The 283,325-nt window shown below is 39.3% G+C and overlaps 8 protein-coding genes and 1 long non-coding RNA gene across 25 annotated transcripts; 5 read left to right on the forward strand and 4 right to left on the reverse strand.

The window, feature by feature from the left end:
- Window positions 1-2,122: 2,122 nt before the first annotated feature.
- LOC148849206 (B3 domain-containing protein Os11g0197600-like) lies at window positions 2,123-7,502 on the reverse strand. Of its 3 annotated transcripts, none has more exons than XM_088952003.1 (5): window positions 6,766-7,502; window positions 5,599-6,658; window positions 5,282-5,442; window positions 2,717-2,920; window positions 2,123-2,209 (listed from the first exon to the last, which is right to left on the reverse strand). In XM_088952003.1, exons 1-5 carry the CDS (start codon window positions 6,847-6,849, stop codon window positions 2,138-2,140), a joined length of 1,581 nt encoding a protein of 526 aa, XP_088808129.1. In that variant the 5' UTR covers window positions 6,850-7,502; the 3' UTR covers window positions 2,123-2,137. The 3 variants fall into 3 exon arrangements, 2 of the variants coding, with proteins under 2 accessions (XP_088808129.1, XP_088808128.1); XR_016101282.1 differs by lacking the exon at window positions 2,123-2,209 and adding an exon at window positions 3,319-3,478 and having other exon boundaries at window positions 2,467-2,920; XM_088952002.1 differs by lacking the exon at window positions 2,123-2,209 and having other exon boundaries at window positions 2,467-2,920; window positions 5,303-5,442; window positions 6,766-7,486.
- A 4,520-nt stretch (window positions 7,503-12,022) lies between these two features.
- LOC148849207 (uncharacterized) lies at window positions 12,023-28,789 on the forward strand. 8 transcript variants are annotated; one of them, XM_088952005.1, is made up of 4 exons: window positions 12,023-12,223; window positions 25,717-26,030; window positions 28,120-28,227; window positions 28,320-28,789. In XM_088952005.1, exons 1-4 carry the CDS (start codon window positions 12,097-12,099, stop codon window positions 28,629-28,631), a joined length of 861 nt encoding a protein of 286 aa, XP_088808131.1. In that variant the 5' UTR covers window positions 12,023-12,096; the 3' UTR covers window positions 28,632-28,789. The 8 variants fall into 8 exon arrangements, with proteins under 8 accessions (XP_088808131.1, XP_088808132.1, XP_088808133.1 ...); XM_088952006.1 differs by having other exon boundaries at window positions 12,152-12,223; window positions 25,723-26,030; XM_088952007.1 differs by lacking the exon at window positions 12,023-12,223 and adding an exon at window positions 24,638-24,777.
- Window positions 21,517-25,593, reverse strand: LOC148849208 (uncharacterized). Of its 3 annotated transcripts, XR_016101283.1 has the most exons (6): window positions 25,095-25,533; window positions 24,624-24,965; window positions 24,450-24,513; window positions 23,895-24,325; window positions 23,507-23,716; window positions 21,517-21,845 (listed from the first exon to the last, which is right to left on the reverse strand). It is a non-coding gene; the product is annotated as an uncharacterized LOC148849208 (long non-coding RNA). The 3 variants fall into 3 exon arrangements; XR_016101284.1 differs by lacking the exon at window positions 21,517-21,845 and having other exon boundaries at window positions 23,406-23,716; window positions 24,624-24,765; window positions 25,095-25,593; XR_016101286.1 differs by lacking the exon at window positions 21,517-21,845 and having other exon boundaries at window positions 23,406-23,716; window positions 24,624-24,749; window positions 25,095-25,227.
- Window positions 28,790-33,422: 4,633 nt separating the features above from the next.
- On the reverse strand, window positions 33,423-37,845 carry LOC148849209 (uncharacterized). The gene has a single exon (XM_088948232.1). The coding sequence runs from the start codon at window positions 36,634-36,636 to the stop codon at window positions 33,814-33,816; it is 2,823 nt and encodes a 940-aa protein (XP_088804358.1). The 5' UTR covers window positions 36,637-37,845; the 3' UTR covers window positions 33,423-33,813.
- A 34,374-nt stretch (window positions 37,846-72,219) lies between these two features.
- LOC148849210 (uncharacterized) lies at window positions 72,220-187,482 on the reverse strand. Of its 6 annotated transcripts, XM_088948374.1 has the most exons (19): window positions 187,325-187,403; window positions 187,019-187,156; window positions 186,773-186,919; window positions 186,142-186,254; window positions 184,382-184,790; window positions 184,096-184,273; window positions 183,848-183,987; window positions 173,633-174,548; window positions 172,875-172,975; window positions 158,352-158,496; window positions 158,199-158,267; window positions 158,036-158,081; window positions 155,891-156,372; window positions 111,496-111,612; window positions 97,884-97,963; window positions 96,044-96,179; window positions 74,109-74,286; window positions 72,860-72,942; window positions 72,220-72,741 (listed from the first exon to the last, which is right to left on the reverse strand). In XM_088948374.1, exons 3-19 carry the CDS (start codon window positions 186,850-186,852, stop codon window positions 72,619-72,621), a joined length of 3,396 nt encoding a protein of 1,131 aa, XP_088804500.1. In that variant the 5' UTR covers window positions 186,853-186,919; window positions 187,019-187,156; window positions 187,325-187,403; the 3' UTR covers window positions 72,220-72,618. The 6 variants fall into 6 exon arrangements, with proteins under 6 accessions (XP_088804500.1, XP_088804502.1, XP_088804501.1 ...); XM_088948376.1 differs by lacking the exon at window positions 111,496-111,612 and having other exon boundaries at window positions 96,044-96,176; XM_088948375.1 differs by lacking the exon at window positions 111,496-111,612.
- Window positions 187,483-214,431: 26,949 nt separating this feature from the next.
- LOC148849211 (CCG-binding protein 1-like) lies at window positions 214,432-215,841 on the forward strand. Its single transcript, XM_088948015.1, has 3 exons — window positions 214,432-215,064; window positions 215,182-215,255; window positions 215,348-215,841. Exons 1-3 carry the CDS (start codon window positions 214,845-214,847, stop codon window positions 215,660-215,662), a joined length of 609 nt encoding a protein of 202 aa, XP_088804141.1. The 5' UTR covers window positions 214,432-214,844; the 3' UTR covers window positions 215,663-215,841.
- A 14,196-nt stretch (window positions 215,842-230,037) lies between these two features.
- LOC148849212 (GDSL esterase/lipase At2g23540-like) lies at window positions 230,038-232,809 on the forward strand. The gene is made up of 5 exons (XM_088952083.1): window positions 230,038-230,552; window positions 230,624-230,754; window positions 230,891-231,139; window positions 231,242-231,497; window positions 232,470-232,809. The coding sequence occupies exons 1-5, from the start codon at window positions 230,294-230,296 to the stop codon at window positions 232,688-232,690; spliced, it is 1,116 nt and encodes a 371-aa protein (XP_088808209.1). The 5' UTR covers window positions 230,038-230,293; the 3' UTR covers window positions 232,691-232,809.
- Window positions 232,810-240,487: 7,678 nt separating this feature from the next.
- On the forward strand, window positions 240,488-264,670 carry LOC148849213 (BAT2 domain protein). Its single transcript, XM_088949558.1, has 9 exons — window positions 240,488-241,112; window positions 243,166-243,363; window positions 243,809-243,906; window positions 255,875-255,965; window positions 256,043-256,246; window positions 256,341-256,594; window positions 263,210-263,300; window positions 263,378-263,594; window positions 264,324-264,670. The coding sequence occupies exons 1-9, from the start codon at window positions 240,960-240,962 to the stop codon at window positions 264,530-264,532; spliced, it is 1,515 nt and encodes a 504-aa protein (XP_088805684.1). The 5' UTR covers window positions 240,488-240,959; the 3' UTR covers window positions 264,533-264,670.
- A 5,265-nt stretch (window positions 264,671-269,935) lies between these two features.
- Window positions 269,936-270,858, forward strand: LOC148849214 (dof zinc finger protein DOF3.4-like). Its single transcript, XM_088948507.1, has one exon. It carries the CDS (start codon window positions 270,080-270,082, stop codon window positions 270,731-270,733), a length of 654 nt encoding a protein of 217 aa, XP_088804633.1. The 5' UTR covers window positions 269,936-270,079; the 3' UTR covers window positions 270,734-270,858.
- The last annotated feature ends 12,467 nt before the right edge of the window (window positions 270,859-283,325 follow it).

Consider the following 283,325-nt stretch of genomic DNA (forward strand, 5'->3'; position numbering starts at 1 on the left):
CAAACCTAAGTTCTAAACCCCAAACCCTAACCCTAACCCAACCCAACCCTAACTAAATTCCTTCAATCCTAACCCAACACCCAACCCAAAGTCAACTTCAGGTTGGGCCCAACCCAACCTTCTTCCCATCCCTTAAAATCTTGTAGAACTTCTTAATCTTAGATATTAACTCAACTTTCATTATATATATTAATCATATGTTTTATTAGTATTTGTTTGTTGATGTTTTTATTAGTTCTTTAAGTACAAAATTCAGAAAAATAAATGTTTGAAACAACTATAGTTTATTATGATGACTTATAATAGATCTTTTATGGGTAGCAAGCTATGGGTGGCAAACAATAGAGAGGAGATAAAGAATAAAATACTTAGAAAACATAAAATATGTTATCAAGGTTTTAGTATTTCCAATTAGGACTAAGTGAAGTGATTATCTTAAATGAAATAAATGACAGTATGTGGTAGTGGCTATATAACTATCATGCATCTAAACAAATCAATCCATGATCATATATATAACATATTTATATATGATATGTATTATAAAGTTGGGTTTGGATTGGCTCGGGTTGCCCAAGGGGTCAACCCTAACCCACCCCGAAGTAAAGTAGGGTTCATAAATTTCAACCCTAACCCTAACCCTAACACGGGCATTAACCCGACCTGACCCGACCCAACCTTTTCGGGTTGGGTTCAGGCTAACCCGGTCCAAGTTGCAGCCTTAAGTAGAAATCAGCACAAAATTGTTGGTAAACAATCACAAAATTGTTTGTCAAAAGAATTTGAAACAAAGAGATTTAATGGTGTAGCTTGAGTGGGCCCAACTTAACCAAAGCTTTTGCACAATTTGGGCTTAAGTTTTCAAACTTCAAGCTGGGTAGCCCAAAAAATTCAGACCTAACTTAAACTCATGTTAGGCTTGGGTAGCCTAAACTTGACCTAACCCAATTTGAGTGTGCCCAACATTTTATGATATGTATATCTACATATTATCGATATATTCTACTTGAAAATTAGGCTATAAAACTCAACCCGCCTAATCCCAAAACCAGCCCAAGATGTTGGGTTAAACTCAGGTTGGGCCTGGGTTAGTAATTTGGGCTTAAGCTTGGGTTTGTAAACTTAGGCCTTGGTTAGTAAATTATTCATAATTATTGTCATTTTATTTTTGTTATTTATTTGCAAGCTATCAGTAATTATTGAAAAGTACTTGTAATTTTTCTCTTACCAACCTAGGCCCAACCTGAGTTTAATCCAGCAACTCAAACTGAGCTTGGGCTTTAGTGTTTAGCCTTATAGCCCAATTTCTAAGTAGAATAGATTAATAATATATCAATATGTATATCATAAAATGTTAGGCAGGCTCAAATTGAATTGGATCGGGTTGGTCAAATCGATACCTCAACCCAAGCCCAGCCTAGGTTTAGGTTAGGTTTGAGTTTTTGGCCCAAGCCCAGTTTAAAGTTCAAAATCTCAGACCCAACCTGTGAAAAAAGCTTCGATTGAGCTGAATCAGACTCAGATTGGGCCCACCCAAATTGCACCCGTAACTCCTGCTACTTAAATTTCTTTTAACAAAGTCCATGCATACGCATGAGTCCCCACTAATTATTTAAAATGTTAAATTATAAAACAATTATATACTCGTGTGTTTCCAAAACCTGTATATTGCACGAGTCACCGCTACTTAACTAGTTGGATGATACCGGTTCCCTCAAATCGAAATTCCCTCTTTCATGGAGCTTGTCCTGCCCCTTTCTTCACCTTAACCCTACACTCCCTTATTTTTCTCCATTAAAAAACAATCCCGCATAAAAGATAAAAAAAAAAAAAAGAAATAGTGGCAATGCTGCAGCACAGGCAGAGTCCATCAAATGAAACCTTTTCACATATTTTCCAACCATGCTGATCGATAAAAAACGAAGTAGCTCCTCAATTTGGAGTCGGGTGCATGAAAACAATGCTTGTAACAAAGAATTCATGAAACAAATTATCAACAGTCGAGGGGTACATTGGCTGACCCATCAAATGAAAAATGCTTGAAGAGCGCCGTCCTCAATTTCAAGATTTCAGGCCTTCCACTACATTACAAACTGTAGTTGGCTGACCTATTACTCTGCATCACCCAATGCTAGCCTCAGCTATCAACAGTCGGGAGTATATTGGATAAAAACCTACCCAAACCCATGTTCTCACGCTTCTTGTCACTCTGAAACCAACTCCAGAAGAAGAAACAATAAATCACTCAGTATCGGTTATGTGAACTCAACTCTCATAATCGAAAACATTCCATGTTCGACAATTTCTACATGAAATCCTTGAATGAAAACCAATTAAAAACTCCTACGAAAATGCATTTGAATCAATGGTAAGCAGGGGTCCTGCAGTCGTGACTAATCTGCATTCCTATTTCCTAAATGGTATTATATGGTAATGAGAGCTTGAAATCGATGGCACCATGATAAATTAGATCAGAATCAGGTAACATGACTTTTTTTAATCAGTAACACAACTCTTTGTTAGTTATAAAGACAAATTATCAAGGTGCTATGGAAAAGAAAACAAAATGAAACAAGGATAATAAAGAAATAGAGGAATGTATACGAATAACAAATGAATGCACCCAACACACTATAAATAATGTTTAGCACCCTTATTTCATTGTGCGGCACCTGATCAATGGTGTTATCTCTGGTACCACCCTGAATATATGTACCTGCATTTCGTTTGGTTTAATCAGCTCAAGAACACAGACATCATCTATTTCAAGATTGTTATGACGTACAAAGGTACCCCAGCCACCGCTTAGACCGCCTCGGTTAATGTACTTCACAGGCCATGGCTTCCCATTTGGATCCCACAAAATCATTTCCTGACTTTCTTGAGGAAGCCAGTCATTTACAAAATCGTTTGGAAGACCCTACATGCAACAGAGATTTTAGTTAGATTGTCAGTGTTGACAGCATAACAAGAGATAAACAAGTAATTGAATGTAAACTAACAGTACAAAATTCTAAGACAAAGGAAAATAGGACAACTGGATATATTAAGGGAAACCCCATGAGCTTCGAACTACAAGTTTCTTATTCACTGGTGTAGTGACAGAACAATCATATTCAAGTGGAAAAAAAAAAATGTAGTACTTTGCTCTCTTTTTCAATCCTGGATTTTTTTCAACAGTTCATAAGCATGGAAAGAAGACAAAAAAAAAAAAAAAGCCTGCAAATGACCTTAGATTCATAAGAGTCTGATCAGTTTCTTTTAAGGCCTCGGTGAAATTCATATTGCACAATGAGTAAGGGGCTGATGGGAAAAAACCTGCAGTTAAAGGAAGCATGCGTCCATATGTGGAAGGGGATAATGTTGATGAGGAAATCCCTTTACCGGTTGCTCTTCAGCTCCATCAGCATGTCATATAAAAGGTTGAGGTTGAAGGGCGCATCAAAAGCTCAGACAGACCTTCACAGGATTTCATTTTCTAACTTGGCAATAAGTATTATCAGTTGGTACATGGCTATTTTCTGTTTAGCTATTATACAACGACTTGACATTTTATTGTTATTACTGTATATTCGACATTTCATGGTTTATCAATCTATTTTTCAGAGAAATTCCATTGTCATACCTTGAAGAATCATAAGTGATCATATATTATTCAAAATTATTATCATCTATTTCTTTAAAAAAGTTTTCAAAATGTTATCTTCTTCCATAGTGGTTAATTTATTAAATCCTTTAAGGCTTGTGTCCTATCTCATCAGGCCAACAATCTCAACTATGCATTTAAGCTTTGAAATACCTTTCTCTTCAAATCCCATATATGTTTTAGTAGCCATAGTAAAATACAATATATCAGCTTTTGGCATCTGCAGCAGAGTTGAAATACCTTTTGTTCTTTTCCTTTCAATGTGCTTACTTATTTTTACATTTTTTTTTTCATCCAAATAAGCCAGTGGTTCCTGAATTAGTTTTTTGATCATCTTAACAAACCTGAATTATTTAACATACATTTTTACCCATGTACCATAGATGTCATCTTCCCCTTAATTCACAACTGTCAAATGATGTTTTATTACTTAGACTAGTTATATGTTAAGTCGATCCCATATATAGTTGGGATAAGGCTTCAGTGATGATGTGATGATGAGACAACTTATATATGTTTGGTAGAGTCTATGGGTCTTTGTTGTTGACTAATTATGAGGAATCAACCGCTCTTATGTCAATGGCATGGGACATTGACCTATGTTTTAGGAGATCTTTATGGAAACTATGTCACCTAACATTCTGGGACCTGCCTCCCACTAAATACTCTATCAACTAGAGATGTTTAGAATCTGATGAAAGTGCCCTGTAGTGGAGAGAGCTATGAGAATTGGGAAGAGAGAAATGACTTGTTTTGTAAGGATCTTTGTAGCTATAGCTCTTTTAGATAAAATAGTAAACGTGTAAGTGCATTTGCACGTGGCAGTATCTCTAAGACAAAACTATTTATAATTCATGGGCAGTTTCCGAACGGTTATAACTTATAAGTGGGTAGTTTCTGAACAGTTATGAGTGGGCAGTTTCTGAAGTGAGAGTATAGGACATATATGCCCTCTTTATGCCCGCTGTGTGCTTAGACAAGAGGGATAGAAGACATCCAATGAAAATTCCAGAAAAGGGGCAATTCACTCTTTTATAGGTAGTATAGATTTTTGGGCAGGTCATGAAAATACTTCCTTCCAATTAAACTTGTGAGAGGAGCTGATGATGTTCTCCATAATGTGAATAAAAAAGACAGTGAATTCTTGTTACTTACAGTTTGTATTGAGATGATTACATATGCAACCTAGATCTTAATTGAACAACTATCATGTTAAAAGGAAATTTTTGTCAGTATTGAAAAGGGATTGGAGAGTGATTTCTGACAGAGAGTCCATGGATTCATGGATTTGGTTTCTTTGAGACAGTTGGTGGTCAGCAATTTCCGACTGAGAATCCTCTCAGCAAAAGGATTCCCTTTTTTTGGGTACAATAGAAAGAATTCAATTTACCAACTGCATTTCCACTTCCACATGTTCATTTAAAGCACAGTCTTGATACACATTACAGTTTTTGTAATACTTGAACCAATTATTATTTGATAATGGTCCCATCTATTCAGAGAAGTTTTTATAGTTTCTTTCATTTTAACACTAAGAAACAAGCTACTTCTGTGAAATAAGAGAGTAAAGGCAATAAGCAAGAGATAACTCATGACAACACATTGAAATGAATCCCTTGGAAGATAGGAACTAACAAGGTAAAACCCGGTACAGACATGGTAAGCTCGCATAACCATTACAACAGCAGGATTTTTTGTCTTAAATGCATCAGCTGCTTCCAATGCCCTTTTTCTTTCTTCAATTGAGACATCTCGTCTTTGCGAAACTAAATATCCCGATGCATTGGTAGTTATTGCTGCAGGTAAGGCATTGACAAATTAAAGACCACATGACTCAAGAATAGTCTTGGTTAAAAATTGAAAAGGATCATGAGACAATATATATCTTCTTTAAAAGCATCTTCTTTCAGACAAAATAGAAATAAGAAAAATGAAAAGGATCAAGATCTCACATTCTCTACTCCGAATAGCTTTCTTGGTATATGAATAATTTAAATGAAGAAATTTTATTTGATCTCCTTTGCTCGAACCAGCATGTATCTTCTTTGAGGATGGCGATACAGTACGCTGATAGTATTTGCGTACATTATGAGAACCATTTTGAGAAACTGAATGATGCAGGCCAACTGGACAAGGTGTGTGCTTGTTGCCTCCATGGGGGCCATCCAAGCTTTCAAGTAATGAGTTCTTCACAGCATCATCCTCCTTCCTGTGGGCCTTCTTCTTCAGTGCACTTTTAGCAGATTCATCATGGGGTTCAGCTGCCCTGTTATTGATTGTACAAACTGAATCAACTTCATGAGAGGACCCCCTAATCCCCTTTCGGGGAACTGCACAAACCTCATCTGAACAAGCATCCAAGACAGTGCGTTGATGGTACTTGCTTACTTTATGAGAATCATTTAGAGAAGATGAATAATGCAGGCCAGCTCGACAAGGTGTCTGCTTCTTGCTTCCATGGGGACTAGCCAAAGTCTCAACCAATGAGTGTTTCACTGCATCCTCCCCGTCCTTCTTCTTGTGGGCCTTCTTCTTCAAAGCACTTTTAACGGATTCATTCAGGGGTTCAGCTGCCCTCTTATTCATCGTACAAACTGAATCAACTTCATGAGAGGACCCTTTAATCCTTTTTCGGGAAACCGCACAAACCTCATCTGAAGAGGCAGCTGGTGGTGCCTCTTCTTTTTGCCTTCTCTTTTTTCCATTGTTCTTCACGATATCTTTATTATCTTGGTCCTGATTGCATTTGGCCCTAAAAGCTGCTTCTTTGATGCATCCACTTTGATCAAATATTTGAACAGTAAAATGCAAATTACCGTCATATCTGAAAACAAAGAAATCACCAAATTGGGAGGAGTGGTCGCTTAGAAAAACCTCCCAACCATGTTCAAAATACAAGCCCTCACGCCTCCTAACCAAGTCGACCCGCCAAACGTTCTTACCTGGACCAATTAAGTAGGCAGTCCCAGAGGTTTGGCCTTTCAGGTGTTTCAAAAAACCTAATGGAATTTTCTGCAACAAAAAGATTAAGCACGGTCAATCGATAATTTAACTGAAATCCCATTAAAAAAAATGTGTCAAATAATAGCTAGAAGGGGGAGAAAAAAGAGAGAAATTACCAGCCGTTCGGAGTTAAGTTCTGGGAGGAAAACCTTGAAAAAATGAGGTCTTCGCTCTGGACAGCATCCCTTATTTCCCGCCATTAGTCCAAGTAAAACCGTAAAAGAAAGGGGAAGTGGAAAAAAATAAAAATAAAAATGAAAGCTTTGTCTTTTCTAATGGGGATCTCTAATCTCTTGAAACTCAGGACCCTAACTTGATCGAGACAATGCGTGACTGAAAGAATCTGTATCTGCTACTAACAACGGCTACTTGTATCACCTATCCTGAAGTCAATACTTGGGATAATGCGTGGTTGCGGTTGTGCGAGAGCAATGTTACTTCCCGTCAACAGCAAGCTTCCAACCCAATCCCACCCACTGGTAGCCGCACCACCGGTTTTTATCTTCCCTATTCTCCCATTGGCAAACACAATGCCCAGCGTCGGTCGTTGTTTTCTCACCGGTGAAAAACCATACCTGGTTTGTGAGGTATCCTGTTCTCCCCTACCACTCTGCAGCAGCAGCAGCAGCAGCAGCAGCAGCAGAGCAGGTCAGTTAGTCCGGATAATGGAAACATATTCCACCTCCAACCTTCTGTCAACCCTACCCGCTCCCTCCCGTTTCATCCTCTCCCGCCAACCTTCTCTATCTGCAACCCTACTTTTCTACCATTATCACCACTGTAGCTCTCGACTCTCGTCTCCACCGACGAGCATCGGCTCGAGCAGAAAAGTAAAAACAAACAACTCTCGAGAAGGAATCACAGAACAAAGTGCCAACTCATGGGAGGCTTCTCAAACAGGTGCAATGCCACACACGTGTCAGGAGGACAGTCCTTTGTCCGAGCTGGCTATAGATTCCATTTTTGTTTAACACTTTAATACCTTTTTTGCTCGGGATCGGGAGATGTTTGTGGGGATGTTCTGTGGGGCATTGTGGGTGAATATGGTGAAATCGGACAGACAAATTGATGATGCTTACGTGTGATGTGGGGCGCCCCCTCATGGATTGGCTCGAATCGAACTTGTCAGATTGGGTCCGAATTTGGGAAGCGTCACAAATACAAATATGTACAGTGCAAATGAATGTACATATTTGTACTGTACATTCGTTCCTACACATTTGTATTTGTACAAATGCATGTGCAAATGAATGTACATAATTGTATTTGAAATCATCCCAAACTGAGTCTTACAGTTTACAGTACCGTCCAAACTCCAAATGAATGTACTAAAAGCACGTCGTTGCAGAAATGGCTTAAAGCTAGTTTTTAGGTTGATTTAGAGGGGACCCATTCGATGGTTAATATTAGGCTCCGTTTGGTTCATGGGAATAGGGGTCTGAGAATTGGAATGAGTTATTCATTCCAATTTTAACTGTTTGGTTGGATGGTATTTCAATGGATTGGCATTCGCATTCCCCCATTTGAGGGAATGGTCATTCCCTCCCCTCCCTTCAAAATGAAATCACATTCCTACTAATTTCAATTTCCATTCCCAATCCTGTCTGAATAAAACAGACCATGAGAATAAACCATTCCAATTCCGATTCCAAAGAATTTCGATTCTGATTCTGACTGCAAAACAAACGGACCCTATTTTTCATGGGAAAGGAGGTAACTTGAAGGCTACCAGCATGAAATAATGATATAACGGCCTGGATTTGTTCAGACTGTTGAGTTCCAATTACTGGATTTGTTGGGACTGGTAGAGAATTTTTGTGGATAAACAACAAATAGAAAGTGAAAGTGAGAAGGCTTTCTGTAATTATTGAATGGACAAATAGATTGAACCCACCACCCCAATAATAGGTTCAGGTGTGCAACCAAGTACTCGATAAAACACCTACTGAAAAGGCACAATGCAACAACAAAACCCATTTTCAAACCAAAAGCAAGCCCTGACTCGATTGGTATTAGCTAGGCTTTTGTTCCAGTAGGGGAAACGCCCTTTATCCCACATTTTTGTTTTCAGCAACATACCCAAATTGACCAAACGCCCAACATTGTAAGTCCTTGCCCCAGGTATATCATCACATGTCTACTTGTCTAGCACCTACCAAGCAGGGTCATGCTTGGAAATGAATTTAAGTGTACATAATTCCATTTTTAACATAAAGAAATGCTAGGCATATACAAAGGAAATGGGCATTTCCCTTGGTATTTCCGAATCAATGGATTCTCTTAAACAATGATAACAACAGTTCACCCTTCACCTGCAGAAGCAGCTTTTTCTAGATCCATCATTTTAACTCCAATGGAATGTTTCTAGTGCTCCCAGTAGCAAAAATATTGTTCTTTTTTTTTTTTTTTCTTTTGTTCCAGGAACACCATGTAATAGCTCAGTCACTTTTTATATGGTGTCTGTTTTTTCCTTTGCTAATTCCTAAATGTTTCATGTTTACAATGTGCATAATAAGCATAAGGTGCCCCTATAAAACATGTGCATAACCACAGCTGATTGAAAGACTACAGCAATACCAGTAGGTGACAATGAGACCCAACTCAACCAAAAAACAGGAATGTGGCAAAGGACCAAAATACTACTTTTTAATGCAACTTTCCCAGAGCATTGATTTACCATGGAAGCCACTTTCTTGTAGCCTACCTCAACAATTGAACACTTCAGGTTCCATCATTAGGTACATTCTCAACCAACCGAAAAATATGGGCACGCATTTCAGTTTTATCCACAAGTTCTAAAATGCAGATATCTCCTTCTAGAATCTTGTTATCATGTACAAAATTAGGCCACCCTCCACAGAAAGAAAAATACTGTTCCCTATGGTGGATCAAATTCACCATCCCAAGTTTTTCTTTGACATGGAGGACAATCTGTGTATTCTTTCCAAATCCAAGAAAATGAGCTCTAGAAAAGAAATGTGGGAAATACTGCATGACCAATATACAGTGAATATATTATGGTAAAAAAAAGCAGCAGAGTCAATAAAAAGTCGGACAACTGAAGATTGTCAAAATTTTAAAGTAGCAACCAAAATCATATATTAGCAAAACAATACATAAATTGTACTAGAATGTCTTAAATTGAAACTGCATTTGCAATTTCCAGTAGAAATCAAAAGAAAAAAAAGAAAAGAAGGAAAATACCATTTTATTGTCAATAGACCATTGAAGAATAAGTTCTACCATAGTAACTCAAAATGAAACTACATTTACATGCTTTTGATGTTAGAGCTAAATGCAACTCATATAATAGACTTCACATGGACTGGAGAAATGAACAACTTGTTACTCCACCCTATTTGACAAATCTGGATTGTCTGTGTATCCCTCCAAGTGGTTAGAATATGATATGCAGACAAGAAATCTCAACAACTCATTTATGAAAATTTTTCCTAATATATGTAGTAGGAGTATGGGCTTTTTCTTCAGTTAAGGGATGTTTTTGTTCTTCACCACAGATATATTTGTTCAAAGGTTAGGTCCAAGACCCCAGACAGATGGGACAAACATTGGGGTAATGGCTTTTTTTAATGGTTTGCATCCACCTTTAAGAATGACATGGAAAACCAGCATAACGAGCTGCTATTGTGATACTTGCTTACATGTTCTGTAGAGCTGATGACACAAAAGGGAAGAGATCAGATGGATGATTTGGTGCCAATATCATCCCTTCAGTATTGCAGTCATCAAGATTTAGCATAAACAAGGAATTTGGAGTTCTTTCATCATTGAACTTGGAATGCCAAAACAAAGTCAACAGTTAGGAACTTGGGAAAAATACCTTGAATTCAAAGGCAAGTCACATGGTCTCTTTCAAAGTTTCCTCTTTATAAACTAATGTCACTTTCTTATTGGAGTTTTCTTCAGGTACAAGGAAAAGGGTCCTATTACATATACAAATACATACTATGATTATTAGTTGAGGATGGACTTTAGTGCTCTGTAGGAAGTTACCCACCAGCTGTTCTTTGGCTTGCATGTTTTGAGGTTCTACACAGTTTATGGCCCATGTTTGAGTTCTAGGACTTTGGTGTAGAGATCCTCCTTTTGACATGGAAAACCAACATAATGAGTTGCTATCATGATAGCTGCCTACATGTGCTGTAGCGTTGGTGACACAAAAGGGTAGAGATCAGATAGACCAAATCATCCCTTCAGTATTGTGGTCATCAAGCTTCAGCATAAACAAGGAATTTGGAGTTCTTTCATCATTGAGCTCGGAATGCCAAAACAAAGTCAACAGTTAGGAACTTGGAAAAAGTACCTTGAATTCAAAGGCAAGTCATATGGTATCTAAGTTTCCTCTTTGGAAATCAATACCACTCTCTTATTGGAGCTTTCTTCTGGTACAAGGAAAGGGTCCTATTACATATACAAATACATACTCTGGTTATTAATTGAGGAGAGACTTTAGTGTTTTGTAGGAGGTTCCCCACCAGCTGTTCTTTAGGTGCAGGTATTGAGGTTCTACACATTTTATAACCCATGTTTGAGTTCCGGGATTTCGGTGTAGAGATCCATCTTGTGAGATTGGTGTCAAAGAAATGTGTCTCTTTGGAATAATATTGCTTTGAGGAGGAAGTATTGTTTTGAGGAAGAGGTTACATTATTATCTTCCCAAATATTTATTGGATTTTTTTTCATCTTTTTCAGTAGATATTGGCAGTTTGAAGAGTCAGCCACGTAAAATCTTGCATTTTTGTGGTTGTGATTTTATATTAATTTTCACTATTTCTTATTTCCAACAAACCATAATCATGTTTCCGCACAAAACCAACACTCAAGACAACTAAGGTTGTGTTTGGTAACATTACCATTTTAGGATCAAACATTTAGAGAGGAAATTACATTTCATGTCAAGATGCCAACGCAGGCACTTTGACATGAAATTTGTTTGGTCGGTACTGATGGTAGAGTGGCCATAGGCCCTCGTTTGATCCTCAACATGTTGGAATATCCAATGGCCATGTGACAAGCCACATGTTGATGGAAGATGATTATTTCATGGTTATCTCTATGCAACACCTTCATACACAATCATTCACTTCTTTATTTTTTCTTAAATTATTATCTATTTATTTATTTTCTATAAAAAGAAATTTATTTGATTGTTTACTAAAAAATGTTTTATGCATAGAGATACCAATACTACTGGATTACTTTGGATCCTAGTTCCAGTTCTTACTGGGTCAATGGATATCCATTTGACTTGGTCTCCCCCAAACATTCAAGTTGGTTAAGTTCCCTCCTCAAAACAAGGAAGGGAACATTGGATTGAGACATATATATTGCTATCTCATAATGATAGTACATAAGAAAATAAGATATCTTGGAAGGTCAAGTAACCTCCAATTTTTGGCCCCATCCAGATCTAGCTGTTCTCTCTTATGTTTTGTTTGAGAGTTTGGTGTCTCGGATCCCATTTTGTGTGGCTGCTATTCTTTCTTCTTTTATGTGCAGGTTTAGAGCGCCCAAGTATCAGCCATCCATCTCTGCATCTTAATGTTTCAACAGGTACTTATGCTTACTAAGCATTGAACAAGTGTTTTGAGCATTGTTGTGTTTGGTGTTGGCATTGCTACCTAATAAACTAAAATGTTTAAATGAAATGTTTATATTCAGTGTGACACCACCCCCAACTATACTAACTCTCATCCAAATGGTCAAATTTAAAATAAATAAATAAATAATTGTTTTCTGATTATTGGCTCATTATTACACATAGATTAACATCTAGATGCTGCTCTGGTTAATGTTCAAAATTTTGACACAATATGGGTCTGTATCAGGCATATCATATTGTAATGTGGCTTCACTGAGACAACTTTTTTAAGGAATTTCCAAAAACTTATGTTTTTAAACATCAATAACGCCCAATATGCATGTTGGTGCATGTCGGGTATATCAATACTTTGAACCTCGGATCTGATGGATCTAGAAGCATAGACCCAAAAAAAAGTCTTTTCTTTTGGAGGTTTTATGGGTACTCAATAGTGTATACCCATTTTTTCATGTGATGCACCAAAATATATCTCTAAACTGCCATGTAGGATGCTAACTAAGATCCAGGTCATTGGACTATTTCTTCAAAAGGGCAGCCAGTGAAGGAAACATCAATTTGATTTTCCCCCAAACACACCCTGGTTTATGTTTCCATTAGAAATGTTTTATGACTCTTTTAACTCAATACAGTCTCATCCAAACAACAAACAAACGTATAAACTCAAAACACGTAGGTGTCACTGATGTGGCAGCTTTTCAAATAGAAACAGCCGTAATACCAAACATCACCTAAAATATATCAGATTCCTTACCTCAATATCCAATAGCATAGCTAAGATGATAATTCCCATGCAAGTGGATCTTCAAATCCTAACCTTTTGTCATGAATCAATAAGACAAGGGGGACAGGTAGAGAAAACATAAAGTATCCTATAATGTCTTAATGTAAACAATTCCATGATAAAGGGCAGCCCAGATAATGAGGCTCCCACCAAGAGGGACAGATGTATGCAGCCTTAAACAATTCCATGATGCAGAATACAAAACTATTTCATTGAATGGACAAATTGATGAAACCCATCACCCGACCAATAGGGCCAGGTCTTCTAGGTTCCCAGGAACCAAGTACCCAATAAAACATCTATTGAAAATGCACAGTGAAACAACAAAACCCATTTTCAAACCAAAAGCAAGCCGTGACTTGATTGGCATTTGTCAGGCTTTTGTTCCACTGGCGGACATGCCCTTTCTGCCAAAATTTTTGAGCAACATACCAGAGATTTGTTATCCAATCTTATTTGATATGGATACCCAAATGACCAAAATTCCAAACATTGCAAGTCCTTGCCCCAAATGTATGATTGCAAATGTATTTTGGTATATCCCATTCTTAACATAAAGAAATTCTAGACATGTTCAAAGGAAATGGGCATTGCCCTTGACATTTTGGAATCAATAAATAATGATAATAACAATTCACCCATCACCTACAGGAGAATCTTTTTCTAGTGCTATTGTTCTTTTTTTTTCCAAGAACACCATGGAACACCACCAAAGAGGTGCCCTAAATTGCTCCTAAGGGGTTGGAAAGCAACATTTCACATTTGCAAGAAACTATTTTGAGACAAAAACTAAAAAAGTGATTTTTCAAAAAGCTCATTTCAAAAAGTTGCTTTTTCAGAAGGTAAAATGTTGCTTGGTGCCAAGGTAAAATGTTGGGCTGACAACTGTGAGCTTTCATGGTAATTTTTCTTAAGATTCCATGCATAATATAAAACAAGTAAATATCATGTCTCTGTCACCATATGTTATACAAAACATGTGGCATCCACATACATGTATAGCTCAGTTTATCCACCATCAGCATAAACTGTCCTAATAGAACATGTATATAACAACAACAACTGATTGAAAGCCTAATATACAAGTAGGTGACAATGAGACCCAACTCAACCAAAAACCAGGAATGTGGCAGACGACCTCAATCAGTCAACCGAAAAATATGGGCACACATTTCAGTTTTATCCACAAGTTCTAAAATGCAGACATCACCTTCTAGAATCTTGTTACCATGTACAAAACTAGGCCACATTCCACAGAAAGAATAATACTGTTCCCCAGAGCAGACCAAGTTCACCATCCAACGACATGGAGGATAATCTGTGTATTCTTTCCAAATCCAAGAAAATATACTCTAGAAAAGCAAATTGGGAAATGCTGCATGACCAATATACAGTCACTAAAAAATAACAAACAATAACATTAGGCATGGTAAATGAAAAGGCATCAGGGTGTAAAAAGGAAGTACGAGAATTGAAGATTGTCAAAATTTAAAAGTAACAATGAAATCATATATTAGCAAAACAGTAAATAGGTTAGTTGAAAAACAGTCCTAGAAGTATGGGACTGTGCTAGAAAACCAGAAAAACTAACAAGAGAAGATTAGAGAATATTAGAGAAGAGAGAGAGAGAGAACTGCGGCAAGGAGAGTTAGAGGATGAGGAGTTCAAACTTAACCTCCCTCTAACACTCTAATACTCTTTTATTAAGTTAATCTTTGATAAATTACAGAGAGGCCCTTGAGTGGGCTGAAAAATACAAAAAACAGAACACTACAGAGTATGGGCCCAGAATAAGGCTCATAACAGAGAGAAACATAACATAACACGAAGTGACAGTCTATGGGCCATTCGGCCCATCTCCTCTACACTCCCCCTCAAGCTGAGCACAGATGTTAATCATGCCCAGCTTGCTAGTGTCATGATGAAGCCTTGCCTTGGAAATGCCCTTGGTAAGAAAGTCTGCCAATTGTCCTTCAGAAGTAATGAATGGAAGACACACTTCTCCGGAGGAGACTCTTTCTCGAATAAAGTGTCGATCAACTTCAATATGTTTGGTTCGATCATGTTGTACCGGGTTGTGAGCAATGTTGATGGCAGCCTGATTATCACAGTACAACATCATGGGCTTGTCATGATCAATCCCAAGTTCTTCCATTAAGGACCTTAGCCACAACAATTCCGAGACTCCATGTGCCATGGCTCTATACTCTGCTTCTGCGGAGGATTGGGTCACAACAGATTGTTTCTTACTCCTCCAAGAGACAACATTACCAGCCACCAGACTGCAATACCCTGAAGTAGATCTTCTATCATCAATATTTCCAGCCCAATCAGCATCAGTATAGGCTTCAAGTTTCAGATGACCATGCTTGGTAAATAGAATTCCTTTCCCTGGAGAGCCTTTCAGATAGCACAAAATCCGTTCTGCTGCTGCCATATGAGTATCTCTAGGAGCATGCATGAACTGGCTAATGCAACTGACAACATACGCAATATCTGGCCTAGTCATGCACAGGTACAGAAGCTTCCCAAGAAGTCTCTGAAAGACCCCTTTGTCTTCCAACAAAGTTCCATCTGAAGCTGAAAGTTTGTGACTCATATCAATGGGAGTTGCAGTTGGTCTTGCACCCAGTTTTCCAGTTTCAGACAACAAATCAAGAACACATTTCCTTTGGGAAATAAGAATCCCATCCTTGGATCTGGCAACTTCTATGCCAAGGAAGTATCTCAACTCCCCCAGATCCTTAACCTCAAATTCTATACGGAGGAAAGACTTAAGGGCCAGAATGCCTAAGGCATCATCACCAGTCACTATAATGTCATCAACATACACAATGAGATACACAGCTAGAGATCTACTTTTCTTCACAAATAGAGTATGATCCGACTGTGTCTAAACATAGCCGAATTTAACAAGTGCAGCTCTAAATCTCTCAAACCAGGCTCTAGGAGATTGTTTGAGACCATAAAGTGATTTCTTCAATTTACATACCTTTCCTTGCATATCTTTCCCATACATCCCTGAAGGAAAACACATTTAAACCTCCTCATGTAAGTCACCATTCAGAAATGCATTCTTTACATCTAACTGATAGAGATGCCAATCAAAGTGAACTGCCAGAGATAAAAGAACCCTCACAGATGTCATCTTGGCAACAGGGGCAAAAGTCTCCAGGTAGTCAATCCCATATATCTGTGTGTAGCCTTTTGCAACAAGTCTGGCCTTGTACCTCTCAATTGTTCCATCAGCCCTGTATTTAATGGTAAAAACCCACTTGCACCCAACTGGATCCTTCCCTTCAGGCAAATCCACCACCTCCCAAGTACCATTTGCATGTAGAGCATCCATTTCGATCTCCATGAAATCTCTCCATTCTGGAATCCCAAGGGCTTTTGAGACAGACCTAGGAATGGGGTTAGAAGCAATAGAAGAGAGATAGGCAAAGTATGAAGGAGAAAGCAGGTCATAAGAAGGGTGTTTGGAAATGTAGTGTGCAGTACACTTCCGCTTCCCTTTCCTAACAGCAATGGGGACATCAAGGTCTGGGAAGGATGATTCCAAAGGAGCTGAAGCAGTACCTGTTATCTCATCTGTGATTGGGAATGTATGAGCCTCATCTGTTGTAAGGGAAGCTACTTGCTCATTCCTGGATCTCTGCCTTTGATATACTTTGCGATTATGGATAGGATGAGGAGGTAAAGAAATAGGGGCACTAGGACAAGAGGTATGAAGTGATTGATCCTCCTTTGATTCATTTGGTGAGGATACAGGTTTGTCAAGAGACTCAACTGGGACAGGAAGAGGAAGGGCAAAAATTGTGACAGACTCTCCCCCTGTGGGGTGCCAGTCTTTGGATCCATAGAGACATGTCGGGTGCCAGTCTTTGGATCAAAACAATAATAACGTAGCAGTAAGTACAGCATCACCCCAAAATCTTGTGGGAACATGTGAGGCAAACAAAAGGCTCCTTACGACTTCAACAATATGTCTATTTTTTCTCTCAGCAACTCCATTTTGTTCAGGGGTTCTAACATAGGAGCTTTGATGAATAACCCCCATATCTGTAACCCCCCATAGAGGATAAGTGGTAAGGCCCCCACACATCAGAGTGCACAATATGAAAAGAAAAAGATGATCTTTTATTGCTCACAGGGTAATTTTTTCTACAATGCTTTGACAACTGACAGGACTCACAATTGAGAATGGACACACTGACTCCCTTAAACAGTTTTGGAAACAAATGGCTTAAAGTAGAAAAAGGTAAATGACCCAACCGACAATGACAACATAATTTGACTAACAGACTCTAAAAAAGTAGAACTGAAAGCAACATTCTTGGGATGATCAAAGCATTGGCCAGGGGTGTCGAGCAAGTATATTCCATTCATTTCATGGCCACTCCCAATCACCTTCTGAGACTTCAGGTCCTGAAACACACAGTGAGAAGGAAAAAAGGTTACACAACAATTCAATGACTTGGTCAGGCTACTTACAGATAATAAGTTGGTATTTAATTTAGGCACATGAAGAGTGGAAGATAAGAGTAAGGAGTCTGTAGCCTTGACAGTTCCCTTGCCAGAAATAGGGGCAAGAGAACCATCAACTAAGGTGATTTTGTCACGACCAGGAAGTAAATCATATGAAACAAACAAAGTGGAAATGTTGGTCATGTGATCAGAAGCACCTGAGTCTATGATCCAAGGGGTTTTGTGATTACCTGAGGTGGATGCATGGTTAGCGGAAGCCCTTATACCTGAGTGAGCAAATGCAATGGTGGCTGGACTTCCAGAAGGGATGGATGATGAAGTTACACCTTCAATCTGGCTGATCATCTTTCCAAACTTCTCATATTCAGCTTTCATGGCTGCCAACTGTGCACTGGTAGACTCAACCTCTGTATCTGTGCTTGTGGCTGCATGTGCACTTCTTGTCTTTCTACTATCATTCTTCTTTTGGAATCTGTTAGGTACAAGATTGGGATGCAATTCCCAGCACTTGTCCTTTGTGTGTTTCGGCTTCTTACAATATTCACACACCACATCCTTCCTTCCTGTGCCACTATGAGCTCCTGTAACCCCTTTGGGTTTAATTCCCATATTTGCAAAATGATCATTGATACCGACTCCTTGAACCTGCACTTGCCTCCTACTTTCTTCACTGCTGACCAAAGTATATGCTTGTGACAATGAAACATCTTCCTTGGACAAGATGTTTTGATTTGCAGAGGAGATGGGCCGAATGGCCCATAGATTGTCACTGCATGTTATGTTATGTTTCTCTCTGTTATGGGCCTTATTCCTTCCAACCAATTTCCTGTATGTTTCAGCATCCTTGGGGGTATCCCATGTCACAGCCTCTATCAAATCAATCTCTTGCCATAGAGATTTCAGGGTTGACAAGTATGTTGCAAGTGACTTCTCCCCCTGCCTTAGATTCTTCACATCACTTCTCAGTTTGTAGGCTCTGGCAACATTCAACTTCTGGGAGTAAGTTTCTGCAACACTATCTCATATTTCTTTAGCCGAGTTCATCCACAGGTAATGTTGGCTAATCTGTGGCTGCATTGAGTTCACAAGCCACCCAATCACTGTGTAATTCTCCTGCACCCATTTCTCATAAGAGGGATCCTCCTCTAGGGGAGCTTTTTTGCTCCCAGAGATAAACCCCTACTTTCCTCTACTGCAAATATGAATTTTTACGGATTGTGACCATGCCAAATAATTGGTTCCATCCAATTTAACTGTAGTTACAGCCAACAAGGAATCAATTGTAGTTCTCGAATTATGTCCATATTCACCAGTGCTCTTGTTCTCAATTTCTGAGTAGTCCATTATGTAACAACTTCAATTAGGGTTTCGGAAAGCCTTTAAAAGTGATCTAACTTCAAAGAACTCAGATTGAGTTGAAATAATAGCAAACACAGCAACACACAAACTCAGTTCAGAACTGACAGCCGTGAGAACCAAGTTCGGTGGCAGCACTTTCAAAGAGAAGAAACCCTGGTTTAGCCTTCAAGGAACAATCAGTAGGCTTCCAAACAATATGTATTCTTGGTTCCTAACAATAATTTCCCAAGGAGAACAAAGAAAACAGTCCACAGTACCTAAGATGACCTTTTACAAACACTATGTATGCAACAATCAACACTTCACTGTTAACAAGCAGAAATCACTTCAAGAGCACTTTGTCTAGGTCCAAGAAGCAGCTGAACTAAAGTAGAGGCTTGTACCACTTAATTTAAATCAGTTTTTTCAGCAGTTTGGAAGCCCAATAACAGCGAACAACACTTCCAGAATAACTCAGAAATCAGTCCAGCAACAGTGGGCCGAATGGAGGTGTGCTTTGAATGCTTTAACAATCCTCCCAAATAACAAAAAAATAACTCAGCAAAGAACTGAGAAAACAACTTATAGTATCTCTGGTTTGAACTTCAAACCAAGCCGAACTCTTTGTTCTCTGAGCTAGCTTCGAAATCCCTTTTCTCTGATTTCAAATCAGGCTAAAAAAACTTGCTCTCTGATTCTTCCTGGTCACCGAACCCTTCTCCAAGTATATAGAAACTTGGGCACCCTCCAATGACCTCCAAGAACCAGGCGAATGACTGTAAACATTCAGCCCTAGAACCTCTTCATGCAGTTGGTTGAACTAGAACCACATGAGGGACACGCCAAGTAAGACCCGCTCTGATACCAAGTTGAAAAACAATCCTAGAAGTATGGGACTGTGCTAGAAAACCAGAAAAACTAACAAGAGAAGATTAGAGAAGATTAGAGAAGAAGAGAGAGAGAGAATTGCGGCAAGGAGATTTAGAGGATGAGGAGTTCGAACTTAACCTCCCTCTAACACTCTAATACTCTTTTATTAAGTTAATCTTTGATAAATTACAGAGAGACCCTTGAGTGGGCAGAAAAATATAAAAAACAGAACACTACAGAGTATGGGCTCAGAATAAGGCCCATAACAGAGAGAAACATAACATAACATGAAGTGACAGTCTATGGGCCATTCGGCCCATCTCCTCTACAAGGTTGTACTAGAATATCTTAAATTGAAACTGCATTTGCATTGTCCAATAAAAATAAAAAGGAAAAAAAGAGAAGGAAAATACCATTTTATTGTCAAAGTCCTTAGAAACAGAAAAATTGGAAAAAAAGTACCAAGCATTAGCTCATTAAAGAACAAGTTCTAACATAGTATCTCAGTGGAAGTAAATTTACATTCTCTTAGATGTTCGGGCTAAATGTAACTCATATGGTAGACTTGACATGGACTGGAGAAGTGAGAGAGTTGTTATTCCACCCTATTTGATGAAGCTGGATTGTCTGTGCCATCCCTCCAAGTGGTTAAAATATGAGAGCACATGCAGACAAGTCCTCCATGTAGTAGGAGTGCAGGATTTTCTTTGGTTAGGGGAGGTTTTATTTTTTCTTTACCACAGAGGTATTTGTTCAAAGGTTAGGTCCATATCCAATCAACCATGCTAAGACCCCAAACAGATGGGAGCAACATTGCGTAGTGGCATTTTTAATGGTTTGCTTCCATCCTTAAGAATGATATGGAAAACCAACAGAATGAATTGCTTTTATGATTCTTGCTTACATGTGCTGTAGAGTTGGTGATACAAAGGGTGGAGATCAACAGATTTTTTTGGTGCCAATATCATCCCTTCAGTCTTGCAGTTATCAAGCTTTAGCATAAACAAGTAATTTGGAATGCTTTCATCATTTAGCTTGGAGTGTCAAAACAAAGCCAACAGTTGGGAACTTGGGAACAATGCCTTGAATTCAGAGGCAAGTCACATAGTCTCTTTCAAAGTTTCCTATTTAAAAACTAATCACTTTCCTATTGGACTCTTCTTCTGGTACAAGGAAAAGGGTATAGGTATTATGTTAAACAAAAAGAACCTCATTGCAAGGAGCGAAGAGAAACAGTATAAAAGTATTTCACTATGCAAAAAATATACAAGATTCTTTATGTTAGATACAAGAGCAGACCTCCAATCACAAAAATCCTTGTGGAATTCCTTTAAACACCCTATGCACTGCTATTTAAGAATGCAATCTACCTCAGAGATTTAATCATCAATTTCTCTATTAAGATGGAATCATTGAATATGTGATTATTCCTCTCTGTCCAAGTAGTCCAAATCACTATCAGAGGGATCACCCTCCAAACAACCTTACGTTTTCTGCTAAAGCCAGCCAAATGCTCGTCAGAGTCTGATCTGAGTCTGTAAACCCAAGAAAAAGGAGAGACAGCAGCAGATTTGTGGGTGTGTCCAATGGAGAGGTTGACACCTTAAGAAAGATATTTTTATTAAACTGTAAAAGGACCAAATTGTCCTTGGTGTACAAGAGAAGAAATAGTGTACAAGATAAAATAAAATACAGCAAGAGGTAAAAATACAAAGCCTCCTCGGCTAACTCTCTTTATCTCTGCTGATAACTTTTCCTTCGACAGAATTTTGATTGAATGGCTCAATGCCTTTTCATTCTGATTTCCTTGAATATATAACTGAATATACAATAATTAAAGATTGATTTGTCTCTACCTACAGCTATACTGATTTACAGAGATTTAAGGCTGATTTATCTCTACCTACAGCTATACAATCTTCTTATGGAAAGATAATATGAATACAAAATAAATAGGCTGTACAAAATAAATGTTTGCTCTATATGGCAGCATCTACAATGCCAGATTCATAATAGACCCTCCAGATTTTCAGTAAACATAACTTTACTTCAAAGAAATTGAACATTCTGCTCTGCACCATATTCTCCAAACCAACCTGCAGTGAAGAAATAAGTGATTTACAGATTCAGGGCACTCATTGCACATAGAACAAAGGGTATGGTTAACAGCCAAGCCTCTCTTCAAAAAATTATCAATCGTAAAAACCCTGTTAAGTACTGCTATCCACATAAAAATGCTACCCTTGGGGGAGCAATTGATTGTCATATCCTTGAAACAGGAGAAGTATCTCTCTCCTTAAATAAGTTAAATGTTGTATAAAGACTTGACTGTGAACTTTCCTGGTCTGTTCCACCTCCAAACGCTCCTGTCCATCATTTCTCTATCAGGCATGTAACAGTAAATCTTTTTAAGCAATTCTACTAACAGGTCCAACTTCCAATCATTAAAGCTTCTCCTGAAGGTGGGATTCCAACAAGTTGAGTCTCCATGGGATCTGAACACATTAACCATCCATGCTTCCTTGTTCAGGGCTAATTGATAAAACTGAGGTAAAGACTCTTTAACCGTTTCCCTTCATGAATTTAGTATAGGACTTCTGAATCCCTGTCAAAAGAGCACAACTGTATGGAGAAGTAATCTCCCCTGGATCCCAGGTTCCATCCCCTGACCCATACTTCAAATTAATGATCTGCCTTCATAAACTATCCTTTCCTCATTATAACCCTAAAACCACTTCCAATCACTGCAGTCTTAAATGAATTCAAGCTTCTAACCCCCAAACCTCCCCTAGATTTAGGGTGACAGTTTATTCCAGATGACCGAATTTTGAACTCCTCTTTCCAACCCTGCCACAAAAAGTCTCTCTATCTGTTTTCCAGCAGAGCTGGTACTTGAGTGGGGATAGGAAAGAGAAACATCATATAAGTAGGGAGCAAACCCAAGACATAATCTGTAGGAGGTTCTTCACCAGCTGTTCTTTGGCTGCAAGTTTTGAGGTTCTACATAGTTTGTAGCCCATGTTTGAGTTCCAAGGTTTTGGTGTAGAGATCCTTCTTTTGAGATTGGTATCAAAGAAGTGTATCTCTTTGGACGAGTATGGATTTGAGAAGGAAGTTATGTTTTGGGGAAGACAGTTACTTTTTGTCTCTTTTTGGTTGATATTCATTATTATCTCCCCAAATATTTAATGGATTTTTTCATCTTTTTCAGTAGATGTTGGCAGTTTGCAGAGCCAACCACATAAACTCCTGCATTCTTGTGGTTGTGATTTTATATTATTTATCTCTATTTCTTGTTGTCATCAAACCACAATCATGTTTCCTTACAACACCAAAGCTCAAAAGAACTAAAGTATATCAGATTCCTTACCTCAATATCCAATAGCATAGCTAAAATGCTAATTCCCATATAAGTGGATCTTCAAATCCTAACATTTTGTCATGAATCGATAAGACAAGGGGAAAAGGTAGAGAAAACATTAAGTATCCTATAATGTCGTAATCAAACAATTCCATGACGCAGAATACAAAGGCCATCTAAATTCAAGTTTGAAGATCCAAGGGCCAGGAAGTTGGAGTTTTAGGTGCCACACTAATTGTAGCTCCCTTATATAAACATATCTACTGCAAATAAAATGTCAACCGATTATAGAATCTTTTTTTTTTTTTTTGGTAATCAACCGCTTATTGAATCAATAATTAAAAACATTCACTATAAGAACAATAGGAGGAAGCAAAGAAATTAAACAAACTTTACCAGAACAGAGGGCACTCCCACATTATACTTCTTCATACAACTCACAACGTAAGGGAATTCGGAAGAAAAAGACAGCTGCTCTCTGAACTTCTTCTCTTGTCTCTTGAGATGTCAATTTCCTCCATGGAAAATAGCCTCCGGCATATGAACCCATCTCACAAGCAGGCAGCTCAACATCAGCTATATTGACTTTTTCTCGGTTGACTAGCCCTGCATAGTTTCACAAGCTCATCTTATTAGATATTAAAGGGAGCATATTCATGTTGACAGGTTACAATGACATTCTCAAAATTATAGATTACATCTGAATCAGATACTAGGCATGTACAAACACATAGTAATATACGTTTCGTTGTGAATCAACTCGGAGTTTTTACATCACTCGTACCTCGGTAATTGTCGCAAGCATTATCTGAAGGAGAGAATCGTTTCAAGCTAGCAAAAATCTTCCGTGGCCTTCCCCGTTTTCTTTCACTTAGGAAATCAGATTCTTGGTTTGTTTAAGTCGCAGCTGCTTCTTCTCTTCGGCATCCACTCTCATCAGAAACGATTACGTTACTAGTTGATTTTACTTTTCCCCTCCCCGAACTAAATTGAGTGACTTGAGGAGAGCTAACTCTCTTCCTCTTGATCACAACCTCAAAAGGCTTAAGTGATGATCCATACACGATCTCTGGTTCCTTGCCTCTCACTCTTTTCATCCCATTATACTGTACAAAATCGCTATTGACTTGGCTACATTTGGCGCGGAATGCAGCTTCTTTCTCACATGCAGTTTGATCGAATACTTGCACATCAAAACACAGATTCCCATCGTATCTGAAAACAAAGAAATCGCCAAATTCTATGAAATGATCCTTCAGAAAGATGTTCCAACCTTGTTTAAGAAACAACCCGTCAGTAGTCCCAATCAAATTGACAAGCCATACGTTCCCACTTGGACCTGTTAAGGAAACGGTTCCAGAGGTTTGGCCTTGCATGTGTTTCAAGAATGCTGGTGGGATTTTCTGCAAACAGTTAAGAAACGATTCAGAACGCCACCAGTACTGCAATTGGAGTTTCATTTAAAGGATCCCACAACAATGTAACACAAGGCAATAGTAAAGAAGGAAAGTACCAATCGTTCTGAGCTGACATTAGGAAGGAAAACCTTGAAGAAGGAAGATGGAATTCCTGAAGAAGCGCCCCCGAGGCTTTTAGTTGTAGCTATTTCTTAGATTCAAGCAAACTTGAATCTTCTCCTCTGGAAATGCTTCGAACTGTAAGCTTGGGTAAGTAATGTTTGTCTAGGAAAGTGAAGCCAACTGCTCCAGTAAGATCATTTATAACTACTCTGATTTGAAAAACCGTATGGCAAAAACCAAAATCCAACCAAACTATGAGAAATCCCATCAGCATGTCATTTCAGACACTGAATTGCTCAAAATTTCCTGCTTAATTATGGGGAGGATTTGTGGGTCTTAGGGATGAAAAAAAAAAAAAAACTGATTATGGTTAGTCTCTTTGAAGCGTGTTTGCCATGGACGATTTCAAAAGTTTGTTAAATGCCGGTTTGACGGTTGAAAGCCGGGCCAGATGGCTGCCTTACCTCGTTTCGTTCGTACTAAGCGGGGATTTCACCCTTCCTTGGGCTTCTTTGCTTGAGTTTGACAAAAGCTGAGGGGTGTCGAGGTATCGAGGTCCATCCCATCAAATATACCCGTAAATCCAGCATGAACGGAATGGTGCTCCACTGCTCCATTCCATCAAATTTCATCAGCCATCTCTCTTTGATTTTTTCTAACGCTTTCTCGTGTTCCTTCATTTGAAGCGGCAATAGCCGATCCAAAGGAAACCCTTCAACTGAAAATTTGAAACTCGGCTCCACGAATCATCATCACTTGTGTGTTTCGTCCTCTCGCAGTATTTCCAGAAACTATTTTCTGTTTTCTTTTATTAATATTTCCACCGGACCTTAGATTTTGTGTTGACGCCATATGCCACGCTGCTTAATTGCATAAAATTGTTTGAATAGGAAGCTCAGACACATGCTCTTCTAATTGTTGCCCAGTTCTTATTTCCTATGTTTCTGTCTACGTTGATTCTTTTTAAATTATCAATTAGATTCCTGGATCTTTTATTTGATGTGTATAGAATTTCAATTTCTAAAGATTGCTATAATGCTCTTCTGTATCTAACGAGTAGGATTCCTTTTTTTGTTTTTGATGAAGCTGCAGCAATAGCCATTATGAGGACTGTCCCGATAATGACACTGATTATGATCGTGGTGATAACAACTTCAGTGGATGCATGGGATACGAATGATATCTATGATCCCTGCTCAGATGCTAAAATTCTGAAATCCGATGGTTTTACCCTCGGGTTAGCATTCTCCTCCAAAGAATCGTTTTTCTTTGAGAAGATACAGCTTTCACCTTGTGATCGACGTCTATCGCTTTCAACCAAAATTGCTCAGCTTGCTGTATTTAGGCCAAAGGTAGATGAGATTTCTCTACTTACCATCAACGGCAGCAAATTCTCTCCGGTACGTACCTGAAAAAAAAAAAAAAACTGAAATGCCCTTTTCCCTTAACCCCTGACATCATTTGAGATTTCATTAGTGAAGGCCCAAATTTGGTGATTTTCCTGTTATCAAAAAAGAAAAAGGAATATTAGCCTGTGAGAGTGGCATTACCATTACCATTGGATGTTCTGTATATCTTAGTTCCATGAATTCAAAAAGAAAAAGAAAATGCATGGGCAGCCAAAAGTTGGGGAAATTAGTTCGGATGTCTAATTATTAAGCCCTCCTAGTCCATACAGAATACAAAACTATTGAAAACAGCGAAAAGTTGTAAGAAATAGATTTTCTAATTGTCCAATGGAGCTGAATTTTTAGACTCACAACTATGCGCTCTCTCATTGCACCATCTTCATGACTTGGTACCCTATATTTTATTCCAAGATAATACAAAGTTTTGTCTCACTAGGTTGATATGCATAGGAGAATAAATGGATAGTAAGGTGAATTGAAAGATTTGATTTATTTCCAAATAGTCCAAGTATGCTCATTATGCAATTGTGCTAAAAGCCAAAAATGTTTATACCTTCTCCTGAGTAGTGTTGCAGAACTAACAAATTCAAAGCGGTATCCAGAAATACAATTGACAAGTACAGAAAATAAAAAGAGCAAAAAAGAAAAAACAAAATACTCAAGCACACATAGAGATTTACGTGGTTAAGCTTTATAGCTTATGTCCATAGGGCATCAGAGGAGATGAAATCCACTATAAAACTACATTCATAGTGTTCACAACCTCTCTCACCAAACTTTGGCCCCAACGCACCCATTTCTCCTCACACTCGGCCTCTCACATATTCTCAAGATACAAAAAAGTTTACTCCACAAAATACAATGAGATATATAAGAGAACCAAGCCCTAATAAGGTTTATATTCGGGTTGGATCCTATATTGATGTGGGTCCATTCCATGAAAATTTCCACCATAGACCACTGGAAATTTTCCCTTTAGATTTTTCTCAATTCTGGTCAGAGTGGATCATGGATCATAACTAGAATTAGAGGCACCAACACAATGAATAGTTTGAAGTAAAGACTCCTTGAAAAAAGAAAACAATCAATCCAATTTGCCCTTAACTACCTCTTGATTTTTTTGGTGCATCTAATACCTTCATCTTCTGAGATATGGACCAGTTTTGGACACCTCATCTTCAATTAATAATCTTATAATCTTACATGAAATTCTACCTATTTTATGTCAAATGGATGTTTAGAGATGCTTCAAATATCATGAACTCTTTGTCATCCCTGACACTTGGTTTTCCATATGCAAACTTTACATTCATTGGTTTCATACATGTGAAATGGACCCATTATGCATAGTAGAGAATTGTTCTTTGTGTCTAACTTGTTCACATGTTTGCATACATCTTATTTCAACTACTTCATGTGAAGATACATTGCCTCAGGGTTGTAATTCTATATATAGCTTGATAAACTTTTGTATGATATAGCATTGTTATTATGAGGGATATATGCTAGACATGGGAGATTGGATTAGCTATTATAATTCTGTGCATTTTTGAGTGTTGTATTTTTTGTCTAGAATTCATTGTGTTGTCCTTAAACCCATGACCACATTAATTATACTACCATGCACGATGTACTCAAGTACATTGACCTATATGAATCTATGAAAACTATGAATTCAGATCTCATAGTTTCTCTAATTGTAAACATCCACAATAATCTTTGGGTTGATACTGGGATTGGTTACAGCATTCCAGGTTGTCATCTGATGGTTATTTTTCATCGAATTACTAGTTTATTTGACTTTCAACTAAATCATTACCACCTTTGTCCATGAATCTGTATGTTAGTTTTGTACTATATTACCAAGACAAGCATTCTTGGTGCAAATATGAGCCACTGGACCAAAATCAATTTTTGGTTTCCTAGATTTGAACATGAAGGAATTGGTTTACTAACCATTATGTTTGACAATCTACAAGAAGCTGGCTGGAGTTGATATTACAAGTTTATCATGTATTTACTGACAATTTCCTAGTACAAAATAATTAGTCTAGTACTGCAATTTTTATTCAATTTCCAGGATATGTATGGTGGATACATGGTAGCATTTGCTGGACGGAAATATGCAGCAAGATCACAACCCACTTTTGTTGCAAACAGTTCCTATATAATAACTAGCTTTACTTTGGTAAGAGCATTGAATGGAGATACAGGCATAACCAGTCATGTTTTCGTATGGACTCATTAATCATTATCAAAGTTGTTACTGTGTATGCGAAGGTACTTGAATTCCAAAAAGGAACCCTTCAAAACTTGCATTGGAAGAAGGATGGATGTGCAGCATGTGCTGGAAAATCATCTTTCATTTGCCTTAACCTCCAGGACTGTGCAACTAGAATCTCTAACTGCCAAAGCCATGGTGGGCCTTTTGATTGCAGCCTTGGCATACAGTTAGCTTTCTCAGGTACGGATAAGAGTGATGAGGTCCTTAATTCATGGTATGAGGTGAAGAATCTCCGGCAGTACTCTCTCTTTGGTCTGTATTCCAACTTAAAGAATAGTCTCACTAACCAATATAACAATCTTTTCTAGCTATTAGGTAACTCAAGGCTGTTCCTTGTTTATGAAACTTTCAATCTTATAACACCCTCAACTCTATCTATTTGAATGGATAACTGTGTTTTACCAAAAAAACAAAGTGGATAATTGTGATATTAATGCATCATGTACCCTAATTGTTATCATACAAATTTAGTTCACATTAGTATATGCTAATTATATTCACCTAAGAGAATTGACAATTAAAGCAGGAGAATAGGCTAATGAACAAATACTGCTTGAACCCAACAAAGCCAGTATTAAGCAGGTATTGTCTTGATGAGGAATATGCTTTATAGGTGAGGAATGAACAATTTGACCTTTAAATGGTTTACTTTGTAAAATCGGTCAAGGAACCAAAGGTTTTTCCTCTTTAATTTCTTTATGATCTTTTTGACAATTTTTGGGCAAATCATGAATCACTTTAATACTTTTGACATTGTTAAGCTTAATAAATAATACATTTGATGGCTAATAAACTCTTTAGGGTCTATTGCATGGAACTGGAATTGAATTTTAGAATTCCAAACAAGGTTTTAAAAGGCTAAAGGCATAGTTGAGGCGTAAACCTCAAAGCCTTGCAAGGCATAAGCCTCAAAGCTTAAGAAAAAATTTAATTAAAATTTGTACATTGATGAAAATAACATACAATATACTAAATTAAAATGATAGAAAGTACACATATCCATAAACTACAAGTTTATAAGTAATAAGTTTTGGCATTTAAGCATTAAATAAACTAATAATTAATCAACTAACAATTATGAACATTTTATATTTCTTGTAAAAAATAATTTGGAAGAAAGGAAACAACTAACAATTATTATTATTATTATTACTATTATGAGAAAAATAACAAACTTGGGACACTACATCTAGAATAATAAGAAAAACCTCACTTAATTTATCCAAATTCCAAAAGAAATTAATAACTTGATTAGTCCTTTTTGCATTGAACTCTCTTAGAACACTAAGAAAAACTAATAGAATTTGATTTTCCTTATTGTTTTTCATTTTTACTTTTTTTTTTATTTGGCCTATAATTGTGGAAGTGTTTTTTCTATATATTTTAAATTATAAAAATACACTTTTTGCATTAAATCATTAATCATTGATACTTGAGGCTTACGCCTCAAGCTATGCCTCATGCCTTGGGGCTTGAGCTTACACCTCATTCTGACAAAGGCTTAAGCTTCACCCATCAAATTTGTGAGGCTTAAGCCTTGAGACAAAATCTGTATGCCTCGCCTCAAGGCTTAAGCCTTTTAAAACAATGATCCCAAATCCTTAAATTGGTAGGAATTGGAATTCAAAGAAATAGAATTAGGCATTAGAATGCTACTATTTAGATGAGCTAAAAAGTTGATTTGGAATTAAAATAAAAGTAGCATTAATATATGCCCAATAGTTGAAGAGGATGAACTTATAGCCAATCATTGCACAAATCTAGAAAGAAATGCCTGCTAGGAAGATTAGTCGAGGTGAAGGCAATGATAGGATCCCAAGTCTCTGTTGCAACCAGTGAATGACCTTACCAACAAATTGGTTAACACCGTCAACCGCCAGCATCTTCACAATCACAAAGAGAGAAAAAAAAGGGCCTAAAATAAGAGAATAGGCACTACTTTAACCCCTTTAATCAAACTGTTGGAAACTTCATGCAGAACAATTCTGTTTGGATGATCATGATATACTCAGGCCATCCAAATGGTATGTCTGTATCCAATTCAACCCTCTTAAGACCCTAGATGGCTGGAACCAACCTTGGGTAATGGTTTTCTTTTTAATGTAAAGAAAGAATGCAACCTACAATGTCTAAAAGACTTTACTACCACATCTATTTTTGGTCCTGGTCATGTTCTAGTTCAGACTCCAGAGTGCTTTAGGAGAGAACCCACCTAAGCTTTTCTACAATATGATATACCCTTAAACCCAAAGCAGAAAATAGAATTTAATTTTCTCATGATAAAAGTAACTCAATGGGCGTGGCCAAGTAATAGTTGTTGAGAAAGGAGAATGAGGGAAAGCACCCTCCATATTAGGAATGTAGCATTATGGATCTCTCTTTTCTCCAGTCTCTATTGTAGTTTTTGTAAAAAATCAGTTTAAATTACCAAAAGAGGAAAATTGACAGCTACACGTTACTACACACCAGAGTAAAAAACATACATCATTTTGAAGAAATAAAATAAAATTTTCATTAAGACTGTGTTTGGTTTGTAAGGAAAAGGTAGGGAAAGAAAGGAAAAGGCAAAGAAACCTACACAAGATTTCCTTACCTTTCCCTTCCATTCGCTACTTTTTTTCCTTCAAACCAAACACAGCCTATTGTCAAGATAACACCCCACCACAGCCTTAACCAAAAAAAAAGCCAAAATACACGAGACAATTGAAGAGACAAAAAAGTAATCAAAATTACAAGTCTCTAACTCAAGAATATTCTAGAAGTTCTCTCCCAATTCTGCTCTGCTAGTGTGATGAAATTCTTGATGCACTAGAATCCAATCCGACACCAAATTCTCAATCATAGATATCAGCCTATCAATATTCTTATGTTTATTCTCAAATAGTCTCGTGTTTCTTTCATTCCAAATAACCCAGCAGACTGCAAAGGGATACAGCTCCCCACAATCATTGCTTTCTTGCAACCGTTAGTTCTTGGCCATGAGCAGAACAGCTCTAAACACACTCATTCCAAAAAGAAAGAAATAATACTTCCACATGAAATTGGCAGTCCTGCAAGGTAAGAACAAGTGGTAGACCATCTTTTCATCTGAACAGTAAAGATAACACAGGATGGAGGTCAAGATGCTCTTTGGCTGGTTGTGGTGGAGCTGGAAATAACACAGGATGACATAGTACAGTAATGCGCCCTCCCTGCTACCATACGAGCCTTCCCACATTAATCCACCTATATGGTATAGCTAATACCATTCTTTGGTAGGTAGTTGCTCGTATTTTTTTAAATATTTATGGTTTTTAAAAAAATAAGTGGTTTTTAAATATTTATGGGTATTTATTAAAAAAGAGAGTAAGAAGTATTTATTATTAAAAAAATATTTTTTTAAAAAAGTGACATGGATATGACTTTCTTTTCCTTGCTTATTCATTCAAATGGGACTAACCTGTCCCTGTTTTTTTTTTTTTTTTTTCTTTTAATGATAAAACTAACCCCATTCGAGTTTATCATCTTCTTCCATTCGAAACCCTACAACATGCAGTGGTGGAACTTGGTTGCTGATCCACCGGTAACATTCAACGGTGAACAAAAGCCAGCCAAGAGAGTTGGGTGTATAATACAGCCGTTCTTACAAGTCTAACACCGTTCTCGGTATAATACAGTTGTTCTTGCCGGCAGAATTGGGTGTATAATACAGCCGATGGGGAGAGAGAGAGAGATGGCTGAGTCATTGCCGCAACTTCTGAGTTGCTTCTTTCGACTTCATAGAAGAATAACCGACCACTGCTGTAGCCTTTTTCGTCTGCTGGGTTTCCAAATGTTTTCAAGTAAATCTCATTTTATATTTTATTTTTTGTTTTTTTTCCTGTTTTCCTTCTTCCTCAGAGCATCGGTGAGTTTCCAATTTTTTATTCAATTCCCTTTTCTTTTTATTTATGAAGAAAATAGGTTTGATTTTTTGTGCTGTTGTTGCTTTCAAGCTGGTATTTGTACAAGATTCTGCAGGAAATTTCGTGTTAGGGCTTATGTATTGATCTACGTGTTTCATGTGTTCAATGCCTGATGGTTATACAAATCACGGGATTTAGGTGGAGAATAAGAGTTAAGTTTCTATCATTTTCTTTTGCAGCTCCAACACTGTTTTTGCAAACTCCCATTTTTCTATTTTTTTAAAGTAAAGGGATTTTTTTTCGCTACACAGCTCTTCTTCCCATAGTCGAATTTCCATGCTCTTCGGTCTTTTTTATCACCGATTGTTGGTTTTGTGAGTGGAATTTAGTTATCTAATAAGTAATTTCAGTGGCCTCATGTCTCATAGAGCGGTGTTGATTGGCAGTGCAATTGTTGCTTCAATTGTTTGATCGTTGTTATCTATTGGTCAAGGGAAAGTTGGTTAGAAATTATTTGATTTGCATTTATCATTATTGGTTAGGACTGTTCGAGGATGGAATAGTGGAATGTGGAGAATAGTAAATTTCTGGGAAGAAAAGGAATAAGTATGAGATGAATAGTAAATATAAGCACTTATTGAAAAATATCTTACCAAACATTTTCACTCCAATAAATACTTAAAAACATAATAAGTGATTTGAAAAAGTGGGTTATCATACAGCCTAAAAATTGTTAAAACAAGTACTTCTAACAAGTACTTGTTCTTTTAACAAGTACTTAATCATCAAACATTCACAAGTACTTTTAACAAGTACTTAATCATCAATCAGGACTGCTTATATCAGTTTCCACTATCGCATCTGCGGAGTGAAAGAGTTTGGATGATTAATAGAAAATCACCCATTGCAGAAATAGAAATCATCCCCACACCACTACCAAAAATAAGGGGAAATTTTCTGAAAGTTCCAGCCCACTTTCTTTATGACCCCCCACCCCCGTTTGGTTTGAAGGAAAATGTACGGAAAGGAAGTGAAACCTATACGAACTTTGTATTAGTTTCCTCACTTTTCCCTTCATTTCCCTTTTGTTTTTGATAAATGTTCATTTCCCTATCTTTTCCTTCAAACCAAATACAGCCTACGTCATTGGTGGAGGCCTGGAGGGTAAAGAAAAAGCAAACACAATATATCCAGTTTTATGACTGAAAAAAGATGGGAATACTAAGTAGAACTGTAACTTAGAAGAAGAAGTAGTATTCGGCCAATTACAATTCTGCTTGGAGTTCTAAATGGCTCCTGAAATGATTCAAATTTTTAAAGCAAAATCTACATGAACCCAGAAGGGAGGGAAAATACATTCCAAGGAAATGGGAAAACAAAACAAGAATAAACAAATTCACCCGCTTTGATGGAAAACCTCTCAAGGAAGAATTAAAAGAAATAGACTCAGCTTATGTATCTCACACCCCAACTCCCGGAAAGTAGACTCCAAACAATAAGGATCATATATGTCCAAGTTCTGCAACTGCGAGGAGGGTGCTGCAAAAGGCAGCAAAGGAGTCCATCTTCCTTTGAACTTGCGACAAAGACATTCACATAGAAAATATTATGTTTCTGAACCCTCTGGAACAGTTGGTAGTCTCTCCTCTGCAAATGATGGATTAAGAAACTTAGCTATAAAAGCCCACATCTTATACACATCTTCAAAGTTGGTAAGAAATCCCAGAGATGCTGTAACAACTTCAACACGGATGGAGGCATTTTTGCTTTCAAGGTGGCCATTTGCTACTGCACTACACAAGGCAGTGTCTTCAAGATTCAATGTTCCACAATGATTTTTTGGGCTATCAGCAATCTTTATATGACTAAGGAAGCCAATGCCCAGAGATATACCATTTTTCTCTGCTAGCTTCTGAACAATTTCTGGGTTGATTAGCCCACCGTTACTGTCCCTCAAATTGAACGCTACAGCTGGACCTCTTTCGTATTTAATTTTTGGGCCATAAATGTGAACAAGAGGCAGTCCCGTGCTCCCATCTGAACTAGGTAATCTAAGTTGGAGTAGTGAGGTAACAAGCCAATTTATAAGATATCTGAGTCTGAGAGTAGTTATGTTGAGACCCAACATGTTCACATGGTCAAGATGCCTGCACACTATTTCGGGCTCTCTTCTGTCCCACTCTTGCGCATCCCCATCTCCATCGCTGGTGGACTCTTCATCACCAAGGCTAGTCACAGAAACCTCCCCAGGCTCCAGAGTATGGCTCAATCGTTCTCTGGGGTTGTCCTCCATGCTGAAGGACACACTCTGGCCCATGCTTGTAACTCTTTCCTTCTCTTCCAAACCAAAAAATCTACCTCCAGCAAACCTGTTACCTTCTCTTCGTCCAAGTAATCTAAACTCACCTTCTGTCTCCCTCCTTATAGCACTTTCTTTTGTCTGTGGGCATATTTCAGACATCGAGCCATTAAGGCTACCATGCTGAAGCCCAGATCCATTTGCTACAGAACTCAACTTCGAACCAGTCAAAGTTGATTCTTCTCTGATCTCATCTTCTTTCTGCATTACCCTAGCATGCTCGAAATCTGCAACCTTTCCACTGTTTTGTGACATGGAATCCGTTTCTGCAAACTGCTCTTCTTCAGGCACCTCCTTAACACGGTCCAGTTCCTGTGAGACTGATAATACAGCTGCATCAAAAGATAGCACATGATCTTCATGTGGTCTAAGGTTTACCTGCCTGCCATCATAGATTGGGCTTCTAGATATCTTTGGTGCTTGTTTGGGAGAGAACAGCATATGGTTTTTCCTGCCGGTAAACCATGAAGGAGGCAAGGGAGATCCAAATTTTGATTTTCTCAACTGACCTGAATTGTCAGATCCAAATGGGCTCTGACCCAAATCGATCCAGAATGAGTTGTCAAAAGATTCATCTTCACTGAAAACTGGGCTCTTCATGACCTCCCCAACTGAAATGCTCTCAGATTCTTCAAATATTGTGCTTGCACCATCCCTGTCAGAGCTGTTATCTTGATCCATTTCAGTCTCAAAAATATCCCTCACCTGGGAAGAAGTAAATGCACCAGAAAAAGCAGGCAACTGTGATCCCTGACGAATTTCAAGTGTCAAATCTTCATTCTCCTCAATCCTGTCATCCTCAATTCCAGTCAATCCATCAAGACCATCCATAGAATCACTAAGATATTGTGGGAAAACTGAAACTATCCTCACCATTCCAGACCCAGTGCAGCTACACTGGTTTTGCAGACTTCCCATTACAGATTTCTTGATGAGAAGGCATCCGAACCCAGTTGGGTCAGCCCCAAACACCCTGTAAAAGGACGTTATAATGAAATCTGGCCGAAAGAGTGATAAACCAAGTGAGTCCATGTCCTTGGGGCCTAATGAACCAGCATCAAGTAAGACATGCCAGTTATTCTGCTGGGCAAGTGCCATCCACTGGTAAGAATACTTAGCTCCGGTCACCCTAGACTGAACAGGAAACACAAAAAGGCCAACGGCAGAATCCTTCTTTCTCCTCCTCTTGTTAGAGATTCGCTTTCTCAGTTCCATGGAGCAGAGTTTCAGGGTTGGCCATTTAAACCATGCACTGTAAATCTTCGCACCTTTCTCTTTTGCACTCTGAGCCATCCAGCTAACAGACTGGCTCTCGTAATCAAACATAGTTAACAACTTCTTGTTCGTTTGAAAAGGGTATGATTCAGCTAGCAATTTAAATGCAGATCCTCTGCTGACAGTGAAAACAAGGCCGTATTCATTCTCGGGAATGTTCAAATAATCCATGATCCTTGATTTTATATCGTTTTCCGTTGTGCCTTTCTCGGCACCTCCATATAGAGCATGGTTGCTTAAGTTTGCAGTTATTTCAGACAAGCTAAAGGCACAAGAGTCCCAATACTGAAAAGTCTGAAGGTAAGAGAAGAGCCCAAAACCACAGTAATCGAGACATACCTTGGCAAACTGATCAGAGAGGTGTCCGTACTCATCCGTCCTTAGTTGGTCAATCTTCTCAGAGGATTGGAACTTTGGGTACATAGTGAGGAACTTGGAGAAGGATTCATGGAAGTCAGGAATGGACTCTTCGGTTTCGAAGGTCCGCTCAGCAGCAAGGAAGGTGGCACGGAGGAATTCCCTCTGGGCATGGAGCCTAGCAAGGGACCTTGACCTCCCAAAACTCCCATCTTGATTGGAGAATGACTCAGAATCCACGTTTTGGGATTTAAAAAGGGACCCATCTTCCGATGCTTCTTCGAGCGCTTCTCTGAGTTTGTTTTCCAGCACCTGCCGGAGAATTGAAGGCTTCCGTCTGTCTTCCTCAGTTGAACCCGAACCATCTCTCCGTCTGCTCTTCCTCTCCAGGATTCGGGCCGCACAGTTGGATATAGGATTCCATAGTTGAAGATGCATGAATGCTCCCTTCTGGTAAGCCAATCTGAGAGAAACCCAAAAATGAAAACCAGCCCAAGCTCAGCCGAGATACCCAGTCTTTAGCCCATTCAGCAAAACTCCCAACAAAGCAGAATCGGTTTCAAACTCTACCAGGTCCAACAGAAAGCAAAAGGTATCTTAGCTTTCCCAAAATCAAACCTCTGCTTTCAAAAATCAAAACCCTAACGCAAGGAGGGAAAATAGCAGAGATTCAGCGACAGTCCGACCTTTAATCGGGCCGAGGGACCTTCACTATTTTATCCGAAATATTCAAACACACGGAACCAGAGATTCTTCCATTAAGGCTTAGAACTATAACTAGAATGCGAAGACTCGGTTCAAAAGAAATGCAAAAGGAAAAAAGAGAGCGAAGAGAGATATCAGCCCAACCAACCTTTAACCCCCGAGCAGACAAAACCCTAATTTAAGCCCCTCCTTCCTCCAAGAACCCAAAATTCAGGATCGAATTCAAAGCGGACCACATCATCAACAAGACAGAAAATGAAAGGGGAAAAGAAAAGATACCCCTGGATTATAAAACACACAAAGTCCAAGTTTTTCAGACATCCCAACAATAGCCACCAGAAAACCAGAGATCGGTACGCACCCAAAAATCCACGAAAAAAGAAATCTAAAGCAAAACCCAAGATATCCACAGGATCCCGAAAACCCAACCCACACCAAAGACCGAAACACCAAATTCTGAGAAAGTCCCTAATTGAAAAAATACCAGGCCCTGAAACTCAAATCCAGAAAGCACCCCAGATCCAGAAAAGTTCAGAAATCCCCCAAACCCTTCAGACACTGCAGCAAAGTGAGATAGAGCATTGAACCCGAGCTCCTAGAATTCAATCAATGAAAGGAACCACATCAAAACTCTGGGGCTTGAAGAAAAGAAAAAAAGCGGCGGTAGAAACGGCTCCAACCATCCCTCTTCCCCTTCACCAACCTCTCTCCCTTCTTTCTCTACTTCCTCTGTAATCGAATTAAAAGTTAAAAAAGCGAACCCTTCTTGCCATCAACTTCCCATTACTCCAATGGGCAATCCAAACATGTCTGCATTGATTGTCACTGCTCTCTTCCCTCTTTCATTATTACTCCCATCTCAAGAAAAACACAATATACCTCCTCCCCACTCGCCACTTTTCTTTTCTTTTCATGCTTTCTTTAATTTTTCCTTCTCCTTTAATCTTCAATTAATTATTGATTTTATTAAACAATGAACAAAAAAACAGAAGGGAAGAAAAACGTCAACCATTGACTTCTTATTTTCACAACACTGACTGAACTAAAATGATTATGATATTTTCCATTTTTCCTTTTTTTTTTTGAATTTCCTTTTTTTATTAATTAATGTTATTAAGCACTATTTTCTGTGGGTAGTGGCAAGGTGGGCCCACCTCTGCTATGGGCTAAAAGTCAAATCAGCTCTAACTTGTAAAGCTATTTCCTGTCCTTAAGGCTTTACTTAAACCACCTTCGATTCGAGTTCGCCCAACCTATAAACGGATCGGATCGAATCGATCCGATTCGAATATTATTAATAAAAAGTAAAAACTGGTTAAAATATTATAAGTTACTGATAAAATATGTTAAAAGTAATAAAATCTATTTTCGATCCTTTCAAGTTTCAATTGGGCTTGAAATTACAGATGTCAATGCTTAGCTTATGTGGCATACAGGCAGGCTGGTTGTATGCCACGTAAGCATATCTGCATATGTTTAACAGTGTTCAGTCAACTCCAAAAGGAAGATTATGAAAGATTAATTAACTGTTTAATTCCAGGGGTTGCAGTCTAAAAATCCCTTAATTTTCTAATGGTGCAATTGCAGCCAGCCAACCAATTACCAAGTGTGAAGCCTGAAGATTCACTCACTGGTCAGTAGTCAGTCCTCCTGTCATTTTCCTGGAGCTTTGGTTGAGATGAATCAAAATTCAAAAAGCAAAAGTAACTTCACTTGATCATGGTCAACTTGTATGTTAGTTACTCTGCCACTATCTCATAAACAAATTCATTAATCTTTGTCTAGTGCCGTCCCATCTCTAATCTCTCTCTCTCTGCTAAACATATATTATTAAAATAATGTTGCTTTCTCCTGTTTAACTTTTTAATTAAGTTACAGTTTTCAATAAATATGATTTCCATCTACTTGCTTATTGCGTAATTTGCGGTGGATTTTTTTAATTGATTAGATAACCTAGTTTAAATTTCACCCAGAAAAAAAATCAGTTTCAACGAGAGTTAGTTACTTCTAATTAATACTCAGGTCTGTTTGGTTTGTGGGAATAGGGATCTGGAGTCTATTCCAACTCCCATAATAAATGTTTTGTTGGGCAGAATCAAAATCCCATTCTCATTATAGCATTCTCCCATTTGAGGGAATGGCCATTTCCTCCCATTCCATGGAAATGAAAATCCATTTCAACCAATTTTGATTATGATTTTGATTTCAATTTGAACAAAACATGTGAGAGAAATAAACCACTCCAATTCTAATACATTTTAATTCCAATTCCGACTCTAAAACAAATGGATCATCAATTTGTATTTTTTATCAAAATCATATACGTTTTGAAAAAATTGAAAAAACAGTGAACTGTACAAAAAGCTTATTATTTTTTACCAAATTGCCCCTTTTTTAAAACCCCACCTATTGGTGCTCGGATTGGCCGAGGACAACAAGGTAAATTTGTTCCGCTTCTTAGACGAGGACTTGTTAGGTCCGAAGTGCGTTATGGCCAAAGTCGAATGAAGTCAACTGAGGATCGACCGAGGTAGAGCTGAGGCTGAGGATCAATGATGTCTGAGTAGGGCTAAGGCCGAGGACCGGTGTTGTCCGAAGAAGGCCAAGGCCGAGGACCAGTGGGATCCGTGGAGTGCCGAGAACCTACGAAGGAAGGAACGTCAAAGGCCTTGGGTGAAGACCTGAGACGGAGACTCCAATGGTCAAGTTAGTAGGCATAGTAGGGAGGGCGAATGAGATCACATGAAAACTGGGGAGCTAGAGTGCAAGTTTTGGGTCTAGATCCTAAAAAGTCGTTCCAAAGAAAAAACCTCCCATACCTTGGGGGAGTGATGCCCTATTTATACTTGAGGTCACCTGATGGCGGACGTTGTGGACGGTTAGGATGTGATCCATCCTTGAGCGGGCGGCCATTGAGCTCGTAGCGTGTGGTCGTGCCATTGGTCCCGCGTCGGGCACTGACCCCTGCGTGTAGTCAGCCGAAGTTAATCTCTTGTCGTCCCATGGTTCAGCCTGCGGATGCAACCGAGGCCGTGGTGATGACGATGACTAACTACGGCAACAACCATTGAGATGGGGTGATGAGATCGGTGTCAACAACACCGAGCTGCTTCCTGTCATCGCGGTCATCGTCGCGACTGTCCCGTCATTGGTGATGGGCATGGTGAATATCGGCATCAATGTCGATGCCGGCCTCTTCACTTGGGCATTTTCCGGTTGAGGCTTCTTCGGTGGCGATATACTTCAGTGACTTCTCCATAAATTCTGCTTTGGTTTTGGGCAGCGTTTTGGCAACAGAGTTCTTAAGGGTCAATTCGGGGAGGAGGCCTTGGATCGCTGCGTGCACGAAGACCATGGGGTCGAGGTCGCGGATCTCCATTTTTTCTTTCTTGAAATGGTCGATGTAGGACCGTAGGCTCTCGCCACGTTGCTATTGGACAACCATGAGTGAGACGATGCTCTTCTGGTGTCGCCGGCTGCTGATGAAGTGGGTGAGGAAGAGATGGGCGAACTGGTCCCAGGAGCTGATGGAATAGGGTAGGAGCCCAAAAAATCATCGTCGAGCTGCTCCCCTGAAGGTCGCTTGGAAAGCTCGGCACTTCAATGCATCGGAGTACCCATACAGGAGCATGAGTGCTTGGAATCTCTCCAGGTGTTTATCTGGGTCCGAGGTGCCATCGTAAGTCTCCAACGTGGGAGCTTTGAAATGAGGTGAAAGAGGTTCCAAGGTGATGGCGGCGGTGAAGGCGACCATCCTGGTGGAAGGGTGCTGACTGGCCGAGGCATTAGCTTGGCTCTCCTTGACTCGCTGAATTTCGTCCTTCATTGCACCAATCTGTGCTCGTATGTTGGCGATCTGCTGGCCAACAAACACCCTGGCTTTGTCTTGGTCTTCACGGTAGTGGGATGGGCCGGCTGTGTCTCGGTTCCTTTTGGCCTGTCGGTCATTGAGGTAGTCTCGGAGGTCTGAGGTGCGAGGCAGTTGGAGGGTTCTCGGCGGCTGACTCACACTCTAGCCGCTAGCCGCGGTCCCTGGTGACCAAGTTTTGTGTAACTTTACTGCGCTTGAAGCTGAGCCATTGTGGGGAGGGTTTAGTAGTCAGTTCCCATAGACAACGCCAATTGTTGGTGCTCGGATTGGCTGAGGACAACAAGGTAAATTTGCTCCGCTTCTTAGACGAGCTGACTAGGAGGATCTGAGTTGTGCTAGGGACGAGGATTTGCTGGCCGAGGTAGAGCCGAAGCTGAGGACCGGTGTTGTCCGAAGGAGGCCGAGGCTGATGACCAATGGGATCCGTGGATTGCTGAGAACCTGCGAAGTAAGGAACATCAGAGGCCCCGTGTGAAGACTCGAGGTGGTGACTCCAGTGGTCAAGTTAGTAGGGCATAGTAGGGAGGGCGGACGAGGTCCGAAAGGTTCGGACGAGGTCGCCTGGAAACTGGGGAGCTAGAGTGCAAGTTCTGGGTCTGGATCATAAAAAGTCGTTCCAAAGAAAAAACCTCCCTTACTTTGGGGGAGTAATGCCCTATTTATACTTGAGGTCGCCTGATTGCGGACACTGTGAACGATCAGGATGTGATCCGTCCCTAAGCGTGCAGCCACCTGAGCTCGCCTGCCTTGTCTTGTCTGACACGGGTATTGACCCCTGCCTTGTTTGGCATGCTGATTCGCTCTGAGCCCGACCACGTGTCAACGTGCCAAAGGCCCGCCAAATGCGCCTACATCTCCACCTATCATGCATTATAACTTTACCTTCATTCTTTCATTGTCTCCGTCTTTCATGTTTATCTCTCTTTCTCTGTATCTCCATCTTCTCACTTTGTTAAGGCATCCATTTATTTCTCTATTTTCTTGTATGTTGAAATGATGTTGGAGGCTTCTATCTTTGCAAAAAAACATGGGTTGAGCTCTTTACAATGGGGAGATAGGACTTGTGTAATCGACAACAAATATTTGGAGTTGTGGTTGGCTTGAGTCTAAAGTTGGCTTATTTCAAAGAAGAAAAATGAGCTTGATTTTCACTAGATTTGTCAATTATTTAAGAGTAAAATCTCGTACAAAAATGCCATCTACACTTCTTAGGGAGTAAAAACTCTAGAAGTTCATCATTGTCTCACAACTCTACATGTTTTTATAGTCATAGAGGTTACTAAAATGGTGAAGAATGTTTCACCTCATGAGTTCGTGAAGGCATACGTTGCTCATCTCAAACGATTGATGAAGATAGAGCTTCCTCACTCACTGGACTAATATTGCGAAACAGCATCCGACCTATGTAATACCAAATGGTTTGTAAATCTAAAAACATCATCCGGTTTCCACGAAACCGGATGGTCTATACACTTGTGAGAATCATACAGACCTTTGTGGTTTATTGGGATCTAGGTGCTTTTGATAGTGTAACTACAACCAAATCATTTGAGGGGTAGATGTTTGCAACTATAAATGATGTTCCAAAATTATAAGCAATCATCCAGTCTTTTCAATGTCAAATGGGTTTTAAGCCTAGAAAACTATCCAGTCTTCTCCATACCAGTTGGTTTGTGTAGCTATGAGAATCATATAAAACCATGTGGTTTGTTTGGTTTTAAAGGAATTTAAGTGTGTTAGGTCACCTGTGTAATTAATTATTGTAGCTATAATTAATGATTCAAAATTGAGCAACCATTCGACCTATGTAAGTCTATAAAACACCTTCTAGTCTCCACTATACCGAATGACCTGTGTAGTTGTGAGACTCATATAAAACCATATAGTTTGTTGGGTTTTAGATGAATTTGAGAGTGCAAATAATATTGCCACCTGAGTGATAAATATTTACAATTGCAATTGATGATTCAAAACTATAAGGAACTATCCAATCTTTGAAATTTTGAATGGTTTCCAAGCTTGTAAAACACCATTCGATCTGTTTTATTTGTTGTCAGATGATGCCTAAATTTGTTTAACACCATTCAATCTATTATATATCGGATAGTCCAGACATTTACGAGAATCATATACAATTTTGTCCCTCTCATAATTTACTTCCATGGTGGAGGTTTCATCCTTTTTAGTACTATAACCCTATTGTTTCATCACTCATATGCTCACGTGGCCTCTAAGTTCAATGGCTTAGGTGGAATTGGTTGTTGGCTTAGTGAATAGTAGCAATTGCCATTGATGCTAGAGAAGAAGAAGAAGAAAAAGAGGAAAGAAGCTTTAAACAGGAATTTCAACCATAAGAATTAGAAGACAAAGAATAAAAAGGGGGAGAGATTAAGAGAGTAAAAGAATAATAGAAAAGAGAGATAAATACGATCTTATATTTAAATGAAAGACAATTTAGAACTAAAAATAAAAAAACATCTCCCACTCACTATTTTTGTCAATATTTTCAAAACATAACTAAATCTGCTAATTGACCAAACTTAATTATTATTTAATAATAATAATAATAATAATAATAATAATAATTCATTTTTATCTTTTATCAAAAAAGGAAAAATTGTACATAACTGTTGATAAGAGAATATTGGCAGAGATGGTGGCGTGGCGGATTGCAAATAGTACGGTAGGAGAGTAGAGTGGAGATTGACAGTTGCCATCACCCATTGATACCACCATCAACCGAGGGATCGTGGAATCCAAGGTCCCCCCCAATTACCCACAAAATGGTTGGAATCGGAACCCGGAGCTGGAGGAATTTAATGATCTTTAACCGACCGTTTGCTCTTTTATGGGATTGGGGGACATCTTTTGACTGATTAGGTAGGTGGAGCAACTTGGGCCACGTTAGCCCCAGTATTAGGTTGGGTAAGGTGAGGGTTGAAAATTATGAATTCGATTTAAATTTGGGTTGGATTAGGACCAACCCAAGTTCCAGCCCCATGGATCCATCCATGTAACTGTCTAATTAAGTTACGATTTCAGTTTGTACTTGCGATGGAAGTTAAAATCACAGAGAGAGGTGTTAGCCCTCTGTTCGAGCTCTCCTCGAGCCCAAGTACATAAAACGATTAGGAATGTGTTCCACAGAGTTTCTAACGTTTGTATTTGATTTATTTTCAAAACTGAAAAAAGTAATAATGCCAACTATTTATAAATTAATATCAGATTTTGTGAGTATTTAAGTGTATGAATATCAATATGGGTTAAATGCTGATTTGGCGATGACATAGTGACATTTTTATAAACGTCTATTACGAAATACACATCACTTTTCAAAATATTTGATTTATTAACTGATCTTTTTTAATACATATTACATATGCATTATAAGGGGATTAAAGGGGTGGATAGAGCAAGATGCATGTGAGGTTCTTATTGTAAAGGTCCTGTTCATTTTCACTTACCTAGGTAATTAGGTTAATCCAGAGAAGTAGTGTTTTTCAACATTCTTAAGCAACACATGTTATCTAGGTAAAGAGAGGCGGGAGGGGGATCACATTATTGGCATAGGAATAAGTTATTTACCCACCTTCTAGCAGAATATCGGTTATCCAAATAATTAATAATTATTCATCTTTTAAAAGAGTATCAATTACCCAGTTAACTGACTCTCCAATATCTTAGCTTACCATGAGACCAATATAATGGATAACTGATTTTCTCAAGTGCACCACTCTTTGTCCCCCCCCACCTTTTAATCCCCCTGTAATGCGCCTCCATATTGGGACCATTTCCAATTCCAAGTGATCATCTGAGCTATATATGGAGTCATGAGCAATTTTATTTAAGTACTTATGTCTAGTGAGACCCATCTACTTTTACATGATTTGGTGGCAATAATAACTTTATTTGTGGAATTGCTTTTCTGCAACAACACTCTTCAGTTCTCAAAATAAGAAAAAAAAGAGGAGATAAAAGTAAAAGGTAAAGGGTGATACAGAGGAGTCTGGATCTGGTACAGTGGTCCCTTCCCTCTTTTTTAGCCCCAAACTTTACTCCAGAGGTCCCTTCCCCTTGTCATGATACATGAAAAATTTTCTATCACCCAAGTCTCCAAAAATTCATTCTTCCATTCAGTCTTTCATCAAAACTGGAATGTTCAAATTATGCTCAACTCACTTCTGTAGAGGACCCAAGAGGTGTTCATTTGTCCCCATATAATTGAAATTTGAATAGCCCAATATGATTAAGTTATTGGAATCTGATTTTCCTTTTAGGTATGGACTTTTGTCTATTACTGCATTGTAGTATGCTATCAGAAGGAAATCCGAATCCTCCTTTGTCAATCAAATTCTTGTTGCTGAGCTTTTGCAATACACCAATGGAGAAAACAAAACTCTGTCACATCAGCAAAAACAACATAAATTTGTTAATACAACAGTTGTTTTTGTTTGTGAAGACTAAACAAATTTAATTTGCTTATCAATAATATAAATTGGCACTATTTTATGTTTTTTATTTGACCATGCTACCTGTGACACCATATATTAACATTGAAAATAATAATTAAAAAAAAAACCAACTCTCATTATTTATGCTATGGTGTCATGACCTGAAAAGTGATGTGTATGAATCAATATTTTGAACCTTAAATTAAACATAAAACAGTGATCAATACTCCTTTAGCAAATCAAATATCTATTTTTTTGATGTAACGTTAGGATTTGTTTAAAAGAAAAAACAAAACAAAATCATATGGACAAACATGCCAATTAGGAAGCTTCCTTCCATTATAAACCCTATTTTAACCGAGTTCAATCACTTAATTCATATAGCTTGTATTGCTATTTTGTCTAGTTTTAAAAAATTTAAAATTTTTAAAATATAAAAATTACCCCACCAAGCACCAAGCAAGAAGAACTCATTCCAACAAATGACAAAGAACAGAGGCTGAAATTTTTGTCCTATTAACAGAGGGTAGTGGAAGGAACATGTGGAGCCCTTCCAATCCATTTTACCCCAACGAAGTTTTTGTAGGGAGGTTCCTTATGTATCTGTTTTGTGGAATGATGATGTGGATGATTTAAACCATCCACTAGGCAGAGGATTCCATGGATTGGTCATGTGTTCAATCCTCCATCCCCATTATCTCTATGCCATCTTTTTATAATGAGATAGGTTTTCTCACTAATTCTAGGCTCTTAGCTGTTCATAGTCATAATTTTGTTAGTCAAGTGTGCAAGTAAAGGTAAATATAATAATTTTGTTATTATATTTACCTGTTCATAGTCACTAATTCTAGGCTTTTAGCTGTTCATAGTCATAGTTTTGTTAGTCAAGTGTGAAAGTGTGCAAGTAAAGGTAAATATAGTAGTTAACAATTACCTCTTCCTAGAACTCTCTTAATTGGGTCAATAACAAAGAGACATTTTAGGGAAAAGATAGAGACACAACTTGAACTATTTATGAGTATAACAGACTATGGGCCCATGGGTTGACATTACTTTTGTATGCTAAACTCAAATAATGGTAATGATTTTCAAAATTAATTAGTTACTTAATGTTAGTTTATGATTAACATAATAGAAAAATCAAAATAAATTACTGATTTTCAATTTTAATTTAATAATAATAATAATAATAATAATAATAATAATAATAATAAGTGTAAAATTAATTACAAGAATATTGCACTTAATTTATAATAGCATATTCTAACATTATAAAAAAAAAATTAAATAGTAGTAAACTTAGCATAATATCATAACTTAAATTACACATCAATAACAATGTACAAAATAAATTAAAATTGATTTAAATTAAATTTTAAAATAATGAAATATAAACACGACAAGTTGGGTTCAGTATGGGTTTGTCTTTACACTTAATTTGTAATAACAAATTCTAACATTATTAAAAATTTTAAACAATAGTAAACTTAGCATAATATTTATTATAACTTGAATTACACATAAAAAAATACTAAATAAATTAAAATTTAATAAAAGTAAAATTAATAATATAAAATTGATTTAATTTCAACTTCAAAATAATGAAAAATAAACACAACAATTTGGGTTTAGTATGGGTTTTCCTTCACCTTAACCTGACTCTCCAATGCATCTACTTGAACCTAACATAACCCAAACTTTGGTGACCAAGGTAGGGGGTATTTGTCTCAATGTTATAAAAACTGACCTAGACCAAAACTATTTTGGCCACCAGTTTTTGGGTCAATGATTCAATTGTATGGTCTAAAGGAACGACCCATTGCAATTTTGAAAATAAAAAATAAAAAATTATTAAAAATTAGCTAAAAACTATTATTCGGGTTAATGGTTTGACTTCCCAGGTCAACAATTTGATTGCCCCTACTCGGGCTCCAACTTGCCCCACCCTGATCAAGGCAATTGTTTTAACCATTGATCAGGTTTAGGGTGGGTTTCAAGGAAGCCCAAACTTTGGTGATCAAGGACAGTGTGGGGTGGTATATTTGTTCCAATGTTATAAAAACTAACCCAGAGCAAAACTATTTTGGCCATCAGTTTCTGGGTCAATGGTTCGATCGTATGGTTTGAATGAATGACCCATTGCAATTTCAAAAAATAGAAAATAAAAAATTATTAAAGTAGAAAACTAAAAACCATTGTTTGGATTAACGGTTTGATCACCCAGGTCAATGGGTTGCTAACCAAGTCAATGATTTTATTCAAAAGAAAGTTCTACAATCTTATTCATATTTTTAATAGTAGTGTAAATTGTTCAGGTAGAACAATTCGACCGACCAAGCAGCCTTTATTGCCTTGCGTTGAGAATATATTCATACTTATATGCTTTATTTCATGGGGAGATATTCCCAATGCAAGGTTGCAAAAGGCTATTAGAACGGTGTGGGCACAGGTTTTCCCTGATGGAAGTCAATCTCCCAATAGAGAATGTGTATGGTATATTATTTTATATTATATTATCTTTTATATTTTATATATAAATATTATAATATAATGCCTATAATATATATAATATATAATATTTTATATTATCTTTTATATTTTACTAGTAAGTGTGCACGTGCTTTGCATGTGGCAATTTTAAATGATGGTAATGATAGGAACAATGTATCCAAAATTTTCTATGAAATTTATTTATATTTATTTTTTATTTTTTATTTTTTTTTGTTTTTCACTATTAATCGGGTGTAGATTGCAAAATCTGAATCTAATTATGTAAGCAGCTCATATTGGGTTGCAAAGTTTCGTGTACCATTGACAGGCCTACTCACTTGGCTAGACTCTTCTTTTTGTAATGTTTTATCTTCTTAGTGTATATTTTTTGTTCATTTATAAAAAAAAATGTAAGATTTAAAGAGAGGGAATTGAATGGGGTAAAATTTGTAGTTCAAACTACATTTTAAACCTCACAATTAAATAGTGATTAAATTCAAAAAAAGGTATTTTAGTCAAAAGAAAGTTCTACAATCTTATTCATATTTTTAATAGTAGTGTAAATATGGAGTTATAGATGTATCCAAAATTTTCTATATATTTTTTATTTGTATGTCTGTAAAAATAATATTGTTATGTATGCTTATTTTTATTTAATATGATAAATATACGATATAATACATGTGCCCACATTTTTTTTGTAAAATTTATATTTTTTTTATTTATGTTTTTATATCTTATTAATTTTTATTATTTAATTATGACATTACAATTTGATAGATTTGACCCAACAATTGAACTATTGATCTCTACTAAATAGGAAAGTAATTTCATTTTCATCATCAATAAAAATATTTCTTTTTTATTACAGTTGTTTTTTAAAATTTGATTAATAAAAAATATCACAATGGTATCTATTTTTTTTTTACATTTTTCTAATTTTATATATTTATTTATATTTAAAAATTTTATTATATAACTATGATTTCATGGGTTGCCAATTTGATTCGGATAGTTTAATTGCTTAGTCATCACTTGGATAAAGAATGGTCTTGTTATTGAGTAAATTTTAAATATATGAGTTTATATTGTTACAAATAGTGGACACAGATCTAGTTAATAGCATATATTAGTGAAAAAATAACTTAAATATGGGATTTAATAAGGGATGTATGTATATAATATAAAATAAAAAGTAAATATACACAAAAATTTCCAACTTCATGTGGATTACACATGGAAATTTTAAATCACAGTAACAATTATTATTATTATTATTATTATTATTATTATTATTATTATTATTATTATTAAATTTTAACAATGAGTTTATTTGAAAAGTTGGATCACCATCTAGATAGAAAAATAACTTTCCTCTAAATCAATTTTAAATTATATATTTCATCTACATTATATAAATATTTTTTACTTATTACACTAAATTTTTGTTTGATATAATTAATATATAACAATAGAGATGTATACAATTTTTTTTTTATAATTTTTGAATTCTTTTGATTATTTGTACTTTTTTACTTTTAAAGTTTTATTATTTGGCTATAATATCATTTCAGTTTTAGGTTGATTTTAGATTACATTCTGTTTTCATCATTAATAAAATTACTTATATTTCATACTTATTTGTTTAGTATAATGAATATACAATGTTAGAGGTATGCTTAATTCTTTTTGTTTTCTATACTTTATGTTTTATTTATTTTAATTTTTTAGTATTAAATTATGACATTGTTGATTAACCATTTAACCCCAAATGGTTGAATTTCTTACCCACCACCGGAAAGGAAGGAAAATGGTTTTGTTTTCAAATAAATTATCAAAATATTTATTTTTATAGTAATAAAATTAATGTTGTAGATTTAATTAGTGAAATTTAATGATGAGAAAAATATATCTTCAATATAGGATTTAATGAGAGAAAATAATAAAATAGTTTTATTTCAAATTGGTTTTAAATTTTATATTCCATTTCCATCATTAATAAAAAATATTTCGTATTTATAATACTTATTATTATTTATCAAATATTTGATGTTAAAATTGGTCCATAAATTTCTTTAATTTTTATATTTTTTACATTTTATCTATTTTGAATTTTTATTATTTAATTGTGGCAACATCAATTGGCCCATTTGACCCAAAATGGTTTAATTTATTACCACCACCTAGATGAAAATACTATTTTTTTCATGTAGATTTTAAAAGTATAAGTTTGTATGTTATCGGAATTATTAATTTATTATGTATGGATTTAATTAGTGGAATTTAGAGATGAAAATAAATAAAGATATTTTAAATATATGATTTAATGAGGGTGAATGAGAGTTAATACCTTAAATGTGTGATTTAATGAGAGGGAATTGAATGCATTGAATAGTAGCATTCAAATTACATTTTCTACCCTCATAATAGAGGGATCATATTTCAGAAAAGGGGGTATTTCAGTAAAAAATCCAAAAATTTTAGAGGCTATTCGTACTTTTTATAGTAGTATAGATATAACATTTTATATAAGATAGATTTTATACAATATATAATATTGTATAATCCATGGTTTTTGAACCATCATCAACTTGGACAATCAGATTGTTCTGCCTGGAAATCATCCAAACAACCGGTTCCATTTCACCCCTAAACCGTTCCTTCGCCAAAAACCATTTACTTGGTTAACAACCCACTAACTTGAGTCGTCAAATCATCAACCCATTCGAATTGAACAACAGTTTTTGGCAATTTTTGTTTTAATTATTTATATTATATATATATATATATATATATATATATATATATATATTTTAAATTGCAATGGGCCATCCATTCAGATTAGATAGTTGAACCACTAACTTGGAAACCAATGGCAAAAAAAGGTTCCGGTTCTGAATCGATTTTAAGACATTGTATAACCAACCTCAATAAATATTATTAAAAATAAAAATTTAATGAAATTTAGTACGGTTTTATTAAACAATACATAGTAGAAAGATAATGCTTGCGATGGAATTAGTTTGTTAACCCAATAAGGAATGGTATAAGACTCCTAGTTTGTTAACCCAATTTGGATACCAAATTTCATCTAGATTGAATAGATACTCTTTATGCACCTATGTTTAAAAGGTATCTTATATAAGTTCCTAAACTTGATTATTCTTGTTTAGAATTTAAATTTAAGAACAAAAGTTTTACTATATTCCATTATTCCGTTAAAGTTGGATGTGATGTGTTGTGTGGTAATCTTTATAAGATTAATTTGCACCCTGATTTTGTTTATAGCCTATATAGTATGCATGAGAACTATATCGTTGGAATAAAAGAAATTGAGTGAATGAGAACTCATCCATTATGTGGCATAAAAAATTAGGCCACATTTCTAGAGAAAGAATGGAACGTCTCACTAAAGATGGAGTCCTCGATTTATTGGATTATTTTGACTTTGATATGCATGTGGTTTGTATAAAGGAAAAATCCACCAAAACCACTAAAGGGGGGGGGGGGCACAAGATGTATAGATTTACTTGAAACAATACACACAAATATTTGTGGCCCATTCCCTACTCCCGTTATGAGAGGACATAGATACTTCATTACCTTTATAGATGATTTCTCTAGAAACAGTTATGTATACCTGATTCATGAGAAATCAAAGACATTTGATCTGATAAAGGAGGTGAATATTTATAGAAGATGCATCGAAACAGGTCAAAATCTAAGTGCCTTTGCCTTGTTCCTATAAGAACATGGGATTGTTGCTAACTAAACCATGCTAGGTATACCTAAGTAGAATGGCATAGCAGAGTGACGAACCCGTACTCTCATAGACATGGTAAGAATTATATTGTGTAATTCAAGTTTACCTGAGAATTTGAGCGGTGAAGCCTTATACATATCCTGAATCAGGTCCCTACTAAAGCAGTCCCTATACTCCATATGAATTATGGATTGGTAGGAAACCCAAATTACGGTATTTGCATGTTTGGGGTTGTCTAATTGAGGTAAAAGTTCACAAACCACAGCCAGGTAGTGGTTATTTTATTGATCACCCTAAAAGATCCAAGGGTTACAATTTCTTTTGCCTTACCTTGAATACCAAAATTGTGAAATCTGGGAAAGTCAAAATTTTAGAATTTGGGAATTCTAGTGGGAGCTTTGGACCTAGGAAAATCACTTTATAGGAAAATCTGGTGGTCATACTTGTACCAGTGATACATGAAGGAGTTCTACCAATTGGCACTCTTGAGATTGATACACTATCTGTCTAGATTAACGAAATTACTAAAAATACAACACCAGCGGAATAAATCCCACTAAGAAGATCTTAAAGAATATGTAGATTGGCAATATCAAATGACTATGAAGTCTATTTGAATGAGTGTGAATAGGAGTTGAGTTTGGAAAATGATCATGTATCAATTACTAAATTTATCAATTCAAAGGAATCAACTCAATGGTTAAAAGCCATGAAAGATGAGTTAAAATCCATGAAGAGCAATGGTGTTTGGGATCTTACTATTCTACTTGAAAGAGTCAAGCCAATAGGCTGTAAATGGGTTTTTAAAACCAAACAAGACTCTATGGGGAACATTAAGCGATATAAAGCCTGAATCATTGCAAAATGATACACTCAAAATGAAGGAATAGATTATACATAGAGCTTCTCTCTAGTATCAAAGGACTTATTTAGGATAGCCATAGCCTTGGTTGCCTATTTTAATTTAGAACTGCATCAAATGGATGTTAAGACAACATTTCTAAACGAAGACTTGCATGAGGAAGTCTACATGCAACAACCAAAAGGTTTTGAAGTAGATTGCAAGGAAGGTATAGTTTATAAATTAAAGAAATCCATTTATGGTCTGAAGCAGACATCTCTCCAGTGCTACCTAAAATTCTATAATTTTTGTGTATTTATGGATTTAAGGAAAATATTATTGACCAGTGTATACACTTAAAGGTCACTGGGAGCATTTACATCATCTTGGTCCTATATGTTGCTGATACCTTACTTGCTAGTAACAATCTTGGAATGTTGCACGAGACCAAAAGATTTCTATCAAATAATTTTGATATGAAGGATCTTGGTGAAGCATCTTATGTTTTAGGCATTCAGATTTATTGATATTGGTCTCATGGTATTTTGTGTTTATCTCAGAAAGCATATACAGAAAAGGTGCTCAAAAGGTTCAACATGCAAAATTGTCCTAGCATTGTTGTCTCCGTGGTAAATGGAGATAAATTCAGTATGCTTCAATGCCCTAAGAACCAGTTAGAACAAGAGAACATGAACAACATTCCTTCTGCATTAGTTGTGGGAAGTCTTATGTATGCAAATGTGTGTACTCGTCCAAATATAGTGTATATTGTTGACATGCTTAGAAGATACCAAAAGAATCCTAGTATCGACGATTAGAAAGTAGCCAAGAAAGTCACGTGCTATTTGCAAGGGACTAAGGATTATATGCTCAGTTACAAATGCACAAAAAAACTAGAGGTAATAGGGTATATAGATTCTGACTTTGTTGGATGTTGGGATACACATGCATCTACTTTCAGTTATATTTTCATAATGGCAAGAGGGCTTATTTCATGGCGAAGTATGAAGCAAACTGTAAGGACTACTTCATCTACTATGGAAGAAAAATTCATAGCATGTTATGAAGCAACCAATTATACCATATGGTTATGTAACTTTACCTCAGGTATTCGGGTAGTTGCATCGATTCAAAGACCGACAATGATTTATTGTGACAATGTTGTTATGTATTTCTCAAAGAATAACAAGACGAGAATAGGGTTGAAGCACATTGATATCAAGTACCTTGTTGTAAGGAAAAGGGTTCGGGATCAAATTGCATTGATGGAACATATTGGTACTACACTCATGCTGGCTGATCCATTAATGAAAGGACTTCCCCCCAAGTTCTTTTTGGAGCATGTAGTGTGCATAGGATTGGTGGATAGTTTTGATAAGTTGGATTTAAATTGAGTGTAATTGTTCTTATTGACACCAAGATACATTATCATAATAAAGTTACTAATTTTGATAAACATGTCTTTATCTTTTCTCTCAAATTTATATGTGTACACATAATGCAAGATAAAGATATGTGGGCCATGCTTAGATTGTCTAAGTATTATATGCAGGTTGTTCATGTTGGTTGAAGTTGCTAACTCCATAACCATCGAATGGTCCTGAGTCAAATCAATAGAACGCAAGTGATCTTGATGATTTGGGATAACAATTTCAATTGAATGGAATAGATACCCTCAAGTTCATTACACTAGGTATTAAATGGCCATATAAAAGATTGATCTTAGGCAAGTAAGAGATTGTTAGGACTCATTTGATCACGAGTTCATTGTGTGACTTGAGATGAATCACCCCAAGCCCAGTGGTAACTAGGACCTCTAAGTAACATCTTGGCTAGAAAAATGGTTCTAGAAACCAACTTGAGACTCTTTTGAGAGAAGGAGAGCATTCAGGTAGTTGAGAGCCATTGTTTGTTATATATAGGCTCCTGGATTTAGAAAAATAGAGGTTGATGGAGCCTCTGGTTTCTATATCCTTAACCATGAAGGAAGACCCCTCTCTAGGCGGTTTGATCCCTATAAATAGAACCCCATACACACACCATCCATCCATCGGATGAGAGCAACCGTGACTAGAGAGAAGGTCATTTGTTTTTTGGTTTTGTAGTTCTGAGTGATTGAGGAGCTCCCCTATTCTAGTTTTGGGTAGTGAAGAAAAGAGGAGAGAAAGCCAAAGAGGTGATTTTGAGGCTCTCAAATGTCAAAACAGAGCCATGGAAGCTGCCTTTGCTTCAATAGCTCAATGTTGATTTTAGTTCATTTCTAGAGTTCAGAATGATCCTTTCTTGCTTCTAATATTGCTAGAAGTTATAAGTTCATATGGATGCTAATAGTTCTCTTTATTTTCTCAAATTTGTGAAGACTTGAAAACAATCACAATCACTTATGGTGGCTACACTGTTGACAACACAACAAAGTTGCAGCTATTGCCAACCAACAAACTCTATAGTAAGAATTAATAGTGAATCTAAAAATGGGTTGAGTATTGGATGGGGCATGAGAAAACATGTTCCTCTTATCATTACTCTTTCCATGAGGCCAATCATCATCTTTCTCATAGGGGAATAATCCAATGTCAACATATTGTTAATGGAATTTAGCTTATTTTTTATGGTTTAAAAGTACCTAATATATCTTTGTTTTGTTATTGTTGTTGTGAAATTAACGTGTTAGTATTGGGTTTTCTGAATTTGGTGGCCAATGGGATTTGTAAATTAACCTCTCATCGTAAGTGGAATCATGAAGGATGCTACTATAGAAGGAGTTACATAGTGAGAAGTAAATAACCATGGGGGACAACAGCATGTGAAAGGTATCAAGAGCTTGGAATGAGCCTCAAAGATGCCACCATTGTGAGTTAATTCAGCTTGTCCTTTGAATTACGAATTGCAACATTCTTTCAGTCTTGATTGGTTTTGATCAAGTTACTCTTAATTGATGATGGGAGTTGTTGCACTTGTAGTTGTAGAGGTATTAAAAGCTTGGGAGGAATATAGCCATTAGTTAAATCAGTTTTGGGATGTGAGTTAAATCCGTTTGTTTTTTACATTTTATTCACTACAAAGTGTAAAATTCCTTCAATCATCACTTTTTTTTTCATCAAATTACTCTGATTAAGGAACCAATACAATTAATTGTTTTATATTTCTTTGGAGGTTTTAATTATTGCAACTTGGAAGATGATAAACATTTTTTCTGATTAGGTTCCAGTAAAGCCCATTTGTACATTCCAATATGGAAGGCAAAGTAAATGGGTGCCTTTTACTTATTTTCAAATGACCTATTTTACGACAATAATATATGGTTTTGTCTTGTTTGTTGCTCTTTGTTGGGGCCATACTTGGGCTCCAAAATGACCAAACCCATTCAATGAGTTTGATCATGTCAACACCGAGTAAGTGATCAAGCCATCCCACAAAGACCCTAGATGGATAAGCTCTAGGACACTCGATGCCATAACACGTGAGACCTCTAAAGATCACGAACCTCAGCCTCTTCAGAGAAATGACACACGGGTCCTAGAGCTTTACCATCTCTAAGCTCCCTTACTCCCTTACTCTCATATATTCTCTTTGATTTAGACCAGCTTGGTCCGACTGATTTCACTATCCTTTGTTGAATTGAGCGTTGGAGTGCCTTCTTAGGGAACATCCTTGGGCCTCTGATATTATTTTTCTTGTAGATAGGTATGCTCGGCGCACAACCTCGTCCTTCCACTATGTGTCATTTACTGCCATGATCATCTACTACGTGTCCACCTCTACTACAACTCGGATTGGACAACATCAGATTGATACCATTTATGAGAACCAGTACAAAAAGCCTTTGGTTTCTTATTTCCTTCGTGCATTAGCGATATGTCCTCTCCAAAGAACACATCTGACCACTCTAGTGTTCAATCCCCATTGTAGGGATCTCACTCTAGGCGCACTTCCCCTCCTTGTGTAAGGCTCGATACCTAAAGAAAGTGACCCCGAAAGAATTCATGCCTTGTAAAGAATGGTCAATTGGCTCGTTTTAATGATGAAAGCATTAGGGTAGCTTGGGTGCCCCTCGATGGCTAGACCTCAAGCCGAGGACCTCAAAGGGCGCTCAAAAGACCCTACTTTCTTGAATATCTGACTCTCAAGCCCAGAGCCAAGTCCACAATTCTTACTTGCAATCCCAACACTCTAGCACCCATTTTTCGGTCAAGGAGCACCTTGGACCCTAAGTATAATAGTAGTAGCAATCGTAGGTCTCCCAAGAAAAATCGAGCTCCATCAGAGACCGCCACGCACCACCAAAGATAGCATAGCGCATTGACATTAACAGTGAAATAAAAAACATGCAAGGACACTTGGACGAGCTTGAGTGGAGCCATCTCGAGCACAGTGATCTTGTCATTGGAGCGTGTTCCAATAAGAAGCTAGCCTTTATGGTAGAAATCATGGACAAGTAGCCCCTTGTAGGGGGTGGCCACCGTAGTTTAAGAAGTACGATGACACCTCAGACCCCACAAATCATTTGGAAGGGTACAAGGCTCTAATGCTCCTCCATGGGACTTCTGAAGCCTTGATGTGCAAGGCCTTCACCCCACCCTCTAAGGAGTAGCTCAACAATGGTACTCCGCATTGTTGCCTTGATCAATCACCACATAGGTCCAGTTTGAAGAGAAGTTCCTAGCATAGTGCTAATGCACCCGACAACTAGGGCCCGCCTACAGTTGGAGTCATCGGTATCATCTTTTGCAGGGAAAACGCTTGGAGGGGAGAGCCCATTGGCTCAAAAAGCCTATGCTCGTCTTAACAACCAAACTCCTTGTAACTAAATTTTGAGCAATCAAAGTTATTTTTGATGAGATGTGTTTTCCATACTATGCACACCAAGCACCCTTCATAGTGACTTGATTGAACTCTAACGACCAAGAATGAACACTTGGATTTCCTAGCTTAGGCTAGGCAAGGCAGGAATGGCGCCCCTACTAGTCATGGCCTAAGGACAACCAATGAATATTGCCCCATGGTGTCATAATGGCCTTACGGAGCTGATGACCCATGACAAGTCCCTCATCTTGGTGTCAAGGGAAGAGTAAGTCGAACACCATACCCAATCTGTTAAGGAGCCACCGACTAGCTCCGAGATGACCAGGTACCATCGAGCTCCAAAAGGAACCTAAGAGCTTGGAAGTACCTCATCCAGCTCGGCTTGGGGGTCACTTGAGCCATGAAGTTCGAGACTTCAGACAATCGAAGACTAAGGCCACACTTCATATAAGCAAGTAAGGGGGAAAAGCAATGAAATCTTGACTATGCTAAGTTGATGACCTCGGTTGACTAAATACTGAGGCCACATTTTAGACAAATAGTTCAAAGCAAATCGAGGAAGGCCACCATGTTAAGGCGAAGGCCTCGACCATCGGAAGGCTGAGGCCACACAACAAACATAATGCAAGTTAATAGTAGAAGCCAAAAAGTTGTGGCAAAATAACTTTCATTCATCACAAAATGTTTTACAAGTATTTTAGCCTAGCCTACTGAGCTATACAAAAACAAGAAACTACAAAAAAAAGAGACATTTAGGTTCACTACACCGAGCCACACAAGATTGACAAAAGAAGAAGATCAAGAGTCACTGGTCTATAAGAGGGTCCGATCTAAGTTGCTACTCGGCCTCGGGGTCTCGCTTGATTTCTCCTCCCTTGGCTTGGTGCACTTGAAGGGCTCCTGATCCAGAGGTTGGAGGCTGAGGATGGCCTTGGCCACCTCAAGAAACATCTCCGCCACCTTATTTTGGCATTTCTCAAACCTAAAGAGATATGAGTCGATAGCGAAGTCATCTATCTCCATTCATACTGGGCTAACATAGAAAACCCCTCGACTGCCCATCATTTGGCCTCCTCGATAACCCAATCTTGGGACTACTTGGCCACAAGAGCTCTCTTCTTAGACAAGTCCGTTGCAGCCTTCGCTTCATCCCACTCCTTCTTTAAGGCTTGGATCTTCTTCCCTTCAGCCTTCACCTTTGCCTTCTCACCCAAGGCGATCATGGCCTTTGTCTTCCCCTCCAAAGTCTCAATGAATTGAGACATGGCGTACATTTGGTTGACAAGGCGGATAACCGAGCAAACACCCTAATAGAATAAGGTAAGTCAGACCAAGCCGAAGCCAAAAAATGGTTTGTTACCTAGATAGCGAACTTGATAGCCATTCTATTAGTTACCGGTTGACCCACTAGCCTATTCTTGTAGATCCTTTACCACTTCGGGAAGCAAGATACCCTGGAAAATTTCTTCACATGCACCCTCCTTCTTCAAGGGAGACGGTTGGCATAACCTCACAGTTCGGCCAGTAGTAAGGACCTTCCTCTTGTGTCTAAGGCCTTGATGGTGGTACTTGACGGAGGGGGATCGGTTGCCTCTAAACACTTATCTCGATCCCAACCACTCCCTCATGAGGACGCTTTAAAGGCCAAACAAGTGCATGTCCTAAACTCCTGGTCTCCTCAGCTATTGGAGGCACACTCTTTGGCCAAGACGTCATCTTCTTCTAGCTCTAAGCACTCTAGAGACGATGGAGTCTAGTCGTCTTCTCCTTTTTCCAGCTCCTCGGTCAACTTCTAACGATCCTCTACTAGCCATATATTGGAATCTACAAAGGAAGATAGCCGATTAGTATCTCACAACAAATGGCACAAGATCAGCCGAGCCTTGAACGTATACTCCATCATGTTGATATGAAGACTAGCCATTTTACCTAAGGCCTCCCTTTCCTCCTCAGTCAGACACTCTATGAGAGGCGCCTTCAGCTTGGTCGTAGGGGTCCTCAGCCTTAGGGGCAGGGGCCATCCACCCTCTTGGCTTACGAAGAAGTACCTATCCTTTAATCTTTGCAAAAATGAAGGGGCACTAGCTAAGACCTTCAAGTTTTGTCGGGCTAAAAAGTAGTAAAATCTTGGTTGGTCAAACTTCTTCAAGTATGGAAGGATGTGAAATGGTTGAAGGTCATCGGCATGCTCGGTTAATATCTGCACCAGCCCCTCATCTAATGAGAACCTAAGCCCGACCTCTAGATTATGGTTGTACATGCACAATTTGCCCTCCCTGGGCTGGTTTACGCACTCATCCCTCCTTGGGCACCTTAGCTTATACTCATCAAGGATCGAGTATTCACTCTGGATATAGTCCATGTCAGCCTCAGTCAGGCAACAAGGCACATCACCAAGTCTAGGGAGACCATGGATGGTGGCCCGTTGACCCCTCTCGGTCACGCCAGACTCCTCGTCTGCCTCGACCTCACCCTGACCCATATCCTCACTATGGACTTCGGCCTCTCCCTTCATGAAACTACTTGTCTAACAGACCTCCTCCACGAAGTCCACTCTAGTAACATCCATTCAAACTCAACCTTGTTGGCATCGATCTCAGGGGTCCTCATGTCAGCGGTCTCTCCTTGAGAAACCGCCCCCCTCTCTGCTTGCTACTTGTGTTTGACCCGTAGTCCTAGAATACCCCAAAGAACACTCAGAAGAAAGAGGCAAGGATGAAAACATACCTCACCCAGAGATGAAAATAAAGGGTATTGAGGACAAAAACCTTAGCCAAGTTCCCCAAATCGCTCTTACTTAAATGGCAAAGTGAAAATGGTTCACCCTCTATCACCTTATATAAGGGCAACCAATGGTTAGATCAAGGTGAATCGATGGTCTAGATCGAATCCCAAGGCTCATGCATACACGTGAGCTCGGGGAGATGAAGCAACACGATCGCACACCTAGGCCTAGACACCTGCGTAATGGTTTGACCGTAGACACGTGGCTTGACCGACACTTAGAATTTTGACAAGAGTTCCACAGCCAAGCACCAAAACATCTCAGCCTTCAGATTTTGTCCAAGCACCTCATCCTCAACTTTAGAACTGGGGGATTGGTGTTAGGGCCATATCCCAGTTGTCAGCACTCGCCATGTGGGCTCCAAAGTGACCAGATCCATCCAATGAGTTCGTCCACATCAGCAGCTCTGTGTCACTATCGAGTAGGTGATTAGATTGTCCTACAAAGACCTTGGACGAATAAGCTCCAAGACATCCCGCACAAGACCTTTGAGGATCATGAACCTCGACTTCTTCAGAGAAACGATGCATGGGACACAGAGCATAATCCAACAAGCTATGACACACATCTATTTAAGGGCATCTCCCCCAAAGGTTTACCATCTCTAAGCTCCCTTACTCCCTTGCTCTCATATCTCCTTTGCTCGGACCAACTCATTGTCAATAGGTCGGCCCAGTTGATCTCACTATCCTTTATAGACGTAAGCGTCGGAGTGCCTTCCCCGGGGACCACATCCTTGGGCCTCTAACATTGTTTTGCCTACAGATCTGCTCGATGCACAACCTCGTCCTTCCACCTTGGCTTCGTCCTATTTGGCAGGATCATTTGTTACATGTCCGCCTTTGCTACATCTCATATTGGACATCACTCATACTCCATATAGTACCAATTTGATAGCCCATTTTAAAGAGTTGTCAATGGGTAGGATCTTGCCCCAATTATTAATTGGATTTAATAATTTATTATTAAAATTATTATTGTTAATAAAGTTTAATATTATATAAAATTAAATTAAAAAATCCATTTAACAATAATTTATTATCAATCTAAAATGATTAATTTAATAAAAATAAAATTAACTAATAAAAATTTTACAAACTTTGAAATGATAATTGTAAAATTAATTACAATAACATTATAATTAATTAAGAAAATCACACTATCATAGTGATCCATTCTTGAATTGGCCTTGAATTGGTTCAGTTCAATTGGGAATATTATAAGGCTCTGCATTCTTCAATTTCACTTGACATAGCCCATGCATCACATGGGTACCAACTAGTATTTCAATTTCAATTGGGAATGTTATAAGCAGTTCACATTAGTATTTTCTCCTTTTCCAAACCCCGTTTCCTGCTTCCTCTCTAACTTTCTCTTCTGTTCCCTTCCAACCCTCCCATTCAGCCAACTCAACACCCTCTCTTTCCGCTCCTCTCCCTTCCCATTCGAGGTAGAGGCACATCCCTTGGCTTCTCCTATAAAAACTTTCTATTTGGCAATATTACATATTTGATTGAATCACAAACTTCATAATTTTTTCTTTTCTAATAAAAAACTCCCTATTTTTTCTTATCCTTCTCAACCATGAACACGGTAGTTCCCAATCATGAAGACAGTTGCAAAAAATGTTTGCTTTGTTCTCCATTCGTTCATATCAATCTCTATTTTTGTCTAACAATCTATTTGATATCATGTGTCCGTTTTCACATTGTTTTAGTTACCACTGAAGTTTCAGTTTGTCCAATAAATTAAGGTTGGGTTGGAGTTTTAGTTGCAAAGGAAGTCCCACCTTGTTTTTGTACAAATGAAGATTCTTTATTTTTTGTTCTTGAGAATTTAGACTAATATAAGATTTGAGTGTCTAGACAAAAAGACAAAATTAATAGTGTTTTGTTACTCTATTTCAAACCTTGCAGAAATCTTCTAAGGAGTCATCAACTTAACTAAAAACAGTCCATAGGGATCTAGAGTGAACAGGATTGCAACGAATAGGATTTCTAATAAATTTAGTTATGCTCCTTTAGACTGTATTTGGTTTGAAGGAAAAAATATGGAAAGGTAGGAACAATGATTAAAATATCGATACAATATGCCTGATTGTATCATATCTGTATCAGACTGCACCGATATGGGATACACTATGATGCAGGTGTATCTTGCCAATCGTGTGTATCGATCCAATATGCTCGAACCCATGTCAGGCAATGCACGCCTAATACTCAAATACACTTTAACCACAAAGTCATTTGTTATTTTATGATAATATATGTAATAAAATAACCTTTATTAATCTTAATGTTTACATGCAAACAAAAACCAACATACATTGATTTTCAAAAACTTCAACTATAAATTAAAAATATTCAAAATTAATAATTTATAAATAAATGAAATAAATAATTTATAAAATCCACACACACACACACACACACACACACACACACACAACATATATATATATATATATATATATATATATATATATATATATATATATCAAAAATGAATTTTAAATTTAAAAATTTATACAAATAAAATATTTGTAATAGAATAATTATTTTAATACTTAAATTTTATAAATTCGCATATGGTATATATCTTAATTTTTTTTTATAAATTATTAATTAATATTTTAATTTGCATTAAATAACAATATATTTATTATTCACAAAAATAAAAGTATTTTTTAAAAGTATTTGAAAATATAATATAAATGAAACCTATCAAATCCATTAGTGTACATTTTATACAAAAAATAATTTTTAACTTGAAAATTTTATAAAAAAAATATTAATAATAGAAAAATTATTTTAGTAATTAAAATTTATGAATTTTCATATGATATGCATTTTCAAAATTTTAATAGATTTGGTGTATTTTATGTTAAGATTATATATTTTTATAAATGATTAATTAATAATTTAATTTAATTTTTATAATAACATATTTATTGTTTACAATAAATATTATTTATCAAACATTTAAGAATGAATTTTTTAGTTGAATTTTTTATTAATGTTAAAAAATAAAAATAGGTAAATAGAACAAATGATATAATAATTCAAATATAACAGTTGCATATGCTTTATGCCTTAGACTTTAATAGATAATAAAATAATATTAGCTTTTTGTATATATTAATTTGTAAAAATCTGTATAATATTTTCCTTGGACTCTTGATTAATGCATTATTTATAGAATTGTATAATATCTATATGTCTTGCTATATTAATTATAATATATTTCTTCATATGTGTGTGTGTGTGTGTATATATATATATATATATATATATATATATATATCATCTAAATATACAATTTCTATGCATTTATATATTATTTATAGTTATTTTAACATTAAACTTAATGCTATTTATATATTTATGAAATTTGTGTGCATTTTCTTAGTGTATCCAAGCATTGTCATATTTTTTCATTCGTATCCATGCGTTTCCCAAGCGTGTCCATATCCATATCCATATCCAAGTTGTCCGGTACGATACCCAATACCGATACTTTAATCCTTGGGTAGGAAAACCTATACAAACCAATCATAGCCTTAAATACTAAGAATGCATTTGTGCCATTCGATTTATGTCGAAACACATTGTTATCCATACATTTCACCGGATAAATCATCTTATGGGGACAATGTTTAGGGACACGCTTGGGAAACGCATGCTAAGAGCAATTTTTAAGAGAGATGAAGTGTGAAAAGTCTGGTTAGGGATGCAAATGGATCAATCAGATTTGAATTAGGGTATATTTGAATGGGATCCAATACTATAACCATAGATCCAATCCAATCATATATCATAAACATTTATTAAAAGGAAAGGAAAATATAATAGTTTATATAAAAACAAAAAGTATATATATGAATATTTTTTCAACTATTTTCATCATATATATACATGTTTTTCATAAAAAATATAAAATATAAAAAATTTACAAAAATACAATATAAATATATTTATATGTAAATAAATAAAACACACATATATTCGGGTTGGATTGAATCCAATATAATAGGGTTGAATTTCGGATCAGATGGGATAGGCTTATCCATTTGCACCCCTAATTCTGGTCGGACAAGTGTTAGAAAGAAAAAGGTGAAGCACAAGACAATGGAATATTGGAAGAAGAATCAGAAGAGGCCACATATCTGGTGTTCCAGTCATTCACGTCATGAAAACCCATCTCGAAAAAGCTGGGTGAAGATGATAAAGGTAACGGGTCAAATACGACCCATTTACTATAACTCTATAAAAGAAACAAGAGGGTTTCAATGTTTTTGGACCAAATTTGACCTATTTTCGATACTTGAACCGCTCTTATCAATTAGTAATTTAGTCTAATGACTAAACATTCAAATGACAAGTTTTGCAAAGTATTGCATGCACAACTTAAATAATCTATGTGGGCCACACAATGCAATACTCCAATACATTTATGTGTTTAATTTGTTATTGAAACAATGAGTCAGAATGAAATAATGTAAGTTATTAATAACATTGCCAATTTCCATTAATAATTTATTTATTTAACTTAATTATTAAATACAATTCGTCTATAAAAGTTAACTCTATAGTTTTTATTTATCTTTATTAATAAAAATAATTTAACTTAACTATTAACAAATATAAATTATTTTTATTTCTATTTAATTATAATCATTAATAAAAAAAATGAGAATTCCATGTAATTACATTTTTTTTTGGCTTCATGGAATGGAACTACACAACAAGGTAGTCCATTCCCATGTCCTTAATTACAGGATTTGATCCCAAGTCTCTACTACAACGAGTTATAAATCCTATCAGGTAAGCCACCATCAATAACTTCATTAATTAAATTTAATTAACTTAATCAATTTAAAATGAATTAAGTTACCTTAATTATCTTAATGAATTTTATAAACATGAGATTTTATTCAATAAAAATGTATAAGTACTGTTAACAAAAAAATAATTTTATATAGTAAAAGAGTATATAAAGAACAAAAATATTAAGTTAATTTAACCTAATTGACTTTTTTTTACCTTAATTAATTTATAAATCTTTGTTTGCTTCCATATTGTTTGTCAAAGCCCAAATAAGAATTTATTCTAAACATGAATAATTAAAGGCTGTGGGAAAGAACATGTAGGTCCTTATGGACCTCAACTCACTTGTCGCTATTCACTGCTTCTGTTTCTACTACTAAGTATCAAATACAAATAAGCACTTATTTTTAACATAAACATTCTAAAAAAATGCCTAAGTTCATCTACCTCTTCTTTAGTTTTGCCTAGAGGTCTCTCATTTTTTTGTTTGTTTGATTCTTGGGGTTGTGCTACGCTCCGTCTTGTATAACAATCTTTGGTTTCACAAAAAAAAAAAAAAAAAAAAAAAGTCCATCTACCTCATTTTTACCATCCCATATGCCCATTTTTAAATTCATAAAAACATATGCTTATTATGGTGCAATAAAGAATAATAAGTCCCAAAATTCAAAATTAGTCTATAGCCATGCAAAAATTCAAAATTTCAACTAAAATAGTTCCATAAACCAGGGCTAAAGGGCTTAGTCTCATTATGTGTCAAGTTGTTTTGTATTGAAATCTGTCCAATGAATAGAAGAGATTAAATCAGCCCCCAACAAGATTGTGCCCCTCACAACATCTCACAGCATATTACCGCCATGTATTGGGAACATCTGCTGATGATAATACCAGAAACGATGATGTCATTATTGGGAGATGTTCCCAATACATGGCAGGGAGTGCTGTGAAACGTTGTGGGGGGCAGCAATCTTATATATGTTTGGTTCCATTTACGTTTATTGAGTAAGCCTTTATTGATGATGCCACATAGGTGCCCCATTAGCAAATACCTCATTAATTGCATTTGTGTGTATCGAAATTTACAAAAGCAAATTTCGGTTACACTTTTCCCGTTTTATGAAGCTTTATTTTGGAACTTCTTGAAACGGATAGGCATTTATTGGCATTTTGCTGATGTGGTGCCTAAGAACGCCTATATATCATAAACACCCTCGTTAAATGTGTTTCTCAGTTTTGCAGTCATATAAGTATAAAACGTTTACTGAATAAACGTAAACGAAATCGAACACCCTGCTTGTGGGGAGCTGATTTTAAGTCTGGATTGAGACCAATGAGTGAAACATGTGGGCCCCTTTTGCCACATGTAATTACCAAATCACTCTCCTTTTAAAAGGGGTCTACATAAATACCTCTGATATGGACATATGTATGATTGGAAAATGTACCATTACCACAACTCATCCAGCTCTAAGTTCAGAGTTTGAATGTAACAGTTTTTTCCTATTTAATTTAGAAAACCAGTAAGTGGTGGACATTGAGGGTGTTGCCATCCAATCACCCCACCAAAGTCCAAACCATTACCCTCTTTTAAAAAGGAAAAAAGGTACAAGTAGCAAGTTTTAAGGCCTCGTACGGGCTTATGGGACTGGTCCTTTAATGCTAATATTTATAACTTAACTAGGGTTTACAACAAAGTTATACATATTCTTTTCTATTATATTATAATTATAAAAATAATTCATGTATTTCACCTTAATCATTTATCAAGTACAAGCTTGGCATCTTAATCCTTACATCTTTATTATCACAATAATTTTTTTTTGTATTTATTTTTTAATGGGTGAGCTTGGATTGAACACGTCACCTCAACATTGCAACCATTTTGTGTATTTTTCTTAAAAAAAATACTTGACAACTCTGATGGGCAACCTTATACTTTCTACTTACATTTCATCTGGAGGGCAATTATGTAATTCTACATTTACTATTTATGTTGCTTGGACCTCTTAAAAGTCTAATTAAAAACTTGCCAACTAGGATAATTCCAACACATCACCTGATTTTATTGGGAGTATGTCGGAGGTAAAAAAAAAAAAAAAATCAACATTCACAAAACAAGGCTTTTACTTGCTGTTTTGTGTTTTTTATTGCCCACTTTGCTATTTATACATTATTAGTTAAGTTGGTTCTGACTTCTGAGTCATTTATTTATTTATTTTTTTCAGATTTACAACCAGAGACAATGGCGTACTTATTAGAAAGAGGAGGAAAAGGAAGTGATCTTCTAGGGTTTTGTACTGTATGTGGAATTTTTCAACGACCTACTTGATAAGCAAAAGGTAGCGTGTATACATGATCAGTCTTAAATCAGTTTCTTTAACACCATTTTACTTTAACAGAAATAACCTTTTTTTTATTGTCTAGATTTTATTTGAATAATAAATTGTTAATAATCCTGTACTTAGTACTGATCACTCAACAAATTACATATTAGTACTTTGCTTGGGATCCACCATGCATGTGGTAATTGGTCTACAAGCATTTAAGCAATTTTTTTATTTGATTAAGGAGATTAAATTAGGTTTTGATTTCTGATCAAGTGGCCTACTTTGCTTGGGACCCACTTTATTCTGTTTTTTCTTTCCTTTGTTTTAAGAAAATGTCATTTTATTTATTTTTTTAAGTGTAGGACAACTAATTTCTATGAAATAACCAGCATACCAGATCTTATAGAAAAATTAAATAAGCCTCTTCATTCTCAGGTCCTTTAATCTTAACCCTGCAAGTTGGAAGTAAATGGTTTTGAAATTCTTGAGTTTTTGAGTTATGACCTATGTATGTTTCATTCTGTTATATGGCTTGAATCAATAGGAGGTGCACCTTTTGAGTCGAAATCTGCTGCATCCATGGCAGGATATAATGGGCTATGTAATCAATTACGAGTGAACATGTTAGTGTTTTATACAAATGGGGTTACATGTTTTAAAATAACTGTATTTATCATGGTTTTTAAAATCGGATCACACGATTGGATTGGAAAAACTAGGAATCGGTCAGGTGATCAGTTCCGTTTTACTTCAAAACCATTATTTCTCCAAAAACCGTTGGTTTGATCAGCAAACTGCTGACCCGGGCGATCAAACCATTCAATGGTTTATTCGGTTTTCTTTTCTAATTTTTTTTATTTTTATTTTTTATCAAAACAGGCTGTTCATTCGGTTCAAATGGTCAGACTATTCGACCTGAAAACCGGACTCCTGATCGATTCGTTGTCCGATTCAATTTTAAAAACCTTGGTATTTACAGCAGATGCAGTATTGAGGGGGAAGTATTGGAATGAAATTGTGGTAAGAGGCAATAGCAGAAAGCTGACAAAGGCTTTAACTACATTTTGCTTGGAAGGACACAAGTCACAACACTTGTTATCAAATCAACTCAATGGAATTGACAAGCCCATGGGTTTGAGGCCCAAATTCCTACAAGTTGAAACAACTTTCACTATAAACCAACCGGATTGATCAAAAAGGTCTAATTCAGGTTGTATTTTGTCACTCTGGATCTGCTGCTACCTATAAAATATTCTCACATGGAACACCACCGAGGTGTGTTGGGAGCATTTCTTTACGAATGAAAAAGGAGATATTCCTAATACACAACTGTATGTCTTGTGGGTAGAGATATAAAAATAACTTGTGGATAGCAGATCCGAGCCCGTATTTTGTTAATCCAACTGAGGCCATTCTCACTCCCCATAAGGTAATTGCAATAAACACGAGCTTTCTCTGAGATGGGTCTAAGAGTATGTTTGGGTGCATTGAGTGTACAGTTCAGATCTCCTATCCACAAAAACCCTTCCCACATGACATCACAACTACACTTGGGGAACATTTCCTTTACTTGTATGTTATCATGTAAGGGAAGATATTCCCAATGCACGGCTGTAGTGTCAAGTGAGAAGGTGTGGATAGGGTTCTTGTGGGTAAGAGATCCTGAGTTTACCCCCTTGAAATAGTGGGTTTCTTCCTTGGCCTTTTAAGATGATGTCAATTCCATTATCGAATTTAATCAAAATTCATTGGTTAACAACTGCTGAAGGAATGGGGCAGCAAGAGAGATCCAGAGCTCTATATCGCTTTCTATTCTTAATTGAGTGACTTGGGCCAACAACCCAATTGGTTGTGAGTGATTGTTTCTAATCCAGCTTCCTTGGCAGTATTGCATTTGGCAATTTCCTAATCAATTATGCACACTCACATCTCAAACAAATGTATTGGTACTTGGTGAAAATGGCTTACTACCTTTTTCGATTAGAAAACTTCATGTGCATGGAAATGGTCTCCACACCCCATCTCTATCAGCCCGAGAGACCTGTCGTCAATGGTTTGTCTTAATCCCATCAGCTGCTATCCTTTGGAAGATGATCATAAAGTGATGCACAGCCTCGTATAATCTATAAAATATGACTGATTTGACTGACAGTGGCCCATTTACGATGACTCCGATGATCCAGATTGATTGGTAACCAAAAGCTGTGTAGTCATGTGATGCAGGAGATAGAAGTTGACTTCCTGTTGAATTGCTGTTGGTTGGAGTCCCATGAATCAAAGCAGGGAGAAGATTGAACACAAAGCAGAGGCTGTAGAGCTTTTAAACAAATTCTAGTCCTAATTAGTTTGGATCCAAAAAAGGACTTCTAATGTTCCTCTCCCCACTGAAACAAATTCTAGCCTAATACACCTTGATAATCTAAAAACAGCCTTTGTTATCAATTGGGCAACTTGAATATAAGGTTGGTGTAGAATTGGCCTTGATTTTGGGTTGGGTGTAAAAGATGGAAGAGCCAGATGGTCCCTTGTTTGGTAGTTAGCCTGAATTTACCATGTGGCAGAAACAGGGGAAGAAGTCTATATGATGAGTCAGCATTCTATTCTTCCATGTGGCAACAAAAAAAAAGGGAAATTTTGATACTCTTGAATGGCTTTTTGGGCAAAAGCAAAACACTGGTACAAGGTGGGGTAATGGCTGTCAGAACGCAGAGAGAACAACAGAAACCAAAATCAGTGGCACCTTATGTGATGGACAGTCCAGATGACATTATGATTCCTCCACATGGCAGAATTAGGTGGGATTGTCTAGGGAGAATTCCTATTTGACCAGGTAGGGAACCTTTTCCCATGTCCTGTATGGTAGATGGTCTGAATTGATTATATGAGAATTAGGTGGATCATTAAGACAGTCTTCTATCTGGGGCCGAAAGGTGTCCCTGCGTTCCTGTCCCCAACCTTTAATCATGGAAAAAACTAGGCATAAAAGGGATTGCATCAGAAAAGGAAGTGGGAATGCTAGTGAACTTGTATATATCAGAAAAAAGAAGTGGTCCTGCTAGTGAACTTGTATAGGTTTTTCTACCTTTCTCTTTTTTCTTCCTACCTTTTTCTTTCAAACCAAAAACAGTAAAAATTGAATAAATCTTACTTGTTTTTTTTTTTTTTTTTCAAGTTGCAAAGTAGTTTGGAACTCAAAAGATCTGTGTCTCTGTTAATCAAATTTTTTAATGAGCATTCTTAAATAACCAAGATATCCTATACATGGCAAATTAATTTTGGAGTTCAAAAGCAAGTCCTTATATTAATTGAAAGATTTTCAGCACAAAATACCTTGCCTCATTTGCAAAATAAGCCAAATTATATTGAAAAATCAGCGAGGGAATCTTTCACATGAAATGTTGTTTGAGGCCCAAAGTCACTTGACAAATTTGTCTTAGTTGTCTTATAACTTTTTTTTTTTTGGTATTTGATGATAGGCCTGAATCCCTATAGAGGCCATTTTTAGTAGTGCAGCACCGCATTTACAACCCTCCCCAGATTTGGTGGTAGGGGGATTCCAATCCCAGTCTCTGTTGGAATGAACCAGCTAATATACTGACTGAGTCACCCCTCGGTGCCTTTTCACTCTTTCGTGGAATGGCGCAACATAATTAATATAGACAAGCCCAATAAAATTAGAACAAGGATTAAATGATGATGACAACGACGACAGCGGGCTAATTGATGGGGAAGGTTCATTTTAAAAGCCCTAACTATGTCACTAAAACAATCCCCACCAACCCACAGTTGAACTGAAAAATCAACAAAAGATGCAAGCAACCACTACCTGTTTGAACAAACTAAGTTGCAGAAGTTTGCAACTATAAATGCTTTGTGATTGTTTTTTTTTTTTCCATGCAATTTTCAAGGGGGGGGGGGGGGGGGTTAGCCCATTCCACATTCCCTTATGATTGTAAAGGGGCTCCTAATCAGCCAAGTTGTGAAGTTGTGATCCAGAAACCACTCAACCGTAGAACATAATAACGGACAGATAGCTGTATTGACAAGGAATCAGACATCATTATCCTTCGGGAGGGAGATTTTGGAATTTAAATTTGGTCCTCCAGCCTTTTGCAGCCGTGAGGACGGTCTTGTGAGGACCAAATACGATTTTGAGTTTGTGAATCTTAGCAATTATTTTCTCGACATCATTATTTGCCTTCGATGATCATCACCCTCAAGATGAATATTTTCACGCTTATGGTTAAGACTTACGAGATTATATAGCTACATAAAAGATAATCGGGGTGAGATTAATCGAGTATAAAATTATGGCTCGAAGAATGGAGCTTCATCTTGAGAAAAGTTAAGGCCATCAACTTCCCCCAGTATGACAGTCCAAACTCCAAAGCAGTTTGCAAACTCATCACCTCCAAATCTCGGGAGTGGTGCAAAAGTGCAAACTCACCGTAGGAGTCCTTGTGGACAGTAGAGAAAGAAATGGAACGCCTAATGTTCATCATCCATTGGTTTTGACAATTGAAAAACAGTTACTTTTGGGGGGCGTTCTTTTGGATTTTGAGAGGGAAATATTGGTCAATGGGATTTTAGTTTTCATTGACCAAGAATCTGATGTTCATTTTTCAGATTAATATGGGGATCGGCGAAAGTTTATTTTTCTGAGTATCACTTACCTATCCATCTCGTAGGTGGATAAATAACTTTTCCACCTACGAGAAAAGTTGCTAACACTTGAATGAGATAAAAAAATTCCTTCTAATAATGGATTGTTATGACTAAAATGGTCATTACCTTATTTACCTAAGAAATAAAAGAATATGGGTAAATGTTTCCGAGGAAAAACTTACTTAAGTAATTACATTTACCCAGATAAGTAACTTACCAAAAAGTGAATGGGGCCTTGAAAGTAAACAAGTGATAACCACAAAGGGCACGGCCAGAGACTCAAATGTTTGTCTCACAATCACTCTTAACAATTTCACAAAAGGAATTGAAAATTGTATTTGGCATGCTTATTGCAATCCAACTTCTCTACTCCATAGAGTATGCGGATTTCATCTTGAAACTCTCAAGGGAAGAATGTGATACTTGGTAACTTTGGTGTTATTCTAACGACCGTAGTAGGTGTACAGAGGTCATACAACCAAAACAATAGTTCATGAAAAATCTAAAGATAAAGCATTATCTTATAAAGATTTAGAACTTAGACGCACTTCAGATGGAAAACTGAAAAGAACTATTGCTTCAATTTGAATCCAGCATATGATATCTAAGCTAAACAATGTTTCTTGTGTTGGTTGAAACGGTTACACACTACTGTACAGACTCCAAATACTATCTTTACAATTAGAATAAGATGGAAGGCACCCTACATTTGTGATAGGTTCCACCCTATTACAAATGTACAAATGGCCTAAAAGTGATAGCGCCTGGATAACCCAGAACAGGATTGCATCGGACTTGGAAGAGATTGTGGCTTTGAGCCTTCTTACCATTTGGAAAAGTGATAAGAGGCTATTCACGGAGCATAAAAGGCTTGGCACTGATCCTCAACTTTCCTATGCTGGTTGAACATGCATACTCTCATGCATATTCAGAATAAGAACGTGCAGCTCAGGGAAGATAGAAATGAGTAGCAGTTCCAACATTCCATATGCAAGTTGCTTCATACAGATATTAGACTGCAGTACACAACAAATACAGCATGCTCCATGAAAAATTGGAGAGCAGAACAAAATATGTATCAACAGGAACTTAGTACAAGACAGTTCACCATGCATAGGTTTATCAGAGGCTTGCCTGAAGGAAATAATAAATGTCTTTTGCACAGCATCTATACTGTTTGTGCCCAATCAAACTAACTAAGGCAGTTGGAGCTCCATCTAACATCAAGATGTTTCAGTTAGTCATGCTTATGTTAGTAAGATAGCTTCCTATCACAGAAACTAAGAGGCCAATGTGTGAAAGAAGGGGGGGGGGGTAATTCCCTCAAAATAAAAGAAACTTAACATAAAGATAGAAAGTTATAATGGAACTCCATGGAATGTTAAACAAAAAGAACAGATGAACATCTGAAACAAAAGAAATCATAATGAACAATTACACAATGAAGAAAATTATAGTGCTGGTAAGAAGGTTTAGTATAGTGCCCAGGTCAAGTCAGGTAAGCGGTTCAGTATGAGTCTGGGTCTATTATATTAGTTTAGTATTTGTGTCAAGTTATTCGTTTATGTTTCTGTTTCTACTTTAGGTTGGTTAAGCCTTCCCTATTTATTCCTTTATTAGGGGTGACCATTTATAGCCCAGCCCAGCCCAGAAATTTCTGGACTTGGGCCTAGGTTTTGTGTCCAATTTTAAACATATAATATAAAATATTATATACATTTATATTTTCTATATAAAATCATAGGCCCAACATAACCTGGGCCATGGTCACCCCTGACTTTACTCTGTCTGGGTGAGAGAGGGATACAACTGAGGGTTCTTATTCAATTTTCTAAAATAATGGCATTATGTAGGCTAACCAAGTTATAATTCTCTCTCTCTCTCATACATATTATATTTACTATTTAATGTTATATAGTATCTAATAATTTTTAAACATGTATTTTATGTCATATAATAAAAAATATTATATACATTTTATATTTTATATTTAAAATCATAGGTCCAGCATGGCCTGAGCCATGATCACCCCTGACTTCGCTGGCCATCTTCCATATGTCATTTGCTTTTGCAAAACGGCAGACACAAATTTATACAATTCTCAAACCCAAGATATAACATTAAACTTTCAATTTATATCACCAAAAGATACAACAGAACAAGAAGAGTAGTTTAAGAGGATTCCAAAAATAAAACTCGGTATGATTTTAGGTCCTTAGGTAAAGCAAGCAAAATTTTCAATTGGTATGGAAAACATGGTAAAGACATCCATTCTCCCATTAGAATGTTTATCAATAGAAGGCAGGAATTCATGCTTAATACTATTTAAGGGAAGAATTAAATTGCCACAAAGAATTAACGAGAGGAAGATATAAATACTCACCAAGGATCATTTTTTCTACATCACTTGCTCTACGAGTTGCCTCAAGTTGTAGTTCAAAAGACCCTGGTTCAGAGATCCTATTTCCAGCTAAATTGTTTGAGCTATATTCTGGTTTCTTATTAAATTGAGAGCCATCACCTTGATTATTAAGGAAAAATGTCCCATCGGGCCAAAGAACCTAATAAAAGAGACAGAGAAAGAAGTTAGAGAAAATAATATAGGAACTTTAGCTCTTTCTTCATAAAACAGTTTTATTATGGAATGAATATTCTAGAATTTCTTCTGTATCCAAATTTCAAATTATTGCTAAGGATGAGACTTTTAATTTATCCAACAGAAAATATAAAACTGAAAGTATTAAGGACACCTACAAGCTAGGATTATTTTTCAAAAGAAATCATCCAATGCCTTGACAGACAAGATATATTCAACAGAATGCTACAAATATCTCAATAATAAGGAAAAGATGAGTATGAGCACTCTAGCTACGAAGCCTCGTGTATAGAGAGAAGGGAAGCCTGAAAACTAATGCAAAGGAGAAACAACAGCAATGAGGCTCCTCTCCACTTTCACAATGATGATTTCTAATTTTGATATCCATATTTTTCCTCCCTAGTGCAGAAAACAGGAAAAAGGGTGAGGAAAAAGAACTTGACACCTGTATTTAATAAGCCTCTTTGAGTTCAATATTTAATTAAAGAGAAAAAAAATTGTGGACTAAATCCCCCCCCCTGTCTTTTAAACATGCCTTTGGAGGGACAGAACAAAAAATCACATATTTACTGCTCTAAAGGATTCATAGAATTAGCTTGGAATAGTATATTAAAACGGAGAGAAAAAAGAACTTGACACCTGTATTTGATAAGCCTCTTTGAGTCAATATTTAGATCAAAGAGCAAAAATTGTTTGCTAAATGTCCCCGTCTTTTAAACATAACATTGGAGGGCCAGAACCAAAAATAATATATTTACTGATCTAAAACATTCATAGAATTAGCTAGGAAGAGTATTTTAAAATGATTGGTTTTAAGAAACTCAGGTTGTAATCTGTCAAAGATAACCCATGAAGGAAGAAAAAATGAAGAGAAGTGGAGAAGTCAGAATGAGAAGAACGAATCTGTTGAGTCAGTGGGGCGCCCTCTGATCCTTTTATATTAATAAAATAAAAATTACAAAGAGGTCCCTGAGAATAGAATAATTACAGGATGACCCCTTGTGCCTAGAACATACAAAAAATACCCCTTACACCCCCTCAAGTTGGGTTATAGATATCATGCACAACCAACATACTACATAGCTCTTCATCACAGAAGAAGAGAGAAAGCTGAAGAGGAGTAAAGGTGATGGGTCCAAGAAGCTTATTGTGCCTAGTCCCTGAAGAAATCTGATTGCTGTGTTGACGAAAGAGAAAGAAGAGGAGAAAAAATAGGGTTTTCTATGACAGGTTATGCTCTGATACGATGTAATCTATCAAAGATAACCCCCATGAAGGAAGAAAGAAATGAAGAGAAGAGAAGAGAAGTCAGAATGAGAAGAATGAATCTCTTGAGTCAGTGGGGTGCCCTCTGACCCTTTTATATTAATAAAATAAAAATTACAAAGAGGTCCCTGAGAATAGAATAATTACAAGAAGACCCATTGTGCTTAGAACATACAAAAAATATCCCTTACAAAATAGGTAGGGGTAGCCACAAGCCGAGCCTTTCACAAGCTATTCAATATCGGCTTAGCTCGGTTTAACCTGAGCTTTAAGCCGAATTTGAGCCCGATATATAGGCTCGTTCGCTAATCGAGCCGAGCTCGAGCCCAGTGAAGCTCGGCTTGTGAGGCTCGTGAGCCTAGTATTAAATAACTAATTTTTATTATATATACATACATACATATATATAATAAATAATTTTATTATATATAATAATATTTTTATTTTTATGTATAATAGTAAATAATTTTTATAATTCTTAATTTTTTTGTCTAAAAAATAAAAAAATAAATTTATACATATAATTTTTATTTTTCAAAAAAAACTTGGCTTATAGTCGAACTCGAGCCGAACCGAGTTTGAACTTGCGAGCTATGAACCGAGCCGAGCTCGAGCTCAAGTCTCTAGCTTGAGTCGAGCTCAAGCTTGATACTATTCCTACGAGTTGAGCTCGAATTGTCAAGTATTCGGCTTGGATCGGCTCGGATCCACCCTAAACACAGGTGATCACAAGATCATCCAACAACCAAAAGCCTTGATGACTTGGTATGCTTGATTGATTGCCTAATCGTCACAAACCACCTAGGCCCTAATGCATTTTTTATCAGTAACAATAAAATTTTATCAAATAGTAAGAGGAAGCAAAAACAGATTGTGAGTAGCCTTAGCTACTCCACTAGGACTTCAACCTTGCCAAACTAGCAGCTTTTTAACTTTTCAACCTTATAACTGAGCCCGAAAACAATGTTCCTTGTTACCCTTATTTTGCTAACTGATTTTCTAAATTGTTTGCTGATCTTGGAAACAGAACCGCTTTGGCCACTGGTTTTCAGGTCAATGGTTTGACCGTCTGGGTCAACTGGTTCAAACATTTTAACAGTATATATCTCATCATACCCTTTGGATTGGAATATTAGGGTAGGATGGATATAAATGTTATGAGAAAGGGGGATAAGAATGAGAGTGAGAGAAGGATCTGTTGGCTTAGAGAAGGGAGAAAAAGAAGGTTGAGAGAAAGAAAGAGAATGGAAGAAGAAAGGGGAAGTAGAGCTGTGGGTGACCTATAGCGGCAATGGCGATGGCAACTTGCAGCAGCAACAGTGATGGATCTCTTTCTTGTAGATCTGTAATCTAAGATCTCTCTTACAGATGAACCTAAGATCTCTCAGATCTCTCTCTCATATATCCCTCGAATCTCTCTCTCTCAAATGGAGAATCTTGTTTCTCTCTATTTTTTGTCTGTTTTTTTGTCATTTTATTTTTATTTTGAAAAAAAAAAAGCATATTAGGTCGCAAGTCATTGCCTGGGTCAAACGGTTCAGCGGTCAAACTGTCTGAGTCAACGGTTTATTGACCAATTCAACGTTTTTTAGTAAAATAACTGTTCAACACTAAAGTAGAACCAATACCTTGACCGGTTTCTAGGCCGAACGATCCAAAGTTCCTAAATCACACCTGCAATAATTTGAATTAAAAGAAAAGAAGCAAGAGAAAAGAAGGAAATTGAAGAGAGAGAAGTGATGAAGGAAGAAGATGGAAGAAAATGTTGCGGAAAAACCCAAGAAAACATATTCAAAATGGCACTCAAAATGAAAGTAAAACAGAGATAAAGAGAAATAAGCACAGAGAACACACAGATTTACGTGGTTCAACTTATAGCCTACGCCCATGGGCAAAGGAGGAACAAAAATCCACAATGAAGTAGGTAATGGAGAAGAAATACATAGTTGTGCTCTCACAGAAAACCCTAAGCCCCAAATACACCCAAGCCCTACGCCTCCACCACAAACCACTATGAAAATTTGCCTTCGGGTTTTTCTCAAATTAGGATTAATGAAGTGGGTCGCCACAAAGAATTCAAGGCACAAACATAACAGAAAAGGAAGAAGAGAGAGTAGTTCAAAACCTCTCTTCAGCCCCCAATGATCTCTTTTACTCTTTTGTTGTAAAAAATAAGGACAATTACACGAGTGCCCTTAGTAGGGCGTCCATCACTAAAGACAATAATAAAAAACAATAAAAGAAGAGAAAACAAGCCCATAACTAAGGCCCACTACCTCCTAATACAAGTTATAAACATAACTTGAAGAAAAACGAAGAAAATAAGGCCAATTCGGCCCATTATCTGTACACTCCCCCTTATGCTGAGCATAGATATCAATCATGCCAAGCTTGCTTACACAATGTTGTAACTTTGCCTTTGGGACACCCTTGGTCAGAACATTTACTAATTGTTCCTCTGAGGCAATAAAAGGAAGGCACTCTTCTCTAGAAGCAACCCTTCCTCTTATAAAATGCCAGTCAACTCCATGTGCCATTGCCCTGTACTCTGCTTCAGCCGAAGGCCTAGCTACTACTGATTGTTTCTTACTCATCCAGGAGGCAATGTTCCCTGCAACCAAGGCACAACAATCCAATGTAGATCTCCTATTATCACTACTACTAGCCCAATCAGCATCTGCATAAGCCTTTAACTTCATGTGTCCATCCCTAGAGAAGATGGATTCCCTTTCCTGGAGTTCCCTTCAAGTAACACATAATTCATTCTGCAACAGCCATATGTGCATCTCTAGGGGCATGCATAAACTAACTGATCACACTAACAACATATGAGATATCTGTCGTGCCATGCAAAGGTATGGCAACTTCCCTAAAAGTATCTGGAACACTCCCTTGTCTTCCAAAACCAAACCATCATCAGGTGAGAGTTTATGGTTAGCATCAATAGGAGTAGAAACAAGTTTAGTACCAAGTTTCCCAATCTCCGTGAGAAGATTATTTTTGAAGGATAAAAAGGAAATTTTATTGAATTGAAAAAAAGGCAGTACATCTCACAATGATGGTTGTCAAGTTGACAAACCAAATACAGATCTAATCAAACTGTGAAGGAATCAAAATTGCAAGGATTCAAGTCCAAAGTACCCCAAAAGTTCTCTAACAAATCAGCTTTTTGAAAACCCGGGGTTCCATACAGTTACAACTCCTCCTGACAAACTCGAAGCTCTAAGCTCATCAATTAACCTCCTTCTTCACCCCAGATTTCATTCTTTATTTTCACCTCAAAGTTTTCCAGTATTGATTCTTGAATTAGGACTACCTCTGGTTTGATATTTCGGAGCAGAATCCTCACTGTCTCCCTCCTTCCTTCCCTCAAGCCCCTCACTTTCTAGCTGAATATCCTGATCTTCTCCCCCTCCTCCTAACTTTCCCCCACCCCCAAAGGTCACTCAATGTCATCAAGACCCTCCTCTTTTCCCCATTCCTCGTCCCACCCCTTGCTTTTTTTTGGAATTTCTTCCCTTTTCTTTTTCTCTTCTCTTTACTTTTTTTTGAACTTCTCAAATGCTATTTTCGCGAAGCCTTCCCCACCCCAAAAAACCAAGTTGAGAGATTTTCCTTGTAGAAGAACTACTAAAGGGTAGTTTTGTAATTCTACTGCACTGTACTTTATTTTTTCTTTCTTGTACTATAATAGGAGTGTACTTTAGTGTACATTTCCTTTTTATTCTCTTTGTAAGGACAATCTTGTCCATTCACATAAGCTTAATATAAACACATCTTTCCTGGGTTGGTTCGATCAGATTGATAAACCCTAACAGATCTGAACTTTTGTCTTTCTCTCTGCTCTCTCACTCTTGCTCGAGTTGACATGGTATCAGAGCAGGTTGCTCTCTGATCATTTTCTCCTCTTTTTGATCAGTGTGACATCTGTTGTTCTGCCAATTGAAAATGGATTGTTTTGATCTATCCAGAGATTAGTTTTCTCTGTTTTGCGCATCCAAGGAGAGAGATTTTATTAGATATCTCTCATATGACTTCAGTTTGCAGTGAGATTTGAAAGGAAGTATCGCCTAGGCCCTTTCATCATATTATGAAAATTTCATCGAGATCTGTGAATATTTGAGAGAGATCTATACATCTCTTCTGGGTGGCTGCACCTAGACTTTCCTTTTCTGGACTGTGTTTCAAGTTTTCTTCTTCTGCTGAATTTTGGATGATTTCTGGTGACTGTAAGAGGCTTCTATTATCAGTTTCTTTGATTCTCATAGCTTTATTACTTCTTTGCTGCTCGACTAGATCTGTCTTTACTTATTTCCTATTCATTATGGTTTTGGAAAAGAGTGAATTTATTTCCGTCAAGTTTGATGGGAGCAACTATGCTCTCTGGAAATTTCATTTTCAGTACTTTGTTGAAGGGAAAGGCATATGGAGTTACATTGGCGGTTCCACTCCCATGCCTGATGCAAGTGATGTCAAAGGGCTAAAACAGTAGAGAACCGAAAATGCTCATGTTACACCATGGATACTTGGGTCTATCTCAATGGATGTCAGTATCCCGATGAGAGGTTTCAAATCTACCCATGACATGTTCAAATACTTAGAAAAGGTATATCGGCAATCGAACATGTCTAGACAATATTAGATTGAAATCGATATCTTTTCCTATGTTCAAGGGGAGAAGTGGATTCAGGAATACTATGCAGGATTTATAAACCTTTGGACTGAGTATGAACTGGCTCACTTTGGGGATCTTTCTACAGATTGTTGTGTGAAGACCATGAAGAAGCATCTCACTAAGAAAAAGACCATGCATTTCTTGATACATCTTAGGCTTGACTATGAAACTCTACGCTCTAGCATTCTCAGTAGAGAACCAGTCCCTGAACTAGATGCAATTCTTGGAGAGTTGTTGCGGGAGGAAACACGTCTTCTTACTTTATCTGCACTTGATAAAAAAAAGGAACATGGGATTGATACTGTGTTCTTAGCTACCAAATAGAAGGGTAAGAAAGACTTCTCAAAGTTGCAGTGTTATGAATGCCAAGAATTTGGTCATGTGGCATCCCACTGCAAGAACTTTTGTACTTACTACAAACAACAAGGACATATCATTGTGGAATGTCCGACTAGGCCTCCTAAGAAAGGACAGCATAAGGCTTATCAGGCCTCAAACAAATCTGCTTCTACTGATGCTGCCACCTCATCATCAGCCCACAAATCAGATGCCTAGGGAAATCTGACTGAAGAAAGGACCCATGAGCTTATTGCGGAGATTCTATAAATTGATGTACCTTATTAGTATAGTCCCTGTTGTATATTACTATTACATCTTATTCTTCTTTTCTCTTTCAGCCCTGTATGGGCATTCTTGTGATTGTACATATCTTTTAATATATAAGAGACTCTTTGAGGTGGGGGTCATTCATTCTTGACACCTCTAAGATTATTCTTGTTCTTTTCTCTATTCAGCCAAGAGTGTTGACATGGTATCAGAGCAGGTTGCTCTCTGATCTATTTTCTCGCTCTCTTGAACCTTACTAGAAGCAGTAAACCAATCGTAGTAGGGATGTCTTGATCAACCCTTTTCTGTTCTTTCTTCTTTGCTCAACCAGCAGGAGAGTTTTCTTTATATCTCTCTTGGGAGACATTGGTTTGAGGCCAAACTTCAGATCTGGTGTTGCCTAGACCTGATCTATTCTCCCTACAAACAACATCTGATTTGGTGAAGTTTTCAAAGGAGTTCTGATCTTCTTCTTGGGGCGGCAACACTGTACAGTTTCCTTTTTTGGATTGCAACAACTTTGGACTTCAAATCTGGTGTCGCCTAGACCTGATCTATTCCACTCACAAACAACATCTGATTTGGTGAAGTTTTCGGAGGAATACTGATCTTCTTCTTGGGGCGGCAGTGAAGGGATGGGAGATCCATCATATGGATGGCCGAACCCTGTAGGAAGGTTGGGTGAAATTTCAAAAATTTCTTTACTCCCATCCGTAATCCTATTCCCAATTTAGAAAACTGCATTTTCAAGGTTCGTTCTTGTAACCAAACTGGACCAAATCTGAAACCAATATTAGGGAGGGATATACCTGATACGGAATCCACGCAAGAATGCTCCTCCCAACATAGGTGTTCACGCCCAAAGAGTGTACCAAATCCTCCCTCCATTGAAGATGACACAGCTTAGGATGAGGCAAGATCAGCAGGTAGTTCTTGCCAAGAACTTGTGATTCTTTAGCAAGAATCGAATGGGATAGTGAGCACAACTTCTAAATTGTTTCTTCTGGCAAGAAACAATATCAAGATCGAATCTTGATCAAATCCAAGAATTGGAGATCAAACAGGGTAGGGTGCCAAGCAGGAAGAAAAAGAACTGAAGGCAAGATTAGTCTAACTGAGTTGTCTTCTCTCTGTATTGAGTGGGTGTCTTTTTTAGGTCCGCCCTACTCTCTTATTTATAGCCTTAAAGAGACAACTTCCTAATCTCATCAGGAGTTTCCTGATCCAAATCTTTATTTGGATATGAACTTTTTAAGTGATAAAGATAATCCCTTATCTTATCTGCAGATAAAGATCAACCTTCCTAATCAAATTAGGAGTTCCTTGATCCAAATCTTTATTTGGATCTGGACTCTTTAAGTGGATAAGGATAATCCCTTATCTTATTTGCTGATCCAAATCCCAGATCCGCCCCTATTTAATTAATCTAATTAACCCAGTTCGAAATGGGCTTTTAGGCCCATTAAGCTTTTAGGCTCACATCCTATTTAATGTTGGCTAGCTTGGCTCTCTTTGTATGGCGTGGGACCCTATCATTGATCTACACATCAGCCACATGGGTTCAGCCTAGACTCTGTTACAAGGCCTAGTCGAATTCACTGCTGAATACAGTGAACCCCTGAGTCCATCACTATGGGCTCTTAATAGGCCCAACATTTACACTAAATGGTCATTGGGTCCAGCCATCTTATGAAGGCCCAAGGACTGTGGGAAGATGCAAGATTAGCCCATCAGGTATAACCCTTCAATGGTCTTACACTTAACCTCTCAGCCCATAATGATCAAACACTACTCGACAAGAGAGGACCTCTCCCTCGGCTGCAAGGTGCAATGTTGCACTCTCTACTCACATGGATCCCGGAAATTAAAACCTTTTGCAAACATTTTTAAACCATAATATATATATATATATATATATATATATATATATATATATATATATATATGTATATCTCTATATAAATATATTTTGCAAAAACAAATTTCAACGGTTGAAATTTATCTGACAAAGGGGCTAACAAAGGGGCTGATCCTGTCATTCACTTTGTCTGACAAAGGGGCTGATCCTGTCACTATGATCACCCACTTAGATGGATTCTCGGACTGTTCCAACATACCTAGGTTTTGACCCCCTCTAAGGATCTCACTGATTGACATATCAAAGACAGCCCAATCCGACACCTAGTGCAGTATCATAATCGAGTCTAGGTGTTAGGTGTAGCATTCCAATTTTGCCCATCTATCTCCAAGGTCTAGGGCAATATTGGAATTTTGGTCTGGTTCAGGGTTTCAATACAACAGTGCAATGGGAGATGTGCTGAATTCCAAAATCCAGAATGAACACATTCATTCATTAGGCAGCCTCACTTACGACAATGTGCTCGGCTTGGGTTGTAGACTATTTTTCTTACCACACAGGACCCAATCGTAAAGATGTAACCAAATGTAGACATTCTACCATTTGGATCTGACTGGCGGTCGGTATCAATATACCCGATGATCTGTAGTGAACTACCATCGAATACCAGATAAAACTCTTTTGTCCTTCGAAGGTATTTTAGTATGTTTTCCATAGCGGTCCAATGCTCTTGTCATGGGTTAGACTGGTATCTACTTACCACACTCACGGCCTGAGCAATGTCTGGCCGAGTGCACAGCATGGCATACATGATGCTCCCTACGGCAGAGGCATAGGGAACTTCTTTCATGCCCTCAATCTCTTCAGGTGTCTTGGGAGACATACCCTTGGAGAAAGTGACTCCATGTCTGCAACGAACATTTCCTTTTTGGAGTTCTCCATACTGTATCTCTTGACTATCTTGTCAATATAAGTAGATTGGGATAATCCTATTATCCTCTTCGATCTATCTCTATAGAGTCGAACTCCCAAGATATAAGAGGCTTCTCCAAGATCTTTCATGGAGAATTGCTGCGAAAGCCATACTTTCACCGTAGTCAACATTCCTACATCATTCCCAATGAGTAGAATGTCGCCTACATACAAAACCAATAACGTAACCTTATCCCCATTGGTCTTCCTGTAAACACAGAGCTCATCCGGATTCTGCTCAAAGTTAAACTGTTTGATAGTAGAGTCAAACCGGATGTTCCAGCTCCTAGAAAATTGCTTAAGTCCATATATGGATCGATTAAGTTTACATACCATGTGATCTTGACCTGTAGTTCTAAAACCTTGCAGTTGCTGCATAAAGATATCATCAGTAAGATCTCCATTCAGGAACGTGGTTTGGACATCCATTTGCCAAATCTCGTAGTCATGGTATGCTGCTACAACTAGCAGAATCCTAATGGATTTAAGCATGGACACAGGCAAAAAAGGTTTTCTCATAATTGATTCCTTCTTTCTAAGTGTATCCTTTCGCCACAAGACGAGCCTTGTAGGTCTCAACCTTACCACCGGGGCCTTTCTTCCTCTTATAGATCCATTTGCAACCAATTGCTTTTACCCCAGGGGGCGGATCTACCAGAGTGCAGACTTCATTGGTCTCCATTGAGTCCATCTCAGCTCTCATGGCATCTATCCACTTCAAGGAATCTATGTCCAACATAGCTTCCGTATAAGTCACGAGATCCTCTTCACAGGTCGTGGCTTCCACCAAGTAACTTTCTTGGTCATAGTCGTAACAAACTGGAGGCCTGGATGCCCGGGTAGATCTCCTAGGTTGGTTATTAACTGGAGCTTGTGGGACATCTCCCACTACTCTTGAGCTCTCCTCATCAAGAACAACTTCCTGACCATGATTGTTTAGGATATAATCTTCCTCCAAGAAATGGGCATTTCGACTACAGAACACTTTTTGCTCTCTTGGGTCATAGAATAAATACCCTACAGAGCCTTTTGGGTAACCTATAAATAGGCAACGACTGGTTTTAGATTCTAATTTGTCAACACTTGTTCTTTTAACATGTTCCGAACAACCCCAAATCTTCAAGTGTCTCACACTTGGTTTCTTACTGGTCCAAAGCTAATAGGGAGTCTTTGGAACGGATTTGGTTGGAACCCGGTTCAGCACGTATATCACATTCTCTAATGCGTAACCCCAAAAGGATGTGGGTAACTCTGAGTGTACGAGAAGTGATCGGATCATATCCAATAAAGTCTGGTGCCTCCTCTCTGACACACCGTTTAATTGCGGTGTAGCAAAAAGAGCTAGCTGTGATGCTATCCCATTTTCCTTTAAGTAGTCCCTGAATTCATCAGAGAGATATTCGCCTCCTCGATCTGATCGAAGGGCCTTAATGTGTCTCCCCAATTGTTTCTCGACCTCTTGCCTGAACTCTTTGAACTTTTCAAAGGATTCAGACTTGTGTCTCATTGGGTACATGTAACCATACCGAGAGTGATCATCGGTAAATGTTATGAAATAAACGTGCTAGTTATGTGTCCTAACATTCATGGGACCACATACATCAGTATGTATAAGGTCAAGCATGCCCATTGATCTTTTAGGCTTACCGTTAAATGGTCGTTTCGTCATCTTACCCTAAAGGCAAGGTTCACAGGTTGGGAAATCTTCTACAGTTAGAAAATCCAAAAGACCATCATTTACCAACCTTGTGATATGATCTATGTTAATGTGGCCAAGTTGGTAATGCCACAGTCACATGGGTTAATTGTATCACGGGTTATTCTCTTGGGTTTATTATTCGATGTAGTTTCGGTTATATTTGTTTCTAGAGAAGGATGGAGAAAGGGGCTGATCCTGTCACTATGATCACCCACTCATATGAATTCTCGGACTGTCCCAACATGCCAAAGTTTTCACCCCCTCTAAAGATCTCACTGATTGGCATATCAAAGACAACCCAATCCAACACCTAGTGCAGTATCAAGAAAAACCCACATTGCATGTACCTCAGGTCTCACCCTGGCAACTGAGACAAGCCACCCCAACCAACTTGGCGGTACATCAGTTTCAGCCTTGACAGGATAAATCTCCCTAGATCTATCCAACGGTTGTGAAGATTCTAAACTAACACGAGTCTCATATGTGTCCAGTTTAAGGGTATTAGACAAAAACACACCATAATAACATGAAACAAATATGTACTTTATTCATTTACAATAAATGTCAGAATGTACATCATGCTGATTAGAGCTAAGGGCATACACTGCCTAACACTGGATGCAGCTTCCAACAAGTGTATTTAGTGTGTTTAGGCTTCTTGCAATATTCATAAACATTTTCTTCCCAGTGTTGGCCTTGGATTCATCGCAACATTAGCATAATGATCCATTTGTGGCTATACAGACTGAACATGTCTCTTGCTCTCCTCACTATTCACCATAGCATAAGCTTGAGATAAGTTCACCTCATCCTTCGCCAAAATATTCTGTCTCATAATATCATACTCCGAGTTGAGTCCGATAAGAAACTCAAAAACTCGACTTCTTTCCACCAACTCCCTATGTATTTCAACATCCTTTGTACACCCCCAAACCACAGTTTCCATCAAATCAATCTCCTGCCAAAGAGATTTAGCATGGAGAAGTAAACGGTTAGGGGTTTCTTTCCTTGTCTCAGATTATTCATATCATTCTTCAATTTGTAAGCCCGGGCATCATTTAATTTTTGGGAATAGGTCTCTGTGACACTATCCCACACCTCCTTTGCAGTTTTCATCCACAACTAGAGCTGGCTAATATGTAGTTGCATAGAATTCACTAACCAACCCACTACTGTGTAATTCTCCGACATCCACCTCTCATAGGAGGGTCATCCTCCCTCGATTTCTTCTTGCTCCCATGTATCTTAATAGACTAAGACCAGGCTAAATAATTGGTCCCATCCAGCTTCATAGTGGTCACTGCCCCAAAAGGATTCTCCATTGACCCCATGTCCAAACTCAGAACCAAGAGGATATTTGAGTGAAACGAAGATCAAAATAAGTCTCAACTAAGCTAGAATTTCCATACCAAGCAAAAAACTACTCTTCAAACATCCAAATCTAGAGTTTTATAGGATCCGCTCAAATGGGACAAGAGGAAAAAGTTCAACTACTCCTACCAAAGGTTCCAAAACCCTTTCCAACTCAATTCACCCTTATTGAAAACCAAAGGGATACCCTTTGATCCCCAAGTGCCAGCTTCAAAGTGTCTCTAGGACCCGTAACTAGTTTTCTCCAGTTGTTTAGGGTTTTTGGGAAAGAACTCCAAGAACCTGTTTTTGGGAAAAAAACTCCAAGAACCTGCCTTGGGCTTCAACTGGGGATGAAAAACTCTTCACTAAACCTCTCCAAAAAACCCTCCCAACCGGGCTACCTAAGCTACTCCCTAATCATCTGATTAATTCTCCATACACATTGTGTATGGGCAAAGAAAGAAGAAAGAAAAGGTGAGAACCTGCTTTGATACCAAGTTGTAATTCACACCTGCAATAATTTGAATTAAAAGAAAAGAAACAAGAGAAAGGAAGGAGATTGAAGAGAGAGAAGTGATTGTTGTCAGTTGTTTATGTATTCAGGTTTAGTACCATAAGGGTACTGTTGTAATTTCTTCTTTGATTACATTGTTCGGCTGTACTAGTATAAATAATAATAGATCATTCTTTCGCCCCCTAAGTTCAATAGGGGCTTTCAGTCCTCTCAGCTCTCCTCTCCTCTCCCTCTCCCTCTCTTCTTGTCTCTCACTCACTCTTGCTCTTGCTCAACATGGTATCAGAGCAAGTCGTCCAGGCCTGAAGGGTGGTGTCAAGCAAACCTGTTGTTCAATGTCGAGCAGATAATCTTTTCATCTCCCAGGGTTGTATCCATCGAACTGCTAATCAGTTGTATTTAGTTCGACCCAAAAGTTATAGACTTTTCATCTTCCAGCCCAGAAGTGGTATTCATTGTCTATTCGACTGTAGAGAGGCTATCATCTGAGGTTCATAGAGGGAGTTCTGGTTTACAGAGAGGCTATCATCTGAAGTTAAAAGAGGTACTGTTCATTTACTGTTCGGCTGCCCTACGGATTGACTGTTTATTGATTGACTGTTCAGCCGATTGATGGACTATTGAGGGACTGTTTTTTTTTAACAAAGTAGTTGTATTCAACTTTGTTTTGTATTTCTTTACCCCTTCGATGGACTGTTGATGTCCTAAAACAGATTTTGTATTGATCTCAGTCATTGACTGTTCGGCTACCAGACCTGCCGATTAGGGGTGTGGTGAACTTCACCTGTTTTTTTCTATTTTGTTGGAGGGTCATATGACCTCTATACAACTGTAGGTCATACAGACCTGATTGTGTACTGCAACTGTAGTGTTCTTTTCTTGGATTCCTACAAGACTGTAGGTTATGCAGACCTGTTCCAGTACTGCAACAGTAGTGTTCAGTCTTTGTTCCCAGTGAAACCGTAGGTCATAAGGACCTGTTTCTATAATAGCCGTGTACGGAAGTACTCCTTTGGTTGCTGTTTTTTAAACCAGAAATCATGAGTAGTGAAGATTCAGCCTCATCTGGAGTTTCCTCAATGCCGAATGGAATGGGTGGGGGTGACCTATCCTTGCCTATGGCTGTTGTCCCTCTTGATGGTTTAAATTACCTAGAGTGGTCAAGAGGGATCAAGTTATACATCATTGCAAGAGGGAAGATAGGCTATATTAATGGGAGGATAAAAGAACCATCCTCCGGGAGTGCTGAATATGATAGATGGAATCAGGAGAACAGTATTGTTATGTCCTGGCTCTTGGTTTCCATGCAACCTCAAATCAGGAAGAATTTCATGTGGGCTAAAACTGCGAATGAAATCTGGGAACAAGCAAAGTCTACATATTCAGAATTGAGACACTATGCCAAAATTTATCAACTACAGGCAACATCTTCTACTTGTAGACAGGGGGAGAGGTGTTTATCGGTCTATTACTCTGACTTAACATCTGCCTGGAAGGAGTTGGATCACTACCAGAGTGTGGATTGGAAGTGTGATGAGGATGCTAAGAAGTACAAACAGATTGTCTCCCAGCAAAGGGTGTTTGCATTCTTACATGGTCTGAATCCTATGTATGAATCTATCAGAGTTCAGATTCTCAGCTCTAAGGATCTCCCTTCTGTTCAGGAAGTCTATGCTCTTGTACAATCTGAAGAAAGCAGGAGAAATTTGATGAACAGCCCTGGTGGGGATGCTGTTGTGTTAGTTGCAAAAGGGGGTGTATCTACTGGTGGGGGATCTTCTTCCCGGAAAGGAGATCTCCAGAAAAAAACAGAAGATAAGGAAAAATTGTGGTGCACTCATTGCCAGAAACCCCGACACACCAAAGATACCTGTTGGGATCTTCATGGGAAACCAAAATGGGCTCAAGATCTGACTAAGAAGCAAAGTTCAGAGGTGAATAAGAAGTACGAGCAGCAAAATACAAAGAAACATCACATGGCCAACATGGCTACTCAGGAGCATCAGCCTACCATTTCTACTGTGACTCAGACACATCTCACTTGACCTGACCCGAGGGAGGACATTATGAATTCCTTCTATGACCATTTAGAGCTCTATGGTAGAGCAATTCGTCAGATGGATACTCCTCCCTCAACCTCATTTGCATCTACGTCAGGTAACCCTGCCACTGCTTTCCATGTTGCTTCTCACACCCATGACACTCCATGGATCATTGATTCTGGAGCATCAAAACATATGACTGGTGCGTCCTCTTACTTTCAAACCTATCACCCTCTTTCTGGAAGAGACAAGGTGAGACTAGCCGATGGATCATACTCTTCCATAGCTGGTCAAGGAACTCTCTCTCTTCCTCTTGGCCTTACCCTCTCTGATGTTCTTCATGTTCCAAACTTTCCCATTAATTTGTTCTCTGTTAGTAGTGTTACTAATTCCTTGAATTGCTCAATGACTTTTTTCCCTTCTCATTGTGTGATTCAGGATCTGGCCTCGGGGAGGACGATTGGTAGGGGTCGTATGGCTGATGGGCTTTACATGCTGGAGAATAAGGCTGGTCTTCATGTTACAGAGTCTATGAGTCAGTCCTGTAAGAAAAAAGTCTATTTATGGCATTGTCGTCTTGGTCATTTGTCTTTTGAGTCTTTGAAAGTTGTATTCCCAGAACTGTTTAAGTCAATATTTGTCTCTGACTTTTCTTGTCAAACGTGTCAGTTGAGTAAACATTGTAGAACTCATTTTCTTCAAAGACATAGTAAATCTGAATCTCCATTTCACATTGTTCATTTTGATGTGTGGGGCCCTGTTACTTTACCATCTGAGAGTGGCTACAAGTATTTCATTACCCTCATTGATGATTATTCTAGATTTACATGGGTATACCCGATGCGAACCAGGGAAGAAGTACCAAAAATCATTCAAGATTTCCAGCGGATGGTCTTCACTCAATTTCAAACTGAAATCCAAATTTTCCAATCAGATAATGCAAAAGAATTTTTTCATAGTGACCTCACGGAATTTTTTGCTTCGCATGGTTCCCTTCACCGTAGCTCTTGTGCCCGCACACCACAACAAAATGGTGTGGCCGAATGGAAGAAACGACATCTCCTTGAAGTGGCTCGAGGTTTACTACTTCATATGAATGTTCCCAAACGGTTTTGGCTTGAAGCTGTTCTTTGTTCCACTTACCTTATAAACCGTATGCCCTCTCGTCGGTTAGAGTACAAAGCCCCACATCAACTTCTCTTTCCTAAGGCTCCCCTTCTTTCTATTCCTCCTCGTGTCTTTGGTTGTCGGTGTTTTGTCCAAAATCTATCTCCCACCCGTGGGAAATTGGACTCTCGTGCTATACCTTGCATATTTCTTGGTTACTCCTTCACTCAAAAGGGCTACTGTGTTTTTGATCCTGTTTCTCGTAAATTCTATGTCTCCATGGATGTTTCTTTCTTTGAAGATGAGCCTTTCTATCCTGTTTCTCCTCAGGGGGAGTGTAGACATGAGGAGAAACTAGTTCAGCTTCCCTCTCTCCTTGACCCTCCACCTTTTCGTGTTTTTTCTCGTCGTCTCAAAGGCCAGCCAAATCCAAGAGCTGTAGAGAATCCGGAAGCTGTACCTCCAGTGCCACCAGACTCCTCGAGGGAGGATCATACTCACTCAGGTGTTTTAGCTCCCAATGATGTCCTTGAATCTATTAAAAATGATTCCTCTACTGCTAATGATCTTGACCGTCCTTTTGCTCACAGGAAGGGTGTTAGATTGTGCACCACAAAACATCCCATTTCCAACTTTGTCTCCTATGAGAACATTTCACCCTCATTCCATGCCTTCCTTACCTCTATTGACAGTGTCCCTATCCCTAAGAATGTGGCAGAAGCTCTTTCAGTTCCTGAATGGACAAATGCCATGAGGGAAGAAGTTAATGCCCTTCACAAAAATGGCACATGGGAACTTGTTGATCTTCCTAAGGGAAAGGTTCCAGTTGGATGTAAATGGGTGTTCACAGTCAAGCATAAGGCTGATGGAACAGTGGAAAGGTATAAAGCTCACTTAGTGGCAAAGGGATTTACTCAAGTGTATGGAGTTGATTATGCTGAAACTTTTGCCCTCGTTGCCAAGATGAATTCCATTAGAGTCCTTTTCTCTCTTGCAACCAATCTGGATTGGGTTTTACACCAACTAGACATCAAGAATGCATTCTTGAATGGTGACCTTGAAGAGGAAGTGTACATGATTCAACCTCCTGAGTTTCTAGCCCAAGGCAATGAACAGAAAGTGTGCAAGTTGAAGAAATCCTTATACGGGCTGAAACAATCACCAAGAGCTTGGTTCAGTAGATTCCATGTGGCAGTTCAGCAGAAAGGATACAGGCAATGTCAATCAGATCACACACTGTTCGTGAAAAAAGGAGAAGGTAAAATTGCTGCTCTAATTGTTTATGTGGATGACATAATTGTTACTGGTGATTGGGAGGATGAAATTCAGAAATTGAAACTTTTCCTTGCAACTCAGTTTGAAGTGAAGGATCTAGGACCTGCCAGATACTTCATTGGAATTGAAGTTGCCCGATCAAAGAAGGGTATCTTCATTTCTCAAAGGAAATACGTCCTAGATTTACTTCAGGACACTGGAAAGATGGGGGTGAAGCCAGTTGACTCTCCCATCGACCCCAACCATAAATTAGGTGACAACTGTGGTGAATCACTCAAGGATGTGAAACAGTTTCAGAGGCTTGTAGGGAGATTGTTATACCTTTCTATGACTCGCCCAGACATTGCATATGCTGTTGGTGTCCTCAGTCAATTCATGCATGCTCCTAGGTCTTCTCATCTTGAAGCAGCAGAGAGAATCCTCCAATATTTGAAGAAGTATCCAGGTACTGGTTTGTTGTTTCAAAAGCACGGACATTTGAAAGTTGAAGTTTATACAGATGCAGATTGGGCTGGATCCCAAAGTGACAGAAAGTCTACTAGTGGCTACTGCACCTTTATAGGAGGGAACCTTGTTACATGGAGAAGTAAAAAGCAAAATGTGGTAGCTAGATCAAGTGCTGAAGCTGAATATCGTGCTGTGGCCCACGGGGTTGCTGGAGGCATGTGGATAAAGAATTTGTTGGGGGAGTTGGGTTTCCCAGTGACCAAACCTATAACTCTATTTTGTGATAACAAAGCAGCTATAAGCATTGCTGCCAATCCGGTGCTACATGATAGAACAAAACACATCGAAGTTGACAAGCATTTTATCAAAGAGAAAGTTATCACAGGCGAAGTGTGTACCCCCTATGTCACTTCTGAGAACCAGCTTGCAGACATCTTTACAAAGGGTTTAAACCTTTCCAGACATCATGATCTTTGTGACAAGTTGGGCATGATTGATATCTATGCTCCAACTTGAGGGGGAGTGTTGTCAGTTGTTTATGTATTCAGGTTTAGTACCATAAGGGTATTGTTGTAATTTCTTATTTGATTACATTGTTTGGCTGTACTAGTATAAATAATAATAGATCATTCTTTCGCCCCCCTAAGTTCAATAGGGGCTTTCAGTCCTCTCGGCTCTCCTCTCCTCTCTCCCTCTCCTCTCCTCTTGTCTCTCACTCACTCTTGCTCTTGCTCAACAGTGATGAAGGAAGAAGATGGAAGAAAAGGAAGAAGAGGAGAGAGTAATTCAAAACCTCTCTTCAGCCCCCAATAATTTCTTGTATTCTTTTGTTGTAAAAAATAAGGACAATTACATGAGTGCCCTTAGTAAGGCATCCATCACTAAAGATAGCAATAAAAAGCAATAAAAAAAGAGAAAACAGGCCCATAACCAAGGCCCATTACCTACTAACACAAGTTATAAACATAACTTAAAGAAAAACAATGAAACTAAGGCCCATTATCTCTACACGGGTCAGCTATGGTTTTAAAACCATGGAATTTTCAGCTGAATGTCCTCGAAGAGGCCTTTGAACTTCTTGATTTTATTTTTGAAGAACGAAGGAGTCCTTTCATTTTGTTTCGGCTAGCTTATAACTACCTAGGCCCTAATGCATTTGGTAAACATAATTGCTACATGAAAGTCTCAAGCACCTATTGTAAAACTTAAATTAAAATGGAATGGTGGAAACTTAGAGTGGTCCATTATCTGCTTCCCTTTAGTGTTGGAGGGGATAGTGTCCTCTCAACGAGCAAATCTCAAGAAGAGAAGACAGTGAGAGAGAATAGAGAAGAGATTAAGGGAGAAAATGATAGATATGGAGGTATAAGGGACAAAATGATAGATATAGAGGTATAAGGGACAAAATGAAAGAGGTGCTTGTTAGCTCGATTAAAGGAAGAATGTCACTTTGAACTCTGCGCAGGGGATTGCTTTTGTATTAGTCCCTTTTGTGCACTATTTTTGTAATTTATAGCTTTTGTATTAGCTTCATCTGGCCTGGTAATTGTACCATTCAAATGACCTTCTAGACCCTTTCCCTCAACAAAGAAATCAAAATGAAACTTCCACATACTGTAGTTAATTCCATTGAACTCCACAGGTATCACATCAACCTTATCAGCCATCTAGGTTAACAGTTTTCAGTCTAAAACGATAACAGAAATGAGTCCGAGGCTGAGGAGGAGAAACAAGAAGCAGTTCTTCAGGTAAAACTAATTAGAAAGTCTTCTAAACACCAGAACAAGTATCCAATAGCCAAATAAAATGTGGTTCTCGAAAATAATAATCCAAACAACTAGGTTTTAGGACTAATAATCCAACAAAATGGAAGGTTGCAGACCTGCTGCACTAAAGAAGGGATCAAAACCCTTCTAGAACACAGTAAATCTTCAAACCAATCAGTGGAACACCTAAAGTAGGTCAGGGCAACACAAACTTTAGAGTACAAGGCTGAACACAACAGCCAAATGGAAGAAATCACAAAAAAACACTCACCCGGTATGCGTTTTTTTTTTCAGAAAAAGTGACCCCTCTTGTTCAGACCAGAACTTCCTCATAAAAAATTTGATCTTCACAAGATTTTACAGGTATAACAAAGAGGTAAGGGCGACCCAAGATGCAAAATCCGAGCCCCAAGAGATAGCCAATCAAGAGAGAGTGAGAGAGAGAGAGAGAGAGGGCAAGAACACAGATTCCTAGGACGTTTTTCCCAAAAAATGCAGTTCACCTTGTACTGATCGAAACAGTCACAAAGACAAAAGCAGCTTCAACAGGTCAATTTGAACACTCTAGCCACAGTCTTAACAACCAAGAATGAAAGCTTGGCTCTGATACCATGTCAACTAGAGAGTTCAAACAAGAGGAAGACGAACAGTTTCAAGGTGTCAATAGAACAGTCCACCCCCACCCTAAAGAGCACCTATTAGATTAAGAAAATATGTACAAATACAAAAATTCCCATAAAGGGCTAAAAGGTAAAAAGAACAAATACAGAGGCTACAAACTACAAAAATAGTGTATAAAAGGGATTATGATGAAATTATACATCATTCTTAGATTCTCCACATGTGATACGGTCCAAAACTCTGACAATAGCATGGATGCTCCTATTTGCTGTGTTCGAAATAAGAGTGAATCCGTTGAGGACTTCGAAGCTGTGATTCTAAAGGAGATAGCTAGTATGTCGTCTATGGGATCTAATTCTTCTGTGAAAGAAGTTTCGAATGGCACTAATGAGATTCACAGAGAAGTTGAGACTGGGTTGAAGGAGAGGGAGAAGGACTCGAGAGGGTTCATTGCTGACGAATTAGGATGTGATCATGGTTCTGGTGATGGAGGAAGCGGAAATTTTGGCGAGAACCATTGTGCCCTGCCCCACACCAAGGGTGTTGTTGCTGATCATTGTTACTTCAAGGAGATGGTGATTGGAAGGATAGATGTGGATTTGGGTAGGAGGGGAGAGGATAGAAAGATTTAGATGTGGTTGAATCAGTGACCTCCAAACAATATCAATGAACTTTTGGAGTAAGATATTCTCATGATGTTCATGTCACCAAAGTCTTTTCTCGTTTGAAATGTGGTTTGGTCGGTACTGGTCTACAAAGAACTACCAAGAAAGTGTATAAGAGAAGGGGCAGTGAGACTACTAAGTTGAAAAACGAAGCTACTGATGATTAGGATTCTCTAGCTGCAATTGGGGACTCGTCAGCAGGAAGAAGCAATAGATAACGAATCTGTTTCTATTGCAAGTGACTGTGATAGAATCCTTGAGAGGAAGGTGGAGAAAACCAGAAGTATCTCTATTGAGGAAGTGGCTAAGAAAGACGTAGAGATTGTCAAAAGCCTGGGCTTGTTCTTCTGGGGTGGCGAGGAATTCACCAGGAAAGTCTTTGAAAAGTTTGAGAGGAGAAAGTGGGAAGAAATCTTGAAGAAAGGGGTAAATGGAGGTGGGGGTGGGATGATGATGATGATGGTTAGGAGGTTTTTGAAGAGAAGATTAGGGTCGTATTTACGCTAGGCTCATTTTGATCGCGTTGCAGTCGATCAATTGTAAAGTTGTCTGAGGATATGTTCCTAGAGGAGTTAGTTTCTTTATTTTAATAGTCTTCTAGTTGGTTGATGTTTTGTGAAAGATGTGTCTTAGTTAGCCATTTCTCTCTTGGGTGATATCTTATTACCTTCCCTCTGTATTCTCTTTTATTTTTAATGAAATTTTTATTGTACTTTTCAAAAAATAAAAAGGCTCCTAAAAGCATAAGGAATCATATGATGCATAAACGAAAACTACTGGCAATATACTTTGAACCAGCTGAAGCTTAAGTTGCTAGCTTGTGATATCTTGCTCAAAAAGAAATGGTAGTCCTTACATCTTGAACCAAATGGATCCCTTTAGCAATAATGTCATCTCTCTGAAGCCAATAGATTTGCCTAATGACCCAGTCATCAATAGCATCTTCCATCATCAACTGTAAAATCTGCTTTGAAAACCAGAAGACCTGTCTACTGAATAAAGTAGGATATAGATGTACAAGGTTAATCAGTTAAACTATGTAAAAAGAATATCAGAAAATTGTATGCCATTCAAGGCTTAGTGAAAGTAATATCAGTTAACATTTTCCAAAGGAGAAAAGAAAGGAGTAGCAACCTTTAAGAAAGAAAATTCCAAAATACTACAGAATTCCCAATGACAAAGTTGTATATCTAACCATTCACAGATAAAGTAATTAAGAAATGAAAGACATATATGTAAGGATGATCAGGGAAATTCTACAAATCCAATGCTGCTCAAGTGTTGATTTTTCAGTACATTAGAACCACGTTAACTTGAGAATTTACTAAGAAACTTTAACAGATAAACCAAAATGTTACAAGGATTCAAGGAGGTCAGTAAAGCTCCGGAAAATCAACTGGAATTCGAGCAACAATAAAGACGTGTAAGAAAAAAATGGCAAGGAAAAGAAAAGGATAACATCTTTTGTGTTGGAGAACCCACCCTAATCATGGTTCATGTGAATTATCACATTGAAAAAATAAAGAAAAAAGAATGAGTATCAAATGTTGAAAACTCTGGATATGTCCATCCAAAGCATCGTTACTTTAAACCATAATATTAAAGGGTCTCTCTCAATTAGCACGTGGTATTGTTACACCAACAATCTCTACTCTTCTTAGCAAACAAACAATTTCAGTGAAATCTTTCAATTTCTTATATTACTATGTTGAACTCTTTGTGTTCCTCTATCCATAAAGTACACTGAATACATAGAAATGGCTACAACAGAATTTCTGTTATTCATATTATTGTGATATTAACAGCTACTCTAGGAGGAATGCTTTTATGTGGTGCTAACAATTTATATGTTTGTAGCTTTAAAATGTTTTAATTTATAATCCTACATATTGTTTGGATATACCGAGAGAATGGTAATGAGGCTACTATAAAATATTTACTCATACGTAGGGCAAGTTCTTTTCTAGTTGATGGTTTCTCTTGGCTATATAGGGTTTTTCGAGGGAGATGGCTTGAACCTAGTTTACAGCTCAAGCAAGCATTGAAAGTCTAATATAAGCCCAAGGCAATCTTTAAATGAAATCAGATGACCTTCCATAGGTTTTCTTTTATTTCTTTCTAGTTTTCATCTCTGTTTGTTTTTTGGTTGGGGGGAACCTTTGAAATAACAATTCCTTTTAGACCTTGAGCCTTTTCTTTGCTAGTTGCTATCTTATCAGCATCACAACATCCCTGGGCATCATATATATAAAACTCTTTTTCTTCTTCTTGGTGGAGTATGTGGATTAATGATTTTTTTTTTTTTCAGTTTTTGGTTTCTGGTAGCTCTAACCCAACCTGCACTTGCCATAGAGCCTAGGATATGCAATAAAAAATATTTAGAAACATTCTAAACACGGGAGGAAATGATAAGTAATCAGAGTTGTCTAAACCTGAGAAAACATCACAGGTGCAAGTCAGGTACCCAACTTGAATTTAGACAGCATCAAGCCTGGGACCTTAGGATGGGCCCATTCAAATTTTAGCAAATTCCAAACCCAAGCCCGCTCAAGTTGCAGCCCTAGAAAATATACACAGAGCCACAAATTCCACTTTCTGACACAACCCCTTGGTATGATTTTCTGGGTACTGATTTTCAACAACAATTAAGGGAAAAAAATTAATTATTGAAATGAGGTAGGTCTATACCAGCTCACCTTATCCAACCTCTTGTCTCAAGCTGGAATATCTTAGCAACTAAATTCAATAATGGCAAACTAACATTAGGTGGTGCCCACTGCAAGAAGTCAGAGTACAAACGTGTCAAAAGAGGATCACATATAATCCTCAAACTAAGATGCTTTAAGGAAAATGAATAAATAAACCAAAAAAGCATATTTTTGAGCCACATGTACTGATAAAAATTAGGACTTCTATAAGCCAACAATTATATAAACCAGCTTTCTACCTAATTCTGCCTTCTTAAGACAATGGTAAAATCTTGGACTGACATGAGTGAGAACATTGGCTGGAGTCTGAGAGAAGCCTTAAAAGAAAAATAATATTGCCAGGGGTGTCAGTATCCAATCTACCCCTCCCAGTTTGTCAGGACCATTATTGTGTAAACGCCCTATGTAATTGAACAATAAGACAATAATAAACCTGTAGAAAATAAACCCCACATGTTCCACACATGCCCAAAGACCACTTAGTACTGTCATGTCTTATGCTCAAATTTTCCATTCAAATTCTATACCATGCTAGACATAATGTAAAGATCATATTAGAAACAAGCTACTAGAAAACAAAAAAATTAAAAAATTAAGAAAAAAACATTTGAATAGAAAATACTAGATGTTTGTGTTAGTAAACCCTAGCAGATTCTAGGTTGAAGTAGAGAAGAAGAAAGAAAAGAGAAAGAAGAAGAAGAAGAAGAAGAAGAAGAAGAAAGAAAGGTTCGGCCAGACTAGAAGAGAGTCAAAAATCACTCTTCCCTAGCTGACCCACTTGTATTTATTCAAAAACATAGAGTTACAGGAAAGACCATTTTGTCCCTCATAGAAGATGGGACACATAACTTAAACTCAGATACAATAGACCTTTCACTCTCAAGAAGATAATCCAGAATGACCAAAATACCCCTGACTCGAGCATTCTAACACTCCCCCTCAAGCTGGAGAGTATATATCATATAGTCCTAGCTTGTTACAAATGTAATCTATTCTTCCCTGAGACAATCCCTTTGTGAGAAGATCTGCCCACTGATTTCCTGAGCTCACATGAGATGTGGTTATCACCCCACTTATCACTTTGTCTCTTACAAAGTGACAATCAACCTCAATATGCTTAGTTCTCTCATGAAAGACGGGATTGGAAGAGATGTGAACAACTTGGTTATCACAGTATAGTTTCATGGGTTTGTCAATTGAGAATCCCATCTCTTGAAGCAAGTTCTTCAGCCATACTAGCTCACATGTGGTATGGGCCATAGCCCTGTACTCTGCTTCTGCACTACTTCTTGCCACCGAGGAAGGTACAATACCCTGTAGTTGATCTCCTATCTGATATAGAACCAGCCCAGTCAGCATCTGTGTACCCTACTATCTCAAGAGTTCCTCCACTTTGGTATAACAAACCATGACCTGGAGCACCTTTTAGGTACCTAACAATTCTCATAACAGCTTCCCAGCGAGGAACCCGAGGATGTTGCATAAACTGGCTCACCACATTCACAGCAAATGATATATCTGGTCGGGTAATGGTCAGGTAGTTCAATTTGCCCACCAACCTTCTGTATCTTCCAGGATCAACAAACTCTTCACCCGCATCAACACTCAGCTTGGCATTGAGTTCCATAGGAGTCTCTGCTGGTTTAGCACCTAACAACCCTGATTCTTCAAGTAGATCAAGAACATATTTTCTCTGACATAGGTTGATCCCATGTTTTGACCTCGCAACCTCTATTCCCAGGAAATATTTCAGCTTCCCCAGATCTTTTGTATTGAAGTGATCCTGTAAGAATTTCTTCAACCTGTTGATTCCATTGCTATCACTCCCAGTTATGACAATATCATCCACATACACGACTAGCAAGATTTTCCCATCCTTTGAGTTATAGCTGAACACAGAATGATCAACCTGACATTGTTTCATCCCAAAGGTTTTCATCACTTCACTGAACCTACCAAACCAAGCACGTGGAGATTGTTTCAGTTCATAAATTGCCTTTTTGAGCCTACACACTTTGCCAGACTCCCCCTGAGCAACAAACCCTGGTGGTTGCTCCATATACACCTCCTCAACAAGATCACCATGCAGGAAGGCATTTTTGATGTCAAGTTGTACAAGAGGCCAATCATACATAGCAGCTAATGAAATCAGCACCCAAACTGAACCAATCTTAGCCACAGGAGAAAATGTCTCCATATAGTCCACACCATACATCTGAGAATAACCCTTGGCCACCAACCTCGCTTTCAATTGCTCCACATTGCCATCAGGAAGAAACTTCACTGTGTAGACCCATTTACACCCAACTGTGTGCTTACCGGAAGGAAGAGCGGTGAGTTCCCATGTGTGATTATGTTGTAGAGCAGAGAGTTCTTCTTCCATGGCTTGCCGCCACCCTGGGGAGGCAAGAGCTTCCTGGACAGTCTTGGGAATGGGAACAGATGAGAGTAATGATATAAATTTGTAATGAGAAGCAGAAAGGTGAGCAGTGGAAACATAGTGTGAAATGGGGTGAGAAGTACAAGTACGTTTACCTCTTCGCAGAGCAATAGGAAGATCAGGATCTGAAGGAGAAGAAGCAGTAGCAGGATCTGTCGACAGGGGCTGAAGTGGAGGAGAGCCCGATGCACTTCTGCGGGTATACACTTGAGTGATTGGCGGCTTCTTAGTAGTAACAGGCATAGGATGTGCATCTACAGAAGAAACAGGAGCTACTGGAAGGATGTCCACAACAGGTACAGGAAGGGGAACCACAGAGGGAGAGGAAGAGACCCCAACATCTGAGAAGAACGAAACTGACTCAAAGAAGGTGACATCAGAGCACACAAATGATTTATAGGATTTTGGATTATAACACTTATACCCTTTCTGAGTCCTTGAGTAGCCAAGAAAGATACACTTAGTAGCTTGAGCATCTAGCTTGTCTAACCCAAGCCCCAAGTGTGGAACAAAACAAACACAACCAAAGATTCTAGGGTAAGAGGAAATGGAGATAAAGTGGGAAACAACACGGAGAAAGGGAATTGACTTCCAATGATTGACATGGGCATCTGATTGATCAGAAAACAGGATGTGAGAACAGCATCACTCCAAAAATGTTTTGGGACATTCATATTAATCATCAAGGATCGAGCAGTTTCAAGAAGATGTCGATTTTATCGTTCAGCTACACCGTTCTGTTGTGGGGTGTAGGCACAAGAACGGTCCATAGGCACAAGAAGTTTGATGAATGATCCCATGATGTTCTAGGTATTGCTGAAATGGTGAGGAGTTGTATTCTTTGGCATTACCGGAGCGAAGAATTTTAATATGAACACCAAATTGAGTGCGTATTTCAGCATAAAATTTTTGAAAAATAGGGAACAACTCACTACGATCTTTCATAAGATAAATCCATGTCATCCTTGAAAAGTCATCGACAAAGATTACAAAATACTTATACCCATTGTATGACACCACTTTAATTGGACCCCATACATCGGAATGAACTAAAGAGAAATGACTTGAGACACGACTATCAACTCTTGGACTAAATGAGACTCTATGATGTTTACCCAATTGACATGACTCACAATCTAATGATGAAAGATGACTCAAGGAAGGAACCAGTAACTTCAAGGCCTTGAGAGAAGGATAACCAAGTCTGCAGTGCCATTGAAGAGGAGTAAGAGATGACTGAAAAGCTACTGGAGGACCACCACCATCAAGGTAATATAATCCACCTGCTTCATGCCCTCCACCAATCTTCCTCCCCGTCTTGAGATCCTGAAACACACAAGAAGAAGGGTAGAAGGTTACAGAACAATTAAGAGACTTGGTTAATCTGCTGATAGACATAAGGTTAAAAGGAAACTTAGGAACATATAAAACAGAAGATAAAGGCAAGGAGGAGAGATTAACATCACCAACACCACAGATAGGAGATGTAGAACCATTAGCAAGTGTAACTGTTTGAGGTGTGGAGGAGTGGGAAAGGGAAGAAAATACATCATGAGTCCCAGACATATGGTCCGAGGCCCCGGAGTCAATGACCCAGTGTGAGTCTTTGGAAGCTAAGCAAGCCATACTTGAATGGGCAAGTGTAGCGGTGTTCTGCTGAGATGTTCGAATGAACTGCTCATATACTTCACGTGGTACACTCACCATTTCCTTCTCAGAAGCACAAGTAGATGTGGAGAGGATTGGGTCAGTTTGTTGACTTTCAGTAACTGTGTCACTACCCTTAGTCCTAGCATGGTTAGCCCAAGTGTTGGGTGCACCACGCAAATCATAGCAGAAATTAACTGTGTGCCCCTCTAAACCACAATGTGTACACTTTCTCTGAGTATTACTCCTTCCTCTTCCCGGACCTCCCCCTGAGTCTCAGCCTCCAATCTGACCACTAGCCCTGCTAAACATGTGACCACTACGGTTGCTTGGGAGTCCACTCCTGACACCACCACTTCTATTTCCACGACCACCCCCTTTAGTCACTACCAAACCAGATCTATCAGAGAGAGAAGAATGTTCTCCCGACTCAATAGATGTCCTCTTAAGACAAGCAAAGACTTCTTCAAGTAAGGGAAGAGCAGATCCTCCCAATATTTGTGCTCTAACAGGCTCATACTCAGCCTTCAACCCCACAAGAAACCTTGTCACATCAAGCTACTCACGTTGTTGTTGTTGGATCTGAACATCTGATGTCAGAGGATGATACACATTAAGCTCATTACGAATGTTCCTCAAACTTGCATAGTACTCTTCTAAGCTTTGACTCACTTGCTTCAAATTGAAATACTCTCGGTACAACTGATACACCCTAGTTGTATTGTCTTGTCCAGAGTATAACTTCTTAGCATGATCCCATATTTCCTTAACTGTATCTAGGAACATGAAGTTCACACTAATCTTTGGTTCCATGCTGTTCCAGAGCCATGTCATTATTTGTGCATCTACTTGTTCCCAGTCACTGAACCCATGGGAATCAGAGGGAGGTTTCTCCTCTCTTACATGTTTTACCTTCCTCTTGGCCTTCAAGAACACCTTCATAGATTTTGCCCATGGTACATAATTCTCACCATTCAACTTGATGGATGTCATTTGAACACTTAAATAGTCTGGAGAAAGCATGACACCTGTTTTGTTATCATCCCCATTTTCAAATGAAGCCATCTTAATTATTTCACCTTCAAATATACAACACAACCTCACACTTTTTCACAAGACTTATCTCACTTATAACACCACCAATTCCAGCTTCTTTAAATACACATTACACACCACACACTAAGGCTGAAATCACTCAGTCTTCACATCAAACACCTGGGCTGCACACTGCAGAACCATTCACCACCAACACACTAAGGCTGAAACCACTCAGTCCTCACATCAAACACTTGGGCTGCACACTGCAGAACTGATTACACACAAGGTATAGGAGATCACTTTTAAATATTTTGAAACATAGATACACCAATCACCACGACACAACCACCACCAATCTACTGCTGTTGTGAACTTCAGCAGTCGACAACTCTTCTTTCAACATAAATACGAAGAGAAATGCAGAGGAACACGACTGAAATGCATATCAGTCACACTGAGCACCACCACAACCAACTTTTGAAACAAAAGGAAACATTCGCAGTTCCTTACTTGGACAAACAACAGTAGTGTTCATACCTGTCCACATTCAGCCCTCTTCGATACTGAATAGAGGGTTTAGTATACCACTCCAACGACCACCACAGCAACGACCAGAGGCATCCTCACCTCCAGGCCCATAAAACGACAGCTCCTTTTCAGCCCCTTATCGAACCTCCACTCAGGTCAGTCGAAAAGGAAGAAGATGACTGTGAAAGTTGGTGGCGAACCCAGAAAGAGAACAGCAGCAAGAAAGAAATGAGGATACGACCTTACAGCTCTGATACCATGTTAGTAAACCCTAGCAGATTCTAGGTTGAAGTAGAGAAGAAGAAAGAAAAGAGAAAGAAGAAGAAGAAGAAGAAAGAAAGGTTCGACCAGACTAGAAGAGAGTAAAAAATCACTCTTCCCTAGCTGACCCACTTGTATTTATTCAAAAACATAGAGTTACAGGAAAGACCATTTTGTCCCTCATAGAAGATGGGACACATAACTTAAACTCAGATACAATAGACCTTTCACTCTCAAGAAGATAATCCAGAATGACCAAAATACCGCTGACTTGAGCACTCTAACAGTTTGCATGGAAACTAACCCAGCTCTTTTGTTCTAACCAAAAAGAGCAGGTTATAAATAATTAACTTCCATGTTTGTGAGTCCAACAATGCTATAGTTTTATCATGAAACCAATGAAGCCAAGTAAAATTGATATGATATAATTTAAAACTAGGTAAAATGATACTTATGTAATGCACAAAACAACTACACACATCATGTTGTATATTGCCTAGGCATATGGAAGAAGGAAAGCCAAATCCTATCCTTTGAAGATGTAGAGATAGTGAGAAGATATAGCCGCAGGGCTATTTTTGTACTTTTTCTTTTGTTGTACACATATTTTATGTACTCTTTATTTTGTATACTAAGGGCAGATTTGTCCTTTATCTTCTTTAATATAAATCTCCTTTAGGGTGTCGACAGTCATGAGGTGACACACCCACCAATCTGCAGTGTTCTCTCTCTCTCTCTCTCTCTCTCTCTCTCTCTCTCTCTCTCTCTCTCTCTTTGATCTGACTCTGACATGGTATCAGAGCAGGTCATGATCTGATCTGCATATAACCTCTTCGTAACCCTTTTCTTTTCTGCTATCTAGAGTACTCCCTAACAGTATTTGGGAGGCTCTCGAGTGCTCTTGAATCCCTTATCTAAGGCTGTATTTGATCAAAACTCTATGGACACCTTTTCTGGACTGTTGTGCCATCAGATTTCTCTTTTTTGTTGGATCGCCTTCTAGAGGCATCGGATCAGGCTGAAACTTTGGATCTAGTGTCACCCAGAGCAGATCTACTGATTCTAATTGGTTTGGTTTGGTTTGGATCGGATTTGATTTAGAAGGGTTTTGAGCCACTTCTGAGTTCGGCAAACCCTTACAGTTTCCTTTTCTGGACATTGGCTGAAAGGTACCTCTTTATTTCTTCTGATTTGAACCCTACTCTTTGTTTAGAAGTGTGTTTTTATTGCTCTTGTGATTCAATGGCATCAGAAAGGGTGGAAGTTCTCCCTATTAAGTTTAATGGTACGAACTATGCACTTTGGAAATTTAATTTTCAATTTCATGTGGAGGCAAAAGGTCTATGGGGATATCTGGATGGATCTATAGTTAAACCTGATGATTCAGACATTAAGGGTCTTAATCGGTGGAGAATTGATAATGCAAAAATCGCATCATGGATCCTATGATCGGTTGAAACTGACATTGCAATTCCTATGAGAGGATACAGGACTGCCTATGAGATGTATGAGTATCTTGAGAAAGTATATCAGCAATCAAACACCTCGAGATAATACTAGATAGAGGTTGACATCTTCTCATATTATCAAGGAGAAAGGAAGGTCCAGGAATATTATGCTGGTTTATTAACCTTTGGACAGAGTATGAGCTTGTATACATCGGAATGTTGTGTGAAGTATATGAAGGAACACTTTGATAGAAGGAAGATTATGCATTTCCTATTGCATCTCAGGCCTAAGTTTGAAGTTGTCAGATCTAATATCCCAAGCTGAGGAACACTTTCTGACTTGGATACTATTCTTGGGGAAATTCTGAGAGCTAAAACCAGATTTGCTACACATACTACTTTGGATGGGAGAAAAGGGTCCAACATTGATACTGTCTTCCTGGCAACAAAGTCAAAGGGGAAGAAGGACTTCTCTAAAGTACAATGTTATGAGTGTAAGGAGTTTGGGTTTGTTGTCTCCCATTGCAAGAAAAAGAATACATGCACTTATCGTAAGCATTTTGGCCATATTATTACTGAATGCCCTACTCGGCCTCAAAAAAGCAGTGGATCAAATCAGAAGAAAGGAAGCTACAAGACTTATCAGACTACTGTAGATGGATCAGATGCAACATCCTCCATTACTTCTGTGGCTGGCCAAAATGACACTTCAGGTGGCATGTCTGAAGAACGGATTCGATAGCTCATGTCCTCGGTCATCTCTTCAGCCTTCTCTGCCATTGGTTTGTCTGGTAAATTACCGACCTATTGTCTCTCACCGAATCATCTTTGGTATTTTGACTCAGGAGCCTCTAACCATCTGACAGGGGCCACACTTTGTCAGTGTCCCAAACCCCATCTTCCCAATAAACACATTGTCACTACTAATGGTGAGAAATTAGATATACTTGGATGTGATGATTTGTATTTATCTACTTCTAAGTCATCTCCATTTCATTTATCCAAAACTTTATTTGTACCCAAGCTCACCACCAATTTGATTTCAATTGGCCAACTTGTAGAGGAAGGTAACACCGTCTCATTCACTTCTGATGGTTATTTGATATAGGACCAACAACCTAGGGAGGTGAAGGGGAAGGGGCATAGACTGGGACAACTATTTGCTTTGGAGTTTGAGAAGAATAAGGCTGCACCAATTTTTACTTCCTGTTTGATTTCTACTACTTTTGAGTTCTTTATTTATAATAATGATTGGAATTTGTGGCATAAACAACTTAGCCATCCGTTTTTTAAGAAACTTGATTAGTTATTTGCTTCTGGTAGTTTACCTGTTTGTGCTACTTCCTTTAAGAATGTTAATAAGGATTGCATTACTTGTGGTTTATGTAAGAGTCATATTTTACCTTTTCCTTCTCACTCCGAACATGCTACAATCCCTTTTTACTTAATGCATAGTGATGTTTGGTCGTCTCCCGTTGTTTAACAACTGGAGTATAAGTACTTTGTAACCTTTATTGATGACTGCACTCATTTCACTTGGCTTTATTTTCTTCGAAAGAAATCTGAAGCTTACTCTGTTAAACTCTTTCATGCTTCTGTTACTACCCAATTTGATGCTCGGATATGTGTGCTATGATTGGATTCAGGGGGAGATTATTTTGATGGGGATTTCCAAACTTACTTAAAAGAACATGGAATTTAATCCTAGAAATCCTGTCCAAGCACCCCACAACAAAATGGGGTAGCAGAAAGAAAGAATGGACATATTTTGAGTGTAGTCAGAACACTTCTACAAGATTCCCATGTACCCTCTTGGTTTTGGGGGAGGCGGCCAGTACTGCTGTGAATCTCATAAATCGTCTTACTTCGTCTATCTTAAATAATTCTTCTCCTTTCCAATCTTTCTTCCATAAACCTCCAGATCTATCTAAGCTCAGGGTTTTTGGTTGTGCTTGTATTGTTCACCTTCCACCTCATGAACACACAAAGCTAACTACACAAGCGGCTCTGTGTGCCTTTATGGGGTACAATTCTAAACATAAGGGGTTCCTTTGTTATGATCCTTCGGCTCAACACATTCGGATCTCTCGTAATGTAGTTTTCCTTAAAAGTGTGTTCTTTTCTGAAAAGATTGTAAAATTCCAAGCTCCTTCCATTTCCTTGTTGCACAATTTTGACTCTACAGGTACCTCAAGCATACCAATGCCACCTCCGCAACAACTTCAGACCTACTTTAGGAAGTAATGGTCTTATTCAGTCTCAATGCCCCCCTCCGCTCCACCGCCAGTTGCTGATCTAGTCACTCCAACTACCCTAGTAAGTGTACCCGATCCTCCCCTTGAACCCACTGTACCCGCTTTACGTTGTTCTGGAATTTCTCACCCACCTGACCGTTATGGCTTTTCACTGGACCATAGCTCCTTCTCTATTGTTTTATTTACCACAAACATTCCCAGATCTTACTATCAGGCTGTAGCAGAACTACACTGGAAAGATGCCATGGATTCTGAAATCCGAGCCCTTCTTGAGAATGACACCTAAGACTTGGTCAAAGCTCCACCTAAGACATCTCTCATAGGAAGCTGATGGGTCTACTCTGTGAAACTAAAATCTGATGGGAGCCTAAATAGATATAAGGCTAGGTTGGTTACACAAGGTAAAAACAGGAATATGGGATACACTATGAGGATACTTTTGCTTTTGTAGAAAAAATGACCACTGTACAACTTTTGATGACTATATCTGCATCCAAACAGTGGACAATCCATCAGATGGACGTAAAGAATGCTTTTCTCCACGGGCGTTGAAGGAGACAGTCTATATGAAGCCCCCTCCTGGATATTTGTATAGACCCGCAGCTTGTTTGTCGTCTAAAGAAGTCACTCTATGGTTTGAAGCAAGCTCCTAGAGCCTGGTTTGAGAAGTTCAAATCTGTCATCACTGATGCAAGACTTATCCAGAGCTCTTCAGATTATTCGTTATTTACTTTAAGGCGAAAGCAGGGAGTGACGATTCTACTTCTTTATGTCAATGATATAAGTAGAAGATCAAGACTGTAATCAATCTTGAATCCTAATAGGTTTTAGGTTTACAAAACAGAAGAAAAGTGAGAGAAAGGAGAGAGAATAGAAAAGAAACAGGAGAACACAAGTGGTTGAAAGGAGGAACAGATTTGCGGCCGCCACTTTCTTATTATTTATAGGCTATGTTTAGTACATAATGGAAAGGACACATCTGCCCTTAGTACTTACATAATAAATAAAGTAAATAAAAGCTGAAATAAATAACAACTGAATTAACAAACTGACTCAAACTGACACTACTATAACTGAAACAAATAACTACACATGCTGTCCTACGAACACAGTGGGGACCATTGCAGTGGGGCCCACATCAGTGTTCTCTACACTCCCCCTCAAGTTGGGAGTAGATATCTTTCATTCCCAACTTGGATAGGTCTGTCTCTAACTTCTTCCTTGGTACAGCCTTGGTGAGGATATCCGCGAGCTGCATATTAGATGTGATGTACGGAAGACACTTCTTGTGATGTGACCCTTTCTCGCACAAAATGTCGATCAACTTCGATATGTTTAGTTCTGTCATGCTGCACTGGGTTGTGAGCTATATTAATAGCTGCCTGATTATCACAATACAGCATTAAGGGCTTTTCATAGTCAATACCCAACTCTTCAAGTAGTGACCTCAGCCATAAGATTTCAGCCACTCCATTAGCCATTGACCCGTATTCCGCTTCAGCACTGGAGCGGGAAACAACACTTTGCTTCTTACTCCTCCAAGAGACAAGGTTACCTCCCACAAGGGCACAATATCCAGAGGTAGACCTTCTGTCATCAACACTCCCAGCCTAATCGGCATCTGTATAGACTTCCACCTTCATGTGATTATTGTTCTTGAGCAGTATACCCCTACCCGAGCATCTCTTCAAGTATGCTAATATTCTCTCTGCCGCAAGAAGATGAGAAGTTCTAGGGGAGTGCATGTACTGGTTAACAACACTAACTGCATAGCTGATATCCGGCCGAATGAGGCAGAGATATAGGAGCTTTCCCACCAACCGTTGGAACATAACTTTGTCTTCAAGAGGCTCCCCGCCCTCTGCACTAATCTTGTGATTTTGTTCGATGGGTTTATCAGTTGGCTTAACACCCAACTTTCCAGTTTCCGCCAACAGATCTAGAACATATTTTCTCTGAGAGATAAAAATCCCCTGCTTGGATCTAGCAACCTCAATACACAAAAAGTACCGTAGTGCACCAAGATCTTTCACCTCAAACTCTTGATGGAGTTGTTTGAGGGACTCAATCTCATGACTATCATTTCCTGTCACCACAATATCATCAACATATACTGCAAGTAGTGTCAGAGAGGACTCCACCCTCTTGATGAATAGTGTATGATCTGACTGGGCCTGTACATAACCAAACTTTCCAAGGGCTAATCTGAACCTATCAAACCAGGCTCTAGGTGACTGCTTCAAACCATACAATGCCTTGTTCAGTCGGAAAACCTTTTTACCTGTCTCTGTATCATAGAATCCAGGAGGCAATTGCATGTAAACTTCTTCCTGTAAGTCTCCATTCAGAATGACATTTTTAACATCCATCTGAAACAGGGGCCAAGAATGATTTGCTGCAAGAGATAACAAAACTCGGATGGTGGTCATCTTGGCTACTGGGGCAAAGGTCTCCAAGTAATCTATACCATAAGTCTAAGTGAACCCCTTTGCAACCAGCCGGGCTTTGTACCTTTCAATAGAGCCATCAGCATTATGCTTCACAGTGAACACCCATCTGCATCCCACCGGTTTCTTTCCATATGGTGGGTCAACCAGTGCCCAAAGTATTATTCTTCAACAGGGCATCCATTTCGACTTGCATTGCATCTTTCATTCTGGAACTGATAAGGCTTCTTGCACTGTTCTTGGAATAGGGACATCGGCAATGAAAGTGAGATAGGACCGGTAAGATGGAGACAGACAATTATAGGATAAGAACTGTGAGATGTTGTGAGCTGTAGAAGTGGTGCAATGTCGTATCCCTTAGCGAATGGCAATAGGGAGATCAAGGTCATCCACAAGAGGGGAAGTGACAACAATGAGAGGTATCTCAGTAGGCTCTGGATCTGGAGCCGCAGAAGGATTTGGAGCTGGCCAGGACTGCCGATGACTAGGATCAACCTGCCTGCATCGCCTGTGATAGACTCTCAACTCTGGCTCCCTCTCACCACCCTTACCACTACAGCCTTCATTATCCAGTGGAATAGGTAAAGGAACAACCCTACTCAGAACAACCCCACTTCTACCAGCCCCACTTCCACTCTCACTGCTCTCCCCCTAAGGAGAAACCCTAGGATAATATGGTGTCTCCTCAAAGAATGTGACATCCATGGAGACAAATCGTTTCCCAGAAACCGGATCATAGCAGCAATAACCCTTTTGAGTTTGTGCATAACCAAGGAAAATGCATTTGGAGGCCTTAGGTTCAAACTTGGAATGATGAGGCCCAAGAAGCTAAACGAAACAGGTACAACCAAAGGTTTTAAGGGGAACAATGAACAACTCCTCGTCTAGGTATAGAAGGGAAAAGGGGGTTCTCATATCAAGAACCCGGGAAGGAACTCGATTAATGAGATAAACTGTCGTGAGGATAGCATCACCCCAAAAGCGAATAGGTACATTGGAGGTAAACATAATGCTTCTAGCCACCTCCAAGATATGCCTATTCTTCCTTTCGGCAACGCCGTTCTACTGTGGTGTATAAGGGCAAGTGCTCTGGTGAATAACTGCATGGCTAAGAAGGTAGGAGGTCAATGGCTGAGCAAAGTATTCATTTGCATTATTAGATCTAAGGACTTTGATTTTGGTCCCAAACTGAGTGAGAACCATCTGATGGAAGTTTTGGGTCAGAGCAGGAACCTCATCCTGAGAACACATAAGATAGACCAAAGAAAAACGGGTATGGTCATCAACAAACAGTAGAAAATATATGTACCCACCCATAGAAGAGATATGATATGGCCCCCAAACATCAGTATGCACAATATCAGAAGAGGAATTACTCCTTTTATTACTTAAAGAATAAGAGGTTCTACAATGTTTGGCAAACTCACACCTCAACTTTGATAACTCAACAGACTCAAATAAAGCAGGAAATAGACTCTTCAAAGACTTAAAAGACAAATGACCTAATCGGTTATGCTTTGGCATAACCGAACTCACAGATTGGGAAACAAAAGACTTCTTATCCACTGACTCCTCCCAACGAGAACTCCCTCCAAGCAGATAGATCCCGTTCGTCTCACGGCCAGTCCCAATCACCTTCCTCGTCTCCAAATCCTGAAAAACACATCAGTTAGGGAAAAAGGTTACTGAACAATTCATGTGTTTGGTAATACTACTAATTGAAAGCAGGTTAGTATCAAGCTTAGGAACATGCAAGACAAAAGATAAAGAGATAGTATCCGATAGCTTGATGTCCCCATTTCCCGAAATGGGAACAAGAAAGCCATCGGCAATGGATACTCTATCTCGGCCAGAGGACAAGTGATAAGAAGTGAACAAAGATGGCAAGCTAGTCATATGATCAGATGCATCTGAATCTATTACCCAACAGTGGTCAGTATTTCCTGGAGCTGAAGCATGGTAAGCTAAGGCTCGAGTACCTGAATGTGCAAATGCAGATGTGGCAGGAGCTGATGGTGACTGAGATGGCTGAGCTGAACTCCCAACTTCCTTTTCCAACTGTATGAGGGCAGCCCGAACAACAGCTAAAGTCTCTAGGGATGTGCCTGATGAGGATGTTGAATCAGTGTTCACGGCCACATGAGCACATTACCCTTCTTATTTCTTAGTTTTGCTAGGACCAAGTGAGGATGTAGCTTCCAACAAGTATCTTTTGTGTGCTTGGGTTTCTTGCAATGTTCACATACCAGATCCCGTTTATCTTCCTTCTTCCGGTCCCTTTCTGAGTCACCCCCTGGCTTAGGTTTAATAGCTGTCAAGGCTGGGAAAGAGGGCCGAGGCTGCATCATGAGTTTCCTCCTGGTCTCTTCACTATGCACCAGGGAGTATGCTTGAGAAAGGGTCACACTATCTCTTGTCAATATCTGTTGTCGTACAATGTCATATTTTGAATTCAAACCAGCCAGAAACTCAAATACCCTATTCGTCTCGACTTGCTTTCTGTGAGTCTGTGCATCTTTGGGACTCTCCCACTCAAGGGTCTCTAGATGGTCAATCTCATGCCACAAGGATTTCAAGGTAGAGAAGTAGACAGAAACCGGCTTCTCTCCTTGTTTAAGGTTGTTCACCTCACACTTTAGTTCATAAGCTCTGGAAACATTAAGGGGTTGGGAATAGGTTTCTTTCACAACATCCCATATCTCTTTGGCTATCTTAGCCCACAAGTAATTTCGGTTGATATGTGGCTGCATAGAATTACACAGCCATGCCATAACCAAATAGTTCTCTTGAACTCACTTGGTGTATGTTGGGTCCTCCTTGGAAGGTTCTTTCACATCTCCCAAGAGGTAACCCTGTTTTCCCCTTCCTCCAATAGCCATCATGGCTGATTGAGCCCACTCCAAATAATTTGACCCATCAAATCTCATAGTTGTAATCTAAAACCCAGTTTCAGATACACTACCATAACTGTGGTTTCCAAAACTACTTTCTCCCTGACCATTAAACTCCATCTTTGATCAAGATTCAGTGGCTACAAACTGTTAGAGCCACTATACCAGAAAAACAAAGTCAAACAAGTAGGTCTGAAATCTGATCCGAAACCAACACAAATCTGATGTGATCTGAAATCTGATCTGAAACCAACCCAAATTTGATTTGAAATCAATCGCCTATCACAGTATACGCAAGGAATCAACTCAAATCTGATCTGAAATCAATCGGCATGCACAGTACCAAGCAGCCTGTCAATCTGAGATGCTATTTTCTGAAATCACTACTGTGGGGCCCACTGCTACGAGAGAAAAATTAGGGTTTCAACTGTAGGTCTGAAATAAGTGCTCAGCTGCACTCTCCAAGCAGTCCGCACAAGTGGGACTTGTCGTAGGGCAATATGAAACCCTAAAAACTAATCACCTCTGAGAGGGGGGGGTTTGGCCCAACAGTCAAACCCTAGAAACAAACTTAAACACAGTTCGGCAAGTCAAACCCTAGAAACAAACTTGAACACAGTTCAGCCCCTCCTTCTAGATAGGTCCAACCTATCTCGACTGATTGTAGTCTTTGAAACTCAATTAAAAAAAAAAAAACTTACTTGTGTACTTCGATTTACTGTTTTCTAGGGTTACCTGAACCCTAACCTTCGCTGCTTCTTCCTGATTACCAACTCTCTGCAAGCCGCAGCAAGTCTTCAACTGCTGTGAACCTCTCCTGGTAATCTCCAAGATTCAGCCACCAAATACTTCTTCAAAGCTTCCAGCCCTAGCTAGTCCTCATGTGGTCGGCTGGACTAGACACACATGAGAAGCCCTAGATAGGCTCTGATACCAAGTAGAAGATCAAGACTGTAATCAGTCTTGAATCCTAATAGGTTTTCGGTTTACAAAACAGAAGAAAAATGAGAGAAATGAGAGAGAATAGAAGAGAAACAGGAGAACACAAGTGGTTGAAAGGAGGAACAGATTCTAACAGATCTGCCGCCGCCACTTTCTTATTATTTATAGGTTATGTTTAGTACATAATGGAAATGACACATCTGCCCTTAGTACTTACATAATAAATAAAGTAAATAAAAGCTGAAATAAATAACAACTGAATTAACAAACTGACTCAAACTGACACTACTATAACTGAAACAAATAACTACACATGCTGTCCTACGAGCACAGTGGGGACCACTGCAGTGGAGCCCACATCAGTGTTCTCTACAATATACTCATTACAAGGGATGATGTAGAAGGAATTATTGAGCTGCAACAGTTACTTAGTGAATCCTTCAAGATGAAGGATTTGGGGCCTCTGACGTATTTCTTGGGACTTTAAGCCGAAACTCTCGGGGCTATTTTGTTATCCAACAAAAGTATGCAGCTGATCTGATTAAACTGGCCAATTTCAGTGATTCCAAGATTGTGGACACTCTACTAGAACTGAATCTGAAACTTAGTGTTAGTAGTGTTAGTGAAGGGATATTTCAGTCTTTGTACTTGTTGAGAATGTTGATGTGTACGGTTATGTTAGTTCGAGTGCCTCTTACTTAAAGAAGGGCACTCAAGTCTTTTCCAATAAGTTAATAATATAATAACAGGTCTAGCCAAATCTAGGGATAACTTTTCTCTAATTCAAACCAGCCTTTCTCTCTTTCCTCTCTTTTCTCTCTTCTTCTTTCCTCTCCTACTTCTTGCTGTTTACTTTACTTTACAGTCAACGAGCAAGACAGAATTCTAGGGCAGGTCAAACTTCAACATGGTATCAGAGCGAGGTTCACCAAATCAGACTTGCTAGAATTCTGTCTTTTGCACATTCGAATTAGGGTTTCTCTTGGGTTTCTCAGCTGTGAGTTGGAGACTGGGAAAGGGGCTGAAAAGGAGTGATCGCCCTCTTCCCTAGGAGGTTCCTATGCCTCTGATTGTGTCGTTGGTGATTGGTTGATGTGGTTTCTAAGCCCTAGTTAGGGCTGGTACGTGTGGTGCAGTGGTGTCTTAGCCCTTCGTGTGGTTGGCCTTCAGGTGATGAGGTAAAGTCTTTTTATGCATATTTTTCTGTTATGGAATACATGAGAGGTGTAGTACAGTTCGCATGATGGGTTTTCAGATTGCAGTATGCTAGGGTTTATTCTGGTTTGTGTGTGATTCGAAGGGCAATAGTGTCTACTTAATGGTGAAACTTCCTGTAGTTGTGGATTAGGGTTGGTGGTGTTATAAGTGTGGTTTTCAGCATTTGATATCGCTGAAATCAGTGTGTAGACTTCGGTGAGTAGGGGTTGTGGTGTTGCAGTTTTCAGCATTTAATACTGCTGAAATCAGTGTGCAGATTTCGGTGAGTAGGGTTTGTGGTGTTGCAGTTCTCAGCATTTATTACTGTTGAAATCAGTGTGCAGAGTTCGGTGAAGTGTCTATGTGTAGTGTGCAGTGTGTAGTGCTCATAATTCAGTGCTCAGAATTCAGTGTTAAGGGAGTTCAACAATGGCAGATAACAGTGATAGTAAACCTATTGTCATGATATCTACTGACTACCTGAATGTCCAAATGACCTCCATTAAACTGAATGGAGAGAATTATGTCCCTTGGGCCAAGTCTGTAGAGGTTTTTCTAAAGGCGAAGAAGAAAGTGAAGCATGTAAGAGAGGAGAAACCCCCCGCTAATTCTCAGGAGTATGAAGACTGGGAACAGGAAGATGCGTAGATCATTACATGGTTGTGGAACAGTATGGAACCCAAAATCAGTGTGAACTTCATGTTTCTTGACACAGCCAAAGAGGTGTGGGATCATGCTAAGAAACTGTATTCAGGTCAGGATAATACCACTAGGGTATATCAACTGTATCAGGAATACTTCAATCTGCAACAGGGAAATCAGAGCCTTGAGGAGTACTATGCCAGTGTAAGGAATATCCGTAATGAGTTAAATGCCTATCATCCTCTCACTTCAGATGTCAAAGTTCAACAGCAACACCGAGAGCAGCTTGATGTGACACAGTTTCTGGTGGGGCTGAAGTCTGAGTATGAACCAGTACTAGCCCAGATACTAGGGGGATCTGCTCTTCCATCTTTAGAGATGTTTGTTCGTCTTCGGAGGGCTTCCATTGGATCTATGGACTCTAATGTCTCCGATAAATCGGCATTTGTAGTGTCGAGAGGTCGAGGTGGCAGAAATGGGGCTCGAGGAGCCTAGCCTAGCAGGAGTGGTAGTGGTGGATCTACACTTATCCGTGGTGGTGGTCGTACTAGAGGCAGAGATTCAGGGGGAGCTCGTGGTAGAGGACGTGGCTCGGGTCCACGGAAGTGTACTCATTGTGGTTTGCATGGACATACCATTAACTACTGCTATGACTTACATGGTCCTCCCTCGACGTGGGCCAACCATGCCATGACTAGTGACACCAGTTTCAGCTCTAGATAGGAGAACCGATCAGCTGACCCGATGCCTTCTACTCCCTCAGATGGTCCAGGCAAGGAGATGGTGAGTGTTCCTCGAGATGAGTATGAGAGGTTTGTTCAATCCAAGTCGCAACAGAACACAACTTCCTTTGCACACTCAGGTATGGCTTGTTTGGCATCCACACCCAACCCCTGGATTATTGACTCTGGAGCCTCACTCATTGCTCAACATCACAATCTGTTACCCTTGCTAATGGCTCCACATCATCTATCTGTGGTGTTGGTAATATTGACCTAGACCCTGTATCCCTATCCTCTGTTTTTATATGTACCTAAACTTTCATTTAATCTTATGTCTGTTAGTAAGCTGACCAAGTCCCTTAAGTGCTCCATCACATTTTACCCTTCTATGTGTGTTTTTTAGGATCTCAAGACGGGGATGAAGATTGGTGGAGGACATGAGGCCGATGGACTGTATTATCTTGACGGTGGTGGATGAACGTCAACGGCCCTTCAGTCATCCATTTCTCCTCTCCAGTGGCATTGTAGATTTGGTCATCCTTCGTTGAAAGTGTTGTAGTCCTTAGTCCCTTCATTGAGTCAACTTTCAGTTTTAGATTGTGAGTTATGTCAATTTGGGAAACACCATCGTGTTCCCTTTTGTTCTAGGGTCGATAACCGTGTGTCGAGTCTTTTTTCTTTAATTCATTCAGATGTTTGGGGTCTTTATAAAGTGATGTCATATAATGGATACCGATATTTTGTTATTTTTGTTGATGACTGTTCAAGAATGACGTGGCTCTATTTAATGAAAGAAAGAAGTGAATTATTTGCCATCTTTTAGAAATTTTATGCTGAGATCAGCAATCAATTTGGCGTTCACATCAAAATTTTCTATTCTGATAATGGTCGTGAATACTTGTCTTCATCTTTTCAAGAATACTTGGACCAACATGGCATTATACACCAAATTTCATGTACCTACACTCCGCAACAAAATGGGGTTGCTAAGAGAAAGAATCGCCATCTTGTAGAAACGGCACGCTCCCTCATGCACCACATGAATGCTCCCAAAACCTTTTGGAGCGATGCAATGCTCACCTCTTGTTTCTTAATTAATCGGAGGATGCCCACGTCTATCCTTGATGGTCGTTCTCCTTTTAGTGTCTTATTCTCCAACATGTCTCCGTTTCCGCTTTCTCCACGGGTATTTGGGTGTGTCTGATTCGTTCATAATCTGGGCCCCAGGACTGACAAGTTAGATGCACGTTCCCTGAAGTGTATCTTCCTTGGCTATTCCCGAACTCAAAAAGGGTGCAAGTGTTATCATCCCAGTTCTCGTCGTTCCTTGGTATGTGCTGATGTTACATTCTTCGAGTCTACTCCGTTCTTCGTGGGGTCCGGTGCTGCTGCTTCCTCCACATCACCACCTCCTCTTCCTCTTCCTGTGGCTGATCCACCTCCTCTGGTGCCAGTCATGCCTACGTCCTTGCCTCCGGTGCCACCATCGGTTGACCGTCCACCCATCCATCACGTGTATACACATCGCCCGCGTGTACCGGCTGCAGCTCCTCCAGCTTCATCACCGTCGACAGATCCAGCTCCAGCTCCGACACCAGCCTCCGACCTAGATCTTCCTATTGCCTTTCGGAAAGGTAAACGTACTTGCACCCTTCACCCTATTTCCAATTTTGTTTCACTTACCCACCGCTCAGCCTCCCATCGCCAGTTCATATCTTTGTTATCCTCCGTGGTTGTTCCTAAGGATGTCCAGGAAGCCCTTACCTCTCCAGAGTTGGTGTCGTGCTATGGAAGAAGAGCTCTCCGCTCTGCATCATAATCACACTTGGAATCTCACCGCTCTTCCTCCTGGGAAGCAGGCTATCAGTTGTAAGTGGGTGTATAGTGTTAAGTACTTGCCAGATGGTCATGTTGAGCGCCTGAAGGCGTGGCTGGTTGCCAAAGGGTACTCCCAAACCTATGGCATTGACTACATAGAGACATTCTCCCCGGTTGCTAAGATAGGGTCAGTTCGTGTTGTCATCTCCCTTGCAGCTATGTATGATTGGCCTCTCCATCAGCTAGATATCAAAAATGCCTTTTTGCATGGTGATTTGCTCGAGGAGGTCTACATGGAGCAACCACCCGGGTTTGTTGCTCAGGGGGAGGATGGTAAGGTATGCAGACTTAAGAAGGCTATTTATGGACTTAAACAGTCCCCTCGAGCATGGTTTGGTAGGTTCAGTGAGGTGGTCAAGAAGTTTGGTATGAAACAATGCCAAGTTGATCACTCTGTCTTCAGTTTTGACTCTTCGGCAGGCAAAATAATATTGGTGGTGTATGTGGAAGATATCGTTGTGACTGGGAATGATAAAATGGGCATTGACAGATTGAAGGCATTCCTACAGGAACACTTTCAGACAAAGGACCTTGGCAAGTTGAAATACTTTTTGGGCATAGAGGTAGCAAGATCTAAGCATGGCATTAATTTGTGTTAGAGGAAATACGTGATTGATTTACTGGAAGAAACAGGGTTGTTGGGTACTAAACCGGATGAGACACCTATGGAAACAAATATGAGGCTAAGCAGTGATATAGGTGAAGTATTTGAAGACCCTGGAAGATACCGACGATTTGTAGGCAAACTAAACTATCTAAACATTACTCGGCTAGATATTTCATTTGCGGTTAGTGTGGTGAGTCAGTTCATGTAGAAACCTTTGGTCCCACATTGGAATGCAATGCTAAGGATTGTGAGGTATCTGAAAGGAGCTCCTAATCGTGGTTTGCTGTACAGGAGTGGTGGAAAACTAGTAGTAGAAGGATACATCGATGCTGATTGGGCAGGTTCTATGTCTGATAGGTGATCTACCATAGGCTATTGCACCTTTCTAGGGGGTAACCTGGTAACGTGGAAAAGTAAGAAGCAAACAGTTGTGGCAAGAAGCAGTGCAGAAGCAGAATATAGGGACATGGCACATACTGCTTGTGAATTAGTGTGGCTGAGGAACCTTCTACAGGAGATAGGATATGACATCAGTACTCCAATGAAGCTCCATTGTCACAATCAGGCAGTGGTTCATATCTTTTCCAATCCAGTGTTTCATGAAAGAACCAAGCACATCGAAGTTGACTGTCATTCTGTGAGAGAGAAGGTGCTGAATGGGGTGATAGAAACTGCATATGTTAGTACGGGAAACCAGTGGGCAGACTTGTTTACAAAAGGTTTGAGTCGAGGGAGAGTGGACTACATATGTAACAAGCTGGGATTATATGATATATACTCACCAGCTTGAGGGGGAGTGTTAGTGGTGTTAGTGGTGTTAGTGAAGGGGTATTTCAGTCTGTGTACTTGTTGAGAATGTTGATGTGTACGGTTATGTTAGTTCGAGTGCCTCTTACTTAAAGAAGGGCACTCAAGTCTTTTCCAATAAGTTAATAATATAATAACAAGTCTGGTCTAGGGATAACTTTTCTCTAATTCGAACCAGCCTTTCTCTCTTTCCTCTCTTTTCTCTCTTCTTCTTTCCTCTCCTACTTCTTGTTGTTTACTTTACTTTACAGTCAACGAGCAAGATAGAATTCTAGGGCAAGTCAAACTTCAACACTTAGCAAAAATGATGGTTCCCTTCTTGAAGATCCTACCCTCTATCGTCAACTAGTGGGCTGTTTAATCTATCTCACCATGACTCAGCCAGATATATCATATGCAATTCAACTTGTGATCAAGTTCGTGTCTTCTCCAAGACAACCTCATTTATCTGCAGTTCATCGGATCATTAGATATGTGCAAGGCACCCTATCATATGGGATATTCTTCTCCTCTTCATCCCCAATTAACCTTACGGCTTAAGCGGATGCTGATTGGGGTGGATGTCCTGACACTCAACGGTCCACTACCGGCTGGTGTGTATTCTTGGGCAACTCTCTCATCTCATGGAAGTGCAATAAACAACCTATTGTATCAAAATCTTCTACTGAGGCTGAATATAGAGCTATGTCTTCTATGTGCAGTGAAATCATATGGCTCTGGGCTCTTCTACTTGACATACTTAATGAACCATCATTGTCTGCTCTCTATGTAGACAATGTAAGTGCAATCAAAATTGCTTCCAACCTTGTCTTCCATGAGTACACCAAACACATAGAAGTTTATTGCCACTTCATCCGCGATCTCCTTCTTGAGGGTTGTGAATAAACCCTAGTTGTTTCTAGGTCAAAGTTGAGAAGAAGGAAGAAGAACGAAAAGAGAAAGAAGGAGAAGAATGTTCGGCCAGACTAGAAGAGAGAATGTAGAAAAAATCACTCTCCTAGCCGACCCACTTGGATTTTATTCATAAAACTTGGAGTTACAAGAAAGACAGTTCTGTCCCTCATATAAGATGGGACACATAACTTAAACTCAGATACAATAGACCTTTCACTTTCAAGAAGATAAACTAGAATGACCAAAATACCCCTGACTCGAGCACTCTAACACTCCCCCTCAAGCTGGGGAGTATATATCATATAGTCCCAGCTTGTCACAAATGTAATCTATTCTTCCCCGAGACAATCCCTTTGTGAAGAGATCTGCCCACTGATTTCCTGAGCTCACATGAGATGTAGTAATTACCCCACTTATCACTTTCTCTCTCACAAAGTGACAATCCACCTCAATATGTTTAGTTCTTTCATGGAAGACGGGATTGGATGAGATGTGAACAGCAGCTTGGTTATCACAGTATAGTTTCATGGGTTTGTTAATTGAGAACCCCATCTCCTGTAGTAAGTTCTTCAGCCATACTAGTTCACATGTGGTATGGGCCATAGCCCTGTACTCTGCTTCTGCACTACTTCTTGCCACCACTGTTTCCTTCTTGCTCTTCCAAGTTACAAGATTGCCACCCAGGAAGGTACAATACCCTGTGGTTGACCTCTTGTCTGATATAGAGCCTGTTAGACAGTTTTGTATGCCCTTAGCTTCAATCAAATTGATGTACTTTATGAGTTTATTGTAAATGAATAAAAGCGCATATTTGATTCATATTCCCTTGGTATGTTTCTGTGTAATACCCTTAAACTGGACACTTAATGAGACTCATGTTAGTTTAGAATGTTCACAGCCAGTGGGTCGGTCTGGGGAGACCTATCCTAACAAGGCTGACACTGTGGTGCCACCAAGTCGGTTGGGGTGGCTTGTCTCAGCTACCGGGGTGAGACCCTAGGCACATACAGTGTGGGATTAATTGAATCTTTGAACTGGACCAGATTTCCAGTATTGCCCTGGACCTTGGAGATTGATGGGCAAAACTGGAAAGTTACACCCGACCCCTAGACTCGATTATGATACTGCACTAGGTGTCGGATTGGGCTATCTTTGATATACCATTCAATGAGATCCTTAGCGGGGGTCAAAACCTGGGAATGTTGGGAGTCTAAGAATTCATCTGAGTGGGTGATCATAGTGACAGGATCAGCCCCTTTGTCGGACAAAGGTAATGATCAGGGATGCACTCTCACTGATGAAAACCAAGACTGCCGGCAGCCGATTTCAATCGTTGAGATTTGTTTTGCAAAATATATTTTATATGAGATATAAAAAGTATATATATATATTATGGTTTTGAAATGTTTGCAAAAGGTTTTAATTCCCGGGATCCATACTTGAGAGAGTGCAACATTGTTCCTTGCAGCCGAGGGAGAGGTCCTCTCTTGTCAGGCAGTGTATGATCATTATGGGCTAAGAGGTTAAGTGTAAGGCCTTTGAGGATAATACCTGATGGGCTAATCTTGCATCTGCCCACAGTCCCTCGGTGTTACAAGGTGGCTTGGCCCAGGGACCACTTAGGGTAAGTGTTGGGCCCATAGAGCCCATCTGATGGGTTTCAGGGGGTGCACTGTCCATAACAGTGTATTCGGCCAGGCCTTGTAACAAAGGCTGGGCTGAACCCATGTGGCTGATGTGTAGATCAATGTTTGGGTCCCACGCCATATAAGGAAGCCCAACTGGGCAGTAGTTTGGAAGGCTTAATGAATACATAACCCTTAATGGGCCTTAAGCCCATTTCGAACTGGGCTAATTTGATTAGTCTTTAAGGGGCGAATTCTGAGATAAGATCAGCTGATAGGATTGGGCCCACACCCTATCCACTCAAAGAGTCCAAGATCTAAATGAGATTTAGATTTGGAAACTTCCTAATTAGATTAGGAGCTGGCTGATCTAATCTACAGATAAGATAAGGATTATCCCTTATCTTAAAGGGACTTCTAATCCATATATGATTTGGGTTAGCAACTCCTAATGGGATTAGGAGCTGATCCCTTTAAGTCTATAAAAGGAAGAAGGGGGCGGCAGCCTGGAGACATCCAAGAGACTCACCAGCAACAGTCTTGTCTTTAGAGCTGAGATCACAGAAGAGAGAATTCTGCACCCTACAAATACTCTCTAGCCGCCTCCTTCCTGCAGCCGCCGCCTTTTGCAGTTCGATCTCCATTGCTTGGGAGAAATCAAGATCGGATCTTGATTCCAATCTTTTGGAGAAAAGATTGGTAGGAATTGTATTCACTAGCCGCCCAGGTGATTCTTGGGAAGAATCAAGTTCTTAGGAAGGACACTACTGATTCTGCTCCACCCTGCACTGCGCCATCTTCAGTGGGAGCAGATTTTGGTTTCTACCTTGGGCGTGAACACCTCCGTTGAGAGATATTATTTCTCTGTATCAGGTATTATCTCTCTCTCCTCCTTTTGGTTCAGATCTGGTTTAGTTTATGGTTCAAGAATGATCATTGAAAATATGATTTTCTAATAGGGAATTCGATTCCCAGTTGAAGGGAAAGAAAAAATTTTGAAATTCGCCCTCCTTTATTCCGCAATCTTGGCCGTCCATATGATGGATTTCCTATCCCTTCAGAGCCAGCCCAGTCAGCATCTGTGTATCCTACTATCTCAAGAGTTCCCCCCTTTTGGTATAACAAACCACGACCTGGAGCACCCTTTAGGTACCTAACAATTCTCAGAATAGCTTCCTAGTGAGGAACCCGGGGATGTTGCATAAACTGACTCACCACACTCACAGCAAATGATATATCTGGTCGGGTAATGGTCAGATAGTTCAACTTTCCCACCAACCTTCTGTATCTTCCAGGATCATCAAACTCTTCATCGGCATCCACACTTAACTTGGCATTAAGTTCCATAGGAGTCTTTGTTGGTTTAGCACCTAACAACCATGTTTCTTCAAGTAGATCAAGAACATATTTTCTCTGAAATACTTTAGCTTCCCCAGATCTTTCGTATTGAAGTGGTCCTGTAAGAATTTTTCAGCCTGTCAATGCCATTGTTGTCACTTCCAATTATGACAATATCATCTACATACACGACTAGCAAGATTGTCCCATCCTTTGAATTATAGTTGAACACAGAATGATCAACCTGGCGCTGTTTCATCCCAAAGGCCTTCACCACTTCACTGAACCTGCCAAACCATGCACGTGGAAATTGTTTCACTCCATAGATTGCCTTTTTGAGCCTGCACACCTTATCAGCCTCCCCCTGAGCAACAAACCCTGGTGGTTGCTCCATATACACCTCCTCAACAAGATCACCATGTAGGAAGGAATTGTTTATGTCAAGTTGCACAAGAGGCCAATCATACATAGCAGCTAATGAGATTAACACCCGAACTGAACCGATTTTAGCCACAAGAGAGAATGTCTCCATATAGTCCACACCATATAACTGAGAATAGTCCTTGGCCACTAACCATGCCTTCAATCGTTCCACACTGCCATCAGGAAGATGCTTCACTTTATAGACCCATTTACACCCAACAGTGTGCTTACTAGGAGGAAGGGTGGTGAGTTCCCACGTGTGATTATGTTGTAGAGCAGAGAGTTCTTCTTCCATGGCTTGCCTCCACCCTGGGGAGGTAAGGGCCTCTTGTACAGTCTTGGGAATAGGAACCGATGAGAGTAATGATATAAACTTGCAATGAGAAGCAGAAAGGTGAGCAGTGGAAACATAGTCTGAAATGGGATGAGAAGTACAAGTACGTTTACCTTTCCGCAAAGCAATAGGAAGATCAAGATCTGAGGGAGAAGAAGCAGTAGTAGGATCTGCAGACGGGTGCTGAAGAGGAGGAGGGGCCGAAGCACTTCTGCGGGTATACACTTGAGTAATTGGCGGCCTCTCTGTAGTAACAGGCATATGATGTGCATCTGCAGTAGGAATGGGAGCTACGGGGAGAGGGTCCATAACCGGTACAGGAAGAGGAACCACAGAGGGAGAAGAAGAGACCCTGACATCTGAGAAAAATGGAACTGATTCAAAGAAGGTGACATTAGAGCACACAAACGATTTATGAAACTTTGGGTTATAACACTTATACCCTTTCTGAGTCCTCAAGTAGCCAAGAAAAATACACTTCGTAGCTCGAGCATCTAGCTTGTCTACTCCAGGCCCCAAGTGTTGAACAAAACAAACACAACCAAAGACTCTTGGGGTGAGAGGAAATGGAGACAAAGTGGGAAACAACACGGAGAAAGGGGATTGACTTCCAAGGATTGACATGGGCATCCGATTTATCAAAAAACAGGATGTAAGAACAGCATCACTCCAAAAATGATTTGGACATGCATATTGATCATCAAGGACCGAGCAGTTTCAAGAAGATGTCTATTTTTCCGTTCAGCTACACCATTTTGTTGCGGGGTGTAGGTACAAGAAGTTTGATGAATTATTCCATAATGTTCTAGGTATTGCTGAAATGGTGAGGAGATGTATTCTTTGGCATTATCGGAGTGAAGTATTTTCATATGAACACCAAATTGAGTGCATATTTCAGCATGAAATTTCTGAAAAATAGAGAACAATTCACTACGGTCTTTCATAAGGTAGATCCATGTCATCCTTGAAAAGTCATCAACAAAGATTACAAAGTACTTAAACCCATTGTATGACACAACTTTAACTGGACCCTATACATCAGAATGAACTAAAGCAAAAGGACTAGAGATACGACTATCAATTCTTGGACTAAATGAGACTCGAAGATGTTTTCCCAACTGACATGACTCACAATCTAACGATGAAAGATGACTCAAAGAAGGAACTAGCAGTTTCAAAACCTTGAGAGAGGGATGACCGAGTTTGCAGTGCCATTGGAGATGAGTAAGAGACAACTGAAAAGCCACTGGGGGGCCACCACCATCAAGGTAATACAAACCACCTGCTTCATGCCCTCCACCAATCTTCTGCCCCGTCTTGAGATCCTGAAACACACAAGAAGAATGATAGAAGGTTACAGAACAATTAAGAGACTTGGTTAATCTGCTAACAAGCATAAGATTAAACGGGAACTTAGGAACATATAAAACAGATGCTAAAGACAAGGAGGATAAATCAACATCACCAACACCACAAATAGGAGATGTAGAACCATTAGCAAGAGTAACTGACTGAGATGTGGAGGAGCGAGAAAGGGAAGAAAATACATCAAGAGTCCCGGACATATGGTCCGAGGCTCCGGAATCAATGATCCAGGGTGAGGATTTGGAAGCTAAGCAAGCCATACCTGAATGGGCAAGTGTAGCTGTGTTCTGCTGAGATGTTTGAAGAATTTGCTCATATACTTCCCGTGGTACACTCAACATTTCCTGCCCGGAAGCACAAGCGGGTGTGGAGGGGGTTGGGGCAGTTTGCTAGTTTTCAGTAATTGTGCTACTACTCTTAGATGTAGCATGGTTAGCCCAAGTGTTGGGTGGACCACGCAAATCATAGCAGAAATTAACTGTGTGCCCCTCTAAGCCACAATGTGTACATTTTCTCTAAGCATTGCTCCTTCCTCTTCCACGGCCTCCCCCGGACTCTCAGCCTCCAGTCCGACCTCTAGCCCGATTAAACATGTGTCCACCACGGTTGCTTGGAGGGCCATTGCTGCCACCACCACTTCTACTTCCACGGCCACTCCCTTTAGTCAATACCAAACTAGATCTATCAGAGAATGAAGAATGTTCCACCGGCTCAATGGATGTCCTTTTAAGACGGGCAAAAACTTCTTCAAGTGAAGGGAGAACTGATCCCCCCAATATCTGTGCTCTGACAGGCTCATACTCAGCCTTCAAGCCCACAAGAAACCTAGTCACATCAAGCTGTTCATGTTGCTTTTGTTGGATCTGGACATCTGATGTTAGAGGATGATACACATTTAGCTCATTGCGAATGTTCCTCAAACTTGCATAATACCCCTCTAAGCTTTGACTTCCTTGCTTCAAATTGAAGTACTCTTGGTATAACTGATATACCCTAGTTGTGTTGTCTTGTCCAGAGTACAACTTTTTAGCATGATCTCAGATCTCTTTGGCTGTATCTAGGAACATGAAGTTCACACTAATCTTTGGTTCCATGCTGTTCCAAAGCCATGTCATTATCTGTGCACCATCTTGTTCCCAATCACTGAACCCAGGAGAATTAGAGGAAGGTTTCTCCTCCCTCACATGTTTTACTTTCCTCTTGGCCTTTAAGAACCCCTCCACAGATTTTGCCCATGGTACATAGTTTTCACCATTCAACTTGATGGATGTCATTTGAACACTTACATAATCTGAAGAAAGCATGATGCTGGTTTTGTTGTCATTCCCATCTACGGAAGAAGCCATCTCCATTATTTCACCTTCAAGTATACAACACAACCACACACTCTTTCACATGGCTTATCTCACTTATAGCACCACCAACCCCAGCTTTAAATACACATTACACACCACACACTAAGGATGAAATCACTCAGTCTTCACATCAAACACCTGGGCTGCACACTGCAAAACCATTCACCACCACACACTAAGACTGAAATCATTCAGTCTTCACATCGACACAACCACCACCACCACCAATCACCACGACACAACCACCACCAATCTACTGCTGTTGTGAACTTCAGCAGTCGACAACTCTTCTTTCAGCATACACATGAAGAGAAATGCAGAGAAATACGACTGAAATGCATATCAGTCACACCGAGCATCACCACAACCAACTTTTGAAGCAATAAGAAAACATTCACAGTCCCTTACTTGGACAAACAACAGTAGTGTTCATACCTGTCCACATTCAACCCTCTTCGATATTGAATAGAGGGTTTAGTATACCACTTCAACGACCACCACAGCAATGACTGGAGGCATTCTCACCTCCAAACCCACAAAACGACAGCTCCTTTTCAGCCCCTTATCGAACATCCACTCAGGTCAATCGAAAAAGAAGAAGACGACTGTGAAAGCTGGCAGCGAACCCAGAAAGAGAACAGCAACAAGAAAGAAATAAGAATACAACCTTACAGCTCTGATACCATGTGAATAAACCCTAGTTGTTTCTAGGTCAAAGTAGAGAAGAAGGAAAAAGAAAGAAAAGAGAAAGAAGGAGAAGAATGTTCGGCCAGACTAGAAGAGAGAATGTAGAAAAAATCACTCTCCTAGCCGACCCACTTGGATTTTATTCATAAAACTTGAAGTTACAAGAAAGACAGTTTTGTCCCTCATATAAGATGGGACACATAACTTAAACTCAGATACAATAGACATTTCACTTTCAAGAAGATAAACCAGAATGACCAAAATACCCCTGACTCGAGCACTCTAACAAGGGTATTATATCTCTTCCTCATGTCTCATCCAGGCTCCAACTGGCAGACCTATTGACTAAAGCAATTTTGAGCTCGACATCAATTTCTCATGGGCAAACTGATGCTTATTCCTAGGCATCAGTTTGAGGGGGAGTGTAGAGGTAGTGAGAAGATATAGCCACAGAGCTATTTTTGTACTTTTGTTCTTTTATTTTACACATATTTTATGTACTCTTTATTTTGTACACTAAGGGCAGATTTGTCCTTTTATCTTCTTTAATATAAATATCTCCTTTAGGGTGTGTCACACCCACCAATCTAATGTGCTCTCTCTCTCTCTCTCTCTCTCTCTCTCTCTCTCTCTCTTTTCGGTCGGACTCTAATAGAAGATAACTTGTGAAAATTGTTGATGGATATTTTAAAAGACAAGATGCTTTTTGGTCATCTAACTTTTAAAGGATTGACTTCAATAATTTAGTCACTAACTTGGGAACCATTGTTTCATGGTAATAGTTATGTCCAATTGTGAATCACCTTCTTTGACACTATAGAACACTTTCATCTCTTAGCATTCAATATGAAAGCTTAGTACTTGGACTTTCGTATACCAACTCAAACTAACTTTGCTAAAAAGAGGGATGGGGGAATAAGTACAAAGAAATAGCCTTCTCCATATAAGAAAAGGAAAACAAGAAACAAAACCTCAAGTAGCCAAATTTAATTAAATTTCTAACACGTGTAGGTTTTTTATAGTATAATTTGTTAAAACATATCATTTTACATATTTAACGAGTTAATGATATAAAGTATATGTAGAAGTATTTGTGTTTCTTTCCATGAGAGAGAGAGGAGAGAGAGGGGAGGAGAGATGAGAGAAGAGAAGAGAAGAGAGAGGAAGAAAAGTGTTTGGGAGACAAAAGATTGGGCTGGCGGCACCCAACTTCTAGTTTATAAAAACATGATGTAAAAATAAAAGAAAAGATAATTACAAACATGTCCCTAATGACACACCTGAATAATAAAAAACTTAAACAAAGAAAAGAACATGCTAACAACACCCTAGATTGACAGCACTCTAACAGCAGAAACAAAACTAAATCCAACAACACTCCCCCTCAAGTTGGGCTGAATATATCTATCATGCCCAACTTGTCACACAACTTATTGTGTCACAAGTATGGAAGCCCTTTTGTGAGAACATTAGCTAGTTGTCGTTAGACAGTGTATGCCCTTAGCTCCAATCAGATTGATGTACTTATTGTCATTTATTGTAAATGAATAAAGTGCATAATTGATTTGTGTTATTGTTGTGTGTTTCTGTGTAATGCCCTTAAATTAGACACTTATGAGACTCGTGTTAGTTTAGAATTTTTATAGCCATTGGATAGATCTGGGGAGATTTATCCTGGCAAGGCTGACACTGATGTGCCGCCAAGTTGGTTGGGGTGGCTTGTCTCAGCTACCAGGGAATACTAATGCTGACTGGGCTTGTTCTACATCTGATAGAAGATCCATCCAACAGCACATCAGTGTTAGCCTTGGAAGGATAAATCTCCCCAAATCTATCCAACGGCTATGAAGATTCTAAACTAACACGAGTCTCATATGTGTCCAATTTAGGGGTATTACACAGAAACACACCACAATAACATGAACCAAATATGTACTTTATTCATTTACAATAAATGTCATAATGTACATCAAGTTGATTGGAGCTAAGGGCATACACTGTCTAACATCTTCCTTGGCTATTCCCGGACCCAGAAAGGGTACAAGTGTTATAATCCTAATTCTCGATGTTCCTTTGTGCGTACTAATGTTACTTTCTTTGAATCCACTCCATTTTTCTCGGGGTCAGGTGATGTTTATTCCTCCTCACAACCTCCTCCTCTTCCACTTCCAATTGTGGATCCCATTCCCCTTGTTCTAGTTGTGACCAAATCTTTGCCTCCGGTGCCACCACCTGTTGAATGGCCGTCAAGCGTATACACATCGCCAACATGTACCGGCTCCTCCTCCAGCTCCATCATCGTCGATAGATCCGACAGTTGTTCCCACACCAGCCCCAACCCTAGTTTCTGAACTTGATCTTCCCATTGCCTTACAGAAAGGTAAACGCAGTTGTACCCTTCATCCTATTTCTAATTATGTTTCTCTCACTCTCCTTTCTGCTTCCCATCACCAGTTTATCTCCTTGTTATCCTTTATTGTTGTCCCTATGGATGTCCAGGAAGCTCTTGCCTCTCCAGGGTGGCACCATGCAATAGAAGAAGAAATCCCAGCTCTAACTCATAATCATACACGGGACCTCACCACACTTCCTCCTGGTAAGCAGGTTGTCGGTTGTAAGTGGGTATACACTGTTAAGTACTTACCTGATGGTAGTATAGAGCATTTGAAAGCTAGACTGGTTGCCAAAGGATACTCTCAAACATATGGTATTGACTACACAGAGACATTTTCTCCAGTTTCCAAGATTGGTTCAGTTCGTGTTGTGATATCTCTAACTGCTATGTATAATTGGCCTCTCTTTTAGCTTGTGTAGAGAAGATGGGCCAAATGGCCCATAGGCTGTTACTGTATATTATCTTTATGTTCTTCTTTGTAATGGGCCTTATTCTGGGCCCAAACTCTTTTATGTTCCTCTTTTGTAATTTCTTGTCCAACTAAGGACCTCTCTTGTAATTACTAAAAGATTAACTTAATAAAAGAGTATTAGAGAGTTAGAGGGAGGTTAAGTTCGAACACCTCATCCTCTAACCCTTCTTGTCGCAGCTCTCTCTTCTTCTCTAATCTTCTCTTGCTAGTTTTCTTTGTTTCAAACACAGTCCCTACTTCTAGGACTGTTTTTCAACTTGGTATCAGAGCAGGCCATTGCTTGGCGTGTCCCTCATGTGGTTCTAGTTCAGCCAACTACATGAGGAGGTTCTAGGGCTGAAAGTTTACAGTCATCAGCCTGGTTCTTGGAGGTCATTGGAGGGTGCCCAAGCTTCTACACACTTCGAGAAGGGTTCGATGACCAAGAAGAATCAGAGAACAAGTTGTTTGGCCTGATTTGAAATCAGAGAAAAGGGTTTTCGAAGTCATCTTAGAGAGCAAGTGTTCGTCCTGGTTTATAGTTCAAACCAGAGACTCTCTTACTGTATCTTTTCTCAGTCCTTTGCTGGGTTATTTCTTGTTGTTTGGAAGGACTGTTAAAGCATTTAAAGCCCTCCTCCATTCGGCCCACTGTTGCTGGACTGGTTATACTCAGAAATTTCTGGGTTGCATTGGAGGTCCTATTCGGCTGATTATTGGGTTGGGAAGCTGTTGAGACTGTTTTAAAACTAAGTGATACTAGTCTCATCTTCATTCCAGCCTCTTCTTGGAACTATAGTGAACACTTTGAAGTGGTTTCTTCTAGTTAACAGTAGGCTGTTTAGTATTGCACACTGAGTGTTCGACAAAAGGTCTCTTAAGGACTGTGGTCTTTTTTCTTCCTCTTTGGGACAACGGCTGTTAGAATCTGAAATACCTTGTGATTGGAGGTTTGCTGGGTGTCCTTTGAAGGCTGAAACAGTAAAAAAAGAACTACCACCGAACTTTGCATAATGGATTTCTCAAACCTTGAAAACAAGAATGCTGCTAAATATGGGCAGATTTTGGGAACCCCAACCGATTCTATGTTGGCTGTAACTACAGTCAAGCTTGATGGGATCAACTACTTGGTTTGGTCACAATCAGTGAAAATCCATATTTGTAGCAAAGGAAAATGGGGTTTTATTTCTGGGAGCAGGAAAGCTCCTCTAGAGGATGATCCATCTTATGAGAGATGGGTACAAGAAAACTACACTGTGATTGGGTGGCTTGTGAACTCAATGCAGCCACAGATCAGTCAACATTATCTGTGGATGAATTCGGCTAAAGAAATCTGGGATAGTGTTGTAGAGACTTACTCCCAGAAGTTGAATGTTGCTAGAGCTTACAAACTGAGAAGTGATGTGAAGAATCTAAGACAGGGGGAGAAGTCACTTGTAACATACTTCTCAATCTTAAAATCTATATGGCAAGAGATTGATTTGATAGAGGTTGTGACATGGGATACCTCTAAGGATGCTGAAACATATAGAAAATTGGTTGAACGGAATAGGGTCTTTGAGTTCTTGACAGGGCTGAATTCTGAATATGATATTACAAAGCAAAACATCTTGTCCAAGGAAGATGTTTCATTGTCACAAGCATATACTTTGGTCAGCAGTGAAGAAAGTAGAAGGCAAGTGCAGGTTCAAGGAGTTGGTATCAATGATTATTTTGCAAATATGGGAATTAAACCCAAAGGGGTTACAGAAACTCACAGTGGCACAGGAAGGAAGGAAGTGGTGTGTGAATATTGTAAGAAGCCGAAACACACAAAGGACAAGTGCTAGAAATTGCACCCCAATCTTGTACCTATCAGATTCCAGAAGAAGAATGATAGTAGAAAGACAGGAAGTGCACATGCAGCCACAGGCACAGATACAGAGGTTGAGTCTACCAATGCACAGTTGGCAGCCATGAAAGCTGAATATGAGAAGTTTGGGAAGATGATCAGTCAGCTTGAAAGTGTATCTTCATCATCCATCCCTTCTGCAAGTCCAGCCACCATTGCATTTGCTCACTCAGGTATAAGGGCTTCCGCTAACCATGCATCCACCTCAGGTAAACACAAAACCCCTTGGATCATAGACTCAGGTGCTTTTGATCACATGACCAACCTTTCCACTTTATTTGTTTCATATGATTTACTTCCTGTCCGTGACAAAATCACGTTAGCTGATGGTTCTCTTGCCCCTATTTCTGGCAAGGGAACTGTCAAGGCTACAGACTCCTTACTCTTATCTTCCACTCTTCATGTGCCTAAATTAAATACCAACTTATTAATTGTAAGTAGCCTGACCAAATCATTGAATTGTTGTGTAACCTTTTTCCCTTCTCACTGTGTGTTTCAGGACCTGAAGTCTCTGAAGGTGATTGGGAGTGATCATGAAGCGAATGGAATATACTTGCTCGACACCCCTGGCCAATGCTTTGATCATCCCAAGAATGTAGCCTTTGGTTCTACTTTTTCAGAGTCTGTTAGTCAAATTATGTTGAGTCATTGTCGGTTGGGTCATTTACCTTTTTCTGCTTTAAGCCATTTGTTTCCAAAACTGTTTAAGGGAGTCAGTGTGTCCAGTCTCAATTGTGAGTCCTGTCAATTGTCAAAGCATTGTAGAAAAAATTACCCTGTGAGCAATAAAAGATCATCTTTTCTTTTTCATATTGTGCACTCTGATATGTGGGGGCCATACCATTTATCCTCTTTGGGGGGTTATAGATATTTTATCTTGTTTATTGATGACTTCTCTAGATTCACCTGGATATACTTAATGAAATCCCGGGATGAAGTCCCAAGACTTGTGAGGCAATTTCATGAGTTTGTTCTAACTCAATTTGATACCAAAATTAAGGTTTTCAAATCTGACAATGCAAAAGAGTATTTTGAGAAGAATTTATCCTTGTATCTTTCTGACATGGGGGTTATTCATCAAAGCTCCCGTGTTAGAACCCCTGAACAAAATGGAGTTGCTGAGAGGAAAAATAGACATATTGTTGAAGTTGCAAGGAGCCTTTTGTTTGCCTCACATGTTCCCACAAGATTTTGGGGTGATGTTGTACTTACTGCTACCTATCTCATAAACCGTATGCCATCCAGGGTATTAGGGTTTAAATCCCCCTTCAGTCTTCTTCATCCAGACAAGGATCTCTTCCCAATTCCTCTTCGCTGATTGGGCTGGAAATATGGATGACAGAAGATCTACTTCAGGATATTGCAGTCTGTTGGCTGGTAATGTTGTATCTTGGAGGAGTAAGAAACAATTTGTTGTGGCCAGATCCTCTGCAGAAGCAGAGTATAGAGCCATGGCACATGGGGTCTCGGAATTGTTGTGGCTAAGGTCCTTAATGGAAGAACTTGGGATTGATCATGACAGACCCATGATGTTGTACTGTGATAATCAGGCTGCCATCAACATTGCTCACAACCCGGTACAACATGATCGAACCAAACATATTGAAGTTGATAGACACTTTATTCGAGAAAGAGTCTCCTCCAGAGAAGTGTGCCTTCCATTCGTTACTTCTGAAGGACAATTGGCAGACTTTCTCACCAAGGGAATTTCTAAGGCAAGACTTAATCATGACACTGGCAAGCTGGGCATGATTGACATCTATGCTCAGCTTGAGGGGGAGTGTAGAGAAGATGGGCCGAATGGCCCATAGGCTGTTACTGTATATTATCTTTATATTCTTCTCTGTAATGGGCCTTATTCTGGGCCCATACTCTTTTATGTTCCTCTTTTGTAATTTCTTGTCCAACTAAGGACCTCTCTTGTAATTACTAAAAGATTAACTTAATAAAAGAGTATTAGAGAGTTAGAGGGAGGTTAAGTTCGAACACCTCATCCTCTAACCCTTCTTGCCACAGCTCTCTCTTCTTCTCTAATCTTCTCTAATCATCTCTTGCTAGTTTTCTTTGTTTCAAACACAGTCCCTACTTCTAGGATTGTTTTTCAACTGCTTGATATCAAGAATGCTTTCCTACATGGTGATCTACTTGAGGAGGTCTATATGGAGCAGCCACCGAGGTTTGTTGCTCAAGGGGAGGATGGTAAGGTGTGCCGACTAAAGAAGGCCATTTATGGACTTAAACAGTCTCCTCGTGTGTGGTTTGGTAGGTTCAGTGAGGTGGTAAAGAAGTTTGGTATGAAACAATGCCAAGTTGACCACTCAGTCTTCAGTTATGGCTCTCAGGCTGGAAAGATCCTATTGGTGGTATATGTAGATGATATTGTTATTACCGGGAATGATAAAGTGGGAATTGATATGTTGAAGACTTTTTTGCAAGAAAACTTTTAGACAAAGGACCTTGGTAAACTAAAGTATTTCTTGGGGATAGAAGTAGCAAGGTCTAAGCATGGTAGTAATTTGTGTCAAAGTTAATATGTTCTTGATTTGTTGGAAGAAACAGGATTGTAGGTGCCAAACTAGCTGAAAATGGAAGCAAATACTAAGTTGAGCAGTGATATGGGTGAAGAGTTTGAAGATCCTGGAAGGTACCGGCGGTTGGTAGGTGATGGAGCGCAATCCGATCGGTCTTAGCTGTCGACGAACTCGCCTCTGAGCTGGAGCGTCGGGGAGCCTGAAACGGGAAAAATGAGAGAACTCCGGGGGGAACCCGGTGTGATAACTCCGAAGCTCAAGTCAGTAATCTCTCAAAGGCAAAGTGTAGACCAGATGGCGCAAAGTTCACATACCTTGTTCGCTGGGGGCAAGGGGCTCTTATAATCACTTCGCGCACTCGCTCCGAGGCCCTTGTCAGGTCGGGTATGATTACCCTTACGTCTGTCAATTCGGCCGTCGTCCTTTCTGCTGGGACAGAACCGTCACTGCCTAACCGTCTCTCTAACTGGAGATGGCGGTGTCAGATGGCGGTGGCAGGTGGCCGTTTAGAGTGCGGCCGTCAAGCGTCAGATCCCAAGCCAGTCAGGTGCGGCGCCCTTGGGAACGGACTTCCTCAGTGTCAGGCATAGTACGGTTTGTTTGGTTTTGGTGCCCTAAAGGTGTGGAGTGGTGAGCGAGGCGAAGTCTTGAGTTCGGATGTATGTATAGGGCAGGTCAGTTCGGTGAGGTGTATCCCGAGCTGTTACCAGGTAGGTCAGTTCAGCGAGGTATGTCCCAAACTATTGCAAGGCAGGTCCGTTCGGCGAGGTGTATCCTGAGTTGTTACCAGGTAGGTCAGTTTGGCGAGGTATGTCCCGAACTGTTGCAAGGCAGGCTAGTGGATTTCTTTCCAGTTTGGGGCCAAGGGTGAGTTCGGGCCCCTAGTAGGGAGCTTGGTCCGCTAGTTTCTCCTCTTGGTGAAAACGCCTTAGGCTTGCTTTTGTGTCGATCTGTTGCTTTTGCCACGCGTCGCATAGCTATGAGGTCGGGCCAAATCATCCTTCAATAATTGCCCCCCACTCCTCGCGCCAAGGGTCTTGCCCTGGTGCGGGGAGTTTTGCAAGGTGGTAAGCGGATTTGTCCCGTCCTTCGAATCTTGACTGCGCGAGTTGTATTTGCCAGGGTTCTTCGGTTCCGAGAAGGCGGGAAACGTGCCTACTGCTCATGAATGTTGATGGTCGTGACAGCGCGCGTTTTAAATTTCAAAAATTCGCGCCTCTGGGACGTGACAGTGGGTCATTTAAATTTGAAGAAAGCGCGCCTTTGTCCTTCTGAAGGGACGTGCGCTGGCGGTTTTTGTCAGTTGCAGGGGGACGTGCGGCGCGGTTAGTTTCGGAAAGACGTGCGCCGGCGCGACGTCGGTTTCAAAAGACGTGCGCTGACGTTTCGCTCTTTTCGGAAAGACGTGCGTCAATCACGCCTCGACCTCAGGGGACGTGCTGTCAGCGCGAATGTGGGCCGCCGGATCGTCTTTGATCTGCACGGTTGATTCTTGGTTACTGTAGCTATAAATAGTGGGGGACCCCAATCGATTTGTCACTTCTGCGGTTTGCCTATTGAGCTCGCGTCCAACTTTTCAGCTCGCGTCCAAGTTTTTTAGCTCGCGTCTAGGCTGGTTACTTAACCTCCAAGGTTTTTTGGCTTGTTCCTGTCTCCGGAGCCTTCAAAACTTTCCGGTGAGTACCTTCCTGAATCCACCTATTTTCCTCGATGTCTAGCTTTGATAGCTCAGACGACTCTTCAAGTAGGACTGATGTAGGTTCTACAAACCGAGCCGTGTCCCCCGACTGCCTTAGTGATCTTGAGGTGGAACTTGAGGATGACTATGAACCTGTAGGCCGAGCAGCTTCGGGCAGTTTGGCGTCTATCTCTCGCCGAGGTCAGATGCTAGATAGGTTTGGTCCCTCAACCATGACGCCCGAGGGGCTCCAATCTATACTCATGTCTTACAATATGCCTGGGGGGTATACATATTTCATTCCCTCGGGTAGTTTTCCTTGGGAACACGGTCCTGACGAGATCGTGATTTTTCGAGAGCAGCTCGCCGCGGGGCTGCGGCTGCCTTTCCACCCCCTTTTAGTCGAAGTCATAAACCACTTTGGCGTTACCATTGGCCAGCTTCACCCGAACTCTATTCGGAACCTAGTGGGGACAGTCTCCCTTTTCTGCGAGCAGAATCTCCCTTTAGACTTGGAGATATTCTCCTCCAACTTGATGCTTAAGAGACAAGCGGGTTCTCTTCCTAGGGGAAGGCGGGCGTATTACCTTTCTCCTCGCCCGGGCTTTAAGCTTCTACATGATCTTCCTAATAAGGTCCCGGCATGGAAGCGGGACTACTTCGGCGTGCGAAGTGCACAAGGATGGCCCTTTCAGACCGGGTGGGGTTAGGCCGCTCCTGATTCTGGTGTCACTCTTGACAAAGAGACGGTGAAAGGCCTCCGGCAATGGGCACGACAAGGTTTAAAGTGTCATGAGTACCTGGCGGAGGCCAAGCTTATTGCGGCCGGTGTGAGTTCAGGTAGATTTCTAGTTCTACAATTTCTTGCTTGCCTTTTTCCTTCATTTTTTCTGATGTCGAACTCGTTTCTACAGTTGTGATGGATGCGGAGAGAACTCGTGGGGGGCGCCTGTTCCAGGGCATGAAGAGGAGGAAGCGGGTCGCCAAGCGAACTCGTACCGAGTTGCCCCTGGATGAGGAGCCTCAAGTTCCAGGCCACATGCCAGAGAATCTGCCGAGGGAGCCCGAGGTGACTCCGCCGATGTATGAAACTACCGGGGGGCCTTACGCTGAGACTACTCATACGGGTGCTCCTGCATACTCCAGTGCTCCTACTCACTCTGGGTCTGCTCATACGCGAGCTGGGCCCTCGGGCTCGGGAGCTCAAGGGGAGTTCAAGAGCGTGTTGACGCTGAACTATGCTCTTCAAAAGAGTAGGGAGGCTACTTTCCCTGAGGAGATCGCGGCGTGGAGGCTACTTTCCCTGAGGAGATCGCGGCGTGGACCGATCTTCCTTTGAACCAGGTCGCCTGCCACGCCGTAACACATGCTATGGTGGTAAGTCAGATTTCGTCTGCCTTCTTCATTTTCTGTCGCTTTTGCTGTCATTGCTCATTTGTTTCTTTTGGTAGGTGAATTCTTCAATTCATGCCTTAGCAGCCCAAGTGGAGAGGAGCTCGCGACAGGCGCGAGCTGCTGAGGCTGCCGCCCATGCTGCTGAAGAGGCTTTCCGTGCTGTAGAGGCGGCCGCTTATGCTGCCGAAGAGGCTGCTCGCGTCGTAATGGCCAGGCAGGCGAGGTCTCAACGTGATGCCGAGGCCATGGGGGTCGTTGTCAAGCACATGGCGGACTTGAAGTTGGATTTGCAGCATCAAGTCCGCCATGTGCTTGACAACGACCCCCATGGCCTCGGCATCACGCTGGATTTGCAGCAGGAAGGACGTCAGTTCGCGAAGCAGCCCGAGAAGAGCAGAACCCTCCCAAGAGGCCGAAGGAAGAACCGATCTTTTTTACAGAAGACGACGCGCGAGGTGTTCATTACCCCCACGACGACGCGCTCGTCATAAAGCCAAGGATCGGCAACTTCAAAGTCCGGCGCGTACTGGTAGACTCAGGCAGTTCGGCGGACATACTATTCAAATCGGCGTTCGACCAGTTGCAGTTGCAGAAAAGCGATTGAAACCCATCCACACTCCTCCGGTAGGCTTCAGCGGAGAGGAAGTCAGGCCCTTGGGAAAAATAACAGTACCTGTGGAAGTCGGCACATGGCCGTGCGCGGTAAGACTCAACCACGATTTCCTGGTGGTCGCGACCCCCTCCCCATACAACGCCATAATAGGGCGACCAATTACGCATATTCTGCGTGCAGTGGTCTCCACCTATTATCTGGCAATGAAGTTCCCCACGGACTTCGGTGTGGGGGTAGCGCGGGGCAACCAACTTGAGTCCCGCAAGTGCTGTGTTGCCGTCCTGAAGGGAAAAACAAAGGCAGCCGACGATCTCGAACTAGAGCAACCTGTGGAGCAGGGCGAGGAACGAGCTTCGCCCACTGAGGAAACAGTCGCCGTCCCGGCCCCGGTAACAGATCCGGCGCGAACACTACAGATCGGTGCCTCCGTCAACGAACCTTTGCGAACTAAACTGGTGAGTTTCTTACTCCAAAATTTAGACATTTTTGCATGGTCCGCGACAGATATGCCCGGTATTGACCCCGGCCTTATAACTCACAAGCTTAACACTGACCCTGTAGTCAGACCCATTAGACAGAAGAAACACAACTTAGCGCTGGAGGGCGGTCGACGAAGAAGTCGAAAAGCTCCTCGCAGCGGACTTCATAAGGGAAGTTCATTACCCGAGCTGGGTAGCCAACCCAGTGCTGGTGAAAAAAGCCAATGACAAGTGGCGCATGTGCGTCGACTACACCGACCTGAACCGAGCTTGCCCAAAAGACTACTTCCCCCTGCCCCGAATTGACCGCCTGGTGGACGCGACCTCGGGACACGAGCTGCTAAGCTTCCTGGACGCCTACTCAGGCTACAACCAGATTAAGATGGACAAGTCCGACCAAGAAAAAACCAGCTTCATTACCGAGTTCGTCCTGTATTGTTACAAGGTCATGCCCTTCGGGCTAAAGAATGCTGGTGCGACCTTTCAAAGACTTGTAAATAAACTTTTTCGGCCTTTAATTGGCACGAAAATCGAATGCTACGTAGACGACATGGTCGTCAAAACACAGTTTTCGCGAGAATTAATAAAAGACTTGGATTCTGTCTTCCAAATTCTGCGTCTGTATAACATGAGACTAAACCCAAACAAGTGTGTCTTCGGTGTCACCTCGGGTAAGTTCCTAGGGTACATTGTCAACCGGCGCGGCATTGAGGACAACCCAGACAAAATAAAGGCCATCCTTGATATGAGACCACCTCGGAAAGTAAAAGAAGTTCAAAGGCTAAACGGCCGCATAGCCGCCTTGATCCGCTTCATGTCCAAGTCGGCAGACCGCTGCCTGCCTTTCTTCAAGGCAGTCAAAGGCAAAGGGTTCGAATGGACCCGAGATTGCCAGCTCGCGTTCGACGAGCTAAAGACTTACCTCGCCACCATACCAACCTTAGCCAGACCCGAGGAAGGCGAGGTCTTAGAACTGTACCTCTCAGCGAGCGACGAAGTGGTTAGTTCGGTACTAGTAAAACAAGTAGATCGGGTCCAGCGGCCCGTCTATTATGTTAGTAAAATTCTGCAGGGAGCAGAAACGAGGTACCCGCAGATAGAAAAAATTGCCTTCGCACTAGTGATATCAGCTCAGAAACTCCGCCTGTACTTCCAAACTCACACCATCGTTGTCTTAACCGACAAACCCCTAAGACAAGTTTTGCTGAAGCCCGAGGTCTCCGGTAGGCTGATGAAATGTGCCATCGAACTCAGCGAGTACGATCTCCAGTACAAACCCCGGACCACAGTTAAGGCCCAAGCTTTGGCAGATTTTATCGCCGAGTGCACTTTCAGCCACGAAGCCCTACAGGTCAAGCCCGAGGTCCCCAGTTCGGGCGAACCCGGAGCTCCCGAGCCAATAAAGTCTGAACCCCGTGAAGTAGCAGCCAGTGTGGCATCTCTCCTGGTTAGGCGAAACGCGAACTAGGATGAGGAGCCCTGGATCCTTCACGTGGATGGTTCCTCGAACCAGCAAGGCAGCGGGGCTGGAATAGTCTTATGCGAACCGGGTGGCACAAAATTAGAATACGCACTACGCTTTGAGTTCGCGGCATCCAACAACGAGGTAGAGTACGAAGCACTGATAGTCGGGCTGAACCTAGCGCGAAAGGCAAAGGCAAAGCACTTGGTCATCTGCAGCGATTCCCTGCTCGTGGTTAACCAAGTTACGGGCGAGTATGAAGCACGCGAGCTCTCCATGATAGCATATTTGGCGAAAGTAAAAGAGGCCCTACTCAACTTCCAGTCACACTTCATCAGGCAAATCCCGAGGTCAGAGAACACTGAGGCCGACGCTCCCCTACTTGCGTTGCCTGCGACCTGCCGAAGCCGAGTTCGTACTCCGCGACACTCACGAAGGCCTGTGCGGCGGACACTTGGGGGGCAGAGCACTTGCCCAAAAAGCACTTCGACAAGGATACTACTGGCCAACGATGAAGGCAGAAGCTATCGAGCTCGTCAGAAAATGCGACAAGTGTCAGAAACATGCCAATATCCACCATCAGCCTGCTTCTGACCTCAAATACCTCGCCAGCCCGTGGCCCTACACAATGTGGCATCGACCTCCTGGGACCATTCCCGCCAGCAACAGGCGGAAGAAAATTCTTAGTCATTGCAGTAGATTACATCACGAAGTGGATAGAAGCCGAACCTCTGGCAACTGTTACGGCCTGAAACATACAAAACTTCTTTTGGAAGAACATAATATGTTGTTTCGGGTTACCTCGGATACTAATTTCCGACAACGGCAAGCAATTCGAGGATATCAAGTTCCAAGAGTGGTGCCAGAACATGGGGATTCGGCAAAACTTCACATCAGTCGCGCACCCACAGGTAAATGGTCAGACGGAAGTAATGAACAGAGCCATCCTACGCGAACTGAAAGCACGTCTGGATCGTGCTAAGGGATTATGGGCCAAAGAGCTACCAAGTGTCTTGTGGGCTCACCGAACTACAGAAAAAACCGCCACGGGAGAAACCCCCTTCAACCTCACCTACGGCACTGAAGCAGTTATCCCGACGGAAATCGAAGTACCAACATTGCGACTAGAAACATACGGGTCGCCAAGCGTGCTTTCATACAAAGGCAAAGGGTTCGAATGGACCCGAGATTGCCAGCTCGCGTTCGACAAGCTAAAGACTTACCTCGTCACCATACCAACCTTAGCCAGACCCGAGGAAGGCGAGGTCTTAGAACTATACCTCTCGGTGAGCGGGTCCAGCGGCCCGTCTATTATGTTAGTAAAATTCTGCAGGGAGCAGAAACGAGGTACCCGCAGATAGAAAAAATTTCCTTCGCACTAGCGATATCAACTCGGAAACTCCGCCCGTACTTCCAAGCTCACACCGTCGTTGTCTTAACCGACAAACCCCTAAGACAAGTTTTGCTGAAGCCCGAGGTCTCCGGTAGGCTGACGAAATGGGCCATCGAACTCAGCGAGTACGATCTCCAGTACAAACCCCGGACCACAGTTAAGGCCCAAGCTTTGGCAGATTTTACCGCTGAAGTGCATCCTGCCACCACCGAACCGCCCACTATCACGTGGATGGTTCCCCAGACCGGCCTTTCTTCTGGGGGAGGTCGCTGCAAGGTTTCGGCCGGTCTGTCGCTCGGCTCGGGGACATCCTTCCCGTGTTCCCCTTGCCGACCTGCTTTATTACTATCGTCATTATGTACAAAATTTCTTAAGTACCCGCGACGGATGAGTCCTATCTCGTCGCGGAGATTATTACATTACTCGGTGCTATGACCGTGATCTTTATGAAAACTACAATATAAATTTTTGTTCCTCTCGTTGGAGTTGCTCTTCAGGCAAGGTGGCCACTTTACGTAAGGGGCCTCCTTGATCGTCATCAGGATCTCGGTCCGCCTTGTGTTCAATGGCGTGTAATCCGTCCGGACTGCTAAGGGAGCTCGGGGCGGCTGGCTTGGCTTCGCCTCTCGGTTGTGGCCTCTTCTGTCGTCGGGGTTGGAGGGCTCGCCTTCTCTTTTTCTTTTTTCAACCCCGCCTTCGTTTCTCTGGTTGATCTCTTCTTCTGTTCTCATAAACTTGTCCGCGAGCTTGAGGAAGTCGGCCATGGTTGCTGGCTGGCTGGCTACCATGTGCCATTTGAACTCCTCTTTTGGCCGCGGCGAGCTGTACCGCAGGGTCTAACCGAGGGATCTGCAAACATGCTTCATTGAACCGTTTGATGTAGCTCCAGATGGGTTCTCCCTCTCTTTGGATCACCCCGAAGATACTTTCCTCGGTTTTCGGACACCTTTTGCTGGTAACAAAGTGCGCAGTGAAGATTTGCACGAACTGGGGCCAGCTTTTTATTGACCCGGAAGCTAGGTACCGGTACCAGGTGCGGACCACCCCTCTGAGGGTGGTGGTGAAAGCCACGCACATGCACGACTCGCTTGCCCTAGCGAGGTGCATTTGCGACTGAAACGTGTCTACATGGTCGTTGGGGTCAAAGGACCCATCATACTTGTCCAGAGGAGGGAGTTTGAAATCTCTAGGCAAGGGGACTGCCAAAAGTTCTACTGAAAGGGGGGAAGGAACTGAGAGAATGAGGGCGGTTTTTACCTTGCCCGATCTCGTTTCTTCCTTGCCTCTAAGCTCGGGTAGCAAGCGGGTAGCAGTTCGGCGACTTCGCCGGCGCCTTCTTTGATTGAGCCTGGTGCTGGCGCTGCTTGCCTCTGTGTTGCCGAGCTCGATGGGCCCGGATTGCTGGCCTGCTACTAAGACGCTGAAGCGGTTCTCCGTGAGTGGGAACTCGGGCTTGGAGCGCCGAGGTGACTTTGTTGGCGAGGTTCTTGACCCACCCGCGGGCTGCGAGGCTGGTGTGATCTTTCTTGCCTTTCGGCCCGAGGAAGAGGCCTGACTGTTAGGGGGGTTCTGCAGTCGGGAAGCCTCTCCTTGGTGATCCACCTTGGGGGGAGGCCTTGACCGGCTTTGAAACAGGGTGTCAGGGGGGAGCGGCTGGTTCAAGGGTAGCTGAGGGAATTGTTGTTGATAATGGTGTTGGGAGAGGTGGTGCAACACCTAGTGTTGCTGGAGTTGGTGCTGCTGGAATTGCTGCATTTGGGCCTGCATTGCCCGCATGCATTGCATCAGATCATCTATCTGGTTTTGGCGGGCTGCCAGTGGGACAGTAGTTGGTTCCGCAAAGTTCGTTTCAATGGGGAGTGGGAGAGGTGCCACCGCGTGTGGCACATTCAAGCTTGGGATCCCATCCACTGAAAGGGGGATGGTGAACTGCCCAATGCACACCGCCGGAGTATGAAGTTGCTCTCCGGTAGTGGCTGTTTCAGTTCCATGTCCGGCACTGCTGGAGGAGGCCATTTCAGTGTTGGAGTGGGTGTTGGAGTTTTTGAAAGAAGGGTAGGTAGAAGAGATTTAGAGGGAGGCTTTTAGAAGCGTTCCCACAGACGACGCCAATTGATGGAGAGCAATCCGGTCGGTCTTAGCTATCAACGAACTCGCCTCTGAGCTGGAGCGTCGGGGAGCCTGAAACGGGAAAAATGAGAGAACTCCGGGGGGAACCTGGTGTGATAACTCCGAAGCTCAAGTCAGTAATCTCTCAAAGGCAAAGTGTAGACCAGATGGCGCAAAGTTCACATACCTTGTTCGCTGGGGGCAAGGGGCTCTTATAATCACTTCGCGCACTCGCTCCGAGGCCCTTGTCAGGTCAGGTATGATTACCCTTACGTCTGTCAATTCGGCCGTCGTCCTTTCTGCTGGGACAGTACCGTCACTGCCTAACCGTCTCTCTAACTGGAGATGGCGGTGTCAGGTGGCGGTGTCAAGTGGCGGTGGTAGGTGGCCGTTTAGAGTGCGGCCGTCAAGCGTCAGATCCCAAGCCAGTCAGGTGCGGCGCCCTTGGGAACGGACTTCCTCAGTGTCAGGCATAGTACGGTTTGTTTCGTTTTGGTGCCCTGAAGGTGTGGAGTGGTGAGCGAGGCGAAGTCTTGAGTTCAGAGGTATGTATAGGGCAGGTCAGTTCGACGAGGTGTATCCCGAGCTGTTACCAGGTAGGTCAGTTCAGCAAGGTATGTCCCAAACTGTTGCAAGGCAGGTCAGTTCGGCGAGGTGTATCCCGAGCTGTTACCAGGTAGGTCAGTTCGGCGAGGTATGTCCCGAACTGTTGCAAGGCAGGCCAGTGGATTTCTTCCCGGTTTGGGGCCAAGGGTGAGTTCGGGCCCCTAGTAGGGAGCTCGGTCCGCTGGTTTCTCCTCTTGGTGAAAACGCCTTAGGCTTGCTTTTGTGTCGAGCTGTTGCATTTGCCACGTGTCGCATAGCTATGAGGTCGGGCCAAATCATCCTTCATCAGTTAGGTAAACTAAACTACCTAACCATTACTCGGCCAGATATTTCATTTGCAGTTAGTGTGGTAAGTCAATTCATGTAGAAACCCCAGGTTCCACATTGGGATGCAATTCAAAGGATTGTAAGGTATTGAAAGGGGCTCATGTTCATGGCTTGATATATAGAAGTGGAGGAAAACTTGAAATAGAGGGATATATTGATGCCGATTGAGTTGGTTCTATATGAAAACAGAAACAAATGTTTGAAGATTTTTGTTCTAATTTCATTGAGATCTGTACAAATATATACAACTTCTAAGAACCAATCTAGGAGCTATTCTAGGAAACTAACCCACTAATTTAGCCTAAATAAAAAAAGGAAACTAAATCACAGCCTAAAAAAGGAAAATAATCACAGCCTAAATAAGAAATAAATAACTAAAAAAAATAGGAAAGATTTTGACTTGGATTCCACAAGGAATAATCCTCGTCATCCCTTTCCAACACTCCCCCTCAAGTTGGTGAATGTATATCAATCATTCCCAGTTTGGATACATTTGTCTCAAACCCAACCCTATGTAATGATTTAGTGAGGATGTCTACTTCCCATGATCCAGATGGCACATAGGATAGACAAATTTTTCCACTTTCGATCTTCGATTTGATGAAATTTTTGTTAATGCGAGCATGCTTCATTCGATCATGTTGAATAGGGTTGTGTACAATTGCTATTGCTGACTTACTGTCACTATACAGTTTCATTGGACTATCAAGTGGAACATTTAAGTCTGACAATAGTTGTTCAAGCCATATTAACTCACAAATCCCTTGCGCAATTGCCCTGTATTCTGCTTCTATACTACTTCTGGACACAACAGTTTGCTTCTTACTTCGCCATGTAACAACATTCCCCCAAACCTTTGTACAATATCATGTAGTAGACTTATTGCCCTCAACCGAACCAGCCCAATCAGCATCTGCAAATCCCTCAACTAACCGGTTATCACTTTTCTTGAACAATATACCCTTGCCAGGAGTTCCTTTCAAATATTTAAGGATCTGATCAACAGCACACTGATGTCTCTCGGTTGGAGCATGCATAAACTGACTAACTATGCTAACACTATAGGTAATATCGGGCCTAGTAAGTGATAGATAGATTAGTTTTCCCACAAGACGTTGATATCTCTCTTTGTTGGCTGGAGGATCATTCTCAGAGATCTCATGCTTCCAATTCTTCTCCAATGGAGTGCTAGCTGGACGACAACCAAGCTTCCCGGTTTCCTTCAACAGATCTAGGATGTATTTTCTTTGAGAAATGAAAATACCAGTTTTGCTTCTAGCAATTTCCATCCCGAGGAAATACTGAAGTTTTCCAAGATCCTTAACTTTGAACTCAGATTGTAGTAGGCCCATGAGATTCGTAATCTCATCACTGTCATCACCCGTGATTACCATATCATCAACATACACAATCAAGATTGATTTTTTTCCATCCCTTGACTATTTTATGAATAGGGTGTGATCTGCCTGTCCTTGTGTGAACCATGCCCTAGGAGATTGTTTTAACCCATACAGAGACTTCTTCAATTTACACTCTGATCCTGGTTTTTCTTTGTCTTCGAAGCCAGGAGGCAGCTTCATGTAGACTTCTTCATCAAGAGTTCCACTCAGGAAAGCATTTGAAACATCCATTTGGTGCAATTCCCAGTCCAAGTTGGCTGCCATAGACAAGAGAACCCGTATAGAGTTCAATTTTGCAACCGGTGCAAAAGTTTCTTCGTAGTCAAGCCCGTATGTTTGCGTATACCCTTGAGCAACAAAGCGCGCCTTGTATCTCTCTATTTTCCCTTCCAAGCCTACTTTCACCGTGAAAATCCACTTACAACCCACTAACTTCTTCCCTTCAGGCATGTTTACAACTTCCCATGTATTATTGTCATTTAGTGCCTTCATCTCTTCCAAAACAGCAGCCTTCCATTTTGAATCTCTCAAGGCATCATATATATTTGCAAGAATTGTTACATTATCAAGTTGAGATACAAATGCCCTGTGAGTGTTAGATAAATGGCAATATGACAAATGATTTGAAATCGAATGTTGAATACAAGATCTTACCCCCTTTCTTATAGCAATGGGAACATCCAAATCATCAATTGTAACAGCACCTCTTTGTGAATCTTGTGGTGAATCCACCATAGGTTCCGATGATTGGTTTTGCTGAGTAACATGGGGTCTCCTTGAGTAAACAATTAGTTCACTTTGTTGTTGGACTGATTCTCCCCCTTGACCGAGACCTGTGGTTGCATCTGGTAGGGGTAATGGTGGAGACTCAGAGGATGGTAAAGTGGACACTGATGGAGACTGGGGCAAAGACACAGGAAGAGACATCGAAGGATCCCAATGATTATCTTCAATTAAGTTCTCCCCCTGAAGAGAATCATGGGAATAGAAGGATTGAGCTTCCAGGAATGTAACATCATAAGATACATAGAATTTTTTTTGTGACAGGATTGTAAAATTTATATCCTTTTTTAGTGGGAGAGTATCCTATGAAGATACATTTGATGGCCTTTGGATCAAGTTTTCCTCGAGTAGGACTGGTATTATGAACAAACACAGAACACCCAAATATTTTTGGTGGGAGAGAGTTGAGTAAACGAATATGAGGGAATTCTTTTTGGAGACAACTGACTGGTGTACGGAATTTGAGGGGTTTTGATGGAAGTCTATTGATTAAATAAGCAACAGTTAATACAGATTCTCCCCAAAAATGATGTGGAACAGCACTAGCAAACATGAGTGGTCGAGCTACCTCCAACAAATGACGATTTTTTTGTTCTGCAACCCCATTTTGTTGTGGGGTAGATGTACATGAGCTTTGATGAAATATTCCCTTTTGAATGAGGTAATCTCCAAGAATCTGTGCAAAGTACTCTCCTCCATTATCTGTGTGGAGTATGTGAATGTTGCATTGGAACACATTCTTTATAATTTTATGGAACTGTTGAAACACATACCCGGCATCAGATTTGTTCTTCAAGAGATAGACCCAGCAAGCACAAGTATGGTCATCTATGAAGGTGATGAACCATCTCTTGCCTGTTAAATCCATAACCCGTGATGCTCCCCAAATATCATGGAAAAGTTTGGAAGGTTTGTAATTGTGAATAGGATAATTTTTTCTAGACTGTTTCGCAAGAATACATGACTCACAATGGAAAGAAGAAGGATCTTTATTGAGAAATAAGTTTGGATACAAATGTTTCAAATATTGAAAACTAGGATGTCCTAAGCGTTTGTGCCATAGAATTACATCTAAATTCAACGAACTGGAGGCAAAAAGAGATAGATGTGGTTTTGGCCTTGGAGAAGAATCAGTGAGATAGTAGAGACCATGTCGTTCTTCAGCATTGCCAATCATCTTCCCCAAAGACGGATCCTGAAACTTACAACACAAAGAAATGTTACTTTACAATTTTGATCCTTAGTTAACTTACTAACAGAAAGGAGATTATATCTTAAACTCGGAACATGAAGAACAGATTTCAAATAAAGTCCTTGGTAAAAAACATCTCCAACTCCAGCCACAATTATTGTATTCCCATTTTCCACAGAGACTCTTATCTCACCATCACATTTTTAATAATTCAAAAAAGTTGTATGATGTCCTGTCATATGATCTGATTCATCGATGTCAACAATCCAGTCATTGAGATCATCTTTTCGTGATAATAGAGATGATGAGATATTACCTTGTGCAATTGTTGCTGTATGTGTAGAACCTGATGCCTCAGAAATCTGTTGCTGGTGAAGAAGAGACCTTAAAATCTCCATTTGTTCCGGTGTGAAATCTGTTGTGTTAGGCTTCTTTGTCTCAGCAAATTCGGCTACATGAGCTGAAAGGTTGCCTTTCCTCTGATTCCGTGGTTTCCAATCTGGAGGTTTTCCATGAATGTCCCAGCAAGTCTCCTTTGTGTGATACGGCTTTTTGCAGTGTTCACACCACTAGTGGTTTTCTTTTTTCTTCTGAGGTTGAGACCGAGTAGATGCAAGTGCAGATCCTTGAGATTGTTCCTCTAGGATTCCGTGTGAGGATGGGTTCAGCATGACTTTCCTCCTGCTTTCTTCTCGTCGAACCTCAGAGAACACCTTACGAAGTGAAGGAAGTGGTTTGATTCCAAGAATACGACCTCGTACTTCATCCAGGTCTTTATTGAGTCCTTGAAGAAAATCAAATACTCGATCTTTCTCAAGGACTTGATTGTACAGTACTCCATCATCAATACACTTCCATGGAATTGTATAAAACAAATCCATTTCTTGCCATAGATCAATCAGCCTATTGCAGTACCTTGCTACTGACATTGATCCCTGCCTTATGTTTCGCAGGAGAGAACAAATTTCAAAACACTGAGACGTGTTTCCAAGATCTGAGTACATCTCCTGAACAGCCTTCCATATTTCGTGAGCATTATTGTAAAACAGATACGTACGTCCTATTTGCGGCTCCATGGAATTGATTAACCACGCCATGACAATGGAATTTTCAGCTTCCCATGTCTTGTAACTCACATCACCGCTCGCTGGAGGAGGGATTTCACCAGTAAGGTAACCCACTTTTCCTTTTCCTCGAATCACTAACAAAACGGATTGAAACCATTCACGAAAATTGGACCCATTTAATTTGTGTTGGGTAATCTGCAGAGAATGGATTATGTCAGAGGTGGTGAAGGAGGTTCCAAGGGATCTCGATGCATTCATGGTTGAATCTACTGCTGTCGAGTCCACTGTTGATGAAGAATGGCTCGTTCCAGACATCGTCGCGGGCTCTGATACCATGAAAACAGAAACAAATGTTTGAAGATTTCTGTTCTCCTTTCATTAAGAAGATCTGTACAAATATATACAACTTCCAATAATCAACCTAGGAGCTATTCTAGGAAACTAACCCGCTAATTTAGCCTAAAGAAAAAAAAGGAAACTAAATCACAGCCTAAATAAGAAAATAAATAACTAAAAAAACAGGAAAGATTCTAACTCGGATTCCACAAGGAATAATCCTCGTCATCCCTTTCCAACAGGACATTAGATAAGGAGAGGCCAAAAGGCAAACATATAGATCCTTAACCAGCAATGGAGGAGAAAGATCCATCTGCTAACCTCACTTTATCTCTTCTAGAGAGAAGAGAATATGTTTGCAACAAGGTTGACTTACCAATCATGTAGTTGGATGCACTAGAATCAATAATCCATGGGGATTTCGGGTTATTAGCAGACATATGGAAAGCTGAGGCAGAATTACCTGAAGAGGAGGCAAAAGAAGTAGAAGGTGTGGGTCCAAAATCATCATTGTGGAGAGCCCTACCATATTGCTCTAAGTGGTTACGGAAGGAATTGATAATATCTTCCTTTGGGTCAGAACAAGGGAAACAACCTTGAGAAGCACTCTGATGTTCATGAGATGCTAAGTTAACCAATTCCTGTGCCCATTTTGGTTTCCCATTCAATTCCCAACAGGTTTCACGGGTGTGCCTAGATTTTTGGCAATGAGTACACTACAATTTGTCTTTATCATCTGTCTTTTTTCTGATTTACCCCTTTTCTTGGTGCCCCAATGTTACCCCTCATAGCAAGAGCAATAGTCTCCCCCTCCGGAGGATTCTTCATGGCAGACTTCCTACTCTTTTCAGACTGAACAAGTGCATAAACCTCTTGGACAGACAGAAGATCCTTTTTGCCAAAAATCTGAACACGAATAGATTCATACACAGGATTCAAACCTAGAAGGAAAGCAAACACCATTTGCTGCGAAACTAACTTTTTATATGCTTTAGCATCCCTTTCACTTTCCAAATCAATGTTCTGATAATAGAGTCTAGTTCTTTACAAACTGAAGTGAGAGCAAATAATAGGTCAATAAGCTCCTTTCTCCCTGCTTACATGTCGAAGATTCTTCTTGTAGTTGATAAATTCTAGCATAATGCCTCTGCTCTAAATAAATTGTTTGTGCTTGGTCCCATATTTCTTTTGCTGTCTCGGTCCACATAAAATTTTGTTTGACGGATGGTAACATGGATGTCAAAAGCCAAGACATAATCATGTAATTCTCTTGGTCCCACTTATCGTATTCATCAATACCAGCACTAGGTTCCTTTATTTTCACATTAATATATCCTACCTTACCCCTAGTTGTGATATACAGTCACATCTCCTTAGACCACGCCAGGTAATTCCTACCATCCAACAGGGTAATAGTCATTGGGAAATTCATGGAGTCATGACCACTACTCGTTCCATCTTGATTCATGGTGGTTCCTGAAGTTGCACAATCTTTAGTATTCATGATTTCAGTCGATACACACCACAAAGAGAAATTCACATCCCTCACTCTGAGTGATTAACAATCAGAACACAATTTTAGTTCATGTAGAAACACACTTTAAGAGGTCAAATAGGTCTCCAAGGCTAATATTAAGCCACAACAATCAGTATTCTGCTGTTATGCTAGTCACCTGAACATTCTCACAGGTGTAACAGATCCCTCCAAGGCTAATATTAGCCACAAACATCAGTCAACTACTGTCGTACCAGTCAGCCAAATCAGATCACTCATGACCTATAAAATTTCTCACAAGAAACTTGGTTTCTAGATCATCCGACCTACAAAGAAGGGGTTAAACCCACCTTATATCATTCGGTTGGGGCAAACCTTAACCTATTCTTGGTATCTACACCAAGAACCAAAAAAAATGGTTCAAAAAAGGTCTCTCTGTTCAATCCGAGAGAATTCTGGGTTTACCAGTCCAACACAAAGAAAGAAAAAACAACAAAAAAGAACAGTCGACCTCTTAGGAAGAATCAACCAATCATCAACAACTTCTGGAATCACTTAAGTTTATTTTCAGCCCAGAGCAGATGAAAGAAAAAAAAAAGGCGAACAGTTATCAGGTCCAGAATGAGTTTGTTTCCTTCATTCTCAGTCCAGAATGAACAAAGCAATCCTTCAACCGATGCAGTGAGGAAATTTACAGAGCACCGACCCGCTCTGATACCATGTTTTCAGCAAGGAAAGAGAAGAAGAAGAAGAAGAAGAAGAAAGAGGCAAAAAGCATGAGAACCAAAAAAAGTCTTTTCTGGCAGCACCAACTTTTGATTTAAATAGTAGGATGACCAAAACATAATAAAAGAAAGGTAAAAGACAAGAATGCCCCTCAATGGCATATAGTACTGATTACATCACCTATGACCACATTTCCCCCTCTCACTGTGCCTACCTATCTGCAGTTGATAGCATCCCCATACACAAAAATGTGGAAGAGGCTTTAAAATATCCTGAATGGACAGATGCTATGAAGGAGGAGATTAATGCCCTCCATAAGAATCAAACATGGAAGTTGGTGGATCTTCCAAAAGGGAAAGACCTAATGGAGTTTAAGTGGGTGTTTACAGTGAAACACAAGGCAGACGGGATAGTTGAAAGGTACAAAGTAAGGATAGTAGCTAAAGGATACACTCAAGTCTATGGTGTTGACTATGATGAGACGTTTGCTCCAATAGCTAAGGTGAACTCAATTCGAGTTCTTTTATCATCAGTTGCAAACCTTGACTGGGAATTGCATCAACTAGATATATAGAATGTTTCTTTAAATGGTGATCTAGAAGGGGAGGTGTACATGGTTCAACCCCTAGGTTTCTATGTTAAATGAAGTAAAAATAAGGTGTGCAAGCTAAGAAAGTCCCTCCATGGTTTAGTAAATTTCATATGGCGGTTCAGCAAGTAGGGTTCAAACAATGTCAATCCGATCACACTCTCTTTGTGAAGAGATGTCAGGAACAAGTGGCTACGTCGATAGTGTATGTGGATGATGTCATCATTACAGGAAACTGGAGCACAAAAATACAAAAGTTGAAGGAATTCCTTGCCTCTCAATTTGAAGTGAAATATTTGGGTCCCCTATAGTAATTTCTAGGAATTGAAGTTGCCCACTCAAAAAGGGGCATCTTCATTTCTCAGAGAAAGTATATCCTAGACCTGTTACAGGACACAAGCAAGTTAGGTGTAAAACCAATTGATACCCCTATGGATGTTGATCATAAACTAGGAGATTGTGATGGTGAACAACTGGAAGATGTGAAACAGTTTCAAAGGTTAGTGGGAAGGTTTCTTTATTTGTCCATGACACGTTCAGACATTGCTTATTCAATTTGGGTCCTAAGACAATTCATGCATTCCCCTAAGAGACCACACATGGAGGCAGCAAATAGGATTCTTAGGTATTTGAAGAAGTATCCAGGAACAGGGTTGCTATTCAGCAAACATATTCATCTGAGAGTGGAAATCTATACAGATGTTGACTGGGTAGGTGTTGTGAATGATAGAAAGTTCACAAGCGGGTACTATACTTTTGTAGGAGGAAATCTAGTGGCCTGGAGAAGTAAGAAACAAAGTGTAGTTGCAAGGTCAAGTGTCATAGCGGAGTATAGGGCTATGGCACAAGGGGTAGCTAAAGTTCTTTGGTTGAAGAACCTTTTAGGGGAACTTAGGGTTACTGTTCACAATTCTATGTCCCTCCATTGTGACAATAAGGCATCTATCAACATTTCTAGCAATCCTGTCCTACATGATAGGCCCAAGCACATTGAAGTGGACAAGCACTTCATAAGAGAAAAATTCAAAAAGGGAGAAATTTGTACTCCTTATGTCAAATCCAAGGAGCAACTTGCTGATGTTCTCACAAAAGGGCTTCCATACTTGCGGCACAATGAACTGTGTGACAAGTTGGGCATGATAAATATATTCAGCCCAACTTGAGGGGGAGTGTTGTTGGATTGAAGTGTTTTATTTCTGTTGTTAGATTGTTGTCAGCATGTTCTTTTCTTTTATTTAAGTTTTTATTTTTAAGGTAGGCTACCAGGGACCTACTTGTAATTTCTTTTTTTATTTGTTACATCATATTATTATAAAAGAGAAGTTGGGCGCCGCCAGCCTAACTTTTTGACTCTCACACATCTTTCTTCCCCTTCTCTTCTCTCCTCTCTCTTCTCTCTCCCTATTCTTGTGAGAAAACAGTGCCTAACCCCTTCCCTCTCCCATCCAAGTCTTACCTGGACTAGTTAGCTGGTGCCTTAGGCTACTAGAGTCGCTATTGAACCACAATGATTTTGATACCATTCTCGGAGGTCCCATCACCTCCATTTCCTAATTTGATGGGTGGCGACTCCATTTCCAGCCCAAGTGAGTCGTTTTCCCGATGCTCACACTCCCTAAGATTTGGGAACGAATGCTCTCAAAGGAGGGATTTAGCCCTACAAGAAACTTAAATATCTGATCTTCCTCAATCTGTTTATCATGATTTTCTCTACCTTTGGTGTTCTCCCAGTCTAAAACCAGATGGTGATCAAGTTCCTCCAAAAGACCCTCCAGAGTTGCAAAGTAGGTGGCCACAAAGAGGTCTCCTAGGTTCATAGCTGCAATGTCCTGGTTCAGCCTATACACCCAAGCAAAATTCTTTCTCTGTCCATAGGTTTTTTGAAGCTTGTCCCATATTTTATATGATATGCTATAATGCTGTACTGTTCTTGCAATTTTGGGTGTCATAGATTGGAGAAGCCAAGACATCACTGTGGTATTCTCCCTACACAAAGATTTATACTTTGATTGATCAGCCTTTAGCACAGTGACCTGTCCATTAATGTGTCCTTGCTTCCTCTACTGATAATAGCAAGCTTAGCTGAAATGGCCCATTCAGCATAGTTGAATTCATCCAACTTAATGTTGGTAATTTGAAAGGTAGGGCTGTCAAAAACAGGAAGTATATCTCTCAACTTGTTTTCCTTTGATGAAACCTCACTAGTTATAGACATTCTTGACAGCAGATACCAAATGTCACACCCAAGAACACAAGATAAAAATACCAAAGAAACAAATATAGCAAGGGAGAATACAGCTTACCTTCTGAAAAACCCAAAACTAGGAATAGCCCAAGGAAAAACAGTTCCTCAAGATTCAAAAAGATGAAAACGTTGCAAACTAATAAATTTCTGAAGTAGAAACCTCTAGAAGATTATACTTCTTGTTGTAACAGAATTTCAGCTAGCTCCCCTTTGCTGTAAAATCCTAGACCTGAACTCAGGTCACACTAGCAATCTGTGGACTGCTCCTTTTCTTGCCCTATCAGGGCATAAACAAAATTTCTTAGGGTTTCCTTGGTTTCTCTTCCAAGGAGAGACCCTAGAGGAAGAACAGGTGCTCTAGGAGCCCACAAACAGTCTAGAATCCTAGGTTGGACGTGAAGACAGAGAAGAATAGCAAGAAAAAAAGAGAAGAGGCTCCGATTCTTGAAGAGAAAGCTTCAAGTGCTCTGATACCATATAGTCTGGTGAGGAAGAATGAAGAAGAGAAGAATGGAACAGTCTAAGATGTTTTGAGATTGGGTGGCAGTTTCTCTCCTGCTCTACCCAGAAATTTAAATTAAGGTTTAATAGAGAAGAAAATTACATAAAAGCCCCTTATTAGGTGAGCTGAGAAAAACAAAAGAAACACATAATGTATAAGTCCCAGGCCCACTACTAACCAATACAACATTTAAGCCCACTAACATATTATGTCTCACAACAAAAACAAACTACTAGAAAGAAATAAAAGAAAAATAATTGGTGACCCTATCTGTAGATTACAAGAGTCACAAACTGTAAAGTTCAAATTGACGTTTATACATGATGAGTTTTAGGAAGAATTCAGAGAGGGCTTCTAGATGTGTCATGCATCATAAGACTTGGAAACAGCCTCTTTGTATGTACAGGGGAGGGGTAAGGCTGCATACATCTATCTCTTCCCAGATCCCACATTGGTGGGAGCCTCATGCACTGGGTTGCCCTTTTATGTCTATCTATCATGATGTTTGTAAGGATTAAAACAGAAAAAGTACAAACTGACTTGATAAATACACAAGTACCTTGTCTTGTAGTCCAACAAGATCCTCTACAGAATCAAAGGTTACTGAAGTCTGAGCTATATGGTATCCATCTGGCCCAAAGCTTTCAGATTTCACATCTGAACTTTGGCTTCTTTCAGGACTTAATCCCCTAGCGTCCTCATAATGCTGCGTTACTCGAAGTTGGGAGCTTTTTGAGCTCAATTCATTGTCTGAATGCCACACGTTAACTTCTGACTTATAATCTATTTCCTCGTGGTCATGGCCTATGCTTTTGGCACTTTCCTCATTATCAGATAAGCAATGTGATGTTTCCATGTGATTGTAGTTTGAACTGTGTCTGTTTGAAAAATGTTTATTTATATCATCCACATTCAAGGACATATTCCTACTTTCAGTTAAAGGAGAAGCCGGTGATGAAGATGAATCAACAATGTGCATTAGACCATCTGAAACCCCTTTAAACTGGTGCACAATTTCATCCATAGCATCATTCACATTAACTGTTGCACAAAAATAAAAGCATTAAGGTTCATAATCTAGAATTCCAACCACAGTTGAGTAAATATAGGATTTATCACATAAAACATAAACAAATTAATAAATGCTAGAAATGCATAAGGTAGATTATCAAGAAGTTTATCAGTAAGATAATCAGTTAAAGATTGACAGCTAGACTGTTAACTACGGTTTGGCAGACTAGGATGTGATACATAGTAGATAATGTCAAAATATAGGGTTATTTTTGGGGGGGTGGGGGGCTCTGGGGCAACAGCCCATACTTTATTTCCCCTTTCTTTCCTTCCCCTTCCCTTTTATTTTCTTTGTTCTCTCTTTTTTTTCTTCTCTTTCTTTCTTTTTCTCACTTACCTTTCTTTTCTTTTTTCTTTCTGTCATTTTTTTTGAGGCATATGCCTCTAGCACACATGCAAAAGGCGTATGAAGCATATGGCTCAAAGGCATCAGCACTTCTGGCATACACCTCAGGGCATTTTGGGGGCGCCTCTCCTGGAGGCACACCTCCCATGCCTTTCAAAGCACTGTTTTGAACTTGGTATGAGAGCAAATGCATCAGAAGTCTTTCCCTAAATCTAGTTTATCAGAAAAGGTTGGCTGACATAATCTGTATGGCCTGATTATGTCAGCAGATGTACAGCCAGTAGTATCTGGGTTTTCTTTCAAGGAAGATGTTGGAGATGTAAGGGTGTTCCTGTTTCTGCAATCTTGTTATACATCAGGAGATTATGGTGTGATTCTAGGTTTGCATAGGGATTATTCTGTGATTTCAGTTTATCTTGTATGTTGAGGCATATAAGCCATCTATTTGTTTGGATTAGGTTTGAGATTGATTTAGCAAAGGAAAGGGATTATCTTATAATTTCAGAAATTTAGGCCATATAAGGGAAGAAAATTTTCAGATCCGAGTAGAGTAATAGAGGAAATCAATGGATCTATTTAGGGATTTCACTTCTGAAATAATGAAGAAAGATGCTGCAAATGAAATAATAAACACGAAGAACTTGAAATGCGATACACAAGAAAGTGAATCACAAAAAAAGGTGTCATCAGCAAACTGCAAGTGGGAAACCACTGGGTGGCAACTGCAACTACACATAAAGTTTAGTCCTAACCCCTCTTAGCCTACTCCTAGTACCTAACTTAAGAAACTAGTGCTGATGCCAATTAGTTTGTTGGATTTTGATTCATTGAAACCAGCACAGAGAAATATGACAAACTGATGATATCTGATGCAAAAACATTTGATTACTTTCATTTTCATCAATCTGGATCAGCACATAGCTCATTTAGGAGAACCTGTTAGCCCTGTAAACTGGCATAGTTTGTGTTTAATATGACATTTTTTTCCAAAAAGAAAAAGAAAAAAAAAAACTAACCAAAGAAATTATGCAACAAATATTTGTTCTACCACAACACCGCTTATAATAATCCATGAAAAGAAATTTTAGTTCCAGATAATGACCTAGAATTTATCTCATCTCTTGGTCCATACCCATCCACCCTGCACCCCCTGGCACACCTTTTTTCTTCACAAGCATATATGCATGCATGATGAACTGAAATGACAAAGCATAATATGTTTTCCAGCAACCATAGACCACCACTCACATGAAATCCAAAATGAGGTAAAAAAGAAGAACCAAATACCTGCCAACTCTCTCATTACCGAGGTAGATTTCCCAAAAGAATAATTCTTCAAAAGTGAAAAGATAGTCATTATTCCAACTATTATTTGGCTTCATAAGAAACAAATAAGTTTTGATGCATATCCATGTAAACAAATAGAACTCTATGTCAAGAAGATATACACCTTTGAGGAAGCACTTAAGAAATCCCACACTTCGTGCTGCTCAGCAACATTGGCTATTGACAAAAGATCCTAAGGAATGAAACATGAGACAAAAGAAAAATAATTGGAATAAACACTTAAAAAAGGAAATGTGCCTGGCAACAAAATTTATACCTGCAAATATTTGTCAAGCTTAATGCAGCGTTGATGAACAATAGAATCATTAGTACTTGATGAAAGGTATCGTTTTGGGGGCAAATGTAGTGTATAATTTGGTATGCCCTTAAGGTGTCGATGCAGACGCTCAAAGTTTCTATATCTGCACTCATTATGGTCCAAAATATCAGAAAAAATAATGGAAGATCAAGTGATGAATATGTAAACTTATGAACTTTACAGGCTAAATTACAGACTACCAGCCTATACTTTGGGGGTAGTGACACCTAGCTCCCAGAACTTTCATTTACAACAAAGACCTCTTGAACTTTTAGATTCCAATACTTTCCCTTTAACTTTAAAAAGATTCTCATGTGACTATCATGTGCTTGTTAAATATTTCTAAATGCCTATAGTGAGAATAAGCCAAATGGGCCTTAGTCTCTTCATTTCATTTAAGTTATGTTTTATGTTATGTTTCCAGTTATGGGCCTGTTTTGCTCTTTTTTATTAGTTCTTTAGTTCTGGCCGCCCCATTAAGGGCATTCAGGGAAATTGTACTCAGATTAGAGTTAAAACAATAAAAGATATCATTGGGGATGAGAGAGAGGATTGAACTCTTCTTTTCTTTCTTCCTTTCTCTTCTTCTCTCATCTCCTTCCACAAACTTTTGCAGAACTTTATCTTCTTTTTTCTTTCTATTTTTCTGATTTATTGCAGGTGTATTTTACAACTGGGTATCAGAGCAGGTTCTCACCTTCAACATCTTTCCCCTTTCATGGCCCATACATAATGTGTATAGTGAACTGGTTGGCTGATTAATTAGCAGATTATGTAGCCCAGTTTGAGGGTTTGTAGAGAGGTTTGTGGAGATTTTCATCCTTAGTTGAGCCCAAGGTAGGTTCTTGGAGATTTTTTCCAAAAACCCTAGATAATTGGAGAAACCTTGTTACAAGTCCTAGAGACACTTTGAAGCTAGCACTTGGGGAACAAAGGGAAGCCTTTTGATTTTCATTAAGGGCGATTTGTGTTGAATAGAGTTTTGGAATCTCTGATAGGAGCGTGTAGAGAGAATGGACCGAATGGGCCCTAGTATCTATTCTTTTAGTTTTGTAGTGTGTTATTTATTTGTTTGTTAATGGGACACCCACTTAAGGGCATACTTGTAATTAACTTAATGAATGAAGATTAACAAAAGGATTAGAGAGGGGAGAGAGGAGATTGGCGAGCCCTTCTTCTTCTTCCTCTTCTTTTCTCCATCTTCTTCCTTTGTACTGCTGTCATCACCTTTTCTTCAACTTTTCTCTCTAATTTTAATCATATTTATATCAATTTGAGAGGACTGATTCACTTCTAGGTATTAGAGCATGTTTCTTTTTTCCCTTTTTTTTTTCTTTTTTCTCTTTTCCCATACACCCTTTGATTAGGAGAGTGTATCGAGAGATAGGTTCTCTATAGTTCAAAGGACCTTTTGGCTAGTTGGTAGAGGGTTTGGAGAGTTGAAGTCTGGCCAAAAACTGCCAAGAAGTGATGCTGTAATTTTTTTTTTTTTGCCCAAAACCCTAGCCGATTAGAGAGTTTCGAAGTTACAAGTAAAGGAGAAGCTTTTGGTGTGGTGCTCAGTGCTTGGGAGGTGTATTTTGATTTCTAAAAGAGTGTAATTCAGTCCTAAAAGAGATTAGGAAGCTCTGGTAGGAGCAACTGCAACTTCTCTCTTTCTCTCCGACAGCCGGGCACAGTGAAACCCTAGTTTTCAAATATTTGGGTACTATTTTGACTTCAAGTAAGTTTATAAAGAACAAAATTCTAGTTATTTTATTTTTGTTTGATCAATGGAACAATATGGAAGTGAGTTCAAGCAAATGCCGGTATCCGGGCCTGGCTCGGTAGATTCTGTTTTGATTGGTGTGACCACAATTAAGTTAGATGGAACCATTTACCTAGTTTGGGCACAGTCTATACGGATTTGTCTGTAGTAGAGGTAAATTAGGGTATCTTACAAGCATTAAGGTGAAACCCAAAGAAACAGACCCTGCATTTGAGAAATGGATGCAGGAAAATTATACAATAATATGATGGTTGGTCAACTATATGCAGCCCCATATAAGTCAACATTATCTTTGGATGTCTTTGGCCAAGGAGATCTAGGATAGTGTTATGGAAACTTATCCACAAAAGTTGAATGTCGCAAGAGCCTATAAGTTGAAGAGTGATGTGAAAAATCTAAGACAAGGGGAGAAGAGTGTGGCAATTTACTACTCTATGCTGAAATCACTATGGCAGGAAATTGATGTTATGGAGATAGTTGTATGGGAGAGTGCAAAAGATGCAGAGACTTTTAGGAAATTGGTGGAACGAAACAAGATGTTTGAGTTTCTTACAGGACTCAACCCTGATTTTGACATTATTAGTCAGAATATTCTGGCCAAGGATGAGGTAACTCTTGCCCATGCATATGCTATGGTAAACAGTGAAAAGAGTAGGCGGCAAGTTTAGTTATAGAGTCCACCTACAGAACACTTTGCACATGTTTGAATTAAGCCGAAGGGTCCAATTAAGAAGAAAGAGTTGATATGTGAATACTGCAAGAAATCGAGGCATACTAAGGACACTTGTTGGAAGCTTCATCCAGATCTTCTAACGGATGGGTTTAAGATGCAATTTTAAGAAGACTAGTCAGATAGGAAAGCCTAAGATTACTAATGTTGCCAAAATGCTCGAAGGAGAGAATAAGGAGAGTGAAGAAAAGTCATCCATGGTACAGTTGGCAACAATGAAGGCAGAATTTGAAAAGCATAGAAGGTTGTTGAATCACTTGGAAGCCACTGTCTCTACGTCCATCCTTCAGGCAACACATCATCATCATCCGCATTTGCTCACTCGGGTCACTCGAGTATCCATGTTCTGCAAACCAAGCTTCTATTTCATGTAATCATAAAATCCCTTGGATTATTGATTCTGGTGCATCAGAACATATGACCAGCTTGTCTAACCTTTTTTGTCCATATCACCTTCTCTCTGGTAAAGAGAAAATATCCCCTGCTCATGGGTCTCTTGCTCCCACCTCTAGCAAGGGGGATATCAAAACCTCTGACACCCTTGTTTTATCCTCTGTTCTTCATGTCCCCAAACTTATTACCAATCATTTATCTGTTAGCAGCTTAACTAAATCCATGAACTGTAGCATAACCTTCTTTCCTACTCATTGTGTTTGTCAGGACCTGAAATCTCAGAGGATGATTGGGAGTAGCCATGAAGTGAATGGAATATACTTGCTGGACACACCTGATATGAATCTTTGACCACCTCATGGAGTAGCCTGGGAGTCAATTTTGTCAGACTCAGTTGATAGAGTCATTTTATGTCATTTTTGGCCTTTTTCTGCTTTGAGCCATTTGTTTCCCAAAATGTTTAAGGGAGTGCCTTGATCGAGTCGTCATTGTGAATCTTGTGAACTTGCAAAGCATTGTAGACAGTCTTATTCAGTAAACAATAAAAAATCCATTTATCCTTTTCATATTGTGCACTCTGATGCGTGGGGGCCATATCATTTGCCTACTATAGGTGTTACAAGTACTTTATCCTTTTTATTAATGATTATTCTCGTTACACTTGGATTTATCTCATGAGATCTCAGGATGAAGTACCGACTATTGTGCAAAAATTTCATGAACTTGTCCGAACCCAGTTTAATACCCAGATCAAAATATTCTATTCTAATAATGCTAAGGAGTATTTTGATAAGAACTTTCATCCTACCTTGAAAACTTTGGGGTTATTCAACAAAATTCTTGTTCTTACACTCCACAATAGAATGGAGTGACGGAAAGGAAGAGCCGTCATCTGGTTGAGGTTGCCACATTCCTACTTTTTGCATCCCATGTTCCTATTAAATTTTGGGGAGATGTTGTCCTTAGTACTACCTTTTTGATTAACCATATGCCTTCTCAGGTTTATAAAGGACAAAATTCTAGTTATTTTATTTTTGTTTGATCAATGGAACAATATGGAAGTGAGTTCAAGCAAATGCCGGTATCCGGGCCTGGCTCGGTAGATTCTATTTTGATTGGTGTGACCACAATTATATAGGAAAATTGGTGTGACCACAATTATACCCAAAGAAACAGACCCTGCATTTGAGAAATGGATGCAGGAAAATTATACAATAATATGATGGTTGGTCAACTATATGCAACCCCATATAAGTCAGCATTATCTTTGGATGTCTTTGGCCAAGGAGATCTAGGATAGTGTTATGGAAACCTATCCACAAAAGTTGAATGTCGCAAGAGCCTATAAGTTGAAGAGTGATGTGAAAAATCTAAGACAAGGGGAGAAGAGTGTGGCAATTTACTACTCTATGCTGAAATCACTATGGCAGGAAATTGATGTTATGGAGATAGTTGTATGGGAGAGTGCAAAAGATGCAGAGACTTTTAGGAAATTGGTGGAACGAAACAAGATGTTTGAGTTTCTTACAGGACTCAACCCTGATTTTGACATTATTAGTCAGAATATTCTGGCCAAGGATGAGGTAACTCTTGCCCATGCATATGCTATGGTAAATAGTGAAAAGAGTAGGCGGCAAGTTTAGTTATAGAGTCCACCTACAGAACACTTTGCACATGTTTGAATTAAGCCGAAGGGTCCAATTAAGAAGAAAGAGTTGATATGTGAATACTACAAGAAATCGAGGCATACTAAGGACACTTGTTGGAAGCTTCATCCAGATCTTCTAACGGATGGGTTTAAGATGCAATTTTAAGAAGACTAGTCAGATAGGAAAGCCTAAGATTACTAATGTTGCCAAAATGCCCAAAGGAGAGAATAAGGAGAGTGAAGAAAAGTCATCCATGGAACAATTGGCAGCAATGAAGGCAGAATTTGAAAAGTATGGAAGGTTGTTGAATCACTTGGAAGCCACTGTCTCTACATCCATTCTTTAGGCAACACATCATCATCATCCACATTTGTTCACTCGGGTATCCATGCTTCTGCAAACCCAGCTTCTATTTCACATAATCATAAAATCACCTGGATTATTGATTCTGGTGCATCAAACCATATGACCAGCTTGTCTAACCTTTTTTGTTCATATCACCTTCTCTCTAGTAAAGAGAAAATATCCCTTGCTCATGGGTCTCTTGCTCCCACCTCTGACAAGGGGGATATCAAAACCTCTGACACCCTTGTTTTATCCTCTGTTCTTCATGTCCCCAAACTTAATACCAATCATTTATCTATTAGTAGCTTAACTAAATCCATGAACTGTAGCATAACCTTCTTTCCTACTCATTGTGTTTGTCAGGACCTGAAATCTCAGAGGATGATTGGGAGTGGCCATGAGGCAAATGGAATATACTTGTTGGACACACCTGATACGAGTCTTTGACCACCTCATGGAGTAGCCCTGGAGTCAGTTTTGTCAGACTCAGTTGAAAGAGTCATGTTATGTCATTTTTGGCCTTTTTCTGCTTTGAGCCATTTGTTTCCCAAAATGTTTAAGGGAGTGTCTTGATCGAGTCGTCATTGTGAATCTTGTGAACTTGCAAAGCATTGTAGACAGTCTTATTCAGTAAGCAATAAAAGATCCATTTATCATTTTCATATTGTGCACTCTGACGTATGGGGGCCATATCATTTTCCTAATATAGGGGGTTACCAATACTTTATCATTTTTATTGATGATTATTCTCGTTACACTTGAATTTATCTCATGAGATCTCAGGATGAAGTACCGACTATTGTGCAAAAATTTCATGAACTTATCCCTACCCGGTTTAATACCCAGATCAAAATATTCTATTCTAATAATGCTAAGGAGTATTTTGAGAAGAACCTTCATCCTACCTTGAAACTTTTGGGGTTATTCAACAAAGTTCTTGTTCTTACACTCCACAGCAGAATGGTGTGACGGAAAGGAAGAGCCGTCACGTGGTTGAGGTTGCCAGATCCCTACTTTTTGCATCCCATGTTCCTATTAAATTTTGGGGAGATGTTGTCCTTACTACTACCTTTTTTATTAACCGTATGCCTTCTCGGGTTCTGAATTTCTAAACCCCCTTTAGCCTTCTCTTTCTGGATAAGGATATCTTCTCCCTTCCTCTCCAAGTTTGAACATAAGGCACATAAGTGTGTTTTTCTAGGATATGCCTCCACACAGAAAGGATATTGTTGTTTTGATCCAGTCAATGGCACCTGCTTTGTCTCTGAGATGTTACATTTGCTGAGTCTACTCCTTTCTTTAGTATTCCTCCTGAGGGAGAGCAATCTGAGGAGCCCTTTGCTATGTCTCCAACAATTCCTCTTCTTGTTCCTTTTGAGTCATCTGCTGAGTTGTCCTCTTCTCCCACTGTGACCACCTCAAGTGTTCCTGCTCTTCCTCCATCTCATCCTCCTATAATTCCCTCACATCCTGTTCTCCAAAGGTGGTACCAAATACACAGATTCAGGCATGGGCAAGTTGTTTCCACTCCTACAGAAGAGTCTCTTGCTCTTACCATCATTACCGAGGTAACAGGTCAGCCTACCTCTGACCCATCTACTTCCTTCCCAAACCTTGATCTTCCTATTACCCTTCACAAAGGCAAGCAGAAGTGTACAGCCCATTGTATCTCTAAACACTTGTCCTATAGCCTTCTATCCCCTACCTATTACTCTTTTCTTGCTTTTGTTTCTTCCCATGTGATACCCAGGTCTGTACCAGAAGCCCTATCTAAAACTGAATGGAGGGATGCTGTGATGGTTGAACTAGATGCTTTGCATAAGAACCATACCTGGGATATTGTGGATTTGCTAGAAGGGAAGGAACCAGTGGGTTGTAAATGGGTATTTACCATTAAATATCATTTTGATGGCTCTATTGAGAGATTTAAAGCCAAATTGGTTGCTAAAGGCTACACTCAAATGTATGGTATTGATTATCTTGAGATCTTTGCTTCCGGGAGTGTATGGAAAGGAAATGCAAGGGAAGGTGTGTAAATTGCAGAAATCCATTTATGGTCTCAAACAATCTCCTTAAGCCTGGTTTAAGAGATTCAGGTCTGCTCTTGTCTCATTTGGTTATACACAAACTCAATCTAACCATACCTTATTCTTGAAAAGAAGTAACTCTTTGGTGACTTTTTTGATCGTTTATGTTGATGACATTGTGGTAGCAGTCGTACAAGACTACAAATTTGAACAGAAAATAAAAGAAAAATTAGAAGAGAAGAAAAGAGAGATGGAGAAGAAGAACTCGTGGAAGGGTTTTAGGAGAAGAGAGTGGTTGGTTGTGTTAAAACAGCCACCCCACCCTTTGAATTTATATACATAGTTTCCTAATTGTGAAAGAACTTTAATGCTTACATGGCAAGATAAGATAATTAAAACAAATCCTAGATAGGATAGAATAGCATTAAAACTAATCCTACTAGGAAAGCTGATCCTAATCAAAGACTTAATTAAATCTAGTACAACTCAGGCAATCACACGAGTACACTAATGTGGGGTCCACACACTAATGTGGGCTCCACAATTTCCTACACTCCCCCTCAAGTTGGGAGTAGATGTTTGTCATTCCCAACATGCATAGGCCTTCTTCTAACTTCTTTCTTGAAATAGCCTTGGTGAGAAGGTCTGCAAGCTGCATGTCGGAGGTGATGTAGGGGAGGCATACTTCTTGAGATGTAACCTTTCTCTAATAAAATGCCGGTCTACTTCAATATGCTTAGTTCTATCATGTTGTACTGGATTATGGGCTACATTAATGGCAACCTGGTTATCACAGTACAACATTAAGGGTTTCTCATAAACAATACCCGATTCCTCAAGTAATGATCTTAACCATAGAATCTCAGCCACACCATTTTCCATGGACCTATATTTAGCTTCAGCACTAGAATGAGAGAGAACACTTTGTTTCTTACTCTTCCAGGAGACCAAATTACCTCCTACAAAGGCACAGTATCGAGAGGTAGATCTTCGATCATCAACACACCCAGCCCAATCAGCATCTGTGTAGACTTCTATCTTCATGTGGTCATTTTTCTTGAACAAAATGCCTCTACCTGGGGACCTCTTCAAATATGCTAATATCCTTTCAGCTACAAGGAGATGAGTAGTTCTGGGAGAGTGCATATACTGACTTACTACACTGACTGCATAACTGATGTCAAGTCGTGTGAGGAAAAGATAGAGAAGTTTTCCAACTAACCGTTGGAACATAGCTTTATCTTCAAGAAGCTCTCCACCCTCTGCACTAATCATGTGGTTCTGTTCAATAGGTGTGTCTGTAGGCTTAACTCCCAACTTTCCTATTTCTTCTAGTAGATCAAGAACATACTTTCATTGAGAGACAAAAATCCCATGCTTGGATCTAGCTACCTCAATGCCTAAGAAGTGTCGTAGTTCCCCCAGATCTTTCACCTCAAACTCTTGATGAAGAAATTGCTTAAGAGACTCAATTTCACTAGTATCACTCCCTGTTACTACAATAGCATCCGCATACACAGCAAGCAAAGTTACGGAAGAATCCACTCTCTTAATAAACAAGGTGTGGTCTGACTGGGCCTGCACGTATCCGGACCTATCAAGGGCTCGTCTGAATCTGTCAAACCAAGCTCTGGGAACTGTTTTAGTCCATATAAAGCTTTGTTCAACTGGCAAACCTTTTTTTCTGTCTCCGTACCATAAAAACCAGGAGGCAACTGCATATAAACTTCTTCCTGCATGTCTCCATCGAGAAAGGCGTTTTTAACATCCATCTGATACAACGGCCAAGAGTAACTAGCCGCAAGAAATAATAGGACTCTGATAGTGGTCATCTTTGTTACTGGTGCAAAAGTTTCTAGGTAGTCAATACCATATGTCTGAGTAAATCCTTTTGCAACTAACCAGACCTTATACCTTTCAAGGGAACCATCAGCATTATGTTTCACAGTGAATACCCATCTACATCCAACCGGTTTTTTTCCTTTAGGCTGATCAACTATCTCCCAAGTATTGTTTCTGATGAGGGCATCCATTTATGCTTTTATTGCATCTTTTCACTCTAGTACTTTCGATGCTTCCTGTATTGTTCTGGGAATGGGAATATCAGTAATGGATGCGAGAAAAGACTTATAGGAGGTTGACAAACGATCATAGGACAAGAACTGAGAAATGATGTGAGTTGTGGATGTGGTGCAACGACGCTTTCCCTTACAAACTGTTATGGGAAGGTCAAGATCATCTAATGAAGGTAAAGGCTCCATGGTGAGATGTCTCTCATTTGTAGTATCTGTGGTACTTGGATCTGGATCTGCAAAAAGAGTTGAGGCTACTGTGGTACTTGGATCTGGATCTGCAGAGGGGACTGGGACTGACCTACACTGCTAATGTCCGAAATCAACCTGTCTTCATCATCTACGATAGACTCTCACATCCCTGCACCTTTGACAACCTTCCCCATTACACCCTTGGATAATAGGATTATATATAAAAATATTTTTTATTTGATATTTAAAAAATTAAGAATTATAATAATTAATAATTATAATGTTTTTATTATATATATATATATATATATATATTATTTTCTATAATTTTATTATATATATAATATATATTAAATATCAAATATATATATATATATAGATATTCAAGCTGGCTCGCAAGCCTCACAAACCAAGCTCTAGTAGGCTCGTGCTCGGCTCATTTCATAATCGAGCCAATGAGTTGGGCTTGAAGCTTGGTTGAAACCGAGCCGAGCCGAGCTCGAGCAGCTCATTTCCACCCCTAGCTATGAGAACTGAAATAGAATCACTTCATAAAAATAATACTTAGGATATTGTTGACTTTCTAGCTAGGAAGGAACCTGTACAGTGCAAGTGGGTTTACACTATCAAATATCATGCTATTAGGAATGGAAACAGGGCAAGGATTACATTCCCCATCCTCGTCCCCGATCCCCATCGAGGAAATAAATGGTCCTCCATTTATGATAGAAGATCTACTTCTGAGTACTGCGGCTTGGTGGCTGGTAATATTGTCTCTTGGAGAAACAAGAAACAATCTGTTGTTGCTCGATCTTCAGCAGAAGCAGAATACAGAGCCATGGCACATGGAGTTTCTGAACTATTGTGGTTAAAATCATTGATGGAGGAACTAGGGATTGAGCATGACAAGCCAATGATGTTATACTATGATAATCAGGCTGCCATTAACATTGCTCACAACTCAGTACAACAAGACAGAACTAAGCATATTGAGGTTGATAGACATTTCATTCGAGAAAGAGTGGCTTCTGGTGAAGTATGTCTTCCTTTCATCACCTCTGAAGGACAGTTAGCAGATTTTCTCACCAAAGGCATTCCCAAGGCGAAACTTCAGCATGATACTGGCAAGCTTGGCATGATTGACATCTATGCTCAGCTTGAGGGGGAGTGTAGAGAAGATGGGCCGAATGGCCCATAGGCTGTTTATCCTTTCTTATCTTTTATGTTCTTTGTTGTAATGGGCCTTATTCAGGGCATATTCTTTCTATGTTATGTTCTTTTAATTTCTTGCCCAAATAAGGGCCTCTTTGTAAATTATTAAAGTTTAACTTAATAAAATAGTGTTAGGGGTGTAAAAGGAGAGATTAAGGTTCGAAACTCTCTTTCTCTGAACCCTTATTGCCGCCATCTTCTTCTTCATCTTCTCTTCCTTAGAAGAATGATTTCTATTGTTTTATTTTGATTTCTGTATCTATTCTAAACAATCCTTTATTCTCAAATACTGTTTTTCTTCTAAACAATCCAACAGATCCAGCAACAAATGGATAGCCCGATTTTATGGTGCATTTCCTCATTACTGAATGACCCATCTTCATGTTAATGATGAAAGGCCTTTAGAGAGTTCATCATATGAATCTCCCTATCACATGCACTCATATTTTAGTGGAGGGAACGAAATATTATGCCCTAGTTTTATTTAGGTCAAACCAAAGTGGCTCCCACTGGCTTTTTCAAAGCCAGATTCAAATGGGCCCTAAACGGATAGGGTTCTGCACAGTTCCTCTTGGGGAGGAAGCTGATGTGGGGCCCACCAAACGGGGAGATCACCCAATGACCTTATGGACACCATGGCAATGATGTGCATTCAGCCATGGTGTGCAAAAATGCCACTATCAAAATAATCATGGGCCAACTACTTATAGGCCATGTACGTAGCACATCACACATCCATTCATCACATGCATGAAACAAATTGATCCAATCAATTAAAATATCTTTAAAATCCTTAATTAATTAGATTAAATCAGTATCAGCCCAAAAGAGTCCATAATGTTATCATATAACATTATCTAGGTACACGGGTTGTACTGCAAAAAGCAGTTCGGCCCATATAGCTAAATTAGGGCTGATTCAGCTTTATCATATTAAAGTTAGGTTTTTACAGAGGTGGGCCGAATTAAAGCTTAAAGTGGGCCGTCAACCCTCTGGCCTAAATCGAATTAGGGTTAGAAAAACCAACCCCATTGAACCAACAATTCGGTTCAACCAATTTGGACCAAATCTGGTACAAATCGGCCCAAGTTTTGGTGTCCAGTTCAAGATTTAATTCAAGAATAATGATATGAAAAATAAATTAATCCAAGATAATCAAATTATCAAGAAACTAAAATCAGAGGGTTACACTATGATTTTCTTGGATATCTTGCAAACCTGCAAAGAACAGTTAATCGCAGATTGCAGAATTGATATCTGCAAAATCACAGATCGCAGAACTTGTTTTTGTGAAATCTTCTTCTCCTCCGTTGCGCGCTCCAGCAATCTCCAGATGGAAATAAAATAGAAAAACCTAATTTTTTCTATTATTACATCACATTGAATTCTTATACAATTCGTCTAAAATAAAAAAAAAATTATTTACAAACCAAAATTGAATAGAAAAGAAATCGCAGGGTGTGCTAATCTTGGCACCAAAAAGATTTGATCTCCATCACATGTGCAGCCCAAAAAATCAAGAAACATTCACAAAACAATTCTATAAATATCAGAGAATAATAAAGATTTATTTTCCAGATCATCTGCCCATAATTTGGGAACCAATTCCCAGAAAAAGTGCTAACTGCGCAAATCGGGTAGAATGCCTTCTGCCCATTTGCACAGATTCAGATCTGTTCCAATTTGGTTTAAAACTTGAACCTGGTTCCGATACCACTAAAGGGATGGGAGATCCATCATATGGATGGCCGAACCCTATAGGAAAGTTGGGCGAAATTTAAAAAATTTCTTTACTCCCATCTAGGAATCTTATTCCCAATTTAGAAAACTACATTTTCAAGGTTCGTTCTTGTAACCAAACTAGACCAAATCTAAAACCAAATTAAGGGAGGGATATACCTAATACGAAGTCAACACAAGAATGCTCCTCCCAACGTAGGTGTTCACGCCCAAAGAGAGTACCAAATCTTCCCTCCATTGAAGATGACACAGCTTAGGGTGAGGCAGGATCAACAAGTAGTTCTTCACCAAGAACTGGTGATTCTTCAGCAAGAATCGAATGGGATAATGAGCACAGCTTCTAAATTGTTTATTCTAGCAAGAAACAATATAAAATCAAATCTTGATCAAGTCCAAGAACTGGAGATCGAACAGGGTAGGGCGGCAAGAGCAAGAAGAAAAAGAGCAGAAGGCAAGAGCAGTCTAACTGTGTTGTCTTCCCTCTGTATTCAACAAATGTGTCTTTGGAGGTTTGCCTTGCTCTCTTATTTATAGCCTTAAAGAGAAAATTTCCTAATTCCATTAGGAGTTTCCTAATCCAAATCTTTTATTTGGATCTGGACTCTTTAAGTGATAATGATAATCCCTTATCTTATCTGCAGATAAAGATCAGCCTTCCTAATCAAATTAGGAGTTCCTTTGATCCAAATCTTTATTTAGATCTAGACTCTTTAAGTGGATAAGGATAATCCCTTATCTTATCTGCTAATCCAAATCCCAGATCCGCCCCTATTTAATTAATCTAATTAACCTAGTTTGAAATGGGCTTTTAAGCCCATTAAGCTTTCAGACTCACTTCCACTTTAATGCTAGCTAGCTTGGCTTTCTTTGTATGGCGTAGGACCCTATCATTGATCTACACATCAGCCACATGGGTTCAGCCTAGCCTCTGTTACAAGGCTTGGCCGAATTCACTGCTGAATGTAGTGAACCCCTGAGTCCATCACTATGGGCTCTTAATGGGCCCAACATTTACACTAAATGGTCCTTGGGTCCAGCCATCTTATAAAGGCCCGAGGACTGTGGGCAGATGCTAGATTAGCACAACAGGTATAATCCTCAATGGTCTTATACTTAACCTCTCATCCTATAATGATCAAACACTGCTCGATAAGAGATGACATCTCCCTCAGCTGCAAGGTGCAGTGCTACACTCTCTACTCACATGGATCCCGGGAATTAAAACCTTTTGCAAACATTTTAAAACCATAATATATATATATATATATATATATATATATATATATATATATGTGTGTGTGTGTGTGTGTGTGTGTGTGTATATCTCTATATAAATATATTTTGCAAAACAAATTTCAACTGTCGACAGTTTAGGTTTCCATCAAAGAGTGTGTATCCCCGATCATTTATTTTGTCCGACAAAGGGACTGATCCTGTCACTATGATCACCCACCCAGATGAATTCTCGGACTGTCCTAACATACCCAGGTTTTGACACCCTCTAAGGATCCTACTGATTGGCATATCAAGACAGTCCAATCTGACATCTAGTGCAGTATCATAATCGAGTCTAGGGGTCAGGTGTAACATTCCAGTTTTGCCCATCTATCTCCAAGGTCCAAGGCAATATTGGAATTTTGGTCCGATTCAGGGTTTCAAGAAAACCCACACTGCATGTACCTCAGATCTCACACTAGCAGCTGAAACAAGCCACCCCAACCAACTTGGTAGTACACCAGTGTCAACATTGACAAGATAAATCTCCCCAAATCTATCCAACGGCTGTAAAGATTCTAAACTAACACAAGTCTCATATGTGTCCAGTTTAAGGGTATTACACAGAAACACACCATAATAACATGAATCAAATATCTACTTTATTCATTTACAATAAATGTCATAATGTACATCATGCTAATTGGAGCTAAGGGCATACACTGTCTTAACATTTATGAGGGTTATCATTCATCCAGTTGCAAGTTAATTCCAACTAAGCATCCAGTGACTTGTTTAAATTTGATTGGACTAGGAAAATCTCTTCGAATCCAAATGCATTGGATCTGGAGTGAAAAGAGATAGTGTGCTTTTCCCTGCCCATTTTTTGTCATTTTGAAATGTCATATTCTTGCCTATACAAATCTTGAAAGGGAATTTTAGTAAATTAACTTCCTCCATCAATCCAGTAAACAAGAAGGACAAGATGTTGGAATCTGAAAGTTCGGGGGGCAAAGTATCACTACCCCCAAAGTACAGGGTGGTAGTCTGTAATTTACCCTTGTTTATATAATATAATAGAAATATGAGTACGATGAATAAAAAGATTAATAGAATACAAACATATATGCATATATACCTTCTATTCACAAACCATGTATTCTTTTCTGCATCTGTCACAGCTATTGAATAAACTGCAAAAGATTTTGACCCAAGCTTTTCAAAGTATGCTCCCACGACCTACAGAAACATAGAAAACACAAAAAATCGAAGATGAGAAAATAGAACTCCAAGTATTACTGCAAGGAGCAAGGTCTCAAGCTAGCCAGATAATTTGAATACAGAAATCTGCTTATACAAGGGGCTTCAAAAGCAATTATTGGTAGGATGAAAGGATAAACATAAGGTCTTGATAAGGGAAGCAAGGAATATGACGAGTTTATCGGTAGCTACATCAAGCTGGTTTCCAAGAACTGTTAACTCTGTAGCTGGTTCTCCAGGACAACAAGGAGTTAGTAGGCAATGTCTTGGGTCAATACCCTACATGATAAAGGTCTATTGTAAGTTTATAGTACCATTTGGAGCTACAGGAGAGCAGCTAGGAGCTAGCTCGTTGTGTAATATTATGGGAAAACTTTACTGATAATAAAGGTATTATGGAAAAACTTTGTACAAAATGTAATTGCAATAGGCATTTGCTCATAAACTTAACAGTTATTGATAAAAAAATAAAAAAGAAAAAAAGAAACCCGAAGATGAGAAAACAGGATAAGAAGATCAGCATGCAAAGAAATGCACAAACAAAACAAACTGATATCATATCTTCATTTCTTACAGACAATTTTCTGATCATATTTCCATAATTTCACATCAAAAATTGCATGGTAAGATTCTTACCTGGCACTTGAGCTTGGGAATATGTACTAGCCCTTCACTGCAGAATACCATACCAGAGGGACTCTCAACTATATTATCTTTATGCCAGCTAGAATTTGGGTTGCAGAATTTTTTAGATAAAGACCCTCCACCTCCACCCATAAATGTTTTTTCCATATCGAGTTGAGTTTTCAAAGCAGAAGTGCTAATTGATCGCTTGAACTGCTTTTTCTTGCAATTAGCAGCTGCAATGGTTTTACGCTCCAATTTATCAGCAAGACAGTCGCCCCCAAAAGATGTTCCTTTCTTTGGATCTTGAGATGACTGTGTTCCAATTTTAATCCCATCATTTAGTTGAGAATCAATATTTAATCCTTCTATTTCCTGCACCATAACTTTATTCTCTGTTCCTGCAAAACTTTCATGATTGTTGGTTAACATTTCCTTGCTTGAATTTCTCACAGGCACAGAATGGCTGGTTTCTGAAGGCCTCATTGCAGGTGGTGATGAATCTCCTGCTTTAACAGGCTTGTCAACTTTATTATTGTAATCATTTCCATTGGACCACATGTTCTCAAGATTTTTAGGAGGAAGAACTTCACTTCTCTGAGTTGCAGCCTCTAACACTGTTGCCCGATCTGCAGAGCATGAGTGCATACGATATTCTTTACACGTGTGGGTAGGGCTATTCATGTAAGTACTAATGGATGGGCTTCCTTGTTCTTGGTGGCTTCCTTTAGACAATACCATAATATCTGGTTGGTTACAGGTTGATAAAATTTTTCCCTTTGTAGATTGACCACCTTGTGTAGATCCAACAGCACCAGATTGATCATGGTGTTTACTAGTTACATCAGCTGACTGATCATCATTTACCTCTTTACTGCCATCATCTACTTTGGTGAGGAAAAGTTGTTCAATTAACTCATTGATAAACCTGGGAAAAACATATCTTCAGTGCCCTTTTGAAAAGCATAATGGAAGATATAAAGGTTAATTGTGAATAACCATTTTAGACTAAAAGGTTGAGATACCTGATTCAAATATCCAAACAGTGAGCTAGAACTAAAAGGAAGACTACATAGTCAATTAAAGAAGTACATCTAAAACTTAAAAAGTAAACAATGTTTAATAGGAATCCAAGTATTTCACATATGACAAAATAATACCTGGAACTACTAACATATGAATTCAACATGTATAATTCAGTACAAAGCCATATTCTATACAGTAAGGCTTAGTACATAGCCAGTTTTTTCTCTTTTTTTTTTTCCTTTTCATCAGAGCTGCCTCAGCCAACTTTTATAGTTGCCTTTCTAATCTCCTGTCCCTTTTGCTTGTTGTATCTCCAGTCCCCTCATCAACTTCTGTTCCCTGATAAACCAACTTTCAGTTTACCTCTTAGGGTCTTTAGTTGTATTTGCTTTGTTCATAAAATGAGTCCTTCTAGGCATAAGTTTGATCCTAAGTTTATAAAGTGTGTCTTTCTTGGTTAAGGTTCAGGGTGGATTCCGAGGAAACCCAAAACTCTAGGGATCAGGGATGGGGTGGGGATGGTATTTGTTCACCCCATTTAACTAGTGATATGCATCTTCATTCTCTTAATTTAAAAGATTTTTATTAAAAATAAAGAAAAATGAGATCCTCCTTCTTCCTCCTCATCTCCCCTCCTCTCAAGTAGGCTTACGCCTCTTTGTGTTCGGGAGGCTTACGCCTCTTACGTTCCGAACTACACCTCATGCCTCTAGGTAGTAGGACGCCTTGCGTCATGCCTCCACATTTTAAAACATTGAAGAAAAGAAAACACTAATGCCCAATTGGCCCATCATCCCTACAGGGGTGTTGTATGAATTTTATGTTTTTGTTGTGCCCCCAACTATTTCTTTTTCGCTTTCTCCCTTATTTTCTTTCCTTTTCTCTCTTGTGTCTTTTTTTAATCTTTTGGCAGTTAATGAGTCTCATTACATATCAAAAGAACATCCACTTTAATGGTAGGGTTTTAGTGAGTTATGGTTTGTGTTTCAAATACTAAGTAATTAGATATTTAGTTATCTTTTGGTTGTTATTTTTTATTTTGGGAATGTACAAGGATTGGCCTGACCACTAATAAAATCTACATATAGTACCCCTAGTATAATTGAATAGCAAGTTGGAATTTGGAATTGAGATTTGTGTCTAGTAGTGCCTTGAGAGGTACAAGTCTCTTCACCAATTGATGGTGGCTCAGTTGGTAGGTTCTCTGACTCATCAAAGTAGAGAGCTAGGATTGAAAAAAAAAAAAAAAGTCTCTTGCCTCTTCTATGCTCTTTATTATTACTCCTTATTCTTGCTAAGAATATTCTCAGCAACATATTTATACTATTTTCTCACTAAAAATATTCTTCTATATGTCCTTACTCCCCCCCCCCCCCATCATTTAGCCCCCATAGGGATGATTTAAACATAACTTATTGTACATTATTATTATTATCATATTTTGCAATACCAAACCTCACCACAATCTCCCCATTTCACCAAGGGACGATGCAAAATATTCTAGAAAGATTTTTTTCCTAATATCTCCTATATATTATTGCCAATATATCAGGCATATTTTGAATTTAATTAGTAATAAAGCATCTAATATTTAAAACTTTAGAATATTTTTTTATACTTAATATTGTTAAACAACATAAAATTGCTCCGATACCATGTCAACCAACATAAAATAAAATAGCAACTTAAGGAGGAAACAAGAAGAAGAAATAGAGAAACACCAAGGTTTAAAGTGGTTCGGCTTGGTAGCCTACATCTACGGTAGGAGAGGAAACATATCCACTATGAGAAGAAGAGCTACGACTCTCTCTCTCTCTCACTCTTACTCTCTTCCCCACTCATTCTTCCTCATTCACTCTTCCTCAAACCCTAATCCCACACAACCACTTGCTTAAACAAGCATAAGACCGAAATACATCAAAATTATATAGAAGCCCCTTTTTCTCCCACAAATACATATAGGTCCCCACAATATTACAAATATACCCAAATATAAAATAACTCTCAACAAATACAATATTGTACCCTTTAAAAAAAAGAGTTGAAATTTTAAATATTGTTACGAGTTGTCTATATTCTATTAAAATCATTAAAACTTTTTGAAAATATTTTTTTTTCTGAAAGAACAAATGAGGATTCTGTAATTGGATGACTGGTTTCTATTTTGAAAAAGAGAACCAATTAAAAAAGAGAATTCTCAATCTGAGCAGAACATATAGTTACAAAAAGATAGAAATCAAAATGGAAAGTCAATGACATTTGTATAGAAGATAAGATGGCTGAAATACTAAAAGGGAGGCAGAGAGTGAAACCTATTAAAGTCTATTAATCTTCTATTGTCTGACATACATGGTTGTTTGCCATGGTTTCGAGCCGTAAATGTGCAATTATGCTTCTTCTAACAATCCACGAAGCTTCATTGACAAATCCCATGTTTTTAGTAATTTTGATTTATTTCTTCAGATTTTCCAAATATATCATCAAAATTAGCAAAATATCCCTGAAATTTGCCCATTTCTACATGGTGAAACATCATTCCTTATAGAAATTCCAAACCATGATTATACTGTGCCAACACTCTTGTTTGAATAGAGAGAATAACAAGAATAATCTTAGAGGTGTCAAGAATAATTGACTCCCACCTCAAAGAGTCTCTTATATATTAAAAGATATGTACAATTACAAGAATGCCACATATAGGGCTGAAAGAGAAAAAAGAAGAATAAGAAGTATAAGTAATGTACAACAAAGACTATACTAATAAGATACATCAAGTTATAGAGTCTCCACACCCCCCCCTCAAACCATGGCAGTCCACCTCGATGTGCTTGGTCCTTGTTGAAATATTTTAGTTATTTGTGTTAGGGTCTGTTTGGCTAGTTAAAGCATTTTTATTTCTATTTTTTTATTTCCGTTATGTCTGTTATTGTACTCACTTATAGTAGGGGCACAAGGGTCTTTTCCCTTCTTATTTCTGCCGCCCTATATAATATAATAAAAGCTGGCACCGCCAGTACCGTTCTATTGCCAATATCTTCTCTTTTCTTCTCTCTTCTCTCTTCTTCTTCTCTTCTCTTCTCTTCCTCTTATTTCTGACTGGCCACACTGTCAAGATGGTATCAGAGCGGGAATACTGATTGAGAGAACAGATCGAATAAGCAGTCCTCTCCTCTGTGGACAGTGTCCCCGTTCCTAAGAATGTGGCAGAAGCTTTATCTAAACTTGAATGGACAGATGCAATGCAGGAAGAAATTGATGCATTACACAAAAATGGCACTTGGGAGTTGGTGGACCTTCCTAAAGGGAAGGTACCAGTGGGTTGCAAATGGGTGTTCACAGTGAAACACAAGGCTGATGGAATTGTTGAAAGGTACAAGGCTAAACTGGTAGCAAGAGGTTTTACACAGGTATATGGAGTGGACTATGTAGAGACTTTTGCTCCAATAGCCAAGATGAACTCTATCAAGATCCTTCTTTCATTGGCAGCAAATCTTGACCGAGAACTTCACCAATTGGACATCAAAAATTCTTTCTTGAATGGTAACTTGGAAGAGGAAGTGTACATGACCCAACCTCCAAGTTTCTGTGCCAAAGGCAATGAACAAAAGGTGTGCATGTTAAAAAAATCTTTATATGGGTTGAAACAATCACCTTGGGCTTGGTTTAATAAGTTCCATTTAGCAGTTCAACAGATGGGGTTCAAACAATGCCAGTCAGATCACACTCTATTTGTGAAAAGAGGTGAAGGGAAAATTGCAGCTCTTATTGTGTATGTGGATGACACAGTGATCACAGGAGATTGGGAGGCTGAAATACGGAGACTAAAAAAATTCTTAGCCGTTCAATTTGAGGTGAAAGATCTAGGCCGCTTACGTTATTTCCTTGGAATTGTAGTTGCCCACTCTCACAAGGGCATCTTTATTTCCCAACAAAAATATGTACTAGATCTACTAGAAGGTACAGGCAAGTTGGGGGTAAAACCAATTGAATCTAATCATCATCTGGGAAACAGTCAGGGGGAGTTTTTGAAAGATGTGAAGAAGTTCCAAAGACTCGTAGGGAGACTCTTGTATTTGTCTATGACCAGGCCTGATATTGCTTATGCAGTGGGTGTCCTTAGTCAGTTCATGCACAACCCTAGGACAACTCACTTTGAAGCTATAAAGAGGATCCTTAGATACCTCAAGAAGTTTCCTAGAGCTGGTCTGTTGTTCTAGAAACATGGTCACTTAAAGGTGGAAGTATATACTGATGTTGATTAGGTAGGAGCAGTCGATGACCGAAAGTCTACCAATGGGTATTGTGCCTTTGTAGGAGGAAACCTGGTCACATGGAGAAGTAAAAAACAAAGTGTGGTGGCTAGATCTAGTGCTGAGCCAGAATATAGAGTGATGTCTCATGGGGTTGCTGAAATCATGTGGATAAGAAATTTGTTAGGTGAATTGGGTTTTGTAGTGAGCAATTCTATGTCACTCTACTGTGACAATAAAGCTACCATCAATATTGTTGCTAATCCAGTCCTGCATGATAGGACAAAACACATTGAAGTGGACAAGCATTTTATTAGAGAGAAACTTGTAATTGGAGAAGTATGCACTCCATATGTCAGCTCAAAAGAACAACTTGCAGATATCTTCACCAAAGGTCTTCATCATGTGTGGCACAACGATTTGTGTGACAAGTTGGGCATGATTGACATCTATGCTCCAACTTGAGGGGGAGTGTTGAAATATTTTAGTTATTTGTGTTAAGGTCTGTTTGGCTAGTTAAAGTGTTTTTTATTTCTATTTATTTATTTTTGTTATGTCTGTTATTGTACTCACTTACAGCAGGGGCACAAGGGTCTTTTCCCTTCTTATTTCTATCGCCCTATATAATATAATAAAAGTTGGCGCCGCCAGTACTGTTCTATTGCCAATATCTTCTCTCTTCTTCTCTCTTCTCTCTTCTTCTTCTCTTCTCTTCTCTTCCTCTTATTTCTGGCCTGCCACACTGTCAAGAGTCCTCTCATTGAAGGCAGGGTTAGATGCAATCTTGATAGCACTCGTATTGTCTGCATAGAGAGGAATAGGAGTAGGAAGCTGAATGCCAAGATCCATAGAGAGATTGTAACCAAACAACCTCACTGTAAACCGAAGACATGGCCCAATACTCTGCTTCAGTGGAAGACTTGGAGACTGTTTGTTGTTTCTTACACTTCCAAGAGATGAGTGAATCACCCATAAAAACACACCACCCAAAAGTGGACCTACGAGTGTCTGGACAACCAGCCCAATTCGCATCAGCATATGCTCTCAACTGAATAGGAGAGGAGGAGAAGAACAGTCCCTAGCAAGCTATGCTTCTAACATATTGAATCATGCGATGAACAGCAGTCATATGAGGCTAACAAGGAGCAAAAACAAATTGACTAACAACCTAAGCAGCATGAGAAATATTAGGCCGAGTCATAGTGAGATAAATGAGGGACCCCACAAGCTAGCGATATAAGGTAGCATCAGGAAGTAATGAACCTTCAGATTTAGATAGCTTATGATTTAGCTCCATAGGTGTATCAACATGCTTTTTATCATTAAGACCAGCAAGTTTAACAAGGTTAGAGGCATACTTCTGCTGACAAACAAAAATACCCTCAATCACTACGATGTACTTCCAGTCCTAGGAAATATGTGAGAGGGCCCAAGTCCTTCGTGTGAAAGGAATTATGGAGTAATAGTTTCAATTCACAAATGCCTTCAGCATCATTCCCAGTCAACAACATGTCATCAACATATAGTAGGAGAATGGTAATACCCTGAGGCCGTCGCCTAACAAATAAAGAATAATCAGAAGAACTCTGGCTATATCCAACAACAACTACAACATCGTGAAAGCGTTCAAACCATGCCTGCGGAGCTTGTTTTAGACCATATAGAGACTTTTTTAGGTGACATACTAAAGAAGGATCACTGCAGTATCCAGGAGGAGGCTTCATGTAGACCGTCTCCTTCAACTAACCATGAAGAAAGCCATTCTTCACATCAAGCTGGCATATGGTCTAAGACTGAGCAGCAGACACTGCTAAAAGAACACGGATTGTGGTGATCTTTGCAACGGGAGCAAAGGTTTCTTCATAGTCAATACCATACTCTAAATTATATCCTTGGCAAACTAAACATGCCTTGTATCGATCAAGAGATCCATCGGACTTCAGCTTAATGTTGTAAACCCAACGACTCCCAACAATGGATGCATCTGGAGGAGCGGACACAAGATCCCAAGTGTCATTCTCATGTAAAGCATGAATCTCTGCATCCATGGCTTCCTTCCAATAAGGGCTACTATTAGCTTCCTGGTAGGAGCGAGGAACATCGTTGGAGGATAGGACAACAGACAAAGATCTATGGTTTAAAGGAAAACTATAGCGGTCAGGAGGTCTAGGTATGAAGAATGTCTGAAGTAGAGGTATCACTTACAAGAGCAATGGTAGGATGATGATCTGAACTGGGAGGAAGGAGAGTCGCAGGCGTAGGGGCTGGAGCACGTAACCACTTGCGAGAGAAAACGAGAAAGTCCTTCTAAGCAAAAGGAGGTGGAGCATCCTATGAATCAAAGTTTGACAAAATAGAAACAGACGGTGCAGGCAGTCTAGCAATTCTAGCAAAAAATGAAATGTGCTCAAGGAAAACAACACTACATGATATACGAATAAGACAAATAAAGGGATCATAACAAATAAATCCTTTGTGGTCAGAACAGTAACCCACAAAGGCACACATGACAGATTGTGCAGACAATTTAGAACGTTCACGAGAGGGAAGATGAACAAAGTACACACATCCAAAAACATGAAGCATAGATAAATCTAGAGAACGACCAAATAACTTCTGAAAGGGAGACATATTACCAAGAACTGAGGAAGGAATATAGTTGATCAAAAAGATAGCTATACTGGCTGCCTCTACCCAAAAGGAAGGTGGAGTACTCCTATAATAATGTCCTCACAGCACTAAGGATATGTCCATTCTTGCACTTGGCCACACCATTCTGCTGAGGAGTATCTGGACAACTTCGTTGCACTTGTATTCCATGATCCTTCAAATAGAATAAAAAATCTCCATTAGTGTATTCTCCCCCTGAATCCGAACGGAGAATACACACTTGTGATTGAAATTGAACCCGCACCATAGCATGAAACAACTTAAATGTTGGGAAAACCTCAGACTTGTGGCAAAGAAAGTATATCCATGTGTACCTGGTACAATCATCAATGAACAACACAAAATATTTGTATCTAAGCTGAGAAGAGACAAAAGCAGTCCAAACATCACTATGTATAAGCTCGAAGGGAGAGGTAGCATGCTTAGATATGTGAGGAAATGGTAAGGTACAACTCTTACTTAAGCAACAAGAAACACAAGATGTATCAAAGGTGTGCAAGGAATGAACTTTATTCTCAATAAGGCCTGAATCAAACAAAAATTTTAATTTTTCAGAATGTATATGACCCAAACATTTATGCCATAAGTCCCAAACATTATTTCTATGACTCAGAAGGAACTAAAAGTGGAGGAACTGAAATAAACTGATGATGTTGATATTTGAGGCTTCTCAAACTCCAATGCAAACAGATGGCCCAACCTGCACCCCTTCCCTCTCACCTTCCCAGTGTTCTGGTCCTAAATCAAACATCCATCCTGAGAGAAATAGCATAAAACTCACCAGGTAAGCCAATAGCAAAAGTTACCAGTTTTCGAATGTTTTCCTCAACCATAGATGCTAGAGAATCACCTTTAACAAAAGAATCACCACCAGTAGTAGATTCTTACTCCCATGTGCTACAACAGAAGTGTCAATTCCATAGGTTGATCCTTCCAGCCTTATAGGAATAATATCTTCTCTATTGGAGGCCCTTTCAATAAGAAAACAACAGTCCAGGCACAAGGATATCAGAGACAACCAAATTCAACAATCAATAACTCAAGATGACAATCCAAAAAAGGCAAGTTTTAAGACTATCAAGTCTAAAACCCTTCAAATATGAATCTAAAGTCTGAATCAAATAAATGGAAAGCAAGAAAACCGTAGGACGACACCAGATCTAAGGTTATAGGTTAATCGAGTCAACCGATTGAGAGAAAATGGTGATTTACCAACACATCAGGCGTCTTTTCAAGAATAAGGTATCTTGTGCTTGATCGAAACAATCCCTAGAAATCTCCAAACCAGAAACTGAGTGTAGAATTAAGAAGAGCTTGAGAAAACCCTTCAATCTAGAGAGAAAAACTCAAATCGTAGGCTGATGTAGAAGGCCAGAAGTCCAAAAAATGAAACTATACAGTGTTACAACCCCAAGAAGAAGATCAGAAGTCCTTCGAAAACTTCACCAAATCAGATGTTGTCTGTAGGTAGAATAGATCAAGTCTAGGCGGCACCAAATCTGAAGTCCAAAGTTGTTGCAGTCCAAAAAAGGAAACTGTACAGTGTTGCCACCCCAAGAAGAAGATCAGAACTCCTTCGAAAACTTCACCAAATCAGATGTTGTTTGTAAGAAGAGTAGATCAAGTCTAGGCGACACCAGATCTGAAGTTTGGCCTCGAACCAATGTCTCACAAGAGAGATCTAACGAAATCTCTCCTATTGGTTGCACAAAGAAGACTGAATAGAAAAGGGTTGAACAAAACAACCCTAATATGACAGGATTACTGCTTCTAATGAGTTTCACGAGGGAGAGAAAAAAGATCAGAGAGCAGCCCGCTCTGATACCATATCAACACTCTTGTCTGAATAGAGAGAAGAATAAGAATAATCTTAGAGGTGTCAAGAATAATTGACTCCCACCTCGAAGAGTCTCTTATATATTAAAAGATATGTACAATTACAAAAATGCCCATATAAGGCTGAAAGAGAAAAGAAGAATAAGAAGTATAAGTAATGTACAACAAGGACTATCTAATAAGATACACCAAGTTATAGAGTCTCCACATACTGTTACATATAACAAAATTGCAAATCATGATTTTTATTAGAAATAAGTTATTCAGTATTTATTACAGCAATTTTCTCATGCCACAATTTCTATAGGTTGAAATTCCAAACACCTAGCGACACCTTAATACTGGGCATCTGTGCCATGTGCCAAAGTAACAACGCTAAGATTCTAGGAACAAAAAAATATACTGAAGAAAATAAAGAGAGGAAGATAATTTTGTTAAAACTCACCTGGGACCGGCAAGGTTCATGACAGGTTGCATTACCAAGCTAGTTAAGAGATCCCTGATAAAGCATCGGACAAGAGGACATTGAGCCTCTGTTGGACTTAATACAACAGCCAACACTCCTCCCATAAGCCGTTGAAGAACCTAAAATGGAACAATATTTATATATATTCAAGTATCCAAATTTTAAAGTAAAGCAGAAAATAGAAACCGAAAGGAATCCACCAGAACACTCCACTCAAACGGTCAAACCTTATACTCGCACTCTGGAGATATCAGAGCCGGGTGAAGCTCCTTGGAAGCCATAAGATGGTGTCTCAATTTTTCTTCCCTTTCTTCACAAGAAAGTGTTCCCATAACATCCATACCAATAGCAGATTGGTTTCTTCTATAAAGGTCCAAGTGGTTTCCTATCAAGTCAACCATATCCCTGAATCATTGGAAAGTCACTTAGTTCTAATGGAACAAGAATTCATGCATCCAACAAACCCAAAAAAGCTTCCTTGATAACTTACAAATAAAAGTAATGCAAAAGCACCTTGTTAACAGGTCGACAAGGTTGATTTCTCTCGCCCTTGCTGATATTTCACCAATGACCTCAGTGATTATTAGGCGTATTTGCTCAGGACCCTCTCTGTCAGGAGTGACTGAAGAGTACCACAAATCTATAATGAATTCCTGCAATATCTTATCAACAAACTCATCAACAGCAGCTTCCACCAGAGGAGAGGCAATTTTCCTCTTCTGTTTTGATGACGGAGGGGGTGGAAGAGTTGAAGGACAAGGATCATCAACAAATAAATACTTCTTCCGCAGGTGAGATAAATATGTCTGCCTATGAGTGGATCGAACCCTCCGGTGGAAGTCCACTTTGCTAATTAGAATACGCAACGAAGAAACCAAGAGAATTGATATGGGAATATTTGTCCACATCGATTTACTTGTATCTGCAACAAGCACCCAAACACATGAAAATGTTTCATCCGTAACTTCCCAAATTATTTGAAAACACATAAAAACTCCTGCTTCGTAAAACAGCTCTTCGTACTTTGCATGGGTTATTGGTCTCTTGGTCAAAAATGACCTATCTGCAAATTGTATTCCAATAAAGTCACAACTTAATTTTTCTCAATCCCAATTATAATTTCATTTCGTTTGAGTCCTAAACACAAGAAAATGCAGATCATTGAGTTGACAAGAATCACAACTCGTACATCTTCAATAAGACGGTTTAAAAGATGGTGAGGCACAACAGTCTTACAAGTTATAAACCTTGTATGAAGCTTAGGCCTCAAGTATAATCAATAAAAAAAATGCATATTAAAACGTCTTGAGGCTTAGGCCTCAAAGGCTTCAAGACCATGGTCTCTTTTATTTTATTTCTTTTTATTTCTTTTATTTTATATATATATATAGATATATATATATATATATATATTTCTAATGTCTCATTTCTACCTTTTACATTTTAAACCTTGATTTCTTGAAGGAAAGGGCACTTTGTTATAGTTACTTAAAGTATAAATCTCAAAAACTAGCCGAAATTTTCTGAGATAGAAGTTCAGGAAAAACCCAGTTATCCTTGTCATTTGACAAATTCCCAGATGTCCCTTTCTATGACTTCTTGTTTCTGCCTCACAGCACATCTCCCCCATGTATTGAGAACATCTCCTGATGATAATACCACTATGATATCATCATTGGGAGATGTTCCCAATAGACAGTGGGGATATGCTGTGAAGCGTTGTGGGGCGGAGATGTGATCTCGGAATATTCATTTTAAGTTTTTAACAGACCACCTTCTGCAGTATCAGGGTATTAGAACCACTACTTGTTTGAACCAGCCAAGTAGGATCTAAACAAAACTCTCAACACCGAAGTTTGAAGGTTGGTATTGAAGGGGATTCTTCATTTGTTGATTCTGGGTTTGCGTTTCAACGTCAGCTGCCATGCTCCTTTCATCCAAGACTGACGCTACAAGCACTTGGAAACTTATCGCCTTGTCATCTGAGGTATTTTGGTCAACCAAATTCACCTTTGGTGATGGTTTCACACCAAAACCGTGAAGAAGCACTATAAGACCTAATCCTGCAAACCGAGCCCCATTCAAGCAACCTACCGCAACTGTAGAACAGCAACGCTCTTAATAGGGAAAAGGCAAAAAGGGTAATTTATATGGGACCAACCAGATCGGCCAGAAACAAAAGTGGGCAAGGCAACCTATTCACTCTTAATAGGTATGAGTCCCACGTAGTCCATGCGTACGAAACACTACAGTATTAACTCTTAATAGTTTACCTAGCCCACTGTTGCTAACCATCCGGACTCGTGACAAGCCCCTGCCTGTTTTTACGTCACTGGCGTGATTGATTCCACAACCTACTACACAGCCATCATCACGTTGAGTTGATCTGTGAGTTACATAAACAACGCACAAATGAGAGAAACAAAACTTGTTAGCTCTCCTGTTATCTCTGGACAACGTGAGGAAAAGCCAGAAAATTCAAGTCACAAAATAATGAGAGATTTAGCACAAGAGATTATCTCCTCTTCAAAATTATTTAATTACTCATAAATTAATAATGGATATGGCATTAAACAAAAGGAAATGGCGAACAGGATACATGATGAATTGATGATGATGATATGCTGTTCACTCTGAAGAGCAAGGGCTTTAAATAGATAATAATAAATGCAAAAACTAAATTTTACAAAATTAAAATAAACGACTTCACATCTGCCTCCACAGAACGCTTGACATGCAACATGAATTGAGAATATATCTCTTACTTGTCACTGGGAGATGTTCTAAATACGCAGTTGGGATGTGCTATGAGTTATTTTTGGGGCGTATTCTGTGGGAGTAGATGTGACTTCAAAATAAATACTCAAAATATTAAAATTAAAAAATACTTTAAATTTAAATCACCTCAAACATGAAACATCTTTATGATGTTGAAATTCAGGAAACTCGTTCCAAAATGCTAGTAGAATTCCAATCAATGGCATCTCACCGGGAAAACAATGACAGCAGCCAAATTGATCCAACGTAGCAACATTTAAACCTTAATCGTGGCTGGTAGTAGTTATTGCACATTTGCACACCAACTCCCGAGTCAAATTGGTTCCAACAAAATTCTAAAATAAAAAAAGAAGAGCTCGAGTAACAACTTACTCGACAAGAAGCACGATACAGAGAAGATGATTAACGCCCAGAACGCGGTCCTATGCTTAGCTTCCTCGATCAGATCTTGCAATGTCTGCATCATGTTCATGGTTTCAAAACCCTAGATTCTGCTTTCTCCAATCTCTCCTTCAAACAAAAGAGAATGGAAGTCAGGAGAAGAAAGAAGTTGCGCCAATTCAAGATTTCTTTAACCTCTGTTTCAAACTTCAACCGATGAAGTCTTTCTTATTAAGCAAAAAGAAAAACTGATATTCATTATTTTTTTCTCTTTGTTTCCTAAGCGAGAAAATGTACCTTTGTCGCTCTCTGTCACAGGTTGGGAAGCCGCTGTTCTCGTGAATTCTTCACAGTCGTTCTTCTGCGGGTTGAAAATACGTGGGAGGCAAACGATGAACCTCGTCACAGAAAATACGTGAGAAGCCGCTGTTATTGTCATTCTGTTTTTCTATTTTATTGCTTATTCATACGTGGCACGCCCCCATTACTCTTGGGATGAATTCGTTATGCTCCCAGCATCCCAGCATCCCAACATCCGAGGGGATTTCAGTCAAAATTCTAATGAACCGTTTGTCGAGCAAGGTAGATTTTGCTTTTTATCAAATCAGCCCCCACAACATCCCACATCACATCTCCGCTGTATATTGAGAATATCTTCCAACATTATCATTAGAAGAGGTTCCTAATATATGACTGGATGTGCTATGGGAAATTGTGGGGGGCTGATTTAATCTTAATAAGTTTGTACTTAAGCTGATTTTTTTTTTTTTTTTTTTGGGGGGGGGGGGGGGGGGGGGATAGCGTGAAATCAAAACAACTAATTCAGAATACAAGAAATTGAAACTTCATTGCAATGCCCATAATTAGCTAACCAATCAGTAGGCATTGCCTTCCTTGTAAGTATATCATTACTCCACCTTTCCTTTAACTCTCTCAACCAGGGCTTCACACTCTTCAATGATCTGTTGCACTCTCCAAAGGGCGAGGAATCTTCTTCAATAAACTATCGATGATTAATTTGGAATCTCCCTCAATAATGATTCATCTGCTAGAAAAATTGAGAGCCACATTATGGGCTTCCCATGCCACCCAAGTTTTCACAACATTAACTGTACTAAACCCAATTTTACTAACTTTGAGGTCCAAGATGTGATCCACAAGCAATAATGCATTTACCATTAATGCAAGAGGCATCAAAATTTATTTTGATTTTATCCAACTCAAGACTTAACCATCTGACAGGCATCGTTTCCCTTTGCTTGAGAGAAAGACTATTAGAATCAGCAATATTCAGAATTTCTAAAAAATTTTGACGAGCTCTTTTAATGATTATCGGAGGGGGCATCCCTTTATTATTAAGGACCTTATCATTTTGATTTTTTCAAATCTGCCATAACAGCAGAGTGATTTTTTTCTTTTCTATAAGGGTCAAGGGGAACCCTTCTTCCACTAGTCGAAAGGTTATTCCACCAATCAGTAATTAATCCCACATTGTTACTAGACAGATTCAGAGCTTCTCGCGTAGAAAGCCACACTCGCTTTGAAAAGGAGCAATTTAGGAAGATATGGTCACAATCTTCCTCTTCCCCACAAAAGGAGTAAGCCCCATCAACCTCTCAACCTGTGTTCAAGAAGTCAACCTCTTGCGTAGCAAGCCACACTTGCTATAATGAGCAGTCAACCTCTCAACCTGTGTTCAAAAAGTGAAGGAAACTTAGTCATAATCTTAGAAAATGGAACAAGATAGAATTTGGAATCATAAAGGATCAATTAGAAAGTCTTAAGTCAGAGCTTTGCCAGGAACAGGCAAAAGGAGGATCAAATTATAACCACCAGAGGGTGAAGGAAATTGAAGAAAGATATGATTCTAAAAAGAGAGGAGATGCTTTGGGCTCAAAAATCCAAAGTTAATTGGATCGTCTATGGAGATAGGAATACTAGATTTTTCCACAATGTCATCTTCAGAAGGAGAGCAAAAAAATAAAATTTTAAAACTGAAGGATGAAGATGGCTAGTGGATGGAGGGTCAGGAGAACATCAAACAAATATTGGTAAATCATTTTAAAAATCTCTTTACTTCAAGTAATCCTATGGATCTAGATTCAACCTGTAATCACCAGTGAGGATAACTGCCTATTAGAGAAGGAAGTCACCCCTAAGGAAATTAAGGAAGCTCTCTTCCAAATGGCCCCTAGGAAGACCCCAAGGCCTGATGGATTTCCTAATTTTTTCTTCCAGAAATACTTGGGAACAGTGCGAGAGGATGTGGTAAAACAGGTCTGCAACATTTTCCAAAATAGGGATTTGGACCAAGACCTAAACACCACGTTCATTACTCCAACCCCAAAGGTTAAAAACCTTGAATCAATTGAGTTTAGGCCTATAAGTCTCTACAATACTATGTATAAAATCACAGCAAAGATCCTTGCAAATAGGCTGAAACAAATTCTAGAGTCAATAATCATTGAAAACCAGAGTGTTTTATCCTTGGAAGAGCTATCACAGATAACATCCTCCTTTCCCATGAGGTAATGCATTATATTAAAAACACAAAAACTTCTTCAGGGTTTATGGCCTTAAAGCTTGATATGAGTAAGGCCTATGATAGGGTTGAGTGGACTTTCCTTCAAAGAACCTTAGAGACTATGGGCTTTGGCAATACTTGGATCAGTTGGGTAATGAAATGTATCTCTTCAGGGACCTACCAGATTTTGATCAATGTCTCTCCTTCACCAAAAATCTACCCCCAAAGGGGTTTAAGACAAGGAGACCCCCTTTTCCCCTATTTATTCTTATTATGCTCTAACATCCTGTCAACTAAACTAAATAATTTAGTGAGTAGGGAAATTATTTCTAGAATCAAAACCTGCAGACAAGCCCCTATCCTCTCTCACTTGTTCTTTGCTGACGACAATTACATCTTTTCTAGAGCAAATCTGGAAGAAGGAAGAGCTATCCTTAATACTATATCCTTATATGAGAGAGCCTCCGGTCAATTAGTGAATTACAACAAGTCTTAGGTTTTCTTTAGCTCAAACTTCCACCCAAGACTCCAAAGAGTAATGACAAGACTCTTAAAGGTCAAGAGAGTAGAAAATCCCTCCATTTATTTGGGTCTCCCTCCTGAAATAGGACGAAGGAAGTGTCACTTTTTAATTTTCTGAAGGAAAGAATTGCAAATAAGATTGGGAGTTGGAAAGGATACTTGCACAAGCAAGGAAAGAAGTTCTTATGAAATCCGTGGTTTTAGCAATCCTAGCCATTGTATGTCATGCTTTCTCCTCCCAAAGAATGTAATGGATGACATTGTAAAACTTCACAAAAAATTCTGATGGGGAGATCAAGACAACAATAAGAAAGTTAGATGGGTCTCTTGGGATACAATTAGTAAAAACAAAATGAATGGAGGACTAGGATTTAGGGACCACATGGCATTCAACCTTGCTTTGCTAGCAAAACTGGTTTAGACACTTTGTATAAACTCATCAAGCCTTTGGGCAAGAACTTTAAAAGCCAAATATTTTCCAAGAGAGCCCTATCTTCAGTCTAAACTTGGGAGAAAACCATCTTGGGTTGGAGAAGCATCCAAAAAGGAAAGGAAATCCTTCAAAAAGGTCTGGTTTGGAAGGTTAATAGAGGAGTTGGAATGGATCCTTGGGTTGACCCTTGGATTCCTGGCCTAGAGGGCTTTAAACCAATGGGTGAGGCCAAGTCCCGATAGTCCTGCAAAGGTGGAAAATCTGATTCTACAACAAGAGAAAAATTAACTTTGAATAAAATCAACAGTTTACTCACCCCTTTTGAGGCAAAAAGATCCTAGAAATAGATTTGGTTAACTTTGAATGAGAGGATAAATTAATTTGAGCTCTAAATGATAAAGGCAGATTTATGATGAAATCAGCCTACTTCCTGGCTAAAGAGCATGTGATGATGAGTAAAGGTTCCAACAGAACTGAGGGCAACACAATAGTTGATAAAGAGGTTTGGAATATAATTTGGCATCTACCAGTGGAGCCAAAAATTAAACATTTCATCTAGAGGTGTTTTCATAACGACATTGTTGTAGTTGATAACCTATTCAAGAGAAAAATCATTAATTCTCCTTCCTGTCGTAGATGCAATAAAGACCCTAAGACCATCTCCCATGCTTTCTTGCTCTGTGACAAAGTTAGGTGCATCTGGTCGGGGGATGGAGTTGGAATCAAACCTCATGGTCTATCAAATAACACCCCCTTCCATAGCTGGTTCGGCAGTACGATCAAAGACCTAAGGAAGTCAAATCGAGAAATAGTTATAAACCTTGTCATTTATCTTTGGCACGTGTGGAAAGATAGAAATGTTTTCCTTTGTGATAATGAATCCCCTAACATCTGGTTGGTGGTCTCTTCTATTCGCAAATCAATAGCAGAGACATCTCACCACTGGAAAAAGATATCAAAAAGCTATTTGTAGACTAGAATGAATGAAGACTCTCAAGTTTCTTGGCATCCTCCGATCTAGGGATATTTAAAATTCAATGTTGATTGTGACTTCTTAAATAGTGGAAAATCCTCTTTTGGTTTTTTGTCAAGGGATTCTTTTGGTTTTTGTTGAGGTGGCCCTTTGTTGGCTTCCTCCATTTTGATAGTAGAAGCAAAGAGCCTGCTAGAAGTTGTTCGTTTTGCAGTGGGTTAGAACTTAAGTTCAGTTGTGTTTTAATCTGACAGCTTGCGGTTGATAAACAATTTAAGAAATTTTAGTGTCTTTTGCCATAAGGATCTCCTCTTCATCTGTATCCTTACCCTTGGTAAAAGAAAAAACTTTAGTTTCAGTTGGGCTTCTAGGTTTGTGAATGAGACTGCTCATGAGACAGGTAAACGTGGCCTACACAACAGGTTTCTTTTTTCTGAAGCGCTCCTAGGGTGGTTGGCTTCTTTTGTATTAAGAGATCTTTCCACCATCCAAATCCCCCTGTAGGAGTGTTAGACTCAGTTCCCCCCTTCTCAAATCTTTAGTTTAGCCTTTCGCTTTTCTTTTCTCTTCTTTGTTGTTTTTGTTTTTCCTATAATGTCTTCAATTTTTTTGAATGTCTATTTTCTACTAAAAAAATCAATATCTAGGCCTCTAGATATTAGCATATTCTTAAAAAGGATTCTTTTGTTGTAGAGAAGGTACATAAAAAACTTGTATTTTTTTTTTTGGTTGGGGGGGTAAACTCCAAATTTTATTGATGCCAATCATATCCTCACTAGGGATTCCATGCATCCGACCAACTTCATTGTAGGCTGATTTCAAGGAGAACATACCTTCTGGGTCGAAATGATTCTATCTTCTTGCCCCAAGGATGGAATAATAATAGTTTGATTTTATTCCAAATAGTAGGGATAAGGTTCTCATTCCAAATATTCTTGTCCTTAATAATGACATCACTAACTCTAAGATCCAAGTCAACAATAGTATCTCTATTCACATTATTGAGAAGGGGCTCCTAATCAGCCCATTTATCAGTCTACAATCTTGTAGAGTTTCCATTACAAATCATTGATCCCACTCCTCTCTTGAGCAAATCTCTGGAGGACATAATACCTTTCCATGCCCAAGAATGACCTCTTTTGAGCTTACTTCCAAAAAATTTTCCTTTCTTAAATATTTTTGGATCACTACCTGAACCCAAAGATTTTCTTTTTTGTTTAGGACTTCCTACCCCAAATTTTCCAAGCAGGCTTCATTGTCGCACCCAAGATTCCTTATACAAAGGCCACCCCAATGTTTGGAAGTGCACACCTTAAACCAATTAATTAGGTACATAGGCCCCCTCCCGCCCCCCCCCCCTCATATCATTTTTGTGTGACCAAAGAAAATTTCTTTGATTTTTATCCATCTTTTCTATTGTACTTTTTGGAATTTTGAAGGGCCACATAATATATTGAGGGATCATATTTGAAGTTGATTTAATAAGAGTAGCTTTACTCACATGGGAGAGGAAATTTTTTTCCACCCTACAAGCTTTCTTTTAATTCTCTTAGTAAGAAAAATGAAGGTAACTTTACAATATCTATTAGCAAAGACATGGGCTCCAAGGTACAACTCTCTCCTACTGCCAATTGGAATTTTAAGGATCTTTGCCATCAACTTTTGAAGCTTGGGATGGTGGATGTTTTAAAATATATATATAAGACTAGATTTTGTTAAATTTGGAGCATGGCCCGAAGCTTTAGTAAAATCATCAATAATATTCTTAATCATCAAGCAAGCTTGAACATTTGCTTTAGCAAAAATCAAGCAGTCATCTACAAATTGCAGAGTTGGGATACAAGGGCCATTTCTTGAAGCCCTACATCCAATAGGACTATTGGCATTTGTAGTCATCCTTTCTAGATTAAGGAAAAAAGCTTCAACACATAGAACAAAAATGTAAGGTGAGAGGGAGTCACCTTGTCTAATACCCCTTGATGGGATAATCTCTCTAGATGAGATCCCATTAATCAAAATTTGGTATGCGACAATCTTAATGCATTCCATCACCCAACCCATCCATTTGTAATGAAAACCAAATTTAAAAAGAATATTCTCAATATAGTTCCAATCCAATCTATCATAGGCCTTTTCTATGTCAATACCATAGGCCATGATACTAGAATTGCCTTTTTTTTTCTTCATAGTGTGAATCATTTAATGAGCAATAAGAACATTGTGAGTAATTTGTCTACCAGGAATAAAAGCACTTTGGTATGGCGATATGATATTTCTTAGATATGGCTTAATTCTATTCACCAATATTTTTTATATAACTTTATAAATCATGTTACACAAACTAATGGGCCTAAAATTATTGGTCGTTTCAGGTGTCAACTTTTGGAATCAGGGTAATGAACATTTTGTTCAAACTCCTATTCTTCCCTAAGTGAAAAAAGGCATTTACAACACTACAAACATATTAGCCAATGATGGGCCATAATTTCTAAAAGAACATAAAATTAAGCCCATTATGCCCAAGGGCTTTAAGATCTTTCATAGAGAAAAGACTGTTTTAATCTCCTCATCCGAAACATCTCTAATAATATCATCATTTTGGGTACTTGAAATATTAGGTCGAATTACTTTAAGGAATTCACTTATGCATTTTGTTTCCTTAGCTTTATATCTAGCCTCAAAGATATCACTCAAAATGCTAGCAATACTTTGATGACCATTTAACCAATCACCATTCTCATCTTTCATCTTGGAGATCTTATTCCTGTTTCTCCTTATAGTTGCCAAAGTGTGAAAAATGAACTATTCTTGTCTCCCATCTTGATCTAGTCAATTCTGGATTTTTGGGCCCAATATATTTCTACACAGGCTAGAATGGAGTTTAAACGCTTTTGAAGGGCCATTTCTAAGTTGACTAAGGATATATTACTTGGTTCATCCAACATTCTAGATTGAACTTCTCCAAGTTACTTAAAAATACTTTCTTTTAGTTTAAAAATATTTCTAAATTTATTTTTGTTCCAAACTTTTAATTTCCTAGCAAGAACATTTAGTTTCTTTATAAATTGATTGGCATTTGAACCTCCAAAATCCAAGCTCGAATCATTTTGGATGACCACTTTTAGACTTGGGTCAAAGCCACCACATGACCTCAAAATGGAATGGCCTAGGGCCCAAATTGATATTAATTTTTTTTGGAGTGGTCAGGATTTAGAAATGGTAGATTTAAAAGTGAAGATTCTAGGAACTCATTTTTCCATAAACTATTAGAGAAAACCCAATCAATTCTTTGTTTGACATTTTGACTTTTTCTAAGTGAAGTTTAATCCTTCCATATTCATTTCAATTAGATTGCAATAATTGATAAGCTCATTGAATTCATTAGTCTAGCTGGGGGTGACTTCCCTACCTCCCCTTTTACCTTTACTGGACCTTAGAGAGTTGAAGTCACCAAGGACACACCAAGGGAAGTCCATATTATCTGAAATATTTTTTATCTAGGACCATAAATATTTTTGTTCAACTTTATTTAGAGGTGCAAACACAAAAGTACAAAACCAATGTTTGTTAGTAATCAAGTCATTGATAAGAGCATGAATGATTCTATCATTTGTGAAAACTGTATTTAAATTGCAATTTTTTTTATTCCAAAGGATCCATAAGCCATAGATTCAACTATAGCACATTCATCGAAAGGAAGAGATTTAATAACTTGTTTTGCTTGATCAGCACCAATCTTAGTTTCCATCAAAAAACAAATATCAAGTTTGTGAGAAATAGCTAACTCATAAACTTGGCATCTTAATTGGGGTCTTCTATCCCCTCTAACGTTCCACATCAATAACTTCATTTGATCTCTCTATGTTCTTCAAATCCATATTGTCCCTTATAGCCATGTCATCTTGCTCCCCAGAATTGTTGATTTCAGCATCCATTAGAGCTTCATTGTTGTTGGAGATTAAACCTTCATCCTGCAATTATTGTCCTTCCCAATCTTCATCCAAACCATCCTCAGCCTCTAACCCATACTCATCGAGGTCATCTTCTCCTTCATCCTCCAATTTGTTTTTGTTACTCATGTTCTCGAAGGAATTTTTCGATCATGATTCTTTTGGACTACCACATCATTTTTATTGCACTCATTGAGGTCATCTTTGTCTTGCCTTTGATTTTTAGCTTGGAATCAGTCCTGCATCTTGTTGTTTATGTTTTTGGTCATACCTGTTGCCACCTTCTTGTAATTGGTTCTCACTTGCCTCCTTTCAATGCCATTGTGTTTGTAATGGACCACAATCCATTCTTCTTCTTCTTTATTTTTTTGGACCTCTAGACACGCATTTGCTTTGTGCCCACGCCATCCATCAACAGTTCAAGCATAAGTCAAAAATATTTTCGTAGAAGATCTTGATTTTGTGTTCTTGACCACCCAACATTAGAGGGATTTCGAGCTTGAATGGACGGGAGAGATCAATACAAACACAAACATGTGGGTATTTTGCTCAATGGAACTCCTCAGTATTAGAATCTAGTTTGACAACCTCACTAACATCCTACAGGAACACCTCAAGGTCATCTCTTGACTAACAGTTGAGTGGAAGAGCCGACAGTCAAAGCCATAAATCAGCCACCTCAAGCTTCTCCATGAGAAGGTTGAATCCACTTCTTCATAAATAATTAAGTATTTCTCATTGATGAACCATGGGCCAAATTTTAAGACTTGTTCATAGTTATCTGCAGATGATAAGGTAAGTAAGAAGAAACCATTTCCAATTAAACAGATATCAGTTTTAGCTCTTAAACTCCAACTCATCACTCTCTCTGTTATCATCCAAATAGGCTCAGGGTCCCCTAAAATCTTGGCCAAGAGACACCTATCCCATCGATCATCCATAGTCTTCCTCTGCTTTTTTATCTCATCCAAATTCACCGGTCTGGTAACTTTTGAATCCCTCTCTATATTGACTTGACCCTTGTAACTGTAGCCTCTTTGAGATGATTGTTCAAAATCTCTACTTGCATAGCTTCATTGAGGGATCTTCTAGCTTTACTAGGTTCACCCCGTTTGAGGGAGCCTCTGGGTCTTCTCTCCAACATCCAAGTGTTTATAGAAGTAGGTTCAGAGGTGCTATATTCTTTACCGAAGTTGCTATGTATATCTCTACAATGCTTCGGGACATGCTCATTTATAGACTTGGCATTGCATTGTTCTTCATTAATATCATTACTGCTTGTGAAGCTCAAAGCCATAGGTGAAATGTTCTTGAATAGGGGCCTCCTTGTAGTTAGACTAGGAGGGATTAATAAATTCATCATTAATAATCATGCCTCCCTGGTTGGCTTCTATATCGAGATAGGGGGATTCCTCCATGCATGTATTCAATCTAGGGGGTCGAGTAAATTCCCCTTCTAATCGGGGATGATGTCTCTTTATCAATTTTGTTGGCACATAATCATGATCACAAGCTTGGCAATTAACTTTTTGGGTTGGCTTGTGCTGCATGGCTTCAATTGAAACACTACTTTTTAAATCTGAATAATTATGGTTACCTCGGGAAGCCAAAATATCACCCATTATCGTCTCTATCCTATTCATCTGAGAGACTGAGACGACACCCCTTCAATCTTAGTCCCATGCATCCCGTTACTCTTAAGCCCATGCAAACACATGCCCTCCATTGGAAGGTGTTCTAGACTCAACCTTTCATATGAAATGTCTTTCTATATGCTTTCACTAATGCCTGCTTCAAGAAACTCAACATTTCTCCTTATTTGGTCATCAAACATTTTAATCCTTATGTTAATTCTTTTACGCCATGGTGAAAATCTGTGGTTGTCCTTAATCTGGTCCCAAAGCAATATTTGTCCACTCTTTGAGATAAAAAAATTGCATGTCTGAGCTAAGAAATTCCCACTGTTAAAATTCTCAGCATCTTTCATGGAAGGGACTTCGCAAGCAGGACAATCCTTTACCTTGGCCTTGTCTCCCATCTCATGGTTAAATCCCCTAGAAGCATGGGAGATTTTTAACAAGGGAGGGTTTCCTTTAATCCAATTGCAAATGCTACCTGCATTGTTCAATCTAGGTCCACAACATCGCTTCTACAATTCTTTATCAAATTTAGTACAATTTTTCCTTAAGAATCTTTTAACTATTTCTAGGTAGCTATTCTTTGCTCTATGGAATTTGCACTCATCCAGTCTATGATGGCTTTTTCCCATCATCTTGATTCCATAGGATTTGGTCTCTTTGATGTACAACGGGAATTCACCATTCTTTTTAATGGATTTAGCCCCAGACTCCTTAGAGTAGAAAGCATTGCATTGATCCTTAATGTATTTTTGGACATGCAATCTGTTTTTCCTCCTATTACCATTAATTCCCATGAACCAACCTGCATAAAATACTATGAGAAAACAACCACAAGCAACTAGAAAGAAACCAGGGGCACAAGGCAGCAAGGAAAAGGAAGACAAGATAAAACTAAAGAAATATTTTAACTAAATCTAGCAAAAAAAAAAAACTGAGATAGAAAAAACTACTAAGAGTAAACCAGGAAACAACAAAAGAAAACCGAAACAAGTTTAGAGTTACTTCCCTTATTTCCCATGGTTTCAACCTTCGAACCATGCCATAAGATTGCCACTACGGTCGTCATACTGCAGATGTAAAGCTTTCTTTCCAACTTTGTTGAATGCTTCAACTTTAGCTAGAGTTAATTGAATAAAAAACAAAGGAAAAATTCTCGTGTACTAAAGTTGAACTTGAATTGATGACCGAACATCCAAAATATATTAGGATATATTGCCTATCAATACTCTATAATTTGGGGTAGTGTCATTTTAGTACCCGAATTTTATTAAAAATTATATGGATGGTGCTTCTTCATTTCCTAAAGCAACAACTAGTGTAGTTTTGAGAGATTATGCAGGGAGTTGGGATCTCCTACCAACAAGATACGTTCCAATACCCTACCAACATGATATGACAACACACATCATCTCACCATGAGACTGGGACCCACCATAAAAGTAGGACCCGCCATGCATGAGACGTGTGGTGTCAGATCATGTTGGTAGGGAGTTGGAACGTGTTTAGTTGGCAGAAGATCTAAACTCTGATGTAGGTAGAATTCCCCTTGTCCAGACTAAAAGTGTTTGCTACTCTTCTACGGAAGAGATTGAAGCTTGAGTCGTTTATGAAGAGTTACTTTATGGAAAAGAGCTTATCGATTCACTATATTGAGGTTGAGAGTGATGCCAAAATGGTTGCCCCTTAAATACAATTTGATGGTACCCATTCTTTAAATCTATCTTTGAAAAGACTTGTAAGCTAACCAATGTGTCTAACATGTCATCAAAGCGAAGTATGGGAAACATGTATTTAACTGTAATCTTGTAAATGGCATAGATTTCAACACACATATGCCAACTACGATCTTTCTTTAGTGTGGGCAAAGTTGATACAACATATTGGCTTAAATTCTCACGGATCAGCCCCTTCTTCAACAACTCTATTACTTGTCTCTACAGTTCCCCATGCTCCTTAAGGCTCATTCTATAGTGGGGTAAGTTAGGCAGTGCTTCTCCCGACATTAAACCTATATGATGTTGTACATTTCTTAGGAGAGGAAGGCCATTGGGTAATTCCTTAGGCATCACATCAGCGTACTCATGAAGTAGTTCTTTACCATCTCCGAAACAGGTGTTTCTTTACTAGCATCTTTTGTAACCAACACATAAACAACATCCGAATTCCCATCTTCTTGAGCCAATTTATTTGAGATGAAGATAGTAGTAGTTGGCTTAGTTTCCTTCTTTAAAAATGAATCAAGTTGCATTGGTTTAAGAGTTATCTTCTTATTGTCTTTCACAAATCTATGTGTTCTTTTCCCCCTAATGAATGGTCTTACGGTCATATTGCCATGGGCATCCCAAAGGAACATGATATACATCCACTAGGACATCGCATTGTACTGATTCTTCAAATGTATTACCAATAGAGAAATTAATTAAGCATTTAGAAGAAACTTTTACCCCATTTCCTTTGCTGAACCATAAAATGCCATATGGTTGGGGGTGTAGAACAATCTTGAGCTTAGACCCGACAAAAAGTTGACCCAACCCGTGAACCCGACCCTAACCCACCTGAAAAAATTAGGGTTAGGGTCCCCATATTCTAACTCAAGAATGCATTTGACCTGAACCCGACCCAACCCAGAAAAGATCGGGTCTGGTTAGGTTATGTCACAGGTCACCCATTGGGTCAGCCTAAAGCAAGGTTTGTAAAGTGAAATTTCTGTAATTATAGTTATAAATGAGTCCTATTACCAATAGGACTAGCAATAAGATTAGACTAAAAGCCTAACAATAAGCCTAGGAGGCTAGGAGGCTAGGATTAGAGTCAAACCAAGAAACTAGTTTTTAGTTTCATTGGTGCCTTACCTTCTTCTATTAATTTTGATTTTTCAAAAGTCTCTCTCTCTCTCTCTACTCTCTAGTCTTCTTTAGTCTTCTCCATTCTCACTTTTATGTTTTAGCCAAAAGAAGTAAGCTTTATTTTTTCAAGAACTTCAAAGCTGTTGGTGTTGAACAACGAGCCACCACAAACTCCAAGGTTTGTTTTCTTACACTTTTTTCTATTTAATGTATCTAATTTTTGCCTTTTAATTTTTTATTAATAGATTTTAGTTATTTAATCATTTTTAATGGTTTATTTTGCATAGAATGATGAAAGATATAATTAATCTTTTATTTTCTATTTAATTATTTTTAATGGTTTTTAATGATTTTAGTTACATGTTCCTAAGATGAATGAACACAAATTTTCATAAAATTCTTTTTTCATTTTTTTCTAAAAATATGATTTAAGGAATGATAGGACTTGCTTGTTTTTTTTTTCAATTTTGATTTTTTCCTAATCTTGTACGTTTTCTTTTTAAACTCGAATTTTCTTTAATCTTCATTTTAAATTTTATTTATCCAAAACATGTTTGTTGCTTTTTTTATCCAATGAATAATTCATTCAAAAATAAAACACATAAAAATAAAAATAAATGTCATTTGCATACTAACTCATTGTCTTTGTTTTGTTTATATTTTAGTTCTCAAGAGTAAATCATGTCTTCTGTGCACGTGGTTCATAGTGATGATGATTGTAATATCGTTAGGACTCCTTAAGTGCTTCAAAAAAATGACGAACATCTTCTGAGGTTTGGAAAGAATTTAAAATTATTTCAAGAGATAAGTTTAAAGATAAAAAAAATTAATAGCAAAGTGCAAACATTGTTTTAAGTTATACATCGCAAACTCTTCACATGGCACTTGTAATTTTAGACGTCACATTGAAATTTGTCCTAGGCATGATTGTAAGGATGTGGGTCAATTGATGATACCTAAAGAGGGGAAATTTACTAGAAAATTTGATCTTGAGGTTTATAAAGAGTTGATAGCATTATCTATTATACGACATGGATATCCATTTTCATATGCTGAGCATGAAGGGACAAGAAATGTTTAGTGTTATCTAAATAAATATGTCAAAACATTGACTAGGAACACTGCTAAAGCACATTGTTTGAAAATCTATAAGAGAGAAAAAAAAGCTTAAAATTGCTTTAAATAATGTTTCAAGTAGGATTTGTTTGACAGGTGATATGTGGACTTCTTCCTTTACTCAAGGGTACCTTTGTCTCACTGCACATTATGTGGATCATAATTGGAAGTTGAATAGCAAAATTTTGAACTTTTGTCATGTTCCTCCTCCACATAATGCATTTGCATTATATGGAAAATTATATAATTTATTGAAAGCATGGGGAATTAAGCACAAAATATTCACAATCACCTTAGATAATGCAAGATGCAATGATAATATGCAAGATATTTTGTGTGATCAACTTAAATCTTCTTTGCCTTGTAATAGTGATTTTTTTCATATTCGATATGTTGCTCATATTTTGAACCTTATTGTACAAGAAGGTTTGAAGATGATTGATGATTCTATATATAAAATAACAGAGAGAGTGAAATATGTGATAGGATTGGAGGCAAGAAAGATAAAGTTTGAAGATTGTGCAAAGCGTGGGGGTTGTATTTGTTCCAAGGGTTTATGATTGGATTGTCCAATAAGATTGAATTCCACTTATTGAGAGGGCACTCAGCTATTATCATGCATTTGTTAATTTGCAAAGTGTAGACAAAAATTATATTTGGTGTCCAACAGATGAAGAGTGGTCAAGGGTTGAAAAGATTAATAATCTTTTGAAGGCTTTTTATGATATCACAAATATTTTTTTCGGGAATTGAATACCCAACAGTGAATTTATAATTTAAAAGTGTTTGGAAGATTAAGTTGTGTTACTTGAAGAAATGGAGAATCAATATCTCTTTATTAGTAACATGGCACAAAGAATAAAGAGTAAATTTGATAAGTATTGGTATTGATGTAGTGTGGTGCTTGCATTTGCTATAATACTTTATCCTCGTTACAAAATGGGACATGAAATTTTGTTATCAAAAATTAAATGAGGAAATTGCAAATAAAAAATCAACCTATCTCTATAATCAGTTGTGCAAGCTCTTTAATGATTATGCAAACAAAAACTCTAGTGCATCACCATCAATTACATGTTCAGTAGAGAATAATGATGCTAGAATTGATTTGGATGAATGACATTTCTGTAAATTTAGTGTGTACAGTGTAATTTAATTTCTTTATATTTCATTATATTTATAATTTTTAAGACTTTTGACTATTGATTTTTTATATAGGAATTTAATTATTTTGAGAAAGAGCAATTAAATTCAAATAAGTCAGAGCTGAATGTATATTTGGATGAACATAGACTTGATCCCAGGCAACAATTGAATGTTCTTTCTTGGTGGAAAGATAATCAGTATTGGTTTCCTAATCTATCTCTTATGGCAATGGATTTATTAAGTATTCCTATAACTATTGTTGCTTCAAAGTCAACTTTTAGTATGGGAGGTAGAGTTCTTACCAAATGGAGAGCTTCTCTTTTGCTAGAAAATGCACAAGCTTTGATCACAAGTTCTAACCAACTTTTATTTTGATTTTTTTCAAACATTATAATTTATTTAGATGATAATATATATTTTTATTTAATTATCAAATATATTTCTTACATTATTAATGCTTTAATATTTTATCATCTTTGATTTAATGTAGTTGATGATAATGAGACCAAGGAAATGACAGGATTGGAGGTGCACTTTTCTAAGTCAAGCATTTTTGAAGGATCATCATCGGAAGCTTCAAGTCCATTAGAGTTTTAAAAGGAACAAATTTAGAAATGATGGAATGTGTTTGAACTTAAAGTTATTTTGATTTTTTATTTAATTTTTATTGAAAGTTTAGAACATTTGCATATGTCTTTTGGCCATCTAATCAGTAATCATCTATTTACGTTAATTTTTCTTTGGTATTTAATCTTTATTTTTATTGTTGACTTTTTAAATTTTATAGTTTTTATAGTTGTTGGTAAATTTGTTGGAGGAAGAGTCAATCTTCCCTTTCATAAAGATCAATTGAATGCAAACTTTCTTTCCAAGATTAGAATTTTAGATTAATTCATTTAATTTGGCATCTTCAGTTCTTCATGCTTCATTTTTTAAAATTTCAATAATTGATAGAGTTGAGCCAAATTGACCCGTGGGTTAACCCTAACCCGAATTTTTAGGGTCAGGGCCTAGCATTCACTAACCTGATATGAACCTTGACCCGACCCAAAATCAATCCAAAAATGCATCGACCCAACCCGATTGCCAGGTCTACTTGAGTTGCAACTTATCCACCATCTCTTGAGAAACAAGATTCTTACTACTATTGTCAATAATCAGGTTACACAACTTCCCACCAGTTGTACAACGTGTTCTAAAGATATTCTTTCTCAACCAGTCCCTTAGTATTAGTTCTTGAGGTGCAACCATAGAGTGTCATATCACTAAAGCTTCACCCTCAATGTTCCCATCCAAGTTTTCTTCCTTTAAGCCATTAACTTAAGTAGTTTCAATCACTTGTCCATTTCAACATGGCCTATATCATCTTGTTGTTTATCAATAACTTCATCAACCAGATGTGTTTTTCCTTCAATCATTTACTTAGGACATCCATTAGAACGATGTCCCAACTCCAAACACTTAAAAAATCTAACAATAGGTTGCCTTGGATTGATTTTTGTTGCATTTAAGGTCCCTTAGACTATAGGTTGTGTTTGGTTGATCACACGACCCTTACCAGCCCCAACACTTCGACCTATTAATGAAGATGTACCTTGGACAACACTTAGTTTTTACCTTGAGCTTCAACCTTTAGAGATATTTGATATGCATCATTTACCTTATACAAGTAATGTAGGCTGACTTGATCTTGTATTGGAAACCTTAAACCATTGATATATCTATTAACTTTTTTCTATTTATTTTGTCATATTACTCTAAAGAATTAATCCATTGAACTCTTTTGTGTACTCCTTTACACCATTTTCCCGTTGCCTTAAATTCTACACCTTTTAGTAAAGAATTTGCTCATAATCTAGTGGTAAGAATTGTGATTTCAACTTTTCTTTCATTCCTCCCCAAGAACTAACCTTTCTTTTCCCCCTTTCTCTCTTTGTCGCTTTGAAAACTTTTCCACCAATCCAAGACTGTCCCATGCATCTTTGTTGTTACAATCTTCACTTTTCTTTCTTCATTCATTTCCTTCCAATAAAAATAATTTTCAATATTGTCCAACCAATCTAAAAATTCTTCAAGTTCCAACTCACCATCAAACTCATTAATATGAGGTTGAACACCATGCCCATGATCAGATTGTAAAACTTGCACTATTTGGTCTTTCCATCACTTGTTGTTATTCCTTTTATGATGCTCAATGTCTTCACTTAATTCTTCGCTAATAATGTTAGTAGGTTGTTTTTCAATTCTAGAAGTTTGTCTTCTTCTTCCTAGCCCCAAATAAATTGCTATGTCACCATCCTTAGCAGCACTTTGAGCTAAAAGTTGAGCAAGACACTCAATTTATTATTGAAGCCCTCTTATAGCCTCTTGGAAAACCTCTACAGTGACATGTTGTGGTCTTCTACCACCCCTACCACGTCCACCCCTTACAGCCATAACAATATAGCAAAACACAACAAGGAAATGAAATTTGAATTAAACCTAAGAAAAGAATTTGCTCTAATACGACTTGATGTGAACAGAAAACAAATTACATGCAGCATTTCTAGTGTACAACAATAAGCAGAAACAATACCAAGTTGAAAACAACAAAAACCATTGGACTTTTTTAGGGATTTTGGGCCTAAATTTGAAGTAGAACTCCTAGAATAATTCCACTATAGTAACAACGACATCAAGCTAGCCTCCCTTGTAGACACGCAACAATGGAGGGATTGGAAGGTGCCAAAATGGGTTGGCTCTTCAAAATTAACCGAAGCTCCTAATACTTGAAAACCCTAGCTAGGGCTAAGCTACAACTCAAACAAGAGAGAAAGAACCAACTACCCCTTCTCTTTTATAAGACTTAATGGCTTTCTTGAGAAGCCAATTAAAATAATTTACAAATGAGCCTTTAGAATGTTTCCCTTTCACAAACAACTCCTTAAAAACAAAGCTAACTTCAAACAAGCTCCCAAAAGATAACTTTTGTTACAAAAAGATCCAAGAGACCAAAACCCAACAAATGTGCACCCAATTTCCCTTGACCAGAATTTGAATTAAAAAAAAATACCCCTGGACCCAAACTGCCAACAAAACTACCCAAAAAGAACAATTTGGGATCCTACTACAAAAAAAAATGCAAAACATAATACATTCAAACTTTTTCCTTTTTTTTCTTCTTTTTCTTCTTTTTTTTTTGGCCTCATCAATCCTTGGGTTGGAGGTTATCAACATAACCTTTTCCTTTAAAAAAAAACCTTGACTTTTTGTATTAAAATAGAGTGTTTTATATGGTGCCAATTAACTAGTTGGTAAGGTCTCTAATTGGTTGTAGAGGAAACTTGGGATTAAACTCCACATGGAGCACCGAGGGGTTGTGGGTGTGGGGCATGGGTTGGGATAGTAGTTTCTTCTACCATCATCCATATTTGCATTGACAATCCTTCTAAACATGATTTAAGTCGTCCTCTTCCCCAAGAGGTTACATTCTTTATCAATTGTTATTCCTCTAGAACATAGAAACTTCTTTGTGTAAAGTCTATTTTTCATTTCTAGCCACATGAAGAATTTGATCTTCAATGTTTCATTTTTTCTCTAAATCATGTTATAAATCCTTAGGTTGCATTTGCTAAGAGTATAAACCATTAATGGGTGCAAATATGTGCTCTGGTTCAAGTTTGTTGTTGTTTGTTAACATTGTAAATACACATCAAAACACAAATCAAATTTGAAAATATACCAGGTTTTGCATAAAAAATGCGTGGAGTGTGAAAATGGGAAAGCCCACTATGCAATGTAAAGAGGGAATGAAAGCTATCAAAACGACTTTAAGACCACATCAAACAAGGCGTATAGAAAAAACGTATATCACAAATGGTTTAGGGGCATAATGATCCAAGAAAGAGGATAGCGAAAATACCCTCATAGGACACGTGATGGAAAAAAGGGGAGAGGCCTGAGAACCGTGGTCCTTGAAGACACGTGGTAAACCCCTACATATGTAATTGGCAGCAAATCATCACAATGGATATAACCAATAGCAAATCAGCACAATCCCAAACTTTTGTGAATGATTGCTAAATGTGTGATAGGAAATGAGGGAACCTTCCAAGGATAAAAGATTTAGATTTGTAGCTCCCCAAACACATAAATGGCTATAAATACCAAACCATAAGGAGGATGGGGACACAACTATCATTAGATCCTTTCCCTACATAAGGAGAGAGAGCTATCCCTATGTCCTTCAGATCTATCTCCTCAGTGCCATAGCCTACCCTTCCACAATGGGAGCAAAGATTGCTTCCAAAAAAAAAATGACACATACTTTGCACCCATCCAATCTTATAGTGCAATCGATGGTAACCTCTGATCTCGTATCGTTGCTCAAGACATCCTCTTATCTCACCTTACAACCAACCATGGCTAACCATTTCATCCTTGGAACGCCAAAGCCAAAGAAACAACCTTGGGCACAATGACAACCTCCAATCTTATGTTGCAGCTAATGGTAACCTCCAATTTCCTTAATCACTGCTCAAAACGCCCTTCGATCTGCATTGCTAATGATCTACTTTGATTGATTATCAATTTCTACATTTTCAAGTTGCATATGATATTAAAACTTCTAACCTGTACAGTATGGACAACCATCATCTCAGCTCAAATCTGTTGCAACTTGTAACCGGTTACTAGGAGAGCAAACTTTCCTTTCTTGTTTGTATATAAGTTCTTCATTTGCTTGCTTTGGCAGATCTAAAATGTATGATTTTTTTTTTCTATAAACAAAATTGTATCCTCCTATTAATTAGAATCTCTAATCATGAAACAGAAACCCTAGGCATAATGAAAACCTTAAATTTTTGCTAACCATTTTTTGTTCTTCAAAACCTCCAATTTAGTTTAGATATAAGTTTTGGTCATGTTATCTAGTTGCATATGGTTTTGTGCACTTTTGGTTGTTCAGTTGATGACTTTTTTATTATTTCATGCATTATTGATTGTTTCGGTTAAGATGATTTCTGTGGTTTCATCTTCCCCCAATTTCATTCCTTGTGTTCCCATAATAAATAGTTAATGTTTTTAGTTCTTAGTTTCACCTTCAACCAATTCATTGCCATAAACTAATAGAGAGAGAGAGAGAGAGAGAGAGATTTGAGATGTATTATGGGCTACCAGACTCGGTTCTAGAATCTATATATCAATCACATTTGTCGTCTACTTGTTTGTCATGATTTGTATTGTTTACTTGTCCAGAAAACAAACATTAACAAACTTCCTCTCACATTTGATTTGTTGAATACCAAACACACTAAAAAAAATAAGTGGTCAAACACACTACTATTTGGCCAACTGAACCGACCTAAACAGGTTAGGGAGCTAGTCACTTGAAACCGACCGACCAATGATAAAAATTGGCCAACTTGAGTTGTATCACTTTGGGTTAATTTTTTGTTTGGTCAATCGGTTCAAAAAATTTAAATTTAAAAAATTAAATTTAGAAGTTAAATTTAAATTTAAATGATTATAATGGTATTATTAAAAAGTAAATTAAAAAAACAATATTTTAAACTAGAAAATATGAGAATTTTCTCACTTTCCCATATGGTCGAGTCAGTTCGGTTTTGGTTGTTTACAAATGATCAAACCACAACCTACCCAACCTCTAAGGTTAGCATAAAAACTAAACCAAAACTGGCCAACTTGGATTGAATTGGGTTAGGTTGGTTAGTTTCATCGGTTTGATGAACAACCCTATGCATTATTACCAAAGGAAGCTTTAAACTCAATTTGGAAAGAGTGCAAATACAAATAGGTACAAAGCAAATACATGGTTTAGAAATACATATGGAAGGTTTTGCATTAAAATATATTTGTATTTTCACACTTCTTAAACATTTGAGAAGAGTGCAACTACGATGCAAATATGGATGCCATCATTTTTCATGAATTGTGTACATATATTTCTATTTGCATTGAACATATAGGCACATTATCTCCAAACGGAGCTTCTAACTTTATATTCTTGGTGGTTGTGCCATCCTTCCAATTGCTCAAGGTTCCAAGCATTTGGCCCTTTTTTATAGAATAAGACAAGGGGGGCCATGAATGGCAATGAGGCAGTTTCAGGGTGGGGGTGCCCCTCCTTATAGCCAAAATCCCCTACCCCATTCCTATGGAGGAAATGGAAAGTTGCCATCCTAGGTGGGCTTGTCAATGATACCTAGAACTCTATGGCCCAATTCAATTAAAATCTAAATTTGATTATATTATAATATTTATTGAATTTAATATATAAAATTTATATAATTTTATTTAAAATTATAAAAATATATTTTTATATATTATATTATATATGAATTTATATATAAAATAAATTCAATATATTATATTTACATTAATTTATTATATATAATACTTGAAAAGTAATTAGCTTTTTTTTGTATTTTAATAAATTAAACTGAAGTCAGATTAAATGCGAATCCAATCTAGTCCATTAAGATTCGAATTTAAATTAGAGGGTTTCATTAGATTTCAGATGATATTTGAATGCAATTTTTCAATAATTGCATTGAATTCGGGTTTTGTTGATCCATTTATAGCCCAAAAATTTGTAGGTAACCTTGTTTTTTTTTGTTGGGTAAATTTCTAAAACCTCTCCTAAAGTTTCTAGTTATTGTTGAAACCTCCCTTTAAGTTTGGTAATTGCAATCATCTCCCTTAACCTTTTTGACATGATTTCAAGTAGAATATTCTAAATAAGGGCAAGAAAATGTTAAAAATACTCATGCACTTACTTTTGACAAAAATATTTATTTTCCGATTTTTCTCTTCATATGAATCACTTACCCAAACCCTTCCAATTGAAATTGATTTATTTTTCAAATTTGCTCTTCATATCAATCACTCAAAGATAAAACCAAGGTTTTAAAAACTAGTCCAAAACTGAAACCATTTTGGCCATCTGTTTCTGGGTCGACGATTCGATCGTCCAGTTCGAATGGATGTCCCGCTCTGACAAAAAATTAGAAATAATTAAAAGGATAAATTACAAAGACCCCCTTGTACTATGGGGTCTGTGACAAAGACCCCCCTGTACTTTGTTTTGCAACAAAGACCCCCTTGTACTATGACCATGAGACAAAGACCCCCTTCCGTTAGCCTTCCATCCAAATCTGTCGTTGCAATATTTTTTAATCCCATACTACCCTTCTAATAACTATCGGAGAAAAACACTATTCGTCATCCCCGACCATACCTCACGATACACGAACAATAGCGGCGACAGCCAAAACTGATATTGAGATCGGAGAAGAAACTCTCGACTTTGCCTCGTTAGTCAATCCATTGGTCTCTTTTGAATCTACCTTCTGTAATGCGTTTGAAGGGATGAGAGATCCATCATATGGATAGCCGAACCTTGCAGGTAGGTTGGGCAAAATTCGAAAAATTTCTCTCTCCCATGTGGGAATCACATTCCCTATTTTAGAAAACTGCATTTTCAATGATCAATCTTGAACCCTAAACCAGACCAGATCTAAAACCAAAAGGTAGGAGAGAAAAATACCTGATACTGAGTAGTAGTAACTCCCAATGAAGGTGTTCACACCCAAGGATATCACCAAAGACTGCTCCCACTAAAGATGACACAGCGTAGGGTGGAGCGGAATCAGCAGGGTGGTTCTTCACCAAGAATCTGATAGAGGGCGAGTGAGCACGACTTCAGATCAATATTTCTTCCAAAAACTGATATCAAGAACCTTTTTTTATCCCTCCTACAGGTGGAGATCGAACTGGCAATGGCGGCAGCAAAAGGAAGAGGCAAGAGCAGAAGATGGCGTCAATCCAACTGTAGTTGTCTTCTCTCTTGTATCAGTAATCTGATTGGATAAACTGGGGTTCGCCCTTCTCCTCTATTTATAGCCTTAAAGAGAGCTTCTCCTAATCCCTTTAGGAGTTTCCTAATTTAAATCTTGTATTTGGATCTGGACTCTCTTTAAAAGATAAGGATAATCCCCTATCTTATCTGCAGATAAAGATCAGCCCTCCTAATCTGATTAGGAGTTTCCTGATCCAAATCTCTATTTGGATCTGGACTCTCTGAATGGATAGGGACAACCCTTATCCTATCTGCTGATCTAAATCCCAGAACCACCCCTCTTTAATTAGCCATATTAAACCAGTTCGAATTGGGCTTTAGGCCCATTAAGTCCATGTGCTCTCTTATCCTCCAAATTGTTTCCCAGTTGGGTATCCTTGTATGGCGTGGGACCCAAACATTGATCTACACATCAGCCACATGGGTTCAGCCTAGCCTCTGTTACATGGCCTAGCCGAATTCACTATAGGTGACAGTAAACCCCTGAGCCCATCACCATGGGCTCTTAATGGGTCCAACATTTACACTAAATGGTCATTGGGTCAAGCCACCTTATAAAAACCCAAGGACTGTGGGCATATGCAAAATTAGCCCATCAGGTATTACCCTCAATGGTCTTACACTTAACCTCTCAGCCCATAATGATTAAACATTGCCCGACAAGAGAGAACCTCTCCCTTGGCTGCAAGGAACAGTGTTGCACTCTCTACTCAACGGTTGAAATCGACTGCCGACAGCTTTGGTTTCCATCAGAAAGAGTGCATCCCTGATCATTCACTTTGTCCGACAAAGGGGCTGATCCTGTCACTATGATCACTCACTCAGATGAATTCTCGGACTGTCCCAACATACCTAGGTTTTGACCCCCTCTAAGGATCTCACTGATTGGCATATCAAAGACAACCCAACCCGACACCTAGTGCAGTATCATAATCAAGTCTAGGGGTCAGGTGTAATATTCCAATTTTTCCCATTTATCTCCAAGGTCCAGAGCAATACTGGAATTTTGGTATGGTTCAGGGTTTCAAGAAAACCCACACTGCATGTACCTTAGGTCTCACCTTGGCAGCTGAGACAAGTTACCCCAACCAACTTGGCAGCACATCAATGTCAGCCTTGGTAGGATAAATCTCCCCAAATCTATCCAATGGCTGTGAAGATTCTAAACTAACATGAGTCTCATATGTGTCCAGTTTAAGGGTATTACACAGAAACACATCACAATAACATGAATCAAATATGTACTTTATTCATTTTCATTAAATGTCATAAGTTACATCATTCTTATTAGAGTCAAGGGCATACACTGTCTAACAACGTTTGCTATAATTTCTTGGTTTGGCGGGCACTGTGATTGCCTTTTTAATCCATACAGAACCTCTGCAACCTCGATCTCAATCTCCTATATTGAAGAAGATGAGACCTTAGTAATCTTTGGAGGCCGGTGCTTAGCTCCAATAGGTTTCTGCAACATAAGTTAAAACTTTCAATAGATGAATCTTCGGACATAGACATAGAAACAACAAAAGAAAACAAAATAAAAAAAGAATAAAAACTAACCATCTTCTTCCGAACAAAAGCATTGGAAGAAGAAGGCGAGATCAAAGTCGATGAGGGTACTGGTGCACTTGGTCTCGCCGGTGAAGTTGAAGCCTGACGGTGAAACTGCTCGCTGCAGCCACCACCACCTCTGCCTCCTCCTCCTGCCCAACCACTACCACCTCCACTTGAGGTCCAACATTCACATGACCTTTTATCCGAAGCTGCAAAAACAAAAGATATGAAAATTTCCTATTAATATCCATACAGAAAGAACATAATAGAACATCAAACTTCTTGTAAGCTCCATCCTTGTCTCTTTCTCTACTTGACCGAGCTTTTCTCGGTATCGACATCTCATCAAGGACCTTTCACGTCATGGCCACCTTAATAACCTTAGCAGGTGGAGAGCTCTTTCGATGATGATGATGATTTGACAGAGAGGATGATGGAGGATTCGGGGGAAGAATCTGAACCACACTGGCATCTTCGTCCTCATCCTCCTCATCATCGCCAATGCTTTCTTTGGTACTTTCTTCTCCACCTTCCTCCCAATTACTCCCATGCATCAATCTATCTCCCCTTCTCTTGTTCTGACTCGATCGATCTCTATCTCTATCTTTCTTATTTACTCGATCTCGTAACCTTGTCGTTTCCTGCAATTCCATCGGTCCATCTTCCTCCATAAAATCAACGAAGTAAAGAAAACAACGTCAAGATCAGAGGAAAAATGAATAAAATTGGTCAGAAATAGTACTAAAGACGGATCCGAGAATTCCAAACTAGGCGTTGTTGGATTTTAATCTCATAAGAGATTAAAACCAATGGGTTTGATTGGTCAATTACATGAGAAATTGCACCTGCACACTTGATTGAAAAATTAGATTTTCTCTTACAAAACCCAGTTTTGAACTTGTCCCACATTGGAAAATTATAAGCTTTGTTTTCAGTATTTTAATAAGAGTTGATTTACACTCCTTAGAAATAGTAGAAAAGAGTATGGGGGTTTGATATTGTGCAACGCGCACGCATGCGTGTGCGCGTGTGTGTGCAGCATAATGAGGCGCTTTAGAAGCGCACTTTGCTCGCACTTCGCATGGCTCGCGAAGGGCGGCTTTGGTTTTGGTGCGATGCTGACCGTTGATCACCGTTGATGAGATCAACGGTCACAATTCGATCCGATGTGATCAAGAGGCACAATTCAAAGTTAACAGTCATTAACTGTTAATTATGAAAGTTCAAGGTGTCTTCTCTAAACCAACACCTACATTTTCTTCATACCTCTTCATAAACTATTTAAGGAGCATGAATTAGACTTCAAAAACACATATTTTCGAAATCCACTTTCTCTCTCTCTCTCAGTCCGGTCTGCTACAGTCTCACAGAAGGTTTCTTCGGAGATTCTTCAACTTTGTTGATTGCAGATTCTCGCCCAAAGTTCTGTTGCATCCTGGGAACATATTTGCTTGTAACCCAACAACAAACTCAATGAAACTGAGTGGGGGCAAATAACGTTCTAAAGAGAGTGTCTTCAGTCGCGCCTCAGAGCTTCTCCTCCAAAGTTACAGTAACGCCATTTTCTAACAGGCGAATCCCTCAAACTACTGTTCCTTTGTCTCCTTCTCGACAATCCATTCGTCGCCGCTAAGCTTCCTCTCCTTGCTTCTCTATTTCTATCCATCTCTTTCCACTTCTTCTCAAGAAATCAAATATAGAAGAATGTAAATCTCAGGTTGGTAGCTCGGAACATCCGATTTATCAATAATTGCAGGATTAGAGATCATCACGTAAAGCATCGGAGAAGTCGAAAGAAGCGTGTGGGAAGATTTCTCCATTGTGACCGGCCTTGGAGGCGAAACAGAATGATCGTTTCCAAACTATATTCGCTTCACGAGCTTCAAGCCATCTTTGACAGATTTGACGAATTGTTTAGCCATTCTGATCAAACTATTGAGACAAACAAAATTAAGACAAATTTTCAGAATACCTCTGGACTCTGGTTTCCATTTCGCGTCACCGACGCTATGTTTTTTGAATGGATGACATCGTCATCACCAACAGGCGAGGGAGGACTTCGGAAGTTCGCCACCACTGCAACATCTATTGTTGTCGTTCGTGTACTATGAGGTGAGATCGGGGAAGATGAACAGTGTTTTTCTTCAATAGTTACTAAAATAGTAGTATGGGGATTAAAAAATATTGCAACGGCGGATTTAAACGAAATGCTAACGGAAGGGGGTCTTTGTCTCGTGGTCATAGTACAAGGAGGGTCTTTGTTGCAAAACAAAGTACAGGGAGTCTTTGTCACAGACCCTATAGAACAAGGGGGTCTTTGTAATTTACCCTAATTAAAATAAAGAATAGCCAAAACCCATTGAACTAATTAACCGTTGACTAATTTAATAATTTTTTATCAGGAATCGAGTTAAGAATATAACAGAACCGATTGCTTGAATGATTCTGTGCCAAACAGTTTCAAAAATATTGGATAAAACTCTATCTTTAATTTTTTTTTCTTTCATAAAGTGTATATCATTTTTTCCATATAAAGAAGTCTCAATGGTAATTGCATGAGTGATATTTTTTGTCTCTGTTAGAATATGTTAGAATATTCGAATAGATACTACTTGTAACTGTACAAGGGAGGTAAGACGAAAAGGTGAACAGGTGATAAGAATATCTATACTCGAGTTGTTCTTATCATTTTGGTTTCCTTTGAAAATCCGAAAACCATGAAATATCTCAGAGAAAGCGTGAACGTGAAGGTTGAAGAAAACAAGGGGTCCCATCCCACCGTTTTCTGCCAAAATATCTGGAAACTTTTACATAAAAGTTTCCCTCGCAATCACTATTCACTACGTCGCGTTCACTTCAGCATCGTCACCCGGTCCCAAGGGGCACTCTCGTCTCATTCACCTACGCTGTTCTCCTTCCCCAACACCAGCGGAATTCTCCACTCTACGCGTCAAGACGCAGCCGTATTACGATCAGAAACCAATGGCGCTACTTGGATTGAGTTTTTGATATATAATAAAACCCATAACCCATCAAGTATTAACCCGCTCTAATGTTAATAGACAAGGATTAATAATTAAAATAATATTTGCTTTATCCTTATCCGTTCCCACTTCTCATTCATCGCCTTTTCCTCCTTTATAAATTATTTCAGTCAACCAACTCCTCCATTGTTCTGTAATAGGATAAAACGCCTCCTAAATCCTTCCACCCTTCCTCTCTCGGTCGTTACTATAGCAACCAGAACTGTAAAGAATGATAAGATCACTTCCCTTACCTTCATCTCCTTCTTTGATTTTGGAAGTTAACGATCTTCACCGTTCGAGGTCATCTTCTAGGGCGGCATCGACGATCTGTTCTTCTTCTTCAAGAAGCAATGCTTATATACCAAAGCTCGAACCTTTCAGCAGAAGCAAGATAGATCGACGTCTTAAAGAACCTTCCTTCATACAGAAGACTGAAAGCGAGCTTGCAGGTATCTGGATTGGACCTTTTCCTTCCCCTCTTTCCTCTTCAAATTGTTAGATATTTGGTCGGTTACGTGTAGATTTTCTATATAAATCCTGTTTTTTCTTTCTTTTTTTTGCTTCAGATTATTGTTCGACTCTAGAGGGAGATGCATCGTACAGCTGTTGGAGAGCATACTTCGAATTGAAAGATCTTGAAGTAAGTTGTATTATTTCTCTCAGCCCTCGTAATGCAGCGAATTATTTCATCACAGAATCATACGATCCTAAATATTTTGTTGAAAATTTCAGGAGGAGGAGTCTAAAGAAGACATTGAGAAGCTGCTTATTCAGACGGGGGGAGTAAAATCTCTAATCGATTGCGTTCATGGGATTTCGGCTATGCACAAAAAGAAAAAGGAGGATGCTGGATCTCTGAAACAATCGGATGCGGAGATACAAGAGTTGAAACCTTTTCCGGTGCCGGACGGATTGCCCAAGTCACGGGAAGAGGTGGAGGAAGAAGACAATGGCAGAATGTCCGATTCCCCCTTCACCAGACTCCTCAGAACCAAGGGGAGGTTCCCTGCTTGGTATTCTCCTGCTCCAGATCACGAAACCGATTAACAGGAGTCAGGATTCAGGAGTGAGTAGACTATGTTCCATCATTCCCAGTAAATAATATATACATAGGTAGGGCTATCATCTGTGATGCTGATATCTAATCTGTAGATTAATGTATGTGGTGTAAACTGTAAGATGATTGAGCGATTTACCTATTGCTAAGCTAGAATTTGATTTTATTATTTTATGCTCTGTTGATGGTAATCTCTGCTTTTCAGAACCGGCTCGGACAATGCCGGCCAGAATGGTGCTATCAAACCTGGTTTTACAGTATATCCAAACACAGATGCATGTGTACTTGTGTACTTGTGTTTGTGGTTCACTCGTGTTCTTTGTCCACGCGGACCCTCAACCCCAATCCAAAGGTTGGATTGGTTCAATTGGAGACTACCCAAATTCTGGGATAGTCTGGAATTGATCAGTTGTATTGGGACTGAGACTAAGGATATGGATAAAAGTTGTTGGCTTTCAGTCGTTGAGGGATGATGAACAAGAACAAACACGTATAGCTAGATCATAGTCTTGGGACGGAGGTCTGAATCTGGAATATTTAATTTAATACAGTTTGATCTGATAGCTGGCCAATTGGTTTAACGATCGAACCACAAGGTTTGGAGCTTCTTCAAATTTAGGGGCTGGGAATAGGGATCTGAAATCGGCATGGCCCTGATTCTAATATTTTAGTTGGGCTGAATGTGAATTCCATCTATATTCCTGGTGGAATATCATGGCTATTCCTTCCCCATCGCTTATTTTAATTTCGGTTCTGATTGCCATCTGAACCAAACAGACTAAGAATATATCATTTTGATTCCCATTTCGAGGGATTTTGATTCCAATTCCGCCGGATCATTAATTTCCGGTCATTGGTGTTCTTTGGCAACAAATTGCAGTCTCCGTGAGACAGTAAAGTCGCCCATCTGATATGTTCATTTATCGGTGTTTTAGGGCCTCAACAGAAATAATATCAAGGAAAAAGTATTATGCCGATTTCTGAATTGCAGCCCTCCGTAGTCCCCTGCCCGTGGATTTGGCAGTCAGGATTTATCCTCTGTACGATGGGACTAAAAATTATGGGCTGTGCTGATGTCATTTTAATGGATTATCCAGTTCGACAGTGGACCATCTTTGGGACTCGGTATTTGCTTCTCGTGACGCTGTGTCACCGACTACGTATGATCTATGCTTTTGCAAGAGCAGCAAACCCGGTTTTAGCTTTAGACAGCCTCTGACAATTCATATATGATTTTGCAAGATGATAAAAATCAAAGTGTTTTTAGGACCAGTTTAGTTTGTGGGAATAGGATCTGTAATACGGCCATTTTGATTTAATTATGTTAAAATTAGAATTTCATTCCCATTTTTAGTAAAACGGTATTTTACCATTTACGGGAATAACCATTTTACCTCTTTTTAGGATGAAATCCTAAATTTTCATTTTGATTTCTGTATAAATTAAATTTAAGAAATGGACCATTCTATTCTAATTCCAAAGAATTTCGGTTTCAAATGGATCCTTAGTTTTGAAGGTTTTAAGTAACCATAACTCCCCAGTCAATTATGAAATGAACCTCGATGCAATGCTTTCATTGCACCAGATTTCGGGGCGAGAGCATCCAAAATGATGGGAGAGCACAGAGCAGACTGCAGAGCATCCAAATATTCAAACAGGACAAGGTGACGATGGCCAAAGTGAACTCTTCTAATGAAATCAATAAAGGGGAATTCTTCTGCCACGTCTAGTGTTGATGTGGCTGATCCAAACCGTTCACCAATATACGAGCCTTTACAGTAGCCCTGGGGTTGCAAATCACTTCGGTCAGGGGTCCGGTTATCAGGCCGGTTGTTCTGAAAAAAAAATAAAAAAAATGAAAAACAGTTAAAACTGTTTGAACGGTTCGAATGATTAATCATCTAATTCAGCAGTTTGCTAACTAAAATTTTTGGGGGAAACGAATCAGTCACCTGACCGATTCCTGGTATTCTCAATCCGGTCCGATTTTAAAACCATGATTATAACAATCAATACAATAATCATTGTTGCAGATTATCGTGACCCATGATTAATCATTGGGCATGATTGACAGCTGTAACGGCTTCTCATATATAATCAATCAATACTGAAATAAAAGGATATTGGCCAATTAAACTCTTCTTCTTCTTTGCTCATTTTGTGATTGCTGAAACCCTCGGTGCTTCGACACTATAGCTCGAGGGCAGATACAAATTTGTTTTGGAAACGGGAAGGGTTTGTATCAAACTGAACCGCAACCTCTCCTAAAACAGAACAAGACCAAAGATTCGTGCTGAATCAAATTTAACGGTTCAACCTCCAACTTTTTGCCTCGATCTACCGTTTTTCTTTTTATTGGTGGGCAAACAGACCTTACCTAATACCTACCATTTCTAAATTACCATTCAGTATTCAGTATTCACTGGAACTAATTTCATGAGGCCCGATTGTTGCTCTTCTCCTTTTACAAGGATTCTTTACTGTCTTAACGAGAATCTCATGTCCTTGATTCATGTCTTCTAGCTTAAGCAATCTCCAGAAATACTGGAGTGGAGTAAAACCTCGATAAAAATGGTCTCTTGACCCAAATTCCTCAGTTAATAAATGTTTATCCTTTGTGACAAATGATCCTTATCGTCCTTATGAAACCTTTCATTCAGCAAGATTTTGAGGCGATGTATTCCCTTCAGTTCTTGTTTGTTTGTCGGTATTTAGTGAGGGTAAATTGGTCACACAATACCAATGTTTAGTGAGGGTAAATTAGTAAATGAGGATTCTCTAAGGTCTCAGTTATTTATCCTCCCACTACTTGAGTAAATGAGGATTCTCTAAGCACTCACCCTCTCACCTGTCTTTACCGGGATAACTGAAAGCTGAAAACATGCTTATTTGGGCAAATTTTACTTGGGCTGTGTTTGGAAACAGTACAAATAGAGTGTAAATACAAATATGCGAAGTACATTTTGGTATATACAAATGCAAAGTTTGTTTAGTTTTGCATTGATAAATTTATTTTTATGCCAAACAATTTTTAATTGTATATGCAAACACAAATCTCGATATTAAAATATATCTTTTTAACATTGATCACCTTGAGTGCAAATATTTAGTTTCTTTTTTTTGGATGTAGAATTACTTCTCATTATGGGTGTAAATATGCCTTGAAAATTATATTTTCTATCATTGACAATACACAAATGCATTGTTGCCAAACACTTAGGTTTGGAAGGAGTACAAACGCAATAATATGTAGAGTGCAAAATCTTATATTTTGTATGTATTTACACTGTACATATTTGCATTTGTACTCGGTTAATCTAAGTTTGGAATGAGTATAAATACAAATACATAGAGCATAAATACAGGTTTAGAAATATAAAATATAAGGTTTTGTACTGTATATATTTGTATTTACAGTCCTTACAAATTTGGCCTTATTTGTATTATTTTGTATGTATTTACGTTGTATATATTTGCATTTGTATTCAGTTAATCTCAGTTTGGAATGAGTGTAAATACAAATACATACAGCATAAATATAGGTTTAGAAATATAAAATATAAGGCTTTGTACCATACATATTTGTATTTACACTCCTTATAAACTTGGCCTTATGCAACGAAACAGGATTTGCACTTTTTCCAGCAGACTTAGGCTCGGTTTGGAAGGGTACAAATACAAATATGTATAAACGCACTTAGTCAGATATATAAAAAACAAAAATTTTATCTTTTATCAATAAAATCTCTTTTTACCAGAAATAAAATAAAAAATAAAAATGTTCCCACCCACACTTGGCGTTGTTTACTGGTGATGAAGAAAGATTTGGCCCAACCTCGTAACCACTCAACGTGGCAAAGGCAATAGCTCGGCACAACGGCACACCCAAGGCGCGAGCTCTAAAAGGAGGAACCAGTAGCCCGAACTCCCTACAAAGAGCCCAAACTTCACGTAAGGAGCCCGAACTCTCCCTTAGGCCCCAAGCCTTACGAACACAAGGGGCAACCACCCAAACTGGCCTGCCCCATGGCAGTTCGGGCCACACCTCTATCCGAACTCAAGACTTCACCTCACACACCACTCTAGCACTTCGCCCCCAGGATGCCGAACTGAACAACCGTACCTAACACCGAAGGAGTTCGTACCCAGGGGCGGTGCACCTGACTGACTTGGGATCTAACGCTTGACAGTCGCACTTCAACGGCCACCTGCCACCGCCATCTCCAGTTACAGAGACAGCTCCGACAAAAAGAGCAATGGCGGTTCTTCCCTACCAGAGGTGATGACACCCGAACTGGCAGAAACGCTGAGGCAATCATACCCGACCTGACAGAAGCTTAGGAGTGAGTGCGCGAAGTGGTTATAAAAGGCTCTACCCCCAAGAACAAGGTATGTGAAATTTGCACCATCTGGTTTATTATCTTGCCTTTGATGATACTAACTTGAGCTTCGGAGCACTCTCATCGGGTCCCTCCCCGAAGATACTCGCTTTCTTCCCCGTTTCAGGCACCTTCTGCTCCAACCAAAGGAAAGATCCTTGACAGCTAGGACCAGCCGGATTGCGCACCATCAATTGGCGTCGTCTGTGGGAACGCTTCTAAAAGCCTCCCTCTAAAACTCTCATAACCTCTTTTTTTCCAAAAAACCCCAACACTCATGGCTTCTTCCAACAATGTCGGATGTGGCACAGAGATGAACACCATCGGGGAACAACTTCAAGTCCCCGTGGTGTGCATCGGATAGTTCATCGCCCCCCTTTTGGTGGATGGGATCCCCAGCCTGAGCGCGCCACGAACGATGGCGCCCATAAGCCTTCCCGTCGTAAGCGTCCCCCTTCCTCTCCCTGTCGAGACAACCTTTATTAAACCAATTGTTGTCCCCCTGGCGACTAGCCAGAGCCAGTTTGACAACCTGATGCAGTGCATGCGGGCAATGCAAGCCCAAATGCAACAGTTCCAATAACATCAGCTCCAGCAGCACCAAGTATTGCACCACCTCTCTCAATATCGCTATCAGCAGCAGTTCCCCCAACTGCCTATGAACCAACCGCAGCTTCCACCCTGGCACCTTGCTCCAAAGCCGGTTAAGTCTTCCCCTCAGGGTGGACGCCATCACCGAGGAGAAGCCTCCCAACTTCAGAACACCCCTAACAGCCAGGCCTCATCTCCGGGCCAAAGGGAAAGAAAAATCACCCCCGCCTCGCAGCTCGCAGGCAGGTCGGGAACCTCACCCGCAAAGTCAGCACCTCGGCGCTCCAAGCCTGAGCTCCTGCTCACAGAGAACTGATTCAGCATCCTAGCAGCGGACTACCAACATTCCGGGCCCATCGAGCTCGGCAACACAGAGGCCAGCAGCCCCAGTACTAGGCCCACTCAGCAACGAAGGCGCTAGCAAAGTCGTCGAACTACTACTCGTGTCCTGCCCCGAGCTCAGAGGTAAAGAAGAGACAAGCTTGGACGAGGTAAAAGTTGCCCCTATTCTCTCAGTTCCTTCCCCCCTCTCATCAGAATTCCTTGTAGTCCTCATGCCCAGAGACTTCAAACTCCCCCTTTTAGACAAGTATGATGGGTCTTTCGACCCCAACGACCACGTCGATGCCTTCCAATCCCAAATGCACCTAGCAAGGGCCAGTGAGTCGTGCATGTCTGTGGCCTTCACCACCACCTTCAAGGGGGTGGCCCGCACTTGGTACAGGAACCTGGCCCCCGAGTCAATAAGAAGTTGGACCCAGTCCGTGCAGGTCTTCACCGCACACTTCGTTACTAGCAAGCGGTGCCCCAAAACCAAGGAAAGCATCTTCGGAGTACTCCAGAGGGAAGGAGAGTCCATCTGAGGCTACATCAAGCGGTTCAATGACACGTGCTTATAGATACCATGAATGGACCCCGTGGTACAGCTCGCAGCAGCCAAGAGAGGAGTAACACACAAGGAGTTCAAATGGCACATGGTAGCCAGCCAACCCGCGACCATGGCCGAGTTCCTCAAGCTCGCGGATAAGTTCATGAGAACAAAGGAAGAGATCAACCAAAGGACCGAAGGCAGGGTCGAGAAAAGGAAAAGAGAAGGTGAGCCCTCCAACCCAGATGACAGAAGAAAAAACCCGGCCCGGGAGGCAAAGCCAAGCCAGCCGTCCCGAGCTCCCTTAGCAGCTCGGACGGACTACACACCCTTAAACACGAGGCGGACTGAGATCTTGATGATGATCAAAGATGCCCCATACGTAAAATGGCCACCTCACCTAAAAGAGAACCCAAACGAGAGAAATCAAAATCTGTACTATAGTTTCCATAGAGATCACGGTCGTAGTACCGAATAGTGTAATAATCTCCGGGACGAGACAAAGGGACTCATCCGTCGTGGGTACTTGATAAATTTTGTATAGCATAATAATAACAATAATAATAATAATAATAATAATAATAATAATAATAATAATAATAATAATAATAATAATAAGACAGGTCGGCAAGGGGAGCACGGAAGAGATGCCCCCGAATCCAGTAGCAGGCCAGCCGAACCATCGCAAAGACAGCCTCTGGAAGAGAGGCTAGTTCGAGGAACCATCCACATAATAGTGGGAGGTTCAATGGTAGCAGGTTGCACTTCGGTAGTGGCCCGAACGTCAGTTCGCGAAGCAGCCCAAGAAGAACAGAACCCTCCAAAGAGGCCGAAGGCGGAAGAACTGATCTTCTTCACAAAAGACGATGTGCGAGGTGTCCACTACCCCCACGATGACGCGCTTGTCATAAAACTAAGGATCAGCGGCTTCGAAGTCAGGCGCGTACTTGTGGATTCAGGTAGCTCGACAGATATCCTCTTCAAGTCGGCATTTGACCAGCTTCAATTGCAGAGAAGTGAGTTGAAGCCCGTGAACACTCCTTTGGTGGGCTTCGGCGGAGAGGAAGTCAGTCCCCTTGGGAAAATAACAGTACCTGTGGAAGTTGGCACATGGCCTTGTGCGGTCAGACTCAACCACGATTTCCTGGTGGTCGCGGCCCCCTCCCCATACAATGCCATAATAGGGCGGCCAATTACGCATGTCCTACGGGCAGTGCTCTCCACCTACTATTTGGCAATGAAGTTCCCTACAGACTTCGGTGTGGGGGTAGCGCGGGGTGAACAGCTTGAGTCCTGCAAGTGTTATGTTGCCGCCCTGAAGGAGAAAATCAAGGCGGCTGACAACCTCAAACTGGAGCAGCCTACGGAGCAGGGCGAGGAACGAGCTTCGCCCACAGAGGAAACGGTCACAATCCCAACTTCGGCTACGGACCTGGCTCGAACTCTACAGATCGGTGCTTCCGTCAAGGAGCCTCTACGAACCGAGCTGGTGAGTTTCTTACTTCAAAATTTAGACATTTTTGCATGGTCCGCGGTTGATATGCCCGGTATTGACCCTAGCCTTATAATTCACAAATTTAATATTGACCCTATAATCAGACCCATTAGACAGAAGAAACGCAACTTAGCCCCGGAGCGTTGGAGGGCGGTCGACAAGGAGGTCGAAAAGCTCCTTGCACTGGACTTCATAAGGGAAGTTCATTACCTAAGCTGGGTAGCCAACCTAGTGCTGGTGAAAAAGGAAAACAGCAAGTGGCGCATGTGCGTCGACTACACCGACCTGAACCAAGCCTGCCCGAAAGATTGCTTCTCCCTCCCCATAATTGACAGCCTAGTGGATGCGACCTCGAGACATGAGTTGCTAAGCTTCTTGGACGCCTACTCAGGCTACAACCAAATCAGGATGGACCAATCCGATGAGAAAAAAACTAGCTTCATAACCGAGTTCAGCCTGTACTGCTACAAGGTCATGCCCTTCGGACTGAAGAATGATGGGGCAACCTTCCAAAGACGTGAATAAGCTGTTTCGGCCCTTAATTGGCATGAAATTAGAATGTTATGTAGACAACATGGTCGTCAAGATGTAGTTTTCATAGGAATTAATACAAGACTTAGATTCTGTCTTCCAAATTCTGCGTCGATTTAGCATGAAACTGAACCCAAATTCGGTGTCACCTTGGGTAAGTTCCTAGGGTACATTGTCAACCGGGCGGTATTGAGGCCAACCTGGACAAGATAAAAGCCATCATAGATATGAGACCACCCCGAAAAGTAAAAGAGGTTCTGAGGCTAAACGACTGCATAGCCGCTTCATGTCCAAATCGGCAAACCGATGTCTGTCTTTCTTTAAGGCAATCAAAGGCAAAGGGTTCGAATGGACCCGAGACTGCCAGCTCGCGTTCGACGAGCTAAAAAGCTACCTCGCTAGTGTGCCGATCTTAGCCAAGCCCGAGTAGGGCGAGGTCTTAGAACTGTACCTCTCGGTAAGCGACAAGGAGATCAGTTTGGTCTAATAAAAGAAGTAGATTGGGTCCAGCGGCCCATCTATTATGTTAGTAAAATTCTGCAGAGAGTAAAGATGAGATACCCGCAGATAGAAAAGCTAGCGTACGCACTGGTAATCGCAACTTGGAAACTTTGCCCATATTTCCAAGCTTACCCTGTCATCGTCTTGACTAACAAACCTCTGAGTCAAGTTTTACTCAAGCCCAAGGTTTCCGATCGGCTGACGAAGTGGGCCATCGAGCTCAGCGAGTACGAATTCCAGTATAAGCCACGAACTACTATTAAGGCCTAAGCCTTAGCAGATTTTATCGCCGAGTGCACGTTCAGCCTGGAAGTCCCTAGGCCGGTTGAGCCTGAGATCCCCAGTTCGGGTGAGCCCGGAGCTCCCAAGCCAATAGAGTCTGAACTCCATGAAGTAGCATCTAGTGTGGCATCTCTCCTGGTTAGGCCAAACGCGAACTGGGATGAGGAGCCCTGGATCCTTCATGTAGATGGCTCCTCGAACCAACAGGGCAGTGGGGCTGGAATAGTGTTGCACGGACCGGGCGGTACGAAATTGGAATACGCACTACGCTTTGAGTTCACGGCATCCAACAATGAGGCGGAGTATGAGGCATTGATAGCCGGGCTGAACCTAGCGCAAAAGGTAAGAGCAAAACACATAGTTATCTGTAGCGATTCCCAGCTTGTGGTCAATCAGGTCATAGGCAAATACGAAGCATGCGAGCTGACTATGATCGCCTACTTGGCAAAAGTAAAAGAGGCTCGGCTCAACTTCCAGTCATACTTCATCAGGCAAATCCTGAGGTCAGAGAACACTGAGGCCGAAGCCCTATCCCGGTTAGCCAGTACGAGTCACAACACCATGAGAACCGTGTACATAGAGGACTTACCTCGGCCTATCATTCTCAGTGGGGCAGAGGAGGTCGCTCCTATCCTTGAAGCAGAGCCGAGCTGGATCGACCCACTCGCGAGATTCTTGCTAGATGGAACCCACCCGCGAACCGCAATGCAACCAAGAGGGTGCAGCGCCAGGCAGCCAAATACGTCATAATAGACGAATGACTGTACCGATAGTCCTACACGCTCCCCTACCTGCGTTGCTTGCGACCTGCCGAAGCCGACGATGAAGGTAGAGGCACGGACACTTCGGAGGTAGGGCCCTCGCCCAAAAGGCACTTCGACAAGGGTACTACTGGCCAACGATGAAGGTAGAGGCCGTCAAGCTCGTCAGAAAATGCGACAAGTGTCAGAAGCATGCCAATATCCACCATCAGCCTACCGCCGACCTCAAGTACCTCACTAGTCCATGGCCCTTTGCGCAATGGGGCATCGACCTCCTGGGGCCATTCCCGCCAGCAACAGGTGGGAGGAAGTTCCTAGTGGTGGCGGTAGGTTACTTCACAAAGTGGATAGAAGTCGAACATCTAGCAATAGTTATAGCCCGAAATGTACAGAACTTCTTTTGGAAGAACATAGTATGTCGCTTCGGGTTACCTCAGGTACTGATCTCCGACAATGGCAAGTAGTTCGAAAATATCAAGTTTCAGGAATGGTGCCAAGATATGGGAATTCGGCAAAACTTCACACCGGTCGCACACCCACCGGCAAATGGTCAGACAGAAGTAATGAACAGAGCTATCCTCCGCGGACTGAAAGTGCGACTAGATCGAACTAAAGGGTTGTGGGCGAACGAGCTACCAAGTGTTCTATGGGCTCACCGAACCACGAAAAAAACCAGAAGAAACCCCCTTTAACCTCACCTATGGCACTAAAGCGGTAATCCCAGCGAAGATCACAATACCTACACTACGAATTGAAGCATATGACAATTAGACAAACGAAGTCGAGTTACGTACCAACCTCGACCTACTGAACGAGGTAAGAGACCTCTGCACATCCGGACCGCAGCCTACCAGCAAAGTGTAGCTCGGTACTACAATGCCAGAGTAAAGAAGCGGAACTTCCGCATCAGTGACCTGGTTCTCCGTAAGATCATGGCACCCGAGCCCGGCGTTGGCAAACTTGGACCAAATTGGGAAGGGCTCTAGCAAGTAAAGAGAGCACTCGGGGGGCATACGAGCTCGAAACTTTAGAGGGCAAACAAGTACCCCGAGTGTGGAACGTCGTTAACTTGAGACGATACTATCTATAGATCACTAAGCAAAGTGGACTAAGTCGCTACCAGAGCCTCAAGGCTAGAATGCCGAGTTAACAAGGACCTCGGCATAGGCAAGCAAAGGCAAAACAGGCCGCACGAGTGCAGTAACCCGGACAAAACAGATCGGGCATATGGTCAGTTCGACAAATACGGTCAGTTCGGGAGAGAGAGCGACCAACACTTAACCAGAAGAGTCGTTCCATTGCAAAATAAGGGAGTGTACATTTCCAAAAAAAAAAAAAGAGATACATATGCAATATCGAGCTCACAGGCCCGGAGGTACTTCACCATCAGAAGGCACTTCGACGATACCCGAAGGTCCTACCTCATCCTTAGAGTCCGGTTCACCGTCTGCAGCATCGGCCATCTCTTGAGTAATGCACGAAGTGGTTATAGTGCTAATATCGAGCTCGGGGTACGTATTCCGGATCATCCACCGGCTTAGTTTAAAGCCCCTTCTGTACGAGCCCACCATCAGGTCATTAAAGCACGATGAGGTGATGTATTCATCGACGACCTTCTTCTTGACATCCTCGATGCCTTGGGAAAAGATCAGTGTCCTCTCCCTAATATCCTCTTCAAGGTATTCAACCCGATGCTGCAAATCCAGTCTTAGGTCCGCCATGTGTTTCACCACAACCCCCATGGCCTCGGCATTTCTCTGAGACCTCGCCTGCCTGTCCTGTGCAGCGCGAGAAGCCGCCTCAGCAGCTCGGAAAGCTGCCTCGGTAGCACGAGAAGCCTCTTCAGCAGCTCACGCCTGCCTCGAGCTCCTTTCCACTTGGGCTGCCAAGGCATGGATAGAAGAATTCACCTACCAAAAGGAAAAATAACAAATGATCAAAAGAACGATAGCAAGAAAGATGAAAGCAAAGAGCTTGACAAAGAAGTTGCTGACTTACCACCATGGCATGAGTGGCAGCACGACAAGCCACCTGGTTCAAAGGAAGATCAGTCCATGTCGCGACCTCCTTAGGGTAAATGGCCTCCCTACTCTTCTGAAGAGCATGGTTCGGCGACAACACGCTCCTGAACTCGCCTTGGGCTCCCGAGCCTGAGGGCCCAACTCGCGTATAAGCAAACCCAACATAAGGGGCCCCTGCCGCTTCTTGCATTGGAGGGGCCATCTCGAGCTCCATGGGCGGATCCACTGATGGGTAGTCTGGTACCTCGAGCTCCGCATCTCGGGGCAGCTCGGCACGAGTCCGTTTGGCGACTCACTTCCTCCTCTTCATGGCGTGAAACAGGTTCCCACCACGAGTCTTCTTTGAGTCCATCACACCTACAAAAGAGCTTGGCATAAGGGAAAAGGAAAGAACAGAGCAAAACAAAAGACATCCTCTGAGTAAGGAACCTACCCGAACTTAGACCAGCCACGATGAGCTTGGCCTCCGTCAAATACTGATGGCATTTTAGCCCAAGCCATGCCCATTGCCGAAGGCCCTTCTCCGTCTCCTTATCAAGCGTAACACCGGCATCAGGGGCAGCCATCCCCCACCCGGTTTGGAACGGCCACCCCAATGCACTTCGCACCCCGAAGTAGTCCCGTTTCCACGCCGGGACCTTGTTGGGAAGATCGTGTAAAAGCTTAAAACTCGGGCGAGGAGACAAGTAATACGCCCGCCTACGCCCTGGAAGGGGACCCACTTGCTTCTTAAGCATTAGAATGGAAGAAAAAATCTCCAAGTCTAAGGGCAAGATCTGTTCGCAAAATAGGGAGATTGTCCCCACCAAGTTACGAATAGAATTCGGGTGAAGCTGGCCGACAATAACGCCGAAGTGGTTCATGACCTCGACTATAAGAGGGTGGAAAGGCAGGCGCAAACCAGCTGTGAGTTGCTCCTGGAATATCACGATCTCATCAAGACTGTGTTCCCAAGGGAAACTGCCCAAAATTATAAAATAGGTATACTCCCTAGGCAAGTTAAACTGGGTAATACGGGAGTGAAGCCCCTCAGGCGTCATGGTCGAGGGCCCAAACTTGTCCAACATTCGACCTCGACGGGAGGAGGACGCCAAACCACCCGAGGCGACTCGGCCTATGGGTTCGAACTCTTCCTCGAGTTCTACCTCTGGTTCACTAGGACTATTGGGGGATGCAACTCGGTTCGTAGAACCTGCATCTGACCCCCTTGAAGAACTGTCTGAGCTATCCGAGCTATACATCGGAAGGAGAAGAAGGATCCCAAGAAATTACTCACCCGGAAAAAAACAAACGAACTACGGGAACGTGAACGCGAGCTAAAGGCTTGAACGCGAGCTGAAACTTGGACGTGAACTCAAGAAGCAAAACGTGGGATAATGACAGTGACTGGGGTCCCCCACTATTTATACCCATAGTAACCGAGAATCAATGGTTCTGATCAAAGCAAATCCAACGACCCGCAGTCGCGCTGACCGCACGTCTCCTGAGACCAAGACGTGACTGGCCGCATGTCTCTTAAAACTGAAAAGGGCGCCAGCGCACGTCTCCTCGCATTAAAGGCAGCAGCGGCGCGTTTTTTCAAATTTGAAAAGACGCCCGCTGTCACATCTCCCAGTGGCACGCTTTTTGAATTTTTGAAATAAGCGTGCGTTGTCACGTCTGTCAGCATTTATAGACAGATTGGCACGTTTCCCATCTTTTTGGTGCTCGAGAAACCTGGAAAAATCCTGACGAACGCGCACTTCGCGTTAGCAGTCAACTAGTTCGAAGTACGGGACAAATCCACTCACCACCTCGCGAACTCCCCGCGCCAGGGCAAGTCCCTTAGCGCAAGGAGTGGGGGGCAATTGATGAAGGAAGATTTGGCCTGACCTCGTAACCACTCAACGTGGCAAAGGCAACAGCTCGGCACAACGGCACACCCAAGGCGCGAGCTTTGAAAGGAGGAGCCAACGGTCCGAACTCCCTACAAAGAGCCCGAACTCCCCGTAAGGAGCCCGAACTCTCCCTTAGACCCCAAGCCTTACGAACACAAGGGGCAACCACCCAAACTGGCCTGCCCCATGGCAGTTTGGGCCACACTTCTATCCGAACTCAAGACTTCACCTCGCACATCACTCCAGCACTTCGCCCCAAGACGCCGAATTGAACAACCGTACCTGACACCGAAGGAGTCCGTACCCAAGGGCGGCGCACCTGACTGACTTGGGATCTGACGCTTGACAGCCACACTTCAACGGCCACCTGCCACCGCCATCTCCAGTTACAGAGACGGTTCCAACAAAAAGAGCAGTGGCAGTTCTTCCCCAGCAGAGGTGATGACACCCGAACTGGCAGAAGCGTAGAGGAAATCATACCTGACCTGACAGAAGCTTAGGAGTGAGTGTGTGAAGTGGTTATAAAAGGCTCTACCCCCCAAGAACAAGGTATGTGAACTTTGCGCCATCTAGTTTATTATCTTGCCTTTGAGGATACTAACTTGAGCTTCAGAGCATTCTCACCGGGTCCCTCCCCGGAGATACTCGCTTTCTTCCCCGTTTCAGGAACCTTCTGCTCCAACCAAAGGCAAGATCCTTGACAGTTAGGACTGGCCGGATTGCGCGCCATCAACTGGGTACAACAGTTTGAATTAGAATCGGAATCGAAATAGGAATGGCCTATTCCCATAGTCTGTTTAATTCCAACAGGAATGAGAATGAGAATTGGAATCAGCAGAAATGGGATTTCATTTCTTAAAAAAAGAGTAGGGAATAACCAATCTCCCAAATGGAGGAATGCCGTTCCAGCAATAATGGGAATAGAATAGCCCATTCGGATTCCGATTATAGAGCACTATTCCTATTCCTTTGAACCAAAAGAGGCCTCAACAATGGATAGAAAATCCTCCGCATTGGACTGCCTTATTGTAAAAGTAATATCCCAACTCCACCAAAACGTTCGACAAGTGTACTGGTGCTGATGAACTACCCTTCCGAAATCCTCCATAAATTTCTCCTCCTACCCTAAATATGCCAAACCAAATGCAAATTTGCAGAATCCGTTAAGAGAATCTTACAAGTTTCCTCCATGGTTTTTATATTTGCCTGTTAAAGAAAAAGTTGGCTATAAACTTCATTAGTAGGGGAAGATTCTACGCATACCCATGGTTCTGTAACCACTGTCCTCCACCTCTGAAAGTTACAAACCACGGCGATGAACTCTTTGAAGTCTCTCAGCCAGCTGGTTCTTATCTTCCTGTTCATCAGTATCTCTCCGTCTACCGTCAGAGGTCAAGATGACGATTTGGGAGCCTCTTACATCTTTGGAGATTCTCTAGTGGATGCCGGAAATAACAACTACCTCAACACATTGTCTAAAGCCGACATCCCACCAAATGGAATTGATTTTAAAGCTTCTGGAGGGAGTCCCACCGGCCGGTATACCAATGGAAGGACCATTGGAGACATTGTTGGTAATCTCTCTCTCTCTCTCTCTCTGTATAAAGAAAGAAAAGCTTTCACACTTTTCCTTAATCACTTGCAGGGGAGGAATTGGGACAACCCAACTATGCCGCCCCATTTTTGGCCCCAAATACCACTGGGAAAACTCTGTTATATGGAGTCAATTATGCTTCTGGAGGAGGGGGAATAATGAAGGCAACCGGGAGAATATTTGTAAGCCTTTCTTATCCCTATTGTTGGACATTTTGCTATTCGATTTTAATCTAAGTACTTAATTACTTACCTTCTGGGAACTGCTTTTTTCTTTGGGAAAACTCAGCGAAGAAAAAAAAGATGAACAGCTTTGCAGGTTAACAGGCTCTCAATGGATATCCAGGTTGATTTTTTCAACATTACTAGGAAGAAGTTGGACAAACTGTTGGGTCCATCAAAAGCCAGAGAAGATTTAATGAAGAAGTCCATCTTCTCCATCACCATTGGGTCGAATGATTTCCTCAATAACTATCTTCTCCCTGTCCTGTCAATTGGAGAAAGGATATCAGAGAGCCCAGATGCTTTTATTGATCACCTCATTACCAATCTCAGGGGTCAACTTACTGTAAGTAGACTTAATCCCTACAAGTTTAGCTACCATTCTTCAGTTTTTCTCTGATTTGTCAAGTGAGGATGGTATATCGGTATGGTGTATACGTGTTTGCAGAGACTTTACAACTTGGATGCTCGAAAGTTCGTCGTAGGCAATGTAGGGCCAATCGGCTGCATCCCCTATCAAAAGACGATAAACCAGATTAACCAAGATCAATACGTTGAATTGCCGAATCAATTGGCACTTCAATACGATAAGCGATTGAAGGATCTTCTGACAGAACTAAATGAGAATCTCCCTGGAGCTACATTTGTCCACGCCGATGTGTATGATTTAGTGATGGAACTGATAACAAACTATGAGAAATATGGTAATTAGCCAAACTCCATTGCAATCCTCAAATGTTTAAGTTACAGTTTGAGCAATATTCAAACACTTGAGCTTGAATGTGTTGAGACAGACTTAGGCCTCAATTATTTGTTAAATGGTAAGCCATTTACCAGGGTAAACGCGTTTACACGGCAACTTTATCAATGTTTTTTATATCAGGGAAATTCTATGATGCAGGGAAAGGACATAGTATGGGAAGAGTTTTGACCAATCAAAATCCACCACCCATGAATTTTGATAAATAACAACTGATTGGCTATCACTTTTATGATACTAGTCGATTGGTCAAAAATTTATTAGTTTTTAGTATCATAGTCCAACCCTTTATTTCCCAAGTAAAATCATACAACAACCATTTTATATATAAGTGTCATTATTGTCCATCATGTGTTAGCAAATTTCCCTCTAAATCCAATTCATTTGCAGCTAAATATGCATGGGAAAGTTGGTCAATGGGAAGTTCGTTTTCCATTGACCAATTGACCAACTTTTATATGTTCTTTTTGCATATAGCAATGAACCCCACAATAAAGTTACTCTTAATTTGTTGGGTAAAACTTACCTTATCTCCTAAGTGGATAAGTAATATTTTAATAGTTACTTTTTGTGAGTAGAAATATCATTTTATTATTTACTTGACAGTCTTAAAAATCAAAAGAAATGCACTTATCCAGTTAAATGTTTCTTAGGTAACATTCGCTTACCTAGGTAAGCTACAGTATTACAAGCGAATTGGGTCTAAATGAAAAAGTGATTTACCCAAGTCTCAAAAGGGCATTATTTACCCAGGAATCAATCAATTAAGAATCATTTTTGGTGAAACCTGCTATGTGAATTTCTTTCCCACCAACTTATCGGCCCCCTGCTAATACCAAAACAAGAGTGTGAATTTCTTTTGTTTTTATGAGATCGATCAACTTACCTACCTCTTTATAGGAAAACAAATATGCAGGGTTTAAAACGACTAGCAGGGCATGTTGCGGCAATGGAGGTCAGTTTGCAGGGATCATTCCATGTGGGCTAACGTCTACCATGTGCGAAGACCGATCCAAGTATGTGTTTTGGGATCCATACCATCCAAGTGAGGCTGCCAACCTTATAATCGCAAAGCAACTAGTTGATGGAGACAAATACACGACTCCTATGAATCTTCGACAACTTAAAAGTCTCTGATTATTCAACTTTGATTTCTCTTTATTTCACATATCTGTCCCTCTCTCTGTTTGCCTTCTCCGGACTTGTAATATTTTCTTGTACCATCCAAGTGGAGGATCAGCCTTGCGATCGCAAAAGCAACCAGTCGATCGATAAAATCAAATACACAACTATGATGAACCTTCAACAACTTGAAAATCACTGGTGCTAGTTTGCTTGCGGTTTATTTCTCAAATTGTTTATAAATAGTGTGATATGAATCATCTGATAAAATATGCAGTGACATAACAATAAAAAATTTTGCAGAGAACAAAATAAAACATTAGCAAATAACAACATTTTAAGTAGATTACAATCTACTTAATAACTTATTAAATAAACAAAGCAATAGTTATTCAGCTGCAATCAAACAGCCCCTAATATGTAGTTGCTGACTAACAGTTAGGGACATGGTTTTAAAAAATGACCCGGAAATGGAACCGTTTTAACCACCGGTTTCTAGGTTGATGGTTTGACCTTTCAGTTTCAATGAATGGCCCATTCTGACCAAAAAAAATAAAAATAAAAATGGCCAAAAACCATTGAGAAGGTCAACGTATTGACGATTCGATCGCCCGGGTCAACAGGTCATTGACTGGTTCAATTATTTTTGTCCAGAGACCGGGTTTGAGGTAAACGGAACCAGTTGCCTAAACAGTTCCCAGGCTGAATGGTTAGGGATATAATCCAATCACTTTAGTCTCGTGCAAGAGTTGTGACTAAAGAAACAACCTTTGATAAAGAGGGTACATTATGCAATGCACCTGTGTCTTGATAGAATAGTCTTTTGTCTTTTTACAATAGAGATACCCTTGGTATCAAAAGTGATATATGTCTTGATCTTCCCTCTTTATACTAGTAAGTGTGTACATACTTGTATGTGACAATCTTTTATGACGATGATGAAAGTAAATAATATATTTCCATAATTTCCTATATTTTTTAGTTTTATGTTTATAAAAATTACTTCTTATTTCGTCACATTTATTTTTGTTTAATATGCTGAATATACAATATTAGATATGTCTAAATGTTTTTTACATTTTTTGTATTGTTATAATTCTGTGTATTTTCATCTTTTTAATTTTTATTATTTAATCATGACATCAAGAGACACATTTAACTCGAAAAAGTTAAATTATTGACTCACCACCAAACAGGTAAAAACTCCATTTTTGGGTTGGTTTTATATTTGTATTTCATTTTCATCATCAATTTCTTCCAAGAAAATGTTTCCATCATCAATAAACTCAATTATTCTTTGTCACACTTATCTTTTTTTAATATGGTTAATTAATATAAAATATTAGAGATATAGCCAAATGTTTTTCTACATAGTTTATATATCTTTTGTGTTTTTATCTTTTTCTAATTTTTATTATTTAATTATGACATCATGGATTAACACACTTAACTTGAAAGATTGATTTATTGATCTACCATGTACAGGAAAACAATTTCACTCTTGGATTAATTTTAAATTTTGTATTTTATTTCCACCATCAATACAAAGTTAAAACAATTTTTGTTTATTGTGTTTAATTTTTAATATGATTAATATATAATATTAAATATTTGCCCAAATGTTTTCTATAAAGTTTTTATATTTTTATATAATTTTTGTCTTTTTATGAAAAATATAGAAACCAAACGATCATAATGTGAAAACTGGGACCCTCTGGCCTTTTTAGGTCCCGATTAAATGATAGGTTTGGTGGGTTGGATGGGAAAACTACCCGGTTACTATTAAAACTAAGACTCGGAAAGCATTTCGGTTTTTACTTTGGTCAAAATCTTAAAACACTATTGACACATATGACTTGAAAGGCTAAAGTGTTGATCTGCCACTAGGAAAACAATTTCATTTTTGAGTCAGATTTAAGTTTTATATTTTATAACCAACACCAATAAAAACAACTATTACTTATCACACTGATTTATATCAAATAAGTGCCTTAAATATCATCTTTTTCCATGAAGATGAATATTTCAAGACTCTCTAAATGGTTGCTTAGGGTGGGAGACGATCCTCTAAACTCTGAAGAAGTAAGGATCAAAATAGTTTTGATCACACTAAAGTCGTGAGAGCACAACATTTACGAATCCACCATAGTTGAAAACAATATTTTTTTATAATATATATTTAGCCCATTAATAGCTTGGATGGTTGAAACGTCTAGTCTCAAAGGGTCACTTTGCTGCTAGAGGAAGTAGAATGGCACCAATAATGAAGCTATGGTTGGTGTAAGGTCAACCTAATGGAAAGAAACAAACTGATCTAGCCCTTTTATATAGGGTTTTGGTATGTGGATATGATAGGGCTGGAATGGGCTTACCTACTCACCCAATTAAGACATGAATCAATTATGTAAAAAAACAAAAACAGAAAGAAAATATTATATATCTATACTACCTATAAAAGAGTGAATGCTCCTTTTTTCTAGAATTTTCATTAGACGTTTTTTACCCCCTTGTCCAAGCATACAAAGGTCATAAAGAGGACATATATGTCATTTACTCTCATTTCATAAAATGCCTAATTATAACCATTTAGAAACTGCCCATGAAAATAGTTTTGTGTTAGAGATATTGCCACGTGCAAATGCACATACATGTTTACTAATATATATATATATATATATATATATATATATATATATATATATATATATAAACAAAATTGGTATAATATAATTAAAATATGAATAGAATAATGATAAAGTGGCATGACAGAGTAATATTTTCTACGTTATTAAAGCCTTTAATGATAAATGCATTTTGTAAAAACGTAAAAGCACATCTCATATAATGTGAACTAATGAAAAGAAAATATATCACGTGACACCTATAATGTGATCGGCTGAAATTTTGATTGAATATGTAGCAAAAATTTGAAACGCACAATACATGTATGTTTCTTATAATTGACATATAATAATTTCATATAGGATGTTTAAATTTGTTATTTTTGAAGTAGAGGGGATTAATTGAATTTGATAATTGATTTATTAGCTGTAGGACCAATCAATTGTTGAATAGTAAGAGATTGAGTGATTATGGGCCATATATACTTTAACTAGTGTGGAATAAAATGATTGATACAATAGACAATAAAAAGAAGGACCATCAAATTCGGCTAAACCTTTCTCATTGGTAGGGGCAAGATATTTTGAGAATGAACCAATAAATGAATAAATGAAAGATTTATCATCAAATTACTTGAATTTGTACCGTGCAAATACAAGATTTTCAATACAAAATACAAGGTTTTGCAATTTGCACTATTTGCACCATACATATTTTAACATAGGTATAAAACATGACATGTGAGGCCAGCACCGTACAACTTGCGTGTGGCCCATGAGCCATCCCGGGCCGTGCCTCCCTCCCCTAGGATATTTTGGGAGGTCGGCTCGACACAACCCATGGCCGGAGCCCATGCGGGCCCTTGTAGAGCTAGGTCAAGCCACAGGTAAGGCTGGTCTGTGGGCCGAGCCTTGGGCCAGGCCAAAGTTATTTATTTAAAAACATTGAAAAAATAGAATTTTAATTTTATATAAATTTTGATATATACAATTGCTTATATATGCAATAATTAAATAAAATAGTATAATAAAATAGAAAAAAATTGTTTATTTTATTAATATAGTAAATATATTATAATATATTAATAAAAACAATTTTTATTAATATATAATGTGTTGGGCCATGCTGTGCCAGCCCGTGGGCCACTAGCGGCATGGCATGATAGTGCGAGCCATACCGGTCTGGCCCACTTACCTGAAACCCTAAGCCCAATATGGCCCACTAACCATAAAGAAAGAGGGATTTGTTTTTCTAATGTATAGCCAAGTGGCACCACTTTCCCCTACTTTCTCCTGAATTGACTATAATTCCTATTTATCCCCTAAGTTATCTCTAACTCCTATTTATCTCTTAAATTATCTCTAATTTAGTAGAGAGATTCTCTCCTAAACTATCTCTAATTCCAATTTATCCTCTCCCCCACCTTTTATCTATATTTATCTAAAGAAATTTTCAATTAAAAATTTTCATAATTATTTATATATTATAACAAAATTATATACTAAATTACACAAAATTTAATTTTAATATATTTAATAATATTCATATTATTGATAATTCTATATTTTTACAAAATTCATCATGAAATTATGTAGTAACAAACTAACAATATAAATTATAATTTTATGAATTATTCAATTTAAATGTTATATAAATAATAAAATTTTAACATTAAAAATAAAACATTATTTTCAATAACTAAATATCTTAAATAATAAAACATTAAAAATAGATAAATAATTATATAAAAAATTAATATTACGTAATAACATTAAAATAAATAAAATTCAAATAATAAAAAAAATAAATATTTTACATATTACTTAAATATTTAAATAACAAAATATTTAAAATGACTAAATTTTAAATAGTTAAACAATAACGAACTTATCTAATAAATTTAAGAAATTTCTTAAAAGTAGAAAAATAATTATAATAGATCTCATAATATTCATATTAATAATAATTTAATATTTTACAGCATTAATAACAAATTATGTAATAATAATACTAATTATCATTTTATGGATTATTGAGTTCTATAAATAATTATTACTTTAAAAATTAAATAACAAAATTATTTAAATAACTTAATAATTTCACTTATATCAATTAATAATTATAGAAAATAACTTAAAAAATAATACTTATTAGTAATAATTTTACAATAATAGTGTATATTCATTATATATTTGTATATACTAAAATTAATATTTATTTTATTTTTTATTAATTATTTATTGTCTTTTTTATAAATATGTTTTCAATAATTAATTATAAATATATTTTTGTTTTGTTATTTAGCAGAAAATTATCAATAATTATTCGAGATCAAATAACTATTATTTAACTCTTGAAATTTAATTTATTGTATTTATTGTATTTTTGTAATAAATTTATTTTTAGTATTTATATATATATATATATATTTATAATTTATAGATTAATATTTATTAGAGATTAAACTATTATTTGAGATTACACTATTTATTGACTAATTTATTGTATTTATTTGAGATTAAACTATTAGTATATTTTCAGCATTTATTGTATTTTTATTAGATATCTATTATATTTTCATTATAAAATTATTTTCAATGATTGTGTATTCATGGTATAAATTTCAATAATTATTAGAGATTAGACTATTGATTTAGTTGAAATTAGGAGTGTTCGAGGATTGGTTCAGCTTAGTTGTAGGTTGTTTCACTAACCAAATCGACTTGGTCAAGGCAAGAGTTTGTCACTTGAATTTGGTCAATTTGACCAAATCATCCTGTTCAAGGATTAGTGAAAACCTACCAACTTGAGTTGTACCAGCTTGAGTCTATTTTCAATTTGGTTGTTTATTCAAAAATTTTAAACTTAAAAGTTAAATTTAAATTTAATAAATTATAGTGGTATTATAAGAAAATAGATTAAAAAATTAAATTTATGATATAAAATATTTTAGACTAAGAAATATGAGAATTTCTCCCTTTCCCATATTAAAAATATAAAATATTAATATATATTTATGATCGGGTCGGCTCAATTTTGGTCGGTTTACAAATGGCCAAATCGAAATTGACCTGACTTGGTTGGGTTGGAAAGTTGCTAAACCAAAGCCGATAGGAAATATTAGAAGACCGACCAACTCGGCTTGAGTTTGATTGGATTGGTTATTAAAAAGTTAAATTAAATATAAAACAATTATATACTCCTATGTTTTTTTTATTGTTTAACTTTCGCTTAACACCGTGCATCACATGGGTCCCCGCTAGTACAAATATGTAGAGTGCAAAACCCTGTATTTTGTATTGTTTTGTATGCATTTGTGGAGTACACATTTGTATTTGTATTCCTTCCAAATTAAGCCTAAGGCTCCATTTGGTAAGAGTACAAATACAAAATATATAGAGTGCAAAACATGGTAAAAACAGTCGCTCGGGTGCCAATTCTACACTCCATTTATTAAGGTGGTATTCAGTAGTGTGTATATATCGTGGACAAGACCGTTTGGGTATCGTTCACATTAAGATATGGTGTTCTACTATGTGTGGACGGTCCCTATCCACAAAATAATGTGGATAGGAATGGGCCACACCCCAATTTATCGTCCACAGTACTTTTTCACATATAATCCACACTATAGTGTGGACAGTTTGTGGGAAGGTTTTAGTGTAACTAGGGGTGGCAACGAGTCGAGCTTTTCATGAGCTACTCGAGCTCGGCTTGTCTTGGTTTCAACTGAGCTCGAGCTCGAGCCTAATAGAGCTCGACTCGTAAGGCTCGCAAGCCAAACTCGAACATAACAAATAATTTTTGGCTCAAATAAAAAATATTTTTATATATAATTTTTTATTTTTATAAAAAAAAAATTCTCAAATTTAGCTCGAGCCGAGCTTATGAGTTTTGACGTGATCCGAGCTCGAGCTCGATCTCGAGCCTCATAATTTTTGGCTCGGTTCGACTCGAATCCACCCCTAAGTGTAACACACCTGTGTTACATTGGTCCAATTACTCTCATTTTATTTAATCTTTTAATAATTTTTAAATTTTTAATATTTTATCAATAAAATAATAAATTTTAATGTTAATTCTAGCACAAGTTTGATGGTTCTCCTTCTCAACTCTTTCATTATTTTAATATTAATTTTTTAATATTTTTATTAATAAAATAATATTTAAAATATTAATTTTTATTTTTTAATATTTTAAAAATGTAATTTTTGTTTATATATTGATGTTTTTTTTTTCAATTTATTTACCATATAAAATGCAAAAATTAGACATTTTATGATCGACTATGTAGATCTCTCATAAAATGTTAGAATCGAAAAGTATGGTGTAGACTACTCCACACCACATCTACAGAATGCCACTGCAGGTGTGGGTTGGTTCGATCCACACAATCTATCCACAGTTCAGAACAATTGTGAACTATGGTGTGGTGTGGACCAATTCACACCCATAATTTTCTCATCTACACTACAAAACACCCCCTAAATTTCTTAAATAAAAAACGAAGGCCTGATAGGAGATGGTAGGAAAAAAGGATGGGAGGTTGGGTGTGTGTTGTTTTGGGAGAGAGGGAGAGGAAGACGAATAGTGATTTGGAGAGAGAGATTGAACAACCAAACATCTTTTAAATTGGGGGCAATTTAGTCCAAACTGCAAATAAATACTTTTTTTTTCTTTCTAACCACTGTTTTTGCAATTAGTTTCTAAACATAACTAAATTTATCAGTTTACCAAACTTATCTATCACCTTTTTATGCAAAAAGCCTTTCTATAAAACCATGGGAAACACCCATTACCACAATTCCAAACTTCTCTTGCCACTGTGTTTGGTTGCAGTGCAAATTTATTTGCATCTGTACAAATGCATGGGAGTGCAAATATAAAAATGCAAATTTTTGTTTAATTTTATTTTGAATTTTACTTTATTCTGTTTCATGTCTTAATTTACTTCATTTATATTGCAATCAAACAAAATAAACTATAATTTGAAACAAAATAGGTCAACATTTACATTGCCATGGTTTTGCACTAGTACAAATTTATTTGCATTGCACTCAAATACAGCCTTATGAAATAATTTTTGGACCTAGATGATAAATTGATAACTAGTCGGTATACCAAGTACCAACTACCTGTTCTTTATGTGCAAGTTTTTTAAACCGAGCCACCAGGGTCAAGGTGGAGGATGAGAAACAGAATATGAATAGAAAGCAAAAAACAAAAAGACGTGGCGGTCCACGTTAGTCGTTGGGTCCAAGAAAATTAAGGAATACATTGCGTTTGAGTCATGCTGAGTCTTGTTGATACGTGGTTGACAAGCCAAACAATACCTTTTATTGGGCTTCCCTTTGTCACAACCGTCGGATTCGACGTTCTAAATCTTGGCAATAGGATCAGAAGATAGAATATCCCAACCTGACGGTTACTTTCGAGTAATATTGCTTTGTTGTCGCAACATTCAATCACCATAAGGGTTTTCTTAAATTTCTTCATTTTTGGGAATTCTTGATTTCTTTTCGGTGTTGAGAAAGCTCGGAAAATTAAACCGCCATTTTTCTGTGATGCGATCGAATTGGATACAACTTGGAAGTGGCGCAGCAGACCGTAAAGCAGGAAAGAGTGCTAAATTTGGGAACTAGAATTCGTGTTTTAAATTTTAATGGAGGACGAAGCACAGTCGGCAGAGAAGCAAAAAGAGGCAGAACCAACACCAGCCAGGGGACGATGGGGAGCTTGGGGAATTTCTCCTCTCTCCGTTTTTTCAGATCTTCAGAGAGCCGCTGCTGTTGCGGCCGAAGAGATTTCTCGTAATGTATTCCCCCTCCCCCTTCCTTTTTCAATACTGAAACTAGGGTTAAGAGAATGTAACCAGAGTGAATTATTGCATTTTGAAAAATGCTTGAATTTTAGATCCGCTCCTTTGCCAAACCGATCGTACCAGGGTTTAGTTGTATTGATGCTTTATCTCTGTGCTTGTATGCCGCTTTTTCTGTTTTCTCCTCTTCTTTCCGGTAATTCTTTGACGACATTCTCTGCTGACATGGGAGGGAAAAAAATGAGAAAACTCAACTCAACATTACCTTTCACGTATGATTGATTTGTAGAATGCAGTAAATGAAGAAGTCGTATTGCTTGAAATGATCAAGGTGAATGTCTGTACCCTGTAGGATTGTGCTACATTACTGCGCGAAGGCAGGACTTGCGTATTAGTGATTGCTAATAGGGAGGCAAATTTATTCTTTTAAATAATAAAATCGGCAAGTAGTACACCAAAATGTTATAATTTCTAGGAATGTTTTCTCGATAATTAATTCTTCAAATGCTCAGAGAGGGAGAAGAATATAATTGGGGGCAATTTGCATGATTGAATTAAACGAAGGGAAGGTTTTTTCCTAGGATTCACAGCATCTCAATGTTTATATAATTGTATGTTATGCTGATAGGCTTGCGAACAACTATGGTTGAGGAAGTGTAATGTCAAGGCATCGCCTAGGCGACTAGGCGCCCTTGTCTGGGCGCCTCGCCCAAATGATTTGATTTTTAGCAACTAGGCGCCAACCTAGGCGATTAAGTGCCCGCCTTGGCGACAAAAATGACAAGGCGGATGCCTTTTATAATATTATTTATATTGCTGTATCTTATTAATGTATGTATTAATACATTTTATTATATGCTATATATATCAATTATATTTTGTTTTAATGTTTTACCATTGAAATTTAAAAGATCAAAGGGTTTTAAGAAGAGAAAAAGAAAGAAAGAAAAGAAAAGAAAGGGGAAAGAAACAATAGAATAATAAAGTTATTTTTTTTCTATTCTCTCTCTAATTTAATAAAACAGAAACTCCATCCTTGTTTTTTTTTCTATTTTACTTTCCATCTTGAATATTTATCATATAAAGTTAATAACCTTCTTTAGCTGCTAATTAATATGAATATGCTTTATTAAATACTTATTATAGTAGTATTATTTTTGAAAATAATGGAATTAATATATGTAAAATATTTTTATCTTTTAGATGTGATGATTTGCCACTTTTTTGGAGGAAATTTAATGTTCTTAACAAGGAGAATTGCTATTTTTCAATTAACATACATGCTGAATGGTATATAAAACTAGGAAACCAGCCAAAAGTCAGTTTTTCATATTATAAAATTTTTATCGCCTAGGCGACTAGGCGCCCCAGTGTCTCCCAGAATCGCCTAGACGCCTTGAAAACTATGAACCCGATCTTCATCCATCAGAAAAGATATTTATGTAACACAATTGTCCAGAAACTACATCTTCTGAGGTAACCCAGACCAAAAATTGCTGTCCCGACCTCAAAGCACTAAAACTGAATAGTATTCTTGAACTGTTTGTCTCTGTCAACATTTAGTTGCAGATTTTGCACTTGGTAGCTAAAATAGCAGGTATTGAACCATCCATTTGGTTCCTGATTCTGATGCATATTGTGGAGATCTTGCCTGGAAATACCTAGATTATCCTTCTGATACAACTAATACAATTATTATTCAAGATTCTCTGATTTCTTTTTGTTTTTTTGACATCTATATCATGGTCTATCTTATTTTTCTTAATACACAGATAATCCTCCTGATACAACTAATACAGTTATCATTCAAGATTCTCTGATTCTTTATTTTGGCATCTGATACGGTCCGATATGTATCAAAATTTTGAATATTGGTTCCAGATGCAATGGTGCTTCTTACAGTTTTTCCTGGTCTTATAATGTTTGTTTCGTTTGGTCAAGTTCCTCTTATAGTGTTACCTGAGTCCTTTTCAATACTCAAGCATGAAAATGCATTCAGATTTTTCATTATGATATATTTCAGTAATAGACCTCTGGTTTGTGAATTCAGGCAGTTGCAGTTGCTAAGAATGCAACAAAGGGCATTACAGATATGCAAAATATTAGTCCTGACTCTGAATCTCCTAAGGTGGAAGAAGAATTAGAGGACTCAGCAATTGAAGGGGAACATGCAGATGAGAATGACAAACTGCGGAAGGCTGCTCTTGATAAGTTGGAAAAAGCCAGTGAGGATTCTTTCCTGGGGCAGGTAAATAATACCTCTAATTCAGAAGTAGGTTTGTAAGTTTGTTGCTAATTTATCTTCTATTATGGATGATGATCTACATTTTATTTCATTATGCATTGATGCTTGTGTTACTCTGTTAATTTATGAGCCAACCTTTTACTGGTTATACTTCTTTTCCATATACTTCCTGGGAATATTAGTACTTTTAAGGCTTGGTTTGTATTGTTTATGAATTATTATTCTCTTAGGGAGTATTAAATTTAGTATTGTAGGTATTTTACCGCAGACTTTCTCTAAAATGTGTAGATGTAAGCTCATAACCTACATTGAACCAAATCAGCTATCCAATGCGTCTTTTTTCTCTCCAGATGTTATTTGGCTTGTCTTTTTTTTATTAAGTATGATTTTGCCTTTAATTTTTTTTTTCCTTAAAGATATTCTGGTTTTAAGATTTTTCTTCCTGCAGGGTCTTAAGGTTCTTGACAACTCAGTGGAAAGCTTTGCTTCAGGAGCATGGCGAGCATTAGGCAATGCTTTGAGAGAGGGTTCCAATTTGGTCCAGAAGTATGCATGCACCAATAACCTGATAACTAAGATTTCTAATATTATCACTCAATTTTTATACTCATGTGACAGGAATTTTCTGTTCATATCCTTTAATGGAGATGGAGTTCCATCTAATTGTTTGGGTGGTGCTTTAAAGTTTTAATCAGTTCCAAGTCATTTGGTTACATATCACATAATATGCTTATCTTTTTGTTGCCAATTGTATCCTCATGTTGTATATCATCATATAAGGACCTCGAAAAAGTGATATTTTTTGTTGCCAATTCTATGCACCAATTGCAGATGGTGCATAGAGGATCATCTACAATACTTGTTAGAAAAATTGATCTGTTACAATCTGAAGGGGCTAGAAGAGCTAGAGGGAGACTGAAAAGGACTTGGGTGGAAGTAATAAGAAATGATTTAGGTGCCCATAATTTTAACAATGGATATGGCACTGAACTGAATGGAATGGTGAAATAGGATTCATGTAGCCGACCCCATATAGTTGGAAGCAAGGTTTAAAATGTTGGTGTCCATGGAAATGTCGGTCGGCCAAATATAGGAAACATGTCGGAAAGGTTGGAAATATTGTAAAAATCATAGACGTGGTGGAAACATTAATATGCAAAAATATAGAATGGTGTTTTATAAAATGATAAAAGAAACCCTTCTAAATTATTATCTTATTCCAAATCATTAAACAAATCTAGGAAACTAAGATTATAGACAAAATAATATGTTGTGAAGTTGTCCTATAAACCTTTTTTTAATCAGCAGAAAAGAATTTTATTAAAATGATAAATGTAGTTAATACGTTCAATTAACTAGTAGGCCAAAAAGAGTTGCTGCCTCGAAACCCTTTATTTGACAGGGGCATCTGCCATCCCATTTGCTGTCTTTCTCACCCACTTGAAATCAATGTTAAGGTCCTTTGCAATACTTTCCACTTCCCTAAATCCATGTTTGAGAGTCCAGGGGATGTGTCTATTGCAACTTGCCCATGGGATAATTAACTTGGAGTTCCCTTCCACCTCCACCTGTCTATAGTCCAACCGTTTTGCTAATCTTAAATCCTGCAACAATGCCATCAGTTCAGCTTTTAAAGAGTTTTTCATTCCAATATGCCCTGAATATAGTGCTAATATCCTGCTTTGGGAGTCCCTGAATACACCTCCTATTCCTGCCATGCCTGGGTTTCCAAAAGAGTTTCCATCAAAATTCAGTTTTACCCTGTTGCCTTCTAGGGGTTTCCATATCATCTTTATCCTGTCTTTTACTCTAGAGAATTGTGCCGCCTTATTCCAGGCTCTTATTATTTCATTTACAGGGAAGTTCTGAAAGCTTTCCAAGGTTTTCACCCAGTGTAGACTTTATCTTTATGCTGTCTATTACCTCCTCCAAAGATCTACTCTTCCTCTTGATGATTCTTCCATTACACTCTTCCCAACAACCCAGACTATAGCTGCCTTTATTACTTTCCATAATATCCTCCCTTTTTTCTTTGGTTGTCTCAAGAATTTAGAACTAAAGATACCAACCGCATCTTGAGGAGGATCCCACCTGCAAACAAAAAGAGAAAAGAAATATTCCCAGATACAATGCATGTAAGAGTAGGTGATTAATAGATGGGATAGGGTTTCACAACTAGCCCTACATGAGAAGAACATACGAGGAGAAAGGCAAGAGTTAGGGCTTCTTTTCTGCAAGAAATCACAAGTGTTAATCTTTCCAAGGAAAATTTCCCAATAGATTGCTTAAATTGTAGGTGGAATAGGCTTACTCCAAATCTCTTTCACCTAGAAGTCAAGGTTTAAGGAAATAAGCAAGGTAAGTGATGATGCGCGTTTTGGTAGCTCCCAGCTAGCTGGTGACTCAGATGCCTAGCTGAATGGTTCCCACCTGGATGATGGCTTGGACGCCTAGCTGAATGGTGACGAGCTAGGAGGTGGCTCTAACGCCTAGCTGGATGGTGACGAGTTGGAGAGGTGGCTTCTGATGCCTAGCTATGGTGACGAGCTAGAGAGGTGACTCTGATGCCTAGCTGGATGGTGATGAGTTTGAGAGGTGGCTCCTGATGCCTAGCTGAATGGCAACGAGTTGGAGAGGTGGCTCCTGATGCCTAGCTGACTGGTGATGAGCTGGAGAGGTGGCTCTGATGCCTGGTTGACTGGTGACGAGCTAGAGAGGTGACTCTGATGCGACCTACAAGGAAACAGTGTTAGAGTGCCCAGGTTGCTTTACCCGGGGTGGGCACTCTGATGCTTAAGTCAGCGAATGCAAAGATTCTGTGAGAGAGCTGAAGTAAGAGAGCTAGAGAGCTACGAGAACTAAATTGCGCATGTACCTTCTAATGTTGGAGGTAAGGCCTTTTAATAGGCATTGTTTGGTGTGGGCATCACGCAACGCGTTTGGGATCACTGGGAAGACGTGCCTAATTGCTCCAAAGTCCTCGGAGGTAGTCGTGCACGTAGGCTAATCTTTGCGCCTTACTCGGTTTCCTCCAAAACATTTGGTGTGAGAGCTACTTCTGAGAGACTTGGGAGTGATGGGATGCATGCCCTCGAGGGAGGCCACTCTTGGACCTCAATCAGGTTGGCAAGCCCTCGAGGGAGGTCGCTCCTCATGTCGAGGCCGCTTCGGTCGGTACTGACGAGGTACCACAGGTCGCCCATGGACGAGGTGCTGCTAGTCGCCCCGAGTTGTGGACGAGGTTGCCAGCTAGGTTTCCACCAGGTTGGTGGAGGTAGGTCGCCAGGTCGGCGATAGAGGCAAGTCGCCAGGTCGGCGGTGGAGGCAGGTTGCCAGGTCTTTAACAGAGGCAGGTCGCCAGGTTGGTGGCGGAGGCAGGTTGCTAGGTCACCAGGTCGGCGGCGGGGGTAGGTTGCCAAGTCGGCGACAGAGGCAGGTCGCCAGCTGGGACTCCATCATTTTGGCTAAGGCAAGTTGTCTCCTAGGTGGTTCTGGGGTGTCACCTAGTTGTTCCAAAATGCCATGTGTCATGATGTCAGTGGAGGGCCAAATCTGCTCTCATCAGTAAGGTTTTTGAAAAAGGAGCAGGTGGAAAGACCATCAGGTGAGGGTAGCAAAATCCTAGTATCCTCAAAATTTTGATCCGAGACCATTGTCTCCTAAAGACCAAGTAATTGGATAAGAGAGGCATTATAGGCTTTCCCTTAGCCTAAGTCCCAATTTACCCTTGGGGGAAAGTGTTCCCAATCTTGAGAAAAATTCACCTTTAAGGTTTGAGAGGGCATAAAGCTCGAGGAACTGTGTTCTATACAAACCTTAAGATCCAAAGTTACATAATAGAATGTGTTCAAGCAAAATTGAACCTATAGAAAATGCAAAATGAAGAAAAATTGATATAAAATAATTTACAACACAAATAAAAACTAACATTTTATGTTTGAAATGAATCCTGAGCTGGTTCAAAGCGGTAATCATGTACGCTAGGTAGGCAATAACATTGCTACTCCATATATCTAACAATATTGTTACCAACTTATGTTATAATACTATCTGTTATACTCTACATAGTGTTGGTAGTGCTTACTAGGGAATATGTTGATTCCAAGGTTCAAAATATCGATACGCCCGATTGATACTTTTTTTTTTCTAAAACCAGTTCAGGGGGGCCGGTTTAGGTCTCCACCCCTTGAACTGGTCAGACCCCCGATACACCCACTATAGGGGTGTATCAGAGGGGTCTTGGAATGATACGTATCGGCCGATACGTGTCAATACTTTGATAGATGATGCATTTTAAAAGTATTTTATAGAGAGAAATGATGTGGGAGAAATTTTTTGACATTAGGGGACTTGGTGTCTTGGGGGAGATTTTAATGTGATTAGATTTTTTTTTTTGATAATTGAAATGATTTTAATAATCAGCAATAGACAATAGTACAAAATCCCCAAGGAAAGGCACGAGTTGCAACCTCTCCGGGCTAGTTAAGTATAGATTTCTAAATTAATAACAATTTACAAAGAAGCACAAAAAAGATCTTCCCTAGAAACCCCCTGTTTGGCTAAAGCATCGGCCAAAGAATTAGCAGACCTACTAACCCATTTTACCTCAGCTCTCATATTGCTGGTTAACCACTTTACTTTTTTGATGAGATCTTTGTATCCCCAAATGGTGGTATCCAAGTTTAGGAGCCACCTTGTTACCACCTGAGAGTCCCCTTCAACTTGGAGATGCTCCACCCCAAGCTGGTTGGCGATCTGAATTCCTTGTACTGCAGCAAGGATTTCTGCCCTTGTGGAATCCCCCATTCCCACCGGTCCTGAGAATAGGGAAATTATGTTGCTGCCCTTATTTCTCAGGATACCCCCTATACCTGAAGGCCCGGGGTTGCCTTGGCTGCTTCCATCAAAGTTCAGCTTGATGACACCTTCCAAAGGCGGAACCCATTCTAACAGAATTCTATCATTCTTTGTTGAAGTGTTAGCTATTACTAGCGAATTCCTCCACAAGTCGTCAAAGATATCCACAGTTTTCAGCCAATGGATTGCTCCTGTTAGGATATAATCCTTCATTTCATCTAACCCTCTTTCCTTCTCTAAGAAAATTCTTGCATTCCTTTCCTCCCAAAGAGTCCACAGAGTGGCTGCCCTAACACATTTCCACTTGACCTTACCTCTTCTAGTGTGCCAAACAAAGACAGATGGGTTGAATAACATGCTTAAATCAGAAGGCATAGACCACCTACCTCCAAATAAACAAAGGCTCCACCTCCATATAGCTGTAGCAAAGGAACAAGATATCAGCAAATGGAAACAGTCCTCATTCTCGGCCTTACACAAGGAACACCAATTTGGGGAAAGACAAAGAGAGGGTCTCCTTTTCTGTAAGTTTTCCAAAGTATTGATTTTCCCATAGAAGACTTCTCAGTAGAATACAACAGTTTTTGGGGGAATAGGTTGTGCCCAAACTTCTTTGATAGGGAATCCTTGGGAAATGGGGTTAGGTTCATCAATGACGAACAATACAAACCAACGGATCACTGCTAGTATGAGGAAATTTAATGAATTCTATGAACTATGTGAGCTAAAAAAGAGATACCTTTGCAACAGTGTATGTTTACTTGATCCAGCTTATAGAGTTCCCCTTGTTCGAAATTAGATTAATGGCTAGGGCAGTACCAAGAGTCACCTTTGATCATTGCCCAATTAGGATGGAACAAGGATCAATTCAGAAGACTTGAGGAAAAGAAATTAAATGCGACCTCTAGTATTGAATAATTGGATGCTAAGGAGACTTTAGGCATTTTAACTGGGGAAAGGGGTTTTAGATGGACTTTAAAGAAGGAACTAGAAGAAATATTATTAAGAGAAGAGATATGTTAGGCACTTAAATTAAGACATAAATGGATCAAGGAGGGGGATGGTAATACAATATTTTTCCATGCAATTGCTAATGGGAGGAGAAGAAAGCATTTTGTGGCTAAATTGGAAGTGGACAAGGAAACGTTGGAGGATCAAGAAAGGATTACTAAATGTTTTGTGGATCACTTCAAGGTAGTATTCATAAGGCAGGGAGGTCGAAGGATTAGGGTGGAAAGATTGGAGTGGTTGAGGTTGGATGGAGAATTGACCAGTGCTTTAGACATGGGCTTTGAGTTGGATGAAGTTAGAAGGGTTGTGTTCTCTTTGGATAGGTCGAAAGCTCTGGGCTTGGATGGGCTCACAATGGCCGTTTATCAAGATTGTTGGGAGATTATTAAATCTGTTCTCTAGGTAGTTTTTGAGGAGTTTTCTAGTGAGCACTTTATCAGCATAGGAGCTAATGCCACCTTATCTCTAATACCAAAGAAATTGGAAGCTTATCACCCAAAAGACTTTAGACCCATTAGTTTGGTGACCAATACTTATAAAATTCTGGCTGAAGTGGTGTCATTGATATTGAACGGGGTCCTCTCATCTTTGATTAGTCAGTTCCAAGGGGCTTTCATTCAAGGTACATAGATCACTGATCAAATTTTGATGGCTAATGAATGTGTAGAGGGAATGAAAAGGAAAAAGAAAGGCTTTGTGTGTAAGTTGGATTTGGAAAATGCCTATGACTTGGTAGATTGATCCTTCCTGCTCGAGGCATATGTGAATGGATTGGGGGTTGTTTACAAACTTGCCATTATTCGATCATTGTTAATGGGGTGGTTAAAGATTTTTCCTAGCGATAGAGGTTTAAGGCAGTGAGATCCCCTTTCACCCTTTCTTTTTACATTGGTGGTAGATGTGTTTAGTAGGCTACTAACAAAAGCAGTGAAGTTGTTTGAAGGTATTTCTAAGCTAAGGATCAATTTCGAGGAGAGTTGTGTGGATGGAATAAATTTAAGTGAGGAAGAACTAAGTGCAGTAGCAGAATCCCTTGGTTACCTTCCTCTAAGTGTTCGATGAAATACCTTGGTATGCCTTTAGGAGACAACCCTCGAGAAAGTAGGTTTTGGGCACCCATAGTCGAAAGATTTGCTAAGAGGCTAGCAACTTGAAGAGGAATTACATTTCTCTAGGAGGAAGGATAACCTTGATAATAGCAAATTTGCCAGTCTACTACCTCTCAATCTTAGGATACTGTAGAGGGAGGTGTTGAAATTAGAGAAGGCTATGAGGGATTTTTTTGTGGGAATTGGGGGAAGGTGGAGAGATCATCTTATAAATTGGAAAATTGTGTGTAAGACTTAGACCTGTTCATGGGCCGGGCCGGGCTTTTACTCTTCATGAATAAAAATTTGTTAGGCCCGAGCCCGAGCCCGAGCCCGAGCCCGGCCTGACCAACGGGCCTACAACTTGGGCTCGAGCCCGACCCTAATAAAAAGCCCGAAGCCCAATGGTGGTTGTGTTTGCCAATGACTGTGTTCGCGGTGACTGTGAGCTGCAATTTTAATAGTGAAAAGTGTGTCAGTTCGCGTCTGAGAGAGAGAGAGAGAGGCTGAGGCTGAGGTTGAGGCTGGATATTGTTGAGCTTACTGGCACATATTTTTGTTTAATTTTTGAATAATTTGAAAATTTTAAGAATAATTAAGGGCAAAAAAGTCTTTTACCCAATTTAATGGCCCAATGTAATGAAAAGGGAAATCATTCAAGGGTACTTTAAGTAGGTTTTTAAACTTTAGGTATACTTAATTTAATTGTTAGATACTTCAGGGGTCTGTTTAAATAAGTGTATGTCTACCAGAAGCCTTTTGCACCACTGCCACACTTTAGTTTGTAATTTATCTAGTGAATGATCCGGTACTAAGTACGGAGAATCAGTAATGTTAAATTTTCTTATGGAATCAAGCGGCACGACACGTGTTGTCATGCCGTGTCGTGCTGGCCCATGGGCCTCGAAGAGAGAGAGGGAGAGAGAGAGAGAGAGAGAGAGAGAGAGAGAGAGAGAGAGAGAGAGAGAGAGAGGTGTCTATTATCTTCACCTTGGAAACACAATTAGACTAATAGAGTTGCTTTGTCCATAATAGTGAATAAATTGTGGCCCCTTCAACTAGATATCAAGAATGCCTTCTTACATGGTAAGTTGAAGGAGGCATATATGGTTACTCTTATTGGGTTTAGTCTTCCAAGATGGGAAGTAAAACTTGAAAGCTAAATAATGCAATATATGTAGAATTAATAACTTTTGGGGTATAATGAGTGTAAGAACTAAGAGTGGTGAACCATCAAGCCGAATGAAAAGAATGGTTGTTGGGCATGGATACTCATTGAGAAAGAGCAGAATTGTGGAATTCTTTAATCTCTTATTCTAGTTTAGCCTGCATTTTCACGCTTGATGGTGGTGAGGACTCCGGGGGAAGGGATTACTTATGGAGGAGGTTATTATGGAATCATTAGAAGGTACTTTTGATCGTCTCAGGTTGCTGGAAAGGAGTTTGGTGGGTCAATTTGTCAATTTCGATCCTGATGTGGAGGCTATGGGGGGTCGGGTGTTTCTGGATGGCATCCAAAGGGTTCTTTCCAAATTAGAAAGTTGATGCTAGTTTTTTTCCTTTTTACCTTAGGCAATGTGGAGGAAGCAAGAGATATTTTGAATCATAAAATGGGACAGATGTGCTTCCAAGATCTCAGGATCATCAGTTGGAACCCATTAGTCTGTGTGATTAGAGATATAGGCCCCTCAAGCTTGGTGTGGTTGAACATTTGCGGAATTCCTTTGCATGCTTGGTGCTTTGAAACATTTAAAGCCATGGGAGATACATGTGGAAGGTTTGAGTTTGTGGATTCAAGAATAAGTTCGAAATCTTGTTGCTACTCGTATCTTAGTTGAGCTCTTAGAAATTCATTTGGTGGCTACGTCATTATATCTGCACTTTTCTGGAGAGTATTTTGATCTCAGGATCGTTGTTGAGGGATCCTATCCACTTAGGTGGGTTAGTAATCTGGCTTGGTGTAGGGAGGATGGAAGCAGGTGCTCCTTATGCGGGTTAATAATCTAGCTTCAGAGGAAAAGACCAAAGTGGTGCTTGTCCCCAAACTGGTGCTCCTTATGTAAGCTGAATGGTGAGACTGTTTTTCACCTCTTTATCTCCTGTCCTGTTGCTAACTTAATTTGGGAGTGGTTTTCCTCTCTGTTTGGTTGCAGCTGGAATCCTCTTGCTAATCTGGAAGATCTTTTTAGCTCCAACATATTCAGGTGCTCTAAAAGGATAGGCAAAGTGATGAGAAAATGCACTAGAACAGCAGTGGCTTGGACAATCTGAGAGGAAAGAAACCTGAGGATATTTGATGATAAGGAAAGAGGTAGAGATGCTGTGATTAAAGTGATAGCTATAAGGGTGGCACATTGGGTGAAAACTTTGAAAATCATTGAAGATTTAAAGACAGAAGATTTCTTCCGATCATGGGAAACAATTGCAAATATTGCTTCTAGAAGACCTATTGTAACTGAATTTTGGTCCCCTCTGGATGTTGGGTGGGAGAAACTAAACTTTGATGGTAGCTGTTTGGGAAACCCTGGCCCATCGGGTATTGGTGGGGTAATAAGGGAGGAGAATGGAAATATCATTGACATGTTCTCAGGCCCTATCCGGCATGGTTATGTGGTAAATTCAGAATTGAAGGCAGCAGTGTTTGTTGTTGAGAAAGCTAAAGAGATAGGGATTAACAGGTTGATTATTGAAGGGGATTCAAAAGTTGTTGAACTGGCCGAAAAAAGAGGAAGGAGCAATCTGGAGATTAAGAAATGAGTTCAGGCGCTTTAAGCAGGCTTCTAAAGATATGGAAATTCACATAAGATGGATTAGGAGGTCAGCTAATAGCATAGCTGATGGTGTAGCTAAGCAAGGAGTCCAAAGGCAATCTATGTTCTGGGCTATATAGTGGGATACCCTTTGGGTCCTTTGGGGCTTGTCTGTAACTAATGAATTTCTTTGCTGGGTTAAGCTTGGGTTTGTATTGTAATTAGTGGGGCTTATGTGGACTTTTTGTCTACCCATAACTTGTTGTACACATTCTGTTAATTTAATGAATCTTTTCTGTGTTGCTGATAAAAAAGGGATAGAAGCAGGCATTCTCTGCTATCTGCAATGGTTGAAGGGAAGGCAAACAATCAGGTTGGGGAGGGAGGGAGGGAAGGAGGTTGAAGATGAGGGTGATTTCAGTATTAAAACTAAAATTAATGAAACAAAGCTGTTTTGGTGGATGTGGGATTGCGGGGTTGGTGGAAAATAGTGATTGTAGGTCCCCAAAAAGTTGTGATGAAGGTGGGGTGCACCCAAGGTTCAAAATATCGATACGCCTGATACGCCGGTAGGGGTGTATCAGGTGTTTCGATACCTTTTTTTTTACATTTTTTTATTTTTTTCCAAAATCGGTTCCGGGGGCCGGTTTAGGACTCCACCCCCTGAACCGGTCAGACCCCCGATACACCCACTGTAGGGGCGTATCAGAGGGGTCCTGGAATGATACATATTGGCCGATACGTGCCGATACGAGTCGATACTTTGAACCTTGGGTGAACCCAGAGCCAGATAAGGAGGAGAGGCTTTGCACTTCCTCTTTAGTGGATAGGGGGGATGGTGGGGGGAGAGTTAATGAAGGACACGTGGAAGATCATGGGGAGAAGGGTTTGGGTTTTGTTAGGGGAGAGGAAGAGTCTTTCGTTTGGAAAAATGCGGAGAAACCTTGGGCTGGAAGCTTGTTTTAAATTCGAGTAGGACCATTTCTCAAAGCCCAAGTTTTTTTATAGTAGGAAATGTAATCTCTTGGATTGTTTGAGGGTGAATAAAAGCATCTCTTTTATTCGTAAGCATCCAAAAGTGAAAATCTGTGGAACCTTGAGCTCTTTTCTTATGGGAAAGGATGAAAAGGGGAAGGAAGAAGGATGGGAATGGGTGACCTCCAGGTAAAACAGAAGTAAGAAGGTTAAAGCGAAGAGTGTTGAATGTGATGCTGATTGAAGAGATATCTTTGTCAATTGTGCCTCGGTTTTCTGTGATTGTAGCAAAGACTTTTCCGGTTTGATTTTTGAAGCGGTGAGTCAAGAGGTGGTTGATGCTGTAAGCTTGGATTGATTTCTCTACTGCTGAGGAAGGAAAAGACGTTTTGGGGGATAGGACGAAGGAAGCTGGAATAGGGGCAGACAATGTTGAACCTGAAAAGATTGAAGGTGATGGTGAAGGTGGGTTTGAAGACAATGGCGGGGTTGGTTGTGATTCTTCCCGGGTGGAGCGCTCAGTTGTTAATAGCAATACTTTTGAGGAAGTGGCGGTAGGAAAGTTAGGCATGGATTTAGGAAGGAGGGCGGCGGAGGTTGATACGGACACATTTGTTGAAGTGGCTCCTAAGAAATCTTGTGGATTTTGGAATACACACATTACTCACATTACCAAGGTATTTTCTCAACTGAATCTTGGTTTGGTTGGGGTAGGACCTACAAAAAATTACAAAAGGTTTATATAAGGAGAGGAGGGGGGGGGGAATAGTGCCAACAATCAAAGAGGCTGGAATGTGTTCTTATCTATTTTAAATGGTAGTGTAATACTACCAACTAGGCTATTGATTGTTCTGCATTACATAAACTCTGTGTGTCTTGACTTTCTATTTGTGCACAATTTTCGTTATGATTGTATATCAAAACCACTTTGAGTTGTTTACCTTTGTCCACGTACATGGCGTCAGATGTTCGTGGTATGAAACACAGGAACTCATATGCTTTTGAATTTGTTCATTTGACTCGGGCTGAGCTTTCACATCTTAAACAATTTGTATTGCACAACTTTATTGGCAAATTATATGAAACTGAAAAGTACATATACAAAGCAATAGGATTTAGCGATTCAATATGGTCTGTGTTCTCACCAATCTTACAATGAAAAGCAAAACAGCCTCATCTGGAAGGTTGGTGCTGAATAAATCTCTTTTCTTTCAACACCCTTCCTAGTCAACTGCCATCAAATCAACAGGTGAATTGGCTGATCTATGTCTTCAATGGGATGAGATGTGCAAACTTTCAGCAAGTGATCTACTCCTTTATGCAGGGATTCAGCATCCTTGGACCCTCATCACTATTGCACTTACACATCCATCGTATAACCACCTATCAATCTCCCTCCATCTCCACCAACAGGTATCCTAGTGAATGCATCAATATTGATCCCCTAGGATGTTATCATATTTCCAATCTGATAGAGTTCCCCTTTTCCAATGAGATCAGAATAAACTAGCAAATAACTCCACTTTGGTCTCTGAAAGTGCTTCAATACTTGACCTATCTGGATTACCTAAGTCTACCATATCTCATACACAGTCCTATCATCTGAAAGAATATGCAAAGATAAGCTCTGAGAATACTCTGGACCAATATTGGATTTTCTTGATACTGAAACTTCACTTGCATGATTTCCCAGTCAATTTCTATTCAAAGACCATGTCCATTGCTTTAAGTTAGAGACAACCACTATTGTGTATTTATATTTGGCATATTAAAGTTCTTTTGTTTTTCTAAATAATGAATTAATATGTTTTGGTAATTATTGATGCTTTCCAGGCTTGAACATTCTACTGCAAACCTAGCTGAATCTATTCAGCAGACTGGTCTACCTGCAACAGCTGGTTCTGTTGCCCCATCTCTGCTGGAGGTGTGTATCCCACTCTATTAAGTTTAATCCCCCTTTTAATGTTCCATAACTACTAACTTTCCACTTTTATGTAACAGACTGGAAGGTCTTTTACAGCAAAAGGAATGGAGGTACTTGAGCGTGTGGGCAAAGAAACCATGGAACTACTGATTACAGAGACTGGTATTGAAATTGAGAAGAATCTTGAGGAACATGAGGAACAAAATGATGAGGAACAACTTTCTGAGGAAGTAACATTTGACCGATGCTTCTACATTTATGGAGGTCCTGAACAGTTGGAGGTAATTCTCTTATCTTTTTTCTAGTGTTATATTTTTACTTCCTATGTCTTATTTTATGATTTTACTAGTGTGACTAAACTTTGTTTGGCATCAGGAATTGGAGGCATTGTCTAACCACTATGCATTGTTATTTAACCGGAGAAAAGCAAAATTATCATCAGAAGAGAAGTCCATCTATGAAGAAAAACTCAAACAAGTTCAGCAAAATTTTAGTTTGAGCTCTGAACTTGATGGAGGTGTAGAATCAGACAGAGGAAAGAAAATCAAGGCCACAGGGGAGGGAAGTGTTGATGAGATGAAAAACTTACGTGATTCAAGTGTCAGCAAAGCTGCTGATATAGCTGCAGGGTAGTAATATTCGTATGCTCCTTAAAGTTTGGAACTCTACATTCTCAGAAATATTGCTGCAATTGGTGTTTAAAATGTCTGTAGTGCATCATGAAGTCTCTGTTTCTCTTTAAAGTTGGTGATTCTTGTTATTACATGGTCTGAATTATGGGCTTTGATCACTGTAAATGGATTGGATTTTCTTCCCATCTTTCGAAATGTTGCATGCAGTTTAAATAGAATGTATGGACAATTAATGGCTATATCATGACCAACTGGTTTGGTTAATCAAATAGATCTGATGTCTATAAAACCAGTCAGTTGGCATCCCCTACCCCCCACCCCAAGGAAAGTAACTGTAACAACAACTACAACAACAATTGCTCTCCAGGATTGTTTGTTTCTGACATGATTTTAAATGATACATTAAAGTTAAATATTTTAAAAAATGACAAGATAATTCCTTCTAGGTGTATTCCTCCTTGTCCATATTTATTTATTTATAAAAAACTAGGCTTGTTAGAATACTGCCCTTTGATGTGCTGATCCCTTGACCCTTAGAAACTTTACCAATAATAGAAGCGGTGAACCACTTGTAGGGAAGAAGTAAGCAAGTTCGAGAGATTTTGAAGACCTTGAGATGGCAAGTCCTCAGTATGCAGCTACCGCCATGAACCAGGTTAGTACTGGGGTTAGGGGCAGAAAAGGGGGAGGGGGGTTGATTTTGAATTCGAAGGAAGGTACAGGAGTAAGGAGGGCTGAGGAGGATTTAGAGGGAGTGAGGGGAAAGGGGGTGGATAAAACTTTGGCATGGGTTAATTCCAAGCTGGTAGGTTTAAGAAAATTTCTGTGGGTTTCAATCGAAGGCCTGGAAGAAGAAACAATAAGGTATCTAGAAAATATGGAGAAAAGATGGTTAGCAGAGAAGGAGAAATCAAAAGGAAAGAAAGGGAATTAGGGTGGAAAGAAAAGTAGAGAAATGCTTCGGCTTGCCTGGAGCTTAAATGATAAAACAGGGAAGGGGGAGGGGTCGTCTAGGGGTGGAGGGGGGAAAAAGCTAAAAGGGTCGGGGGCTGGCGGTATTCCGTTTTGTTTTTAGATGGATCTGAAAATTATGTTGTGGAATGTTAGGGGGCTGGGGTCTGGTAGGAGAAGGCTGGTGATCTTTAACTTGATCAGAAGTTGGGAGTCAGATATAGTGTTCCTTCAGGAAACAAAACTGGAGGGTGGTTGATACAAATTTAGTCAGAAGTGTTTGGGGTCAAGGTCAAGTGAGGTGGGTGTCTAAACCAGCTAGAGGGACTGAGGGGGTCTGTTAATCCTTTGGAATCTGTTAAAATGCAAACTGGTGTCGTCTCAGGTTGGGGATTTCTCACTCTCGGTGGTGTTGGAGTTTGAGGGGGGCTTTTAGGGTCAGTTTACTAATGTCTATGGTCCAACTGTGAACTCAAAAAAAGAGAGATTGTGGGAGGACTTGTTGACAACCGGGGGGATCTTTACCATGGGCGGTTGGAGGGGACTTTAATGTGGTGAGATTTTTGGAGGATAAGAAGGGAGGAAACCGTAGGTCGAGGGACATGAGATTTACAGATTTTGTCAATCAATTTGAACTCATTGAACTCCCGCTTGTAGGAGCCTAATTTACTTGGACAAACAATCAGGAGAATCCAGTTTTAGAAAAGTTGTACATATTTTTGATTTCTTCTGGATGGGAGGAGGCCTGTCAACATCTAAAACAGGTTGCCCTTCCTAGGCCAGTTTCTGACCATTCTCCTATACAGCTCGCATGTGTGAGTTCAAAAGACAAGGAAAGCTCCTTTTAAGCTTGAAAATGCTTGGTTTGAAGAAGAGGGGTTGATCCAGTTGCTTATGTCCAAGTGGTCAGAAATTCAAATTGAAGGAACAAGCTCTTTCATTTTTGCAAAAAAACTCAGCCTCAGATTTTCTGAAATCATGGAAACAGGATTCCAAAAATGAGATGGAACTTGAAAAGAGGTTGTGTTTAGAGACTATCAAAGAAGTTAAACTGAAGGGGATACAGCTCGCAAGAGGGGGGGGTCCTTTGTCAAAAGGGGATAGAAAAAGAGGGCAGAAGCTAAACTGAAGTTAGGTAAACTAGCCTATAAAGATGAACTGAGATGGAGGCAAAGAGCTAAGGTAAAGTGGCTAAGAGAGGGAGATAGAAACTCTAGCTACTTCCACAAAATGGAAAATGCAAGACAAAGAATCAATTAGTTGGAGAGATTGGAATTAGATGGGGAGGTGGGAGAAACTTGGACAGACATGAAAAGAATTGCCACAAGATATTTTTCAGACCTGTTTGAAGAAAACTGGAAAAGAAGACCTCTTCCAAGCAATCTGACTTTTAGAAGACTCTCAGAGGCTCAACAAAGGGAACTAAAGCCCCCTTTTCAGAGGAGGAAGTGTGGCAAGTATTAAAAACTATGGAAGTGGACAAATCTCCAGGGCCGGATGGCTTAACGTGCTTATTCTACAAGAAGTGTTGACAAATCTTCAGGATTTTCATTACAATGCTGCACTGGAGAGAAGTCTGAATGCAACCTTTATCTCTCTAACTCCCAAGGTAGAGGGAGCAACAAAGATTAAGGACTTTTGACCAATTAGTCTATTGAACAGATGCTACAAGATCTTGAGACTCAAGAAAGTTATTGACTCAGTAACTTAAGAAAGTTATTGCTTTTGTGCCTGGTAGACAAATGCTAGACAGTGTTCTGGTTACCAATGAACTGATAGACTCAAGGAAGAGGGAGGGTAGGCCTGGGTTACTTTGTAAGCTAGACTTTGAGAAAGTCTATGACCATGTGAACTGGTAAGGGTTGGACTTTGTTTTGAAAAGTATGAACTTTGGTCAGAAATGGAAAAATTAGATGAAGGTCTGCATCACTTTCCCAAAATTTTCAGTTTTAGTGAATGGTCAATCAGCAGGTTTCTTCAAAAATTCCAGAGGCCTTAGACAAGGGGACCCCCTTACACCACTTTTAGTGAATGGAAATCTTGACTATGTTTCTGAACAAAGTGGGGGAATTGGGCTTGTGGAAAGGTTTTGAAGCTTATCCGCGGGAGGGGGGGTTTGTGGAAGTTCAGCTGCTCCAGTTTACAGATGACACTCTTTGCTTCAAACCAGCTTAAAACCCCTAATAAAACTCCAAGTTGATCTTGATCTGGGTTTGTGGAAGTTCAGCTGCTCCAGTTTACAGATGACACTCTTTGCTTCATTGATGCGGATCTAGATCAACTTGGAGTTTTATTAGGGGTTTTAAACTGGTTTGAAGTTGTAGCAGGGCTAAGAGTAAATTGGTCTAAGAATAGACTAATTCCAGTGGGCAGGATTGAGGATCTTGGTTCTCTAGCTGAGGTCCTGGCCTGCCAGATTCGCTTCTTCCCTACCATATATCTTGGCTTGCCTCTGGGAGCCAAGTGTACTTCCTCTTTGGTTTGGGATCCAGTGGTGGAAAAGCTGGAAAGAAAACTAGCTTCTTCGAAATCCAAATATTTAACTTTGGGAGGCAAGATCACTCTCCTCAAAAGCTCTCTCAAACCTGCCCTCCTACTTTCTTTCTCTCTTTCCTATTCCATCAAAGATAGCCAATAGGCTGGAAAAGATCCAGAGAAATTTTTTATGGAAAGGTTGGGATGAGGAGAAAAGAATACACCTGGTCAGTTGGGACCAAATTTGTTCTCCCAAAGGAAAAGGGGGTCTGGGGATTAGAAAACTGAAGATATTTAATGAAGCACTCCTTGGTAAATGGATCTGGAGGTTCGGAACAGAGAGGGAGAGTTGGTGGAGGAGGCTGATAGCAGCTAAATGTGGTACAGACAGAGGTGATTGGACAATCAGAACTAGTAGTAACTCCCTAGAGTGCTCTCTGTGGAAGAAGATCATGGAGTTGTACCCTCTGCTGAATAGGGGTCTGCTTCAGAAGGTGGGAAATGGTCAGCACATAAATTTCTGGAAGGATATTTGGTGGGCAGAAAGGCCTTTGGCATAGCTGTTTCCTCACTATTTGGCTTGGCTGATAACCAAGATGCACTGGTGGCTGAATGTTATGGAGTTTCAAACAATTCCATAATCTGGAGTCCCTCATTTAGAAGAAACTTTTAGGATTGGGAAATTAATCAAGGGAGCTATTTGAGCTGCTATCAAATCAGAACATAAACCTATTGGAAGATTCATCAAAAAAACATAAACCTATTTCAAAGATGACAGATGGAGTTGGATTTGGAGTGCAGACGTTCTCTTTTCTGTGAGGACCTTTGCCAAAGTTTTGGAAGGTGATGACAGACCTGGTTTTCCAGTTGTTAGTATTTGGGCTGCTGCTCTGGATAGGTGCCTCACCAAGAAAAGCTTGCTGAGGAGAGGAATGCAGCTTCAGGACCTGAGCTATGTGTTATGTGATCAACAGGAAGAGGATAACAATCACTTGTTCCTCCACTGTTTTGTTTCAATGTCTTTATGGAATTACTATCTTTCCGTGGTAGGAGTGCCCTGGGTCATGCCAAAGTCTGCTGAATCTGATGTTGTGCTGGGACTGTTTAAGGCTTTCCAAATTGGCCAAAAGTGTTTGGAGATCAATTCCTGCAGCAGTGATAGTACCATATGGGAAGAGAGAAACAACAGAGTATTCCAGAACAAGGCCAAAAGAACAGACAACCTCATCTCCAAACTAGGGAGTTTGGAGCCCAGCTGAATTCGAGAATTCTCTTTGAGCTGTAATGTATTCGGGTTCTTGGGCCAACCTTCTTTCCGGAGGCCTGTTTGTATCTTTCTCTATATTCTTAATAAAATTACCTTACCTTTTTCAAAAAGAAAAAACCACTTGTTGGGAACCTAGGAATCAGCATTTCAGCAGAATGATGATACAAGGAACTTTTCTTGCTGTGATTAACATGTGGCATCATTTTTATTCATATTTATTCTTTTTTATATTTTAACTGTAAGACATAGTCGTAGTCAGGGTGGAATGGCAGAACAGTTTCATGTTAGTGGACCATAATAGTTGGGATGAGGCTTGGGTGACAAATGTGGTGATGTTTTGGCTATGCTGTTTAAGCTGATTGAATCCTTTGCTAATTGCTTTTTCCCCCTTATTGAAGTTCCTGAACCACCTCTATCTAATACCTACTCAATAAAATGAAATTGCATGCTGTGTCATGTTTGCTACTTTATTTTAACATTTAATTGTCTCACTAGTTAAACTTCACCATCATGTGCTGTCTCTACTCCATTTCTTCTATCACTGCGATGTTTTGATTCTTATTTTCTGTGCCCTGTCTCTCATTATCATTTCCTGTGTTTGCAGTAGAGACTTCTGGCTTGAGTCTATACCTGTTCATGGGCCGGTCTGGGGCTTTGTCTCTGGATTAATTAGAATATATTCAGGCATGAGCCCAAGCCTGGCCCGACCATCAGGCCTAGGTCTTGACCCCAAGCCCCGTCTTCATATGAAGCCCGAAGCCCAGGCCCAGCCCGAGCCTGACCAGAAATTTGAAAAAAAAGGTTTCCTTTTTTTATTCAATAAAAAGGCTGTTTCATTTATATTAAAAGATCTCAAAACCCAAAAATAATGAAAATCCTCACTTGAAAAAAGAGAAGAGGAACAAAGAAAAAACATATTATATACATTTTTTGTTATATAAAATATATTTTGTTATCATATAATATATTATCAACTCGGGCTCAGGTCGGGTTTTTTGGAGAAAGCCTGAGCCCGGCCCAAAAGAAGGTCGGGCCTGGTGTTTTGGGTCCAAGCCCGAGTCGGCAGGCCTAAAATGCATGTCCAGGCCCGACTTAGAATGGGCCAGGCTGGGCTGGTCTGTCGGGCTACCTGGTCCATGAACAGTTCTACTTGAATCTCTGTTGGTTTGTTTGGTATAGACTGTCAAGTAGAAAATATAAGCTGTAAATTTAAAAACTTTTCAAAATTCAAAGAATCAGCTTCCACTTAGCATTTCTGATATCTTGTTACTTGATGGAAATACCTTTGTCTTTGACCTGGTTCTTATTTCCAATTTCCTATTTCATGCTTCAGCTTCAATTTATCTATTGGGGGCGTTTGGGAACTACATATAATGAAATTAGGGGTGCAACTCGGGCGGGCTCAGGTTGGGCACTTTTATCAAAATTTGAATGGGCCTGGCCCAAATGAAGTCCAAGCCTAGAGCAATGTAAAATGTTAAACTCAGGTCAACCCAAGTTGCACTACGGAGTGAAATGATTTCAATGTATTTTCATATGTATTTGGTGGTATAAAATCAGTAAATCACCATCTATAATGGACTTACAGTTTTTAAGAATGGGTAATGTTATCAATTAAGGTTTTCAAGAGGTGAAGTCATCTCCATTTTTTCTCCAACATCTATAGTTAATTTCATTCTAGATGAGGACATTATGGATTCAAATGCTATTGGATAAATGAAATAAAATGGTGTCATTTCATATGTCATTTCAAACACCTAACCTGTTAGTAGATGTGTTTTACTGAGGTCTTTTTTGTATATTACCTCATCGGTTCCTGCATCAGTTCCTCTACCTCAGTACCATGATTACTTGAATACGAGATTAAGAGTTGTAGATGCTTTTTATATCATCAGAACTTCATATTTGTGACTTTACAGGTTTACAACAACCCTAACGGGGCTTTCTGAAAATGAGATAATTCAACGGACAACTGGAAGACTTGAAAGCATTCACTCAGAGGGTGTACATGTATGAATTGTTAAACTATTTTGCTATTAGATTGGTTTTTGCCTTGTTTGGTACTTGACTTTACAATTGTCATACAGAGACTCTCCGAACTATGTTGCTTTGCAGTCTCTCAACTTCTTGTACTGGGAAAATCTGTCATCTCCAATTCAAACAAAACACAAAGTGAAGATCCGGATCAGGAAACCATGAATATTGACTGGCCTGAGGATTCTGTTGAAAAATCAAGGATAATCAGATTCAAAGCACAATCAATGATAGGAGATGTGGAAGCAGTTTCTGATAGTTTCATTACAGGTTTATTATAGCATCCTGCCTCTTAATCATGATATAAATTTTGCTTGACAGACTGGTCTTCCTTCATTTTGATATGAAAATTATTGGCTTAGCTTTTCTAACTATAATATCTGACATTAGTTTATAACTACTAATGGATAATACCAATCAAACTGGTGATGTCTGTCAAAAGTGTTTGACGTTGAAATAATGCATCCAGTTTATGTCGAGGACTTCATATTTCTTCTTGACCACTTAAGTTTGAGGTTCTATTGCAAAAGTTTTAATTTACCATATTGTATCTTGAACCACATTAACAATCGGGAGGACTAAGCCACGTGACAACCACAGGTAGTGTTGTCTTGAGTTTTCAGGTTTCCACATGGACATGACATGTGGATGGAGGGTATAGGAATAAATAGTATTTAATTACATTAATAATTCGGAAATATGTGAAAACAATAATATAAAAGTGTGAACTGTTGGTTGGATGTGTCATTTGTCATGATATCTATCTCTGAGAATGCTGAAGTTTTCAATGTGTCCTGTTTTAATTGATCACAATTTAGCATATGTTACATAAAGTTCTTTGATTTACCATCACCGAAAAGAGAAACCCCACTCTTATAAAGGAATGTTTGACGTGAAGATTTTCACCATAAAAAGGATTAGTTGATTACATGTTTGGCTTATTGTAAACATGTCATTATTGTATATCGAGTATTCTAAATATTTCTGTTCATCATTCAGGTATCTCGGATGTGGTTGAAGCCTATCTAGCTGCCATAAAAGGTGCTGCAGATGTCCACGGGGGTCTTAAGCAAACTTCCATCCAGGAAAAGGCAAATGCCATCACTGATCATCTCCGTTCTGACCGCGTCACAGCCATAGACAAGATCCAGGATGGTCTCCAGTACTTGGCATTTATAGTTGTTTCCACCTCAATGCCCACAGCATGACTGTAATTCTTTTTTCCATTAACTATTTAGATTTGTAAATAATCTCTCACAATTGGGTTGAGATCAGTGTTTCATTGCCTTTAAATTGAATTTTCCAGCCCATTTTACCAATCAAATATACAAGGTTTCATTGTTCTACGTAGTATGGTGGAGTCTTTAATGTGTCTACTTGTCAGCAGCCAACCATTTGGTGGCGTCTTTTCTTTGCTCAAATGTGAGTAAACGCACAAGAGGCTGATTACCACCATATCAAGTATTTCCCTTACTGGTAGTGGTGTCAATGGACCGGGTTTGGGTTGGACCCGTCTGAATCAAAATCAATTTGAATGGGTTAGATGGTCCAACACGACATCGAATTGGATAAGCCCTGTCTAAAATATTTATTGGATTGGATTGGGCCTGGTCCATATGTAATGGATTCATATTGGACAGTATTGGAATGTCTGGTCCATTGACTGACCTATTTGCTGGTAAAATTGGAGTTCTGGATTGAGCTTATACGATTAAACTAAAGCCCGTTTGGGATGGCTCCAGTCAGTTCAGTGTTGAGCCGCTGACGAGCTGCTTCAAGGAATCTACGAAAACTAGTTTTAATGGAAAGTCTATTTTTCAGCTCATGCAAGTGTTTTTGGGCTTTCCGGGTTTCGGGTTTCGGGCCTACCTCGCAACGTTAGAAGCTGCTGTGTGAAAACTGAAAACCCTCCCAAACTGGCACTTTGTTGCAATAATGTGTAGTAGGTATCCATGTTGTGAACCTTCCAATGGTGGTGTGAATTTGAGCCAAGATATTTCATTCTCATAGCCGGGTTCTCTGCATTTGAGCCACCAACTTGTCCATCCAGAATCCAGATTGTCTCGTCCAGAAGTCAACCATTTTGTCCACTTTTGGGTGTTTTGTGGCTCAAAGCCTCAAAGTCGCTACAATTGAACGATTATCATTTATCAAACTTGTAGGACATTATATGTTATTCGTATGTCAAAATTCTTGAGCTCTAAATCCAAAGGCACACAGTATATCTGTATATGTAATATGCTATCTCCAACTCGCCTTGTCGCAACTATTTCTCCACCGTACCTTGTTTGTAAAGTGCAATGGAAGATGCCAGTCTGGTTGGTGTCTTACATCTCCTAGTCCCAGGAAGAAGACTAGAAGGTGTCCTCTTTCCCTTCTTTTGTAGTTGAAAATAGGAAGAGGGGCTCAGAGAATAGAGCTAAAAAGGACTAAAGTTCAGCTAAAAACGTTCTAGGATCATGATGAGCCCTGGTTCTTCTTACTTAACCATGTAATCCGAATTCTGGAAAGGGTGGATGTATATTGACAAATCCTGATTACAAGATGATGCAATGGGATTCGATCTCGAATAAACCTTGCAAGTTGCAACTGAACTGAAATCGCTATTAATGCTTGGAGAGACAATTCAACTGAAAAATCAAAAATTGCAGGTGTCACGGGAGATGGTAGGGACGATTAGCTGTTAAAATATTGCTAATGTCAGACATTGCAATGAAGAGATTCATGGATTTTGGTCTCTCCTCCATGTGTTACTGAGTTTTAGGGCCTTGAATTTGGTCATTATGTCTACGGGGTGGCCGTGCAGCAATCCATCGATGGTTAGTTAATCGTAGTCATGCCGGTGGACGGATTGAACTTTTCAACCGTTTGGAGTTTTGGTGTGGTTGGGGTGCCTAAGTTGAGAAGAAAGCGCTTTTGGCTTCAGGGTTCATCATTTCATTCATTCATTCATTCCCATCTAACGAATTTGTTCATGATTCTTTTTTGTGCTTCAAATTTTAAAAATCTCCCCATTAGGGCATTTGGTATCGTTAACGCTGAAAAGTAGTAAAAAAAAACAAGACTATTTTCACTAATTTTTGTCGTAAACTTTAAGCTTTAAGAAACCTTATCAAGGCAGAAGCAGAGAATTGCAGCAACCATGCAAAGTGATGACAGAGTGGGTCATATCAGCTGTTTGTTGAGGAGGGGTATTTGTTGTCTTATGATGTTGTCGTATCAAGAGGAAACCCAGACAAAATTCTATCCGTAATTCCTCATGGATGGTACATCAAACCCTGGGTGCAACTGTGATTCCTGTTGGGCTACAAGGACGTATCATTCTTTTCTTGTTTCCACCAGCTACCAGCAGCCAGCAGGTTTGGGATTTCAGATTTGGCGGTGTTGGACTGACGGGAGAGGATCTTTTTGAAATAGGAACAACTCATCCTAATTCATTTGGCTTTGGCTGTGGGAAAAGGGAAGTGGGAAGAACTTGATCAATTCAACCCTTTTTTTTTTTTTTATTTCTTACGCAACAAAGCCCAACTTCACCTTCTTTTTTTTGCCTCTGCAAATCTACTTGACGAGACCCATATCATATTGCACCCATTTTGGCTTTTGATTGTGGGACCTTTCTAAAGGTGGTCTGGTCTCATCCCATTCCTCTATTATCCTAGGTCAAGACTCAAGTGTTATTTTTTACGCGGTCGTCTATTATATTAAATAAATAAAAAAGAGGATAGTAGAAGAGAAAGAAAAACAGCATTTTTACCTGATCTATAGCCCTAGTTCAAGCTTTTGCCTGCTCATATTTGTTTTGTTATGGTTTGTTTAGGTGGGCGACCCAGTGAACCATTTTTTGAGAATGTCAAGCCAATTTCAACCAGAACCAGCAATTTACGCCAAAATATCCAATCAATCTTTTGGATTCGTTTTTTCTTTTTTTTGTTTATTTATTTGAGAAAAAACTTAATTTTAAAGAAAAAATTTCGATCAATATCCTGTACTTTAATTGGAGCAACAATTTAATTTCTAAATTTTAAAATGCTATAGTCCAATATCTGAATAACAAGTGTTATAAGCATTTGAAGTTTAAATTAATAAGAAAGAAGGGAGAAACCATAACCTGTGTATCACATTGCTATTACATAAAATTGTAAATCCTAACCCTCGAATATATTTTTATAGAAAAAGTGGAGCCTTCGGATATACGAATTGCACATTAGTTTTAGTAAAAGCGAACATATGAATAGGAGTTGGAGTGATATTTGAACATCCGGTGGTGGCAGAAATGAAATTGCAGGGAGGAGAGAGAGAGAGTGGAGCAAGAAGGGTCGGTATTGGTTGGGGCGTTGGGGGTGGAGAGAGAGAGAGAAAGCGACGTGAGAGACGTTGGGATAGCAGGTAGAGCCGCGCGTGCCAGGCGAATCCCAGTAAAAATATACAAGAGGACCGGTGACTGACCGACACGCGTCGCTGCTCCCTTAATCAGCCCCAAGAGCTGCGGCCCTTGCCCGGCGGGTCAGGACTAGTCAGGGTCAGTTGGACAGCTGCTGCTGGACACTGCACCTACTAGCTACCTGCCCCTTTCACACACACTCGCTCCTTCTCTCTCCTCTCTCTCTCTCTCTCTATAAGTTTTATAAGAGAGGAGAATAGAAAGAGAGAAAGAAGCCGGGGGGAAGGGGGAAGCCGAGAAGGTAAGAAGAGTATAAACCAAATTTTGCTGTGATATTTACTTGAGACCTGATGAGAGTTAAGATAAGAGGGGGTATTCGCCTACTGCGTACGGAACAGGCTAATCCTGTTTCGCTTTCTCTATATATCTCTGTAGTGTGTGTATACTAGTCATACTCACTAGTGTCTAGTGTCCAGTAGTGTCCCACTCCCACCAGAGATCACGGCGACCGAGAAATCCGGCAAAAACAACGTACGAATTAGATAGAGATAGAGAGAAGAAGGGAATCTGATGCGGACTGAAGGGGCGAAGTTCGCCACTCGGCAGGGCAACCCAATTATTGCTCCCACGCTGCCCGACATCAATGATGCTGTCGGTCCTTCCCTCCTCCAGTCCTCCCTCCCTCTCTCCCTACTACCACACCCACAGTCACCCTGACGGTTAGCCGATTCAATCACTCGCTCCTCCACTCCCATCCATCCGGGTTTATCTTCTCGAACCTCCCCATTCCCCAATCCATTCAAAATACCATAATACCCCTCCTCTTTTTAACTTCTCCTAACTAATTAATTACACAAATTATACCCACTGGTTAATCAGAACATAATCAAATTGCAGTATCAATGTTTGATTGCATTGACACTTTGACATGAGATTTTTAGGATCTGTTTGGTTTATAGTCGGAATTGGAATTAAAATTTAAAATTCTTTGGAATTAGAATCAGAATTATCTATTTTCATACAGAAATGTGAATGAAAATTAGAATTAGAAGGAATCAGATTTTATTGACAAGGGGGAGAGAATAACTATTTAATCAGTGTAGATGGGAATGTGAATTTAAATTGGAATTAGAAGGAATAAGATCTTATTGGCAAGGGCGAGAGAATAACTATTTAATTAGTATAAAATGCCAATGGTATAAAAATACACCAATGACATTTTACATTGAATCATGAACGTGGCCATTGTTTTTTAAAAATAGCGATGGATGGAAGAGTGTTTTAGAGCTGATGAGGTTTTACATTAATTATTGACGTAAAATTTTACTCCATCCAAATACATGCAAAACTAAAACGGAGTGAATTTTTAGGTCGATAATAATTATACTCTTTTTTCAAATACCTACCAAATCAAACCGAATTTTTATATTGGTTCTTGATTTATATAGCATTCAAATACAGCCTTAAGGTTTTATTTGGATCTGATGTAAAAATAATGTAAAATTTTACATTAATTTTATCAATATTCTTAATACTCGATGGGATAAGACTGTGAGGTATAAATGTAAAGGGAGATGTTCTCAACATAACTGTGAAAAAGGGAACATCTCTTCCTATCACAGCCCCTTATCCTTGGAATAAAAGGGAACATCTCTTCCTATCACAGCCCCTTATCCTTAGAATAAGAGCATAATACACGATGGGATAGGGCTGTGAAAGGTGTACATAGAGTTGCGGTAGGTAGAAGATCCGGATGAATCGGAATCTATTCCTCACAAGGCGCATCTGACAAGAACGTCACAGCCCCTCACATCTCGGGAGATGTTCCTAATACACGATGGGATAGGGCTGTGAGAGGAGATCCGAACATGGGAGGGGCATTTTCGATATTCAATACAAGGCTGAAAGCTCACACTCACAGTAGCGAAGCTGAGCGGCTGAGGCTGAGGCTGACGCTGAGTAGTAGAACGAAACTAATGCATGCCAAAAATGAGGTTGTCAGGTAGCGCGATGAAGCAGAAGTGAGAGAGGGCCAGAGGGCTGTAAAGTTGTTCCCGGTTTCGAGTCCCCCGATGCGTATTGTTTGTTTTGTATATCATATTATCTGATTTCTGAAAGAATATGTTCATCAATAGAATGTCTGCTCCCTCTCTCTCTCTCCCCCCTCTCCTTCTCTCTCCATAAAACCCCTCCCTAATCCCCACTTCTCTAACCCTCCCTCTCTCTCTCTCAACTCCATCTCCCGACCTCATTCTCGGCTTTCTATTCTCTCTCTCTCTCTCTCTCTCTCTCTCATATACATAGTTAGTTACATACTCAACTCGTAAAACTTTCTATTACACAAGCACCGATAGAGACGGCGGAGGCAAAAATAATGCCATCAGAATCCGGCGATCGACGACAGGCGAAACCTCAACACATGGGTGCTCCACCGCCTGAACACGAGCATCTTCCATGCCCACGCTGCGACTCTACCAACACCAAGTTCTGTTACTACAACAACTACAACCTGTCGCAGCCCCGTCACTTCTGCAAGTCCTGCCGCCGTTACTGGACCCAGGGCGGCACCCTCCGTAACATCCCCGTCGGTGGTGGCAGCCGCAAGAACGCTAAACGCTCTCGCACTTCCTCTTCTTCCGTCGCTCCCCACGACCCCATTCCTGCAAACCCCGTTTCGGTCTCCCTCCCCGTTGATCCCGAGCTGTCGCTACCTACACGTAGTGACCTAAGCCTAGACGTCAACATGTCCGGCAGCTTTACTTCTTTGCTGAACACGCAGGGCCCAGGATTCTTGGCACTCGGAGGGTTCGGGCTAGGCCTCAGCTCTGGGTTTGACGATCTGGGTTTTGGGCTGGGTCGTGGCACCTGGCCCTTGACGGAGGCTGCCGATGTTGGTTGCGGGGCTAGCGCCACGGGTGGTGGTCTTAACAGCTGGTCTCTTGGTACAAATGAAGGTGGCTTCGTAGAAGGTGATTGCTTTGCTTGGCCGGACCTCGCCATATCTATGCCGGGAAAAGGTCTGAAGTGATTCTTCCGTCCTGTTGTTGGGTCTTTTTTTTTTATCATTTCCCTCGTTTCATTTAAGAGAGTAGAAATGTGTCGAACATGATGGTTTCAGGTATTTACCTTTTCGGGGTCTTTGCTTGATGGATACATAGAGTATAGACTACAGATAGACAGGGCAAATCAGAAATGAGTGTACGTATTAGGATGATTTTTACTTCCTTTTTTGTGGATTTCAGGGTCAGGTTATTGATATTAGTTTTTCTTTCTTTTTCTTCTGGAGGGTTCTGTAAATGCGTGGTTCTGCATTGAACAAATTGGTGAAAAGAAGATACGATCGAAGAAGAGCCAGATTGTTTCTACTTTTCACTTTTAGGACGTTTTTGTGTTTCTCGTTGCGAACTCTACTGCGTTGAAGTTTCAATCAATGCACTTGGTTTGATTTTTAAATTTCTAATGTTCATTTTTTTTTTCCTTTGTCCAGTCTTCCTTCCTCCTCCCTCCTTCCTCGTTCACTGTAATCCTCAGTCTCAGAGTCTCTGTTTCGATTCGAATCTTGTTTCCGTCGGCTGATTTGATATTTGAATTATTTTAATCAACTAAAAGTTAAATTGGCTTTGTCAATCGTGCGTTAGGTAGTGGGGGTGGGGTGGTGGTAGTGAGTACGTCGGCGAGAGAATGGACAGTGCATGATTCTTTTAACTGTACGAGTGTCTTGAATTGAAAAGCTCCAAAATGAGGAAGCAACGTACGGTTGATCATGCAGCGTCTCCCTCCATATTGCTCTGCCTTGATCTCTGGGATATTTGGGCTGAGTTGGGTACATGTGCTCTGCCCCCTCTACTCTCTGTCCGTCCGTCCTTGGACTTGTGAGACTGAGAGCAGCACGCCCATGGCCATGGTCACAGATGTCCTGACCCCTCTGGATTGTTTGCTCTTACCCGCCCAGACGCCCATGGCTCATGGCTGCAGTGGCCTTTGCAAACCTGGAAAACACCCATCGGCCATCAAATGACAATGAGGTGGGTCATGGGTGAGAGCTCATCACTAGCTAGCATGGTAGCTCGCAAGTCCAACTCTCTAACCGCAGAACTCGTAATGGGAAGCTGGCTGCATTGAAAATTTAGGAAATTAGCACATGGGTCGGCAGCTTCATAGGTCCCAGTCCCACCAAAGCGATCTCAAACAAGATTGGATGCATCTTCTATTAGCAGACTAGAGCTTATTATTTGATATACATCTTAGTATTATTTAAGACTAATCAATCTGTACGTGTAATACATGAAATCTGGGTTTGAAGAAAGACCACCAAAGTCTAGGTGTGGGACCCTTTGGAATGATGAGGTTGAGCGAGTGCCAATTCTCAATTGGTGCTGGTGGGTGGTGGCCCATAGAAAAGATTAAGCTGGGCTCCACACGGCAGTATCACACGATTGTATGCTTTTGGCCAACGCCAAAGAAAGTCTTCCTTGTTTGGTTTGGCAGCATTGGAGGAAATCAGCAATGTAGATAATAGAGATGGCACTCGCGTAAAAGGGGTATTTTGTGCACTTCTGCCCGCCTGTTTGGCTGAGTTTTTCAAGTGAAAGTTGAAAGATAAAAACATCCAAAGAATGACCGACACTAGCAGCCATTTGGTAACCACACATCTAAGGAAATATTATAAAGCATATCTCAAGGAATATTACTTGCAGTTGTTACTGCATTTGGTGGGTGAGGATCGTTATTTAGGCTTTTAGTGAGGAAACAGTACGAATACAGTATAAATATGCACTCTACATGTTTGTATTTATACCCCTTCCAAGTCTAATCATAAAAGATGAAAATATGTTTTTGGTGAGAGGGCAAAGGTAGCTACGTGGAGTGACGGGTGTGACGTGAAAAGATAACAAACAGGGGAGAATCAGAAGATGAATTGAAATTATATATATATATATATATATATATATATATATATATATATATGTGTATATATATATATATGTAAGAAATATGGTGATGGATGAGTGATGACATGACGTGATCATATATGTATATATATTATCAGGCAATGGAATGGACCCATCACCCAGTTGTGACCGCGCGTGATGACTGATGATAATGATCACCACCAACTTGTGCACATGCAACCCACCATCCACTCAATTCTCTTTGTGTTTATATGCATGTATGTGTTGCTCACGCCTTGGAATTTGCCACTTCATCAGTGGTTACTGGCTGCTGCAGTCGATATAAAGACAGCTTTGAAATCTCTCTTACTCGTCTGCCGTAAGAAGAATTCCGTGGATTCATTTACATCCAAAGTACTTTTAGGGTAAACCCATAAACTTATCTGCCTTAATTTACCAGAAAATGAACATCCGCTAAAATTTGAAAGCTAAGGACTTGGAATTAGGTCAGGGGCATTCATTTTTTTTTTTTTTTTGAGAGGGGGAATGGCAATAAATGATACCTATGCCGTAAGTGGATAAATAATTTTTCTACATAATACAAAAGTTGCTAACACTTATCGAATAAAATTGTGTCTTTTAGTAATGGATTTTTATGGTTAAAATGATCATTATAAGGGTATTTGATTCTGTGGACGTTTATTCAATGAATGCTGTCACATAGGTGCCACTTTCAGCATTTTCTCTAGTTTTTCCTTGTGCATCTAAAATGATAAAAGTGAATTTTGGTTTTTATGCATGCCAACTATTTGTGGAATTTATATTTTAAAGCTTCCACAAATGTTGAGGTGTTTTTTTACTGTTATGCTGATGTGGAGCCTAATTGTCATAAACAGTTGTAATTATTGCATTTCTCGGTTTTATCAATAAATAAAATACAAACATTTATGCGGAACCAAATACATACTATATTATTTACTTGATAAATAAAAGAATATGAGTAAATGTACTTGCCCAAATAAGGGTTTATTGGAAACCACTTACCTGGATAAGTGCATTTACCCGGATAAATAACTTATCGAAAAGCGAATGGGACCTTAAAGGCCTTATTCATTTGTAACAATGTAGCTTACCTAGGTAAATGCATTTACCCACATTCTTTTGATTTTCAGGATTCCCGGGTAAATAAAGAAATGATATTTCTACCTACAAAAAATAACTATTAAAATGGTCCTATCATGTTTTGTAAAAATTTCTTCCAGCCGGGAAAGTTACTTGTCCATTTTTAAGTTTTACCCAAAAAAGTAAAGATAACTTTACTTTGAGACCTATTGCTTAATGCAAAAAGAATATGAAAAAATTGATCAATAGAAAAATGTTATCCATCGACCAACTTTCACATGCATATTTTACCTAGAAATGAATTTGATTAGGCAGTTGGATTAACAGAAAGGTGGGCCTGCTCAGGTCTTCTGGAGTAAACCACGTCCAATATCTTTAGCATAGAAGGCCCAGTTGATAAGGCTGCAACCTAGCTTATTAGTATTAGAAAAAAAGAATGATGAAATGCGAACTAAAAAATTCGGACGTATGGATACGAGTTACAAGTTACAAACCTGTTGAAGCAAAATCGAATACATCTATTAAGCAGCGAAGCCCAGCCCAGCCCAGCCCAGCCCAGGAATAAAATAATGAGTACAACTTCCAAGTCAAACTAGCTAGGAAGTAGGAAACTTGGAAATGGATGAGTTGTTTATCCCGAGAATATTAAGATTAAGATTAATGGTTTCAAGGTTTCCCAAGGTCCTCGTAACCAACTAATAAATGTCATTAAAACAAAAGCAAGATAATTGACGGCATCCAAATCGCAAAGGAATAAAGAGGAGGGCTTTGAAATAAGTGCTTTAATAAAAACAAAAAACGATAATCAAGCGCATTAACAAACACAACCCAACAAAAGAATATAGTAATCAAGCTTGTGGATTGTTATGGCTATTATTATAAACAGTATAATCAGGATGAGAATATAAGATAAATGTAGATATAGAGGAAGTGGGAGAAAAAGAAACCCATCACATCAATCATGGGACGCACTATTGCTAGCTCGAGCTCTGTACCCATAAGCCAAGATTAGTTATGTATAATCAAGAATTCGGGCCCACCATTTAATGGAACTGTGACGGGAGAATAGAAGCCAAATTGAGATTTGAGAAGAAAGGGAATTTCAGGAGAAAGCATCTGATGGACATGGACTACCCTTTGGGTCTTGAGAAAATAAATAAACAACCCTTTGGAATTTGGATACTGACACTGTCAAACACAGAGATGACAATGGCATATCCTGTAATCAGAGATGATGAGACGTATTGTTAGGTCTTAATAAAGATCTTTTTTATTAGGGGCTTACAGCAGATAGTGCTTGCTGCTGGAGTGCTGGGCATCTTTATCCAGATTTCTCTCCTGAACCCATTTTCTACAAGTCCCGGTACAAATGGTGCTCATGAATTGGACTCCTCTAAATCAAATTCAATTTGGATTGAATTGGACTCCTCTAAATTATTTATTGGATTGGATTGGACCTGATCCATTTCGATTGAATCAATATATAATCTATTGATATTGATAGAAGATAAAAATAGTCCTAGTCAATCTATAATAGAACAATCTAAATTAAAATTAAAATCATGGTCCACTCCGATTTGGATTTGAAACAATCTAAATAAAAATCAATTTGAACAGATTGGATGGTCCAGATGTTGAATTAGACTGGTCCAAAATAGACCACAATATTCATAGACCTAGTCAATCTATAATGGAATCATATTGGAACGGATCGTATTGGACCAAATCCGGTCCAATTGACAACCCTAAGTCCCTGGTGTGAACTCTCTCCGGTCTCAAGTCTCTATGTGCTTGTTCTCCTGTGAACGCATGTGGCTGCAGCAGTTTGGTGTAAATTGTTAGGTCGTGTCTTATTTTTTTAATGGGAAATTGAGAATTGCTGACTTTTAGGGCACAGAACCCCTAGTAGCGGTCTTGAGCCCTCAAAACTTACCACGTGACTGGTATTGAAAAAGATTAGGACCATAAATAGGAATGGTACCTCCTAATTTCACCGTTCACACCAAAAACCATTATGTCTTTCCCTATGAATCATGCATCATTTTTTTAGAGTTCTTGAGTCATTCAGTTGAATTTTCACCATCATCCAAATCCTTTATTTTTTTCCGAAAACTCAAGAAGTTGGATGAAATTTGGACATGATCTTGCTCAGTCAATCCTAAAGGTGTAACCTATTGAATGGGGGATTCTGATCATTGTAGTCTAGGCTAGATGGTGAGCTATGGGACATATGACCTTACGGGCCTGTGTCTTAGGGTCCAAACCCACACTCACTTCAATGGGTCTTAATGTGGGCCTACTGAGCTTGAGTATTTGAGAAGAAATATATCATTTATTTATTTAAAAAAAAAAGGTGATGCCGGAAGATATCACACCGGAAAGTCTTTGACCAAATTCCACTGATGAATTGTGATGAGAACCACATAATTGTTTACCACTGTTATGATGTCAGTTGATTGATCATAAATTTTTCAGATATTATGTCTTTCTTAATTTTGATAGATGAAGAAAAGGGTCTACACCGAATGGGGAGTAGCACGTTCCTAGAAATCAAAACAGCTAAGAACACTTAAAGATCTAGAAATGACAGTATTAGTTATAACATTGGAATGAGCAAAATTAGCTTATCAATCTGCCGCAATGTTGCCTTCTCTCTAAGTATGATGATACTCCACTTTGCCCTTTAGTCTCTCGAACAGTGGCTTGCAATTCTCAATGATCGGCTTCAATCTCCATGGAGGTTCAACTTGTATCTTTAGACAGTCAATCACAAATTTGAATCACACTCAATAGTGATGTTATTGCTTGAACAGTTGAGAGCTAGATTGTGGGCTTTCCAAGCAGCCCAAGCTTCAGCCACATTGATATTGGTATCACCAATTCCGTAAGCTTTAAGGTCAAGAGTTTGACCATCTTAATTTCTAGCTATGCAAGCAATGGTACAGGTACCATTGATGCAAGAGACGTCAAAGTTAATCTTTATAGATCCCATTTCAGGACCTTCCCATCTGATAGAGATCCTTGAATTCATCCACATCAAGCTCCATACAAGACTGGAATTCCATAAATGTATGCCAACCCCCATCAATTATAACAGGAGGGGGCACATTTATGCTATTGGACACCTAACAAAGATATTATCAGAATCTTCCTCTTTACCACAAACACTACAAGAACCATCAATATGAATCCCTTTTGAAATCAAATTCTTGTTTGAGGGGAAGAAGGTACATGAAAACTTTATACTTAGGAGGTGTTTTCATACCCCAAATTTTAATTAATTCATTACTGACTCTGTCAAGATTACCATGCATAATGCAGATTACATTATAAGCCGATTTAATTGAGAATTTTCCATTCAGGTTAAGGGGGAACAAGGCTTCCAACCAATGCTTCTTTACAATTTTTTTCTATCATGATCAATCACATCGCTAACTCGAATCTCAAGATTAGTGGTAGGACCATTGTCCACAAGCTTGTGGAGAGGCTCTTGGTCAGCCTATTTATCAAGCCAGAAATTTGTTGAATATCCATTACCTACCATAGCTCCTATACCTCGATTAATTAGATCTTACGCAGATAGGATGTCTTTCAAAGCCCAAGATTGGGCTTTCTTAGGTTAGCCTCCTTAGCCCACCAGAGATTTTTTAGACCAAGACCTCCCCAAAACTTGGAGGTACACACCCTATTCCAATTAACCAAGTGAAGCGGCTTCTTGTCCTTATTGTTTGACCACAAGAAATCTCTTTGATTTTTGTCCAACTCCTCAAGGGTATTCTTTGGAATTTTGAAGGCCCTCACAATGTATTGGGGGATCATATTAGTTGATGAGGGTGTGATTTTTCTAACAAGGGAGAGGGAATTCTTTTTCCAACTTGCCAATTTGCTAGAGATCTTCTCATTAAGAAAATTAAAAGTGGTTTTCGCTAAAAACAGGCGCACCTAGGTACAACCACATTTTTGCTTCTACAAAAATTTTAAGAGTTATATAGCAAGAATTTTCTAGAGTCTAGGGTGAATATTTTTTGAAAACATAATATTCGACTTAGCAAAATTCAGGGCTTGCCCAAAGGCTTTGGCAAAATCATCTAGGATTTTTATAGTAAGACAAGCATGGAGGGACCGTACCTTGAAGCCTTACACCCAATTTGACTATCAAGTTTAGAAGCTTCACTGTGCAGATTTTTGGTAAGAGTTTCAGCGCAAATGACAAAAATGTAAGGAGAGAGGGGGTCCCCTTGCCTAATGCCGCCGGTAGGAAGGACCTCTCTTGACGGGACACCATTAATCAAGATTTGGTAAGATACAAATCCGATACATTACATCACCCAGTCTACCTATTTAATTGTGAAATCCATGTCTACGAAGAATCTGAATAATGAAATTACAATCAAGTCTATCGTAGGCCTTTTCCATATCAATTTTGTAAGCTATACTTCCTTAATTGCCCTTCTTCTTTCTCTTGGTATGCATTTAATTCATGAGTAATGAGAATATTATCAGTAATTTGTCTACTTGGAATAAAGAGACTCTGAAAGGGAGAGATGATATCTCCCAAGAATCGTTTAATTCTGTTGACCAGAATCTTGGCAATAGTTTTATAAATCACACTACACAAACTGATGGGTCTGAAATTATTAATCATCTTAGAATTAGCAGTTTTCCGGATGAGGGTAATGAATATTTTGTTTAAAATTCTGATGGGCCAATTTTTTTTTTTAAAGAAAAGGACATTAAGTCCATCTGGCCCAACCCAAGAGCATTGAGAGGGTAGATTTGATTTCTTCATGAGGGACTTCTCTAATGAGAGACAAGTTTTGGTTAATGGTGAGGCAAGGGTTAATTTCCTCAATGAATTCATTAATGTCCTCGGTCTCCTCGGATTTAAATCTAACATCAAACTTACCGCAAATGTGATCAACAATATCCTTTTGCTTAGATATCCAATCACCCTCATCATTTTTTAATCCTAAGAATTTTGTTTTTGCTTTTTCGGATTGTTCCTATTGTGTAAAAGAAGTCATTCTAGATTTTTGGATTCAATACACTTCCTGAACAAAAATATTATTTAAATGCCTTTGAAGCGCCACTTCCAAATTAATTAAGGCCATATTGTTAGGGTCATTTAATAAATTCATTTGCACTTCCCCTATTTGCTTAATAATCTTTTCTTTTAATTGTAAAATATTTTTAAATTTGTTTTTGTTCCAAGCTTTTAGGGGATGTTTGGAAGCATGCGCATTTTTCTGAAAATTTGTGCCACATTGGATCCATGTAGGCGATTCCACAAACAACCGCCTACATGACTGTTTGGTTCAAGCATTTTTTTGAAAAACGCTGAAAAATGGGCATGTATCATAAATCGCATCCCAACTATTGCATGAAACGTCAAATTTGATGTTTCATGCATCGGTGAACCATTGCTCCCAATGGTTGAATAATGTGGTGCTTATGTGTATGAAAAATGGTGATGAAAATCACCTTACCAGACAGTATAAGTGTTCCTCACAGCCTATGTGGCAGAAACACTAGCAAATAAATGAAGGTGTTTTTTTTTTTTTTTTGTGAAAAATGGGTCTAGTAAGTGTGGGCGTTTTTTTGAAAATTGGTCTAAAAAAACGCCCATACTTTCAAACACCATCTTAGTTCTTAGACAAGAATATTCCTCAAATTCAAAATTCCAAGCTTTTTGAATCACACCCTCAAGGCTCGGGCAAACGCACCACAAAGCCTCAAAACGAAAAGGCTTAGGGCCTAATGTCAAAATATCTTCTGTATGGAGCAACAAAGGAGAGTGATCCACCCAGGTGATCTCTGCTCCATAATTCATTGGAGAAAATCCAATCAATTCGTTCATTAACATTGTGGTTTCTCCAAGAGAAATGAATACCTTTCATGTCCATATCAATAAGGTAGCAATAATTAATACATCCATAAAAACCGTTTGTTTGGATAGTCATAACTTCTCTTCCCCCTAATTTATTCTCACTACTCCTTAATGCATTGAAATCGCCCAAGACACACCATGTGTGGTTCATATTATTAGAAATATTTTTAATCCACAACCACACCGTTTTTTGCTCTATTCGGTTAGGGCAGGATTAATTGGAATTTAAATCATCAACTGAAGCATGGACTGTTCTGTCATTTGTCAAACTGATATTCCACATAACCCATAACCCACGAGAGAACCCAACAGATTCAACAATAGCAAAATCAAAGGCAAAGATTTAATAATTTTCTTAGTTTGACCTAGACCTACAATAGTTTCCATAAAAAAAAAAAAAAAAAGCAAATGCAAAGGCCAAAGGTTATGAGCATTAGATAGCTCACAAATTTGAGAAATTTGAGACCCATATTGTCTCTAGCGTTCGAATTATGGGTGTCAATCGACCGGTTTTGGATCGGATCCAATTCGATCCAAAACCTTATTAAATTGGATTTGAGCAGTCCATTATAATTATTTAATTGTGCCAATTCAAAATAAATTGATCCATATGGAATTGAATCTAAACTAAATTTCCAATAATCTGATCATGAGACCAAACCCTTATCCAATATGAAACCAATCAAAATTGAAGCCGATATAAAATCACTTTTATTAAAGTATTTTTACGAAAAACACTTTTACAAAAGTACTTTTATGAAAGCATTTTTACAAAAGCATTTTTATAAAAGTATATTTACAAAAGCACTTTTGTAAAAATACTTTTACAGGAAAACACTTTTATGAAATCTTTTTTACATAAGAACTTTCACGGAAGTATTTTTATAAAATCACTTTTACGAAAGCATTTTTATGCAATGTTTTCAACCCGCCATTGACCCGGCTGGTCGAACCATTCGAACTGTCACCCGGCTAGGATTTCGGGTTTGGTTTAGTCAAGACCCGTTAGACAGTCAAAAACCGTTGACTTGGTCAAGAACCGTTTGACCTGGCTGGTTTGACCATTAACCTGTTCGACCCGATGACCGGGTCACAGGTTGCATACTCAATATGCATGCAAAACTTTTGGAGGCCACAACTTTGCACTTCGATGTCCGATTAGGGTGATTTTTTTATTTTGATTTTGGGTAACTTTTAGAGATCTATGCGTCCCAACACGCCTTACCGGCTTTCCCCACTATTTTCACGAAAAACCCCCTTTTTTTGCTTCAAATTGCAATTTTTAATATTTTTATAAATAAAAAATTAAAAAACATAAATTAAATATAAAATAATACATATAACATATCTAAAACATATTTATAAGCCATTGCTTAGGCCCATGATAGGACCACATCAAACACTTCCCAACCAAATAATGGCCCATAGTATCCATTTCATTCAACTTTAGGAAGCCCATTTCAAGGTTGTTATAACTTATAAGCCATTGCTTAGGCCCATGATAGGACCACATTCAGGCCGATTGAAGTGCTTTTACAGGTTGTACTGGTCCATTATAAAAAAAAAAAAAGGCATAGTTTCTGGCTGATTACACATAAGGGTGTCAATGGATCGGTTTTGGATTGGATGGATTGGACCCCGTCTAGTCCAAAATCAATCTGATCCATTGATATAAGATAAGAATATATGTGTCAATGGACTAGGTTTGGATTGAAACCAATCTAAATCAAAATGAATTTGAACATATGGGACCTGGCCCACTCCTCATCTTTTGTTTTGTAGTTCCGAGCAGTTGTTTGTTTTATGCCTCTCCATCCACAGCTCATGCATATATCATATATATTCATAAAAAAAAAAACCTTAATTGTATGTTGTTGTCCACCAGAAGTAAGTGGAATATGAAGTTTGAAAGGTTTAGTGAGATCAACTCTAGTACATACCTAAGGATATAGAGCCTATTGAAAATCTTCAGTGCTTGAGTCTACTTTTAGAACAGTTCCCACATCTTGCAAGATGACATCAAGGTCATCCCTCTACCAGTTGTCCAGAGAAAGACTGAGTAATCGAATGCACATGTTCGTCGTTTCCAACTAATGTAGGCACACATGGCAAACTCAGGATGGCGACGCGTGGCAGTAGGCAGAGTGCATCCTGGTCGTCCTCTCATAACTAACTCTAGGCAACTTCAACTACAAATAAGTGGCATCACTATGAGGTAATCCATCTGGGAATTTATTGCTCTAAGCTCTTTAGCTTCTTGGTGAACTCGTCTGAGCTATTCTACTCAGCCCTCGTCCGACCACTTATCGCTCTCCTTGCTAACTTGACTATCGGAGTCTCCGCCCCTGAGATAACACCCGGGGCCTCGGCTAACGGAAGCGTATTTAAATTGTTTCCCTCGGCCCATTCCAAGCAGCAACACCAACCTTGTCGTAAGGGGATTGAAGCCGCTATTCCCCAAGAAGATGACAAAACATTTTTTGTTTATAAACCATGGCCCCTCCATAAGAATGAGATTATAGTCTTTAGTAGAAGAGAAAGATAAGAGGAAGAAGCTATTGCCAATTGCGTGTGTATCGATTTTTCCCTTAAGACCCCAAGCAATCACTCATGTTGTGATAGCCTTGATTGATTCAGGTTCACCCAATATTTTTCCAAGTAAAAATTGAACCCACTGATCCTCAACACTCCCGTCCTTTCTGATTTCGTCTAAGTTCATAGGGCGTGCCACTTTTGAATTAAGCTCCTTGTTGCTCTCAGATCTAATATTTCCAAATCTATTCTCCATTACTAGTTGTAGTGCTTCATTAAGCGATCTTCTCGCTTTGCTTGTTTCAGCATGCTCGTACATTCTTTTGGGTCTTCTCTCTATTGATTCAGGTCTCACAAGTTCAGAGCTGGTAGTAATGGCGAAAGACTCGACTAAGCTAATCCTTTTAACAATTTGGGGCTCATTATCCACTATTTTAATTCTACCTAGACCATGGATCTTTAGCCTGCATTCTGAGGTTATACTTTTCTCAGTAATTAGATTAGATCACTCGCAACAGATTCTTTCTATTCCAAATCAGGGTTCAACTATTGTTTAATTGTCTTACTTTTAAAATTTCTAACAGGAACCCGAGCACCGATTACTAGATTAATATTTAGATCAGCATCTTGTCTTGTTAAATAATCTTGTCAACATTGGTTGTTACTGTTAGCCTTCTGGATATGCAATTTGTTCTGCATAGATAACTTTTCCATCTTATTAGAATTGTAGACTATTTTACTACTATCACCCACTATATGATTTGGGTGCTTCTTCTTTCATTGAAACAAGGCTTCAGAAAAGGTTTGCTTCTATATTTTCTTTCGATTACCTTTAATACCCATGGGGCTTAACTAGAAATCAGTTCGAAACTGAGACAAGATTCCCCTACCCAAAAGAGGCAAAGGGAGAGAAGACCACAAAAATAAAAGGCCCGACAAAACAGTTAGTCTAGAGATGGCAGATTAAAAATAAAGAGGAAAAAAACAACTACAATGAGCACTAGAAACTGGTAAGAGGACAAAGCATTAAGCAAGGTGATCATATGATGAGAGAGTAAGCTGGGCTCTGTTTGGTTTGTGGGAAGATTTGGGTGGGATGGGACAGGATGGGAAAGTATAAAATTTTAACTTTCTAGTGTTTGGTTTTATATATGGGAAAATAAAGGGGAAACATTGTTGGTTCTTCG

Source organism: Nelumbo lutea, chromosome 6 (assembly GCF_056320005.1).
Source record: "Nelumbo lutea isolate HS-2025 chromosome 6, American lotus-T2T, whole genome shotgun sequence".
NCBI classification, from domain to species: domain Eukaryota; kingdom Viridiplantae; phylum Streptophyta; class Magnoliopsida; order Proteales; family Nelumbonaceae; genus Nelumbo; species Nelumbo lutea.

Coding starts and splice junctions, on each gene's coding strand:
- LOC148849206 (XM_088952003.1), bottom strand. CDS start 6,849: ATGGCGGGAAATAAGGGATGCTGTCCAGAGCGAAGACCTCATTTTTTC. Junction 2,921..5,281: donor TCTGTACCGGGTTTTACCTT/GTTAGTTCCTAT, acceptor TGTTGCATGTAG/GGTCTTCCAAACGATTTTGT. Junction 2,210..2,716: donor TTAAACCAAACGAAATGCAG/GTACATATATTC, acceptor AGTTGGTTTCAG/AGTGACAAGAAGCGTGAGAA.
- LOC148849207 (XM_088952005.1), top strand. CDS start 12,097: ATGTTTTGTTTGAGAGTTTGGTGTCTCGGATCCCATTTTGTGTGGCTG. Junction 26,031..28,119: donor ACGGCAGCAAATTCTCTCCG/GTACGTACCTGA, acceptor TTCAATTTCCAG/GATATGTATGGTGGATACAT. Junction 28,228..28,319: donor TAATAACTAGCTTTACTTTG/GTAAGAGCATTG, acceptor GTGTATGCGAAG/GTACTTGAATTCCAAAAAGG.
- LOC148849209 (XM_088948232.1), bottom strand. CDS start 36,636: ATGCATCTTCAACTATGGAATCCTATATCCAACTGTGCGGCCCGAATC.
- LOC148849210 (XM_088948374.1), bottom strand. CDS start 186,852: ATGCCATTGATTGGAATTCTACTAGCATTTTGGAACGAGTTTCCTGAA. Junction 158,268..158,351: donor AGCTTGACAAATATTTGCAG/GTATAAATTTTG, acceptor TTCATTCCTTAG/GATCTTTTGTCAATAGCCAA. Junction 96,180..97,883: donor GAGACAAGAGGTTGGATAAG/GTGAGCTGGTAT, acceptor TACTTTATTCAG/TAGACAGGTCTTCTGGTTTT.
- LOC148849211 (XM_088948015.1), top strand. CDS start 214,845: ATGATAAGATCACTTCCCTTACCTTCATCTCCTTCTTTGATTTTGGAA. Junction 215,065..215,181: donor GACTGAAAGCGAGCTTGCAG/GTATCTGGATTG, acceptor TTTTTGCTTCAG/ATTATTGTTCGACTCTAGAG. Junction 215,256..215,347: donor TCGAATTGAAAGATCTTGAA/GTAAGTTGTATT, acceptor TGAAAATTTCAG/GAGGAGGAGTCTAAAGAAGA.
- LOC148849212 (XM_088952083.1), top strand. CDS start 230,294: ATGAACTCTTTGAAGTCTCTCAGCCAGCTGGTTCTTATCTTCCTGTTC. Junction 231,140..231,241: donor ATCTCAGGGGTCAACTTACT/GTAAGTAGACTT, acceptor ACGTGTTTGCAG/AGACTTTACAACTTGGATGC. Junction 231,498..232,469: donor AACAAACTATGAGAAATATG/GTAATTAGCCAA, acceptor ACAAATATGCAG/GGTTTAAAACGACTAGCAGG.
- LOC148849213 (XM_088949558.1), top strand. CDS start 240,960: ATGGAGGACGAAGCACAGTCGGCAGAGAAGCAAAAAGAGGCAGAACCA. Junction 243,907..255,874: donor GGTTCCAATTTGGTCCAGAA/GTATGCATGCAC, acceptor GATGCTTTCCAG/GCTTGAACATTCTACTGCAA. Junction 255,966..256,042: donor TTGCCCCATCTCTGCTGGAG/GTGTGTATCCCA, acceptor TTTATGTAACAG/ACTGGAAGGTCTTTTACAGC.
- LOC148849214 (XM_088948507.1), top strand. CDS start 270,080: ATGCCATCAGAATCCGGCGATCGACGACAGGCGAAACCTCAACACATG.